General features: G+C 37.0%; 16 protein-coding genes, 5 pseudogenes and 22 gene segments (V, D, J or C); 35 read left to right on the forward strand and 8 right to left on the reverse strand.

Annotated features, from left to right (window-relative positions):
* Positions 1 to 861: 861 nt before the first annotated feature.
* On the reverse strand, positions 862 to 14,132 carry slc6a16a (solute carrier family 6 member 16a). Its single transcript, XM_042393788.1, has 12 exons — positions 13,591 to 14,132; positions 8,424 to 8,643; positions 7,423 to 7,580; positions 6,444 to 6,570; positions 6,175 to 6,350; positions 5,962 to 6,072; positions 5,570 to 5,811; positions 5,287 to 5,467; positions 4,116 to 4,317; positions 3,399 to 3,558; positions 3,124 to 3,286; positions 862 to 2,064 (listed from the first exon to the last, which is right to left on the reverse strand). The coding sequence occupies exons 1-12, from the start codon at positions 13,591 to 13,593 to the stop codon at positions 1,723 to 1,725; spliced, it is 2,085 nt and encodes a 694-aa protein (XP_042249722.1). The 5' UTR covers positions 13,594 to 14,132; the 3' UTR covers positions 862 to 1,722.
* Positions 14,133 to 17,964: 3,832 nt separating this feature from the next.
* Positions 17,965 to 25,932, forward strand: eps8l1a (eps8 like 1a). The gene is made up of 14 exons (XM_042392170.1): positions 17,965 to 18,053; positions 18,929 to 19,046; positions 19,214 to 19,272; positions 20,336 to 20,468; positions 21,612 to 21,700; positions 21,790 to 21,864; positions 21,941 to 22,089; positions 22,186 to 22,392; positions 22,643 to 22,751; positions 22,855 to 22,995; positions 23,093 to 23,240; positions 23,830 to 23,992; positions 24,670 to 24,802; positions 25,247 to 25,932. The coding sequence occupies exons 2-14, from the start codon at positions 18,929 to 18,931 to the stop codon at positions 25,331 to 25,333; spliced, it is 1,611 nt and encodes a 536-aa protein (XP_042248104.1). The 5' UTR covers positions 17,965 to 18,053; the 3' UTR covers positions 25,334 to 25,932.
* Positions 25,933 to 26,562: 630 nt separating this feature from the next.
* On the reverse strand, positions 26,563 to 29,772 carry nme4 (NME/NM23 nucleoside diphosphate kinase 4). Of its 3 annotated transcripts, none has more exons than XM_042392171.1 (5): positions 29,544 to 29,772; positions 28,485 to 28,615; positions 28,290 to 28,391; positions 27,777 to 27,889; positions 26,563 to 27,639 (listed from the first exon to the last, which is right to left on the reverse strand). In XM_042392171.1, exons 1-5 carry the CDS (start codon positions 29,680 to 29,682, stop codon positions 27,519 to 27,521), a joined length of 606 nt encoding a protein of 201 aa, XP_042248105.1. In that variant the 5' UTR covers positions 29,683 to 29,772; the 3' UTR covers positions 26,563 to 27,518. The 3 variants fall into 3 exon arrangements, with proteins under 3 accessions (XP_042248105.1, XP_042248106.1, XP_042248107.1); XM_042392172.1 differs by lacking the exon at positions 29,544 to 29,772 and adding an exon at positions 28,755 to 28,885; XM_042392173.1 differs by lacking the exon at positions 29,544 to 29,772 and adding an exon at positions 28,708 to 28,885.
* Positions 29,773 to 31,347: 1,575 nt separating this feature from the next.
* xpo6 (exportin 6) lies at positions 31,348 to 49,670 on the reverse strand. 2 transcript variants are annotated; one of them, XM_042392169.1, is made up of 24 exons: positions 48,837 to 49,670; positions 47,611 to 47,701; positions 46,936 to 47,048; positions 46,297 to 46,494; positions 44,981 to 45,140; positions 44,358 to 44,435; positions 43,658 to 44,189; positions 42,609 to 42,735; positions 41,501 to 41,610; positions 41,212 to 41,320; positions 40,946 to 41,038; positions 39,700 to 39,769; positions 39,392 to 39,551; positions 39,013 to 39,105; positions 38,315 to 38,459; positions 36,987 to 37,133; positions 36,495 to 36,678; positions 36,199 to 36,354; positions 34,884 to 34,998; positions 34,574 to 34,745; positions 34,069 to 34,230; positions 33,675 to 33,773; positions 32,295 to 32,525; positions 31,348 to 31,983 (listed from the first exon to the last, which is right to left on the reverse strand). In XM_042392169.1, the coding sequence occupies exons 1-24, from the start codon at positions 48,837 to 48,839 to the stop codon at positions 31,882 to 31,884; spliced, it is 3,450 nt and encodes a 1,149-aa protein (XP_042248103.1). In that variant the 5' UTR covers positions 48,840 to 49,670; the 3' UTR covers positions 31,348 to 31,881. The 2 variants fall into 2 exon arrangements, with proteins under 2 accessions (XP_042248103.1, XP_042248102.1); XM_042392168.1 differs by having other exon boundaries at positions 36,489 to 36,678; positions 48,837 to 49,669.
* Positions 49,671 to 50,953: 1,283 nt separating this feature from the next.
* On the reverse strand, positions 50,954 to 54,949 carry antkmt (adenine nucleotide translocase lysine methyltransferase). Of its 3 annotated transcripts, none has more exons than XM_042393092.1 (6): positions 54,314 to 54,440; positions 53,577 to 53,740; positions 53,366 to 53,470; positions 53,140 to 53,280; positions 52,635 to 52,685; positions 50,954 to 52,015 (listed from the first exon to the last, which is right to left on the reverse strand). In XM_042393092.1, exons 2-6 carry the CDS (start codon positions 53,736 to 53,738, stop codon positions 51,809 to 51,811), a joined length of 666 nt encoding a protein of 221 aa, XP_042249026.1. In that variant the 5' UTR covers positions 53,739 to 53,740; positions 54,314 to 54,440; the 3' UTR covers positions 50,954 to 51,808. The 3 variants fall into 3 exon arrangements, with proteins under 3 accessions (XP_042249026.1, XP_042249025.1, XP_042249024.1); XM_042393091.1 differs by lacking the exon at positions 54,314 to 54,440 and adding an exon at positions 53,967 to 54,275; XM_042393090.1 differs by lacking the exon at positions 54,314 to 54,440 and adding an exon at positions 54,486 to 54,949 and having other exon boundaries at positions 50,955 to 52,015.
* A 46-nt stretch (positions 54,950 to 54,995) lies between these two features.
* hirip3 (HIRA interacting protein 3) lies at positions 54,996 to 62,709 on the reverse strand. The gene is made up of 8 exons (XM_042392868.1): positions 62,589 to 62,709; positions 59,672 to 59,792; positions 59,386 to 59,530; positions 58,853 to 59,236; positions 58,576 to 58,730; positions 58,333 to 58,480; positions 57,690 to 57,788; positions 54,996 to 55,358 (listed from the first exon to the last, which is right to left on the reverse strand). Exons 1-8 carry the CDS (start codon positions 62,660 to 62,662, stop codon positions 55,174 to 55,176), a joined length of 1,311 nt encoding a protein of 436 aa, XP_042248802.1. The 5' UTR covers positions 62,663 to 62,709; the 3' UTR covers positions 54,996 to 55,173.
* A 548-nt stretch (positions 62,710 to 63,257) lies between these two features.
* Positions 63,258 to 68,509, reverse strand: kctd13 (potassium channel tetramerization domain containing 13). The gene is made up of 7 exons (XM_042392530.1): positions 68,101 to 68,509; positions 67,097 to 67,357; positions 66,361 to 66,530; positions 65,629 to 65,718; positions 65,206 to 65,258; positions 64,880 to 65,075; positions 63,258 to 64,686 (listed from the first exon to the last, which is right to left on the reverse strand). Exons 2-7 carry the CDS (start codon positions 67,332 to 67,334, stop codon positions 64,438 to 64,440), a joined length of 996 nt encoding a protein of 331 aa, XP_042248464.1. The 5' UTR covers positions 67,335 to 67,357; positions 68,101 to 68,509; the 3' UTR covers positions 63,258 to 64,437.
* A 1,732-nt stretch (positions 68,510 to 70,241) lies between these two features.
* sez6l2 (seizure related 6 homolog (mouse)-like 2) lies at positions 70,242 to 87,754 on the reverse strand. 2 transcript variants are annotated; one of them, XM_042393769.1, is made up of 19 exons: positions 87,631 to 87,754; positions 86,786 to 86,866; positions 86,461 to 86,589; positions 86,138 to 86,353; positions 81,899 to 82,035; positions 81,009 to 81,201; positions 80,143 to 80,328; positions 79,854 to 80,037; positions 78,840 to 79,003; positions 77,922 to 78,116; positions 76,467 to 76,605; positions 75,343 to 75,539; positions 74,968 to 75,162; positions 73,865 to 74,059; positions 73,572 to 73,763; positions 73,221 to 73,259; positions 72,103 to 72,220; positions 71,853 to 71,964; positions 70,242 to 71,624 (listed from the first exon to the last, which is right to left on the reverse strand). In XM_042393769.1, exons 2-19 carry the CDS (start codon positions 86,841 to 86,843, stop codon positions 71,595 to 71,597), a joined length of 2,679 nt encoding a protein of 892 aa, XP_042249703.1. In that variant the 5' UTR covers positions 86,844 to 86,866; positions 87,631 to 87,754; the 3' UTR covers positions 70,242 to 71,594. The 2 variants fall into 2 exon arrangements, with proteins under 2 accessions (XP_042249703.1, XP_042249704.1); XM_042393770.1 differs by lacking the exon at positions 87,631 to 87,754 and adding an exon at positions 87,444 to 87,599.
* asphd1 (aspartate beta-hydroxylase domain containing 1) lies at positions 87,351 to 95,608 on the forward strand. Of its 3 annotated transcripts, none has more exons than XM_042393772.1 (6): positions 87,351 to 87,384; positions 89,683 to 90,162; positions 90,391 to 90,597; positions 91,487 to 91,694; positions 94,287 to 94,400; positions 94,790 to 95,608. In XM_042393772.1, exons 2-6 carry the CDS (start codon positions 89,710 to 89,712, stop codon positions 94,897 to 94,899), a joined length of 1,092 nt encoding a protein of 363 aa, XP_042249706.1. In that variant the 5' UTR covers positions 87,351 to 87,384; positions 89,683 to 89,709; the 3' UTR covers positions 94,900 to 95,608. The 3 variants fall into 3 exon arrangements, with proteins under 3 accessions (XP_042249706.1, XP_042249705.1, XP_042249707.1); XM_042393771.1 differs by lacking the exon at positions 87,351 to 87,384 and adding an exon at positions 87,848 to 87,931; XM_042393773.1 differs by lacking the exon at positions 87,351 to 87,384 and adding an exon at positions 87,938 to 88,205.
* A 3,281-nt stretch (positions 95,609 to 98,889) lies between these two features.
* Positions 98,890 to 103,182, reverse strand: cabp5b (calcium binding protein 5b). The gene is made up of 6 exons (XM_042393222.1): positions 103,101 to 103,182; positions 101,493 to 101,523; positions 101,256 to 101,399; positions 100,030 to 100,139; positions 99,720 to 99,867; positions 98,890 to 98,970 (listed from the first exon to the last, which is right to left on the reverse strand). Exons 1-6 carry the CDS (start codon positions 103,149 to 103,151, stop codon positions 98,942 to 98,944), a joined length of 513 nt encoding a protein of 170 aa, XP_042249156.1. The 5' UTR covers positions 103,152 to 103,182; the 3' UTR covers positions 98,890 to 98,941.
* A 5,871-nt stretch (positions 103,183 to 109,053) lies between these two features.
* On the forward strand, positions 109,054 to 114,673 carry LOC121883882 (annotated as a pseudogene).
* A 3,626-nt stretch (positions 114,674 to 118,299) lies between these two features.
* On the forward strand, positions 118,300 to 119,042 carry LOC121883769. The segment is given in 2 exon segments: positions 118,300 to 118,565; positions 118,656 to 119,042. Coding segments are annotated over 2 exon segments (351 nt in total).
* A 2,772-nt stretch (positions 119,043 to 121,814) lies between these two features.
* Positions 121,815 to 125,822, forward strand: LOC121883770. The segment is given in 3 exon segments: positions 121,815 to 121,854; positions 125,284 to 125,345; positions 125,436 to 125,822. Coding segments are annotated over 2 exon segments (351 nt in total).
* A 1,563-nt stretch (positions 125,823 to 127,385) lies between these two features.
* LOC121883883 (Ig heavy chain Mem5-like) lies at positions 127,386 to 130,581 on the forward strand. The gene is made up of 4 exons (XM_042392347.1): positions 127,386 to 127,515; positions 128,661 to 128,962; positions 130,182 to 130,185; positions 130,274 to 130,581. Exons 1-4 carry the CDS (start codon positions 127,386 to 127,388, stop codon positions 130,579 to 130,581), a joined length of 744 nt encoding a protein of 247 aa, XP_042248281.1.
* A 3,699-nt stretch (positions 130,582 to 134,280) lies between these two features.
* On the forward strand, positions 134,281 to 139,317 carry LOC121883745 (zinc finger protein 501-like). Its single transcript, XM_042392216.1, has 2 exons — positions 134,281 to 134,583; positions 137,814 to 139,317. The coding sequence occupies exons 1-2, from the start codon at positions 134,317 to 134,319 to the stop codon at positions 139,017 to 139,019; spliced, it is 1,473 nt and encodes a 490-aa protein (XP_042248150.1). The 5' UTR covers positions 134,281 to 134,316; the 3' UTR covers positions 139,020 to 139,317.
* A 5,211-nt stretch (positions 139,318 to 144,528) lies between these two features.
* On the forward strand, positions 144,529 to 146,039 carry LOC121883762 (annotated as a pseudogene).
* A 2,509-nt stretch (positions 146,040 to 148,548) lies between these two features.
* Positions 148,549 to 149,117, forward strand: LOC121883787. The segment is given in 2 exon segments: positions 148,549 to 148,623; positions 148,706 to 149,117. Coding segments are annotated over 2 exon segments (348 nt in total).
* Positions 149,118 to 150,184: 1,067 nt separating this feature from the next.
* On the forward strand, positions 150,185 to 152,967 carry LOC121883884 (immunoglobulin epsilon heavy chain-like). Its single transcript, XM_042392348.1, has 4 exons — positions 150,185 to 150,251; positions 151,032 to 151,291; positions 152,427 to 152,472; positions 152,563 to 152,967. Exons 1-4 carry the CDS (start codon positions 150,185 to 150,187, stop codon positions 152,865 to 152,867), a joined length of 678 nt encoding a protein of 225 aa, XP_042248282.1. The 3' UTR covers positions 152,868 to 152,967.
* A 1,324-nt stretch (positions 152,968 to 154,291) lies between these two features.
* LOC121883885 lies at positions 154,292 to 159,984 on the forward strand. The segment is given in 4 exon segments: positions 154,292 to 154,358; positions 156,324 to 156,630; positions 158,823 to 159,038; positions 159,945 to 159,984. Coding segments are annotated over 4 exon segments (630 nt in total).
* Positions 159,985 to 160,445: 461 nt separating this feature from the next.
* On the forward strand, positions 160,446 to 166,477 carry LOC121883886 (the record flags this gene model as incomplete). Its single annotated transcript, XM_042392349.1, has 5 exons — positions 160,446 to 160,476; positions 161,492 to 161,801; positions 163,670 to 163,757; positions 166,046 to 166,094; positions 166,185 to 166,477. Coding segments are annotated over exons 1-5 (771 nt in total), but the record flags the coding sequence as incomplete, so codon positions are not given.
* Positions 166,478 to 174,880: 8,403 nt separating this feature from the next.
* On the forward strand, positions 174,881 to 175,319 carry LOC121883808. The segment is given in 2 exon segments: positions 174,881 to 174,929; positions 175,017 to 175,319. Coding segments are annotated over 2 exon segments (339 nt in total).
* A 637-nt stretch (positions 175,320 to 175,956) lies between these two features.
* LOC121883887 lies at positions 175,957 to 178,031 on the forward strand. The segment is given in 4 exon segments: positions 175,957 to 176,113; positions 176,197 to 176,489; positions 177,589 to 177,637; positions 177,718 to 178,031. Coding segments are annotated over 4 exon segments (699 nt in total).
* A 1,584-nt stretch (positions 178,032 to 179,615) lies between these two features.
* LOC121883805 lies at positions 179,616 to 180,057 on the forward strand (the record flags this gene model as incomplete). The annotated part of the segment is given in 2 exon segments: positions 179,616 to 179,664; positions 179,756 to 180,057. Coding segments are annotated over 2 exon segments (351 nt in total), but the record flags the coding sequence as incomplete, so codon positions are not given.
* Positions 180,058 to 188,680: 8,623 nt separating this feature from the next.
* On the forward strand, positions 188,681 to 189,217 carry LOC121883806. The segment is given in 2 exon segments: positions 188,681 to 188,720; positions 188,822 to 189,217. Coding segments are annotated over 2 exon segments (348 nt in total).
* Positions 189,218 to 195,043: 5,826 nt separating this feature from the next.
* Positions 195,044 to 201,348, forward strand: LOC121883786. The segment is given in 2 exon segments: positions 195,044 to 195,097; positions 200,939 to 201,348. Coding segments are annotated over 2 exon segments (348 nt in total).
* A 555-nt stretch (positions 201,349 to 201,903) lies between these two features.
* Positions 201,904 to 209,418, forward strand: LOC121883888 (annotated as a pseudogene).
* A 1,827-nt stretch (positions 209,419 to 211,245) lies between these two features.
* On the forward strand, positions 211,246 to 212,849 carry LOC121883890 (annotated as a pseudogene).
* Positions 212,850 to 213,969: 1,120 nt separating this feature from the next.
* Positions 213,970 to 214,408, forward strand: LOC121883776 (the record flags this gene model as incomplete). The annotated part of the segment is given in 2 exon segments: positions 213,970 to 214,018; positions 214,107 to 214,408. Coding segments are annotated over 2 exon segments (351 nt in total), but the record flags the coding sequence as incomplete, so codon positions are not given.
* Positions 214,409 to 216,836: 2,428 nt separating this feature from the next.
* LOC121883891 lies at positions 216,837 to 219,690 on the forward strand (the record flags this gene model as incomplete). The annotated part of the segment is given in 4 exon segments: positions 216,837 to 216,885; positions 216,977 to 217,278; positions 219,249 to 219,297; positions 219,386 to 219,690. Coding segments are annotated over 4 exon segments (705 nt in total), but the record flags the coding sequence as incomplete, so codon positions are not given.
* A 1,705-nt stretch (positions 219,691 to 221,395) lies between these two features.
* LOC121883804 lies at positions 221,396 to 221,837 on the forward strand (the record flags this gene model as incomplete). The annotated part of the segment is given in 2 exon segments: positions 221,396 to 221,444; positions 221,536 to 221,837. Coding segments are annotated over 2 exon segments (351 nt in total), but the record flags the coding sequence as incomplete, so codon positions are not given.
* Positions 221,838 to 230,038: 8,201 nt separating this feature from the next.
* Positions 230,039 to 230,774, forward strand: LOC121883789. The segment is given in 2 exon segments: positions 230,039 to 230,185; positions 230,269 to 230,774. Coding segments are annotated over 2 exon segments (348 nt in total).
* Positions 230,775 to 234,126: 3,352 nt separating this feature from the next.
* LOC121883794 lies at positions 234,127 to 234,764 on the forward strand (annotated as a pseudogene).
* Positions 234,765 to 235,851: 1,087 nt separating this feature from the next.
* LOC121883892 lies at positions 235,852 to 241,079 on the forward strand. The gene is made up of 4 exons (XM_042392350.1): positions 235,852 to 235,900; positions 235,992 to 236,301; positions 239,843 to 239,889; positions 239,977 to 241,079. Exons 1-4 carry the CDS (start codon positions 235,852 to 235,854, stop codon positions 240,276 to 240,278), a joined length of 708 nt encoding a protein of 235 aa, XP_042248284.1. The 3' UTR covers positions 240,279 to 241,079.
* A 135-nt stretch (positions 241,080 to 241,214) lies between these two features.
* LOC121883775 lies at positions 241,215 to 242,149 on the forward strand. The segment is given in 2 exon segments: positions 241,215 to 241,758; positions 241,842 to 242,149. Coding segments are annotated over 2 exon segments (351 nt in total).
* Positions 242,150 to 243,239: 1,090 nt separating this feature from the next.
* Positions 243,240 to 244,032, forward strand: LOC121883764. The segment is given in 3 exon segments: positions 243,240 to 243,288; positions 243,372 to 243,674; positions 243,938 to 244,032. Coding segments are annotated over 3 exon segments (414 nt in total).
* A 788-nt stretch (positions 244,033 to 244,820) lies between these two features.
* LOC121883893 lies at positions 244,821 to 245,575 on the forward strand. The segment is given in 3 exon segments: positions 244,821 to 244,886; positions 244,983 to 245,341; positions 245,546 to 245,575. Coding segments are annotated over 3 exon segments (432 nt in total).
* Positions 245,576 to 246,455: 880 nt separating this feature from the next.
* Positions 246,456 to 246,949, forward strand: LOC121883796. The segment is given in 2 exon segments: positions 246,456 to 246,504; positions 246,589 to 246,949. Coding segments are annotated over 2 exon segments (363 nt in total).
* Positions 246,950 to 248,326: 1,377 nt separating this feature from the next.
* Positions 248,327 to 248,995, forward strand: LOC121883774. The segment is given in 2 exon segments: positions 248,327 to 248,517; positions 248,606 to 248,995. Coding segments are annotated over 2 exon segments (351 nt in total).
* Positions 248,996 to 251,419: 2,424 nt separating this feature from the next.
* Positions 251,420 to 252,017, forward strand: LOC121883792. The segment is given in 2 exon segments: positions 251,420 to 251,597; positions 251,680 to 252,017. Coding segments are annotated over 2 exon segments (348 nt in total).
* Positions 252,018 to 253,419: 1,402 nt separating this feature from the next.
* Positions 253,420 to 262,673, forward strand: LOC121883894 (immunoglobulin mu heavy chain-like). The gene is made up of 6 exons (XM_042392352.1): positions 253,420 to 253,552; positions 259,211 to 259,515; positions 260,467 to 260,557; positions 260,659 to 260,800; positions 262,102 to 262,175; positions 262,315 to 262,673. The coding sequence occupies exons 1-6, from the start codon at positions 253,504 to 253,506 to the stop codon at positions 262,671 to 262,673; spliced, it is 1,020 nt and encodes a 339-aa protein (XP_042248286.1). The 5' UTR covers positions 253,420 to 253,503.
* Positions 254,351 to 255,501, forward strand: LOC121883782. The segment is given in 2 exon segments: positions 254,351 to 255,113; positions 255,197 to 255,501. Coding segments are annotated over 2 exon segments (348 nt in total).
* A 2,051-nt stretch (positions 262,674 to 264,724) lies between the features above and the next one.
* LOC121883778 lies at positions 264,725 to 269,908 on the forward strand. The segment is given in 2 exon segments: positions 264,725 to 264,796; positions 269,485 to 269,908. Coding segments are annotated over 2 exon segments (348 nt in total).
* Positions 269,909 to 271,205: 1,297 nt separating this feature from the next.
* Positions 271,206 to 271,696, forward strand: LOC121883809. The segment is given in 2 exon segments: positions 271,206 to 271,254; positions 271,346 to 271,696. Coding segments are annotated over 2 exon segments (291 nt in total).
* The last annotated feature ends 3,325 nt before the right edge of the window (positions 271,697 to 275,021 follow it).

Genomic DNA, 275,021 nt, shown 5'->3' on the forward strand with positions numbered 1-275,021 from the left:
GTTGGAAATTGTAAAAGACAAATTAACACTTAAGTGACAAAACCCAAACAATATACATGTCATGTTTCTCTCTTGAGATTCTTTTCTGTTTTGCTTCCTCTTGAGAGTGTGTTAAGGGGAAAAAAGACACTTTTTGCTTTGCCATTTGAAAGTTCTCTTTGCGCAACAGCCTCTGCATTTTCATATAATGAAACTCTGTAAACTCATAATGGACTAATACATGCAACACCAGTTTCAAAAAATATACATTTTGTAAGAATTACACACAAGTGACCATAAACCAAGAAGATGCAGTTAATAATATAAAATGCAGAAGCAGCACAAAACTAACTTCACGGCAGAAAAAAATATGTTCGTTTATGACACCCCATCCCAACAAAACCTCAGACTGTCAAGAGCACGTGTAGGTGACTTAAAGCGCATCTGGATCAGCATTACTCAGCAAAAATGGTGTCAGCGAATCAGGTATGAAACCTTTTTTAAATGTCCTGAGTAGGTTTATTGCCTCGAAAAACGGTGTAACTTTTCAAACAGATACATATAGAAATATTACTAGTGTCTGAGGGATGTTGCCAACAGAACCAGCCTAACTGAAAAATGTCATTTTTAATTGTTCTAACAATTCAATCTTGCATCAAAGCTCTAAAACATATAGAACCTGTAGTACTAATTAAATGTTGGTGGCCTCCAGCGTTTCGACAATCCAGAAAACCCCCTTACTTAAATTACTTCTACTCTTTCTTAACCCAAATAAACCCCCAAAAATCATATGTCCAGACTCAACAATCTAATTAATTTATTTTTGATCATTTGAAGATGTTCACGGCTTATGATTTGAGTTGAGATGTGTGAATCATTAGGAAGCACAGAGTCAGGTTGCTGCCATCTAGAGGTTTATTCACGTCCTCATCTAGTACAGTGCAATACTGCTACACTGAACACTTTGTGTGAACACATGTAAAAACATTGCTGTGATCTTATGAGGTAAAATCATAGAAATATAATGTACAATAAAGTTATTTTACTGTCATAATAACATCTCTCATTTCACGCACGCACACACGCACGCACACACACATCTAAAAACACAACCACACAGACATGCAAACAAACATATCACAGTTGCTCAAGGTAGAATGTTTTCATGCAAATCCATACTTGGCATGTAGCTAAAAAATAGTCAACATAAAGCATGTTTCTGTCAGTTGCTGCGTTTCTTAACTCACCAGCTGCTCACACTCCCAGCCCACTCAGTTCTGACCCCTACATGATATCAGGCTGGCAGAGGCAGTAGATAAACCCAAAATACTCGTGGCTGGTGTCAAATTTCCTACTTTAAAACCTTCCATAAAAGTGTTTGTTTTACCAGTTACAGCAGCTTATTGCTTTTTTGTGTTTTCATTTTCTGAAGAGGTGGTGTGATGCACAAGGATGAGTTTAGATAGAGTTTCATGACTACAAAATCTAAAAAGCTTTTGATTAGACTGGTAATGTTCATTCAATAATATAAATTGTTAAAATGACTTTGGCTTATCAGCAACATGGAGCTTGCCAAATATGATAAAAGGGTGCTACCCAAAGTCTCTTCCTCAGATGAAGAATACTTCTGTTTATGACTGTTCTTCCTTCGCTTTGCGATCTCTCTTGCAGGGTCTTGCTTATACACTCTCTGAGGTTCAACATTTTGTCCTTTCACGAACAACTACCCTCCCACAGACGTGTTCAAACTCCTGTATCTTGTTCCTCATCTTCCTCCTCCTGTTGGGGCAGGAGCCGGTAGTGTTCATTGCCCATGGGAAGGAAAGTACTCCTGGGACGAGCGTCGTCTTCCTCAGGGGCAGCTTGGTGAGAGTTGGTATCCAGCTGATCAGTGGAGCTGCACTTTGTGTACAACTCACGGTGCATCTCCTGGCCACTTCCCTCCTCAGACTGAGTGTTAGGGGACCTGCGGTTTTTCAACATGGAATGGATGTAGCCAATAGGAACAGGCAAGGTGGCAATGACTATGAGCATGACAATCATACCCAGAGCCCAGCCCGGGTACTCTAGAGTCGTCTCAGAGGCCTGAGGAGAACAAGAGACAAAACAAGTCAGAGAGGAGCGTATGGACAGCCACAGTAATGCTTAGTAGTTACCTGAGTTAGTCTTTTAACCCTTACATATAGTCAGGTCAAATTTGACACATTACTATATCTGAGGGCAGTAAAAACACCTTGTATACCTTTCTTTTTGCTTGAAAGGTTCTGACGTTTTCTGTGACCCAGAATATACAAAAATGGAAATATTTCAACTTTGTAAAATGCTCCAGGTTAAACTGAAACATTTAGACCTGTATTTATTCAAAATGTCAAAAATGACCTTTCAAAAATGTTGTTGCATTCTTCACATTCAATAATTTTCATTGAAATCATGATGGTTGTTCTCCTATTTTATGTAACATAGAACCAAAATATATGATTGTGAGTGTTTTTTCTCAATAGCACAATACACAAACCCACCAATAGTTTCTCACTATTCCACTGATAGACAGGTGGCTATAATGTGCCAAGAAACACAGCAATGTGCCAGCAAAGGCAGTGAAGAAGAAGACTGTAAGCTAGTAAACATGGATGTAAATATCACAGAATTTAAAGTATTTTTCAGCTTTGCAAATGTTTTATGAGGAAGGAAATGCATTCAGTGCATCCATTAGACCTCGAGGATACACACAATGCATTTTGGTGAGTAACACTGAATGTAAACAAAAACGGTGTTTGTTTACAAGAAAACTATACAGGGTCCCTTTAAGATTACCTTTAACTTTTAGATTAATGATTCCTGTGGGGAATCAGGTCTTTATAGCAGATAATAAAAGCATATTCATAAATATGAAGAAGAAAGATGGTGAAGCAATGTTGTAATTCTGAAAAATCTACACAACATCCAAACAATCTGAAAGTACAATTAATGAATACAAAGTTGATACTATAACATATGCTTCAACAGATTTACAGGCTGAAACAAATCTACAGTTGTGCATTATAATATAGTGTATAATAATGGTGTATATCTCACATACACATTAAACTAAAACAGGATTTTTATCCTCTGTATAGGACAAAAAGCAGTGGTCCAGCATCTTACTGTGCTTTGATCCCAGGCGGTGTATGTTGGCCTTTTGAAGACCACACGCAAGAAACTAGCAGCCAAGAGACCGATCATCGCCAGTAGACAAACGTATTTCCAAAGGTATTTGTACAACACCGGAGGGCGCCATTTGAGCATGACTTCAATATCATCCAGGAAGCTGCAGTTGTGGAAAATACTTCTGTGAGATGTATCTTTTCAATGTAGGAAATGAGGACAATGAACACAGATCATTTAATGGTGAAAAGCTGTCAGAAATATTGTCTTCTTACCGATCTGTTCCATAAACCCACGCCACACTGATGGTTTCAAAGACCACTACAATGACTAATGGTAGGGTTGCAGAGTAGTCGTCAAACATAGTCACAAAATAGTTGCCCGAGCGCTGAGTAAACAACAGTCCTATCAAGAACCCCAAAATACAGCTTGACACTGAAAAACAGATAAGTTAGTGTTAGAAAAGAGTACAGATACCTGAACAAACAAAGCATATGAGGTTCATCTGATATAATTTACTACAATTAATATCCGATACTTCTGCTAATAGTGCTGTATTTCTCCTTTCTGGTGTTTAAATTGCAAACATTTTCAACAGTTCTGGTGTTCAGCTCATGTTTTCAACTTGTTAAGAGTATTTTCTTTTTTAAAATACGTTCATAAATAATCAAGAACAGTCAGTATCAAATATTGGCTGCCCTGGCCTGTTCTTTAAGCTTTTAATAATTTTCAGTAACTGCAAATAGACAATTGTTGTATAGTCTTTAGAGGCAATTGACGTCTGAACTCTAAAAAAAGGAAGAAAATGATGACAGGTTCAACATCTGGTCAGATATCTAAATGTTTTGCCCAGGATGAATATTTAACGTTTTAATCGTATTAATCTTAATTTAATTTCACTATAATGTGAGGAAAAAGAGTTCTTTCAAACAAAAACTGCAATCACCTGTAACACTTTGAACTTTAAACACGTGTTGACTTGTGTGTGTTACCAGTGAGAAGGGTCCGTTGGTGTCCAGACAAGTTGAAATTGTCCATGAGAGGTGTGAGGATTCCCTGCATGGTCCCAAACATGGTGCTGAGGCCCAGGTTGAGCAGCATTAGGAAAAACAGTGTAGACCAGAAGGGACTGGCTGGGAACAGGGCCATCACCTCAGTGAATGCTATGAATGCCAGGCCTGTCCCTTCAACACCCTGTGCTCACACAAAGACAAGACAGAGAGGGTGGAATGAATAAATCTGAACAAGAGTTTTTATAAATGTTGACTAAAGATTGCAAAGTATTTGGCGGCTCCATGCACAACCAAAGAGGAAACAAAAATATGTCACTTGGGATTGGCATTTCCAGAGGCAGTATTTTGTGCAAGTACATTATCCAATCTTGCTATTATGTTTTTGGACTATAACATGCAGATACTGTATATACTAGACTACAAGTCTACAGCCACATTTGTAGCTCTGTGAGGCTTTAATGCTCATTGTAAAGAAAAGCTAACTCTTACAGAGATAAACCAAAGTAATGGACAAACTATAGTTTTGACCTAATGATACAAAAATATACTACTCTTGTACCTCTACTTTTGAGAGTATGGGATTTTTGATAAGATAAACACTGTGAGGTAACATTACTTTTAGTACCTCCTCCTCTGTTTCTTTAGTTTTTCCTTTCACTCCTCAATCACAGCTTGCTTCCATCTCTCCTGGGTGCCTACTAGATACGGCACATCCCATATGTTTTCATCTTCTTGCCTGCTGGATGTTTTACAGTACCTCCCAGATTTCTCAGGGGTCCTGGGAACCATAGCAGTCCACCCACTTACTATTGTTATTGAGGGACTGATCTCTGGTTGAGTTCCTGTTGTTTTTTTTAAAGCAAGTCAGTGTCCAGCACCTCATGAAGCAACCTGCTGTGATCCTTCTCTCCCTTAAAACTTGTTCTTGAGAAGGTAGCTGGTTTATAACTTTTCAAGGCACTGGATGGAAAACAGCTTTATGAAATTCAAAATTTCTCAAGTGACACAAAATGGGTTAGAACTACATCTTACTGCTAAATAATAGGATGGATTTGATACCACTGACCACATATTCTTGGATGAGCCTCTCAGAGTTTGATTCTTGGTCCTATCTTGATCTACTATGATCTTCTAATAAAGTGTCCCTCACCTCATTCATCTCCTTCTCCAGATTGCAGTCAGTGATGTTAGTGCCCACCAGGGAGCCGTAGTGTTCGTACCACTCTCTGTATTCAGCTATAGACACAGAGCTTGGATCTGTCATGTTAAACCAAGGCCACCAGTGCTGGTTAGATCCGTGGGACATCATGGTGCTTAGTAGACCAAGATTTCTGGAAGTGGTTGAAATAAAAAGGTAAAATATAAAAAAGGCAATGTCTGATGTGGAAAGCTACTTGTAATTATTTTGCTTGCCCTTCAAGATAGATCCATACTTAGCCACGCAGCGTAGTGCAATGGTCTTGGCACGGAAACCTAGTACGACAAAAACCACTAGCGAGGCCAGCACAGATGTCATGAAGTTGATGCCGGAGACCATCAGCGCGTCCCTGTGGCAGTTGTTGTGTACTGGATTGTAAGAGGAATATGCGATAACAGAGCCGTAACCCAGTCCGAGGGCAAAAAATACTTGTGTAGCAGCCTGCCGCCACACCTGCACATGACCCCAAATTTCCAGCTGAAAAACACCACAAAATAGAGTCTTGTTACGTCTAAATTACCGTAAATGCTACAAAGTTTAGAAAAGGTCCTCATAAGTTAACTCTATACAAATAAAACACAGTCTTTAAGCAACATAAATATGACCAAACACATGACGAAAACTTACTTTAGGGTAAAACATATAGGTGATTCCTTCCATTGCACCGTCCAACATCAACCCTCTGATGAGGAAAATAAAGAGCACCACATAGGGAAAGACTGAGGAAAAGTACATCACCTGAAATATGGAAAAAGGAAAGGATAATTGCTTTAGCAGAAACTTTTAACAGTGAAACGAGCAGAAATTAGTATATGGGGTGAAAAAGAGAAAATAACTTACCTTCGCAGAAGACTTGATGCCCTTGATCATAGCTAAGGCGACGATTGTCCATGCAGCTAATAAACAGCCTGTCATGATGGGGTTAAACTCTCCAGATTCTTCGATGGAATTTGTGATGTTAAGGGCTTTCCGAAACCAGAAATATGACGTTGGGGAGCTGCTTGCACATTCTTTGACTGTGGATTGAGAGCAAACAACACTATAGACCTCGGACTGACATGTATGTGACATCACATTTTGTTTAACTTCTCAGTTACGCTAGCAAGTACCTGTGTCATTGGTGGTTATATCAATTGGACACTGGTTCCATGGCAGCGGATACTGAAAAGAATTACCCAAGTAGAACAGGCTCCATGCAATGATAACATTGTAGTAAAGGGCCACATAAAAGCAGACCTACAGGAGAAGAAAGGGTTTATGAATGATTTACTTAATTAATTATCAATATTTACATAGTAAGTCCTTGAGATATAGCATGCAGTGTGTAGTGACCTGTACAGTATACTGTACATTCTGTGAAACGTTCTGTCAAGGTCAAACATCTGGTCAGTGAGTTAAGGTATGCTTAAAGTGTAACCATAATGGGTTTATGATGATGTCTAACAGAGCAATGAGGCTTTTTGGAAAATAAACAAGTTTTTAAAAAAAAAATGTCTGTGCCAAAGCATACAAGTACACGTCTGTGTGCTGAACATGCACAGAAAGTTCTTTTCACACTGTTTGCCTTGTCTCGTCTGTACAGAAAACTGTTACGCAACAAACTGCCAGCACCACGGCGCACAAACTCTCTCACATTACATGGTAGGATGTCATCATCATCCTTTCTTAAGTGTAGTGTGGCTGGTAATAAAAAGAAAGGCTTGTTTACAGAAAGGTGATAAAAGGGGTAGTACTGTAGGTGTGATGGCTTTTTAATGAGAATAAGTGGAGGAAGACATTCATGCTTATAAATCTTTTCATTCTGGGGCTGTGCAGCAATGAACCATGTTAAAAATACTGATGATGGCCCAAACATGAAAAAGCCAGCCGGCTACCAAACCACAGCAGGCCAGTCGACATACTATGAACTATCATTTTGCTGACACATGTGCAAACAACAGTCTTTTTTTTCAGAACAGTATTGACAGTTGAGGTGTCTTGTAGAATACAGGATGGAGAATTGATTTTATTGCTTCCCTATTTTAACTTTTATTTGCCCCATGTCACAAATAATCCAAAGTATGAAATAGAAGAACTATAAATCTTCACCATGCAGCTGGAGTAGCCGATTCCTGCCAGCTTTGGGGAGATCTGCTTCCATACGCCAATGCTGCCCTGTCGAATGCTCTGGCCGGCTGCCAACTCCATAAAAAAAAGCGGAACTCCCACAACCAGCAAAAGAAAAACATACAGCAGCATGAAGGCCCCTGGAAGGAAAAATAAAGACATATATATTTTAAGGGGAACTCCACTGATTTTACACATCTTAGCCTGTTTACTGATGTTAAAGAGTAGTGCTGTATATGTGAAAATAGTTGTATAAAGAAGTAGAGGCGTTACAGTTTTCTGTTGATTGGTGATCACATGATGTGCCCTTAATAAAGAGAGAGTTCACTGCTGTCACACATGCTCTAAAGGGGCTTTATGCAGAAAAGTGTCAGCAGATTTGTCAGCCTATTGATAAATAATAAAAGAGAAGAGAATAGAAGAGAATATCGCTGTATAAAGCCAAATTTTGTGGCTCCAGAGGTAGCTCTGTGCAGTCTGATAAATTGCCTCAAGTGATGTCATCTGAGTCCGACTAAAAGTTTGAAACTGAAAAAAACAAAACTGGGATGTGTAGTTAGAAAGAAGTTAGGTAACCAGACCTCTTTAAACCTGCTCCTCATCTCTGCTTGAGGCCACATTAGCCGCTATAACACACCTGAATCTGTACAGTTGAATGAATTGAGTAGAGATGCATGGTGGGTAATGTAGGCGCCAGATTTTGACAAGGAAGAATGCATAAAAGGAGAAAAGGTGATATCTCTGGTTCTGCTGAATCGATTTTGATGCTTTTTCCATCATGAGACAGGACACTGTTATAGAAGTGCGATGCTAAATCGGTGGAGTACTCTTTTAACTTATTTACTCAGATCTATTTTCTTTATTATGCGTCATGTTGTCTTCTGTTTCCTGTGTTTTTCAAATTACAAAGGTGTAAGTTACTGGTGTCAAAAGAGCTACCATGATGAGTTGAAATGTACAATTATTTCCTCCGAGACACTCACCTCCTCCATTTTGGTGGCAGAGGTATGGAAACCTCCATACGTTCCCTAAGCCAACACTGAACCCCACCTGGGCCAACACGTACTGGATCTTAGAGTCCCATGCTGGCCGGTCATTTGCCTCAGCTTCATCTTGACCATTCACAGTTGTAAGCTGAGTTTCAGACTGGCCCTCACCCAGCCAGGTTCTGTCCTCGTTGCCGTCCAGCGCAGGCTTCTCCATCTTGTAATAAACAGAGACGAAGAAGTTTAGTGTTAATATGGGTCCAGTCCAGATAAAATGAAACATGATGCTGTTATGTTATGCTAAGCTACTTGTGTGATGCCAATATTCCACACATATATGCAACCAAAATAATGACCAAATATGTCTATTTCACATTCCAGCAGATGCACACCGAGTTCAACTCCTTATTTATCAGAGACCACAACAGTCCATAACAATATGCAAAGTGTATGGTGTCTGAGGGGAGTGACTTAAGACCACTGAGAAGGGAAAGCGAGTCTGTTTTTGTGTTTTGTTATTACAGCGTCACGTGCGTGCTAAGCTCTGGCCTCCCACCCGTCACCTGTCATGTGAAAACACCATTGTGAGTCATATGTGCTGTAAATCATTCCATTCTCCAATTTCATATCAAGGACGATACGCTCCATGTGAGAAAACTTGAGCAAACATGCAGGGTCTGGGCACAACTCAAATATTCTAGTTTAATAGCAATAAAAATTTGTTTTTTGGTAGGTTAGTAGAATACTGCACTATGTAGTACATTGTTAGGCAACATTACAAAGGAATTGATCATTCAGTTTGTTATTTACTGCAGTCTGTTCTGTTCTGGTCTGAAAAGTTGGTAGTTAAAGAACATTAGATCATCGATCCACACTTGAACAGTGAACTAGACACACTCATTGGACTGAACACACATTTGGATCCAGCTCAGATAAGCAAGCTGGATCCAAAATGGCTTAACACGAGCCAAACTTCGTTCAGGACATGACCTAGCGGGATAATTTGTATGAGCCACTGCTGGTATCAGCTGGTGAGAATGGAAAAGTACAGGAGGTGTATGACCCAGAAAAGCATTTGGCTGTCCGAGACACACGGCCAGATAGGGAAGGCGGTTTCAGAAATATGTATACACACATATGTAGAGGAGTGTGAGAGAATGACAAATATGCATGCACACGCAAATAGCGAGAAGGGAAAGTAAGAGCAGTAGCCACTAGGCAGCCTTCAGGATGAAGGGGGGATAGTTTTTAGTGACGTGTGGGTGGGAGTGGGTTGGAGAATCCACAGGGAGGTGTTGGGATTACATTGGTTCACACTGTGGGTGGTGCTGAGGTGCATGGGGGGGGGGGGGACCATGTAGTGGATATAGTTGGCAACAAGGCAGGAGAAAGGCTACAATTTAAAAAACAGAACAGCTGACCAGACAGCAGCTTCACTAATGTCCAGGTTCAAAAAAGTTCAATCCATCAATTCATGAAACCATAGAAATTACAGTGATCCCACCCTGATCAACCAATTACATTACAGAACATCAGCGGCACTGTAAACGCCCATGAACAACCAAATGCTTTCATACATTTCAGCAGAAAACAGGTTTTTGTTGTTATACGCAGGTTAGGCTGAAGCAATTAGTTGATTAGACGGAACATTAATATGCAGCTATTTTTATAATTGGTTTCAGCTTCTCAAATGTGAGGCTTTGCTGCACTATATTCTGACATATAAATTAATAGAAAAAAACATAATGAATAGACCAGATGATGATGAAAATAACTGTACGTTTCCTCCAGAGCGAGGTAACCTTGGATAGTGATTCAGCAAGGTAACCTGAACCTGATTCAGTAGTAGATTGAGAACTGATAATGTCTGGCTATCAGATCTGTGCGTAACCTTGGTGGCGTATCTCTCTACTTTCAAAGGAAAACACCCTTCAAAACAAGTGAGCGGCCATCATATTTCACATCTATTTGAACTTTTTCTGAAACGTGCTTTTAATTTTTATAACATCTTGGACATAAATGGCAATATATTGCATGCTCATTGTTCAGTTCTGGGCCTTGCTGCAGTCTTTTGCAAAATGTTACTGAACTGCTTAGTTTTTTTTTTCTTTCCTTCTATTTTCCTATATTTGGTTTAACCCTAAATTATCTTCTTTCCCAACAGCCCCCTTCCCCCAGCACACCAACACAGACAGACACAAACCACATATACACACACACACACACACACACACACACAAACGGTGGTTGTAAATTTTTGCCTATTGGTCAGTCAAGCTCTATCTCTGGGTGCAGTTGGAAAACGGGCAACCGCAGTTAGCGAACAGTAATAGGCAATATTCAGAAGCAGTGGCCTGAGAACACCTTAGGTCTAAAAAGGTTGTCTAAAACCACCTTTAATTTTTCTTTTATATTTATAGAAAACTGAGATGTCTTTAGAAATGGGAGACTTTTAAAAGCACTGTGCAAATATGGTTACACTGGATCACGTCTCAAGTAGTCCTGAAGTTTTCTGAATCTAATGTTTTTATTGATAAATGTCAATGCATTTGCACCATAACTGATATCCAATAAAACAGAATAAGCACATCCATATGTCAGAATATGTCATTTCAATCTTAATCTTTGTATTTTATTATTTAAACTAAAACCATTGTATGAAATGTATGACTTTATATGTAATGATGTCATCAAATCTCATATTTACACAATAAATACAGTAACTCAATACAACTGCTATGCTGCTGTATTGAGGAATTCCAGTTTATCAGTTAAACAGTAAATAACTGCTGCCAGACTGATTCACTCAACTGACTGAAATGCAATAGTCTGGTATTACACTGCATAAAACACAGTTTTATTGTGTTGTTTATTGGACTGCTTTGTAATAAAATGTGTTTCTAATATTTTGTCCACCTCCTTGAAGAGGAGGACATGAGAGGACATTAGAGGACATGAAGAGGAGCAATGTAATGTTGTTGTACAACTTCAAAAATATCCATAAGGTTCATTCAAAACCCATCTGACACGACATCAACAACAATTAAAAATGATTAATAAGAGTATTTATTATGTGACTGCTCTACTGGATTAAATGACAGTGTAGAGGGAATTAGATTATATTCACTCAGTTTAGTTTAGATGAAAATGTCTAACTGTTTTACATTTGCTCAAATTTGTTGGTATTTGTTTGTGGGTTGGAAAATGCATTTTATGAACACCATAAATTACCTACAAATTGTCACATACACATTTGTTAAGTCTCATTTTGAACTTGCGGATCATGAAACATTTTTGACAATTTGTCACCAGTCACCAGACTAATTTCACTCCGCAGTGCAGAGACGTATTGATATCCGAGATCCATAAACACAGGTTCCTCATTCCGGTTTTCAGCATATTAAAAAGACCATTACCTAAAAAGTATATGAAGGGTTATACATATTACTGTAAATGTTTATGTGGGATATGCCATTTTTGTTTCCTTCTGTTGCAGCAGAGCAACAGTGGAATATTAAATATAAGTGAAACAGAAAGAGAAAGTTGCACATATGAGCAGAAGTGGCAATAAGTTACTGTCACGCATATTCAGTATATAAAACATTTTGTTTTATGTGTTTACACATATGTGGATGAATGTCTTAAACAGCATGTATGCTTGTATGTGTCTCTCAGGTTATAATGACCCCAACCCTGCAGACACAGGCAGAATAAAGCCCCTTTCATGCATGCACCCTCTGTAAACGCTCTAGCAATGTTACATGTCAACGTCATGTTTGAAACGAAGACTGAGTCAATTTATCTGTAAAAGTCTGTCTGGCAATCGGCCTACTCAGGACATGTCTGTAACGCTTGGCTCTGTCTTGGCTCAAGAGTAAATTGAACCAAACAAAACACAGTAATCACACTCATCAGGCCATCAGCTAACCTGCCAAACAGTAGAATTACGACAGCATGTGAGCAAAGAAGGAATTAAACAAGAGCCAAAACCTAACTGTAGTGTCCTGACAATCTTTTTGATGTTGTGTCACAGGATCTATTGCAGTGCTGATGTCAGTCTTGTGCAAAACATCACACCAGTGATTGCGTATCAACACGTGTCACCACTAAATATAGGAAAATCTTGTGGATACTTTTAAAAACAAAGGACATGCAGTAGCAGAATATTAACAAATAAATCACAGCATCAAGAAGCTGCAGAATGGGAGCTATACAGGATATAATCCAGCAGCACTGAGACAGACATTTAAATTTACTTATTCACTTTATCAACCTGTTTCAACATATTTTAGGTTCAGAAGGGCTGATATCTATCGAAGCGTACATTTAAGGTATACACTTCAAAATACACATACGGCACTCTACCTCTTAAACATACATACACATATACACATACACACATATATAAACACTGTAGTATTACATAACCTAAGTAGCTGTCAATCATGAACATACTCACACAGATTATTTTACCCCTGCAGTGTAGTTTATTGCCTGTGAAATATCACAGAAACATACATCTACATACAGATTGTTTTACTCTACATTTATGAACCGCTACATCTGTCTGACACAATAATTGCGGGGTTAAAGTGCTTCCTTTCAGCTTTAATTTCAGGGTGTTAACATCCACATCAGATCAACAGTGAAGGAACTGTTGAATGTTTATATACAGTGCTCCAATTATAGACCAAATGGGAAAATGGACATCTTGAAAAAAGTCATTAAATTTTATGTTTGGCTGTAATTTGGTTAGTGCTGCAGTACAGTAGCCCATTTATCCCTTTTTTTTTTATTGCAAATGAATAAAACAGACGTCATGCAGTGACACATTTTACAGTAATTTATGGGTATTTGTCGCTGCTCATACAGAGCTGCATGGTTACTCCTGTGGAAAAATGTACAGAAAATCAGCAGCATGGGGGAGATTATCCAAAGTGAGGCACCCTACAGTATTAAAGCCTATTCATGACCGGTTAAGTAACAGACAAAGACGTCTAGTTAACGGAAATTCACACAACAATAGATGCAGAACTTTTGACTTTTCATGAGGAAGAAACTATGGGAAAAAAACCAAAGCAACACGTGGTCTGGATGGATAATAAACACTTAAACTCATTCTAACACATTGACACAGTAGAACAACGACGTTGAATAGACATACCATGCTGACAGCACGGTCCAAGAGAGGAGTAGAGTTTCCAGTAGTCCTGGTGTTGGTTTCTCTGCCCGTCCCTTTCTGACAGGGCTACTTTTAAACTCTTCCTTTTTTGGGGTTTGAGGATATTCAGGCTAACCAATACTATGATTTGTTAAGGGAGAAAAGTCCCTGAGCCAAGTGCTTTTAACAACATGTGGCCACTCTTGTGTTGGAACAAGCTCTGTCGTCGTCAACCAGAAAGAAATGCAGGAGAAGTAACTGTAGTTGGAGCCAATGGGAGGTCTGAAGGGGCTGAACTACCCTTCCCCGAAACCCTCAGCGGGGCTGGACGACATAAAAATACTCTGCTGGATGTTACTGTGTGTGTAACCTGCTGCTTTCACAAAGAACGCACTTAGATAAGAGTTTAGGCCTCTTCTGAGAGCAGCATAAAGACTCCGCTTTATACTGCGTTCATGCATGCAACAGTTTGCAGAAACAAAAAGCCAACAGCTGATTGTACTTGCGCGTCTATTTGTGCAATTAGGGTACAAGCGCTGACTGCACCCAAAGTAAAGACGTCTTAAACGCTCAGTCAGAAAGCGCAGCACAAGACTGCGATCACTATCTGCGTGTTAATTATCGCCTCATTAACTCACAGCGGCCCATTAGTCAGCGCCTTAATTGGGCTTCCTGTTGCGGCATTCTGCTGCATTAAAAAAGACAGATGCAAGATAAAAGAACATTAAAAACATAATAGAGAAGATAATAGAGAAAATCAAAGAGAGATTTAAAAACGAATACAATTATACTAATAGTCAGTAAAAGGACAATTAATTCTGTAGGTGAGGATCAAAAGTTGTAAGAGCTGCACATTCTCAACTCAACAATAATGCAATGATCCAAATTCAGCACATTAAGGCCTCAGTTCCGGATTTAAAAAAAAAAACAATCCTGCTCTGCATTCAGAAATACAGGCTATAGTTTCAGATATAAAAACATTATCCAGAATGGTTCCTGTTATTATATATTAAATGATATAACTGAGGTTTCATGTTGTAACTGTTTGAGGAGGAGCAACAATAGAACATATTTTATGAACAGTTCATTTACTTTGGGAAGTTCATGTCAATAACAGCTCTTATCTCTCTGGAAAAACAGAAGGAACAGTAAACATTGACTTTGAAGATGTGAGAGGAAATCACTCAAATAAAGCGTCTATTTCCTCAGATTGTCTGCAGAACAGTGTGAGCAATATGGGCTCAACACTTCAACAGAGATGATAACCGCTACACATTTTGCAAAGCCTATGAACTGTTAGGAGTCAATAGTGACTACAGCAGCATCACAAATGCAAAACTGGGGAAATGCAAAATGTATACAAAGCTGCTGTGGGTTCTGTCAATGGTGCTTATTGTCTGCGTGTAAACAGCATAAAACTCATCATCAGTGCATCTGAATACATAAATGAATGGAATGAAACTGTCTCTTTAAGTGATTTTTTTTTTTTTGTTAAGTGACTTTTTTCAGTGACAACTGAAGCGTATAAATGAACATGTTCTTGCCCAACTACAGGGTTATACAATATGTGAGCGCCGGTGTGCGTACGTTTGCGATACATACTGTCTTGTGGACAGGGATGATGCACAAATGACTTTTTAGAGCAATAACGCCCCCTCGCGGTCAGGTTAGGCAAATGCTTATCTTCCAAGCTCCTGACTCACCTGCTGAGGTGATGATGAGAGAATAATGTGGCTCTCAGCACTTGAACTAATTGTTTACTGAATACATTCCAGCGTAAATAAGTAATGATTCAGTGTTGAGAGTGTCCAGCTTTAGATTTTACGCTCCTGATCAAAGCACCTCCTTAGTGGGGAAGCCACTGCAGCTAAGGAGATCAATCCTAGACTCCTATTGATGCACCATAGAAAGTATATAATGATTTACTACAGTGTGGTAGGCAAGTCACTGCGGCCACACAGCTGATGTAAACAAGTTAGTAGTAAATTCAGTCTCAGCCACCTGTTCGCCGAATGTGAGAAAAATCACTACTGCTCCTAGTGGTAAAAATGTGCCATGATGATCCTAAATAGTACCAGCTCTGACTAATGCACTTATAAATTCAGCAAAACACAATTTGTATGTATTAAAACTTGCCTTCTGGTTCCTGTAGTATGAGCTGCAGACCATTTTTACCATTCAAATGCATTTAAAGTGACTGTTCAATTCATACAGGTACATCAGACACTTGCAGAAGATGATAAATCGAGGGCTCCACTTCTTTCCTCCTTCGGATGTTTACACGTCAACGTCAGGAATGAATGGATTGCTGACACCATTACAGTGAATCCTAAAACAACTCTGGTAACTGAACGGCTCTTAAAGGCATGGGTTGACATAAGATATGTCATAGTTAAATGTCATGCATGTCATATACAAACAATAATAAATGCAAAATTAAAAAAAAAAAAGTCAGTTTGACAGACTGCTAGATAATTCATTTAGCCAAGACCTTAATTGATTTGTCAAGCTTTAATTCACGCCAGGTGAGAGTTTGCAGAGTAAATACTTCATCCATAAAAACATTTATGGGTGTCAACACACACTGGATCCTCTAAGAAGCAGAGAAACTAACCTGAAAATGAAGATAACTGACCCAAAGCAGGGAACCTTCATCCAAATATACCTGCAGTACACCCCATCTGTTTATTATTTCTGTCCTTGACAGAAGTGCTTGTAAAATGGTCTTTTTTCCATATTCCTTTAATACAAATCTAAACAGAACATTAATATCTTGTATAACTACAAACAGTGATTCATACCCTACGGTCTTGGGTTAGTCTTAGGTGTTTTGTAGGTTGTAAATTAAATCTAGACAATGTGTTAGTAAACATATATTTTAAATACTATCTGCTTAGTGTCTGGGCCCCTATTCTCAAGCTTCAGATAGCTCAACAGGGTATCCCCATTTCAAATATCTCCATTATGTCTTATATGATTGTATTTGTACTTTAACTGATTTGTGTGACTGACTGACTGACTTGTAGTATAAGTATAGTACGCTATTGAGACACAGTGAATGTCTTTAATATGCAGCACAAAATTAGAGGCTTTTTAGAGCAAAGCACTGAAAGCATGAAGCATAGAGGTGAATCTGTTATGCTTTGTGGTTGTGTGGCAGTGAGTGGTTCAGGAATTTCTCCCCTTTCTCCTCTACACTTGCCAATTCCATCAACCATCAGATTTTCATTATGAACAGCATGTCTTCAGGTAGTAGGACACGTAACGACCAGCCGGTGTCACTGTGCACCAGCATAAAAATGCTCAGTGTGCCCTAAATGCCATGTCCTTGGCTCTTTTAAATTCCTCTTATCCAAGAGTATCTTATCTTCAGACCCTTAGTGACTTTAGGTTGTAAGAAGTTAAAATCATGATGAAGACACTGTTTTAACTTAAATGTTTAGTAGACTCACTTCTCATCCCCTCATAGTTTAACCTCTTGTCTGGACGTTTGCTTCTCTGTCTTCTTCGACTGTTGATTGCTCCCATTAAAAACCATCACTAGTCCTCTGAAACATCTTCACAGTAAAGTAGCATCCATTATGGGTGTGTATGCTGAAAGAAAATGGAAGTCTGGCTGGGGCCTAATGACAGATTAATTTCTTCAAGAACAGACACACCCACTATTACCTCTATTATCAACTGTATGTTTGCTAATTAATTCAATATGAGTTTGTCAAAATGCTGAAGATTACATGAACCAGCAGATCTGCACCTTCTCACATGTCATTTTTATTAGACTTGCTTTTTTTTCTGGCAAACACTGTCGGCCACTCAATATTTGCACAGTACTTAAAAAGTCAGCACAGCCCTCAGACATTGTTCTCTTATTTGATTTTACAATCTTGATGAGTTTTTACAGGGATTTACTTTTTTTTTTTACCAATACTTTTCTTTCATTCACTACACCTTCTTTGACATCTTTGCATTTAAATCTTTAATTATTACCTATTCAAACTTTTAATTACCTTGGTCTCTGTCAAGCCTTATCTTGGCACATGTTTTGTTATTGTAGTCTCAAACGAAACTTAATTTTACAGACTTTGTGGAGGTGGAGAGTTTGAGGTAGACTGCATTACATTTCTGGAATAGCATGTGTTGCAGATCACATTAGCCCCTTGGCACAAGCTACAGGCAGTTGTTGATAGAAGTGGCTGTCATAAGGAAGGAGAAGCTCACAAAGATGCAGTCAGAAGAATGGGAGGGAGGGAGCGTGTGTGTGTGTGTGTGTGTGTGTGTATCAGAAAGTCAGAGGAGAGTGAAAGCAACACAGATTAGCTGCGAAAGGAAAGCCAGACTCGTTTTTCTCGTTTCTGCATATCTCAAGAAGGTGGGACGGACTCGTGTAAACAGCTTAGCTCAGTGCACATACAGCTCTGCATGAGGATTGGTTTCTGAAACTTGGATTTAAACACTCTAACCAAAAGGTAAAGTGATTAATCTAGACTGCATGTCTTAACTTTATGTAAATAGTGTGTGTGTGTGTTTGTATGTGAAAGAGAGAGGGAGAGAGAGAAAGAGAGAGAGAGATACACCTGTCAGATGACGGGCAGCTGCCTTGTGTCAATAATATGTTGCTGAGTGGAGACTTGGAAGCAGCTTCACTTCATCTTGATACATTAGAATATTTATTACTTTGGCGTTACACATTGTGCATTTTATGAGAAACTGAACTAGTTTATGCAGTATAAACTGATTCATCAGTAGATTGGAAGAGGAGGAAGAATTGCATGAGGGAGAAAGGCAGGAAGATGAGCAGAAGAGATGTAAAACATTACACTATGTTTGCATGGCAGAAACTTGTGATGAACTGACAGTGTCTCTATTAAGTTTTGGTGGTTGTGTCATCTGCATGCTATGCATCTGCTGACAGTGGTTTTTCCTGTAGTGTGTATCGGTCACTTACAGTGAGTATGCACACTAAATACTCAGCATTCCTACAATCAACTCGTGGAATGTGGCAATATCAAGCACTCATTTGTCATTTTGTATGATGTCTAGACAAAGTTGAGAGGACCATGTTTTAAACAGTCGGATAAAGTGTATCAAAAGTTTTAAGCAAAAAAAAGCAAAGTAACAAGCAAAACTTATTTATCATAGTCAAATAATAATGAGAAAAGGTATTACTAATATAAAAGTTTCCAAAGAACATGAAATTAGGTGTTGGAAACATCACAGAAAGGTACAGAAAGATACACCGGTAAACATTTTTCGGGCAAAAGTTTTATAGTACCTAAACATTATTCCCTATTCTATGTATAGGCTATGTTTAATTTTACTCTGTTTGATCCTCACACAACAGATGTCTGGACCACCTCCTCCAGTGGTCCCTAGAAAGCCTTCAGGCGTCCGAGTCATGATAACTCCAGAGGAGCAGCTTCCTCCTGGTGGCCTGCCCACCTACACAGATTTTAACAAAGGTAAAATTATCTGCCTAATACTAAATGATCTAAATGATCTGTGTACATGTATGTATTGTGTTATGTGTACTGTTGCCATGAAAATGTCTTTTTCTTCCTCTGCATGTTATTTACAGCTGACCTGATAGTTTAGTTTGTATCACTAACCTTGTTCTTCCTCTGCTCAGAGAAAGGTGCCAGTGCGGAGCCAAATGACACATCTCTATTGAATGCAGAGAGAGAAGTGGTATGTGCTTGCAGATATCATTTAGATGTTCCTTTTTATATGTGAGGGTCAGTGGGTTTAAGAATACAGCTTACAAATAAACAATAAGATCTTAAAGTCAAAGGAGACGGTGATTTATGCGGTCCCATAAAGTTTATGTCAGTAAACACATCAAGACCCAGACCATTGTCTATTGTCTACTGATCAAAATAAAAAAGAAATGTAACATTTTCAATGTATATATATACATAAAACTGAACTTTTGCTTACTGATCTTATAGATTTTTGAGGCAGGCTTAGTGTGGGAGGTGTAGAGCCAAGAGATTATTGAATATGTCTCTATATTTACCGAAGGAAAACACCTTCAGTGACCTTTGTATTGAATTTTGAATGAATATAGAGCATTGAAATATGTACATGTTAAACATATAAGGAATAAGAAATTCAGAATATAAAAAGAAATATTTATACAGAATTAAAATATCATTTTAGACATTTAGTTAACTATTCTATGATTGGTGACATTACAATGAACCACTAATGGTGCTGCAATGGCCATAAAATCCTGTTAGAGAGGATTATCACAGATATGACGATGAGAGATGATCATGAGATGATTTTTATTTTAGTTTGAGTAGGCCAAGTCTACATCATCAGCTGAGTTTGACTAATAGTTACAATATACTGAAATCCAGTGATACAGCCCTGCAGTAAATACTGAAGGTTACAGTGTTCAGTTTGTTTGTTGAGACAGTGTGAGGTGTTAATTCAGCTGGTAATGGTTACATTTGAGGCTGTAGTTTGTGGTGATGCTGTTGTATAAGATTCATGTGGTGATAGTGTTCCTCTAGGCGGACAAAATAACAGAAACACACAACATAGAAGATTGTATAGAAATCAATGCCTCTTTCACAGTCTCAAATGTTGAACAGTTTAAGCATAATGAATGTAAAATATATGCTACCTTTCATGTTAGTGCAACTCCTTGTATGTTGTTGAACTGACCAGCATTATGAATTATTAACTTATTGAAACAATTTCTGTAAGTCTCTCTATGTCACTGTGTGTGTCAAACCTTCATCAGGAGATTATGAACCACTGTTTTGATGATGTGGAGCGATTCATGGTGCGCTTGCAGCAGACAGCCGAGGCCCAGAGTGTCCTCAACCAAAGGAAGAAGAAGAGCAGGAAGAGCAAGAAGAAGGAGAACCAAGATGGTGAGAACTGATATCCTTTTATACCATCCTTTTGACTAAGTACTGGTGTCATAGTTACACAAAGATATCAAGATAAAAGACATACCTTTCAAAGCATCTGCTCTAATCAAGGTAACTGTTTGTGCATGAATAACGCAGCTTGAACAGGCCCTCAGAAATGAAGTAGTCAGAGGTTTGAGGCTATTTGGAGGTGCTTGGTGACTGCAGGGGAAGATTGAAACAGATAAATCTTAGTAGAAGATTGGAGAATGCTGGCTAAGGCTGTCGAAGAAGAGTATAGAGACAGGAAACTCGAGACAATAGTAGTATCGACACTATTTTACAAGATGAAAGCGGGTCAACAGGCAGGTTGCCAAAAATGTTTCAGATAATTCAGAAGACTGTTTCCTGCAGTAAGCGTAACAAGAAAACTTTGTAGCGAAGCACTGAAGCTTTAAATGTATCTTCAGATCGAAGATAAATTAGATTTCTGAGTGGCTGTCTCTGTTCCATTGTGACATCAAGATTAGTAAAGAGAAAAGTGATAAGATTTGGCTCTCAGGCCTGATCTTTCTATGTATATTGCTGTTTCTTCACCACTAGAAACTACAAATTGTCAATAGGTGTGAATGGGAGTTATACTGTTTGTCCCTTATCTGTGTACGCCCTGTGTTGGCCTGGCAACATGACTGGGTGTTTCCTAGGTTTCTGGCTAGTGCATGCTGGGATAGGTGTGACCCTATATAACAATTAAGACAATTAATGTATTCATGAAGAAATAGAGGACAAATTTTATTAGTCACTACCACTGGCTTTGTCTAGTAGGCGAGGACTGGCTGGAACAAGCTAGAACAAGCACTCCACTCCACACCTAGACACATTTTCAACAATGGAAGTTTCTATTATTTCTATTTTCTACAATTCCTTCCACTCATAAAGTATTAAATACTTAGTTAACTTGCACTTGGCAGCTTGCATATCACTCTATATGATCAAAAAGCACTTAACAAATGATACTGTACACTTAAGTATGCCAAGTTTGAAAAATGAATGCAAGACCAACAATATATGGATTGTATTGTGGTTATAATGTGTCTGTGTTTTATATGTATACTGTATTGGGTCGTTTTGGTTGTAGCTGCGATTGTGCTCTTCTGTGTGCAGATGATTTGTTGACCATGAAAGCCTGTCCTCCATCAGAGGAAGAATTCGTGGACCTCTTTCAGAAAATCAAATACTCCCTCAGTCTGCTGGTGAGATTAGCTCTCTTGTAACGTAATGAAAACTGAGAATAGCTTTTGAGTGTTTAGAATGGTATGATCTAATTTCCTGGTTTATATAGGACCGTCTCAAGTCATCCATCTCAGAGCCTGACGCGCCGGAGCTGCTGCATCACGTCTTTGTGCCTCTTAGACTGGTGAGTCTCTCTAAATGTTTCAATCCCTCTCTCTCTCTCTGTGTGATGCTGACTGTAGTGACCACCTCTTTCACAGATGGTGAAAACCACTGGAGGGCCAGCATTAGGTGCAACAGTTGTCAGTCCTGCTCTGACCACTGGTGCCGTTTCACTTCTCCAGGAGCATCTAACTGAAGAGGAAAAAGAGCTCTGGGCTTCATTAGGGCCTAACTGGACTTCACACTGGTCTGTGTGTTTATGTATGTGTGTATAAATCTCTGTTTTGGAATGTGTGTGTGTGTGTCATGTTGCTCTAACAAACCCTCTCGCCATCTCTCCCAGTTCACAGCTTAGTGTGTCTGTTCCTCCATACTCACCTGTCTTCCTGGATGGATGGAAGCCTCATATGTTTGACTCAAATGGCCAGCCTTTGGAAGATCCCATCGAGTCACAACACAAACAGGATGCCGTCAGAGAAAGCAGGGCGGCGCAAACTCTACATGACCGAGCTCGACAGACAGCAGTGGGACCTGAAGGCACCGATGAAGTGTAAGACTGTAGAGATGCTCTTTTTACAATATGTAGCTCAGTATGGAAAGTTATGCTAAATGAGGAGTGGGAGCACAAATGCCAGTAATATTTGTAACGGCTGCAATTAACAGTATTTTGCCAAATAAAATCTGTCTGGACCCTATTAAGAGGGTAACTCACTTGGACATCTCTCATCAGAGATTACAATAACTGATATGTGATAACTTTGACAAATCTGTTGTTTTTTTAAACATTATTTCTATTTCAGAGAAGGAAATGGGCTCCCACCAGAGGGTGAGAGACTTTTCTGCTGCAGTTATGATTTTGTGGCTAGAAACAGCAGTGAACTCTCAGTGCTTCAAGGAGAAACACTAGAGGTACAACTTCATAATCAGAATTACAGATGGTGACTGACTCGTAAAGGTACATTCTTGGAATATGTCACTACATTTGAATGATCTGTGTCTTATCTTTCTTTAGGTCATTGAGTCATCAAAGCGATGGTGGAAGTGTCGGAATCGCTTTGACCAGATAGGATTTGTTCCCTTTAACATCTTGGAGCCTCTGTCAGCTCTGAATAATACTGGGAGAGAAAGCCCAGTGGCACGCAGAGAGTCAAAGGTAAAAGTATGGACCCGATGTTAAAAACTTCACACACTGAGCTTTTTTGTCTCGTGTCATCTTACAGTTTTTACTCATTTCTGCTTTTCCACAAAAGAAGGTGCCTCTTACTCCTCAGTCAAAGTACTTCTCATATGCTCCGCCGAGCCCAGTTGGGACCAGTCCTACAGCTACAAGCCCAAAAATGCGACCTCAGAGTATGGTTTTACCATCTACAGCAATGCACGGAGAAGACGATGACCGAGGTAACATACCCATACATGTTAAGTGTGAGCTCAGCTATGATAGCAAATCATGTGTACAGCCATAGGAGGGACTTGTTAGTTAGAATATCAAGTGAGATCGCAAACATAACTATTGGCTTCTTGTATACAACTTCTTGGAGTTTGCAACCCATAAACATGAATGAACGAAATAAGCAATTTGCTCAATCAACACACTTAATTTTTAATACGTTAAGAGCATGTTGAGAGTAGAATATTTCAGCATGTAACAGCAGAAGAAGTATGATATTATAAGAAATATACATATAAGAAATATAAATGAAATGTATCATATGTGGAAGCAAGGATTACACATGCACAGGTGTAATAGAAGGCAGGTGTAATCTTTTGTTGAACATTATTGTCTGTATAGAGCTAACTGGACATAAACAGACCTCTGACTATGTGGTGCATCTAAAAATCTTTAGAAATTTAGTCATAAACCTTCATGAACATGTAACACATTGAAATGCAAAACAACCCTGAAGATTGAGCACATGTGATGCTCAGACTCACCATGCTTTATACCGTACTGGTTTACATGCAAATGATGTTGTGTGTGTTTTTGCAGTGCTGATAATGAATGATGAGCTTCTTCAGCGGCTGGCTGGTAAAAGAAGCTCGGGCCGTCCTCTGGTGGTCCCCCGCACAGCTGACACTTCTAGTCCACTGAACTACCACTCACCGCCTGCCGAGGTGGAGGCCTGGCTCACTGCCAAGGGCTTCAGTCAGCAGTGAGTATGCACAGTGGCAGCTCAGGCAGTTTCCAGAAACCTCATTCAGAACAAGACCTGTTTCTAGAAACTATTTATTCATTTATAGCCACATCTACTTGTCTTATGCTGAAGTAGTTTTAATTTGACAAATGAAAATGACTGAAGAGCATCATGACCTATACCAGGCAATTTAAAATAAGAAGTAGATTTTTATTGGTCAAGTGGAGAAGCACTGTCTTGCCTTCAGTGTGTTGTATTCAGGTGCTTATTGGACAATGAGGTGCTAAAGAACAATGAAGAAAAAGTTATCTTCACACTTTATTGCAGTTTGCTGTACATGCTACACATGCAGCTTTCACAAGTACACTCCCTGATTTTGTCACAGTGCCCAATAGCGCCCTCAAATGTCAACATTTCCTCCCTGCTACTGTTTATATACTCAACTCTGAACTGAGTAGGGCTGGAGTTGAACATAAACAGTGAGCTGGGAGGACATTTAGGAAACTTGATGGCACTAAATGCCACAGAAAAATTAAGAAGTCTAAAGAAGAGAAGCTTAGATTATTCCTATTTCAACTATTTCTATTCGACAAATATACTCCAGGTTACACTGTAACTGAACTTCTGACAATGAAAGCTCCATAAAATTGAACAGACACCAACACAGATTTTGTTGCTGCTCCCTCCTCTGTTAGGACAGTCCAGAGTCTGGGCATTTTAAATGGAGCGCAGCTTTTTTCCCTGAATAAGGAGGAGCTCCGCACTGTGTCACCGGAGGAAGGTGTAAGAGTTTACAGCCAAATAATGGTGCAGAAGGCCCTTCTCGAGGTTTGTTTGTCTGTCATCCTGGATGTAGGCTACTGTGTCTGTGTACATATGTGTATGTGTGTGTGTGTGTGTGTGTGTGTGGTTATGCTTGGGTTCATGTTTTCTGAGCCACTTATTTGCTCAGCCTTGGCTTATGCACCGACTTACGTACCACATTATTAGTGACCTACATTGACTGCAGAAATACACATTAGCTTCTTACCTCAGTGGTCACTGTGGGTAGATTTTGCAGTTGTTAATTGCTAGAGACTCTGATATTAAGGGGTGTGTTTTAATTTGACCTTCACTTCACAAACATCATTTTAATATATGACCATAAAGAGCTGTTAGTTCAGTGCAAAGGTCATCTTCAAATGACAGAGTCAAAATAATGGACTAAGCCAGTTGGGAAACTTCTTTCATCTGCCAAAAAAGGAAAATTTCTTTGATATTTTTCTTTCTCAGGATGTGCGCAAAGCCACAGAACTGGAGACGGTGATGGAGAAGCAAAAGCTGAAGATTGACCTGGAATCAGAGAGTGAGGTGGTGTGATAGAGCGATCTAACATCCACTGATGCAGACGTGGCATCAAAGATCAGTGGACATAAATGTAATATTGCGTATACAAGCTGTTATATCTCTCATGTGCTACAGATTCATCAGCCAAAGCGAACTGTGTTTTGATTTTTAAGACAGAGACTTTAACCTCCTTGCCAGAGTTGACTAAAATTATCCTTTTGTTTGGTTTTCATCATATATTTAACAATGTGTAAGTATTTCTACTATCCACTGTTTAGCCAATACCTGAAACATGACATTAACCACAAGAAAGCAAGTGCTACAAATACGGACTAAGACTGCTTTTAGAGCTACAAGACCCATGAAATGAGCCTTCTGATAAACATGTTTATGACTCCACAGAACAGTCAGCTGTTGATTTACAGTTTTTATTGCTTGCACATCAACCTGTATTAAAAGAATGTTGCTTGTTGCAGCCGGATGCTGTTATTGACCAAATATATCATAAATATACAATTTGAGACCCGACTTTTTCTTTGATGTTCTCTGGAGACTAACATATTTAATGATTTTTCATTGTAATTCGGTGCAGAATTACAATGAAAAATCATTAAATATGTTTATTATGACATAATGTGAAACAAGGAAACACAACATTGTCTGAAGGAATGTGTATTTCTGTGTTGTAGCTTTTGAGCTTGCAGCAACCATTACTTTCATATTCTGACATTGAGCAATTATATGGTTAAACTATGAATTCTCAAAAAAGATGTTCTAAATAAGTCATTTCATGTTTCATATTGAGTAAAACATAAAGACTCTGTATAAAGAAGCAAAAATATGTTTGATTTAAAGTCATTACAAGCAAGTGGCACTGAAGATGTCAACATATACAATCTGAATCACTCCCCTGCATCTAACAATAGCAGGTGGAGGTAAATCATCATCATTACCATCATCATGGAAAGCTGTGCAGGGCACAACAACATGTTATATAAATACATTTTTACACTGGAAGCACCACCAAATTCTACAAAGAGGTCAAATCTAGTTTTAAGAGTGATAATTTGATTTTGGCTCAACAATTCACATTTCAGACAAATCCTATTCTCAAGTTTTGTGCTTAACTTGAGACTGTTCAGCCTCATATTTCATTGTTCTGCTCCACAGTGGTTTTAAACAGAGGTAGGAGGATTACTTAACGATTTCAGTTACGCAGATTTACTCAAAGTAGAATAATTACACTTGAGGACATACTGTAGTTCAAGTGAATGATTAACTTAGTTTCTTTATTAAATTGCTTTTCAATATTCATAAAAACAACACTACTACATAAAAATAGGATTGCAATCTCTTGAAAAATGTGTATTTTTTTTCTCTGTGGCAATATTGTTGATGAGAAACACTTCATCAGTCTGCTGGATCATGGTTGGTGAGCTGAGTGCAGGTTGTGTGTAACAGTTTGTATGTACAATAGAAGCTGTTCATGATCATCATACAGCAGAGCAGTTACAGATGGTGAAAGTCAGTTCTTACATTTTTACAGAATAGGCAATAAAGATTTGTTAAATAAAATTAGATTACACTGTGTCTATGTTGATTGGTAGCACTTCGATCTAACATTAAGTCAATTTTAACATAAAATCTGTTTAGACTCTCTCTAGCTATTTAGACTACTGTGCAAGATTTTGGGATAGAAGCCAGAATGCCTAATATATAAACAAGCACACCAGATTTTAGCCATTTGTCAGAAGGACCTTGACATATTAGATGATTGTAAAATACATTCTGATGTCACATCTGCTTTGATCCACAAGCAATTCAAATATTTTAGTTGGAAATCAGGCACTGACATTTTCAACATCTGCCATGCATATTTCCACACTGCAGGTCAATGTTTTACACATATTGCATCCACTGCAGGGGACAGAAGGACAAATGATTATTATACACGTTTCATCCTGAGACCAAAAACCTGTTCAATGAAAGATGTAACAACATATACTTGCTAATGTAGCGTGAATTATAAAATCTCAGTGACATTTGTTTCAACAAAAAATTTCATTGTAAGTGCACTTGCTGAGGTAAATTATTTGGCAGGAACTCTAAATCTTTTTCATTCGCTGTGGTCACATTGTCAGAGGAGACAGAGCTTTTGAGCAGCAGCAGGAGAAGAGGTAGTATTACTGATTCTCACTGCGTTCGACTCTCGGCGTCTTTACACCTCACAGGTGATGCTCTGGTCACAGCAATCCCAGTTTAGGAGCTCTTTTCCCTGAAACCACAGCTGGATTTCCCTCTGAGCGCCCTCCAATGAATCGCTGGCATGGACCACGTTCCTTTAAATGACCAAAGCACATCATGATTTTACCTCCAAGACAGAAAAAACACATGTAAAAGGTGCATATCAAAAAAGTTTATTGCTCAATCCTAAAACTTACTGTGGACATAATGAGATCAAATGACACCAGGTTACCTGCTGACATGAAAGCTGAAATCTCCTCTGACTGTGCCTGCCTGGGCCTCAGCTGGGTTGGTATGCCCCACCATCACACGTGATGTCTGGACTACATTGTGCCCTTCCCACACCTAAACAAGAATAAAACAACACACATATGAAAACAAGCTATTCAAGACTTGAAGATATTTGTAGCAGCTTTACACCCCAAACACTGTGTATTAGGTTTAAATCAGTAGCAGTCATTTTATAAAACACAAATGTCAATATGGGACCAGTGAGAAAGGTGATGAAAATCACATAGAAACCATTATAAATCAATATATGCACATTATGACTAGTATTTGTTATATTTTCAAAGACAATAATTACATAAAGGTGATTTTTGCAAGAAAAATATAACTGTAATTCACTCATATTCAATAAAATCAGCTCATGGTGTGTGTAGGAGACAGCAGACATTGCTGATGCATGTGCCAGTCAGTGTAAAATAATGCAAAAGTAGAAATGATGAAAGTGAAGAGGCCTCACCATGACAACCACAGGACCTGAGGTCATGTAATGCAGCAGACTGGGATAGAAGGGCTTCTTCCTCAGTGCACAGTAGTGCTGAGACAGGAGATCCTCAGACACCTCCGCAACAGAGACAGCCACAGTTCAAATTAAACAAACAGAAAACTTGCACATTACAAACATAGCCAAACACATGATTTCTGACTTCTGTACCTGCAACATTTTCAGGCCAACCAGCTTGAAGCCCCGCTGCTCAAAACGCCGAATGATTTGTCCAACAAGACGACGTTGAACTCCATCTGGCTTTACAGCTACAAGAGTCTGCTCCCTAACATCTGGAACACCTGGCGGTACAGACAGAAAAGATGCTGATGTTAACCATCATCCTCGCGTGCTGCCATATTAGTGACATTCAGGGAAGAGGACAAAAATTGACCCAAATTCAGCCACAGTACTACAAGGGAACACGCCTCCACTACACACACATAGAGCTCTGCTGATGTCAAACACAAACTATCTCTGTGAGCAGAACGAAACTAAACACATCAGATATTATATGTATTTGGTGTTAGTTGTAGTTTGGCAGCTGTGAACACAGCTGGCCGCTGTGAACACTCCAGGCACGAGCTAATGAATGACTGCATGCGATCAATTAAATACACACGTGACCCAACACGAGAGAACGTCACTCTACTGGTATTTCACATTAAGACTTTCTGTGCCAGTAAAGTCCAGCGAATCGTTAACGGGCTGGATGGAAGTTCAGTTTGAAGAAAAAGGTTCTGGTGTCGTACTGGACGGTTTCTATGCGTTGGCCATTACGCACGGGTGTGCGCAGATTTTGGCAGATTACGCACGCCGCAGGTCACCTTTTCTCCAGCATCGCTGATACCCACATACACAGTCATCATCATCATCACTATCTTCTGTGCCTCTAACCTAGTTCCAGTTCATGACCTCTTGAGTTTGGCAAGCAAATTTGTTTTCGAAATGGCCCCGTTAAAGTTGGAACAAATAAACGGTGCGCCTCGGAGGTAAAGTCGCCTAGACTTTGTGCAAATCATGTTAAACACATTAAATCTAAAGGAATATATTGTATTTCATCACCACATATTAAAAAGAGACAGTTTTCTTATGTCCTGGAAGAGTGCCATCTAGTTCTTCCACTCGAGTTTTCTTAAATGAGAACAAGTTGTTTGAAAGTGGTTGAAGGACTAAATGAAATGTACAAAAACAAAAATCGATTAAATAAATTCTCTATAAGTCACTTACTTGATTTGCTCCTGTGCGCAGAAGCTCTGTGTCCTTTCAGCAGCGCGGTGGGAAACCCAAACAACAAACCTTTGGTGGTTTCTTGATTCCCTAAAGAAATCTGCTGGAGGATTCTCTTAAAAGCGCACCGCTGCAACATGACCGTGTTTTGACGTGTGTTCAGTTCTGTCAGACACCACAGACAGAAGTCAACCCTTCTCAATCAAAACTCACGAGTCATCCCCCTCTCTGTCCCCCCGCACCGACTGTCTGAAACATGTTTAACTCCAGTGATGCCAGAGGTGTGTCTACTATTTCTCTTCTACTATTTGCTCCAACATTCACACTGAATTCAGAAATGTTTCATTTACAAGCCTTTCTGGTTTATTTGTTGGATTTCTTTGAATAAACTTTTCCCAGAATCTCGTGGAGCATATTTCTATCTTCACTTTTCATTTTACTGCAGCCAGTAACAGTGGACTGGTGACTGTGAGTTTAAGAGCCAAACATGGATCCTGGAACTCAGTTCCTACAACTAGAGCCTTGAGATCATGATTTGAGTTTTACAGCATTTAAGGCGAATGTTAACCACACTAAAATGACTAATAATGGCACAAGAACATTAGAAAGAAAAAGAAAAAAGAGGAAAGGAGGAAAAAGTTAAATAATGCAGATGCCAAGATACGAGGACTTTGTACCTTTTGGATCTTTTTTAGATTCAGAACTGCTGGATCCTTCACTTCTCATTATGTAACTCAACAGCGTTTTGTTCATTAATTTTCCATGATAATTAAACTCTATAGTGGCAGTTTGTAAAGCAGACTCATATTTTTGTCAAAGAATACATCGTACAGTTGAAGAAGGTTGAGTGAGTAGTATTCCCTGTGATGAATAAATTGATTTGGAGGTGTAAAATTGGTGGAATTCCCTTTAAAAGCACATAAATCTCTGGAAATGTTAGTGATTTCATTACCTTTTAGGTTCATTTTCAATGCAAAGTTCAATCAGCACTAAATGGAAACATAACATCTTACAATTATAATTATATACATACTTAAAAAACATCACTAGATATTTAGCAGCAAGATGAAATTTTGAGAGTTCTAGTGAAAATAAGTCCATCAATAAATCCAATGAGTTCTGTTCCTGTTGCAGCCCTGTAAGACTTAGTGAGTGACACAACCTTCCAGCCCGTTTTCTAATATCAAGCAATGACACAAACCTCAATGTGAAGCTAACAGCATAACTGAATAAGCATTTGCCTTCAGTATTTACACAGCAGCCATCTCCATTCAGTCTTGGTGATGCTTCAACATCTCAATATCTGAAATCCTGGACAGATGGACAGCATCACACACAAATATTAAAGCTGTAACTCTGTACAAGTTCATCCTACAGAAAAGATGATGGAACATCTGGTGTCGAGTTTGTGAAGTTTCACCTTGTTAATGCTGTGAAGTTCATCCTGTCTTCTGTATGCAGTGTCCTCACACAGCGTGTCACATGTGATATGTCACGTGCCACCTCATCAAGACCTCTGGCTGTCAATGCTTCATATCTTTCAAAAGGGCATTAGCCATTCTTAAAATTAAAATGAACTCAAGCTTAACCATTGACTCTTTAAAGGCTCAAAATCAACTTTTCCTATTTGTGTGTGTTCTAAAAGATACAGGGTTGAAAAAAAATCAGCAATTAAAAATGGATTCTAAAAGGATGCCATTGACAGAAAGGTTAAAACAGTGTAAATATTATTCTCACATACAACACTTTAATAACAAATACAAGAGAAGAGCACAGAAACCGATGAAATTAACCGATACCTGAGTTTTACTAAAAAAGCACTTTATTAATCAAGCAGGTTTTCTCTTTTTCAGAATGGAATGATATGAAAGATCTTAAGTTGAGAGTCCGTCTCCTTTGGAGATGAAAAAAACTTGAAGGCAAAATGAATAAAAGCAGACATTTTAAAAACTCAAAATGAGTTGAAAGTGCTCAGTCCCAGCCCAGCTTTGTTGCAGAGGCGTGGGAAAGAAGGCCTGGCTCAGACTGCTCCAGGTCTGGGCGAAAGCCAACTGCAGACCAGGTTTACATTTCTTGCCAAAATATCATTGGCAACACATAAGGAGGGCGCTGCTTTCAAAAAATAATTACGCGCCAACCTTCTACAGTAGAAATCAAAGAGAAATATCAGCAGCATCCTCAACTTCCAATCACTCAACCGTGTGTTTTGATCCTTCCTATTTCTTTGAATACATGGACCAAAGCTGAATTTGGAGAAGGAGTGTTGGGCAAAGTGGTCAGCACAGGCAGTCCTTGAAGATCAGAGTTGATGTGTAGAGTGGTTCAAGCAGTCATTGTGCTATAGCTTGATGGTGCCAGTGGGCAGGCTACTATTACACAGTCTGTAGTAGCGAAGGTCATTCACCAGCCGCTGCACGCTTTGAGTGAACGAAGGCAGGTCCTAGAGAAAGAAAAGAAAAGTTGGAGAGTTAAATTACAGAAGAGACAGGAGTCGACATTGTTCAGAGTGCAGAGGAGCAGAAAACATGTAAATGAGAGATCAAAGCTGTCTGGCCAAATCATGTATGAAACAATCGGTAAACTAATAAAAAATATGCCAAATATGTGCACACAGATGACAACATACATCGTCATGGTTACCCATTAGAGAATAGCTCACAAACCCCACATGCTTATGTCAGTTTTGAAGCTGTGACTACAGTTGCGTTGTGCAAATTCCTACTCTTACACTGCGTTCAATTTCATTCTCACCTGTTCAAGCTTGAAGTTGCGTGCGAGTACAGCTCGTTGGTTGGTGTCCACACCCTGGCAGCCATTGAGGAACTCTGGCATGAAAGCCGAGTAGAAGGCATCAAAGTCAACAGAGGCCATGTTGTAAATAGCAAGGGTGATTTCCTCCTGAAGGAGGTCGTGACTTTTGTGGAGAAGGACCTGCAGCAGCACGTTGATGAAGTGGAAGAGCATCGAGGTCCGGAAAAGCTTCTAGAAACACAATAAAAACAAACAAATAAAACAATTACAATGGAGTCAATACATGAGTTGAAAGCACTCAGTGTATCTCTCATCCAGTCACGATGTGTGGATCACAGGACACATGTTGTCTAAATTACAGGTGAATCCTTTTATCAAGGACATCTAAGAATTTGGTTTAATACTGACAGTGATGTCTGAGATCTTAGAAGCTAAATTTACTGTTGCTTTGATTACAGGGGACAGATCACACTTGTGTCTCGTGTGCTTTCCCTCCTCCTGATTACTAGAAAGAGTTTATTTGTCAAAAAGGGATGAAACGGCCAGAAGGAAAGAGATAAAATTGACAAATTCTACTGCTAAGAAGCTTTCAAGTTTACAGCTGACAGTGATAAATGTTACATCCTCATAAAAATTATAGCTATGGAAAAGAAAGAGAACTGCACTGCAGTTACAACCATTGCCTGCAGGTGGCCCATGTGTTAAAATTGCAGACATAAAAGCAGAAGGACTCTGGGATGGCAATGTCGGACTGTCAGAGGTTGATCAGTCCACAAACTCAGTCCAAACCTTGACAACTTTTAGATGGTTTTACATAGATTTAGATTTTGTCCAGACATTCATGGTCTTTAGAAAATGAATCATAGAGACTTTGGTGATTACCTGACTTGTTACCTATTGCCACAAGGAGGTCAGTTTTCACTTATCTGTGAAATATCTCAACATCTACTTGATAAAAAGGCACAACATCTGTACACACATTCATGGCTTGCAAACGATGTATTCTTATGGCTTTGGTAATACTCTGACTTTTCTTCTAGTGCCACTATTAGTTGACATTTCTTTTCTTGAGTGAAACTATTAGATGGATTTCCATAGACATTGGTACACACATTCATGTCCCTCTCAGGATGAATTTAATAACTTTGGCAAGCCCCTGACTTTGAAACTCACACCATTCATCAGATCAGAAACTAACTGCAAAAATAGTGATGTTCCCATCAGCCTTAGTTTACTTATGAGTTAACAGCTAATTATTGCATAAACTAAGATAGTGAATATGGCAAACATTAGACCTGCTTTAACATAATGTTAACAACTCTGCTCTGTGACGTACTTAAGATCTAAACACAAAGACACTGATATAAAAGCTCAACTTACTCTGTGATACAACTTGTGCTTGCTGTTGAGTGACTCCAAATAGGAGAGATTCTGCTTGAAGATGTGGATGTCTGGCTGCAGGAAGGACTGGCCAAAAGCCTGTCAAAGACATTTAAGCAGTGAGTCAGTAAATTAAGAAGAGCTATGTTTAACAATAACTTTAATTATTAGCATTGCTTCAATTAGCCAATTTTACAATTTGATATGACTGCTGATTTTGAGAACACTTCAGTTCTTTATGCTCCACATTAAAAGCTATACTATTGTTACACCGACTGTATAAGTAAACTGATATTCTCTTGAAGAACAGAAACTCAAACTAAGACCGAAAGTCTGGATTTCCTTGTTCAATCAAAAGGAATTTGATGAAGTGTAGGTGCATGCAAACACGCACCTGCATGGCAGCTGTGAACTGGGCCTCATTTTCCATGGTATCTTCAGTGGCTCCTCTTTGGACACTTGTTAAGACTGAAGTTTTAAAGAAGTACCTCCAGTTTTGGTGAAGTATTTGGTATAGCAACTCAAACATCTCTGCCTTCACGTCCGGGGAAGGCCGCTATCAAAGACAAAAGGTAAGAGACAAGATACCATCAGTTATGCAGGAAATGTGATGAAAACAAAAGGCAAAGATATTATTGTTATAAAATAAGATCATTGTTAAGTACCTGAGAATTCTAGTTTTAACATTTGCACTGAGATATTTTTGGTAATACTGGCAGCTCACGCCACAACATTCATACTTCACTGTAGGTACTGTACATCTTTTTCAAAAGGGTTTCAGATTTCAAAAGGGAGAGGTGACACTACATGTCTACAGGCTAATCAATAAAGATGCAAACCAAATCAGGATGGACTCCAGGATGAATATGATAATTCAAGACAGGTGACCAACAACTGACCTCTGCCACGACTGGGTAAACCTGCTCCATGCACAGAGAGAGGATGCTAGGTAGGAAGGGCTTGAAAGCTTGACCCGGCTCTTGCACCACCACCTGCAGGATTTTCAGGAACTTCTGTACCACTCTACAGCCTGCACTGCCCTCTTGCAAAATACTGGCCGCCAGCTGTTCCCTGAAACACACACAAGTGACATTGCATAATTAGCTTTAAGAAAGTTTTTGTGCCTTTTCAATCTTCATTAGATTCACCTAGGCAGGATGTAATATTACTACAAATAATAACTATTGTTAAATAATCTTTTTTTTTAACCTGGTGAACATGCTGAGGAAAGTGTGGATGATTTGTCCTGTGAAGGCAACTCCCATCTGGACTCGCAACGCCTGAAACAGCGTCAAGAAGAAGGCCAACATCTCATCTGTCACATCTGGAAGGAGAGGTAACAATTAACAGCTAGTCAAATAACCTTTTGTGTCCCAGTTTATTAAATAATTGTAATGATTATCATTACTCACATTTTGTTAAAACAGCTATGAGATATGTCTACTGAAAGAGAGTATGGTTTTGTACAGAACTTGGAACAGAGTGTATGTGACCATTTGACAGTAAAAGCCAATTCATGCTTTCCGCCTCAACGGACAGCTGAAGAGTTGCATGCGGACCGTGGACGCATGCAGTTCCATTCATACTACATTCGGGGGTCCGTGGACACAGACATGTTCCACATATGCCCTCTAGTAAACAGGGTCACAGCGTGATAACTTTCCAGAGTTGTAAAATCCAGTCTGTGAGTATTACAAGCAGCTGTGGTGTGTTTTTCTTATGAGCCATTAAACACAATATTCTTTTACTCCAACTGCACTTGCTAGATTGGATTTCATTGTCTCAATGGCACTTTAAACAACATGTCCACACCAACACAGCCCTTTGTATTGTTTTACACAAGGCTGTTTTCAGTCTGAATGCAGCTGCAGAGTTCCTGTATGTTGCTGAACAATAAGAAAAAGTCAAAAAAAGGAAAAGAAAAGCGACAGCTTAATAAGAATAGGAATACAGTACACGTATAGCATACAGTAGATGAGACTTTTTGCTTTTCTAGCACATGCCCAGTTTACATGCATGCCATGCGTATAGTCCGCACGGTCACAAGTCTTGGGCTGCGTGTCTGCAGAGGGGTCTGTTCACACCCTCGTGGCCGAGCGGATGTGGAAAGCATGAATTGGCCAAGTTCACACAAGATGTTTGCACACTGCCATTAATCAGATTCAGCGTCTTATACTTAAATCTAACTCAGTTTTTTTTATTATACGTTATCTAACACAATCTAGCTGCGTCTATAAATACCAGTTACTACGGTAGAGGCAGTCAAAAAGCAGGCAAAAGTCAAATGTTAAGATAGTATAATGATGTGGATCTGATCTTTTGCAATATGAACTGTTATCATCTTGCATGCACTGATGGGAGACAGGGGACCATTTCTACATGCCAGTACAGTGCATGCTGGGATAGACCTCAGTCCCTGCCCCCCCTGACAGGATAAGGTAAGTAATGGATGAATTGGACCATCTTTATACTGTGATCACATTTTTAATTCAAACTAACAAACCTGTAGATGAGACACACTGACCTGGCTGCTGAATAAACACCGGGAAGAGGCTGAGGGAGACTTGGACAGACTCCTGAAGACTCTGGTAGCAGATCTGACGTGATTTGGTGGATTCCCCAGAAATGCTGTCCACTATGTCTCTGAGCACAGGCAGGGTTTGCTGTATCACTGTTTTCACTAGTAAAACGAAGGCAGGGAAAGCAATAAGAGCAGGACAAAACGTGAAAAAGCTGATAAATCTGTTATCAACATCAGTATAATTTAAAAAACTAACAAAACCAAAAACAAAAGAAAGAGAAAGAAATACTGACAGTCACCCAGATCAGGTCGCCGTGGAGTTATGTTCACTGTCCCTCTTAAAATACGATATTCCCGAGTGAGTGCTGCCAGTAGGCTGGCATGGTTGCTGGAGCGTGTCTGCCACTGCTGCTCACTTTCTGGTAAATTCGGCCACGGGAGCAGCAGCATGTTGGATAAAGCCCTACACACCAACATGTGAGCCTGTATGAGCAGGCACATGCACACACAAAGACAAAGAGAGGGTCATTAAATCAAGTATTTCGGACATTTTAAGAACTTGAAACTTCAACATTATTTTAAAAACTTCACATACTTTTAATCTTTATGTTTGTGTGGTGTTTTCTTTACAGATTATTTTATGACTAAATGTCAAAAAAGATAAAAACTATGATACCTTTAAGGAGGTATGCCTACTTTGCTACTTCTTGGAAGTGAATAAATCTATTAGTTGTTAATTAATTGTTAATACGTGAGCCACGATATGCACAATAAAAGCAACAAACATTTACCTCTTGAGGGAGTCTGCGGCTCTGATTCTCTGTAATGAGGTTGAAGATGTTCTGAACAGCTGGCAAAGTGACCAAGAACACAGGTCGCACAGTAGAGGTGATGGAAACCATCAGATGGCATGCTGAGAGCAGCAACTTTTCAGGTACCTGGAAATAAAGAGAGAATTTAAGTGCTAGAAACAGGAAAGAAAGTCTGCTTTCCTTACCAAGGCTTGTTTCCTAAGGATACGTGAACACATTTCAGTCAGATAATGTTGACTTGTCTTGAATACAGTAATGAATGAGTGGCTCATCTGCAATAAAACATTATTAGTTATCAAATACAACATTGCTGACTGACACACCATCAAGAAGTTATAGTGAGAAGCCAGAGTTTTGGTGGAGACACAGCTACACTCTCCACCCTCTTACTCTTCACACAGACTCAACCCAAAACACCCTTCTCCTCCCACAGTCCTCACACTTATTTTAATTTTTTTAAATCATGCAATAGTTGGAAAGGAGCTCAAACTGGTTGCAAATCAAGTCTTTAGCTAAGGAATAGTGAATAATGTGCAATGGCTGGACTGTAACTTTGTTCTTCCATCTATTTTTCCATGAGCAAAACTGGTGTCTCAAAATAATCGACATATTTCTAAGTATATTTGGGCCATTCTCTACCTGATAGAATAGGGTTGAAAGGAAATGAGGGAAGAGACAGACGGGGGAAATGACATGCAGTAAAACTGCCTGGCTGGACTTGAACTTAGCCGTTCATGGCCAGCGCCTTAACCCCTAGACCACCAGCTTGATGCCTGTCTTAGGGCAATCTGAATAAGATCTGCTCTGTGTCTCACCATGTAAAAGAATACTGTCAATAATGCGGAATTATCAAAGCTAATGAATCTGTTATATACAAAATGTGAATGATATGGCTAAAAAGGCCGATTTATGAATAAATTAAATTGTACCATTTTACCATATTAACACCCAGCCAAGAGGAACAACAACCAAAAAGCATGAGATACATAAGTGGAAAATTCTGTGAACATCGTCTTAAGGTTTAAGTGTTAGTTCATATTTTCCATATCATACTTCCTCCCAATGAGCTACTGTTTCAACATGAAAGCAGCACTTTTTTATGAGAGTATCCATGAACTGCAGTCACTTATATTTGACTTATAAACTCATTTCACCCAAATAAGAGATCCTGCATAGATCATATTTAAGGCTTTTTCAAATTATGAAGTTTAAATGTAATAACTTTTACATGACATTAATTCATCCCAGACTCATTATTCATTTATAAACACCAGAAAGGACAACAATATGAGTATGAGGGAAGCTACCTTTGCCGTGATGAGTGGGCTACTGGCATCTATTGCAGATGTGATGAGGTTGATGAACTGGCTCTGGTTTTGACCGTGGACCTCACTGTAGAACTGCGCCAGCCAATGAGAGTAGGCTTGCAAAGCAGCGAGGGCCTGTGCATGTCTGAAACCAACAAACAACACACACATTCACACAACTAAAAAACATACCGCAATGGCCTGAATAAAACATACTCGCTTCTTCTACATACAAGATTGTGTTCCTTGTGATGTGTTTAGTATATTTATGATAGTATTCATTTAAGTTATCATCAGTTTCCCAACCAACACTACAACATAACTTTAGACGTAATGAAGATTGGTTTGTATTTCTACGAAGTCTTTCCCTGAAATAAAATTTTTATGCAACTTCATTATGTCAAACATGAAACTGCTCCAATAACAATGAACAGGGGACTCCAAAAAAAACCTCCCCAACACTGTGCCAACAGCAAAGGTGGCTTTTCAGGGGCTTTTGTTCATGCTGTGAAATACGGCAAAGTGACTAAATTCACACAAACACTGTAATTATCAACAAAATTTCCCCTTTTCTCTTGTCAGTGAGCGGTTTAGACTTGTTATTTGTAACCGCAACTTTCATAAACAGTGGTTCACATATATAAACAGCGTGTCACCCATGTTAGAGCTGAGTTTTCCTTTAACCATGTGATACTCACACATCTATGAGGTCTGGCTTGAGCACAGAAGGCACAGCAGTCTCCAGGTCGTAAAGGCTGGTCTGAGAGCCGTAGCAAGTCACTTCAACCAACCTTGAAAAAGAAACACATGGTCCATTATAATATTTTGCTCCTTAAACTGAGTAGAATTTACCAGCCAAGATCAAGATTTACCAGTCACACCAATTATTACGCTAAATACATTAAACCATATAGACAGAACACTAAAAATAGAAACCAATGTCACTGTAAGAGTTGAAATTCAGTATTATTGACTAAAGAATGTGCAACAATGTGGTTACTCTTGTTCAAATACAAATATAGCCTCATTATGTTGGCACAAAATCACTTTACAATGTTTTGGTGGCAGAGCACTGACCTCTCCACCACTGCCAGGGCATCAGTGAAACGTGCAGCAAAAACTTCTCCGATGAAATGCTCAGCCAAGCGTCCGACCGCTTGAAGTAGGGAGCTGAGGTCCCTGAGAGAACAGTGAAGTCGACGGCAATCATTCTCTGCTGTGATATTAAGCCTTCGACCTGAAAGAAGGACATCATGAAAGGTCATCTTTACATTTTTATCTATGGGATTACAATCACTCAGTTTGACTGTACCTCAAAACAAAAGACAGAAGGTGAAGCTGAAAAAACTACAAAACAAACTAAAAAAAAAAGGAAAGTTACTTACTTGTGCCAGTGGTAACGATAAACTGCTGCAAACCCAGGTACACGTCCAAATTTTCTTGAAGGACTGGAAACTTGAGAGAGAAGAGGGGAAAGAAAGAGACTCTATATAACTGTACTGTATATAACTGTATATCATCTATAACAAATACCGACTTACATGGAATTATAAAATCAATAGCCATGAGAAAAGAACTGTTTCTTTGGGATATTTACTTTTTTTTTTTTTAAACTTATGGACATGTCACTGAAAACAGCAAGACATGTACAAACACATAACATGCACGATACAAAACTGAAAGAGATAAGATAGAAAAAAAAATAAAAAGATAACCTCAGTTCCTTAAAGCATGTTTACAAGTAATTACTGAGAAGATATTTGGAGGAACTGATCCCTTACAGGAACAAATTCATGCAATCATAATTGAACTAAAAAATACTTTAAAGCACAATAAAGTACAATAAAGCATTCACTAAACTGAGCATTTTACTAAACATTGCAACTCATCTCCTGATATGTGTTCTATTCAAATCTGACACGAAAACTAAAACTTACACCCATAACGGAACACAAGAACAAACTGGATGTTAAAAAAAAGATGTTTGATTATGTTACCTTCTAGTAAAATGATGTAATTTACAGTGCCGTGCTGGGGCAGGTAAGTTGTCTATCTCTTGTTTTATGTAACCAAAATGGACACTCTCTTATAAAAACAAAATGAAACTCATGATTCTACATTTCACAATTCTTGAACGTGTGAAACTTACTTGTTAGATTTGAAAAGTTAATTTACATATGAGTGCATCAATCTACTTCTGCTTCAACAATCTTAAGTTATAGTTCACTGTAACTGTGACATTCAGAGAGCAATGTTAAAACTTTTACCATTGGTATGAAACCCTTGTGCCTTATTTTCTAATATTAATATATACATGAACTCATGATTCCAGTAGTTTCACAAATGAGGTTGCTAGTAACATAGCATTAAGTATCATTGCTGTGGGTAGCTGTGATTTAATGCAACATACATTACATAATGATTTTGAAATGTGGTTAAACATCAGACAAATTACCATTGCACAATTTTAACGCACACCTGGCAGCCAATCAATGCCAAGTGTCTAGTATAATATTCAGGAGTTGGTATTGCTCCTTTAATGTTTAGAGAAGCTACACTATGAACTAAATGTTTTAGAGTGGATCTTTGAGGCTGTAGGCTCTCTTGCAGCTACACATTTAGATCTCTTACCAAAGTGGTGAATGCATGGGATGGGAGCAGCTCCATCACCTTGGCAACCACCTCCAGACTCTGACGCAGGTACCTTTGCCACTCTGTCTGTTGCTATAGTTACCAAATAAAATAGAACATTAGGATTTGAAGTGAAAAATACTGTATTTGCTTTTGTAACGTGGACATATCATTAAGGGGTTTATATGCTAATAATATAATAAAAACACAGAACATATTGAGTGAAAAAGGTGCAAATGACAGAAACATATGTAAATTGTTCTTACATCATCATCCAGAGTCTCATCATCCAGCTCTTCCAACTGAGCCTGATTGTATCTGAACTGTATGCGATTCAGAACTTCCCTTAACAGAAGAACTAAGGCATCTTTGTACCTGTCAAACAATACATTCATTTACTTAACAAGCACATTTTAAACAAAAGCAAAGACAGATTAATAACAATCACCAGGCACTTTGTACACCTTATTGTCTATAATTCATATGGTTGCATTAATTTAAGATCATTCATCAATTTTAAGTTTAAAAGGATAAATAGGTTTTTGAGCTACTTACCTATTTAGAACACTATCTCTGTCAGCCAGTCTGCTTTTGATTTTGGTTGTTAGAAAATCCAAAAACACACTCCATATATCCAAACAGGCAAAGTAGCCCTCATGGGTAGGCTGAAAAAAGAAATGAGAAGGAAATTATGTAATCCGTCAGAACTAGCTAGGGATGTCAACGGTTAACCGCTGAGAATATTTTTGACCGGGTACGCATGTCTGTCTACAGGTTAATTTGCAAACACTTCGCTAACGGCTAGACAATTACATCATCAGATATTCTTTCTGAATGGAGAAAGTAGCAGTGTAAAACCGATTTCTACACGAAGTGTTGCATTATGGGTTGTTTGTAGCATTAATGTTGCTAGGCTAGCGAGTGTCTTAAAGTCTGTTTATAGCGAGTGTGTTAGAGTCAGTCAGCACTAAAAAAGTATTTCCTTAGTTCAGTTTAACCTGCAGGAGTTTCTGAAGGCTTGTGTAATGTGTTTTTCTGCCACGAAGGAAATAAATTCATGTGAAAATGAGTCCAAAGTGTTTTCCAACGTCTCTACTGCAGAAATGGAATATGTCAGGCTGCCAAATACCACTGTCAGATGATAAGGAGCTCAAAAAGACAAACAGGTAGTTGTATTAATACTAACTGCCGGAGGGAATAATATTTACCGCTTCCAAGAGCCTGGTAGGAGAGTGTGTGAGTATGTAACCATACTATGATGTAAGTTATATTCAAAAAGTAACGTTATTTTTCCAAAAACAGCTGTTGGAAAAGGGGGGTGTTCTGATAATCAGAGTCGCCTTGTATTCATATTATTATTTATATCGTACCTCAAGCCTGAGTACATTATGCACTTTGAGGGGAAGAAGAATGAGCTAAAGTCAAGCTAACGTTAGCTCTGACCACCAACTGCTGGACAGCTCTCACAAACGAAAGTTATGTCACAACTTTTCTTAAAAATTAACCGGTTAGTTATCAGTTAATGGGTGTCAGTCTGTTGAAAGCAAAATGAACCAAAACTGACATCCCTAGTCAGAACTCACATGTTGTAGGAGATCAATAGAAGTAAACATCCTGTGTTGCACTTCATGAATAAATGACTTATTGATAAAATTATCATTACCTGGTTGAAGGTGTACTTGAAAAGCAGGCCAAGAAACTCTACAATTGGAAACTGAGGACTGGACTCAATCCGCCTCAAGTGAACACTGACAAACAGGCGCAGAAAATCTGTGAACTTTTCCAAGTAACTGCAAGATAAAAGAGAAAACATTACAAAACAAAAACATGTAAGTCTTGCAGTCAGGAGTTACTTCATATTGTTTATGCTGGTTAATCACAAAACTATTTCTTAAACCAAGTTCAAAAGCACACAGTGTCAGAGGAAGTCACATTACCCAATCGTAATTTTCATCTCGACAATGGACAGTGACAGCTGGTTTGTGGCTGCACAAACTACGAGACCACTCACGAAAATATCAAGATTGTGTATTGATGTATGATTGTGATGTAAAAGATGAGGTAAAGGGGAATAAGAAGCTCAATGAAGGAACCGATGTCTGGAAAGACCAAACTGGCCACATCTAGTCTGCAAATTGCCATTTTGCCTTTTCTTTTTAAGTCATCACTCTGTGGTTAGGTCTGCAAAGAAACTAAGTTTGGAAAAGAGGCCACATTCAAACTTGAAACTGATACAATATACAGTCTTGTTAACTCAACAGCCAATGAAGACTAACTTAAAACTAAGTTGAGTATATATTTAAATAAAATCTGATAGGACCAAAGAGACGTGGGTTTTTCTCAGCCACTCTAGTCAACTGAAAAACAGATGAAAATAGTGTCATTAAAAAGGTTTTAAAAATGTGTTATAATATTAGCACAGTTTTATACATAGAGCAGAAAGAATAGGTCAGAATGACACACATGTGACAGAGCTGAGGTACATGGCTGTATAGAGCCAGTGTACAGAGCAGTAGTGATGAAAACAAAGACTGTTTTGAGAGGACTGCTAAGAAATACCTCATAGCAATCTCTGACTGCAAATTAGGCTTGTCTGTAACCACAGTAAACATGACCAGTAGACTACATGTTGGAATTATTGTGGTAGAAAACACTGTACTGTCTATGAACAGTGAAAGCAATACCAGTGTCAACTTAGGGACAGAGACATACCTCTCATCAAGCTCCTGTAGGCGACTCTTGACTGTGTGAGCGTTATTCTCTCGTGTCAGCCTCTGCAGGAGAAAGAAGGTCTGCTGGAACATGCGCAGCAGGTACTCCTCAAAATCCAATGGCACACAGTTCTTTGACACCAGTTCATTGACACAGGTCATAGCAAGTACACCGAGTCGGGCGCGATCCACCTTGTTGCCCTCGCTCTGCTGTCCGTTTCGCCCTCCTCCATTCGATGTTGGTGGCATTGTCCCTGGATTGAGCTGTCCATTAGAAGAGGAGGAGTTGGAGGAGATGAAGGGTCCTGTTTTGGCCTTTGTCCGAAGATCACAACCGAAACGCGCAAAATGGAAAATGGATGCCAGCAGGGTGGGTGTGATGCTTGTGGACAGAGGGATCCAGCTGAACAGGTGGGCCAAACACTCCAAAACAAGACAACAGACCTGTTGACTCTCATTGTCCAGTGCTGCCATGGGCTGGCAAAGCAGCTTGGAGTACTGGCTGCCCTGAAACAAATTGCCCAGCAATTCCACTGACAAGATTGAAGAGACACAAAATAGCCTGGTTAACACATGAAAACAAACCACTCCATAAAATATTGGCTTTGCTATCATCAAACAAGCAACGACTGCTCTGTGATTATAACCACATCACTAGCAAGACTTTGTAGTTTTACGTAACTACAGGACGATTCACTCACCACTTTCCCCTGAGGTGGGTGAGGGAGGTGGGGTGGAAGCGATGACACTGTGCTTGTCCCAATAGGTCTCCAGGATACCTGCAACACAAGATGTTTTAAGACTGCAATTATCCACAGATACTGAAAATTAGCCACCCAAAAGATTGTTCTAACTGGGAGCCTGACTCTAATATTTGGCAGATTTTTATCTTTAATTAAATCTGAGAATAAAAAAAACCCCATAAAAATACTGAATTTTGCAAGTCCTCATTACCATGATATGTCATATCATGGGTGGCTTTATATCCAATTCAAATAACATTTCTTTTAATGTGCATTAGTTTGAAATTTAGAATGGATTTCATATTGTAATGTAGCTTTTAACATTGTCGTCAGACAGAGAGAGCATTATTAGCTCACGTCAGTATCAACCATCAGTTCTACACCATAACTAAAACAAGAATAAACAGAAGTGCTTGAATTGTTTTTGTACATTGTGCCTGCAACCTGCTGTTGTGCTCCAATACTGAAAAAATGCACTACCATTAACCTAGCAGCAACGACTACTGGGACTTTGTTGCCTTTATAAATCCTATTTACATCAGGAAATCATGTTGCAGTAAATACAAAAAGGTCGCTCTCACCTGTCAACAGTCCAAGCACTGTCGGTACCTGCTCCAGCAGCAGTTTACGCAGCTCATCTTTCCTGGCAACACAGAGGTCTTCTCGAGGACATGCAAGTTCCTCTGATGTGGTTTTCAGCATCACCAACCCCAGTGGAGCCAGTGCTGGCGACTGGATCAACTGCAATTCACAAGAGACAACCGCTTTTATCAATAAAGATACTGAAGTTTGCTACTAACAGAAGCTTTATAGGGTTTGGTAATAGTTTTTCATGGTGTTTTATAGCAGCGGTGGCCAAACTCATCTAAAAGAAAGACAACCTCTGCTATCATCTTATACGATTAATACCCTTATATGAAAATCCCATTTACATAATGAGCATGTATGTTTAAGCAGTCATCTACTAACTAAATCGATAACAAGACAAGATGCATCATAGTCCATTGTTTGTAGTTTACCACCTTGGTTGAACAATTTCCCTGCAGCTTATTTAATCTATTGCTTTTCTGTTCATAATCTGGTGCTACACAGTAAAATGAGATATGTTATTATATGCAAAGTGTGGAAACAGCTCAGCAAACCAGAAAAATACCTTGCATCCCCAAAGGCAAATTATTTCAAATTAATTTGCCAAAATTTCTTTAATTAAAAAGAGAGGGAGCATGTAGTGGAACTAGAGAAGCGGGGATGAAGGCTGGACTACTGGCATTCAGATGAAACTACCTAATAAGCTATGGGACCAGTCAATATAAGTTAGCCTAAGCAGATACAGTGCAGATGTAAGGCTGGGTCAAGCCGTCAAGTATTTGCTCTTTGCTTTGGTGACAGTAGGTTTTCAAAGGCAACTTAGAAGTATGTTAGGTCAGGGCTTGAGAATGGTGTTGCCTGCCGGAGGATTCAGTGGATTTATCACCTATGAGCCTGGTATCCACTGCAGGGCCTGATGATAGGTCAAACATAATTTAACATGAATACTGGGCATGTTCAATCAGCTGTAATTTTACTCTAACGCTTGCCCCCCACTCTGAAGGAAGAGAGGCTTTGCAAATAGAGCCTCCAATGTAGACTTTTTTCTTTAAACCTAATCAATGAAATCCTATCCACCCAGCAGCAGTACAATGTTGTAAGATCAATTAGGAAGAAAGATACTTTTCACAGCAACTTCACATGATCAAAGAACGGAAACTATGGTTTTGCAACCTTGTAGTTTTGACATTATTTCTGTTTCTTAGGCAAATAAGTATTTTTAGGTATTCAGCAACACATCAATCAGCACCCAGCTACTGATGATTGAAACGCCACACTTAACAGCAGAGACCACATGAGCAGGACTTACCTGAAGGGTGTTCGTGAAGAAATCATGGTAGAACATTGGCCAGTCCTGGCGACCAATGTCCACAATGACTTTACAGAGTTTATTACGAATGAAATAGGGCACAGATTTGTGCTGCGCAAGCAGGAGTTTCGGCAAACAGTTGCGAATCTCCATCTTGTCTTGTGAAGCAACACCGATCCACATCTTGTTCACCAGGTTCTGGAAAAAAAAGGGGAACAATCAGCTATCAGAGATGTGACTAGGCAATACAGACAGAGATTTAGCAACAGTTCTCGATAATCTGTCTTATCTGATTATTTGTAATGTTCTGATATAGTGAAAACATTTTTACTGACACTGTATACTACAAACGTAACACTGCAAATAAACCACCTAAATTGAAGCAAAAATGTCTGAGATATGCATGAAAGAAGGTGAAAGTATGTCACAGGATGTTCAGCCTTTTATCCCATGCAACATGTAAGTTGCATAACGTCTTTAAAAGACAAAGAGGAAACAGGAAAACAACATCTTTACCACTTCATGTACTCAGACCTCAAAAAACAATACTTTTACTCTGAGTATTGTCTTATTTTCCAAGCATGAAAAGGGCACAATTCTATGAACTGAAAATACTTATCTCCCACCTACAGGACTTACTTCAAATACTGTGAGGCTGTACATCATTACATACTCATTCCGAGTATTAGAGAGGAAGAACAAGCAGTGGCGCCATGCTCCATTCTGCTGTGCAAAATTATTCAGCAGCTCCTCTGCAGAAAAAAGGAAGTAAGCATGATCACTGACAGAGGTACATGACATTGTAATACTTAGTTCGCAGACATACTGAAAGTAATGCGTCACAACACAGGAAGTGTGTTAAAAAGAAATGCAAAAAACCTTTAATGGTAAGCAAATCAATTCAGGTCACAGTAAACAATCTACAGTGACTGTCGGACAACAACATAGTCCATACATTTTATTTGTGGATCCAGATACTATTAAAGACCTTGGTAGAGAGTATCAAGTAGGTAAAAATTTCACAAATTATATTTAAAGATATGAGAAGGCCTCATGTATATTACCATTTTATCAAATAACAAGATGAGATCTACAAAGTGATCTAATTTCATTTTGAATAAAAAGACACCTTCAAATTTGATGTATGTGCAATTAAGCAGACCCTGGGGAAAAAGGTTGTAAAACAACACTTTTTCCCCTCCTCACTGTTTTAGAGACAAGCTCTATTTTGTTTGCATTAAAACCCAGCTTGGTGGAAAACACAGAGCCTTGATCCTAATGAATAATGGTAGGTTTTTACAAGGCCAAACCTACCTATTTCTCTTTTTCTCTCATTGGTTGTACAGCTGTGAAAGAACTCCGTCATCAGGCTCTCCAGAGCACGCAGCGATGCCTCCTCTGAAGACTGGTGGATAAAAAAAGGCCAAGTTAAATTCAAAACGCACATTTAGCCTATTTTAAAATATGCATGATCCAAACCACAGACAGGTGTATTTTTATCATAACCAAATACCTATTAATATCACATCAATCACACTCAGACTAGCAAGTGCAATCTGTCTAATGGTTATATTTAATAACCACTAGACATAAAATTTAGTGGTGTGCATGTCATGCAGTATACATGCACAGCAGATGCTCAACTGCAGACCAATCACAAGCCTCTCCAAACAGCTGCTCGTGAACAAGAAACCCACCTTCACAGTGAAGAGGACAATGGATTGCCAATCAAATATCTTGATTACAAGATATTATTTTGATTACATACCTGAGCATTTATTATGCCTATTTATTTGGTAAAAAATGTTTTGTGTTTTATGTGCAAAGCTCTTCAACAGGCCCGATTTAAGGACATTTTGTAAGAGTGCTTGCAGGCGTGTATGTACCATCTTGCTTAGTGAGCTGGAAATTTATTTCCCCATGCTCATACCTGCACATATCTATGGTTGGTTAATATTACACATGTTTTGGTAAAGTCCCATGGAAATATGGTTCACAACTGCAATCAGACTTGCTCATATGGTTCAGCATGATCAGGATTGCATGATAATCTTTTTTCATACAAACCAAAGCAAGTTGTACGTTAAAATCGACTGTAATACCACACTTACACAGGTAGAGGAAGTTGGGCCCTGCCTGGATAAAAACCAGATAGCAAATTGAGATTTTAAAGAGCAGCTCCTGTGGCAGGCGGGTCTGAATTCCTCAAATAAGCCACAACTTGCCGAGGCTGAACACTTCTCAGGGCAAATATTCAGTTTTGCAAGATGGGCGTCTTGTATCGTGAAATGGCTTTAAGGAGCTGTCACATCCCGTGAAATACCTGTCCTCTCACAAACCGTTATACGACTTCACCGACGAACAGAGCCGTCAGTTAGCTATACAGTAAATAATTAAAATACATTATTAACATAACTTTAGGTCCTTCCTGTTCAAGTGTGCGAATCAAAAGCTTATGCACCATGTTAAGTTAGCTATTAGCACATGAGACAGAAAGACCTGAATACCTTGTCAAATAATAATCGTTAAACTGTACTTACCATGTTTAACTGGCTCAGATGCTTTCTTCAGTTCAGTCTCGGATTAATTACAGCAGTAAGACAAACGTTAAGTGACCGAGCGAGCCAATTCTGTAGCTACCGTTAGCTAAGGTGTTGCTGGCTAACGTAACCGCAGAGGGGCTTCATCATGGTCTGCTCGCTTACTTTGAGGTCGATACTTCACCGACAAATATCTAGCAAAGACAGGCAGCGTTTCCTTTGCATACAACAACCTTTAAACACTGACTTAATTTCACCTTGCTCGAGTAGCTTAGACGCGTTTTTTTCGATTACCAAGCAGCTAGTTGCACTGCATTGTCGTCGTATAATTCCGTTTACAGCTAAGAAGTTAAATACAGAGATCTTGTTCTTTTGTGGAAACTAGCTAACATTTGCTCCAGAAGAGGAGAAATGTGCAGCGTTAATTAGCTTTCTCTGTCTGTGTGGTCAAAGTGTTTTGAAGCTGGCTTAAGTTACCTAAATGCTAGCGTTGCAGCGGGTGGCTAGCTCGCTAGCTTTTCTAGAAAGATGAAGGCAACATTTTCGTTAGCTCGGTTAGCTGTCAAACGTAGACATGCTTAACTACAGGGCTGTCGCTCACAACTTGCCTTTTACCGGTTGCAATTTCAAAGCGGGTAAATATGCACACCTAAGTTATGTAGCAGACAAATTTATAACAACACTAAATACATAATACTATACGCGCTTGTGCCTGTTATTCCCCTTTTCAGTGCTTAGGGCGGCTCAGGAATATAGCTCGCTTGCTGGTTACAGGGTTTCTTCGCAACTTCCTCTTCTGCTGCAGGAATGAACCAACCCAAAGCAGCTTGAGTCGAGTCAGTCAGTGATCTCCGGTTAAACCTTTCAAACTACAGCTACTTTTGTGGACAAATTTGCAGACAAGGTTCCTCATAGTATGCATCAGTGTGAAAATGAGTTACAGATGAAAGAAAATGAGATAATTACTCAATAATCGATTTACATGTTATATATTCTGAGCTCTAAAAGCATATGCAAAATGGTCATATAATATTGTCTTTCTGCTAGAATAGAGACTACACAGAGACGGTTCAATTCAATTTGTGTATATAAAGTATACGGCGTGAATTTGTGTATATGAGGAAGTATATATCTGCAATTATTTGTAGTAGAGCTGTGCAAATGGCAGTGGAAACATAGCAGTGGTGCAAAAATAAAGTCATTAGATTGGGGGGAGGGTGGGGGGCATATAGGGACCTACATAGCATAAAAATAGACACAGTATATACACATAGTAAATAGCACATTATAGTAAAAATATATATTCATATAGTAAAGACATTAAAAAATGTCAACATATGCACAAACTTGCATTACCTATATGAGGCAGTACATATATTTGAAAGTATTTGTAGTAGAGCTGTGCAAATGGTATTGTAACATGACAGTAGTGCAAAAGAGAAAGTCATTAAAGGAGGGAGCAGAGGGGAGAGATCAGGGTGTGAATGTTGATAGGTGAGAGGACACGGAGGACAGTGTGAAACAGACAAATAGAGAAAAGACTACATACAAATACAATACAATACAAAGACAACAATAGAATACAAAAGAAGGCATACACAGACAAATAAAAAAACTCTTCTGCTATAAGTATATTATGTCTAAAGTTATGGTTTTTTTATGCCATAACTAAAAAAAGTGCTGTAAAAAGGCTCTTACTGATGGGGATAAAAAAAATAAATTAATTAACTTAATAAAATTAAGATAAAAATTCGGCAATTCACATAATACAACACTGTCGTACAATTAGTAGGTGAGTGCAAGATGAATACTTTTGCTAAATATTCAAAAAATAATTGTATTACAAGCAATTTGTTACATGGCTCACTGTATATTACTGTCACTCCTGATTGAAGAAATTATTCTTTGCAGCTGAGTGCATCTTTTTTTATTTATAATTTGTGTATCAACTCAAACTGCTGAAGCCTCAGATAAACTTTGGAAAACATTTTTGCATAATATGAGGATTTTAGATTTTGTCCCCCATCACTTACATTGAAAGTGCTTTAGGAAGGGATTTTTTAATAGCCAGTATGAAGAGGAGGAAACATTCCAGCAAGCAAAACCTGTTTGAATGTTGATTATGGGCACGTGACTCTTGTTTTAAGGTTGCCTCCAATAGTTACATTTCAGTCTCTGTAAGCCATTATTGCTTGTTTTGTTTGGGCAATTAGAAGATAATCCAGACAAACAACTACCACCAAAACAAACCTGTGGGATTATCACTTACAACACAGGGAAGGTAAATGCATGACATGTATATAATATGTATACAGAGTTAACTGTGTCAAACTGGCAAAGGATGCACTGTACACAGGGATACTGGTACATCTGAACCCTTTATTCACAGCATTTCACAGTAGCCACCTCTGACATAAAGAGCCTGAATAGCCACATTCCACACTTGCTGACACAAAGACTCCCCAGCGCTGAGTGCCTTTGACCATCAACCACAGGGCATTTTAACTATTTCCTCTTTCTCTCAGAAAGATTTATTTAAGAGTTATTACTCACTCAGTAATAACAATAATGGATAAAATTAACAGAACACTTAAAAAGGAAATGACATTAAGTTGCATCACCTACAGATGATACAGTATTAAAAGCTTGTTGTCCCCAGGAAGGTTTCAGAGGTAAAGGTGTTTTCCTTTAATGTTGAGAGAAACCCTCTCTGGGGAAATTCAAACATTACAAATAACAAATAAAATCCATCAAAACAATGTAAAAGAGCATTTTATGCAGAAATTCTACATGCCTGCTGATCCCTGCACCGACTTTGCACAGTTTGTCAGAAACTATCCAATCAGTGTCATTAGTTTTGTTTTGAGTCAGTAAAAGGTCCTTGATATTCCAAGAGAAGGATTTTTACATCTTAAAAGAAGTAAGTTAATGATATATAATTTAATTTCTCTGAGGGAAAACGACGAGGAACATCAAGGTAGCTTCAAAGTGGATTCTTTCTCCTTGTCATTTTCCTTGCGGGTGTGCTGTCTTTGTGCTTGCATGCTATATGCCCAGGCTCTGTCCACACCATGTCCCTCAATCCTGCAGGGTGTCCAGTCAGGTAGGGGAAAACGACCAGCTACCACTAGAGCATCATCGGGAAGCTCAGCCTGCAGCTTCTCCTGCAATAATGAAAGCTGGGAACACAAGAGCACAAAGAAAAATTACTGCAATACTCGAACAGAGTTTGAAATTTCTTACATTTACTGGTATTGACCCATAATAATACATCTGACTGCAACTGCACCTCAACCGTGTGCTGACAGATTATTCCTAGAATAATTGTTAAACTGAAAAGTTGCAACCACCTGACTGAAATAGTATAACAAATAATTTAGAGACAATTCAGACAGAAAAGTATTTCTTAAAACATTGTGTTCACCATCAGTGTGATACTCAAACATGATTAAAACCAGGGCAACAAATAGATTTGGCCCAACCAAGTGAAATTTCTTACTCTTGTCCTCTGAGATATCTTACTAGAGACAGGGGTGCTGCAAGGAGCTCTACGCTCCAAGATCTGATATTAAATCACCCAACATATTACATCACACCTGGCATAACGGCTCCCTGTTTCAAGACAGAACAAGAGTTTCTGTAACGCCTGCAGGTGACCCACTGTGCCTCATCTCATCTGGCTTTTAAAGAGCTCATCCTCATTTTTTCTTTATTGTTGCATAATTTGGCTTTAAGCTATATCGAGATGGCCCATCATCCATCTATATATATATATTATATATATTATATTTTACTCACCACGCTAGGTGCCAAAAACACTGTGATATTCTTGCATTCTGTCAAGTCGACCTGTGATGAGATACAAGGCAGCATGTAAATTGGCAATAATAAACAATTCAGATTTAAATATGGATACAATAATCTCATTAAAAAAACACTCTTTAGTATTCACATAAAACACTGACAGGATTTACTCCTTGACACTGTTAAATTAATGGTTGCAAAGGTTCCTGCTGAAGGGAGGAAAACCATGCTGACTGATTCATTCATGTTATCTTTACCTTCCACTGAAATTTATTTCCTTTTTATTTCCTGCACACAAGGAGTGGGGATATTTCCACTCAAACTATGATTTTGTTGCAATAATATCCTGTTGCAAGAACAAATGCAGTAATACTGTCAAAATTAATGTTTACATTTCATGGTGGTGCAGCTTGCATCAAAGCCTCCTAACTGATAACTCAGCGGTCAAATTTGAACAGGAGTGTTACTAATGCCATAGCACAAGTGACAAATGTCAAACCTTCCAGAGATCTTCTCGTCGGTACGACACTTTTCCGTGGTGGCCTGCTCTCCACGCATGAAAGTGGGCCATTCGAACAAGCCAGGGGTTGAGCTCATATCCAACAGCAGGAGTGAAACCCTGCCGATGGGCCTCCAAGACCTTAATGGTTAAAAATGACCACGATCAAAATACATTTCTCACCAGTGTAAGAAAAAGTCATCACAAATAGCTTGCCTGTACTTACAATACGGCCGTCACCAGATCCCAAATCCACAAGGTTTCCCTTTCGACCTCTCAGTAATGTCATTACATTATTTACTTGGGCTTTGCTAGCAGGGATGTATGGGACCTGGAAGATATATTACAGCCCTGATTCTCAAGCCTTTCAGAGGTATGAGTTGCCCAAGCAGCTGCATCAATAGTTATTCAAAGTATTATAAATGTGTAGATCATACCTGTAGCCTCAAGGGGACTTTTCTGAAGCCTGGTTGGAGGATTCCCACCCACATAGCATATACAGCAAGCCCTGTGCCAGCAGCTATCTGAGCCACATCCCAACCTCCAAGTTGCCTGGTCTTGAGCTCAGCAAAGGCCTCGTTTGGTGCATCGTCATCCATTTCTGCATGACATGGATGTAATATAGGATCTGAGTAAATGTAAATTCTAGAGAAAATTCTAGACAGCAGTGGTTTAGCTATTGCTGTAAAAAAAATCTTCTTATTGCTGTATGCAATACATGTGAGACATATCAATAATCTCTACATGCACACACGTAATGTATATGCTCAAAAATGTGGTGCCCCAGTGCGGTGGTTGCAGAATAGCACATCATTGATTATTACCACCTGTATGTCCCTTGTTATTTCAGCTGAGGGTCTGGATGGAGTTTGTGGTGATAGTCAGTCTTACAACATGGTGTTTTTTCTTTGACAATCCTCTTTTCCTTCTACACAAAAGCCAGAGAGGTTTACAGACACTGGCGATGTACTAATCAGCGAATCAGCTGATGTGCTGGTGTCTTCTTTTTGACAAATGACAACAAATAGCTCACAACTGGAGACTCTACTGCTTTAGAGAAAGTGCTAATGTGTGTTGGGAGCAGCATTGAAGAACATTTCGTCCCATATGTATAGTACAGTAACATCCGGTGGTCAAAATATATAAAGCTTTAGAGTTTAAAGAGTAAATTAACCTTCACGGTATTGAAATGATATGAGGGTGAAGTTTATTACGTTGTAATTAAGTTATCTGGCTAAGTATCGACACATTCCGTTATTAGCAAACATCTTTAAGGCCTATAATCCCATATACAAACAACACAGCAGGAGTGTGCATATTAAAGTAATAGATAATATCTCATTGACCTGCAGGAGAGCGGGCGGACACATTACCACATCGGACCAGTCCGTCTTCGGAAATATTCCGTCCATCCGGGAGCGTACGTACGTTAGTTCCGGGAATGTGACGCATAGGGTGAAATTCCCGAAATTCCAGCTAACACCTGACATTTTCAGCAGTGATTGTCAACTGGGTTGGTGTGAGTTATAGAGAGGCACTTCTGGAACTTAGGTGTTTTCCTCAATAAAACTTCAGCAGGGTGGATACAAACACAAAAGGCCTGAACTCTGACTTTCTAGCCACAAGGGATCACTACTATTTGCTTCCTGCTACTTTTATGGGCTCAGTTAGCAAGTTTTTTACTGTGCTGTCAGGTCTCTTTTTTCCTTGTTTTGCCTTCCTTCATCCCAGTTAGATTCAAAGCTAAATCAACCCTTTTCAGTTTTTTGTTCCTCAGGTAAAATAAAATAGTTGTTACAAATGAGCACAATATTTTATTTGAAACTGAACATAAATGTACATTAAATTATATTTATCATCATTTTCCATTATTTTCTGTAAAAAAAAAAAATGATGTATCAATTTTCTCGCATAATGTTTTGTAAATATTTAGTATCAAAACAACATATACAAGACAAAGCCCCACTTGAACAGAGGAAAAGGAATGTCTATATCCGAGTGGCATCTGAACACCTGGAAGAAGAACTGTCCCTGTCAGTCGCTGTCAGCATCATCACTGATGATTCCCTGCAGGTTAGACCAGTCTGTTGCTCTTCTGCGCCCTCTGTTTGTATTTTCCTGATCACTATCAGAGCCGGAGTTCAAAGAGCGCTGATATGCGGAGGATGGAGGGTCTTCTTGTTTCTGCCATGCTGAGGCTCCTCGCCGTTTAGGACGACCTGAAAAAATAATTTATTAATATTTTCATATTTCGCAATAATACAAATAATATCAGTGACTTAATCACTTCGAAATTACAAAATCATAGATTATATGATTGCAACAATGACATGACTATACACTTTGCACTTCCCCATCCAACCAGGCTATAAGCCACACCTATAGCTATCATTACTCATGTGCTATGTACACAATGTTAACGCTTTGGACAGTTACCCACTTGGGATACCAGTGAACTTCTAAAATTCTTCATCTGACCCAAAGATAATGTCACAAATGCTTGATTGAAAAGCCTTTTTTTTAACATTTCTTACTATGTTTACATGTACTCTGCATAAGTATCACCACAAAATGAGTATTTTTCTTTATACAACAGTTAGATTCAACCAAGTAATTTGACTGGACAAGAGGCATACCACGAGTACTGAGTGCTAGAGTACAATAGCACTGGGACTTTTAACTATAATTACATTAGTGGTCGTTATCTATCTTACATTGCAACAAACTTTGCACCACAAAGATTTCCACAAATAGAATTAAATTATCAATGATCGTCATAAAAAGATGAAGGGAAGGAAAGAAGCCTGGATACTTTGCTGCAAACCTCTAGGTGTGCTCATATGATATCTAACACTCACATCATATGAAGCTAATGCTGTAAGGCAAACAACATGGACTTTGAACTGCTTCCAGATTTGGGTAAGTCTCAAAAATATAAACATCGACATTCAGTCCGTTAAGAAGACTGAGCTGAATACAGTGTTGAGCCAGTTTTATGGATCCATTTGGACAACTAAAGGGAAGCTCCAGAGCATCAGCAGCTACCTTGGGCTTCAAGCTGGTTTAAATGGTCATATCAACTGTGGTTAGTTAGCCGTTTATGGAATTTAATGCAGGACCCAGAATTCATATCAGCTAATAATGTTTTCAGAGGTGTTATAAAAGAGATTAGAAGGGCAGGGAAAGACAAAACAACACACCACCCCCTGATTTCACCTGAAGACCAGCACATCTTAAAATATTCTGCAACACTAAGTCCAGACAAAATGTTTACTGAACAAGGTCTGGTTCGATATTCAGTTACACTTTGGATACAGGGGCAAAGAGGGGAATCGGGATCTCAAACCTGACTCATTCATTCTAAAATGTGATGAGAATGGAGTAAAGTATTTCACCATGACATTCAACGAAGAAACAAAAAACCACAAAGACCCACTGGAGAGTGATAGAGAAGATCGGAGGGGCGCTGTGTTTGAGGAGCGAGGAAACCCCCTCTGCCTGGTGCCTTGGTCTTACACCAACCACAGCCTGAGAGCCACCATCATACAGAAACTGTCTGATGCAGTACTTGAGGCGAGGGAGATCATGGCAGTGAGACGCTACGATGTGAATTGTGATTTATAATGAGTCGCGGAACATAAAAAAAAAAAAATTATCAGTAAACAAAAAACTTGGAGACCATCCACGGAGAGCAGGAAATGATGGAGCAACGTACTATCTGATCAAGCTGTTGACTCATCGGAATCACACATGCCAACAAAGTGACTGTCAACACACTGGCTGGTTGCCCAATAAATGGAAACAGACTGATAAATGTACATGATGCGGCTGTGATTATCTTCGACACTCAGCCTGCAGCCTCGTACCTACAACTGAATCACAGCTGTGCTGATATTCAGTACAACAGCACTCCCTCACGTGTGATATTACTTAAATAACCTTTAGTGACCAAGAAAGCCTGACGCATTTCAACAATGCAAGCAGCATGAGTAAACATTTATAGCATCTATCGGCCTTACAACAGTAACAAAAGGCTATTGCCTGTATTTGGAATAATTCTTGTGTGAATTCTAAGGTGTTGTAGTTTTGAATGAACTTATTTGCTTTTCTGGTGTTCATATTGAGTTGTGTGTAAAATCAAATTGTCTTTCCTGTTCAAACTACAATGAAACCTAATTACAGATTAAAGCCACAAAAATGTAATTTCCACAAATTCTGGTATGTATCATGTTCATTATAGAGCATATTTATATTTATTTATATCCACTGGTACTTGTGTTGTTACAGGTTTTTGAATCATGTATTTTTGAACCACAGAAATGTATTTCAAAGCAAGTGTGTTTCCAATGAGAAACTGCATGCTGCTACCCAATTTTGCACAGATTTTTGCTTGGAGGGAACCAACAGCAAAACTGTTTGTTTTTTCCTTCTATGGTTCATGGATTATTATGAGAAACTCTGCTTGGCATATACATTAATACTTAATTACCGCCTTCCTCCATAAAACTGGAAAACATAGCTATGGGTGCAAAAAACTGCCAGATAGTTACCTTGTGTGGCAATGATGTTGCTGACATCAAGCTCAGCCAGTTCCCGAGCTTCTTCTCTCTTCATTCTGATTTTTTTGCATTTCATAATAGATGGATTACCTGTGTGAAAAGACAATTATGTATATTATTACTTTAACAGGTGGTTCTCTGAGTTTATCGAACTGTTTCAGTTATGGAGAAAATTAAAATTGTTTTTACACTGTTCACAAACGACAAATGTCACACTGCTGTTTTACCAATTTAATAGTCCACTGAAGGTTTTTGTTTTAGGCTCATCTAGCATTCTTTTATGTGCAAAACCAAAAACTTTATGTACAGTATTTAAACAATTGTATAAAAAAGGGAGAAAGCAAGAAAAAAATACAGATGTAGGTGCTTGGTAAATTTCTGGAAGCTTGCCAGTTAGATTTTTATAATTTTTGTGCATTTTGTGCGTCAATTTGGCCGTCTAGTGACACTAGACAATTGGCCCGTGGACATCAAAAACATCAGGATACGTTCTCAGGCCACAAACATCCCTTTTACTGTTTTACCACTCAGAAGTCATTGAAAATACATTTTCAAGATACCTTCTCATGGGCCAAAGTGAAACCTGAATTTGGGGATGTGTATTATGTTAAAAGGTGAATGTATTCCCACTGACCTTGGACACCAAGATCCTCAAGCTCCCTCTTCAGAACAGCCACCATGGAACGAACGGAGCGACAGTCTTGGAGAAGCTTCTTGTAATTATGTCTCACGCCACAGAGAGAAATGTAGCGTTTGAGCCTCACAACTGCTTTGTTTTCTTCCTGCAGGATGAATCAGAGGTCAGACAGGTTGTGAAGAAAAGATGCGGACTTCGTTCCTCCAATTCTGATTTATAACATCACTCATGGCGAGTCACCTTTTGACTTTTCGAGCTCTCCTTTGTTTTCACAGTTTTCTTCTTTTCAGTATCTTTCTTATTTTCTGTCCCACTGTCCTGTTCATCCAGAGAGGGGAGTGATGATGAATCCGAATCTGACTCGTTCGTTTTCTTTTCCACTGAGACTTTTTCTTCTGCATACCACAACGGAAAGTCATGTCAAGTCATATAAAAAGTATGTTATCTTTTTCAGATACAATATGAATGAATGAACTTTTATTGATGGGATATGCAAGCATAAAGCTTTCATAGTCACCTTTTTCACTGTCAGCGGCGGACTCATTCTCATTGTTCTTGTCACTCTTTTCCGACCCGTTATCTGAGTCATCTTCATCCTCTTCGTCACTCTGTGGTGTTTTCTTTCCTCGACTCGTATTACTGCTCGTTATCGCTCCGTTCTTTGTAGTATGTGGTTTCTTTTTTACCTTTTCTTTTGGACTGTCAGCACAGCTTCTCTCACTCCCACTCGTTTCTGACTCATTCTTTTCCTCACCTGCTGAATCTTCACTGTTTATCTGCCGTTTGCTCTTCTCATTTGATTTTTTCACCTCTACCTCTTCATCCTCGGATCCAGTTTTAATTTGCTCTTCCTCTTCACTCTCCTCACTTCCTGTTTTGCGGTCCTCTTTATCCTCGGATTCTGTCATTAACCACACAACAAGAAAATAACACATGAAACACAAACATTTCATGCTTTCATGAAATTTCACCACAAAGTAGACCGTGCTATAGATTATTAAAACTACAGGCATCTAAATGCGTTTCATGTGAAGAACAGTTATAACCCACCTGATGATGAGTTTAACTGACGACGGGATTTCTTTGCACGGGATTCATCTTCACCCTCACTTATCACCTCGTCATTTTCCTTTTCTCTCTTCCTTTTATTTTGGGGCATCTTTGTCTCCAACTCACATCCATTTTGGTCATTTTCCTTGCAGGAAAAAAAAAAAAAAAAAAAAATCAGGATTTACACAAGAGTAATGACTACAGCACTAAAATGATCCCCCTTCAACAACTTAAAAACACTGAAAGAATGAAGCATATATGAGCTGTACAGGAAGAATTCACATACCTGCATTTTCATCAGTTCTTCTTTAACCACCTGTTTCATGAAATGTTTGGCCTCTGGACTTAATGTTTCACATCCCTCACGTGCCAAATATCGCTGTTTTAAAATTCCTAAGGTCAGTGTGCTGAAATAAGACATCAGAAAGCTTTCATCAAGATTTGTGAGGGAGGAGGTTATTTGCAGTAACAAATACTGAATAATTAACCTGACAGTTTGTGTTTCTGAATACAGAATGAGAAACACATCTGAAAATGGTAACAATGAACATAAATACCCACATTATACTGAATGACTGGTTTTAAAGAGATGAAGACTATGAATCCTGAAGGCTGAGTGACTGTTGTTGAAGAAAATCATTCAAGTCCAGTTCAGAAGTTTGCTGTAGTGCTGTGAGTTTAATGAATCCACAGACACAGAGAGGATCTGAACCGGTGAGCTGACTCAGAGCGATGACAGGGAAGCACGTTGATGGCAGTGATCAGACAGTATGCAGCTAGATAGTAGTGATCAATGTGTATTGTGAGGCGGTATGTAAGGGGCATTCTAACTGTTGCCATCTTGTTTTTTTTGGAGCTGGGGAGGATTTCACCAGGGTCCAACTACAGCACCTCATGGACTGCTGTGGTAGCGACTTCTCTATAACAAGGTAGCCACGCCCTAAATCATACCCTACTTTATTGTCTATTTTACTCTAAATGGGACCATAATTTACAAAATGAACATCATGCTGTATTGAAAAAGACTTGAAACTAGTGATTGAGATCATAAATTCATTAGGAAAATGTTTACTAAGGTAATAAATCAAGTGAGAAGTAGGGTCATTTTCTCATAGACTTCCATACAATCAGACTTCTTTTTGGAGTCAATGGAGTCGCCCCCTGCTGGCCAATAGAGAGAATGCAGGTTTAAGGCACTTCTGCATTGACTTCACTTTTCAGACCCGGAGCCACCTGCTTGGTTGTGACACACAGTTGGCAAATGACAAGATCAAGGGGCCAAACCAGGGTGGGGCAGACGTCCCAGACTTTACTCAATGAGTAAGTCTGCACTGCCCAAATGTGCATGTCTTCATAATTGTCAAATGCAAAATTTAGAGGTCGCAGACACAGATAATAAAGGATTAAATGTCTTTTTTGAATGAAATATTAGGGGACATAAAAGAAATATCAACTAATAGATTTTATCCACAGAACTGATTAACCAAAATTTTCACTAAAGTTTGTGAACACCACTTAAAGTACAATTTTCCATCTGTGGATTAAAAAAAAAAAACACTATTTCAGTTAAGGCTTTCTAGTCATAACAAAATACTTACTATATAATGACTTTATTCAAAGTGCATTGTTTATTTAAAAGACGGATATACGTGGTCTTACTTAGCGTAAAAAACTGACGTTACTTTTTTTTTTTTTTAAACAAATAATTCAAACCAATTACAACTACCAAAAGACAAATCACTAAAATTGCATTTACTAACCAGAAGTTGACACAATATTATTGCATCTTATTCCACAGACAGATACCACATCTCACCAGCAGGAGTCGTTTAAAACTGGCAGTTTATCCCAATATTGTGGCAAATACTCTTCTTCCTGGAAGCTGTCCCTCACATGGATAACTTTACCTAACTTAACAACGCTAGCCAGGCGACCTAAAAGTTCAATTTTAGCCCCGTACGGCCCTCACATCCAATGTTGGCTGACGGTGTTGTGTTGGGATGATAAACCAAAACATTGCCAAACTGTATCACATCTGTTGGGTTATTAGTAGTAAATGGCACATTAACTGCAGTGCTGGCAAATGGTTTGAGTAAATGACCATTAAATAGCCGTGTTCAAAGAGGTAAATGTCAGTGGGTATTACTCAAGCCCCTTTCACACATCCAGTCTATCCCTGAAATGTTTGGGAACATTTCTTGCATGGGGTCATGTGTGAATGGGAGCAGGGATCCATATTCAGGGAAATTGGTACCGCCCATTTCCCACCTCAAGACCTAGTAACATTTCAGGGAAAATGCCGGTACGGCTGTGTTGCGCAAGTAGGTCTATCTGTGGATTCACAGTACCTACATGACACACCCAGTTTACTACATGTCACACTCACTTAGTTAGGTTTAGACATTAGCAGTGAGATGATTAGGGAGTACATCCCAAGTCTCTTAATTGTATCCACATTTCCCTCACTTGTGTCCTTTCCTTGCGTCTATGTCCCTCCCACTCGGGCTGGGCAATATCAATATTATATCAATACTGTGATATGAGATTAGATATCGTCTTAGATTTTGGATATTGTGATATGGCATAACCTTTGTCTTTTACTGGTTTTAAAGCATTACAGTAGAGTGATGTAATTTTCTGAATTTTACCAGACTGTTGTAGCTGTTCTATTATTTGCCTTTACCCACTTAGTCATTATTTCCACATTACTGATGATTATTTATTAAAAATGTCATTGTGTAAATATTTTGTGAAAGCACCAATAGTCATCTGAATGGCCCTTCACTTCTAAAAGTTAGTTTTGAGCCTTAGCGCTTTCCATAGTACCTCGGTGGTACGAGCACAGCACCTCGGGGGCGAGCTTTTGTGAACGCGCGTTTGGACGGCGGCGGGGCTACGCATAGGGGGAAACAGATCGATACAACACCAGCATTGCCATGGCATGTGTGAAAAGGCGAAAGATGGAAATGTTCCTGAATATAACTGTATGTGTGAATCGTGAAAGTCACCAGTGGCGTCTGAACGGTTATCCCAGTAGGATCTATGTGTGACAGAGGCTTTATACTGTTAACTGACAGCAGTTATCAGTCATTGTAGATCAAAGTTAGCAACAGTTAGCTCAAACACTCACAATCATTGCACTAACCTGTGCTCTTAATCTCAGTTACAAACACACAACGTGCTCAAACAACTCTTAACTGTACCTTAAGTCTGGCTCATTATCGAGCTGCCGACACACAAATCTGCGGATCCTTGCTGTCTCTTTCTCTGACACCATTATTCTTGACTGCGACGGTTTCTATTTAGCGCCCAGGCACCCGGACGTGACAGGAAGTGACGCCAGAGACACGCCCTTTCATGATTGAATTTCAGAATAAAACTTTGGACAATTGATAGACTTGATAGCAGTGGTTCCCAAACTTGAGGTTGACACATATTTTTCCTTTTTCTTCTTCAAGCTTTCCTCAAACCTTTGTTTTATGTGTTGTAAAGCACTGTGTTTTATCTCCTCAAGCCTCTAAAGGTTATTAAAATTTTTCAAAAAAAGACCTCTTTTGTTTAAGTGATAGACATCACAATGTGTGACCAGGGGTCCCAGGCATACACTTTGCTTTATTTTAAGGGGACACAAGCCGGAAAGGTTGGGAACCACTGATCGATAGCATGTGTCACAACGAAGTGATATATAACTTCAGTCTCAACTTAGATTTTGTTCAATTTAATAAGAGGACAGTCACATTGAAAATATAAACTTTGGTAATAAAATATGACTATGGGTAACTTCCATTTGTTTTCTGTAACAGTTATGTGTTTCCTGAGTCAATTTCTTTATTATACTTTAGGGAAGAAGGAGAAAAAAAGAGAAGTGAAGCTGAATTTCATAAGTAATTTATTCAGAACATTCATGACCACAATTGGACGGAAGTTTTATTAGTGCATATTTTAAGGTATTCTAAAGGTGATTTTGTTAAGTGTGTGAGATGCATATTGCTCTCATTCAATTTTTTTGTTTCAGTATTCAGAGTGATTAGGCTTGCACAAGACACTGGTGAATATTAGAAAGAGAATACTTATCTTTTCCCTGAGGGGAATAAAAACACAACCCAGGATTAACAGCCTTTATCATTGCTGTACAGCCAATTATTTTGAACAAATTTCAGTGGTTTGATGTAAGACATAAAGCAAAAGATCATGGCTCAGAATAAAATACAAATACAATCAAAGAAATGGTGGACAGGTCATGGTTCCTCTTGAAACATGAAACTGAAACATAAGTTCACGATTTAGTCATTTACACAAGTAAATTCAAAATCTGAAGTGTGCCATGGAGTGCATCATATTCCAAAAATTAAAATTCACTTGAGCACTACATAACACAAAGATTGCATACAATACAAAAGTTAAATAGCAAACAATAAATTAGGTTCATAAATTAATTAATAAAAAACATCTGGAAGCAACAGCAGTAATAATTTAAATAAAGAAAATGGAGCTGCTCAACAATCTCATTCGTAGAGAACCTCACTAAAAATGGCTACTCAGTTTTATTCCAGTGTTAATGTATCTAAGCTAAACACGAAATCCATCCTCTGTTCATTACTGTCAACTTATGAAAAGGCAACAGATGTTCCACAACCTGAAAAAACAGTGCAGTGCATATCACAAAACAACCATATTAACAGTAGGCATAAAATCCATCTGTGTGGTTGGTGTTGGGCATTGAGGCCCATTCAGTAACATGCAGGAGGTTCCTTGCAAGGTAATATTTATGCCAGTTTCGTGTCCCAGGTAAATTGACATATTTCCTATTTTTAAGAATGTACACAATTGCTTTTCATGTAAACAAAAGCATTTTCATCTCCAAATGACTCTCAACTCGGTTACAAATCAGTCGTCAACCCCTACACGTACTGCAGTGATGTCTAAAGACATTAAATGAAATAACTAACACTCAAGCTATTGCTATGATCAAGGACATCTCTTTCATTCTGCTTCCGACAAAAAAACAAACATACATAAAGTCACTCTTCCATGCCTTATGTCTTCACATTATTAGTCCTTGTACACAGTTTGCTGACCGTGCCCTCTTTCATCATGCATTATATGCCTCCTTACGTGGATCCGTCTTACTCGCCTGTCCCCTCCCGCAGCACCCTCTTCCTCTGATTGGCCAGCTCCCAGTGATGTACCTGACCCTCTTGAATCTAAAAGGTGAAGGCCTCCTGGACCAGATCCTCTACCGTTCTCATAAATGAGAATATTGAGGGTTTCTTCAAAGATTCGAGCCTCAGGAAACTCAACCTAAAAAAACACAGAAGTTAAAGTTTGCTGGTGAGTGGCTCAACATTTATTTTCAATGGACAATATAGTTGAAAGCTTTTACCTGTTAAAGCGGAAAAGTTGGGTTAAAATAAACACCAACATGTAATTAAAGCGTATTTACCTCCTCTACTTCCAAGAATCTACTGCAATGTACACATTATGTCATGCTTACTTTGGTCTGCTTCTTCTCTGTGGCATAAACAATTGAAGTGCAGCAAACTTCAGCAATCTTGCGGCCTTCTCCATAAAAAGACCAGCAGCAGATCTCGTCCCCCAGCACGTCTTTGACAAACAGGACACGGCCATTAAACCGTAGCACGAGTTTGTCAAACAGTTCAATGTTCTTCAGCAGGTTATCATCCGAGTTGCTGGTCACAGGGAGAAACAAAGAGTAAGTTATTATCAAATGAGCAGATTAATACTCTTAATAAAAAAGTATTCCATGCTCTATAGATAGGTTTTCGTGCCCTAAGTAGGACAGTCAGCCCTGATTTTTACCTGGTGTAAGAGTATTTGTTGTTTCCTCTGTTGTTCTGCAACTTTACTACTGGCTGTAAAAACAAGAATCAGGGATAAATCTGAGGAAGTTGTTAAATAATGATTATCTCTGTAGTCCATAAATGAAAAATAGTCTTTACAAATTTTGTGTACATACAATGTGAAACAACTTAGAAATATTACGATTTACATTTTGGCAGTGAAATGAATTCTTTCAAAGTTAACAATCATATTAAAAAAACTAGTAAAACAATTTTCATGGTGCACAATTCTACATCAAATGTCTCTTCAAACCATGTAGGTTTCTCTGTACAGAAAAACCTACAGAGGACACTACTATATTGGACAACTAGGGTTTGACAGCTGCTATCCAATAAACACTTTTGTCACTACTCCATTTGATATAGATGAAAGTTAATTTACCTTTCTGCAGGTAGCAATCATCCTCTGCTCTTCTTTGACTGAGGTGATCATGGGGATGCGGCACACACTTTCAAAGACATCCTTTTGTTTCTGATGATAAATGAAGAAAGTACGTCAACATACAACTGCAAACAATATTTATTTTTGACGTATCCATTAACCAGTTCATTGTATGGTCAATTAAACATCAATAATTCCAGGGTCCAAAGTGAAGGCAATGAATTTCTTGTTTAGTCTGACCAATAGCCAAAACCCGGATATATTAAATTTATGATCTGAAATGGGAAAAGCAAGTAACTCTTTGTATTTGTGAAGGTGTTTTTACAAAATAAATGACTAAGACATCAATGAATAACATAGTGTATATTAACTACATGTTTATCAGCTCATCAACTGATCAGCTTATTGTTTTGACACTTTATTAAACAGACACTGATAAATCATAAAGAGTTAAGATAGTGAAATACAGACATGCAACTTTGGGGATACTTTGGTCCTTTGGCACATATTAACTCACTGGGATACTTAGGAGATAGCTGACAAGCTGGGAGGTGGATTTGATGTGGAAGAGACGAGGAAATTATAAAATACTTCAAATGCTTCAATAGTTTATTGTGCTAATGTTATATGAGAATTTCTCTGTTTCACATCTGCATGTCTGTATGTTCTTAGATGCTCTAGAGCAGAAACAAAACCAGTAAAATTGTTTTAAAAAGCATTTTGTCCGTTTACCTGCATGGCAGTGAGGCAGTGCTGGACGAGGCCCTGGACCTGGTAGTACTGGGCCTCCTTCAGAACCTCATCCAGTTCTTTGTGGTCCTCTGGAAGTGGTACTGAGCCGTCTCGCAGGAAGTTCAAAACCAAAGAAAAATGTCGGCCACATCTGTCCAAAACTACCCAACCTGGGACAGTGGGGAAAATGATTTTCAGTAATTAGCATTCTTCTGTATTTTCTATTTATTTAAATGGTAGACCAATGGCCCCCAGTGTGCGGTATGGATGTGAGTCCTTTTAAACATTTTACTGAGACATATGAAAAGGCAGTATGGACTTGTAAGAATAAATTCAGGACTCACATTCAGTTTAAGCCCTGAAAGTGACCAACATTTGGGTATTTAAACTTCAAACAGCACATCCACAAAAATCAGTTACAATGACTCATTGTTGGGTCACTAAAGTAGATAAAATCACGTTTTACATCTGAATTAAATACACTGGATTATGAAAGAGCAAAACTTAGAAGTGTAGTGACGTGACACTAATGTAAAACTGAAGTTATGTACTAGTCACTTATTTTATAAAGATTTCATAATTTATATAAATTCAAAACAGAACACCTGAACTAAGTATGATAGTAACACCTCATAACAAATCCTGAGGGGACGTCATACTTAAAGTGACATGTACAATAAACAATAGCAAAGTGGATGCAGTAAAAAGGTGAGAACAGTCAGACACGTCCACTCACCTTCTGAGTCTATGGTAACCTCCGTGCCTCCATTGCATATACTGTGTAGCAGACTGTCTTCCTTGCTTAATGTCTGGACAGTTGTATAATGCAGCGAGCCACCCACATTTAACTTGACATACTTGCTCCCCAGCAGACCCCGATTCCTGAGATCATCTGTGTTCTGACAGGCGGGCTGGGAAACAGCAGACTGGGCCGAGTCGGCAGCATGACTGCCAACTGAAGCCTCAGCAGACATGGGGCTGAAGAGTCACTTCCTGACTGTAATACAGAAGAATACAATGGCTTGTTTGTAGTACAGGTTTGGACTAGAACAAGGAACAGTTTTTTTTTTATCAATGTCAATATGGATTGTCACTATTTCAATTGTCTCTTAAATTGACTGATTAACTGTGTGGGTAAAATATGTATAATGGCCTTTACCATTAAAATTAGGCCATTTCTGACTCTTTCCTGTTGCTTTATAGATGAGAACAAAGGACTATTATGAATTGTATCCACGGAAGAACCACAGTGGCACTATTTTCAGCATGAAATACTTAAATCCAAGAAAGCAGAGCTATGTGTCCTTGAAAATAGAGAACATACATAAGACTAACGTTACTTCTACTACTACCACTGCTACTTCTTTATACCCCATACGTGTGAAGCGTATCAGTTTGTGACCAGGCTTTCTCCACACTTCATCTCAGTGGGATGCAGAAATTATTTATGAGTACAATAAGTCATCCTACATTAGAGGCAAGCATGTAGACTGTCCTGTCAGCTCACTGATGCTTCTGTTGTCCCACAATTTTGGTGTTAGCTTGATCAACATAATGTTAACAACAACCAGAAGCACTGTTAGCTCATAAATGATAGCACCGACTGACGTCTGGTTGCTAAGATAATATTTGCTTTACTTATCGGGCTTATAAGATACAGCGACAATAAGTTAGCATATAATTAAGCTTTATGTTATAATATATTTGTATAATTTATTAACAAAATGTAACTTTACTTACCACGCTAAACATCCAAGGGAGCTACAGGAGTGAACGTAACTACGCTGAGATAGCTGGCGTTAAATGTGTTAATATAACTAATATATATAAAACTAATTAATTTAACTACAACGCAGCTGACGTTTCACAACTCATTTTAACAGCAAGCTAAATCAAAATGGCTAACATCGGCTAGTCTGTTTTTGTTACGCTGAAAGCTCGCCTCCGTTTTCGTACCGCTTCTTAGAGGACAAATCAGATATTAACCATCAAAAAAACTAAAAAACATAAGCCAGACCCCAAACGAAGAAGGGCCATTTCCATTATTAATCATAAAAATGATGAACTGATGCTAATATGAGGAGCTAGGGAGCTAAATAGGTCACTCGGAAACGAAACTGGAGCATCTTCTTCTTCCGCTGCTTTCTTCTTCTACGTTCTAAAACTGTTCAACAGCAACTTGTAACGGAATCACTGCCACCTTTTGAACTGGAAATTCCTGTTTCCAACAGAAAAACTATATAATATATAATAATAATAATAATGATAATAATAACAATAACAATAATAATAATAATAATAATAATAATAATAATAATAATAATAATAATAATAATACATTTAATTTGTACTGCACTTTTCATTTGCAGTGAATCTCAAAGTGATACAGCCTCAAAAAACAAACAAAAACATATGAAGATGACAAAAGTTGAGATAAAAAAAGTAAAAAGCTTTTTAAGCTTGTTTTAAAAGAGTCTAATTTAAAAAAAATCTACTGTACATAGACGATTGTTAAAGTATGTAGTAGATTGTCCATGTACCATGTTTAGCATGGTTTATGGTAAAAAAACAAAAAAACAAACAAAAATTCGGCGGTGACAAAATATAAGAAATACTGCTCTCTTTTTTATGACACTAAAGGTGGAGTTTTTTTTTTTTTTTTAACTTTATTGAGAACATGAATCCACATGAGGTACATTCTTGAGAACAAAATACCAGGGGGGATTCACAAACAACACAGAATTAAATAACATAATAATAATAATAAAAAAGAATACAAATAATGAATATAAAATAATTACATAAAATAAAACAACAGAAAGACATTAAAAACAATACACTCAACAGATTTTAGTCTTCTTTTTAGTTCAAGATTTAATGGTCTGTAAGTACTGCTCATATTCTTTATGACAGTGGTCAAGGACCCTAAACTGACACAAATTTTACTACGGTCCCTCATCTGATAAGACTTTTGCTTTTAGATGTTTTATTACAGAAAGTGTATGAAACCCATGACCAAAATAGTCATAGATTCTATTATTATGTTACTTTTAGATGGAATTATAGTGAAAATAAATTATGCTGGGGACCCCCTGGAACCTTCTCAAGGACCACTGGGGGTCCCTGGACCCCAGTTTGAGAACCACTGCTTTATGAAAAACTGAGAAGAGAGACTAAAGGTGTGGAACTATATTGAATTTGTGACTAATTTTCCCTCTAGTAATTCAATATGAACAACTTATATTTGTGTGATTCTTACAAAACAATGAGAACACTTTAATAATAACTTGTAGAGACTAGTCTATCCTTCTTGACATGTTAACACCAGACTCAAGCTTTGACATTGTGGATGGTTGACTAAGTATATTTAGAATCAAGACTTTTACTGCCCTCTAGTGGCCACAGTGAGGAACTTCAATGAATAATGCACAGTCATATCATAACATTAGTTATTTAATATTAATATATACAATTCATATTAGTGTGATTGTAACAAATACCAACAGCAGCATGTTATTTTTTTCTGGCGTGCAGATAGGTTTACCTCTAGATAAGTTCATGAATTAAACGAGATGATGGTTGTCTGGAGTGTATTCAAAATCATAACAGAAATGATCTTTATGTAGAATAATGATAAATACAAATGATCGCCACTAATTAAAGGTGAATTTTAATTTCCAACTCAGTGCTTAATGTGTGAAACCTAAAATATTATCATGCACCAACTCTGTATTTTGCCCCTCTGTGTTTGCTGTGAAGGAAAAATGTCTATCACGTATGAAATAATCTCATATATATTACATGACTTTTCAATGGGCGAGTTATATAATCATTAACACAGTTTTGTTTATGTGCAAACGTAGGTATGACAGCCTTGTTATTCGGAAAAATAAAAACTCATTTCAACAAGTTTTACACCATTCAACAGAGACTTTATTTCCAGTTTAGCAAATAATTGACTGCCTTCAAAAGAATGTGTTGTATCATATATGAAGCAAAGAAATGCTACTGATGATAAGAATTAAGTCTACAAAGCAATAGTCTCCAAGATCCTCCATGTGGCACAGCGAATGAGACTACATTCACTGTTCAAACAATCAGTCGTAAATAAATACATAATGCATCACAGCAAGCAGCCAAGTTTGTAATTTTTCATCAACATAGTGCATACAACATCAAATCTGATAACAATGATAACTGTCAATAACTATAATGATAATGGTAAGATTGAGCAGAAGCAATATAATTTACAATCAGTGCATGCTATAAGCATAATGACATTCATGTCCTCGCCTTTTCTTCTATGTCATGTGACACTGGGTGACGATGCACTCCAGAAACAGCAAAGAATAAAATAAACACTGCCTTTTGTAAACACTATTGCAACAACAGATGAAACACTTAAGGACATTAAATTATTTAACATATTTTGGCACTGAATTTTCATTATACATATAATGAAAATATATAACCTCCCGCCACCATGTATAAGTGTATATATGAGGCTTATATATATATATATATATTAATTTAGTGTATATATATCAACCTCAGTCAATATTAAGTCAGATATTTACATTCAATCTGTGTGTGTGTGTGTGTGTGTATGTGTGTATGTTACACAGAGAAAGACAAAGTAAGGAAGAGAGAAAATGACTGCTGATCTCAAAACTTCTCTCATGATTGAAATTAAAATATTCTTCCCGTAATAGTTTTCAAAATGTGACATGAGCCACGCTAAAAATGAAAGAAAAACATTCAGCGTGTACTGTATGCTCGTGACTGTAACTTTTGATTGTTAAAAATAAGGTATTGCCAAGTTTTCTAATGTTTGGCCTCATAATAATTTAACTTAATCAATAAAATCCATTTCCCATCAGTCTGTTCCCCTCCTTTCCTGTTCTTATGCCTCCCACACTGTTATTTCTTCTCTTTTGTCAATTTCTTACCCTTCATAAGGCACCAGTCCTAATGATACAGGAAGTTGGACTGTGAAGTAGGACCCACAATTGGCAGACAACCAAATCAGTGCAAAAAAATCAAAATAAAGCACTTCAGAAGAATACAGTGCTATAACCAAGAGCTATAACCAGAGGTACAGTGATGGTAAAACAGAAAGATAAGTAAAAATGAGTGATAAAAGGGGAGTGAGGCCTTACAATACTAAGCATTTTTTCCTCCAAAAGAATTTATTCTTTTTGTGGTTTTTAATTCTCACGGAGATATTTTCTCCTTTAAATGGATACTTCATACTCCCGTGTATCCTGTGGACAAAGTGAGAAAGCAATTATTAAAAAACAAAACAATACAGTTTTACCAAAGCTCTGAAATCAGAAAGTATTTCTAAGAAAAACATAAAGGACCCATTTCAATGTTCATGTTTGAAACTGTGAAATCGTCCATGTATAAAATAAATATAATCATTTAATGTCTCAATTAAACAAATATGAAGTACAGAAAACAGAGGTTTAAAGTTTCAGCTTTATACTCACCCCTGCCTCATAAAGAGGGTTGTTGAAATCGGACTCAACTGTAATGGGACTGTAGGAGTGTGTGTGCGAAAGAGACTTCCAGAAGAGCGGCTTCCATTCTAGTTTGCATATGCTGTGAGTGATAAAAAGAAATGACATATAACCACATGAACAGAGAGTTAAAGCAGTGTTGCAACTACACCACAGAGATGGATGAGTGTGGACATTTGTAAAAACTGAATCAAGTTTTAGATGTCACATTGGTACTCACTTTGTATAGTACATGTAAATTCCTCCAATCAGGAGGATGACCAGGATGATTGGCAGAATTATTGCCAAAGCGATGTTCTCACTCAGGATCTGATGGGACGGCTCGAATGCCTGGGACACTGTGAAGAAGTCAAGAAAAAGATGCTTCTTCTATCAACTGTGATTTGTTTTCTCTTCACAATGTACTTTTATTTCATTAAAAATGATAACATAATGTAAGCCAAACACATGAAAAAATAGGTTGCTAAATCTGGGGACCCTTAAAGCTGGAGTGCAGGACTTTTGTCTCCCCCTTCTGGCATTGAGAGTAGTTATAAAAACACTGTCGACAGGGGCTTACGTCATGGGCTACACTGTAGCCTACTCTGTCGCTACTGTTGCTGCTGTAAAATGGTGGATAAATTGCTTTGAGCATCACACAACCCCAGCGAAATGACAGATCAGAATTTGATCAATTTGGTCCAATAACATTTGGAAAGTCTAGAAGAGCTGCACGATTAAATTATTTTATCCCTATTCAAGTTAGCAGAGAGCTAACTGGAAGTTAGTTGGGTTGGCCAGCAGAAATCTCTAGTATGCATGCTCTTCCCATAGAGCAGCAGTATACATTCATCCAGGCCAGCGCGGGAATGTCAAACACAACACCAGAAATATAATCTCCAATATACTGTGAAATACAGAGAGATGTTCGTACGTATGTTCATTTATATGTAAAAGTTCCACACTGCAGGTTTAACTTTAATTTGAAAGAGTATCTTTTTAGTACACCAATTACCACTTATATTACATTTTCTAAATGTAAGTAGTCTAACATTGCCCAATGTTAAGTTTTTTTTAGTTTGTCTGCTATTATTGCACTATATATGTTGTACATTGTAACAATAGTAGACTAGTAGACAACAAAACTATTGTATCCCTCGTGTCCAGTGTAAAACAAAAATTCAAAAATCACATTTACTTTTGTAACGGCATCTATCTGCGTCCTTCTTAATATCACCGCTAGATGGTGCCAAATTTAAAAAAAACAAAATCCTGCACATAGTTGCTTTAAATATCATGTCTGAAGGACTTATTTGACTTCATATGCATCAGATAGGAGAAAAGAAGAAATGAAATCACCTTCTAATTTGTGATCATCCAAAAGCTCCTCATATGCCACTGTGTGAAATGAAGATACAAGAAATATTATAAGACATATTCATGTTGCAGAGGAAATAAAATTATTATTACAAATTATTATAAATTACACGTGGAAGTTCTCGTCTTATTTCTGTGCTGATGTTTATTTTATTACTAAAATAATGAGTGGTAAAAGCACCTTGGTAATTAAACTCAAAAACGTAACCTTATTAAGTCAAACACAGACACAGTGAATTGGTTTTCAGACATTTTCCTGTTCTGTTTTTTAAATGAAATCAAAGAGAGTCCAGAGCAGTATATAAAAATGTGGACAACAATGATAAGCTTCACCTTTGCAAAAGGGCGGTGGGCTGTTCCACTGAGACGGGTGGCCAGGAACGCAGCTGATAATGACCTCACCAATAAGTTCGTAGCCCTCATAACAAAAGAAACGCAGAGTTTCTCCTGCCTGGTAGCTGTGCTTGTACAACGTTTGGTAACCATTGTCAGGGACACCAGGGTTTGGGCATGGGTCATATTTTACTGTTCAGAGCACAAAAAAACATACAGAGGACAGTCATGTAGTTGAACGTTACTTCATAAGCAGACAGGCAAAACCAGCAGAGAGCAGGAGAGGGACTTACAGACACACTTTGGACTGCGGTCACTCCATTTGGGAGTGCCAGTGTCTCGTCCATGGCAGGAGATTTGGCTGGGACCTTCCAGTTGATAGCCCTGGTTACAAGAGAAACGGACCACTGTTCCAACTGCAAAACCTGCTTCAGGGCGCACTGAGCGTGCTCCGTTTACCACCTCTCCTGGATCAGGGCACTGCTGGACTGTGGGGGACAAAAAGGGACATGTATGACAGCATTTAACTTGCAATTGGGAAAAAAACTCAAGACAAAGAGGAGCAGCAATAGCATCATGGATAATTTCTACATCAACTGTATGATGAAACATTGATACTACTTAGAGAGATAACAGCAAACGAGCGAGAAAGAGATGAGTAACGGCATGCATGGGGATTTTGGGGATGGGGGTGCCTAGCTTAGCATAAAGGCTGCATAAATCTGCTTACCAAGACCTCTAAAGCTCACAAATTAACATGTTATATTTAGTTTTGTTTAAGCTGTAAGGAAACCAAAGTGTAAAAACAACACATTTCTTTTCATTTCTTGTACATAATCCCTTGTAAAACCATTACTTGTTGTTTTACACTTTGGTTTTTGTACAGATTGAACAAGCAAGATATAACATTTTAATTAGTGAGGTACTGTTAGGCGGATTTTGGGTAACACTTACTCAAAGTCCCCCTGTTTAGCATTTATAAGTATTATAGTGTGCTATTTATTAATTTTTTATGTGCTGCTTACTATGCTAAATAGGGGGACTTAAAGTGAAGTGCATTTTGTTACCTTTGATAAGATCCAGATTCCAGTCTTGATGCTAAGCTAAGCTAACCAGCTGCTGGCTGTGGTTTCATATTTAACATGGTATCAATCTTCTCATCTTATTCTATGCTGAAAAGTGAATAAGTGCATTTCCTTAACTGTTGAACAATTTCTTTTGTGACATATGAATGTGTTTAGTTTGGACTTATATGATAAAACTAAAAACATGAATCTTTTATATCTCATCATCTGATCTTATCTTCAGAAAAAGTCAAATCTCTTAGCTTCTATACTGTCTCGGTCCTAACAAAGATTTCTGTGTGGAGAAAAGATCTTTAAAGTACTTGTCTCACCTTTAACACAAGTGGGTGGACTGCTACTCCAGGAGAGGTCCCACTGACAGGTAATGATGTCAGAGCCACTGATGTCATACCCTGGTTGGCACTGATAGGTCAGCACACTGCCTCTCACAGGGGAAGAGTGGGACGAGCTGATCCATCCAAACTCAATTTGAGGCAGGGTAGGGCAGGTGTCATTTGGCTCAACCTCTGCACAACACAGAAAGCAATTCAGTGAAAGAAATTAAAACAGGTTGGTCATGATCTCATTTGTCCTGCCCAATTATGAGACAGACTTTTACATAATCTATATTTTAAATGTAAAAGATGTGTAGATTCACAATGTTTACACTTTACGCCATAAAATTAGTTAATTTAGGAGTCACTTACCACGATAATGTATAAGGAATCCCTGACTTAGGATGAAACTGGAATCATCTGGATCACTTTGAAACTGAATAGTGACCTCTGACCCCCCAGACACAACCTGGAAGCGCTCTCTGGACCCCAGGTATTGGCCGATCACATGGGACATGAGATCACGTCCATCAAAAACAGTCAGCACATCAGTGTGACGGATATTTAAACTTTAAGAGGGAAAGACAAGAATAAAAAAAAGAAATGAGATTTCACTTCAGGGAGATTCTGTTTTTTAAGACGAGCAGTCCACATACCTGATGCATTTTATTAGTTAATAACAGGACAAAGAGCATAATAATAAAATATTAATTAAGTATAACTCATTTGAAATCTGTAAATACACATGTACAATATATCACAATGTAAACTGCTAAAAATGTTATGGAAATAGTAACATGAGCTGTTATTGAATTGTATATGCAGTGCAGACACAAGCCGAATTGCTGTTTAAATAGATTTTTGTCTATTTAAGATTTTTTGCAATTCATTTGGAACATTTACTGAACAATATACACAGGCATACTATTCAGTAAATGTTCCAAATAAATGTCATCAAAAGCCTTTGTATCATCTCTTATTAATGCTTTTCTTGACTTCAAGGTTTCATGCAGTGTTTCACCTACCAAATATATTGCAAACCCTTGTCATGTAAGATGTTTGACACATAATTTTACACAATAAACAATAACTACATAATTTAGACATTTAACTATTTGCAGTATTTTGCGTGAACAATATGTCAGTTTTTTCCAAATGTGTATGGCATTACAAACAAAATTTTGCATAATGCAGTCTTGAAACATGTACTCCTACATATAAAAATCAGTCACACTGCCAAACTAGATTTCCGGGTCAGTATTTGATATATGTGATAACCATCCTCCTAAAGCTATGGCACCTTTTGGGCCCAGTGAGAATTTGAGCTCTTCAAATTAGAAAAATTAGAAGCAACATCTGTGAAGTCAAGGGATTATGTAATTATATGTGTAGGGGTACTGTAGTTTTCAATTTCTGTGTGTTATAAATATGACAATATGCAAGTATTTAATTTAGTCACTTTTTAACTGCCAACCAGTTAAATTAGCAATACTCACATGTGGACATCCAGTTCAATACGTTTCTCCTCGTTACCATGGATCTGCCATACGCAGTCGAGCCCCTTGGAGTAGCTCTGGGGCCAATCAGGAGACAGGATGGTACCTGCGGGCTCGGTCAACTCCCCTCCACACAGAGCTTACAGAGGAGAAGAGAGGAGAGAAATTGAGGTGAGAACATAGACTGGAGGACAAAGGGAATTATGAAATAACAACCGAAATTGGAAAAAGAAAAGCCAGAGAGCTGGAGGAAAATGAATTATTAATGGAAGGTGAGAACACAAATAAAGACAGTTTGAAAAGGAGAAATGAAGAAGAGGTGATAAAGAGTTCAGAGAGCACTTAAAAAGGAAAAATAGTGTATGGATACTATAAAACTTTCATAGTTACACTTGGACTAATTAAAAACAGCCATCTGTCTGTTGTCTACTATTTGTTCTGCTATCAATTAATGAATGTGATCACTTTGACACTGTTACTACATTACATTACATCTACCATCAACTATTAGATTAACATCAACCACAGCAGCTTGTGGCCTAATACGAACAGCTAGCAAAGTGTGCCAGTAGGGAGATGAAAACTCTTGGGTGCAAACTGCAGTGATGATTGTATTTGGTTGCAAACCAACAATTTTGCCTGTGAGAATGCATAAAATTAAATTTGGATTGAAGAATACTGCTGACTTCATATACAATGCCAGAACTTGCTCTCATACAAAGCATCAACCAAAGCATGAAACTAGGAAGCCACACACACGGCCAGCCGTGTCTGTGGCGTGAATCCAGGTATTGTTCACAGACACACGTGATAGAATAAAAAGACATCCCACACACACTCCTCTGGGAACATTTTAACCACAACAGTTGTCAAATATCTTTCAGTGAGAGCATAACAGGCAGATATGAGCAGGATATGACTTCCAGGACATAACACTGGAAACCAAGAAAACAAAAAATGCTAAAGTTACTGACATCCTACCATCCACCTGCTGTTCCATCACTGTGTGTGAGCTTCTTGTGCTTTACTGAAAGCAAAAACACCACACAGCATATGGCTTTCAGAATGTCTTTCTGTCACTTTAACGCTTGGTTGAAAGCATAACACCTGTGTTTTCAACCAGTCCCTGACCCTGTGCAATGTCTCTGCCAGTTTCATATCTGCCACAGTCTCTCTGTTGCTCTCAGTTTTCACAGCATGCCAACAGATCAGCAGATGACAGAGTCAGCGAGGCTGTAGTCTTCATGCTATAACATCTTGACGCCTCTCAACACAATTCAATTTGAATATTAATCAAATGACTTTCTCACTTCATATAAAACACAAGGGTGGACAGGGAATAAGAAAGATTGCAATTCTGATAAGGGAAATAAAAACTATTTGATTTCATAAGGATAAATATATTAATGGATTCACTCACTTGAAATACAACTGATGCTCAGTCCCAAAACTTACCTTTGCACACAGGTTCGCTGTCATTCCAGTGGGGATTGCTGGGGTCAATGCACTCAATCGTCCCTGAGCCTTGTTCCATGACAAACCCTGGAGAGCAAGTGAAGGTAACAGTGGTGCCTAGCTGATATGTGATGTCACTGCTGCTGAAATTTCCATGGGGCATGTAGGGCTCCCAGCAGTGTTCATCATCAAAAGCTAAAAACAAAAAAAGAGACAAGGAGAAAAAAAAGATAACAAAATTATTTTTTTTAATAAAAAACATAATTCTGTTATGTGTGTGAGTGCACTGATCCAGGAAAGTATTTTTTTTTCTATTCCCTATATTTTTACATACATTTTTACAGATTCTACACGATCTCTGTTGAGAAGCAGATACAGTAGTTGTTCTCGTGGTTGACAAAATTAAGCAACCATACCTGTTTAATTGAGGAGGGAGAAGTGTAGCTTTTCACTTGGGATGACCAAAAGCCTCAAAACCTCTTTCCTAGAAAAAGCCCAGCTGTGAGACACTAACAGCTTCAACGGTAAGCATCTCCAAAGCCTAAAATACATCCCACTGAGGCGTAGGCAGACTGTGAGCACTTATGTGGCTTATTATAGCCCTCTTAAACACAACAGCAAATGAGAAGAAAGCACTGGTTTTCTTGAGTGCTGCCTATTAAACTTCACTCCCACTCCAGATATAATACATATCAATAACCTGTAACAAGTGACATATCACCTGTGAGGATTTTGAATTTTTATATTTGGTGGGTTCCTGTTATTCAATAATGTGTCACATCTATTCTTATATCTATCATATTTTCAGGCAGGATGTTGACACAGGTATTGACAGGATGTGCAGCTATGCTACTGCCTTTGTGTTATGCTGAATGTGGAAAAGGATGCAGGCTGAGTATCCGGAGTCTCTCCGCTCACCCTCATAACGCAGCGCCAGAAGCAGAGGGATGGAAGAAGAATCAGCTGTGAGCTCCAGGTACAGTGTAGAGCTCTCACTCAGCAACCCACGCTCTGGGACATCATCCAGGTCTGAATCAAAGAGCGGTGGAGACAGGGAACTGTTTCCACTGCGCACAATTAACCTAAAAGGAACAAACCACAAAGATGGGCGGTGGTAAGCCCAAGAAAAGAGGAAGACGTTATGATAAGTGTCTGAATAAAGAATGCATGAATGTGCACGGATAATAAGTTGAAGGTACATCAACATGACTGTGAATAAAGTTATATTGCTTTGGTCTTGGATATACTAAAGCTACTAGATTTTTCTGTACATTTGTGAAATTAAGTTATTATAATTTTTCTAATATTGTTTAGTAATGCTTAAATAGAAGGTTAAGTTACAAGCTAAGAAAAATAACTAAGGGTTTACTTTTCAATTGTATTAATTAAAAAAACACGTAATTACTTATAATGTGCGGCTATCATTAAATGATGGTTGGTGGTAGAGTAGTGAGAATAAAAAACTGAGCAACAGTCTAACTAGTCAAATGGGGACAGTCTGGGCAAAAGACAATATCCATTTGCTTTATGGGTAGTGTAGTACCCAGGATTTCAGAGAACGAAGCATATTTTAGAATCGTTTTAGCATATTTTATTTATTGTCTGTCTATCATAAATTGGACAGGTTTAGGGATGTGCAATTTTGAAGTAGTTTGGTATGCTTTAAATAATTGACAACAACTTTGTGCATCTCAGATCTGCGGAACATTAAGTGAAGGTGGTGAAAAATAAAGGGAGGGCTGCTGACTGTCCCTGACTTGCCAAAAATCTGAAAGAGGAACATAATTTTGTGGAAAGATGCCAAAACTAAAAATACAAACTTTCATTTGCCAAAACAAAAGACATTGGTGATTCTGAATTTGATATGAGCATTCAAATTTTCAAATGATTGAAGATTCTGTGATACACATACTAGTGGAAACACAAACTTACTTATCATCATCTTCATCCAGTGCAATCCTCTCAAAGTGTAGGTGGAGTCTGTGCCCCTCTTTGGCTTCTATTAACCAGTGGCAGCTCAGGTTGTTTCCATTACTGTGGTTGCTGACAGATGGAGGAGGTGGAGACAGTATCCGGCCCACTGTTGCATTACGAATCCATCCTCCGCAAGACACAGCTACGGAAAAATAATAATCCACATATTACTTTCCACGGTCACAATCACACTGCTATGAAAGACTAGCCAGACTTGTTACATTTATTTCTAAATGAGTCTACTGACCAACACACTGTGGCTCAGGAGTGCTCCAGTGTGGCTGTGTTGTGTTGACGCAGGTAGCCACCTCATGGCCGCGAATCTGGAAACCTGGATCACAGTGGAAATGTGCCTGACCTCCAGGATGGATGTCTGTCACCGTCACTCCGCCGCCCTCAGGAGACAGGGGGAATGGGCAGGACAGCAGAAAGGCTAAAAGGATGTTTTAGAGAGACAGGAAGGAAGTGGAAAAAACAGTTAGACCTGCAACATGTGTGCTTCATTCTCTTGACATCATATTGTATATAATGCTTTTTAGGAAGTTCAAAAAGGATATTTTCTTGTGTTTTTAATTTCTTCTAATGATGGATTTCTATTCAATTTTATTTATATAGCTCTAAATCACAACAAAAGTAATCTCAGGGCACTTTTCACACAGAGCAGGTCTAGACCTTACTCTTTAATTTACAAGAGAAGACTGTACTCTCTAATTTCTACTCTCTCTGTGCACTGTGTGATCATCATTCATAAATCTCTACAATTTATGTCATGTCCATTGTCCCATTCTGTCAAAACTCTTATTCACAATTTTCATGCATCATCATTGTGACCGGGAGGTCGTCAGTTCAATCCCCTGGCCCCGCAGGATAAATCAGGGTGGGGAAAGTGAAAAGCAGCACTTGCCCCTCTGTCATCACCACCACTTAAGTGACCCCAAACCCTAGCTGCTCCAGTGGAGCTGCCCAGTGGTCAGCAAATCAGACTGTGGTTGTACTGGGTGGCTTCCATGTGTGAATGTGAAGCTGTGTGAATGTGATCAGGGTGTTCCTGAAAAAGAGAGCATTGCTGCAATAGATAAAGGGGAAAATATGTAACCTGAAGGGTTAATTTACCTTGATAGTGGAGGCTGAACATGCCATGGTTGGTCTGTCGGAGACTGCGATAGTGAATGTACACCTGATTGGTTGTACTGCGAATCACCTGACCCTCTCTCATCAGGGTCTCGTTGGCCAACAGCTCTGGTCCCACACCTCCGTACCCCATGATTGTCAGAGACTCTTCCTTGGACAGATTAACCTTCCTCACCTAGAGGGAAAAGAGGAAATAACAGCACGGAACCAGCTTTAATTATTAAACTTGCCAGGCAATTTAGCAGCAAGTGAACTATAAGTCTTTCTGTGCACATTTGGCACCTTTAAGATGAACAAATGAAAAACATAAATACATGATATGGAGTGTGAAACGGTCTTAATTTATTGTTCAAATAATAAGAGACATCATGTTTGCGGTTTTTGAATTGTGTGTGAATGTGTTGGCTTCAATTTGCTAACAATTAACTTGAGCCTCATTAGCTAAAAATCAATACAGCGCAGCTCATGGACCATATTGCTACACTTTTTTTGTTTGTATACAGCTAACTGTAAACGCTTTAGCCACTCAACTTACAGCATCAACACTGCAATTATTTATTTGACTGAAAATGTAAAATATGCTTCAAATTTTGTATCTACTTTGACAGATATCACAGTTCACATTCAAATAAGAGATCTAATTAGATTTCTATGCAAAATTCACTGACTGTATTTAATAAAACATATTTCAAGTCTCACTTTTGTACTGAATCTATATTCCTCTCAGTAATTAGAAAAGGACAGAAGCCTAAATATTCAGTTTAAAGAAGACATTAAAACTTTATTTTACATTGGAAATATGTCTTTGAAAATAGGTGCATATTTGAAAAATTATTTATGCTTATGGATTCTTAAGAAATAATACACATTACCTGAATTTCCACACCATAACCTGCATACACAGTAATGCTGTAGGTGCATTCCAGCGGGGAAAAAGATGATGATGATGATGCAGGATCTGGTGACTCAACAACATCCTCCATTGCCGACAAAGTTGCATTGCATTGGACTGTGAAAAAACGGAAAAGGCAGGGGAAGAAAAAGTAAGAACACGTGTTGGGAAATAGATCTAAAGTTTTTTAAACTTGCAACAGGAACACTTTAGAGAACATATATTATTTTTTAGCATCATGACTCACATTCATACACTTTCAGTGCTGTTTCAGCTTTTTTCCTGGCTGATATTTTCACAGTCAAATTTTTTTGAGAATCAAGGTGCACTGTGCAAAGGCCAGTTAACATGTATGCATCCCAGTGCACGTGGGGATTGTGACATTTTACAGTTTTACAGAGACACACGGTGCACCTTTGGTATAGTGAGGAATGAGATGGGATTAGGAGGCATACATACTCAGCTGATTTGAAAAAAAAGAAAAAGAAATTATGATTTGTTAAGATAAAATATCTACATATTTGTGTTTAGGAGGAAAATAAACACGTAAATAGGATTACAGATTGGTCTGAGGCTGATTTTTAGTAGTATATTTATTGTCACGATTACCAATGCACAGGAAACGCCTCCCACCAACCTAGATAGAGATAGTGGCAACAGCTCAACACTACATGCTGCTATTGCGTGACAAGCTTTTAGCAAGCTAGCAGAGATGTCAGAATAGCTAAAAGTAAAGAATGAATAGTTGAACAGGTCCAGCTTCTGCCACACTAAGAGGTTAAGTACAAATGCAAAGTTTAGCAAATGTACCAGAAAAAAGGAAGAAAGAGATCAGGCCTAAACATTGACAATGCCAGGATCACTATGTCTTGTGTCAAATAAAAGTAAAAATATCAATTTTTATATGATTAATTATGTTTAATAATAATCAAATTAAAATAGAAGTTTGGATTATTATGAGTGGTGTCAATGAAGAGATATTTGAGATCACCTAGGGCCTCTTGGGGCAGAAAAGTTAAATCTGAGCTTAGCTTGACCCTGATTTATCGTCACTAAGTAGTGGTATACAGTTGAATGGACTCCTTACCACTGAGTACTGGCTGAACTGTACTTTTAGATGAAGCTGTGATCTGCTGGATTGCCTTGGATTCAATTATTTTATGGGCCGCATGACTGACTGAAACTACTGCTATGCTTGAGTAGATTCAAATTATTGACCAGCCCTTGTAAAACAAATGACATCTGAAGAGGAAAGGGCTTTACAGTTCATTTGGCTAGCAATAAACAGAAACCAAAATGTGTTAGCTAGAAGCATCAATCAGGGGAAAGCAACCAAACACTTTTGGAGCTGACAGTGTTAACTGAGCATGCAGACAGGTGGGAGAAAATGTAAAATCTGGCCACTTAGATGGAACACCTTTATGCTATTTTTAAAGATAGACTGGATTTAAGTGTAGTGGACACACTTGTTTGTTGTCAAATAATTCTTTAATGGCAGGGAAATTATAATTTGTGACCACAACACATAATGTACATTTCAGAGTTGAAGTTAAATGTTAAGAAATATGCTTATTTGCTCTCTTGCCAAGACTTAGATGAAAAGATTGATATCACTCTCATTTTTATACAGGAAATATGAAGCCACCGCCAGCAGCTGGTTAGCTTAGCTTAGCATAAAGACTAAGCAGGGAGAAACAGCTAGCCTTAGCCTTCCAACACCTCTAAAGTTCAATTATTAACAGGTCATATCTAATTTGTTTAATCGACACAACAACTTAAGTGTAAAAACTTTTATTTGGTGTATTTTGTTACCTCTGGACAGAGCTTGACTGGCTGTTTCCACAGACATTTTATCAAACTTCTCACCTAACTCTTGGCAAGAAAGCATATTTCAAGTGTTGAACTCTTCCTTTAAGCTACAATTGTGTTGCCATATAGGCTAGTGAAAATGTCGGCTTAATCGATAATCTCCAGTAAAAACACAATAAAAAAACTGTGGAATCACAGAGGAAGTAGGTGACAAAACACACACATCTCACTGATCACTCATCTAAAAATCAGCGGACCCACCTCCTACCTCCTCAGTCACATTTCCTCAATTCTCATCTGTAGCTGTCATAGTAATACTGTCTTTCAATGCTGCTGAAGGCCAACCACCATCATCTCCACCTCCATCCCACTCCACACACTCCAGATCCAATCCTCCAGAGCTCTGGACTCGACTATTGCACACAAACTGATTTTTGTACATGGACTAAAATATGTAGAAATATAGCTGACCTGTGTAGATAACAATGCTGCATATTTTATTTATATTTTGTTGTCACTACTTCACCTACATAACATACATACATAATTATAGCTACACCAGAACCATTACTGCTCCACAAATTTTGCACAACCTTTTTTTTTATTTAAAAAAATACAATCCACAAGTCAGGTCATGTATATAGCTTAAGCATTGTAATGTGTATAATATTCATAGACTGAATTCCATTTACTTGACTTCTTATTTTGTTTGCATTTTACTCCTAGTTCTTATCTGTTTCCTTGTTTCCTGCACTGCTATAACATGCGCATTTCCCCTCTGGGGATCAATAAAGTCTTATCTTATTTCATGACCAGAATGAGTAAACACTCTCATTGAAGGTGGATGAGTGCTGATACTCATTGTGGTACCTGAGCCAAAGGAAATTCTCACTTAAGAGCATTTCTGACAATCATTTGAATGCTATTCTGTTCTTCACCAACCCTCATTAGTATTCTTGTCATGATGGCATTGTTGACTGACTCATACTGATTTGTCAAATTAATACCTCTCTTCTTAGAATATGACAGTGATGATATCAGTGTTCATGTTCACCTGGTTGCTCTTTCTTCAGTTAATAAGTTGTTTGCATGTTCACTGATTAGTATGTATTTGTTTGTTGTAATGATAACTAAAACACAGAGAGAGTGCATTCAGACTTTATTGTCAAGATTCTTCCGGATACAGAGATTTTCATGTGACAATGTGAACGAGGAGGACAGTAACAGTGAATGTGTCGCATGAAAATGGACACATTTCATTTACAAAATTCTTGTAGATATTGAGCCCAAACCCCTCCTGTATGATTCATACCTCACTTGTCTCAGAGCTTCAAAATCTTCAAAGTCGTCAGCTTCTCTTTATCTCCGTACATCTTGTCCTTTGTGACTGATACAGATTTCATTGAGGGAAATAAATCAGTATTTTTTTACTTGGATTCAGCTCATCAGTGTACTGCAAAATTTTGTACATTTAAATCTCATGTGGTCATGGTGCAGTTGCCCACACAGGAACAGACTATAAACTAATGCCCTGTGTACTTTCTTCAGTGCCAGCAATCCTAACCATCATCTGGGTCAAAGATGCACACATCCATCTAAGTACTTTACTGATACATGTGGCTGTATGATCATCTCTCTGCAGATCTCATGTGTGTTTTCTTGTGTGTTTTCTTGTTTTGGGTTATGGTGGAGAGATAGGGGAAACACTTCATCATCTCTTCATCACTGTTCATGGCTCCGTGCATTATTTATGTCTCTTCACAATTTTGAAGAATGAATCCTGAAATGTAGAGGAACAAAAAACATGTTATTTTGCTGAAATAAGACCAGAAGCATGGGCAAACATGTCTGTACTTTAGACTGTTCTCAAATAATACTGTTACCAAACAGCTAAAATTCTAAAACCAATATTGGATACTGAATATATTGCAGAATAACACTTCACATTATTAGCGCTAGCTATGTTGACTGAATAGCTAAACAATGAGCATTAAGTCACTGGTTATGTAACAGTGTTGCAGTTTTCTAAAAAAAAAAACATAAGGTACATGCATGTTTTTCTTTACAGCTAACTCACATTGTACAGTAACCCGCTGAGTAACCTATTAATATTTTATGACTGTTTCATGTTACCTTGTCTGTCAAGATCTTCTTGTCACCCTTTCTTCAAAGAGTCAGAGGCAGAGAGGAGAATTGAATGAAGTTGTGACGAAAACCAAAGTGATTCAGTAGAGGAATTTGTTGCTGTTGCCGGCGCCACCGAAATCTGAACAACTCCAAAGCCGCAGGCGAAATCCTGAATTATTTGTTCAAGCATTTTTTTTGTTCACATTGGTTTATCAGAACCATATCAACTAGCATCAACAAACAACCAAGACTCATGGGAAGCCAGGTGTTGGCATGCAGGTACCTGGCATGTGCATTGTAGTTATAGTGGTCGTAGTGATCAGAGTGGTAGTTGTCTCCTCCTCTATGGGGAGCGAGGACATGGTATTCCTTGATCCTGTCTGGCTGGCTGCAGAGGAGGAGCTTAAAGCTGTGGTGAGCAGGCCTGGTGATATGACTGTTGCTGTAGACTCGGTTTGCCCAAGCCCAGGCACAGCCTGTGTTGGGTTGGTGGTAGTACCTGCAGAATCCAAACATTCAATTTAAGGTGTGTCATTTCCAATGAGCAATCACCCACATCGTACTGTAGCTGCATTTCCTAAGCCATAAAGACCTGTGTTAATGTACCTGTGCCCGCAGAAGCCTGTCCTAAGTATTCCTTACTCTGCAGGGCAGCATGGATCAGGTCACCCAGAGGGTAAGAGTCTGGGGTTGATGTTGGTGGTGTATCAGGCTCAGGAGTCATAAAGCTCATACCTGAAATAGCCAGGACTAATTACTGTATATGTTATTTGCCAGAATATAATGAAATTAGCAAAATGTGGCAAACAAACTGAATAGAAAATACATTTTTCTCTAGGTTTAAGATAAACAAAACACTCTGCATTATTCTGGTGGGACACATTAGAGAACACACACACATACACACATGCACACACATACATGCAGTTACCTGAAACAAGGTGGATCATGGTGACAGACAGTATCACAGCAAGTTGTGTGAACCCCATGGCTTTGGATGAAACTGAATGACCTGAGAAGGTTAAAGTGAGCAGGTTAGCAAACTGTGATCATGTAAACAGAATAATTACTGTATCTTGTATACTGTCATGTAACTGCTTATTAGTGGACAGCTGATAATAACAGCAAGAGGCACATGAATAATCCATGTTGACTGGAGAGGCATTAGTTAGCAAATTATTAGTCATATCATTTCTTTCATGACAACTTCAGGGAAATTCTCTCGCAATTCAGCATATGTTTACATCACACAGGCCACAATGACTCGGATTAGAGGATAAATGCGATGTGAATACTGCAAAAGCTCAGCTCCATCAATCTGGAAAATATGCATTCATATCATACGATGAAGATTCTTAAAATTAACAATTAAATAAAAGTTATTTTTACAGGTCTACGAAAAAGGAACAAGCACACATCGCATCCGAGAGAAGGTTAAATATTCAGGCTTTCCCCTTGCATTTTCTCATCCAAATCTGCAATAGCATGTCCGAAAATGCGCTATTCCAAAACTGCCTTCCTTCGCCGCAGGTAGACTGTAAACCTTTATTCTATCATTAAACGGTTAATGGTAATGTGTCAAAAAGCACCTCCGCTGTTATTCGAGGCGTTTCCTCGGTAAAAATACAAGCCTGGTGTGTTTCAAAATGATGGGGCTCTACGAGGCAGCATCACTCGCACCTCTCCCGGCCCTCTTTGTGCGGAGGACGAATTTTGGCACCAGTCATCACTACTGTGACACCATCTCAGCTACGTAGAAAGGTGCCTGCCGCTTACCTTTGTCTTCAAGGCTGCGTCCTGTTGTCTTTTTGTTGGACTGTATCCTGTTGCTTTAGGCCCCGGGAACACGGCGGGGTTTGTGCTGGTGAGATGCCCCTCGCTGGTTACTGTGTGGTTGACGCATTCGGCTATGATGTGAGGGCATTTGTGTTGAAGCTTCAGGTGCGCCCTAGCGGCAGGACGCGGCAACTGCAGCGGCGCGCGGTAAATATCCACATTTTGTCTGTGCGCGCTGGAGGAGCTGTCCACCAGCACGGCGCTGAAATCTGCCAGACACAGCGCTGCACGGTATATCAAGGTAATCAGACACAGATGTGAGATGCAGCACGCAGTGGGTAAAATAGTGGTGTTTGCTCATTTAAAGGCCTGCATGTGCCATACGGTATGCATGGCGAACCTTTTTGTGCTGTGCTTTCCTGTAATGGGTGGATGTTGGCGCTAACATGGATTGCGGACATTATAACATGAGCCAGCTGAGCTGTGGGGGCTAGCGCAGAGCAAGAACAAGATGAGAGCTGAGGCGAGTGAAAGAAAAAACGACTCAAGTCCGCAATTTATGGGACACCTTTGCGGTGCGTAGCCTTGCTGTAGCCTATAGGTGTTTCCACTGCTCATCACTTAGCATGTAATTGATGCGACTACCAAACGAATCCGTTGGAATAAGCCTATTAGGAAAGAGCCCTCCCACCTAAACACACACACACACACACCGGCACGCACGCACACATACACACACAAGCGCGCGCATATAGACGTACACGCACATGTTTTGTGCTTGCAGGTAACAGTAAGCCTAAGAGTCTGTCTGTCTGACTCTGTGTCTGTCTCCCAAACACACACACACACACACACACACACACACACACACACACACACACACACACACACACACACACACACACACACACACACAGACGGATATCTTCTACTTTCTCGTTTCCATTCATAAAATAGCAGAAATCGGATTTATATACAGCTGAAATGTAACATCTGGCCCACTTCCGCACTAAGAAGTGTGTCTGTGCCATGGGTGCTCTGCAACATTTGAGTACACTTCACATTGGTTCAAAGAGATACACAGTTGCAATGTGTCCTTTCTCATACAAAGTTAATATTAACTATAATTATAATCAGTTCCGTCCAAAGTTGAACACTCTTAACAAATGTTATTAGCAAGTAATTGAACAGAGAAATGTTTTACAATTAATAGGAAAGAGAACATTATTACAATAGCTTTGATCATACAGACAAGAATGGTGACTAGACAAAAGTTAGGGCTGCTTGGAAATTAGGGGGCAACAAAGATCAACCGTTCAGAAGTGGTTAAACTTTCAGCAGCCTGTTTACTTTGTAGACCACAGAAGTAGAAAGAAAACACAATAAATGTGGCATATTAAGAGGAAATAACATAAACTGTCTCCATTAGCAGCCAAGGTTGACCACTGAAGATGGAAAAACCCTTGGCATGACTTCAGAATATTTCCTGCTGAGAAATCTTTGACTACATCCGCAGATAGCTTGCTCAGGGAGTGAGGGGTCTGAGATCACTTACATAACACCATGAAGTCAGTCTCAGGGCTACTAAAGCAAGAGCTCAGTGGCTCTGTGACGGACTGGAAACCTATCCTGAATGTTTCATTAATTTCTTCCAAGTGCATGCTGGGATGTAGCTCTATATGACCCTGAAGGGGATTAAAGTAAAGAAAAGAAATGAATGTGTAGTCTGTTTGAAACCAGGGCAGTCCATCATTTCCTTTAGGCTGTGCTTGTTGGCAAACACAGCCTGTCTTACCCTTTATATTATCTGAAAGACGGTGACAAGCAAAAAACTGTAGGAAAGACTGTCTTAGAATACATACCACTGTTGTGTTCGCTATGTAAATTAGAGAAATATAATAAGAAAGATTACGATAAAGTTTTTGTCACCTGGAGAATTAGTTTTCTGCCAGAAATTTTTTAAAATTGTTTTTATTTTACTGACATGCTGACTGATGCCATATTACACATATTCATGCATTACCATAATCTTTCAATCTGTTTCTTTTTCAGTATTTTAGTGTCTCACAAAATCAAAGGATGCACTGGTCAATGAACACACTGCCCTTGCCTCCATATGTTGAGCTGGGTGTCCATTCACTGAGCGGCCTTCTGTGGACCCTACTGCTCTTGTTTCTATGGCACTGTTATCGGATGGGCTCCGACCTGCCAATCCCAGGTCACACACATGCTGGAAAGCTCAAGTCGGGCTTAAGGCGGTCCATGATGTCCCGTAGCGGTAGCTGCGCCGGAACAAAGTGTAGTGCACGGTCCAAGCTATTGAGGAGTGATCAAATTACTCCCTTTATTTCCATGGAAACAGAGGAAGATGAGGAGCAGGGACAGGGCTACCTCACCCCAGTGCTGAGTCATGCCTTGTTCCCAGCCCAGGCATCTGCAGAAGCCAAGAAACTGTACACAGCACTGCAAGAGTACGCCAAGCGCTATAGTTGGGTGGGCATGGGTCGCATTCATAAGGGCCTCCGAGAGCAGGTACGAGTTTATTCCATGCAGGCCATAGGCTGGTGCTTGCAATTGGCAGTACATCTTGTGTATATGTGTATTCAATGGATTACATTGAATTTCATCATGGTCAAAGATTTGTTTTAATAGCATTTATAATCTTATGTAAAACCTTCACACCTTCATTTGGACAACAACATTGAAATTTTGAAATTTAATTAAGAATTAATCACTGATTTCTCATTGTTCTTGCTTTAGGTCAGACTGAATGATCACTCTGCTATACAGAAGCCTCATCTTTTCTTCCTGCCAGATGTCCCAAGTGTTCCTTTCTTCCCACGTGATGCTCATCGGCATGACATTGAGGTCTTGGAAGCAAACTATCCTGTGATTTTGGCCGAGTTCCAGGCTGTTTACCAGAGGGGCATTGACTCAAAATTAGGCTGGACGTGTCTGGGACCAAAGGTACATAATAATATCTCTTGGGCTCACTATGAGAAAGGCGCAATGCAAGAAGCACTTCCAGCTTTTGTATAAAATCGTCGTCATTACCTGTTATACATAGTCCTGTGGAAAAAAAAATTGGCACAATCTGGGAGCTCAAATACCACCTTCTGAAAAATAGCATTATATGGAAGGAGAGAGAGTGACTAGGGCAATAAAAGTTTTTCTTAAAGATGAAATTCAACGTTTATCCAAATGTTTGTGACTTGTTGAATGGACTTTGCAAACAAATATATTTATCTTTGTTTAATCAATTAAATCAATCAATCAAATAAAATCAAATAAAATGACAGATTTACTTATGGCTACAAATGTTTTAGCCATGTCAGTATGATTTTTACATTTAACTATCAAAATTATTATCAAAATTATTGGTCACAAGTAAAAAATGGTGCATGAGTAAATGTGCAAAGTCTAAAATGTTATTCATGTTTCTAAATCACATTAAATCACGCCTTAAAATATGAAAAGTACGTGACACAGAAAGTTCATAAATGTTTCTCTCAGAATCTTATAAATTTTCATGTACAACTGCATTAATGGCAAAATAAATGCTCATTAAAGTAAGGCCTAAATGGTTAAGTACCCATAATAATAAACCATTGTTACACACTGGATTTTTATAGTGTACTTGTTTTGCAAGGGAAGGTCCAAAGCAATTTCAAATAAGCCAAAAAAAAAAGTATAACTATAAATGAATCTAATAATCTTGTATTTATTTTGTATTTTTTATTATAGAGTTGGTTCCTTAAAAATGCACCTATTAATTCTGATATTGATGTATGTGTCTATTCTACATTAGAGGCCTCATCTGAGTCATATTTTAATCACATGTCATTGTTTTTTTTAGGGCCAGGCAGTATTTTCTTTGTACAGCGCAGGTGTCTGTGTGGCGGGAAACTGTCGCTCCTGTCCTTGCACCTACCGGACACTGCTTTCTCTCCGTACGTTTATAAACAGCAACTCATTGGGATCTGCTGGATTTTGGCTGCTGGGGCCCGGTGCTACACTGGGGAGCTCATATGGACCCACCAATACACGTCTACGTTGTCATCTAGGTCAGTAAATGAATTAGGACTTGGAAGAGTTTTTTTGAACATGAACATTTGAAGTAGATTTTATGCATGTGACTAAGTATTGTCATCTCAGACATATCTGAAAAATCTGTCACTGACTCTTCCAATCCAAAGTAAATTAGCAATGCTTTTGTTTCACACAATATACTGTAGTTTGCTGCCCCAACTCTACATTCGAAAGCCGTCACTTTACATACATAAAAATCAACAATACACAGCATACTCACACAGACAAAAATGAAAAAAATATACTCTAACTCTGAAATAAATTAAATTAAATACATAACAACTTTATCATCCAAACCTATTTGAACACCACTGACTTCAAAAGTGATGATTTTTTAGGAAACGGATAGAGGTGATTTATTCTCACCTTGTTGCATCAGTCATCACCAACCAAAATGTCTCACGCCCAACTGAGATACACTGTGGAACTTGACAGGGTTGCCCTCTCTCTCCATTTTTGTTTTCAATTATGGAGGATCCATTAGCAATCAGTGTTAGACAGAACCCTGAAACAGATCTACAGGGGATCCCACATCTCTCTCCTTATGATGACGATATCCTTTTGTATCTATCAATCCCAGATCAGTACCTCCACTGCTCTCACATTTACAGTTTTAGCTCATTCTCAGGATTTGCAATTAAATGGGAAAAGATCACTCTTTTCAAAAATGCCTACAGCAGCTTCACATATCTTGGAATTACAATAAGGCTTTCATGCCCCTTTCTCATTTTAAACAGCTAGACTCAATTCAATTCAAGACTCATTGTAACCTTCATATGGGGCTACAAAACTGTATGAATCACCAAAAAACACCTAATCAAACCAAAAGATGAGGGTAGTTTAGGCCTGCCACATTTTAAAACTTACTACTGGCAACTCACTTAAACATAATATCGTGGTGGAAAAAGGGCACTCATTATAGTGCACTCTTTGTAATAAGACCTCTCTTCTTGCCCTTCTTAACAGCCCCACCAAAACAGGCAAATTACATTAAAATAATATTTTTGTTATGAATACATTTAAAATCTTGAACCAAATCAAATTACATAACATCCTAGCCTCATATTTCTTTAGGTACTTGCAAATTCGAGACTATGTTAGGAACATAACTTGATAACCTTGAGAATATCAACAACTTTGGTCCGTGTAATAAGGGGGCAATCTCTTACTTTTATCAAACTAGATAAAGACATATTGATGTTGATACAAGTGCACATGAGCAGAATCGGGAGACTGAGTTGTGCAAACAGATAGACGATGAGACTTGGGAGGAAAGCCTTGAAAGTCTGCATAAATGTTCAATTAACTCTAGACACAACCTGATACAATTCAAAACAGTGCATCGGCTATACTACTCCAAAGACAGGTTACATTTTCCCTGATGTGTCCCCTCTCTGTAACAGGTGTAAAGAGGCAGAAGGGTCACTGACGCATTCTCTTTGGACATGTTGGAAATTGTTTACTTATTGGAAGAGTATATTTGTATATTTCTCTGAAGCCTTTGAGAAGAACTGGGAAGTGTCAACCTAAACCACTAGTTGCTGTCTTAGGTGCCACAAGTGTGTTACCTGTATGGCAAACAAATATGAAACTCAAGCCATTTCATTTGGTATGGTGGTAGCAAGAAAACTTATTCTACTTATGTTGAAGTCAGACTACGCACCAATATATATTATGTGGATAAGAGAGTTGATGAATGTGTTATACTTAGAAAGGTTAAGGTTCTCTAATAAGAACAAGACTTGAATATTTGTCAGAATTTGGAGCCCTGTACTAGAGAACCTCAAGGGTAGTGGACTGATGGTGTAACTGTGTACCCTCTATCGCTGTGTATATGTCAGTGGCGGTTGGTGACTCAAAAAATTGGGGAGGACAGGAGGAAAACCAACCCATGGAATCATGTTATTTTACACTAACTACTTATCTTTCTTATGCTCAAGTTATATTATGTTCTTATGTTCAAATGCAGGGCAGTGCAGAGAGCTTTAGAGGAGCAGGTGCTCAAGGTTAAAGGGGCACAGGAACAAAATTTTAAAACACCATACACCAACATAATTTATATCATAACCTGTTGAATTATAGCAACCCATCATTTGAACCCTGTAAGACTTCAACACATAATTATTCAGTAGGTAATGACCGTATTATCAAAGAAGGAAATAGTCTATGTACATTGTAAGAGATGCACTACCAACAGACATCATGTTGATGGAGAGAGAATAAAGAGATATTACAGCTCAGTATACATATTGTGAAGTGCATTTTGGAGCTGTTCTGTTGTTTACCACACACGCACACACACACACACACACAAACACACACACACACACACACACACACACACACACACACGCACACACACAAAATCCAATAAAAAACTACACCACTGCATTATGCAGTACTTTGTGGTTTAGGGTTAAAATTCATTTCCCCTTTAGCCCATTTTGTGCTGTGATCCGTCTGGCTATAATCCTCTCTGTTTTTCCTTTAAACAGTGCATGCCCTTCTTAGCTGACAAAATATAATATTTTGTAACCAAAGTTTAAAAGCAGACATCACTTTTGTAGGTCTGCAAACTCCACCCCTGTGTGAGCTGGTGGTGGGAGGGGAGCCTCAGTGCTGGTCAGAGGGACACTGCCTTCTGGTTGATGATTCCTTCCTTCACACTGTCTCCCATAAGGGTTAGTGAACCACATAAACTTTTGAAGAACTAAGTTTAATTTGTGTCCATTTATAGTATTAAGAAATGCGGGAAATTATAGGGGAAACGTCTCAGTTTACTGCATTTATTCAGTTAAAATTTAGAAAACTGAATTACAATGAAGACAACTAGTAACAAATAAATTGTGGTGGGAAACAAATGCATATATTATTAATTTTATTCTTATTTTTTACTTATTTGTATTTGTATTCTCATTCTTAGACTTAAAAAAACATTCAAGTATTTTAATAAACTCTTTCATAAAATATCACTGGAGTTTTTTGTTTCAAAATGAATCATTAACCAACAACTGAATCTATATGACTATTACATATTCCTCTACAATTGTGTCTGTGTCTATTTTTAAAGGGCCTCCAGATGCCGGACCCCGAGTCATTCTGAGTGTGGACCTCTGGCATCCGAATGTGGCTGCGGCAGAGAGACAAGCTTTGGACTTCATGTTCAGCCCTGACCTCTGAATTCACTCCTGAACTACCAAAATACAACATGCAGGGGTGCCTTACCTTAGCCCTGCTTGTTGTTGGTCATATAGTTCATTCCAGTCAATGAAACACTGTGTGAATCTGCCCTAAGAATTACACAAGCCATTAGCCATGCTTTCAAGTGGTATTAGATTTATGGTCTATGCAAATTACCCAACAGGAAGTGCCAAATGGAAACATTTGAAATGGCATGACATGGGGAAATTTGGCTGCAAACTATGAACTGACATCACTTGAAAGCACAATAAAACCTAACCTAAGAAGAGCAGATCTGGTGTATATTATGCTTGTGAATGCTATTTGCATGTGAAACCTATTTGTTATGATTTTGGACTTTGTTTTGAGATGCTGGTGCATGTGCTATGCCTTCAGGAAGGAAAGGCCACGAGAGTCAGCCTGAGATGCTTTATTTTAAGTTTACCTATGGTTCAACCAACAAACTGTGAAAACATGAAACTGAAAAACATGAAAAATTATATACATATAAATTTTGATTTATTTTTGCTTCTCAGTTTGATGCCAAACATATGTTACCTTTTGCATACTGTGATTATGTTTCCTCTTCTTATTACTATCTTGTATGTAAGCTGGTGTGTATCTATCTATGAAGTATAACATGCATACATCAGGGTTTTTGTTAATTCTATTCAACAATTAAATAACAAATAAATCAATATTGACTCAGTGCCTCAGTGTAAATTAATTTATGAATAATAAAGATGATATATAGAAATATATTATGAAATAGCATAAAAACAATTATAAAAATTTCACAAGACATAAGTAAATTGAAGATGGATTAATCAATTTCAAAGGTGTAATACATATATAATGAACTTCTATGGGGAAACACTCATCTCAATGTAATAATTAATATTTAGGTGTATATTATTTAGACCTGTTGTCTACTTGGCTTGTCAGAACATTGTGATAAAATAAAATCTAAATGTGTTAAATCCAAAACAGCCAGTATTATTGTTTGGGAAAATATAATATATATGAATATGTCATAAAACAATAAAACAAAACATAATTTTAAAATAACATTCTGGTTCATTAAGCTCCTATAGCTCTTTTTGGTTACTTTTTTTTATACAGTAGATGAGAATTAGTGTGGTGATTTTATCTTATCTGCCATCTGCTTATCTGAGGGTCCCATGATGAGGATTACAGAGACTGAACTAATCCACCCCAGAGAGACAGATTATTCCTGAGATTGTTTATATGTTGTTGTATGTATATGTTGTTTCATGATGTATGAATTTGTTCAACACCGGACATTTATTCTATCAGTTGTTGAGGATCTGATGAGCGGCAAAGCATCTGACTGTCAAATTCAGAGGCAAATAATAAATAAATCAAATACACTATCATGGACCAGCATTAAAACGCGTATCTTAAATTTGCTCAACTGTCCACTTCATCATCACAAGTCCAGTTTATACACCTCTGGCATGTCCTTGTTTTCAGACCAGTGATATATTTTAGTGATAATATTTTACCAAGATATCTTGCATTAATATTGGTCACTTGATAGATTAATTAAGTAATAATTTTTAGTTTCTCAGGAATTGTGTATCATTACATTGATTCTACAACACATATTTTTTGATAACCATCTCAACATAGGCTGTAGCCTTCAAAAATTAGGACCAGCACATTCATTCAAAAGGGAAAAATAGCAGTTGTCATGATTTCCATGTTGTCCTTTTGTTGTGTAACAGAATTAGTCAACCTTATGGGGATTCTTATTTATTTTCAGCCAAAGATGCTAAATGAACAAAGTGGTTGAAAAATAAATTTGTTATTATTATAATTTATAATAATATAAGTCAAATGACACTTGTTGGAGTACTGCATGAGAAATGATGATTAATCTGCTTGGTATACAGTATATTTTTTATTTAAGTTTAGTTAAATTGTCTATATTAAGACTTAAGGCCTACACTGTCATCTACAATACCCTATTTTCCCTCAATGTTTTATTCCCTGTTGATTCTTTGCAGACATACACATAAATATGCCCATGCATAAAAATAAAAATCCATATGCACAGATGTACTTAACGAGTATGTTTGTGCCACTGAGGCAAAAAAAGATGAAGGTTCGCACACTGTAGCTTCCTTAGATGCAATTTATTGACACATCCACCAGTGATGTTTTGAGCCACATGCTCTTCTTCAGACTAAACAATATATATATATATACAGTCGCCATCTTAAATAGAGCATAGGCTCCAGTCACATGACTGTCACATTATATATGTGCAAAACTCATTCTATCACTGACCAACATATTATATATAAAGACTCAAGGGCCACTGAGGCCCACTCCACAGGCTTGGTCGACAGTGACAGTGCTGCCAGAAATAATCATTTAATAATCATCCTCTGGGGAATTTATAATATTCATTCACCAAATTGGAAAGCTATCCAGTATGTTGCTCTGGAACAAAGTGTTGGATAGACAGAATGACTGACAGATGAACGGACTGACCCCACATGCTGCTCATAAGAACTTGTTTTGTTCATTTCAAAACTTATTTTTGAGAATTTAATTTATGCACATGGTGATATTTGATGGCAAATCACTACATCTGCATTAGTAATCATACTTTTCAAACAAAATTTTAAATGAATGAAATTACATTTACATACTGTTTTACTGACAACTGTCTGTTACTGTTCTGTTACTGTTCAGCCTTACTTCACAACTTCTTGATGACTGTGGAACATTTTCTCATCAGATCTGTGTGTCACCCCTACTGCAACAAGTGGAGCTGATTAGGCAGCACATGTAGGATTCAAGAGAAAGAATAAAACATCTGAGAAATACCTTGTAGTTTTATTTTTGTAAATTTGCAGTAGAATGTCTGATATTGTGTTGTAAGCTCTGGTGTTTCATTTGATGGGTCTTTGAGATGTATGTATGCTCAGAAGAACATTTGTGACTATCATTGATGAATAAACTTTAAGCAGATGAGCGGCCTTTTCACCCTGGTGAGACAAAGGTGGAAACATGGCAGAGGGCATACAATCCTGTTGAGATTATGATGGCATCACTGGAAGAACAGATGGTTTTTGGGTCAGAGCTGCAGTCGCATTGAAGGACCTGTGGCAGCATCAACCGTTACTTTTGAGAGGTCAGTGCAGGTGAGGAGCAGATACATCATCAAGGAAGGGTTGTTGTCATCGTCCACAACTAATATACCCTTGGAAAAATATCATCTCAGTGAGCTCAATAATCACCCAGACGCTAGTCCTTATTTTTTAAACAAGTTAAATTCTCTTCTTTCTGGGTCAAACAATAATGTATTAATAATAAGGATGACCAGTTGGCCCTAATAGTACTTGTGAAGGAAAAAGAGGGCAACATCCAGAAAGGTGTACTTGCACCACACACTCTTCCAACATGTAACTTTATAGCACATTTAGTATTACAGTGCCTCATTCCAAATGTGACCTAGATCTTCATCCATCTAAAGAACATGTAAACTAATCTACCCAGTTCCCTCAGCATAATCTTTGAATAACAAAGACGGTAAAAGACATTTTTACATTATTAAGTTTTACTTTAGTTCTCCGAGGCCAGCCCATAGTACAGCACACTCACAACATCTTCACAACACACATTTGTTGACTGAGACTTGTTCTTTGTAGCACATAATTAATAGCTAGAATTTGTAATTTCACCCCTACCAGATATTCAGCTGCTGTGCACCGTATTCACTAGTTCCTTACAAGAGACAACAGCACTGCCATCCTTTTTGACCAGCTGACCATGACATCTACACTCACTGCTCTGTGGGACAGGTCTGGGAGATTCAGGGCAAATTAGACAATACCAAATTTGCCAAATATCATATCATAGCTGTCTAGAGCTACCATTCAAACATTCATTACTTTATATCCACCAAGTAGAACAAAAAGAACAAGAACAAAAGTAGGCTATCATCAGCATAAAATTAAATAAAAACTGCATCCTCTCCATTCTCAGTCATCCATTTGTTCAATTCTCCTCATTTTGATGACATCATTTTCACAAACTCTGTAAAGACAATGGAGAAGATATTGATTAGCTAAATTGTTTTAGATTTATAGCAATATGAGAACAATTATCATAGCAAATGTTGTATGGGTTACGCCACATTGCAAACTACTTTCTGCTTTGGTTAGTTTAGCTGTTTAAACTAGTGACCACTGCTGTTGTTTTCCTATAGAGGACTGTTAAAGTGAGTTCATACTGTCTGTGAAAAGTGTAACTAAAAAAAGAGAAAAAGTTAGGGTATGTGTGAACACAATCAAATGAAATAACCATTTTACTAAAGAAATTCTTTCAACAATTCTTTCTTCATGGCAGACATTTTGACTTGTCATTACAAGAAAAGCACAAGTGAATAATACCATTAATTATGGCTCAGATGCATCTACAGTAGGTGTGCCAGTCAGCAGTAGGTCAATTAATGTTATTAGTTGCATTTTTGTTTGATAAGTTAAAATGTTGTGTGTGAGGAAAGTCTATTTGGTATCAAAATAAATAGACTTTATTGAAATTAAATGAAATCACTTTTGCAATTTTTCTCATCAAAATTACTTAATTTAACAACAGTTTTAACCAAAGATTATTGATCAAAAAATCCTGTTACTTCAACTTCTGTGTCTCACAGAGCAATCCTCTTCAACATTTAGTCAACATTTATTTATACAACAGAGGTCAATATAAGGTTATAAACAGACAAAATTCATTTTTTGTCCTGTATGTGTGTGTTTGTATGTCTGTGTGTACTTGTATCTCACCCTCAAAGTCAACTGTTCCATCTCCGTTGTTATCAGCTTCTCTGACCACAGCATCAATTTCATTTTTGCTGGTTTGTTCACCCAATAACTTCACCATGGCATTTCTCAGCTCATCAGATGTAATTGAGCCATCACCATCTATATCAAACTGTAAGAGAGGGAAGAGGAAAACAAACAATTGGCATTTTGGACATATCACAATCATAACATAATGTTTTACAAGATTTAAAGTTTGAGATGTTCATTTTCATTTGGTGTCCACCATGGGGTGCCAAAGACCAAAGAGAGAGAATAGGGATGTTGAGCTCACCTCTCTGAAAGCATCTTTAAGTTCCTTCAGCCCAATCATCCCTGCAGTTTCAGCCAGAAGTTTGGGGGACATTAGTTCCACAAAATCCTCAAAGTCCACCCGTCCTCCCACTGTGATAAGACAAATAATATAAATGATACAAACGATAAAAAAATATAGTGACTATAAGCAGTAGTCAGTAAACACATTTTAAGCAAGGTTTAAGTGTAAGAACCCCATTGTGATTTAAATGACAAAACAATCACACATCAGCTATTAAAGAGATACAATATTTTATCTTTAGCAATCAGTGATTTTCTATTTCATACATTAAATTTCCCTCTGCTGCAATAGTCACTGTGGGAAAACAACTGAGATCATATACAGTATGCAAGCACAATTGTGCCACTTTCTCTATTTTTATCTTCCTTTTCCTACATTAATAAGTTCATACACAATGTTAGTGGCATGAAATACTTGCAATACACACTCAGGTTTCATAAATGTGCATAGGATGTTTCACTTTCAACTGTTAAATGTGATGTACAAATATACTACAACTAAGATAATATATGTGCTTTTCTGTAAAATTTATGGTAACCAGTGACATATGATAAGCCATTAGACAATATATTCATATTTTTGTTCCTACCAACACTTGACAAGCTACTTTCGAGATAGAAATATGTAAATAAGAGCTCAGGAGACATGGAAACTGAAAGACACATTTCCTGAAAACATGTCGATTCACACACAAAACACAATTTAATGTCAAATTTCAATAATTTCATTTTCTAATTTAATTTCATTCATTTTTCTCGGGAGGAGTTGTGATTTTTTTTAGGTGTTTCATAATGAAAAATAACTTCAATGCATTGTTCAATGTATTGATGATTCTCCTTGAGAAATTGTGTTTTCTCATATGTGTGTCAGGTTATATCACCAGTCCTGAAAATGCTTATATTTTTTATTCTGTGAAAAATAAATAAAATAATATAGATTTTATATGGTATATTCTTGGAACATGTTCTTTACATATGATATATTTTTAAGGGGCCAGCACAAGTTGCATAGTTGCACATCTGTTTATTTATTTTTTGGCACCAAAGAGGTAACGAGTGACATTTTTCTTTGTCTATACTTCATATAATGTGCTGAAGAAAAAGGGAAATACTCATGAAATCATTGGATTATTGTAGTGCTGATGTATTTTGCTTTCACCTCATAAATTAGAGTACATTACTCACAATTCATGTTGATATTCTGGCCCAGTTCTATCAGCTCCATTTCAGTTGGCATGTAACCCATGGTCCTCATCAGGTTCCCCAAGTCTTTACAGCTTATGAAACCGTCCTTGTCTTTATCAAACTCCGCAAAAGCGTCACGTAACTCTAGAGAGCATGCAGACACAAGCAAGTGAGAAGTGAAAAATATTATACAGCACTCTGCAACAAATACGTAGGAAAGCATGCAAAAATAATTACCTTCTATCTCATCGTGTGTAAGAGCTCTTGTCTGCAAAACAACAACATGGACACAGATATAAATTGATTTTAGAATGTTTTATACACAGTAATTTACCACAAAATATACAACTCTTGTTATGTGCATAGTCATACATAGTGTCTTTCTGCAAGGCACTGACCTCCTATAAGCCTCATACATACATACATACATATATAAATATGTATTGCACCTGTTGAAACAGTTAGTGTTCATTGTCAGTGTCTGAGGTTTTTTAACACATACAGTCTGTATATAGATTTGAATTATTAATTTAATTTATTGAAAACATTAGTACACTTACTTGTTTTTAAGAAAGGAAATTAGAGTAAAAGAGGGGAATGAGTCATTTAGAGGCATGAATACAGAAAACCTGTGTCCAGAAATGTAATGTGTCATAACATTTTGAACTATTAAATGTTGGGACTTTTGCATTTTCTGCAACATTCTTTAAAATATATTTATCAGTTTCGTTAAATTAAATTACACATTCATATAACATTGTACAGCAGAAATCTGAGCTACATTTTTTAGACCAGAGCAATGTAATAAATTGTACATTTATTCAATATTTTGAATCGTTCTCCCAAACTGACTGGTCTCCAAATAACATCCTAGTATGTAACAGCACCATTAACATTATGTTTTCTGATGAACATTCACTATTTTCACTGTTACTCTCGTCCTGCTGTTCATTATTTTGCATATATGCTTTTAGTTTTTGTGCTCCTGAAATATTGTTGTGCATATGAATGATGGAGTAAACTCACTTATTCAGCACTTTTATTCAGTTCTCAAACTTATTGGTTTGAACTCAAATTTCTAATAATACTGAAAAGTAATTCAAATCAAAGAACAATGCGGAATATCTGAATGAGTTTATATTTTGTGTCTGCTTTTAGCCACATGGTCCAGGAAGGCTCCTGGACTATTATTTATTACATTATATATTAATCAGCCTGCTCTTTCTGATGAACACATATTGATGTTTATTTCTGTACATTCTGAGAATGTATTGATGATAATCTCCAGATGCACTCTGTTCATGCGATTGCACCTTTAGCACGCATTTCCTATATATTTAAAAATATGTACGTTTCAAAATATACTGTAAGTGATGAGTATAAAATGCACCTTATCGATGTAAATATGTTTTCATTTGTATATAGAATATTCAGGTTTTGCGTGAATGTATTCTTTGAAATTAGGGACCAAGCACAGAAGCTGAGTACCAATGCCTCCGCCTGATGCATCAGCTAAAAAGTTTGCCCTCCCACCTCAACTCTAGAATAGGACTAGTGCTTTAAGCTTCTTTCCCCTTAGCCCACAAATAACACCACATTAAAAAAACAAAAGACAGCCCCCCCCCCCCCCCTCCAAAAAAAAAAAAAAAAACAGAACAAAAAACAACAAGATATTTGTTTCATACATAATCAACAAATGAAAATAAGATTTACCTTCCTGGTAAACCAATGAAAAATAATGATATGTACACATATTTATTTAATTTGCTCTAGAAAACTCCTAAAGTAAAAACACACATAAAATACCATAAAACCATAAACTGTACCAAAAACCTCCCGACTTACTTGTCTCCTTGTTCCTCCTCTGAGAAAGATGCAGGCTTGTTTGAGACTCATGATGACAGCCTTAGTCGAGATCCTGGGATACTTGTTCCTATGAATTTCTTATCAAAGTATAATTTTATAATTGAATTCACTCTGTTATATGTTGCTATATCATTTGGTTTATTTTTTCCATGCGTTCATGTGTCTGTGAGTGTAAACTGTGATGAGCAGTGATCTGCGTATGCCAGAGAGGAGGGATGAGGTCTCTCATGGATTATCTCTGCAGCTTTGGTCTAGAAAAGAAAGATGAGCTTAATGCTGTGCATATACACAATTTCATATGCACAGTCAAACATTACTGTTGTTTTTAAGACCTTTTCATGAGGTATAGTAAAGAGATCTGAATTTCAATAATAGAAATTGTAGAAGAGTAAAATTAAAAAAAATTGTTCGCTGCTGATAAAAATAGCTTTTTAACTTCCTCTTTGGATTTCAATCTTTATTCATTTGGAAAAGGGGAACTCATGTAGAATACATATCAGTATTTGCGTATTGTTTCCAGTTTTTGGCTGCTTGCATCCCTTCATGTGGTGCTGGTTGAGTAAATGGCTGTCTGGATAGAGCTTTCTGTCTGTTATCTCTACATGAAACAAGATAGAGTACAACAGATGGGAAAGCGGGGAGGGAAAGTCTGTTGGAGGGATTGTGCTTCATATGCCACTGCATAATGTGCATTAGTAATTTCTTTATGAATATGGAAAAAAACTAAGAACATAGCAAAAGTTTTGATAAAATTTCTGTATTAACCTAAATGAATGTAATAGATTTTTCAGTATGTTATTTTTTATTTTTTATTAATCTCAGCATGCAAACTGACAGGGTTTGTTCACTATGAGAACATACATCACCACCATGCCTTCTGAATGCTGCTATCAGTACTGTAGTTGTTGAATGACTGTCTTCTCTATGCCTTTCAAAAATTAATAAAAACTTTATTCTGAAAAAAAAACAAAAAAACCCCAAACAAACGACTTCCATCACAAGCCTATTACATAACCATGAATGCATTGGGAAAATTAAATCTGAACATAATCTAGATCTGTGCAATTTAAGAAGATTCTCAAATCGACAGGCAACGATATCATTTGAAGCAGAATCGTTTGTTACATTTCAGAAAAAGCCCAACAACACTAAATGAGCACATGACCAATTTGATCATCACAAAAACATATACATATATAGTGACTTCAGCCTGTCTGTATGTAGCAGAATCTGCACTTTCTTACATCATAAGCATGATGCCAGATAATGTCCTGAAATCACTTCTTACATAACAGCATTGATCCTGTACATATAGTCTGTACACTACCATAAAGACAGATCAAATTCTGTTTCAATTCACTAGTGTAATTTAGAAAACACTTTTGTAAAAATGTGAGAGTGCCATTTCATTCTTTATATAATCCATATGCTTAGTCAAGTCAAGTCAAATTTATTTATAGAGCACATTTAAAAACAACAGAAGTTGACTACAGTGCTTCACAGAAAAATCTAAAATACAATTAAACTGAAATAGACAGAGTTAATAATTTTATCATGCTATAAATAGGACAAAAAACTGATTCTATAAAGCTGGGATTCAAGCTGGGATTTAAAAGTGGTGATAGATGAGGAAGATTTGACAGCGAGCAGCAAACTGTTCCACAATCTGGGAGCAGCACTGACCGGGAACATGGAACAGAGAGAAGTAACCGGTCAGAGGATCTGAGGGGTCTGGATGTAGGATATGGACTGAGGAGATCAGAAATGTAGGCTGGTGCCAAACCATTCAGAACTTTAAAGACAAATAAAAGAATCAATACTATATTTCTCTGGTAACCAGTGGACTAAGGCCAGTACATGGGTGATGTGGTCTCGCTGCTGCATTTTGAACCACTTGCAGATGAGACAGGGAGGACTAATGGACTCCCACTTTGAATATATTCATAGAGTAAAAGGGCTAATAGGCTTTGTCCATTGAAATAAACTTTGTAAAATGATGAAATAAGATATCCATACACAACATATTTGCACTAAAAACAGAATAAAAAGACTCAGTCACCTCTGGTTTTAAGCCTCAACCTACAGGAACTACTAACATACCACTACTGTAGATCTGTAAGTCTTCTACTTGTAGACCACATGTCCTTTTCATGATGCCCTAAATTCTTTTTCAGACATGATGGACTTACTGAAACAGTTTCAGAAAATAATATGCACAGAAAGATATGATTTTAATTGCATAGACAGCTAGACAGACTCAGTCTGACTCTTTTTCGGTAATTTAAGCAGTGAAAAATCATGAGCTAACCTAACACCTACCACCTAACTGCTGTAGCAACTGAGTCCATTGTTTGTCAGTGAAACTGATGCTGGGAAAGAACATAAATATCCATGAAACATATTTTTGCCTCTGAGATGTATTTGAATGATATGAGCCAAATATGTTGGCCCCTCCCTTGTATAATGCAAATCTAGAGTATTTTAGAGAGTATACTTTTGTCCTCCCACTAACCATCTGTCTCTTAGTGTGAAGCATCTGAGTTCACATTACTAGTCTCAAGATGATGTACAAACTGTCCATTCTGCTGACAGCGCTTTGTCTGCCCTGTGAATTGTTTCATGCTGCAATACTGATCAGAAATTGAAAAATGCATATATTTCATGCTCTGACATTCAGTCCTCTCTTGTTCTCACCCCTCTCTTACTTCTGTTTCTTTGGCAGGTTTGAATGGCCAGGCTATGGAGTCCATTCCCTCAACTTCAGTGCTGAAAAAGCCCCAGGAAGCCCTCAGTCTTTCCTGCAGGGGAACTGGTTTTGATTTCAGTCAGTTTGGAATGCACTGGATTAGACAACCTGCTGGAAAAACACTGGAATGGTTGGGGCTCATTTACTATGATGCAAGTAAAACAGTGTATGCAAGCGGCGTGCAAGGACGTATAGAAATTACCAGAGATAATAGCAACAGCATGGTGTATCTGACACTGTCTAACTTAAAGCCAGAGGACTCTGCTGTGTATTACTGTGCCAGAGACACACTGGTTAAAGTAAGCAGAGAGGCTTTACAAAAACTCTACACATGATATTTTTACAAAGACCTACAGGTGGCAGTAGAAGATATGGTTTGGAAAAATACTCTCTAAGGAGAGTAATGACAAAACCTCTAAACACGTACACATGGAATTCCACCCAGGGAATACATCAAATAAATTCCTACTTCGATCACACAGGTAAGTTTCACAAAAAGAATTAACAGACATGGTTTTTTAAAAAGGTATTAAAAAGAGTTGGTGTTTTTAATCTTCTTCAATGATGCAGCATATCATAAAATGGCAGTAAAAATAGAGGATATAAAAAACATCAAACTGAAGAACATTAGTAAGTGTCTAGGCTTCAGTGATCCTAAAATAATTAAAAAACAAAACAAAAAACATATTAAAAAGATAAAAAAAAAAAAAATACATAAGATGGGGAGGTGGAGGAATTGACTAAAAAAAGGGAACATACAAAGGTGTTACAGTTTAGGTTGGCGTTAACACTACAAACAAATCACAAAATATATATGCACACAAGAAGTATACATAAATAAAAGCACAAAGCCACCTTTTAAATGTTAGCACCACCTCTGTATGAATCAGCTAGTTAAAAAACAATAAATATGTTACACCAAGTAAACTTCACAACCACCACAAAATGTAAAACAAATTAGGAATATACTAAAAGAAATAAAACATAAAGAACACTAAGATCACTGAATAAAACCTAGCATTTAAAACTCAATAAAAGAAATTAAAAATCAAGTGAGTTTCAGGTATAACAAAGCAGCAGCGGCAGTCACAGCTGCAGAGACAAAAAAAGAAACACAGGTTAGTCCAATCTTCTTTTTTTTATTATTTAATTACCGAAACACACAATGATAAAATAAGGTTACCTCGGCTGTATAACTCCAATCAATACCGTCAGGCCATGGGGGACACAAAGTGTGAAAGTATGGCACCAAACAGAGCAGCAGCAGCAAATGGAAGACAAAGGATAACAGTGCTACTCCCTGTGTTTATGTGCCACTGATTGGGGACACTTGGTTCAGGTGTGTGGAGCAGGAAGGGACTGGGATACTACAGCTATGTAGCGACCCCAAGTGGTGGGGAGGACTCAACCTGTTGGTTACATCTGCTTTTCTACAGCAATATGTTGTGCCCTTAAAACAGGGAAAATAGTGAGGGAAGAGGGATGAAGAAACCCGCACACTTCTCTCGTTTTCACTCGTTTGTATTGAGTCTTAATTATGTACAGTACAACCAAATTCACATATTTTCTCAGTCGGAATACACTCAGTCTCAGGACCACAGTTTCCTTAATTGAAATACATTTACCTTCTTAACTTTCATATTGTACCTAACACATGAACTGACCTTTTACCATAATAAAATAATGTTTTTAAACCTTACAGACAAACTTAAATGCAGAAAATGGCGGAACAGTCGGATGCTACATTGGGACAATAGCAGTAGCTAGCTTACACGGTGAATGAGTTAGCCCGAAACTCTTCAACAATATAAAAGTACAAAATTCACCTCTTTCACTCGCAATGAACAACAATGACGAAATAAGTATCAACAATGTGTGTCGCTAAGTTTATAGTGCTTTAAGTACGGTAATTACCTTAAAACAGGGAAAATAGTGAGGGAAGAGGGATGAAGAAACCCGCACACTTCTCTCGTTTTCACTCGTTTGTATTGAGTGAGGCAGAGAGCGCGATTCCCCCTACTGGAGTCATGAGGCATTACCAATAGATCGACGCACAATCAACCCAGAAAAAGAATACACATTACCTATTTGTACGGTTTACATTCTGGCTGGATATTCTCCACAGTAATAACCTTAGCAAAATAACCAAATAACAATAAAATTATGTATTAAGGAAATGAAATATATGACATATAATTGCATAACTCTGAAAAGAAATAAAATCATGTTTCTGAAAAATCTAATTATTTTCAAATTCTTAACTACCACAAATACATTGGTTAATAATATTCCCATCAGTTATTTTGTAAAGCAAGTGTGAAGATTTTTCTGTTACATTTCAACTATTAAAATAAGAAATTACAATGGCTAAATAATGATTGAAAGGAGACAAATAAAACACATAAAGAACTGAAAAAACAGGTGTTAAGCAAAATGTTTTTGTCTTGAAGCTGTGGATGAGTACAAAAAAATAAGGACCTAACTGAAATCTGATAAGGCCTTGTACATGAGGGCACATATTTTTTCAGGCAGGCATAATTAAGGTATGGCTTTTGTTTGACTGATTAGGAAATGGTTACTGTGAGAAAAAAATTCAGTATATGTGTACACAGTTGGATTTATATATCTATTTGTATCCTTTCAATGTATATAAAGAAAATCAGACTTAACAAGCATCTCCGACAGTCTATTAAGGTTAGACCTCATCAATCACCTGCCAGGTCTCTTATTCTGTTAGAGGCTCTAAAAACTTACTCAGAAAGCACAAAGGACTGCAGAGGACTGAGACAAATAAGATTGACTTATAAATTGCACTGGTTCAGAAATCAGTACACTGACTGTTCACTGTTGTCACACTGATTCAGTACTCAACATGTTTTCCTCCACAGGTGTGGAGGATTCACTAAAGAAGTTCTAAAGAAGAGATCAATATCAACTTAGAATGTCAGCAGACCTGAACACTTAGCAGAGGAGGACCCCTAAGACCACTAAAGATTTCAAGACCAGTATGAATTTTCCATCTATGTTTTGTCTGTCCAACAGCATTATTTCTTAACACTAAACTCTTCACCTTTAATGAATTTAAATTAAATTTAGCTGAATGATTATCAATAATATGCATGTTTACCTCATTATGGGTTTCCTCATAAGGAAGTGAAGTGTGTGTGTGTGTGTGTGTCAGTGAGAGGACAGAAGAGCTCACATCAGTTCAGCTTCAACATCAACCATGTTCTCTGCAGCTCTGATGCTGCTGCTGGCAGCTGGATCCTGTGAGGAGCTTTCAGTGGATTCACACTAATAAACACATTAGAAACACTGAATAGTCAGATGAATGATGGAGATAATGTTGATTTCTCTTTTCACAGGTGTGTACAGTATTGATCTCATCCAGCCAGATTCAATGGTTGTGCAGCCTGGACAGTCTTTGACCATCACCTGTCAGGTCTCTGGTTATTCTCTGACTGATAGCAGCTATGCAACAGGTTGGATCAGACAGTGTGAAGGAAAACCAATGGACTGGATTTTCCATCAGTGGGGAGGAGGCAGCTTTTATTAAAATAATGCCCTGCAAATTATTTTAGCACACATACACTTCTACTAGCAGAGTGACATTAACGTAAATCACCAACAGACTGGTACAAATACCCCAGCAACCTATGTGACTAATATTCACACACACATACATGCATGCACACATGCACTCACTCACACATGCACACACACACACACACACACACACACACACACACACACACACACACACACACACACACACACACACACATACACGCACGCATGCATAAACGCAGGTTACATTACAGCATTTCAGATCTTCATATTCCTCTTCATGTTCACTCTGCTAGTTTAACTAAAGAATGCATGATGGGATATGAAAACAGGAACAACAGTTGACCAAATATTCAAGAAGAGTTTTGTTGACATATTCATCTCTGTGACTCTTGTAGATTGCTCTGGATATTTTTAACAGAAGCTGAAAAAGTGTTGAAATGCTGAAAATGAACAGGAGTTATGAGAAATCTGCATATTAGTGTTAGCATAGAGAGTGTCGTCAACCACATATGCACTATTTTTTCTGTTACACTTACTGATGTACAGAATATAAACACTACAGATACCATCTTTAAGAAACCAGTCACAGTGAAGTAGTGTGTCCCAGTGTATGAAGATAAGCATGTTATAAATCCAACTTCAAAAATTGTTAGAAATGATTAAAAACACCACAGTATGTCTGCTGGCCAGATCTATCTACTGCAGACACAGAGATCATTTGGGTCACAATACCTTTTTCAAACTAACACTACTGTAGTTCAACCTGCAGGGCCACCACTTGAGAAAATCAAGAATTTTGTTAATCACTTATGCCTGAATATCTTCTCTGAGTAGGCCTAATTAACGAATCTTTATTTATACAAGTACAAATACAGTGTTTTGTTTAATTGTTTTCTTTTTCAGATGAAGCGACAAGGTGAGAGGGATATGTAGTAGACATAAGTGACAACATTTTTGTAGCATCAGAATATTCCACTGTATCTGTGATGCTGAAAGTCGGTACATAAACAGCTAAGGACACTTAATCATCTACTGTATATTTGTCTTCATACATAATGATTTACTGAGTCATTCAAATTGACGTATCAACATAAAAAAAGAAAATGAAAACTGAGATGTTATTTTGTCTCATAGATACAAAATGTATGTATTGGGTATTGTGTAATCAACATTGAAGTTCTTGAACACTTTTATCATATAAGTGTGTTATACTGTGTTCTGACTTCTTACAGAAATGCAAACATGTTGTAAAAACAGATATTTTCTGTTTAATTGTCAAGTTTTGAGTTTCACAATTATGATTCTTTTCAAATTTGTAATTCAATCATCATTTTGATGATTATAATTGCTTTTCTATCAGGGTTAGGTATAGTTTAATTATTACATGGAGTATAAGTATGAATAATGGTGTACTTGTGATACACAATAAAGACTTTTGAGGATTTCGTTGTCATTTCAGACACAACACAGGCCAACAAATTTCTAAAATAACAATTTGAAGTCAACAGAGCATAAACTTCTGTTATCAGTTAATTTCAGAAGGTTTCTCTGTTTTCTGACATTTCTAAACATATCATCTTTAGAGAGTCACTTCTCGTCTCTCTCTGCACCTCTGGGAGCACACCTGCAGCTGTGAAACTTTGTAGAAGCTGTCAGTACTGCAAATAAACTTTGTTAAAATGAGAGACATGTCTTTCACATATATTTGCATATCAGTATGTATCCAGGCCTGAAGTGGCCTACATGTACGCAGACTGACACACATCCTCAGAAAGACAAAAAACAGAGACAACCAGGGGCATTTAGTTGGTGGTTTGAACTGTGGTGTTAAAACTCATGGCCATTCTTTCCATATGAATCCTCTGCAATTTGGCAAAGGGTGATAAAAGATAGTTTGAATTTGGTTAAAAGAGGTCAGAAAAGGAAATACTGATGAGTTCCTGTGGCGGGTGCTGTTGTTAAGATTTTAACCTCATTAATTTGGTCAGTATCACAAATCTGTTGTAAATCATCATTAAACCACAATAGTTCATGAAATTACGATTGGCACCTTGTAATTTACATTGAATATTTTAGTTTATATAAATGACCAAAGGACTGATAAATAATAATTGGCATATTATCAATGTATTGTAAGTAATGCAGTTAGTGATTAGATGTTATTATACAAAAAACCTTTGTCAATAACTAATAAATAATTACAGTCATTTAAATATGTTTTTTAAGTTTAACAAGGATCCAAACAGGAGACAAAGAATAAATGAACTGATATTTTTCTACAAACAAAAACTTATGTCTTCAGAATTATTTGAAAGATGCTACAATCATACCAACTGCCAGAAAGATCATGCTATTTCTTTCTTTCTGGTTTTTAGTTATATGACATAATATTAATAAAAATTGGCACCCGTTTGTGATATGTGATATTATATTGCATATGGGAGGACAAATAAAAAATTGAACAAATGATAAATAATACTATACTGATGGTCAGTCACTAATGCCAGAAAACTTCTCAGATGATGTCTCACTTTGTTTTATGATTCCTCTCTCCTTTCATCTCATCAGATTGTTCAGATCAGAGTATCAAGTCAGTTCAGTCATGAAAAAACCTGTCTCAGTCTGCAGATTGTGTTGTGGTATGAAGTGGACCAGACAACCTGCAGGAAAGGGACTGGAGTGGATAGGGGTTTGCTTCTGTGATGCCAGTAGTAACACTTATGCTAGCAGTTTGAGGACTCTGCTGTGCATTATTGTGCTAGACACATATACACACACAAACTGTTTATTACTGTAAGGAGTAGTAGTAAGGCTCTACAAAAACCTCAAAGATGTGTCTGTAGCAAAGACCTACAGGGGGCAGCAGGAGACTGCATAAATGAAGGCAGTAACAAGACTGACATTGCCCCTAAAAGTAATGTCAGTGAGTAATGTGAGTAATGTTCCCAATAATATTTTTGCATATGCATTATGGACATATCTATCTATCTATCTATCTATCTATCTATCTATCTATCTATCTATCTATCTATCTATCTATCTATCTATCTATCTATCTATATATAGATATAGATAGATAGATAATTACATATATAGTAGTATATCATATCTATCTATTTTCAGACAACAAAAATTCAGACAACAAAATGTAACTTCTGAAAAGAATTCAAAAAAAGCACACAGTTTAAATTCACATTGCATAAAAGTATTAATTAATTTGGCAAGAGTCACGACTTTGACTATACACTGTAATAGTCTAACTTCAACAAACAACAGGTCTAAATGAAGGACAAATCCAATCCAGTTGTTTCCTTCCTGCAAGGAGGAGTCAATGCAAAACTCAGAAGTCTTCCACCTCTACTTATCTGACTGCAGAGAGGATGACAGAGAACAGTGGACACACAGTTTAACATGATGGACTATAGGACAGGACTGCTGCTTTTAACTATCTGCTAGGCAGGTGAAAATATTCACAGATCTTGAGTTGAATGTGTCTTTAAATTGTTGCCAACATATGTAGCAAGTGACTTCTTTTTTGGTTTGACAGGTGTTGATGGTCAGACTCTGACAGAATCTGAACCAGCAGTTAAAAAGCCTGGAGAATCCCACAAACTGACCTGTACAACATCTGGATTCACATTCAGTGACTACTGGATGCACTGGATTAGACAAGCTCCTGGGAAAGGGCTGGAGTGGATTGCAGCTATTAGATATGACTGTGCTGAGATCTCCTACTCTCAGTCAGTTCAAGGCCGGTTCACCATCTCCAGAGACAACAGCAGAGAGCAGCTGTATCTGCAGATGAACAGTCTGAAGACTGAAGATTCTGCTGTTTATTATTGTGCTCGAGATTCATAGTGACTGGAGTTGTTTGAGCAGCTGTGCAAAATACTCATACAATACTCATCCTTACTGGGCTGATAAACCCCAACTATGTCACTTGTTTTGTGTATTCAGCTGTATGGAAATAATAAAGTACAGTAATAAAATACAGTACGTAAAGAATAAATACTGGACCATACAGTCACATACAATACACACACATGCACACACACAGTAAAAATCAAATAGAAGTTCATCAACACTCATCTTAGTTCATTGTTTATGTGGAACTTAAAACCTGCAATATCTGAACACAACACTGACATATCATCACCTTTTATGTTTATATGTTTATAACAAACAGTTGATCACATCCAACAGTTATGGAGCAACATTATCATTCATTTGGAGTTGTGTGTGGCTTTTTACCTACTAAATGCTTGACTATGTTCAGCAGTTGGTTGCTAAAGCTGCAAAAAAATGCCTGCTGTGGATGAAATCAACGCTATGAGAATGGTGAGAATGAACCAAAACAGTAAAGTTGCGGGCCGGACAGATAAACTATTTTTTAATTTGTGACTTTTTTCCCTGAAAGTCAGATACTAACTGAACCTGTGCAATTGGCTAAAAAATTTGGACAATCCAGTGGATCATTACTGATATGATTTGAAATGATGGTTAGACAATCTGATAAAACATCTTCATTATCTCAGACATGCGCTTGTGTATCTCTGATGTTCTCTGTAGCTGAGGCAGAATGGAAAAATTAAATTGTCTGTTTATTTGAGTTTAAATGCATTTGTTTGACTTGTGTTAGAAGTTTTCTTAAGAATGAAAGAACATTAACTTTAAGTTACTGTTTTAAATAATACATTTGTATGTGTCAAAATAAATGCTAATAACACAATTCCAAGTTGACTATGTGTGACACAACAGTCCATCCTTCTTTTGTAGCCTGTCAGTATCCTTCTTTATGCAAAGTGAACTTCCTCAATGCTGTCTGCTATAAAAACTTGATATCATGCTGTCAGTTGCAGCAGAAGAAGAGAAGCTCCCATCAGATCACCTTCAATACCAACCATGTTCTCTGTAGCTCTGCTGCTGCTGCTGCTGCTGGATCCTGTGAGTCTCACTGAGGCAGAGACACTGACAGTATGATCACAGCACACTGACTGCTCACTGTTATTACACTGATTCAATACTCAACATGTTTTCCTCCACAGGTGTGAAGTGTGAACAGTTGACACAGCCAGCCTCAGTGACTGTGCAGCCAGGTCAACGTCTGACCATCACCTGTCAGGTCTCTTATTCTCTTAGTGACTATTGGACAGCTTGGATCAGACAGCCTGCAGGGAAAGAACTGGAGTGGATTGGAAGTGCACTTGTTGGATCCACCACAGCCTACAAAGATTGACTAAAGAACAAGTTCAGTATCGACTTAGACTCTTCCAGCAACAGAGTGACTCTAAATGGACAGAATGTGCAGCCTGAAGACACTGCTGTGTATTACTGTGCCAGATACCCACAATAACACAAACCATCAGCAGACCTGAACAAAAACCCCTCAGTGCCTGAACACTTGTAACATGAAGCCACCAGAGGAGGAGCCCTCAGACCACTAATCATTTCAACACCAGTTCACTGTTACAGTAAAGAGAGAAACAACAATTATAATAATATTAAATAGTGGAGGCATTTACCAAAAAGTGTTCTATCTCTCAGACTCACAATATTAAATTTCAAGTGGTGAATTTGTTGCAGCATTATTTCAGTGGACAACTACACTTTAAAAGCTTTCATCTAATAAGAAATTAAACATAAATAATCTTTCTTTATGTTAGTTTTAGTTTTAGTTTGTGGATCTACATAAATTACTTTTGTCAGTCTGGACTAACAATGAGAGGAAGGACTGAACAGGACAAGAAATGTAACATTTTCTCCTTTTACTCGTGAGAATACAAGAGCTTTACAAAACACTTTCACAGCCTTTGGTACAATCTGTCTCCAGTATAGATGCAAACATTACAGGTGACCTCAGTAGATCAAAATATTAGCAAAATGCAAATAAGTTAAATAAGCTGTGGTATTAAAATAAAATAATGTCATTAATAACTGACAATAACATTATTATTATAAACAATAACAGGTTGTTTGATGTCTTAGTCCTCTGTGTATTGTAGATGCCTGTCAAATGACAATGACAAAATGACAATTCTTGTAGGCAGCCATTGTTTTTTTTCATGTTTATGAAAATAATTTTAGTTACCTGAGTTTAGACTAAGATGGATAAAAACAAACATAATGTCATCTCATGTTTGTAACTTGAAGCCACCAGAGGAGGAGCCCTCAGACCACTAATGAGTTCAATATTAGTTCCCTTTTACAAAAAGGAAAGAATAAACAGAATGAAACCTTAATGTATGTATTGTAAAAACCCATAATATGAAAGTATAAAACATTTTGTAAATTTACTTTTAACAAGGATTGAGTTCACGGTGTAGATACTTAAATGTTTTAATTGGTATTATATCACAGTGTGTATTCCTATGATGAAAAAATTCAAGAATAATGTTTTATTTCTTAACTTTTATATTTATGAAAAAGACATGTAAGAGGCAACATCACCACATGCATTTCCCCAAATTATCTCCCGGTGGGTGAGATTAAGATTAATAAATACAAAACATAATGTCATCTCATGTTTCAGTGAAGTTATTTTGTGTCATGATAATTCTGTTGCAAGTGTGTTAAAAATATGAGTTTGTTGGGGGAAACTCTGATATCCAACAACACAAGTTGGTTGTAACTCAAACTTGCAACACACAATTCAACTTTTGAAGAGAATTCTGATTAAGTACAATTTTCAAATTTAGATCAAAATTCATTTAGCTGGTGTTGCAATTCTTACATCATTGTTTTGTCTGTGAGAACGAGTCAGTTCAAAACTTGGTTGTCTTCCACCTTTACTGATCCGACTGCAGAGAGAGAGACAAACTGGTTACTGTAGTTTTCACTGATATTTGTTTGACACAAGAAACAGAGTTGATATTCATGTTGGGTATTTTATTTTTATTGACTAAAGAAGATGGGTATTAATAACATCCATGTACTGAGGAGTTACATATTTTTCATGTATTCTCATCAGTTTTCATCACTTTTTGCTTACTGGGGTTTTCTGTTCTCTGACATCCTGAATATATGAAATTTTTGAGAGAAAAAACAAAACAAAGAATAACATGAACATGTATTCAAGAGTTACTTTGATACTTTTGTTTCTGTTAAAATGTATTAATATATTAATTCAATATTGCAAAACTTCAAAAGATCAATCCAGTTCTCTGCTTTCTGTGAGGAGGAGTCAATGCAAAACTTTGATGTCTTCCACCTCTACTTATCTGACTGCAGAGAGGATGACAGAGAACAGTGGACACACAGTTTAACATGATGGACTATAGGACAGGACTGCTGCTTTTAACTATCTGCTGGGCAGGTGAAGATCTTCATAGATCTGAATATGGCAGAGCTTTTATTAGTGTCAGCAGGTTATTTTTATTTTCCTTTTTCTGTTGACAGGTGTTGATGGTCAGACTCTGACAGAATCTGAACCAGCAGTTAAAAAGCCTGGAGAATCCCACAAACTGACCTGTACAGTCTCTGGATTCACAATCAGCAGCTACTACATGGTCTGGATCAGACAGGCTCCTGGAAAAGGACTGGAGTGGATTGCCTGGCATGAAAGTGGTAGTAATAGCAGAAGATTCTACTCTCAGTCAGTTCAAGGCCGATTCACCATCTCCAGAGACGACAGCAGAGAGCAGCTGTATCTGCAGATGAACAGTCTGAAGACTGAAGATTCTGCTGTTTATTATTGTGCTCGAGAGCCACAGTAACTGAGTTGGTTGAGCAGCTGTACAAAATCCTACAGTACTCATCTTCTGGGCTGGTAGCATTTAGTAATCGAGTATGTTTAGTAATAAATTACAGCAACATTTGTTTCTGTATTATGTAAAGTTGTGTGTTCCTCAAAAATATTTTTACTAAACATGAGAGACATCAAACTTCATGATACATTTGTCGGGGTGTAAAATAAAAAAAATACAAACTACTACAAATAATAATAGAGATGTTTAAAAATAATACACATTTTTATAAATTAAGACAACATAATGTCTATAAATAATGTGGAATCATAATATGAAGGAGTAAAAACAGTTGTAGATTTCTCTACAAAATCACTAGAGGTCAGTGTCAAGTTTCTCTCTCCTCTTTTACAATAAGGAAACACTAAGATCTGCTTTTCTCATTAATCTTAACTGACTGACACTTGAAACCTGCACTGAACTAAAGCCTGATACTCCTGCTTGTCATGTACATGGTGTCAAAATGTGCTTGAAACAAAAGTCATGTGTGAGTTTGATTCAGGTAATTTTGAATAACACAGTTTGAATCTATATGATATTTACCATCAGCAGTGACTGCAGCTCAGTCTGTCAGTGTCAATTCATCATCTCAACAGACAGGAAGTAAATCTCAAGATGAACAACAGAAAGCCTAAAGGAGCTGTTGTGTATTTTTATTAAAGCTGGATGAACAAAAACTATGTCCTCCTTCTCTCATCCTCACTGATAGACTCTGCACAGTCTCACATTATTAATGTCCTCAGGTCAACTAATTCACAATTACACAAGACACAGTCATCTGAGTACCACTGATGTATGACTGAGCTTTAAAAGTAAGATTTCATTACAAAAAATATAATGTTAATATAAATGAAAAATCTGACTCTTCCATCACATACTGTAGCTTCATTGAAACCATTGCAGAGAGAAGACAGCAGTAATCTATAAAGTCCAAGTTTCTCTGTGTGTCTGTTTCTTCAAACATCTGAGAGCACTGAAACCATTCAACGTCTTTTATGCAAACTCAACTTTTCATGATATTTACATGATCCTGGTGCTGTTGTTGTATTTCTGTTTGAAAGAAATATGTAAGTAAAGTCAACAAATAATTAAATAATTAAATAAATGTAATGAAATTAGAATATTATATGTAAAGCAGAGGTGATTTCCAGGTGTGTTTTCACTTTGCAGATATACAGTAATAACAGTCATCATACTCTTCTATTAGTCTCCAGTTTGACCAACATTAATGCTTCATGTGTTTGATTCTATGCAAACTCAGTGATCCTCCTTGTTTCTCAGATATAAAAACTTCACATCAGACTGTCAGTGGAGATCACAGCACATCAGCTTCACCATAAACCATGTTCTCTGTAGCTCTGCTGCTGCTGTTGGCAGCTGGATCCTGTGAGTTTCTTTGGATTTGTCACAGTCAGCATTTCTTCTTTTGTATTGTAACTTGATAATTTGTCACACAAAACTTTCTTCTTTTAACAGGTGTGAAGTGTCAACAGTTGACACAGCCAGCCTCAGTGACTGTGCAGCCAGGTCAACGTCTGACCATCACCTGTCAGGTCTCTTATTCTCTTAGCAGCTATTGGACAGCTTGGATCAGACAGCCTGCAGGGAAAGGACTGGAGTGGATTGGAATGGAGCGTGTTGGACAAACCTCATACTACAAAGATTCATTAAAGAACAAGTTCAGTATGGACTTAGACTCTTCCAGCAAAACAGTGACTCTAAATGGACAGAATGTGCAGCCTGAAGACACTGCTGTGTATTACTGTGCCAGATACCCACAATAACACAAACCATCAGCAGACCTGAACAAAAACCCCTCAGTGCCTGAACACTTGTATCATGAAGCCACCAGAGGAGGAGCCCTCAGACCAGTAATGATTTCAACACCAGTTCACTGTTACAGTAAAGAGAGAAACAGTCTTTAAACATGTATAGTGTAGAAAATGAGGAAAGCAAAACAACTTCTTCATTTACTTATTTCATGGGGCTTTAGATACTTAATGACATAGATAATAATGTCTTAATCACTAATATATCCCAGTGTGTATTCCCATGGTGAAAAAAAAACCCATTTCAATTATCTAAACTTTTACATTCATGAAAAAGTAAAGGTAAAAATGTGTTTTTTTTACACTCCAATCCAGTTACATCACTTCAATGTGCAAGTTGTGTGTAATAAAAACTTGAAGCCTTCACCTTCAGTCTATTTTATTTGAATACCATGAAATTACCTGAAGAGCTCACATCAGTTCAGCTTCAACATCAACCGAGTTCTCTGTAGTTCTGATTCTGCTGCTGCCAGCTGGATCCTGTGAGGAGCTTTTTACTGTTTGTTTTTCTTCCAATACAAACCTGATCACTGCTTGAGATCTTCATGTTGGTTCCCACTAGTGGTTCCAAAATCTCACCTTGTCATAAGAGTGACTGAACCTTTGCTCTACTCACCCCTCAGCTGCCTGATCTCAACCAACGAGTTTCACATCTCCTGATTGTTATTTGTTGTATTTGTTTTCAATATCATCTCATTTTACATCTTAGATGTTCTTTGATTTTATTTAATTAATAAACCTTATGTTACTGTATTATTAAGATATTACCATTTAGAAAAATATATATCAATTTTTAGATTTCCAACCAGTCACTGATTTCAGGTTATGTGCATGTAAAGTATGAAAATCACGATGTAGACTTTCTTTCAGATGGGAAACAGTATATCATATCTCCTAAAAGTTATTTTTTGTTAAAGTTGAGACTTTGCGTTATGATAATATGAGCAGAAACTATTTCAGATGGTTGATTTTTGAGATCCAACAATTCAGAGTTTGCTGTAAGTGTTTTAATGTTCTGCATATGGTTGATTTTTCAGTTTTTGTTTTGCGATTTTCTTGTGAATAATTCTTATGCATGATATTTTTATGATTAAAAGAACAAAATTCAATTTCAAGCAAAAAAAAAATCAGATCACAAACTTATTTAAATTCAAATTCATTTGGCTCAAGTCACAACTCTAATTATACATTATAATTGTCTCAGTTCAACAAACAACAGGTCTATGATGACCAAATTCAATCCACTTCTTCCTGTGAGGAGGAGTCAATGCAAAACCTTGATGTCTTCCACCTCTACTTATCTGTCTGCAGAGAGGATGACAGAGAACAGTGGACACACAGTTTAACATGATGGGGTGTATGACAGGACTTCTGCTTTTAATGATCTTCAGGGCAGGTGATAAAAAATCACAAATCTTGTGTTTAAACTGTCTTTAAAAACTTGCCAACATACAGCAAGTTACCATTTTCTTTTTGTTTTGGTTTAACAGGTGTTGATGGTCAGACTCTGACAGAATCTGAACCAGTGGTTAAAAAACCTGGAGAATCCCACAGATTGACCTGTACAACCTCTGGATTCACATTCAGCAGCTACCCTATGAACTGGATCAGACAGGCTCCTGGAAAAGGACTGGAGTGGATTGCTTTTATACACACGGGCAGTTCTCATATCTATTACTCCCAGTCAGTCCAGGGTAGATTCACCATCTCCAGAGATGACTCCAGCAGTAAGCTCTATCTACAGATGAACAGTCTGAAGACTGAGGACACAGCAGTGTATTACTGTGCCAAAGACACACAGTGAGAGACAGTAATAGGAGAGTCATACAAAAACTACTTCCTCTATTTACCACCACTGATAATATTCATTCCTTCAGTATCACTGTTTTGCAAAACTGATTGTGTTGAACTGTCAGTGATGAAAAGTAGTGATTGGCTGAATATTTAAGTCTTATTTGTAACCTTTATAAATATAGATTATTAAAATAGAAAAATGTTTGTATTTGATGAAGGTGTATTTTTGTGTGTTTTTCCTTGGAAGCAACGCTTACAGATAATGTAATAAGACTAGTTCTGGTTTCATACAATGCTGATGATTAAATTCTCTATATTAATACAGTGAAACCTAAATGTAAATTTTGTTCTGTAAATACAAGAAGAAGAAGAAGAAGAAGATGTGTATTTTTGTGTTTAAGACTGTGATTAAAGCTGGATGAACAAAAACTATGTCCTCCTTCTCTCATCCTCACTGATAGACTCTGCACAGTCTCACATTATTAATGTCCTCAGGTCAACTAATTCACAATTACACAACACACAGTCATCTGAGTACCACTGATGTATGACTGAGCTTTAAAAAATATTAAAAATATAAAATGTAAAAAAAATAAACAAAATATAATGTAAACATAATTTAAAAATCTGACTCTTCCATCACATACTGTAGCTTCATTGAAACCATTGCTGAGAGAAGACAGCAGTAATCTATAAAGTCCAAATTTCTCTGTGTGTCTTCAAACATTTGAAAACACTGAAACCATTCAACGTCTTTTATGCAAACAACAGCAGCAAACTCAACTTTTCATGATATTTACATGATCCTGATGCTGTTGCTGTATTTCTGTTTGAAAGAAATAAGTAAGTAAAGTCAACAAATAATTAAATAAATGTAATGAAATTAGAATATCACATGTAAAGCAGAGATGACTTCCATAATAAAAATCTATTAGTCTCGAGTTAGACCAACATTAATGCTTCATGGGTTTGATTCTATGCAAACTCAGTGATCCTCCTTGTTTCTCAGCTATAAAAACTTCACATCAGACTGTCAGTGGAGATCACAGCACATCAGCTTTACCATAAACCATGTTCTCTGTAGCTCTGCTGCTGCTGCAGCTGGGTCCTGTGAGTCTCTCTGGATTTGTCATACTCAGCAGTTCTTCTTTTTTGATATTTTGTCACAAAACATTTTCTTCTTTTAACAGGTGTGAAGTGTCAACAGTTGACACAGCCAGCCTCAGTGACTGTGCAGCCAGGTCAACGTCTGACCATCACCTGTCAGGTCTCTTATTCTGTTAGCAACTATTACACAGCTTGGATCAGACAGCCTGCAGGGAAAGAACTGGAGTGGATTGGAATGAGATTTACTGGGGCTTCATACTACAAAGATTCATTAAAGAACAAGTTCAGTATCGACTTAGACTCTTCCAGCAACACAGTGACTCTAAACGGACAGAATGTGCAGCCTGAAGACACTGCTGTGTATTACTATGCCAGACACCCACAATAACACAAACCATCAGCAGACTTGAACAAAAACCTCTCATTGTCTGAACACTTGTAACATGAAGCCACCAGAGGAGGAGCCCTCAGACCACTAATGAGTTCAATATTAGTTCCCTTTTACAAAAAGGAAAGAATAAACAGAATGAAACCTTAATGTATGTATTGTAAAAACCCATAATATGAAAGTATAAAACATTTTGTAAATTTACTTTTAACAAGGATTGAGTTCATGGTGTAGGTACTTAAATGTTTTAATTGGTATTATATCACAGTGTATATTCCTATGATGAAAAAATTCAAGAATAATGTTTTATTTCTTAACTTTTATATTTATGAAAAAGACATGTAAGAGGCAACATTAACACATGCATTTCCCCAAATTATCTCCCGGTGGGGGAGATTAAGATTAATAAATACAAAACATAGTGTCATCTCATGCTTTAGTGAAGTTATTTTGTGTCATGATAATTCTGTTGCAAGTGTGTTAAAAATATGAGTTTGTTGGGGGAAACTCTGATATCCAACAACACAAGTTGGTTGTGACTCAAACTTGCAACACAAAATTCAACTTTTGAAGAGAATTCTGATTAAGTACAATTTTCAAATTTAGATCAAAATTCATTTAGCTGGTGTTGCAATTCTTACATCATTGTTTTGTCTGTGAGAATGAGTCAGTTCAAAACTTGGTTGTCTTCCACCTTTACTGATCCGACTGCAGAGAGAGAGACAAACTGGTTACTGTAGTTTTCACTGATATTTTTTTTGACACAAGAAACAGAGTTGATATTCATGTTGGGTATTTTATTTTTATTGACTAAAGAAGATGGATATTAATAACATCCATGTACTGAGAAGTTACATATTTTTCATGTATTCTCATCAGTTTTCATCACTTTTTGCTTACTGGGGTTTTCTGTTCTCTGACATCCTGAATATATGACATTTTGAGAGAAAAAACAAAACAAAGAATAACATGAACATGTATTCAAGAGTTACTTTGCTACTATTGTTTCTGTTAAAATGTATTAATATATTAATTCAGTATTGCAAAATTTCAAAAGATCAATCCAGTTCTCTGCTTTCTGTGAGGAGGAGTCAATGCAAAACCTTGATGTCTTCCACCTCTACTTATCTGACTGCAGAGAGGATGACAGAGAACAGTGGACACAGTGTTCAACATGATGGACTATAGGACAGGACTGCTGCTTTTAACTATCTGCTGGGCAGGTGAAAATATTCACTGATCTGAATAAGGCAGAGCTTTTATTAGTGTCAGCAGGTTATTTTTATTTTCCTTTTTCTGTTGACAGGTGTTGATGGTCAGACTCTGACAGAATCTGAACCAGCAGTTAAAAAGCCTGGAGAATCCCACAAACTGACCTGTACAGCATCTGGATTCACAATCAGCAGCTACTACATGGTCTGGGTCAGACAGGCTCCTGGAAAAGGACTGGAGTGGATTGCAGCTATCAGTTATGTCAGTTATGGTAGTGGTAGTGACACATACTACTCTCAGTCAGTTCAAGGCCAATTCATCATCTCCAGAGACGACAGCAGAGAGCAGCTGTATCTGCAGATGAACAGTCTGAAGACTGAAGATTCTGCTGTTTATTATTGTGCTCGAGACTCACAGTGACTGAGTTGGTTGAGCAGCTGTACAAAATCCTACAGTACTCATCTTCTGGGCTGGTAGCATTTAGTAATCGAGTATGTTTAGTAATAAATTACAGCAACATTTGTTTCTGTATTATGTAAAGTTGTGTGTTCCTCAAAAATATTTTTACTAAACATGAGAGACATCAAACTTCATGATACATTTGTCGGGGTGTAAAATAAAGAAAATACAAACTACTACAAATAATAATAGAGATGTTTAAAAATAATACATATTTTTATGAATTAAGACAACATAATGTCTATAAATAATGTGGAATCATAATATGACGGAGTAAAAACAGTTGTAGATTTCTCTACAGAATCACTAGAGGTCGGTGTCAAGTTTCTCTCTCCTCTTTTACAATAAGGAAACACTCAGATCTGCTTTTCTCATTAATCTTAACTGACTGACACTTGAATCCTACTCTGAACTAAAGCCTGACTCTCCTGCTTGTCATGTACATGGTGTCAAAATGTGCTTGAAACAAAAGTCATGTGTGAGTTTGATTCAGGTAATTTTGAATAACACAGTTTGAATCTATATGATATTTACCATCAGCAGTGACTGCAGCTCAGTCTGTCAGTGTCAATTCATCATCTCAACAGACAGGAAGTAAATCTCAAGATGAACAACAGAAAGCCTAAAGGAGCTGTTGTGTATTTTTATTAAAGCTGGATGAACAAAAACTATGTCCTCCTTCTCTCATCCTCACTGATAGACTCTGCACAGTCTCACATTATTAATGTCCTCAGGTCAACTAATTCACAATTACACAAGACACAGTCATCTGAGTACCACTGATGTATGACTGAGCTTTAAAAGTAAGATTTCATTACAAAAAATATAATGTTAATATAAATGAAAAATCTGACTCTTCCATCACATACTGTAGCTTCATTGAAACCATTGCAGAGAGAAGACAGCAGTAATCTATAAAGTCCAAGTTTCTCTGTGTGTCTGTTTCTTCAAACATCTGAGAGCACTGAAACCATTCAACGTCTTTTATGCAAACTCAACTTTTCATGATATTTACATGATCCTGGTGCTGTTGTTGTATTTCTGTTTGAAAGAAATATGTAAGTAAAGTCAACAAATAATTAAATAATTAAATAAATGTAATGAAATTAGAATATTATATGTAAAGCAGAGGTGATTTCCAGGTGTGTTTTCACTTTGCAGATATACAGTAATAACAGTCATCATACTCTTCTATTAGTCTCCAGTTTGACCAACATTAATGCTTCATGTGTTTGATTCTATGCAAACTCAGTGATCCTCCTTGTTTCTCAGATATAAAAACTTCACATCAGACTGTCAGTGGAGATCACAGCACATCAGCTTCACCATAAACCATGTTCTCTGTAGCTCTGCTGCTGCTGTTGGCAGCTGGATCCTGTGAGTTTCTTTGGATTTGTCACAGTCAGCATTTCTTCTTTTGTATTGTAACTTGATAATTTGTCACACAAAACTTTCTTCTTTTAACAGGTGTGAAGTGTCAACAGTTGACACAGCCAGCCTCAGTGACTGTGCAGCCAGGTCAACGTCTGACCATCACCTGTCAGGTCTCTTATTCTCTTAGCAGCTATTGGACAGCTTGGATCAGACAGCCTGCAGGGAAAGGACTGGAGTGGATTGGAATGGAGCGTGTTGGACAAACCTCATACTACAAAGATTCATTAAAGAACAAGTTCAGTATGGACTTAGACTCTTCCAGCAAAACAGTGACTCTAAACGGACAGAATGTGCAGCCTGAAGACACTGCTGTGTATTACTGTGCCAGATACCCACAATAACACAAACCATCAGCAGACCTGAACAAAAACCCCTCAGTGCCTGAACACTTGTATCATGAAGCCACCAGAGGAGGAGCCCTCAGACCAGTAATGATTTCAACACCAGTTCACTGTTACAGTAAAGAGAGAAACAGTCTTTAAACATGTATAGTGTAGAAAATGAGGAAAGCAAAACAACTTCTTCATTTACTTATTTCATGGGGCTTTAGATACTTAATGACATAGATAATAATGTCTTAATCACTAATATATCCCAGTGTGTATTCCCATGGTGAAAAAAAAACCCATTTCAATTATCTAAACTTTTACATTCATGAAAAAGTAAAGGTAAAAATGTGTTTTTTTTACACTCCAATCCAGTTACATCACTTCAATGTGCAAGTTGTGTGTAATAAAAACTTGAAGCCTTCACCTTCAGTCTATTTTATTTGAATACCATGAAATTACCTGAAGAGCTCACATCAGTTCAGCTTCAACATCAACCGAGTTCTCTGTAGTTCTGATTCTGCTGCTGCCAGCTGGATCCTGTGAGGAGCTTTTTACTGTTTGTTTTTCTTCCAATACAAACCTGATCACTGCTTGAGATCTTCATGTTGGTTCCCACTAGTGGTTCCAAAATCTCACCTTGTCATAAGAGTGACTGAACCTTTGCTCTACTCACCCCTCAGCTGCCTGATCTCAACCAACGAGTTTCACATCTCCTGATTGTTATTTGTTGTATTTGTTTTCAATATCATCTCATTTTACATCTTAGATGTTCTTTGATTTTATTTAATTAATAAACCTTATGTTACTGTATTATTAAGATATTACCATTTAGAAAAATATATATCAATTTTTAGATTTCCAACCAGTCACTGATTTCAGGTTATGTGCATGTAAAGTATGAAAATCACGATGTAGACTTTCTTTCAGATGGGAAACAGTATATCATATCTCCTAAAAGTTATTTTTTGTTAAAGTTGAGACTTTGCGTTATGATAATATGAGCAGAAACTATTTCAGATGGTTGATTTTTGAGATCCAACAATTCAGAGTTTGCTGTAAGTGTTTTAATGTTCTGCATATGGTTGATTTTTCAGTTTTTGTTTTGCGATTTTCTTGTGAATAATTCTTATGCATGATATTTTTATGATTAAAAGAACAAAATTCAATTTCAAGCAAAAAAAAAATCAGATCACAAACTTATTTAAATTCAAATTCATTTGGCTCAAGTCACAACTCTAATTATACATTATAATTGTCTCAGTTCAACAAACAACAGGTCTATGATGACCAAATTCAATCCACTTCTTCCTGTGAGGAGGAGTCAATGCAAAACCTTGATGTCTTCCACCTCTACTTATCTGTCTGCAGAGAGGATGACAGAGAACAGTGGACACACAGTTTAACATGATGGGGTGTATGACAGGACTTCTGCTTTTAATGATCTTCAGGGCAGGTGATAAAAAATCACAAATCTTGTGTTTAAACTGTCTTTAAAAACTTGCCAACATACAGCAAGTTACCATTTTCTTTTTGTTTTGGTTTAACAGGTGTTGATGGTCAGACTCTGACAGAATCTGAACCAGTGGTTAAAAAACCTGGAGAATCCCACAGATTGACCTGTACAACCTCTGGATTCACATTCAGCAGCTACCCTATGAACTGGATCAGACAGGCTCCTGGAAAAGGACTGGAGTGGATTGCTTTTATACACACGGGCAGTTCTCATATCTATTACTCCCAGTCAGTCCAGGGTAGATTCACCATCTCCAGAGATGACTCCAGCAGTAAGCTCTATCTACAGATGAACAGTCTGAAGACTGAGGACACAGCAGTGTATTACTGTGCCAAAGACACACAGTGAGAGACAGTAATAGGAGAGTCATACAAAAACTACTTCCTCTATTTACCACCACTGATAATATTCATTCCTTCAGTATCACTGTTTTGCAAAACTGATTGTGTTGAACTGTCAGTGATGAAAAGTAGTGATTGGCTGAATATTTAAGTCTTATTTGTAACCTTTATAAATATAGATTATTAAAATAGAAAAATGTTTGTATTTGATGAAGGTGTATTTTTGTGTGTTTTTCCTTGGAAGCAACGCTTACAGATAATGTAATAAGACTAGTTCTGGTTTCATTTTGGTAATTTAAAAAAAAAATCAAAAGTTCTGATTTGTTTGTTTCTGAAACATAAGTTTTGATTGTCCAATACATAGTCAAAACCACATGCAATCCTGAAACTGAAGCATTTTACACCCTTAACAATATGTTTCAGGGAAAAAGGCTGTGCCAGATGCATTTACTCATTAACAAATCAAATATATAAATGCTACTTTTTGCACTTATTATTGAAGTAAATCTCAAGATGAACAGCAGGAAGCCTGAAGAAGATGTTGTGTATTTTTGTGTTTAAGACTGTGATTAAAGCTGGATGAACAAAAACTATGTCCTCCTTCTCTCATCCTCACTGATAGACTCTGCACAGTCTCACATTATTAATGTCACCAGCAGTAAACTCAACTTTTCATGATATTTACATGATCCTGATGCTGTTGCTGTATTTCTGTTTGAAAGAAATAAGTAAGTAAAGTCAACAAATAATTAAATAAATGTAATGAAATTAGAATATCACATGTAAAGCAGAGATGACTTCCATAATAAAAATCTATTAGTCTCGAGTTAGACCAACATTAATGCTTCATGGGTTTGATTCTATGCAAACTCAGTGATCCTCCTTGTTTCTCAGCTATAAAAACTTCACATCAGACTGTCAGTGGAGATCACAGCACATCAGCTTTACCATAAACCATGTTCTCTGTAGCTCTGCTGCTGCTGCAGCTGGGTCCTGTGAGTCTCTCTGGATTTGTCATACTCAGCAGTTCTTCTTTTTTGATATTTTGTCACAAAACATTTTCTTCTTTTAACAGATGTGAAGTGTCAACAGTTGACACAGCCAGCCTCAGTGACTGTGCAACCAGGTCAACCTCTGACCATCACCTGTCAGGTCTCTTATTCTCTTAGCAGCTATTACACAGCTTGGATCAGACAGCTTGCAGGGAAAGGACTGGAGTGGATTGGAATGAGATTTACTGGAGGTTCATACTACAAAGATTCACTAAAGAACAAGTTCAGTATCGACTTAGACTCTTCCAGCAAAACAGTGACTCTAAACGGACAGAATGTGCAGCCTGAAGACACTGCTGTGTATTACTGTGCCAGAGACCCACAATAACACAAACCATCAGCAGACCTGAACAAAAACCCCTCAGTGCCTGAACACTTGTAACATGAAGCCACCAGAGGAGGAGCCCTCAGACCACTAATGAGTTCAACACCAGTTCACTGTCATGAAAAGGAAAGAATAAACAGAAAGAAACCATAATGTATGTAATGTAAAAATCTATAGTATGAAAGTATAAAATATGTTGTTCATTTATTTTTAACAAGAATTGATTCATGGTGCTGTAGATACTTAAATGTTTTAATTAGTATTATATCACAGTGTGTATTCCCATGACAAAAAAATTATATGCTATTTTTGTCTAAACTGTTATATTTATGAAAAAGACATGTAAGAGGTAACATTACCACATGCATTTCCCCAAATTATCTCCCGGTGGGTGAGATTAAGATTAATAAATACAAAACATAATGTCATCTCATGTTTTAGTGAAGTTATTTTGTGTCATGATAATTCTGTTGCAAGTGTGTTAAAAATATGAGTTTGTTGGGGGAAACTCTGATATCCAACAACACAAGTTGGTTGTAACTCAAACTTGCAACACAAAATTCAACTTTTGAAGAGAATTCTGATTAAGTACAATTTTCAAATTTAGATCAAAATTCATTTAGCTGGTGTTGCAATTCTTACATCATTGTTTTGTCTGTGAGAACGAGTCAGTTCAAAACTTGGTTGTCTTCCACCTTTACTGATCCGACTGCAGAGAGAGAGACAAACTGGTTACTGTAGTTTTCACTGATATTTGTTTGACACAAGAAACAGAGTTGATATTCATGTTGGGTATTTTATTTTTATTGACTAAAGAAGATGGGTATTAATAACATCCATGTACTGAGGAGTTACATGTTTTTCATGTATTCTCATCAGTTTTCTTCACTTATATTCCTACTGGGGTTTTCTTTCCCCCTGACATCCTGAATGTTATGAGCACTTTGTCAGAAAAACAAAACAAAGCAACATCTTTTAAGGAGGTACTTTTTCTATTAAAACTTAACTAAAATAACTATAAACTTTATATTAAAATAGGTATTGCAAATTTTCAAAAGTTCAATGCGGTTCTCTCTCCCTGTGAGGAGGAGTCAATGCAAAACCTTGATGTCTTCCACCTCTACTTATCTGACTGCAGAGAGGATGACAGAGAACAGTGGACACACAGTTTAACATAATGGACTATAGGACAGGACTGCTGCTTTTAACTATCTGCTGGGCAGGTGAAGATCTTCACTGATCTTTATTTGACATATTTACATTTGTATTACCAACTTGATGCATGTTAGGCTATTTTTTCTGTCTTGACAGGTGTTGATGGTCAGACTCTGACAGAATCTGAACCAGCAGTTAAAAAGCCTGGAGAATCCCACAAACTGACCTGCACAACATCTGGATTGTCATTCAGTAGCCACAACATGGCCTGGATCAGACAGGCCCCTGGAAAAGGACTGGAGTGGGTTGCTATTGATATTGGTAGTAACCAATACTACTCTCAGTCAGTTCAAGGCCGGTTCACCATCTCCAGAGACAACAGCAGAGAGCAGCTGTATCTGCAGATGAACAGTCTGAAGACTGAAGATTCTGCTGTTTATTATTGTGCTCGAGACTCACAGTGACTTGAGTTGGTTGAGCAGCTGTACAAAATCCTGCAGTACTCATCAGACCCCCTTTAAATCACATGATTAATGTCTTCTCTCAGCTCAGGTAGTTCAAGAAAATGATATAATTCCTTCACACCAAAACATCTTTTTTTGGGACCAGTGATATTTTAATTGGGTTTTTAAAGTACATTTCCTGAGAGAGGATGATTTTTTATCAGTACCTCTTAATGAAGATTTTTATTTTTTTTCACTTAAAAAAACGTTTTTTTTTTTGTTTTTCACATGAATTTCAAGTTTAGTGTTGTTTTGCTCTGAAGAACAAGTTCAGCTACAGCAGAGACACTTCTGCTCAAACAGTGACAATAAAAGGACAGAATCTGCAGCCTGAGGACACAGCTGTTTACACAGCTGCTGTCCACAGTGATACAAACCACCAACAGACCTGCACAAATACCCAGCAACCACGTAACCCAACCACAACTAACATGTACAACAATAACTACACGGTCAAAGTCAATACAGATTTTAGACAGCAGTTCAGCAAACTCATCAGTAAAGGTTGCACAGTATTTTAGTGGCCTGTAGATATTTAAGAACATAGCTTGTGAAGAGGAATTCAGCTGAAGAGCCACATATTCAAAAGAAGCAAAATTCCATAAAAAAAGCAAAAGCAAATTTCCATAAGATATCTGCTTGCACTGGAGGGAATCATTAAACACAATGGCAACTCCACCTCCTTTGTTATGCACTCTAGCTTCACTCATAAAACTGTAGATTTGAGGGGTTGAATCGATGCTAAATATTAAAACTAGCATAAGGAAAAAGGATGAAAAATCATAGTCATATCATAATATTTTTTCTTTTTGCTATGTGTCCCCAGTACATTCAAATCCTCTTTTAGAGACCTTTCAGAGATTTCTTAATTTACCTAGTAATTTGAGCCCTCTAATAACATTAATTAGTCTCTTGTGCAATTTTTTTAGCATAGATTATTTTATAATAATTTTTCTCTCTAGAGGATTGATTAAATGTATTTTTTATGTAAGTCATCGCTTTATTATGCTTTGGGTAATTGTTTTTTTTTTATTTATGGGCATCTTCATATATGTATTAATCTGAACTGTATTGTCCTCTATATATTGTCTCTTGCTGTGTGTTTCTTGTCTGGGGCATTCAGTCCTATATATTATTGCCCTTTGGCTCGTGACACCAGTTACTGTTTCCATTGATCACTGAGGTCACACCTCTGTCATTTGACGAGGCTACATTGGGGTTGTCCTTTCACAGATGGATCCTATTATACATTTATATATTGTCGTTGCTGATTGGCTTTTGAATCTCACCCGTTTGTCTATATGTATTTTCATTTCTATTGTTTTTTACGCGGATGATGGCTTCACGCTGAAATGCGTCTGTTTCTGTCGTTTCTGTCCACAATAAAAAAACATAAGAAGATGGATCAGTGAGTGCTGGTGTTTTGTTTTGTTTATTTCATCTTTACCACAATCATGCACCCGATACTCTCTTAAGATTTGGAGCTGTGTGCACTGCTGCTTTGTACCAGATCTTTAATGATAGAGACCATCAACAGTACTGACTCATTACTAATTAGTTATTTAATGATTACAAGTATTAATATGGCCTGACAAGACAAATTACTCTCTGGGCTTTCAGTTGTCGGATAACAATGTGTTAAAGTTAAATAAATCTCATCATGGTATCTTGTCAGCTTTAAATACTCTTTAACATGCAAACACTTTAGTTTTTTTTCCCACAGCTCTTGAATGCTGCATGGGAACCTTTCTGATGACAGGAAATGATGTCAGAGGCCAGTGTGTGTAATGGGAGTCTAGACTGAGCTACCTGCATCTTCAATTGAGTTTCTTTTTCTCTCCGCTACAACATGAAGTACAACATTAGCAGGACAGGGCGGAGGACGCATTGAGGTCATCTAGAGGTCATAGAAGACCTCCAGCACAGTAGCCAGAGACCAGGCCTGGGTCTCACAGCTGAATGGGCAGTACTGGCTGTTCTCATTGGTCAGCTCTGGCAGACACTTCCATGGAGACCTGAGGAGATGGAGGACAGGTCGAGGGAGAAAATGCATGTTTTATCTCATATCTGTTTATAATTTAGTTTAGAATGAATGAGATTGTTTTGTCATTTGCTGTTTCCAAAGTCAATAATGTACTTTGAGGCTCAATATTCAAAATCATATTTGTTTGTAATTTTAAAGTCAAAATGAGAAAAGCATGTTGTCCATTTATTATGTAGGACATATAACAGGTAACAGTCCTACCTCTCCAGGTGAGTATAATGTCGTGACAGAACATTTTTGACAAGGTGACTGTCTTGCCGTAGGTTTCTTCACCCAGCTTCTTGGCAAAGTACAGTTTAGCACACAAAAAGTAACTTACAGGCCACAGCCACTTCTACACACACACACACACACACAGACGTAGTTATTGTGTAGCTGGCAGCAATGTGTGTTAAAACAATGCAGTCTTACTGAACTGCTGTATCACACATCACCAGCAGAGGCTGATCTGACTCACCGGTCCTTGGTGGCAGTTGTCATACAACTTTGCACAATTAAAATGCAGCTAAAATCATCATTATGTGTTTAGTATTGTAAACGATCTCTCAGTTCCTTAGAAGCTCTGTTTTAAAACCAGAGCGGAAATAGAAAGCCTGGAACAATAAAATGTTTCCACTGACCTACAAAAATATATATTTCTCTTTTTTACTTGTCACTTTATTGTAACGCAGGACTTTTGTCCTTGTCGGGATCCTGTAGGAATGATGACTATTTCATTTATGATGAGTACTTTTACTTTTGATACTTGTACAAGTACAAGTGTACACAAACATTCATACATCAATAGAAAAGACAAGCAATACAAATAAAATTTGAATGTCTGAATTGCTCTTTTGACTTTTTTTCAATAGGTTTCTGATATTTTTAGTTCATTTTTGAAACAAGTAAATAGTGGTTTGTTTGCTTTGTGAAATATAATGCAATAAAGTGAAATATTGCCCCATTAAAATAAAAATGACTGACATTAAAATGTGTCATTGCTTCTAGTGTCATTAGAGTAGAAGATAAGTCCTTTAAATTCTTTAAATACACAGTTTAAGTTTTTTTTAGTCCACAGGAAGTTTCCAAGATTCAAGTGTTTCAGGGCAGGAATTACACAAACACAAAAGCTTCTGGGTTAACTTCCGTGTTGTACGGCCCACTGGATATCGTGGATGTATAAAGAGAACAAATTATTATCTTAAGGGTTGGATATCTGTTATCTGTTTTACACTTTGTTTAATGTATTATGTGCTTTATGAGTGAGTGGTTTTACTATTTTTGTCTTTTTCTGTTTTTGTTTAAGTAAGCTCACTAAGACAAATTCCAATCAGTCATTTATTTATAAAGCAATAAAGTATTGAATAAAATGTTATGTTTTGGTGTCATCAAGGTAACATGATATGTCGCAAAGAGCTGTCCCATTCCTATTGAAACCATTCCGAGCCCTTGCAGCCTCTCACACTCAAGCACTTACCAGGGTTTAGGGGGGACATTGGGATTTTGATGACATCACTGATTTTAAAAGCTTTTCTCTGCTCGAGGAAAGTTTTACAAATATAAAACCTCCATGGATCAAACATTCATAATAGAAAGAGTTATAATTAACCTTTTTTGCAGTTCGAGGTGTCGTGTAAACAGTTTTACAGAGGTCTCTTTAACAGTGGTAGTCCATGAGGAAAATGCTTTTTGAACCGCACAGGGATTTTTCGCTGCAATACCACGAGTGGCCACTGGAAAAATTGGCTGCAAGGCTGAAACACGGAGGTGATAAAAAATGGCAAAGACACACAGTCCGTCAGAGAGGAGAGCTGTTGGAGGTAAACGACAGGGAGCCCTACAAGAGCGGAATGGAGGAGAACCAGAACCTGGAGCACCGCACCGACATCTCCGTTAAAAGGGAAGAATTAGGCTCACCTTCTGCTATCACCGATAAACAGGTCAGTGTTCACGACTTCATGATAAAACCGGCTTCAGAATGAGACTAAAGGCACGACGAAGAGTGTGGAGGGTCCGTGTATCGTGAATTCATTTTACTGTTGGAGAGAAAGTCTGAAAAAAGAATCTAAAACACTTCCAGGCTTTTTGTTCACGGACTTTTCTGGCCGTGAAAACTACAATACGATTTCAGTGTTTGCTGTTTTCACCCTGTTGCGAACAAAGCCAGAAAATTATCTGTTGTTGTCTACTTTTTGTTTGAGGAATTTTCCATTCTCCCTGAAAAGTAAAAAGTATACAGCCATGTAAAATTACTCCATTACAAGTAAAAGTCCTGCATGAAAAATCCTATTTAGTAAAAGTAAAAGTACATAAGTATTAACTGTAAAATGTAATTAAAGTATTAAAGTAAAAGTATTGGTTTGGTCCCTCTGACTGATATATCATTCTATATGAAGCATGAGTGTGTAAGCAGCATGTTACTGGCAAGATTTGACTTTCATGTATTAGTGAACACATTCAATCAAACACAAAACAGCATTATATTATTATACATAATATAATGTATCATAAAATTCAATGTGAGAGCGATGGGAGTAGCAATACTTATTAAGATCAGCATCCCATTTATTTCACCTAATACCATCTCTGCTATTAACGATTGCTACATTATTGTTACTGGCAAACTATTTCAGCAAATATTTATGCTCCAAACTGGGATCATGGGAAACATGCTGAAATTGTATGAAAACTCTAAACACACATGACATATTACATAAAACACTGCTGGGTTGAAGATTAAAAATTATTATTGTATTGTAGAAGTGAATGAAAGACCCAATGGCTGGTTTATCATTTTAATGTACAGAATTGTGGAAGTAAGTTCATTGCTCCTTTGCTTTGTTTCTTTGTGCAAGTCATTGAGAGAAGGAATGTGCTCTAGGAGGCCCACTCCTCTCCTTCCATCCTGGCTTGGGCAAGCCGGTTAAGCAGGAAGATGTTAAGGGGTCAAAGGCCACATATAGCTTATGGCTTTTGGTTTCCTGAGTCTTGAGAAAATGTGACTCTTGTTTATCTTAGTGTACATGTGAATGTGTATCTCGTGGCTGTGTGCTATTGGCTGTAATCATATAAGCTGATACACTGACCAATCACCGATCATTTCTCTGTTCCTTCTAGAACTATAATAGAGTAAATTTACTCTTTGTTTGTTAAAAAGAACTGATGCAAATCTTTGTGTGTTCTGTCTCCCTATTGTACAATAATCATTTTTAATCTCCAACCCAGCAGCGTTTTGTGTATTATTTCATATTTGTGTTTAGTGTCTCTAGACAATTTCCACAACATTACAATAAGGAGACAGAACACACACACAGATTCTCAACAGCTTGTCTCAACAAACAAAGAGCAAACCTAATCTATTATAGTTCCAAAAGGAACAGAGAAATAATCTGTGATTGGTCAGTGTATCAGCTTATATGATAACAGCCAATGGTCACGAGATATACTTCTGCATATATGTGAGAGCCATCTTTCCCTAAGACACACAAGAAACCAAGGCCCACAAACCATATGTGGCACTTGACCCCTTGATGTATTCTGGTTATTTTGAGACCCAGAATATCACCTTATTTGGACCTAAGCCAGGATGGAAAGAGAGGAGTGGGCCTCCTAGAGTACATTCCTTTTCCCCATGACATGCAAACAGTAACGAAGCAAAGGAGCAATGATCTTACTTTCACAATTCTGTACATTAAAATGATAAACCAGCCATTTGATCTTCTTATCACCTTTACACACCAGCCATTTCTCATGGGTGCAAGAGCTCCATCTACAGACTGATTTCTGTCAAATGTGAATTATTTCTTCTGTCATAGTCTGTTTATTTTGTCTGTGTACTTTATGCTGGTGGGAGGAAGCAGAGGGGGCGGACCAACTATTTATTCATTGAATTAAAAAGTGCTATATACTTTATCAATTAGGGCTGGGCAATATGACCAAAATCGCATATCCCTATAAAGGTCATTTCATATCCTGATATAGCACATTTTAATTCCGTCCCCCCTCGCCGGCATAAAGTTGCCTCCGTGTGTGCTTTTACATAGCATGCTGGTGTTCCGGATTCAGAGGCGGGACGGAGATCAGACTGATCAGAGCTGTAAACTCTGCCATGAGGGAGGACAAAGACGTTACTAGGACGAGGGATAACATTAAAAGTTATTCACAGCAGAAGAGACAGACAACAGTGGAGAGTTGATGACAACTAAACTTGTTATGTTACTGTCAATGCAATAAAAGCTTTGCGAGTAAAAAGCCAGGAAGAGTAAAGATGGATGGACTCCAAATGACAAAAAATATTGCCGTAGAGAGTGTATGCATCACAATGATTTAAACGATAGAGCATAATATGAAACGATAGACATTTTTCTCTCGTCACACCATATATATCGTCATATCACACAGCCCTATTATCAATACACATGTTCAACAAGCAGAAACATGTAGAAAAGAGATATTTCAATCTGCTTTGTCCGCACTCTCTCATCCACCACCGCAATGTTTTACACAAGCACATTAGCTCGGCTAATAGCTAATTGTTACAGACAAACTCAAATGAAAGCTGTCTGTATGTAGTCTACATGTTTAGCTTAGTTTCCCACATACCTTAAAATTTGGCAAATTCTTGTAAACTTTACTCAGTATTTTGATGTCAGGAATATTATTTATTTTACTGACATTTTTTGATTTCTTCCCAGTGAGATGTTATTGTGTTTATAGTGACTTTGTTGTTGTAGACATTCATTTTGGTGCTCTGTATTTAGTTATATTTAAAATATGAATCAGTTCTAATCCTGCTGTGAATTTATTCTTTTTTAAAATAATTTTAAAAAATTTAAAAAGCAGTTATTTAGAAATGAAAAAGAGCTGATAAGAGTATTGATTAAGAACCAAACTGATAAGGAGTATCAATAAGAGTAGTGACTGTCAGTGTGCAGCCACATATGTTAATATTAAAGTGACAAGAATTTTAACTTTTTTCTTTTACTGACCGATGTAGATTCTGGTTATGTACTGCTTGTATAGTAGGTGGCTTCGAGTGCAGCCTTAATCTGTGGTCAGATCTGGATCCTACATTTCCCAAAACTCTATTTATGGTTTTAGATCAGTTGTTTCACTTTGTCATCTCACTTACTCTCTCTCTCTTTCTCTGTATGTTTGTCTGTTGTCATAGAAACAAACAAGAAAAAAGGGACTCAAACATCACTGCTGTCAGCACTGTGAAAAAGCCTTCACGACATCAGGATATTTAAAGATTCATCAGAAAGTTCACACAGGAAAAAATCTTCACAGCTGTGAACAGTGTGGGAAAACTTTCACTAAAGACATTAATCTAAAAATCCACAAACGTATTCACACTGGAGAGAAGCCGTACATCTGTGACCAGTGTGGGAGAGCTTTCACTAGATGCAGTAATCTTAAAATCCACCAACGCATTCACACTGGAGAGAAGCCGTACAGCTGTGAGCAGTGTGGGAAAACTTTCACTCAAGACAGTAGTCTAAAAAGCCACCAACGTTTTCACACTGGAGAGAAGCCGTACTGGTGTGAGCAGTGTGGGAGAGCTTTCACTACAGACAGTAGTCTAAAAACCCACCAACGCATTCACACTGGAGAGAAGCCGTACAGCTGTGACCAATGTGGGAGAGCTTTCACTACAGGCAGTAGTCTAAAAACCCACCAACGCATTCACACTGGAGAGAAGCCATACTGGTGTGAACAGTGTGGGAAAACTTTCACTACAGACAGTACTTTAAAAAGCCACCAACGCATTCACACTGGAGAGAAGCCGTACAGCTGTGAGGAGTGTGGGAAAACTTTCACTGAAGACAGTAATCTAAAAGTCCACCAACGCATTCACACTGGAGAGAAGCCGTACAGGTGTGAGCAGTGTGGGAAAACTTTCACTACAGACAGAAATGTAAAAATCCACCAACGCATTCACACTGGAGAGAGGCCTTACAGCTGTGAGCAATGTGGGAAAACTTTCACCAGAGACAGTAATCTGAAAAGTCACCAACGCATTCACACTGGAGAAAAGCCGTACAGCTGTGAGCAGTGTGGGAAAACGTTCACTCAAGACAGTACTCTAAAAAGCCACCAACGCATTCACACTGGAGAGAAGCCGTACTGGTGTGAGCAGTGTGGGAGAACTTTCACTCAAGACAGTGCACTAAAAAGCCACCAACACACTCACACTGGAGAGAAGCCATACTGGTGTGAGCAATGTGGGAAAACTTTCACTCAAGAAAGTAATCTAAAAATCCACAAACGCATTCACACTGGAGAGAAGCCGTACAGGTGTGAGCAGTGTGGGAAAACTTTTACTTGGGCCAGTTCCTTAAAAATCCACCAACGCAGTCACTCAGCATTGTGTTGAACATGTTTTAGAGGCATGTGAGCGATGTCCCTCTGCCTCCTCTCCATGCCTTTAATAACAGCGTTGTTCTATCCTGAGCTTCTCTACAAACTGAGGGCTGCCAACTGTAAGTTTAGAATCAACATGTATGCCCTTAGTGGCTCACCTGACCAAATTTTAAGCTCAGTGATTGGTCGTAGTTCATTTCTACCCTTAAAGTTTTGTTTTACAGTTTCATGTTCATCCAAGTCGTAGAAGTGCACAAAGTGTGAGCGATGTAACACTGTCAATGGGAAAAAATGAAAAGCATTTAAAGAAACCTTTAAGGGGGATTTAGGAATCGTTTTTTGATTGTTTTACAGAAGATTGAAGAACTTAACCTGAACATTTAAGTTTAAACTTGAAGTTCAGTTTAGCGGTTTTTAATAAAGCTAGGTTTAAAAGAGAACATCAATAAGAACAGGCGAATACAGGCGAACTGAGGCTGAGAGAGATGTTAGGCTCCTTCGACCTGAGCAGATCTCTGATGGAGAAGGAGGTGAAACTCAGAAAGCTCCTCTGAGAGAGAGAGAGAGTGTTAGGTGTTAGACCTTATCACTAAACTATAACATGTCAATGTTTGAATAGTCTGTTTTAGCACATTCTGTATGTTTGTATTGTTCTAACTAAGCAGTGATCAAAGCAATATTTCAGTTCATGAGTGGTTTTCCACTTGCTGTTGAAATGTTTTTGATTGATTTGACAGGGAGTTATTTGCTTTGTTTCTGCTTGGTGGAAAGCCAGGGGGACTTTGCCATGAGTTTAGTGTTCAAGGCAGAGCTAGGATTTACAGACCTGCACCATGTATATGTATGTAATCTAATCACTTTTTACAAAAAGGCTATTACTATAAAAGATATCCACTTGATTTGATTTACTCAGACCATTGAAGCCTCATATTATCTCCAAATAAACGTCGGAATATATTTTTGCACAGATGAAGGGTTATAGATTTTTGAACGGATCTTTTAATCCCCAGTATGAACAGGATGAATGATTACTGCGCCCCACAGCCTACCCTGAAAACAACGCATGCAAAATGGTGAGTCATCCTCTTGTGATTTGCTGCTGCACGTTATGGAAGGTGTTAAACGAATGTCACTGGCACTACTAACAATCCTCATGGACTCACTGCTCAGCAGCACACAGGGGATTCAAATTGCTGAATTGAGGGCACAGAACCAAACACAATCACAGATTAAACAGCTTGTTAAAATGACCAGACAGAAGCTTAATGAAATTGACAAACTGCTAAAACAGAGATAAAACAGGCACCATGCTGCTTCACTAAACCTACCGGTAATCTTAAACAGTCGGCATGGTAAAACACATTGTTGTAAGCACACACCCTCTGGTACCTGTGTCAGCTCAATAAAGACAAGGGTACAGCTACAATGCTTGAGGCCTGTCCTCCAAACTATATTATCAATCAGCCAGTCTGTCTTCTCCTCACAGCTTGTATTTAAAGTCATTGAACTTAGTGAATTTATGTCAATGGAATATCTTGCTATTTAGCTCAAAGCAGAATAATCTTTATTACATTATATGGCCACCAAAACACTCACCAATATTTATACAGGAGTTCTCTGAGCTGATCTCACTCTATGTTACCAGATATGATAAGGTGATCCTAAACGGAGACCTGAATATCCATTTTAATAAAAGAAATGACTCTTAAACTATGGAGCTCATAAATTTACTAGACAGTTTTGCACTAACTCAACATATAATGGGTCCGACTCACCAGCATAGTAACACTCTAGACTTAGTGATATCAACTGGGTTAAACATTGATAACGTTTCAGTAAATGAATTACCTTTCTCTGACCATCACTGTGTACTCTTTGATGCTGAGATAACCTTTACTAGAACTAAAAGGGAACTTAGAGTTCAAAAGAGACTTTTAGATGACAAAGCTGAAGCTAAATTTTCTGATCTTATGAGATTATTCGAGCCACACAGTCATGACTGGCCTTTAAGTGAAATGGCAGAATATCTCAATAGTGCATTGTCATCTGTGTTAAATACTGTTGCTCCCCTAAAAGACAAAAAGAGGCTGACCAACAGAATCTCCACATGGTTAAACAATAATGGTGTTAATGAGATCAAGAGAAACTGTCAAGCAGCTGAGAGAAAATAGAGGAAAACTAAGCTCACTGTTAACTGTGATATATACAAAGAAGCCCCGACTGCCTATAACAAAGCTGCATGCATGGCAAGAACGGAGAACTCCTCTAAAATTATTACAGAGAACGCTTGAAACTCTAGAGTACTATTCTCCACTATTGACCAGCTGTTCAACACTGCTGCCACCCCTCCACCGTGTTCAACAGCAAAGTGTGAGGAGCTCGCACTGTTTTTCCACAAAATAACCTCAGTTTGAGCCAGTACTGCCGCTAGCGTAAGCACAGATTATCTCAGCATACACTGTAATGTAACCATGGGAAGATTTACAGGTATCACGTTAAGTGAACTTTGCAAAACTGTCACCGAGTGTAACTCCTCCACCTCATGAATTGATCCTGTACCTACTGCATTTTTTAATCAGGTGTTTAATACTGTCTCAAGTCTTGTCCTGAACATTATAAATACATCTCTTAGAACAGGCATCTTCCCTAATGCCTTTCAAAACAGCTGTTGTAAAACCTTTATTAAAGAAACCAAACCTAGATAGTAATATACTGACTAACTATAGACTGATATCCAACCTTCTGTACATTAGTAAGATACTTGAAAAGATAGTTTCAGTCCAAATAAATTCCTTTCTCAAAGAAAACAATATCCTGGAGGAGTTTCAATCGGGCTTTAGAACAAATCACAGCACTGAAACTGCTCTCACCAAGACAATCAGCGACCTCAGACTGAACTATGAGGAGAATAAGGTTTCAATTCTTATCCTTTTAGACCTTAGTGCAACATTTGACAGAATTGACCATGATATCCTAATCAATCGTCTTGAAAAGCGGGTTGGTCTTTCCGACTTGGTGTTAAACTGGTTCAAAACAACTATCAAAGGGAGAAAGTTTTATGTCAGCCTTGGAGATCATGTGTCTGAGAAATGTGACAACTGCTATGGGGTTGCACAAGGGAACTGCCTTGGTCCATTATTATTCTCACTGTACATGCTGCCATTTGGTGACATCATCAGAGAGCGCAATGTATGTTTCCATAGTTATGTGGATGATACACAACTGTACATATCCACAGAACCAAATGATACTGCAGCTATTAACTCCACCACCAAGTGTCTATTAGCAATAAATAAATTAATGAACAATAACTTCTTAAAATTAAATGAGGATAAAACTGATATCCTATTAGTCGGCCCCAAAACAAAAGTGAAATGCTATTTAATAGTCTGGGGAAATTAACTCCCTGGATTAAATCTGAGGTCACAAGTCTTTGTGTTATGTTAGATTCAGATCTAAGCTCCAGCTCACACATTAACAAGGTGATGAAAACATCATTTTTTCACCTTAGAAACATAGCAAAAGCACAACCATTTATCAATCAAAAAGATGCTGAGAAACTAACTCATGCCTTCATCTCAAGCTGGTTAGACTACTGCACTGCACTTTTTACTGGCCTCCCGAAAAAAGCCACCTGAAGACTTCAGCTCATCCAAAACACTGCAGCGCAGCTATTAACCAGAACCAAAAAAGAGAGAATACATTAATCCAGTTTTAGCTGTTCTGTACTGCCTTCCTGTAACATTTAGAATTGACTTCAAGGCTAGCTCTAAACAGGCAAGGACCAAACTATATCGCCAAATCCCTTGTTAGCTACTTGCCCTCAAGAACACTGCGATCATCTGCTGCTGGTTTAATAGAGCTTCCCAGCAACAGCTGAAAGAAGATCAGTGACCTAACCTTTGTCAGTTACACCTCCAAACTATGGAACACACTGCCCATAGATATCAGGGAAGCCAGCTCACTAGATACTTTCAAAAGAAAGCTTAAAACCTGTCTCTACCCGAGCATTTAAATAGCTTTGCACTTGCTCTCTGCTGCACTGTTTAATGCTCAGTCAGCCTCACACTTATGCTCTACTGCGCTTCTTTTAAAATGTTATATTTTATTTTTATTTTATACATTCTAGGTATTCTGTGCTTTAACTTGTTTTTTTTTTTTAATCATATTTTACTCTTTGATTATTATTCATTATGCATTCTATGTATTTTAGTTTCACTTTATCAAGTGGATTTCATTATTTTTTTTATTTTTATTTTCCATCTTATGCTACATTAATGTTTTTACATACTTTTATGTTCTATTCATATAAGACACTTGGTGAATGTAATTTCTTTTGTTGTAAAGAACTTTGAGCTGCATTTCTTGTATGAAAGATGCTATACAAATAAAGCTATTATTATTATTATTATTATTATTATTATTATTATTATTATTATTATTATTATTATTATTATTATTATTATTATTATTATCATTATTACAGTAAATAAAACCTGTTCAAGCTGTTGATGTTATTATAAAGAATGACTTAATTTAGTTTATGAATAAAAAGAAACTTAATTGTTTTCTTGTCTTTGATATTTTTTGTCTTTGATACTTGTTTTCCTATCTTATTCTATTGTATTTTATTTCTGTCAAATGATACTAACGGAGGATTTCAAGCATCACATAAATATTTTAGAGAATTAAATCTTTTAGTATCTTGATTTAATCAGATTATTTCATTGAGATCAAGATCTGTTCGAGAGAGTCAGAAAACCAGCATACATGAATAACACGTGCAAAGCCAGGCAACAAACAATTAAGTGACAACAATGAAATTAATGACAACGACAAGAGTCATAAAAACATCAGATCAAAAAGCTTTTAAATCTCCAAAGGAAATGAAAGAATCTAGCTTGACAACACTTTGCACCTCATTCTGTTAGATTAGTTGATCCCAAAGGGGCTCAGGCCCTAATAAGAAAGAAACAAACACACGAAATACAATAGTGTCTTCGCCCTTTGGGCTCAGGCCCTAGTAAAGGTGATAAAATGTCCATAACAATGCTTTCTTCCTCTGCAGCGAGTTTCAGGTCTCTGAAAGTTAATTTTCACACTAGTGTGAGGGCTGGCATCTAGGTTGTGAGCACTGCCTCCTGTAGGTAGGATTTGAGAGAGCTCTTCTACTTTATAAGTGGGCAATTAGTGCCTCTTTTGTCTGAGGCCTGGTCTGAGGTGTGGTAGGACTGCTTTGTCTGTGCAGATAAGGGAAATTTGGGGTGGTGAGGGGGGACAAATGTCTCACCTAACCCACTAGCCAAAGTAGGCCTCAAGTACCTGAGAACTGAGTATTACACAAGCAAATTTGCTCACACCCTTCCTTGTAAAAGAAAATAGCTCTCTCTAAACCTACCTACAGGGGGCGGTGCTCCCTACCTAGAAGCTAGCCCTCAGACACATGATGTGAGAACAATTACAGCTGAAACTAGCTTTCCATTACTTTTGTCATTTTCAATTACAATACCTTTCTTTCAGTTAACCACTGGTTTATAAATGTGGAGAAACTGTCTAAATTTTCCAGAACCCATGCCAATGTCTTCAAATTGTTTGTTTTTGGCCAAAACAATTACAGAGTTTTTTCAACTATGTCATGGTCAGTAACTGACATGTGTTTGTCTCTGTCTTTTTGTCCTCTCTTTTGTTTTAAGACCTATAAAAAAATATGAATATTTAGATATAGTTTGAAATAATAATCACATTTTCTTTCAGTCTGTAAAAGTATGTAATAAGTTGTGTCATTCAGTAATTACACATTTAAGTAATCAAATTAATAAGTGGAGTTCAACAGGGATCCATTCTCTGAAAGCTCCCACTAGCTCAGTTTATGGAAAGCAACAATATATCCTAACATAGTTATGTGGATGACAAAGGATGTCAGCAAGTGACTGTGGTAAATACAGTCACTAAATAAGTGCATTGAACAAATTAATATTAGGATGTGCCAAAATGTCCTTCAGTTAAACAAAGATAAAACTGAGATTGTGTTTTTGGTGCCAAAGAACAATTAGAAGTCAGCGCTCACCTTGAATCTCTAATATGATGAATACAAATCAAGCCTGAATTGGTGGTAGTCAATTTCAAGACTCACATTAAAACAATTACAAAATCAGCCAATTGTCACTTTAAAGGAATAATTAGACATTTTGGGAAATATATTTATGTTTTGTCTTGCTGAGCGTTAAATGTGAAGGTAAATTCCACTCTCATAAATATTTGTATCCAAATAAATTCCCTTGCTTATAATAATATAAGAGGTCATAAGACGAATCAGGATTTTGATTACTTGTGACACAACAGTCCATCATTCTTTTATAGCCTGTCAGTGTCCTTCTTTATGCAAAGTGAACCTCCTCACAATCTGCTATAAACACTTGATATCATGCTGTCAGTTGCAGCAGAAGAAGAGAAGCTCCTATCAGATCACCTTCAATACCAACCATGTTCTCTGTAGCTCTGCTGCTGCTGCTGCTGGATCCTGTGAGTCTCACTGAGGCAGAGACACTGACAGTATGATCACAGCACACTGACTGTTCACTGTAATTACACTGATTCAATACTCAACATGTTTTCCTTCACAGGTGTGAAGTGTGAACAGTTGACACAGCCAGCCTCAGTGACTGTGCAACCAGGTCAACGTCTGACCATCACCTGTCAGGTCTCTTATTCTGTTAGCGACTATTGGACAGCTTGGATCAGACAGCCTGCAGGGAAAGGACTGGAGTGGATTGGAAGTAGATATACTGGAGGTTCATACTACAAAGATTCACTAAAGAACAAGTTCAGTATCGACGTAGACTCTTCCAGCAAAACAGTGACTCTAAACGGACAGAATGTGCAGCCTGAAGACACTGCTGTGTATTACTGTGCCAGAGACCCACAATAACACAAACCATCAGCAGACCTGAACAAAAACCCCTCAGTGCCTGAACACTTGTAACATGAAGCCACCAGAGGAGGAGCCCTCAGACCACTAATGAGTTCAACACCAGTTCACTGTCATGAAAAGGAAAGAATAAACAGAAAGAAACCATAATGTATGTAATGTAAAAATCTATAGTATGAAAGTATAAAATATGTTGTTCATTTATTTTTAACAAGAATTGATTCATGGTGCTGTAGATACTTAAATGTTTTAATTAGTATTATATCACAGTGTGTATTCCCATGACAAAAAAATTATATGCTATTTTTGTCTAAACTGTTATATTTATGAAAAAGACATGTAAGAGGTAACATTACCACATGCATTTCCCCAAATTATCTCCCGGTGGGTGAGATTAAGATTAATAAATACAAAACATAATGTCATCTCATGTTTTAGTGAAGTTATTTTGTGTCATGATAATTCAGTTGCAAGTGTGTTAAAAATATGTGTTTGTTGGGGGAAACTCTGATATCCAACAACAGAAGTTGGATGTAACTCAAACTTGAAACACAAAATTCAACTTTTGAAGAAAATTCTGATTAAGTACAATTTTCAAATTTAGATGAACTAAATCAAAATTCATTTAACTGGTGTTGCAATTCTTCCATCATTGTTTTGTCTGTGAGAACGAGTCAGTTCAAAACTTGGTTGTCTTCCACCTTTACTGATCTGACTGCAGAGAGAGAGACAAACTTGTTACTGTAGTTTTCACTGATATTTGTTTGACACAAGAAACAGAGTTTATATTTCACATTGGACATTTTATTTTTATTGACTAAAGAAGATGGGTATTAACAACATCCATGTACTGAGGAGTTACATATTTTTCACATATTCTCATCAGTTTTCTTCACTTATATTCTTACTGGGGTTTTCTTTCCCCCTGACATCCTGAATGTTATGAGCACTTTGTGAGAAAAACAAAACAAAGCAAAATTTGTTCAGGAGGTACTTTTTCTATTAAAACTTAACTAAAATAACTATAAACTTTATATTAAAATAGATATTGAAAATTTTCAAAAGTTCAATGCGGTTCTCTCTCCCTGTGAGGAGGAGTCAATGCAAAACCTTGATGTCTTCCACCTCTACTTATCTGACTGCAGAGAGGATGACAGAGAACAGTGGACACACAGTTTAACATGATGGACTATAGGACAGGACTGCTGCTTTTAACTATCTGCTGGGCAGGTGAAGATCTTCATTGATCGTTATTTGACATATTTACATTTGTATTACCAACTTGATGCATGTTAGGCTCTTTTTTCTGTCTTGGCAGGTGTTGATGGTCAGACTCTGACAGAATCTGAACCAGCAGTTAAAAAGCCTGGAGAATCCCACAAACTGACCTGTACAACATCTGGATTCACATTCAGTAGCAACTGGATGGCCTGGATCAAACAGGCTCCTGGAAAAGGACTGGAGTGGGTTGCAACTATCAGTAATGATGGTAGTAGCTACATCTCCTACTCTCAGTCAGTTCAAAGCCGGTTCACCATCTCCAGAGACGACAGCAGAGAGCAGCTGTATCTGCAGATGAACAGTCTGAAGACTGAAGATTCTGCTGTTTATTATTGTGCTCGAGAGCGACAGTACTCATCCTTACTGGGCTGATAGACCCCAAATATCTCATTTGTTTTGTGTGTTCAGTTGTATGGAAATAATAAAGTAGAGTAATACAGTACAGTATGTAAAGAGTAAATGCTGGACCATACAGTCACATGCAAAAACACGCACATACACATTAACAAACAGTAAAAACCGAAAAGAAGTTATTCAAGACTTAAAACATCTATTTTTCTCCTCTGTGTATCACTGACAACAGTTCTTTTAATCCATCTTAACAGATGTATCATTGTAATAATAATGATTTACTTTATACTACTACAAATAACACTAATGCAGAACTATACTTATTTATCTATTTTGAAACCATAGCATTACTAGAGCCAAGGACTAACTAGTGTTTATTTAAACTCTTTAAGCAGAGAAAGGGTGCATACACTTTTATATTGTTTAATTTGTTGCCAGAAATTTGTGGCTTTTTCCCTTGAAAGTCAGATAATAACTGAACTGAACTGATAATAACTGGGCTACAAATTTGGACAATCCAGTGTACATTACTCGACTACCTGACAGAGATAAGATCCTGATTAAGGACAGGAGAAGGTTTGATGAAATGATATGATATGATTTGAGAAATGATGGTTAGACAATCTGATAAAACAGCTTTATTATCTCAGACATGTTCTTGTGTATCTCTGATGTTCTCTGTAGCTGAGGCAGAATGGAAAAATTAAATCGTCTGTTTATTTGAGTTTAAATGCATTTGTCTGACTTGTGTTAGAAGTTTTGTGAAGAATGAAAGAACATTAACTTTAAGTTACTGTTTTAAATAATACATTTGTATGTGTCAAAATAAATGCTAATAACACAATTCCAAGTGGACTCTGTGTGACACAACAGTCCATCCCTCTTTTGTAGCCTGTCAGTGTCCTTCTTTATGCAAAGTGAACTTCCTCACAGTCTGCTATAAACACTTGATATCATGCTGTCAGTTGCGGCAGAAGAAGAGAAGCTCCCATCAGATCACCTTCAATACCAACCATGTTCTCTGTAGCTCTGCTGCTGCTGCTGGCTGCTGGATCTTGTGAGTCTCACTAGATTTATCATAGTTAGCAGTTCTTTTTTATTTTGATATTTTGTCACAAAATATTTTCTTCTTTTAACAGGTGTGAAGTGTGAACAGTTGACACAGCCAGCCTCAGTGACTGTGCAACCAGGTCAACGTCTGACCATCACCTGTCAGGTCTCTTATTCTGTTAGCGGCTATTACACAGCTTGGATCAGACAGCCTGCAGGGAAAGAACTGGAGTGGATTGGAATGAGATTTGCTGGAGCTTCATACTACAAGGATTCACTAAAGAACAAGTTCAGTATCGACTTAGACTCTTCCAGCAATAGAGTGACTCTAAACGGACAGAATGTGCAGCCTGAAGACACTGCTGTGTATTACTGTGCCAGAGACCCACAATAACATAAACCATCAGCAGACCTGAACAAAAACCCCTCAGTGCCTGAACACTTGTAACATGAAGCCACCAGAGGAGGAGCCCTCAGACCACTAATGAGTTCAAGTCCAAGTTAAGCAGTCTATGAATACTGTTTACTGTACAGTAGTATTGAAAATATGGAAAAAAGTATAATAAAATCAATTCATTGCATGGTGCAATAATACAAAATTTTAGAACATTATAATCACTGATATATGACAAGATGGGACAAATGAGTGCAAACAAACAAGACAAGTTGATGCATTTCCTACATAGTGTCTTACTTCTCTGACTCATAATGTCTATATGTAGAATATTGAGGAATGAATAACAGCAACATTTCAACATGCACCTTGTTTTTAAAAGGAAGCAGTGAAACCCCCAAAAGTCATGTCTTTTCCATAACTTCATCATTTAAAAAGGGAAACAATATATTATAATCTAAATAACTACAGTGTTAATAAGTTCACTGAATCACTTCTCTTCAGCCTTCATGGTGTTGTGTATCATTTATAAGTAAAACTATTGAAAATTATGTTTTTTAATGATCAACCAACTTCCACTTTCTCTTTTTGTGAGCAAGAGAAAAAACACTCTTGAGCCCGTCGTCTTCATTCTTCATCTTCAATACATTCATCAATGTTTAGATGTTCAATCAACCATTGGTTTCAGTTCATGTACAGTATGAAAACCTTTTTTGAGATAGGAAAGCAGCATATCATATATCCTATTATGTAATTTTTTGTGTCATGAAAATTATTTATATATTTGTTATGAGGAGATTCTGGCATCCAGCAATTCAGAGTTGGCTACAAAACATTTTTTATGTGTTAACTTTCCAGTTGTGTGCAGTGTTTTGGGATTTTCTTTTGAATAATCCTTATAAATGTTATTACTAATTGAAATCTCATAAAAAAAAATCTATTTCCAGACAACAAGAATTTTAACTCTCTGCTGGGCAGGTGAAAATATTCACAGATCTTGAGTTGAATCTGTCCTCAAATTATTGCAAACATATGAAGCAGGTGACTCTTCTTTTTTGTCTTGACAGGTGTTGATGGTCAGACTCTGACAGAATCTGAACCAGCAGTTAAAAAGCCTGGAGAATCCCACAAACTGACCTGTACAACCTCTGGATTCACATTCAGCAGCTACTGGATGGTCTGGATCAGACAAGCTCCTGGAAAAGGACTGGAGTGGGTTGCAGCTATCAGTTATGGTGGTGGTAGTAGCAAATACTACTCTCAGTCAGTTCAAGGCCGGTTCACCATCTCCAGAGACAACAGCAGAGAGCAGCTGTATCTGCAGATGAACAGTCTGAAGACTGAAGATTCTGCTGTTTATTATTGTGCTCAAGACTCACAGTGACTGGAGTTGGTTGAGCAGCTGTACAAAATCCTACAGTACTCATCCTTACTGGGCTGATAGACTCAACCTTTCTCACTTGTTTTGTGTATTCAGCTGTATGGAAACTAAACTTTGTGGTCATACAATATGCAAAGACTAAAGAAAGGACCACAACATCCATGTACTGAGGAGTTACATGTTTTTCACGTATTCTCATCAGTTTTCTTCACTTATATTCTTACTGGGGTTTTCTTTCCCCCTGACATCCTGAATGTTATGAGCACTTTGTAAGAAAAACAAAACAAAGCAAAATTTGTTCAGGAGGTACTTTTTCTATTAAAACTTAATGATAATAAGTATGAACTTTATATTACAATTATTATTGCACATTTTAAAAAGTTCAATGCAGTTCTCTGCTTGCTGTGAGGAGGAGTCAATGCAAAACCTTGATGTCTTCCACCTCTACTTATCTGACTGCAGAGAGGATGACAGAGAACAGTGGACACACAGTTTAACATGATGGACTATAGGACAGGACTGCTGCTTTTAACTATCTGCTGGGCAGGTGAAGATCTTCACTGATCTTGAGTTGAAGTTGTTGTTAAAAAGTTACCAGCTTAAAGCAACTGATTATTTTCCTTTTTCATCTTGACAGGTGTTGATGGTCAGACTCTGACAGAATCTGAACCAGCAGTTAAAAAGCCTGGAGAATCCCACAAACTGACCTGTACAACATCTGGATTCACATTCAGTGACTACTACATGGCCTGGATCAGACAGGCTCCTGGAAAAGGACTGGAGTGGATTGCAGCTATCAGCAGTTATGGTGGTAGTGACACATACTACTCTCAGTCAGTTCAAGGCCGGTTCACCATCTCCAGAGACGACAGCAGAGAGCAGCTGTATCTGCAGATGAACAGTCTGAAGACTGAAGATTCTGCTGGCTGGAGTTGGTTGAGCAGCTGTACAAAATCCTACAGTACTCATCTTCTGGGCTGGTAGCATTTAGTAATACAGTATGTTTAATAATAAATTACAGCAACATTTGTCTCTGCATTACTTAAAGTTGTGTGTTCCTCAACAATATTCTTTACTAAACATGAGAAACATCAAAAATCATGATACATTTGTCTGGGTGTGAAATAAAGAAAATAAACACTACTACAAATAATAATAGAGATGTTTAAAAAATATTTCTGTAAATTAAGACAACATAATGTCTATACATTATGTGGAATCATAATATGAGGGGGGAAAAAGTTGTAGTTTCCTTTACAGAATCACTAGAGGTCAGTGTCAAGTTTCTCTCTCCTCTTTTACAATAAGGAAACACTCAGATCTGCTTTTCTTGAACCCTGTACTGAGCTAAAGCCTGATACAACTGTTTGACATGTACATGGCGTTGAAATGTACAAAAGTCATTTGTGACTCTCAGTCTCACATTATTAATGTCCTCAGGTCAGTACTTCACAATTACGCAACACACAGTCATCTGAGTACCACTGATGTATGACTGAGCTTTAAGTTAGTTACATTTCATTAGAAAAAATTATAATATATATATAATTTAAAAATCTGACTCTTCCATCACGTACTGTAGCTTCATTGAAACCATTGCTGAGAGAAGACAGCAGTAATCTATAAAGTCCAAGTTTCTCTGTGTCTGTTTCTTCAAACATTTGAAAACACTGAAACTATTCAACGTCTTTTATGCAAACTCAACTTTTCATGATATTTACATGATCCTGCTGCTGTTGTTGTATTTCTGTTTGAAAGAAATAAGTAAGTAAAGTCAACAAATAATTAAATAATTAAATAAATGTAATGAAATTAAAATATCATATGTAAAGCAGAGATGATTTCCAGGTGTGTTTTCAGTTTGCAGATATACAGTAATAACAGTCATCAGACTCTTCTATTAGTCCAGTTAGACCAACATTAATGCTTCATGTGTTTGATTCTATGCAAACTCAGTGATCCTCCTTGTTTCTCAGCTATAAAATCTTCACATCAGACTGTCAGTGGAGATCACAGCACATGAGTTTTACCATAAACCATGTTCTCTGTAGCTCTGCTGCTGCTGTTGGCAGCTGGATCCTGTAAGTCTCTCTGGATTTGTCATAGTCAGAAGTTCTTCTTTTGCAGTGAAACTTGATAATTTGTCACAAAACATTTTCTTCTTTTAACAGGTGTGAAGTGTCAACAGTTGACACAGCCAGCCTCAGTGATTGTGCAGCCAGGTCAACGTCTGACCATCACCTGTCAGGTCTCTTATTCTGTTAGCGACCATTGGACAGCTTGGATCAGACAACCTGCAGGGAAAGAACTGGAGTGGATTGGAAGTAGATATACTGGAGGCTCTGCCTACAAAGATTCACTAAAGAACAAGTTCAGTATCGACTTAGACTCTTCCAGCAATAGAGTGACTCTAAATGGACAGAATGTGCAGTCTGAAGACACTGCTGTGTATTACTGTGCCAGAGACCCACAATAACACAAACCATCAGCAGACCTGAACAAAAACCTCTCAGTGCCTGAACACTTGTAACATGAAGCCACCAGAGGAGGAGCCCTCAGACCACTAATGAGTTCAACACCAGTTCACTGTTACAAAAAGGAAAGAATAAACAGAAAAAACCCCTCAATGTATGTAATATAAACACCTATAGTATGAAAGTATAAAATATGTTGTTCATTTACTTTTAACAAGAATTGATTTCATGGTGATAGAGATACTTTAATGTTTTAATTAGTATTATAAAACAGTGTGTATTCCTATGACAATAAAATTATATGCTATTTTTGTCTTAACTTTTATTTTTATGAAAAAGACATACAAGAGGTAACATTACCACATGCATTTCCCAAATTATCTCGCGGTGGATGAGATTAAGTTTGGTAAAAACAAAACATAATGTCATCTCATATTTTAGTGAAGTTATTTTGTGTCATGGTAATTCAGTTGCGAGTGTGTTAAAAATATGTATTTGTTGGGGGAAACTCTGATATCCAACAACACAAGTTGGTTGTAACTCAAACTTGCAACACAAAATTCAACACTTGAAGAGAATTCTGATTAAGTACAATTTTCAAATTTAGATTAATAAATCAAAATTCATTTAACTGGTGTTGCAATTCTTCCATCATTGTTTTGTCTGTGAGGACGAGTCAGTTCAAAACTTGGTTGTCTTCCACCTTTACTGATCCGACTGCAGAGAGAGAGACAAACTGGTTACTGTAGATTTCACTGATATTTGTTTTACTCAAGAAACAGAGTTTATGTTTCATGTTGGACATTTTATTTTTATTGACTAAAGAAGATGGGTATTAATAACATCCATGTACTGAGGAGTTACATGTTTTTCACATATTCTCATCAGTTTTCTTCACTTATATTCTTACTGGGGTTTTCTTTCCCCCTGACATCCTCAATGTTATGAGCACTTTGTGAGAAAAACAAAAAAGTCAAAATTTGTTCAGGAGGTACTTTTTCCATTAAAACTCAGTTATAATGACTATAAACTTTATATCAAAATTGGTATAGCAAAATTTCAAAAATTCAATGCAGTTCTCTCTCCCTGTGAGGAGGAGTCAATGCAAAACCTTGATGTCTTCCACCTCTACTTATCTGACTGCAGAGAGGATGACAGAGAACAGTGGACACACAGTTTAACATGATGGACTATAGGACAGGACTGCTGCTTTTAACTATCTGCTGGGCAGGTGAAGATCTTCACAGATCTTTATTTGACATATTTACATTTGTATTACCGACTTGATGCATGTTAGGCTCTTTTTTCTGTCTTGACAGGTGTTGATGGTCAGACTCTGACAGAATCTGAACCAGCAGTTAAAAAGCCTGGAGAATCCCACAAACTGACCTGTACAACCTCTAGATTTACATTCAGTGACTACTACATGTACTGGATCAGACAGGCTCCTGGAAAAGGACTGGAGTGGATTGCTTATATCAGTGATGGTGGTGGTAGTAGCAAATCCTACTCTCAGTCAGTTCAAGGCCGGTTCACCATCTCCAGAGACAACAGCAGAGAGCAGCTGTATCTGCAGATGAACAGTCTGAAGACTGAAGATTCTGCTGTTTATTATTGTGCTCGAGACTCACAGTGACTGGAGTTGGTTGAGCAGCTGTACAAAATCCTACAGTACTCATCTTCTGGGCTGGTAGCATTTAGTAATCGAGTATGTTTAGTAATAAATTACAGCAACATTTGTCTCTGCATTATGTAAAGTTGTGTGTTCCTCAAAAATATTCTTCACTAAACATGAGAAACATCAACTTTCATGATACATTTGTCTGGGTGTGAAATAAAGAAAATACAAACTACTACAAATAATAAAAGAGATGTTTAAGAATAATTAGCATTTCTGTAAATTAAGACAACATAATGTTTACAATTATGTGGAATGATAATATGAAGGAGTAAAAAAAAGTTGCAGTTTCCTTTATTAAATCACTAGAGGTCAGTGTCAAGTTTCTCTTTTACAATAAAGAAACACTCGGATCTGCTTTTCTCATTGATATTAACAGACTGACCCTTGAACCAAATCCTTATCTCGCCTAGGGCACCAAAATGGCTAGAGCCGGCCCTGAGTTCACTGTTACAATAACAGGAAACAGTCTTTGAACACATTTAACCGTGAAAAAAGTAAAACAAAATAACATGACTTATTATGATATATAATTATAATAAGCATTATATATTATTATAAGCAGCATTATTTCAACTACACTTCATCTAACAGCTCTTCATCTAACAAGAAATGAAAAATTTTATGACACTTTTAGTTTTACTTTGTGGCTCCACATAAATTACTTTTGTCAGTCTGGACTAACAAAGAGAGGAAGGACTGAACAGGACAAGAAATGTAACATTTTCTCCTTTTACTCGTGAGAATACAAGAGCTTTACAGAACACTTTCACAGCCTTTGATACGATCTGTCTCCAGTATAGATGCAAACATTACAGGTGACCTCATTAGATCAAAATATTAGCAAACTGTAAATAAGTTAAATAGGCTGTGGTATTAAAATAAGATAAAGTTATAAACAACTAACAACAGTGTTACTTCTTTCTTGCTCCTCTGCACTATTATTAATGATTATAAATTAAACAGGTTGTTTGATGTCTTAGTCCTCTGCATATTGTAGATTAATGTTCACCATTTTTAAAAATGGTTCATCAGATTTTAGATGTCCTTTCTTGTAGGCAGCCATTGGTTTTTGTTCATGTTTATGAAAATCATTTTAATTATCTGAGGTGAGATTCATCTCATGTTTTAGCAAAGTTAAGATTTTGTGTCATGATAATTCAGTTGCGAGTGTGTTAAAAATATGTATTTGTTGAGTGATACTCTGATATCCAACAACACGAGATGGTTGCAACTCAAACTTCAAACACAATATTCACCTTTTGAAGACAATTCTGATTAAATAGAAGTTTCAAATAAAGATTGCCTAATTCAAAACTAATTTAGCTTGTGTTGAAATTATTACATTTTGTTTTGCACAACAAACAAAAGGCCAAATTCTATCCTCCATGTGAGGAGTCAATTCAAAACTTGGTTGACTTCCAACTTCACTGATCTAACTGCAAAGAAAATGACAAATTGTTTACTTTCCACTGCGACTTTTATTTTGCAAGGTAAAAGAGTATTGCATATTTTAAAAACTTCAATGCAGTTCTCTGCTTTCTGTGAGGAGGAGTCAATGCAAAACCTTGATGTCTTCCACCTCTACTTATCTGACTGCAGAGAGGATGACAGAGAACAGTGGACACACAGTTTAACATGATGGACTATAGGACAGGACTGCTGCTTTTAACTATCTGCTGGGCAGGTGAAGATCTTCACATATCTTGAGTTGAAGTTGTTGTTAAAAAGTTACCAGCTTAAAGCAACTGATTATTTTCCTTTTTCATCTTGACAGGTGTTGATGGTCAGACTCTGACAGAATCTGAACCAGCAGTTAAAAAGCCTGGAGAATCCCACAAACTGACCTGTACAACATCTGGATTCACATTCAGCAGCTATGCTATGGCCTGGGTCAGACAGGCTCCAGGAAAAGGACTGGAGTGGATTTCTTTTATCTACGGTGATGGTGGTGGCAAATACTACTCTCAGTCAGTTCAAGGCCGGTTCACCATCTCCAGAGACAACAGCAGAGAGCAGCTGTATCTGCAGATGAACAGTCTGAAGACTGAAGATTCTGCTGTTTATTATTGTGCTCGACACTCACAATGACTGAGTTGGTTGAGCAGCTGTCCAAAATCCTACAGTACTCATCAGACCCCCTTTAACTCACATGAATCGTGTATTTTCTCAGCTCAGGTGGTTCAAGAAAATGATGTAATTCCTTCAGACGCAAACATATTTTTTGGAAACAGTGATACTATAATTTGTTTTTTAAAGTACATTTCCTGAGAGAGAGGATCATTTTTAATGATAACTCTTAATAAAGATTCAAATTATCTTCTCGTGTAAGAAAAAAACTTTTTTTATGTGAGCAGCTCTCTAGAAGCTCAAACATCTGCAACACTGAAACCATTAAAAATATTTTATATAAAACTCCAAACCTGCACACAGCTGCAGAAAACTCGTACTGTTACATGATTTTGCTGTCACTTCACATTTTGTTTTAATGTAGTTAGCACACTGACTGTTCACTGTAATTACACTGATTCAATACTCAACATGTTTTCCTCCACAGGTGTGAAGTGTGAACAGTTGACACAGCCAGCCTCAGTGACTGTGCAGCCAGGTCAACGTCTGACCATCACCTGTCAGGTCTCTTATTCTTTTAGCAGCTATTGGACATTTTGGATCAGACAGCCTGCAGGGAAAGGACTGGAGTGGATTGGAAGTAGATATACTGGAGGTTCATACTACAAAGATTCACTAAAGAATAAGTTCAGAATCGACTTAGACTCTTCCAGCAACACAGTGACTCTAAACGGACAGAATGTGCAGCCTGAAGACACTGCTGTGTATTACTGTGCCAGAGACCCACAATAACACAAACCATCAGCAAACCTGAACAAAAACCCCTCAGTGCCTGAACACTTGTAACATGAAGCCACCAGAGGAGGAGCCCTCAGACCACTAATGATTTCAATACCAGTTCACTGTTATGAAAAGGAAAGAATAAACAGAAAAAAACCTCAATGTATGTAATGTAAAAACCTATAGTATGAAAGTATAAAATATGTTGTTCATTTATTTTTAACAAGAATTGATTCGTGGCACTGTAGATACTTTGATGTTTTAATTAGTATTATGTCACAGTATGTATTCCTATGACAAAAACATCAATAATAATATGTTATTTTTGTCTAAACTTTTATTTTTATGAAAAAGACATACAAGAGGTAACATTACCACATGCATTTCCCCAAATTATCTCCCGGTGGATGAGATTAAGATTAATAAATACAAAACATAATGTCATCTCATGTTTTAGTGAAGTTATTTTGTGTCATGATAATTCAGTTGCAAGTGTGTTAAAAATATGTGTTTGTTGGGGGAAACTCTGATATCCAACAACACAAGTTGGTTGTAACTCAAACTTGCAACACAAAATTCAACTTTTGAAGAGAATTCTGATTAAGTACAATTTTCAAATTTAGATGAACTAAATCAAAATTCATTTAGCTGGTGTTGCAATTCTTCCATCATTGTTTTGTCTGTGAGGACGAGTCAGTTCAAAACTTGGTTGTCTTCCACCTTTACTGATCCGACTGCAGAGAGAGAGACAAACTGGTTACTGTAGTTTTCACTGATATTTGTTTTACTCAAGAAACAGAGTTTATGTTTCAAATTGGACATTTTATTTTTATTGACTAAAGAAGATGGGTATTAACAACATCCATGTACTGAGGAGTTACATATTTTTCATGTATTCTCATCAGTTTTCTTCACTTATATTCTTACTGGGGTTTTCTTTCCCCCTGACATCCTGAATGTTATGAGCACTTTGTGAGAAAAACAAAAAAAAGCAACATTAGTTCAGGAGGTACTTTTTCTATTAAAAGATAACTATAATAACTATGAACTTTATATTAAAATTATTATTGCACATTTTAAAAAGTTCAATGCAGTTCTCTGCTTGCTGTGAGGAGGAGTCATTGCAAAACCTTGATGTCTTCCACCTCTACTTATCTGACTGCAGAGAGGATGACAGAGAACAGTGGACACACAGTTTAACATGATGGACTATAGGACAGGACTGCTGCTTTTAACTGCTGGGCAGGTGAAAACATTTACAGATTTTAATCTAACAGAGTTTTTTGTGTCACCAGCTTATTTCTTTTGATGTTTTTTTTTTTATCTTGACAGGTGTTGATGGTCAGACTCTGACAGAATCTGAACCAGCAGTTAAAAAGCCTGGAGAATCCCACAAACTGACCTGTACAACCTCTGGATTCACATTCAGTGACTACTATATGTACTGGATCAGACAGGCTCCTGGAAAAGGACTGGAGTGGATTGCAACTATCAGTGATGGTGGTGGTAGTAGCAAATTCTACTCTCAGTCAATTCAAGGCCGTTTCACCATCTCCAGAGACGACAGCAGAGAGCAGCTGTATCTGCAGATGAACAGTCTGAAGACTGAAGATTCTGCTGTTTATTATTGTGCTCGAGACTCACAGTGACTGAGTTGGTTGAGCAGCTGTACAAAATCCTACAATACTCATCTTCTGGGCTGGTAGCATTTAGTAATCGAGTATGTTTAATAATAAATTACAGCAACATTTGTCTCTGCATTATGTAAAGTTGTGTGTTCCTCAAAAATATTCTTTACTAAACTTGAGAAACATCAACTTTCCTGATACATTTGTCTGGGTGTGAAATAAAGAAAATACAAACTACTACAAATAATAATAGAGATGTTTAAGAATAATTAGCATTTCTGTAAATTAAGATAACATAATGTCTACAAATTATGTGGAATCATAATATGAAGGAGTAAAAAAAAGTTGCAGTTTCCTTTATAAAATCACTAGAGGTCATTGTCAAGTTTCTCTCTCCTCTTTTACAATAAAGAAACACTCAGATCTGCTTTTCTCATTGATATTAACAGACTGACCCTTGAACCAAATCCTTATCTCGCCTAGGGCACCAAAATGGCTAGAGCCGGCCCTGAGTTCACTGTTACAATAATAGGAAACAGTCTTTGAACACATTTAACCGTGAAAAAAGTAAAACGAAATAATATGACTTATTATGATATATAATTATAATAATATTAAATAATACAGTGGAGGCATTTACCAAAAAGTGTTCTCTCTTCCTGACTCACAATATGTATATTTCAAGCGGTGAATTTGTTGCAGCATTATTTCAACTGACAACTACACCTTAAAAGCTCTTCATTTAACAAGAAATGAAACATAAATAATCTTTAGAGTGACTCTAAACGGACAGAATGTGCAGTCTGAAGACACTGCTGTGTATTACTGTGCCAGAGACCCACAATAACACAAACCATCAGCAGACCTGAACAAAAACCCCTCAGTGCCTGAACACTTGTAACATGAAGCCACCAGAGGAGGAGCCCTCAGACCACTAATGATTTCAACACTAGTTCACAATAACGGGAAAGAGTCTTTGAACACATTTAATCATGAAAAAAGTAAAACATATACAACATGATTTATTATAATACATAATTATTTAAATATTAAATAATTCAATGGAGGCATTTACCAAAAAGTGTTCTTTCTTCCTGACTTGCGGTATTTATATTTTAACAACATTTTCTCCTTTTACTCGTGAGAATACAAGAGCTTTACAGAACACTTTCACAGTCTTTGGTACGATCTGTCTCCAGTATAGATGCAAACATTACAGGTGACCTCAGTAGATCAAAATATTAGCAAACTGTAAATAAGTTAAATAAGCTGTGGTATTTAAATAAGATAAAGTTATAAACAACTAACAACAGTGTTACTTCTTTCTTGCTCCTCTGCACTATTATTAATGATTATAAATTAAACATGTTGTTTGATGTCTTAGTCCTCTGCATATTGTAGATTAATGTTCACCATTTTTAAAAATGGTTCATCAGATTTTAGATGTCCTTTCTCGTAGGCAGCCATTGGTTTTTGTTCATGTGTATGGAAATCATTTTAATTATCTGAGGTGAGATTCATCTCATGTTTTAGCAAAGTTAAGATTTTGTGTCATGATAATTCAGTTGCGAGTGTGTTAAAAATATGTATTTGTTGAGTGATACTCTGATATCCAACAACACGAGATGGTTGCAACTCAAACTTTGAACACAAAATTCAACTTTTAGTGACAATTCTGATTAAGTAGAAGTTTCAAATATAGATTGCCTAATTCAAAATTAATTTAGCTTGTGTTGAAATTATTACATTTTGTTTTGCACAACAAACAAGAGGTCCAATTCTATCCTCCATGTGAGGATGAGTCAATTCAAAACTTGGTTGACTTCCAACTTCACTGATCAAACTGCAAAGAAAATGACAAATTGTTTACTTTCCACTGCGACTTTTGTTTTACACAAAGTAAAAGAGTTTATATTTTTGATTGGATATTTTACTCTTATTGACTAAAGAAGATAGAGATAAATGATATCCATGTACTGAGGGGTTACATATTTTTGATGTATTTTCATCAGTTTTCGTCACTTTTATGCCTACTGAGGTTTTCTTTTGTCTGAAGTTCTGAATATGACTTATGAAAAGTTTGTGAGAAAAAAAGACATAAAAGAAATAAAACAAAGTATAACACTATGAAAAACGTTTTTTCAGGACTTACTTTTTTGTATTCAAACTTCATTATCATGTTGAAGCTTTTCAGTATTGCACATTTTAAAAAGTTCAATGCAGTTCTCTCTTTGCTGTGAGGAGGAGTCAATGCAAAACCTTGATGTCTTCCACCTCTACTTATCTGACTGCAGAGAGGATGACAGAGAACAGTGGACACACAGTTTAACATGATGGACTATAGGACAGGACTGCTGCTTTTAACTATCTGCTGGGCAGGTGAAGATCTTCACTGATCTTTATCTGACATATTTACATTTGTATTACCAACTTGATGCATGTTAGGCTCTTTTTTCTGTCTTGACAGGTGTTGATGGTCAGACTCTGACAGAATCTGAACCAGCGATTAAAAAGCCTGGAGAATCCCACCGATTGACCTGTACAACCTCTGGATTCACCTTCAGCAACCACTGGATGGGTTGGATTAGACAGGCTCCTGGAAAAGGACTGGAGTGGATTGCACTTATCAGCAATGGTGGTGGTAGTAGCAAATTCTACTCTCAGTCAGTTCAAGGCCGGTTCACCATCTCCAGAGACGACAGCAGAGAGCAGGTGTATCTGCAGATGAACAGTCTGAAGACTGAAGATTCTGCTGTTTATTATTGTGCTCGAGACTCACAGTGACTGGAGTTGGATCTCATACACATTTGTACACACACACTCACACACACATATGCACACACACACTCACACATACAATAAGTAAAACTCAACAAGTGAATTACAGTGACACTGTAACATCTTGATATGATTTTGTATGATTGCACACTTAAATGTCTTTAGAGAGAAAATTAATGAGCAAATATATCAAAACAATGAACACATCGTTTATATAAACACTATCCCTACATATTATTCATAATTACAGTTTTGTTACATTGTATTGAAATAGACAATATGTTGCAGGTCCACTTTAAATCATTAGAGGGCAGTTAAGGCCTTTACAGTATTACTTTCCTCTGTCTCATAGATCTATACATGTATTTACATGTGTCATTGTAGTCTTGTCATGAATAAATGAAATAGAAGATATTAAGACAAACGAATCTGATTACAAGAGCTGTGACATAAGTTTATAAACTGCCTGTCCAAGCCTTCACTATATATCTCTTCATATTCATTATTGAGAGCAAAATGGAAATCACAATGAGAAAGTGAAAAATGTTGCAGTTCTTCTTATAAAAACACAAAAGAGCAATCGATGTCAAGTTTGTCTTTCCTCTGTTTGGACTGAACTAAATACTCCTTCTTGTCTTGTATACTGGATATTGTGATTGTGATTATTCCATAACAAAAATCATTTGTGAGCTTGATTCAGCACATGTTGAATAGTAAAGTGTGACTAAGGTGTAGGGTAGGTGTTGATCATCAGCACTGAGTGTAGCTGCATAGGTACAGTAGATCAGTTAGATATCAAGATGAACAGCTGAGGGCCTGACAGGGCTGCTGCTTATTCTTGTGTTTGTGAGAGTGTAATTAAAGTCACATGAACAACTAATACTGCAGTAACAAACACTTCCTGGGATTTTTGATCTAAAACAATGTCCTCCTTATCGTCCTCCTTTCTTATATGATTCTTCTCTCAGCAGTAATGTGTGATAGAGTTCAGTAGGTGAATGGATTAATATAATAAGGTTTCCTTACTCCTGTTTTTTCTACAAATGTGTCAGTACAGTGATCAATCTGATTCTCTCCTTCCTGTGAAGAGGAAATGCAAACATTTATACGTCTTCCACCTCTACTTATCTGTCTGACTTATCTCCACATTCACAGAATAAAACAGGCAATAAAGTTTTCTAAATCAGAATATGAGGAAAAGGAAGCTACATCCATCTACAGGCAGGATCAGATTCACATAAATTGTGTCTTTATTTATTTATCATTTGTTTTGTTTATTTTTTACAGTGTTTACCTTGTCAACCACCTGCTTTATAGTTGATTTAGTTTTTTATTCATAACACATCTGTAACCACCACAGATAAAGGCAAAATGTGATGATTATTGCTAAAGAAAGTATTTCATCAATGCATGAACTAAAATAGTTTTCTTCTAAGTTACAGGATTTAGTTTTTTGCATATTGTCACACAGGTTTCAGTTCCTGAGCAGCTGTTTATCTCGAGGCTCCATGTCTATGGCTTTAAACACCTGCAAACACTGAAACCATTAAATCTTTTATGCAAGATTAGGTTTTCACACTATTTACATGATCCTGACTGCTGTCACTGTATTTCTTTTTGCAGCAAATACAATACATACATACTTACAGTGAGTAAATTAAAATATTTGTACATATATTTTCTGTTATTGAAGAGTGTCTTTGACCCCCAATGTATTTATTATAATGTGAATACTACAGTATAACTGAAGTTGTTCAATTTTAGAAACACTAATCCTCACTTTAAAACATATCTAATAATAATACTTTAACTTCTCAAAATTTACTCAGCTTGTCTTTCTAGTCATGTAGATGGAGATGTCTTATTGCAGGCTCAGACTACAGGAGTTCTGGGCTGGTTTATCTCTGATTCACCCCTCCAGACAATCAGAGGAAAAATCTGGTCTGGGACCTCGATCAGTACTCATGTTCTGCCCAGATTATCTGCTAATGTGAGGAGTTTACAGATCCAATCTTAAACCTCCAGAACTGCTTGCAGACTCATCAGGGCCGCCCCGATAATTTCAAACATGTTTGATATTTAGGAGTTAAAATCTGGATGATTACGTCACTACTTTTCAAGCAGGACCACAACAGCCAATGAGAGACACAAGTCCACAAGGAGACGGATGTGTTACAAGCTAACATTAGTGCAAGACTGCAGATAGAACTTTCTCATGCTGGAGGCAAAACATTTTTCCTCAGGATGGTGACGGAATAACTCACCCTACTCTGCCTCTGATTGGCTAGGACTTGTTTCATTTGTTGGTTAGGTTGCTTAGGTTTAGGCATGAGGCAACCCAGTCTCACATCAAAATGTATAATAGGTACATTGGTCCACAGTGCAAATCGTTGGGTATCATCACTGTGTCTGCTGCAGGACTCAAGTAACAACATTAAACAGACACAAACCCAGTTAGCAGCATGCAGGTAGCGTTAGCATCAACAGCTACTGTAGCAGCCTGAACGTATCTCATATTTTTACATATTAACATGTTGGCTTTCATTGCTGTCATTTTTTAAGTAGTTATAGCAACTTAAGCCACTAATAATAACATGATAATAAAGTAATTAAACTTAGAAAGCTTGCTGACTAGCATGGTAGATGAAGGTAAAAATCTGCCTCATACTGAGTTCAAACAAGATAAAAAACTGACTTTCAACTCAGTTGGTGTTTGTATCAGTGTCATACATAATTATTCTGATAAAAGAATCAGTTTGGAGGTCTCAAAACTTAAGATGTAGCAACAATTCATAATATTTTCAGCTCCTTTAACCACAGTCACAGAGCAGTGAGGTCACATGGTAAAGAGGCAGAACCTGATTGGTCCTCCTGTCTACATGGTAAACGGTAAATGGCTGCTTATATAACGCTTTTAACCAAAGCTCTATATATTCTGCTGCTCACTCACCCTTTCGCACACACACTCACACACTGATGGTGACAAGCTACCAGGCAGGATGCTGGTGCAACCATCGGCAGCAATTTGGGGTTCAGTATCTTGCACAAGGACACTTCGAAATGCAGACAAGAGTCGAGCAACCACCGACCTTCTGATTGATGGATGACATGCTCATCCTCCTGAGCCACAGCCACCCCATTCCCATATATTCTCATACATTCCCATACGTTTCCATATATTCCCATACATTACAAGCGCTGATTGGTGCTTTTGTAGATCAAACCTCTTAGCACCAAGTTTAAGATTGATTTCTGATTGATAGAACCTCCACTTCTCTCAAATTTTAGGGTCAATAATGTAAGAGTAATTTCATGTGTATAATTCAGTTTTGCCAAAAATGTCAAGTAGAACCTTGTAATTCTAAGGTTACGCAAATTCATGTCTTCTTACACGCTGAGACATGTCTCTGTTTCTTTTTTTTGCACAAACATACTGCATAAAATCCAGATAATGAAAGTTAAGAGATGTTTCATGAGAGGTCAAGAAGCCACAAGCTTATACAACTGACCTCCCCTCAACTTAAGGAGAAAAACAAACAATAAAAAAAGAGGGAAAAAAAACGAGCAAAAATAATTTAGGAACATACAACAAAAAATAAATGACAACAAAATGAGCAGAATAATTAACTAATAAAAAAAGAAGATTTTTGATAACACACATGTAGAAAATTAGGTGTCACAGGTCACATTGACTTCTTTCAAACCTCTAGAGGGCGGTCTAGAACTGACTGGGTTTGATCCTCATACTGATCATGATAATCATGTGCACTAGAAGTAACGTCAAGAAAGACCACAAGTGATTGGATTGGTTTTATCTGACATCAGACTATTTTCACATTGATTCATGTAAAAATTGATCTGCATATATTACATGTTCCTCTATACTCATTCACATTTTCTTCACTATGGTGTTTTTGTTACCTGATGTGGTACCTTAGAGGCACTGAAAACTTTGAATCATTTTTCTTTTTTTTTTAAAGAAAATTGAATCACAATCCTTATGAGTCAGTTGACAAGCATTTACAGTACTGCAGTGTTCAAAATTAACTGAGGGGATTAGAGGTATAAGAGTTTGGAGGATTCATTTCTGCACAGTGAACATACATTCTCCACCAAACATGAACTGAGATCCGAGTCCAATCCAGTTCCTCCATTTGAGGAGGAGTCAATGCAAAATATCTTCCTCTATTTATGTGACTGCAGATGGATGGTAGGATGACAGAGAACAGTGGACACACAGTTTAACATGATGGACTTTAGGACAGGACTGCTGCTTTTAACTATCTGCTGGGCAGGTGAAGATTTCACTGATCTTGAGTTGAAGTTGTTGTTAAAAAGTTACCAGCTTAAAGAAACTGATTATTTTCCTTTTTCTGTCTTGACAGGTGTTGATTCAGAATCTGAACCAGCGGCTAAAAAGCCTGGAGAATCCCACAAACTGACCTGTACAACATCTGGATTCACATTCAGCAACTACTGGATGTACTGGATCAGACAGGCTCCTGGAAAAGGATTGGAGTGGATTGCAGCTATCAGTAGAGATGGTGGTAGTAGCAAATACTACTCTCAGTCAGTTCAAGGCCGGTTCACCATCTCCAGAGACAACAGCAGAGAGCAGCTGTATCTGCAGATGAACAGTCTGAAGACTGAAGATTCTGCTGTTTATTATTGTGCTCGAGACTCACAGTGACTGAGTTGGTTGAGCAGCTGTACAAAATCCTACAATACTCATCAACATTGGGCTTAAAAACTCCAACTATCTCATATGGTTAATCACTCATTACCTATTGGGTTTTTAAAGAAAGAATCCTAACGACAGTTCTTCAGAAAGATTTTAATTCTCTTCTTACCTAAAGCAACATTTTTTTTACATGAATTTCAGTGTCTGAGCAGCTCTCTAGAGAGTCTGATTGTCTGTGGCTTCAAACATCTGCAACACTGATACAACAAAAAAGTATTTTATGTAAAACTCCAAACCTCCACACAGCTGCAGAATACTTGGCAAATGATGAATTTACATATACAGTAATAAATGTTTAATTAAAATTACAGATACATATCCTTTTCCATGTGAGACTATTTATAACTTTCAATTCATTCACAGTAGACTCACCAAAGGCAGATTTTGATAACTATTTATTAATGATTTTTGTGGATGATAATGTGTTTTTATCCATTATTACACAAAATCTTATCCATGCAACACTCAGTATTAGACTAAAATCAGTTTATCTACAATAATACATGAATAAATGGTAATTCATTTTAAACAAAATCTTAGCACCATTTTAAGTTCACTAAATTAACAATATATCATAGTACACACTATATATTCAGTCTGGAAACTTGACAAGAAAGACTGAACTCTTCACCTCAAAGTGAAAAATAGAAGTACTAAGAAATAGATAATTATTTATTCAATGATATGCAAATAAATGTGACTCATAAGGAAGTGAAGTGTGTGTGTGTGTCAGCGAGAGGACAGAAGAGCTCACATCAGTTCAGCTTCAACATCAACCATGTTCTCTGCAGCTCTGATGCTGCTGCTGGCAGCTGGATCCTGTGAGGAGCTTTCAGTGGATTCACACTAATAAACACATTAGAAACACTGAATAGTCAGATGAATGATGGTGATAATGTTGATTTCTCTTTCCAAAGGTGTGTACAGTATTGATCTCATCCAGCCAGAGTAAATGGTTGTGCAGTCTGGATAACCGTTGTTTTTCTGACAAACCTGGTATAAAGAAATTATGGCTGCATGACAGTAGCTAATGAGCAGTTTAACTTTCTGTAGGTGCTGAGGGTCAAACACTGACTGAGTCTGAATCAGTGGTTAAAAGGTCTGGAGAATCTCATAGACTGAGTGAATGTGGAAAAAAAGAGTAATAAAAAACACTGATCGCATGATGCAATAATATAGATATTAGAACATTATAATCACTGATATATGACATTATGGAACAAATGGATTACACTACTAGACATTATTAAACCTTAAACCATTATGTATTAAAAGAGATTGGTGTCAGCTAAAAATGCACAAGTCAATGCTTTTGCTAAATAGTCTTTCTCTGACTCATAATGTCAATATGTAGAATATTGAGGAATGAATAACAGCAACATTTCAACATGCACCTTGCTTTTAAAAGGAAGCAGTGAAACCCCCAAAAGTCATGTCTTTTCCATAACTTCATCATTTAAAAAGATTAACAATATATTATAATCCGAATAACTACAGTGTTAGTAAGTTCACTGAATCACTTCTCTTCAGCCTTCATGGTGTCATGTATTGTGAGGGTTGGCCGAGCAGCCAGGCACAAAAAATGAGGAGGTACAGGCAGAGTTCAGCAGTCCAAGTGAATTTTATTTGCCATCAGTGGAGTGTGCAGATATTTACAGTGGACATGAATATCTGGCCAAAATGGAAAAAAAAACAAAAACTAATTAACCAAAAGTAAAAAAAATAACCCATTTCTCAAAAATAGGAGAATACACACACACAAATAAAGAAATCAACTCTAAACTGCACTTTGATTATACCCCCTGAGATTACGCCCAAGGCAGGAGCTGCAGACTGAAGCTGTGTCTGTCTCTGTATGACCAGAAAAGCCTCGAGTCACCCCAGACTTCTCCCTCTTATACAGGTGGACTCCACCTACTCAAGAGAACAATATCAATTATCTCTTACAAAACACTAACGAGGACAGCAGTGTTAAATAACAATATACTGTCAAATAGAAATTCATTGAAGTTTAGTCTAAAATGTGTTTTTCCTTAAAAAGAATACTTTAACAGTCAAATACCCCAAAAGAGGCAAAACACCCCTCCCACTCTACCACACTTAGTCTCTTCCCCTGAGAATCCCTCTACTTAACCAGATGAACTGCACTGGCTCCAGTTTGCCAGTTCCTGGTCTGACAGAGGAAGAGAAAGCACAACAGAGAAAACAGGTGAAGCACAATTAAAACTCAATAAACTGAGTACTTATAACACAACTACAATGTGTCTTCTTTTTTACCACAACATTTTAAATGTGTGCATTGTCAATGCAAGTCAATGTTAACAAACACCTACACACTAAGTAAACAAACTTTGGGATAAAAATCTCTGACCAACAATAAGATTGAGAGGAGAGGGCTGCTGATGGATGTGTGTGTGTGGCTTCCCCGTGACATGTATCATGTATCACGTCTATGTAAAACTATAGAAAATGAAGTTTTTTTAATGATCAACCAACTTCCACTTTCTGTTTTTGTGAGCTGGAGAAAAAAACACACTAGAACCCGTCATCTTCATTCTTCATCTTCAATACATTTATCAATGTTTAGATGTTCAATCAACCATTGGTTTCAGTTCATGTACAGTATGAAAATCACCTTGTAGACCTTGTTTAAGATAGGAAAGCAGCATATCATATATCCTATTAAGTATTTATTTTTGTCAAAACTAAGATTTTGTGTCATGATAAGAACAGAAATTATTTTGCTCATTTGCTCTGGGGAGACTCTGGCATCCAGCAATTCAGAGTTGGCTGAAAACTTTTTTTTTGTATATGATTAACTTTCCAGTAGTTGTTTCCAGTACAGTTTTTGCTTGTAGTGTGCGCGGTTTTGTGATTTTTCTTTTGAAATATTATTACTTTAAAAAAAAAACCCAAAAACTTACAATAAAAATCTATTTCCTGACAACAAATCAAAAACTAGACCAAAAAATGTAACTTCTGAATCAAATTCAGGGCAAATTTTAAATTCACATTGCATAAAAGTATTAATTAATTTGGCAAGAAACACGACTCTGACTATACATTGTAATAGTCTGAGTTCAACAAACAACAGGTCTAAATGATGGACAAATCCAATCCAGTTGTTTCCTCCCTGCAAGGAGGAATCAATTCAAAACCTTGATGTCTTCCACCTCTACTTATCTGACTGTTTATTCTTGTGTTTGTGAGAGTGTAATTAAAGTCACATAAACAACAAATCCTGCAGTAAGAAACACTTCTTGGGATTTTTGATCTAAAACAATGTCCTCCTTATCGTCCTCCTTTCTTATATGATTCTCCTCTCAGCAATAATGTGTGATAGAGTTCAGTAGGTGAATGGATTAATATAATAAGGTTTTCTTACTCCTGTTTGTTCTACAAATGTGTCAGTACAGTGATCAATCTGATTCTCTCCTTCCTGTGAAGAGGAGTTAATGCAAACATTTATACATCTTCCACCTCTACTAATCTGTCTGACTTATCTCCACATTCACAGAATAAAACAGGCAATAAAGTTTTCTAAATCAGAATATGAAGAAAAGGAAGCTACATCCATCTACAGGCAGGATCAGATTCACATAAATTGTGTCATTATTTATTTATTTATTTGTTTTGTTTATTTTTTTTTTTACAGTGTTTACCTTGTCAACCACCTGCTTTATAGTTGATTTAGTTTTTTATTCATAACACATCTGTAACCACCACAGATAAAGGCAAAATGTGATGATTATTGCTAAAGAAAGTATTTCATCAATGCATGAACTAAAATAGTTTTCTTCTAAGTTACAGGATTTAGTTTTTTGCATATTGTCACACAGGTTTCAGTTCCTGAGCAGCTGTTTATCTCAAGGCTCCATGTCTGTGGCTTCAAACACCTGCAAACACTGAAACCGTTAAATCTTTTATGCAAGATTAGGTTTTCACACTATTTACATGATCCTGACTGCTGTCACTGTATTTCTTTTTGCAGCAAATACAATACATACATACTTACAGTGAGTAAACAAAAATATTTGTACATATATTTTCTGTTATTGAAGTGATCTTTAACCCCCAATGTATTTATTATAATGTGAATACTACAGTATAACTGAAGCTGTTCAATTTTAGAAACACCAGTCCTCACTTTAAAACATATCTAATAATAATACTTGAACTTCTCAAAATTTACTCAGCTTGTCTTTCTAGTCATGTAGATGGAGATGTCTTATTGCAGGCTCAGACTACAGGAGTTCTGGGCTGGTTTATCTCCGATTCACCCCTCCAGACAATCAGAGGAAAAATCTGGTCTGGGACCTCGGTCAGTACTCATGTTCTGCCCAGAGTTTACAGATCCAATCTTAAACCTCCAGAACTGCTTGCAGACTCATCAGGGCCGCCCCGATGATTTCAAACATGTTTGATATTTAGGAGTTAAAATCTGAATGATTACGTCACTACTTTTCAAGCCGGACCACAATAGCCAATGAGAGACACAAGTCCACAAGGAGACGGAAGTGTTACAAGCTAACGTTAGTGCAAGACTGCAGATAGAACTTTCTCATGCTGGAGGCAATTTTTTTCCTCTGGATGGCGACAGAATAACTCGCCCTACTCTGCCTCTGATTGGCTAGGACTTGTTTCATTTGTTGGTTAGGTTGCTTAGGTTTAGGCATGAGGCAACCCAGTCTCACATCAAAATGTATAATAGGTACATTGGTCCACAGTGCAAATCGTTGGGTATCATCACTGTGTCTGCTGCAGGACTCAAGTAATAACAATAAACAGACACAAATCCAGTTAGCAGCATGCAGATAGCGTTAGCATCAGCAGCTACTGTAGCAGCCTGAACGTATGTCATATTTTTACATATTAACATTTTGGTTTTCATTGCTGTCATTTTTTAAGTAGTCATAGCAACTTAAGTCACTAATAATAACATGATAATAAAGTAATTAAACTTAAAAAGTTTGCTGACTAGCATGGTAGATGAAGGTAAAAATCTGCCTCATACTGAGTTCAAACAAGATAAAAAACTGACTTTCAACTCAGTTGCGGTTTGTATCAGTGTCATACATAATTATTCTGATAAAAGAATCAGTTTGGAGGTCTCAAAACTTAAGATGTAGCAACAATTCATAATATTTTCAGCTCCTTTAACCACAGTCACAGAGCAGTGAGGTCACATGGTAAAGAGGCAGAACCTGATTGGTCCTCCTGTCTACATGGTAAACGGTAAATGGCTGCTTATATAACGCTTTTAACCAAAGCTCTATATATTCTGCTGCTCACTCACCCTTTCACACGCACACTCACACTGATGGTGACAAGCTACCAGGCAGAGTGCTGATGCAACCATCAGGAGCAATTTGGGGTTCAGTATCTTGCACAAGGACACTTCGAAATGCAGACAAGAGTCGAGGAACCACCGACCTTCTGATTGATGGATGACACACTCATCCTCCTGAGCCACAGCCACCCCATTCCCATATATTCCCATACGTTACAAGCGCTGATTGGCGCTTTTACAGATCAAACCACTTGGCACCAAGTTTAAGATTGATTTCTGATTGATAGAACCTCTACTTTTCTCAAATTTTAGGGTCAATAATGTAAGAGTAGTTTCATGTGTATAATTCAGTTTTGCCAAAAATGTCAAGTGGAACCTTATAATTCTAAGGTCACGCAAATTCATGTCTTCTTACACGCTGAGACACTGGTGGTTTTCTTTTTTTTTTTTTGCACAAACATACTGCATAAAATCCAGATAATGAAAGTTAAGAGATGTGTCATGAGAGGTCAGGAAGCCACAAGCTTATACAACTGACCTCCCCTCAACTTAAGGAGAAAAACAAACAATAAAAAAAAGGGGGAAAAAAAACCAAGCAAACATAATTTAGGAACATACAACAAAAACAAATGACAACAAGAAGCACACAAAATGAGCAGAATAATTAACCAATAAAAAAAGAAGATTTTTGATAACACGCATGTAGAAAATGAGGTGTCACAGGTCACATTGACTTCTTTCAAACCTCTAGAGGGCGGTCTAGAACTGACTGGGTTTGATCCTCATACTGATCATGATAAATCATGTGCACTAGAAGTAACGTCAAGAAAGACCACAAGTGATTGGATTGGTTTTTATCTGACATCAGACTATTTTCACATTGATTCATGTAAAAATTGATCTGCATATATTACATGTTCCTCTATACTCATTCACATTTTTTTCACTATGGTGTTTTTGTTACCTGATGTGGTGTCTTTTACAAAGATGACACTTGCAGAGAAATATGTTTATTAAAGTATAAAGTGTTTATTTTTTAACTTTTATTCTGTTCCAGTATAATTAAACAATCACATACCTTAGAGGCACTGAAAACTTTGAATCTTTTCTTTCTTTTAACAAAATTGAATCACAATCCTTATGAGTGAGTTGACAAGCATTTACAGTACTGCAGTGTTCAAAATTAACTAAGGGGATTAGAGGTATAAGAGTTTGGAGGATTCAATCCTGCACAGTGAACATACATTCTCCACCAAACATGAACTGAGATCCAAGTCCAATTCAGTTCCTTCATCTGAGGAGGAGTCAATGCAAAATATCTTCCTCTATTTATGTGACTGCAGATGGATGGTAGGATGACAGAGAACAGTGGACACACACTTTAACATGATGGACTTTAGGACAGGACTGCTGCTTCTAACTGTCTTCTGGACAGGTGAAAATATTTACAGATCTTGGGTTGAATCTGTCTTCAAATTGTTGCCAACATATGTAGAAAGGGACTGTTTTCTTTTTTTGTCTTGACAGGAGTTGATGGTCAGACTCTGACAGAATCTGAACCAGTGGTTAAAAAACCTGGAGAATCCCACAGATTGACCTGTACAACATCTGGATTCACATTCAGCAGCCGCTACATGGCCTGGGTCAGACAGGCTCCTGGAAAAACACTGGAGTGGATTGCTTATATAGGCACAAGCAGTACTCCTATCTATTACTCCCAGTCAGTCCAGAGTAGATTCACCATCTCCAGAGATGACTCCAGCAGTAAGCTCTATCTACAGATGAACAGTCTGAAGACTGAGGACACAGCAGTGTATTATTGTGCCCGAAGACACACAGTGAGAGACAGTAATGAGAGAGTCATACAAAAACTACTTCCTCTATTTACCACCACTGATAATATTCATTCCTTCAGTATCATATTTCTTATAAAATTGACTGTGATGAACATTTGTTTTTATTGTCAGACACAGAAATTCTGTTGTTATTATCTGAATATTTAGGAGTTATATTGTCTAATTTGTGTTTTATTGAACTAATGAAATCATACATTAACATTTTACAGGATAATTTTCGTGATACATAAACTGTGAATCCAGTGATTCAACCTACAAGTTGCTCTTTAAATTCAGTAGAAACTTACATGAATATAGAAAATTAAAGTAGAGACATATTTCTTTCTTCATAGGAAAAAGATGTTTTATATTTTGTTTCTTGGAAGCAATGTTTAGAGGAGATGTAAAAAGACTGTTGATAGTTGACAATGATGATAGTTAAATGCTTTGTGTATAGTGAAACTGTAATTGTATGTTTTAATAAATACATGCATAAAGATCATGCATGTGATACAAAAATGTGTAATTAAGTCATTTGTACAATTTCACACAATTTTGAGATTGTAGAACAATGAGCTAACAAAAAGAATATTTGCTATACATAATTACATTTACAAACAATCCTAAAATTGGGACATTTTACAGTTAAAAAAATCTGTGTTGCGTTAAGATATTTGACAAATCAAAACCTTTTTGCCTTTTTTATAATTGAAGTATCTACTTATCTAACCTGTGATTAACAGTCAACATGATCACAAATATTGTGACAGATCAATAGAATACATTATGTATATATATATATATATATCTGTTCATAATCTTTTGCTGCTTTATTATTTTCAGTACAGTGAGTTTGTTAGTTGTCCAGCTGAAAAAAGAAGAACGTTTCCAGCATTCTTATTACAAATAGGGTTAATTAGTTTATTAGAATTAGAATTATTGTCACTTTGGAAAATCATTGTGTTCCTGTAGCAATCTTTTTACAAATACAACAACACAGAGAGTCAAAAACAAATAGCAAAGAGCTCTGTAGAGGAGTGACTCCTCTTCAGTGAGCATCCATTCTCTAATTTCACCAAAAAGTAACTGAGAGACAAATCCACTGCAGTTTACTTCTCCCTGTGACTAGGAGTTAATGCAAAACCTTGATTTCTTCCACCTCTACTTATCTGACTGCAGAGAGGATGACAGAGAACAGTGGACACACAGTTTAACATGATGGACTATAGGACAGAACTGCTGCTTTTAACTATCTGCTGGGCAGGTGAAGATTTTTATAGATCTTAATCTAACAGAGCTTTTATGTGTGTCAGCAGTTTATTTCAATTTAATTTCCTTTTTCTTTGGACAGGTGTTGATGGTCAGATTTTGACAGAATCTGAACCAGCAGTTAAAAAGCCTGGAGAAACCCACAAACTGACCTGTACAGCTTCTGGGTTCACACTCAGCAGCTACTGGATGAACTGGATCAGACAGGCTACTGGAAAAGGACTGGAGTGGATTTCCACTGTCAGAAATGACGGTGGCAGCAGTTACTACTCTCAGTCAGTTCAAGGCCGATTCAACATCTCCAGAGACAACAGCAGAGAGCAGCTGTATCTGCAGATGAACAGTCTGAAGACTGAAGATTCTGCTGTTTAATATTGTGCTCGAGAGCCACAGTGACACAAGAGGAAGCAACGCTGTATAAAAACTCACCAAATTCACATAATAAACTTCAATACAACAAATATTGACTGATTGATGCAATAAAACAGGCAGTAAAGTTTTCTAAATCAGAATATGAAGAAAATGTAGCTACATCCCTCTACAAACAGGATCAGATCCACATAAACTTTCTTTCGTTATTTATTTTATTGTTTTTATTTTTTTAGTTAATATTAATTTAGTATCAACAATCCTAATCCACCACCACCATGTTATTTTGCAGAGTTTGCGCAATTTGGTGTCATAACAATGTATTTGGGTATAAATAGTTTACAATAAAAGCAGAAAAAATATTATTTGATAAAGTGAACAGTTGTTTCATTAAATGCAGAGATATTGTGTGAAGAATGTGTATGTCATTAAATAACCATTAATAATGAACTATTGAACAATAAATGTCAAGTATGTTGTTGTGTTTGAAATGAATATTTGTCAGGAACCACAGTGTTAACAAGCACATGTGTAACATCAAATAACACTGAAAAGGACTCATTATAGATTACAGTGAAAAAAACTTGCAGTTTAAAATGTTTCATCAAGGCTCATTAGACTCTTCTATCAGGCTCCAATGAGACCAACATTAATGCTTCATGTGTTTGATTCTATGCAAACTCAGTGATCCTCCTTGTTTCTCAGCTATAAAAACTTCACATCAGACTGTCAGTGGAGATCACAGCACATCAGTTTCACCATAAACCATGTTCTCTGTAGCTCTGCTGCTGCTGTTGGCAGCTGGATCCTGTGAGTCTCACTGGATTTGTAATAGTCAGCAGTTCTTCTTTTGTTTTGATAATTTGTCACAAAACATTTTCTTCTTTTAACAGGTGTGAATTGTGAACAGTTGACACAGCCAGCCTCAGTGACTGTGCAGCCAGGTCAACGTCTGACCATCACCTGTCAGGTCTCTTATTCTGTTGGCAGCTATTACACAGCTTGGATCAGACAGCCTGCAGGGAAAGAACTGGAGTGGATTGGAAGTAGATATACTGGATACACATTCTACAAAGATTCACTAAAGAACAAGTTCAGTATCGACTTAGACTCTTCCAGCAACACAGTGACTCTAAACAGACAGAATGTGCAGCCTGAAGACACTGCTGTGTATTACTGTGCCAGACACCCACAATAACACAAACCATCAGCAGACCTGAACAAAAACCCCTCAGTGCCTGAACACTTGTAACATGAAGCCACCAGAGGAGGAGCCCTTAGACCACTAATGATTTCAACACTAGTTCACTGTTACAATAGCAGGAAACAGAATTTGATCATATTTAACAATAAAAAGTAAAATAAATATGACATGAATTATTATGATATATAATTATAATAATATTAAATAATACAGTGGAGGCATTTACCAAAAAGTGCTCTCTCTTCCTGACTCACAATATTTATATTTCACGTGGTGAATTTGTTGCAGCATTATTTCAACTGACAACTACACTTTGAAAGCTCTTCATGTAACATGAAATGAAACATAAATAATCTTTCTTTATGTGACTTTTAGTTTTAGTTTGTGGCTCCACAGAAATTACTTTTCAGTCTGGACTAACAATGAGAGGAAGGATTGAACAGGACAAGAAATGTAACATTTTCTCCTTTTACTCTGAGAATACAAGAGCTTTACAAAACACTTTCACAGTCTTTGGTACGATCTGTCTCCAGTATAGATGCAAACATTACAGGTGACCTCAGTAGATCAAGATATTAGCAAACTGTAAGTAAGTGAAATATGCTGTGGTATTAAAATAAAATAATGTTATTAATAATTGACAATAACATTATTATTTGCTTGGTCTAAATGATTGATAAATTAAAACAGGTTTTATGTCTTAGTCCTCTCTGTATTGTAGATTAATGTTGACCTTTTTCACATATTTACCTGTTTCTTTTTACATATTTTTCACATATTCTCATCAGTTTTCTTCACTTATATTCCTACTGGGGTTTTCGTTCACCCTGACATCCTGAATGTTATGAGCACTTTGTGAGAAAAACAAAAATAGCAACATTTGTTCAGAAGGTACTTTTTCTATTAAAACTTAATGATAATAAGTATGAACTTAATATCAAAATTAGTATAGCAATTTCAAAAATTCAACCCAAATCTGTCCTCCCTGTGAGGAGGAGTCAATGCAAAACCTTGATGTCTTCCACCTCTACTTATCAGACTGCAGAGAGGATGACAGAGAACAGTGAACACACAGTTTAACATGATGGACTATAGGACAGGACTGCTGCTTTTAACTATCTGCTGGGCAGGTGAAAATATTTACAGATCTTAAATTGAAGTTGTTAAAAAATTAAAAACTTAAGTAACAATTTTCTTTTTGTCTTAACAGGTGTTGATGGTCAGACTCTGACAGAATCTGAACCAGCAGTTAAAAAGCCTGGAGAATCCCACAAACTGACCTGTACAACATCTGGATTGTCATTCAGTAGCTACCGGATGGCCTGGATCAGACAGGCTCCTGGAAAAGGACTGGAGTGGATTGCTTATATCAGATATGACAGTGCTTACATCTACTACTCTCAGTCAGTTCAAGGCCGATTCACCATCTCCAGAGACAACAGCAGAGAGCAGCTGTATCTGCAGATGAACAGTCTGAAGACTGAAGATTCTGCTGTTTATTATTGTGCTCGAGACTCACAGTAACTGAATTGGTTGAGCAGCTGTACAAAATCCTACAATACTCATCTTCTGGGCTAGTAGCATTTAGTAATCGAGTATGTTTAGTAATAAATTACAGCAACATTTGTCTCTGCATTATGTAAAGTTGTTTTTTCCTCAAAAATATTCTTTACTAAACATGAGAAACATCAACTTTCATGATACATTTGTCTGGGTGTGAAATAAAGAAAATACAAACTACTACAAATAATAATAGAGAAGAAGTTTAAGAATGATTAGCATTTCTGTAAATTAAGACAACATAATGTCGACAAATTATGTGGAATCGTAAAATCAAGGAGTGAAAAAAAGTTGCAGTTTCCTTTATAAAATCACTAGAGGTCAGTGTCAAGTTTCTCTCTCCTCTTTTACAATAAGGAAACACTCAGATCTGCTTTTCTCATTGATATTAACAGACTGACCCTTGAACCAAATCCTTATCTCGCCTAGGGCACCAAAATGGCTAGAGCCGGCCCTGAGTTCATTGTTACAATAACAGGAAACAGTCTTTGAACACATTTAACCGTGAAAAAAGTAAAACGAAATAACATGACTTATTATGATATATAATTACAATAATATTAAATAATACAGTAGAGGCATTTAACAAACAGTGTTCTCTCTTCCTGACTTGCAGTTTTTATATTTTAACAACATTTTCTCCTTTTACTCGTGAGAATACAAGAGCTTTACAGAACACTTTCACAGTCTTTAGTACGATCTGTCTCCAGTATAGATGCAAACATTACAGGTGACCTCAGTAGATCAAAATATTAGCAAACTGTAAATACGTTAAATAGGCTGTGGTATTAAAATAAAATAAAGTTATAAACAACTAACAACAGTGTTACTTCTTTCTTGCTCCTCTGCATTATTATTAATGATTATAAATTAAAACAGGTTGTTTGATGTCTTAGTCCTCTGCATATTGTAGATTAATGTTCACCATTTTTAAAAATGGTTCATCAGATTTTAGATGTCCTTTCTCGTAGGCAGCCATTGGTTTTTGTTCATGAAAATCATTTTAATTATCTGAGGTGAGATTCATCTCATGTTTTAGCAAAGGTAAGATTTTGTGTCATGATAGTTCAGTTGCGAGTGTGTTTAAAATATGTATTTGTTGAGTGATACTCTGATATCCAACAACACAAGATGGTTGCAACTCAAACTTTGAACACAAAATTCAACTTTTGAAGACAATTCTGATTAAATAGAAGTTTCAAATATAGATTGCCTAATTCAAAATTAATTTAGCTTGTGTTGAAATTATTACATTATTGTTTTGCACAACAAACAAAAGGCCAAATTCTATCCTCCCTGTGAGGACGAGTCAATTCAAAACTTGGTTGACTTCCAACTTCACTGATCCAACTGCAAAGAAAATGACAAATTATTTAGTTTCCACTGCGACTTTTGTTTGCAAGGTAAAAGAGTATTGCATATTTTAAAAACCTCAATGCAGTTCTCTCCTCTCTGTGAGGAGGAGTTAATGCAAAACCTTGATGTCTTCCACCTCTACTTATCTGACTGCAGAGAGGATGACAGAGAACAGTGGACACACGGTTTAACATGATGGACTATAGGACAGGACTGCTGCTTTTAACTATCTGCTGGGCAGGTGAAGATCTTCACTGATCTTGAGTTGAAGTTGTTGTTAAAAAGTTACCAGCTTAAAGAAACTGATTATTTTCCTTTTTCTGTCTTGGCAGGTGTTGATGGTCAGACTCTGACAGAATCTGAACCAGCAGTTAAAAAGCCTGGAGAATCCCACAAACTGACCTGTACAACATCTGGATTGTCATTCAGCAGCGTCCACATGGCCTGGATTAGACAGGCTCCTGGAAAAGGACTGGAATGGATTGCATTTATCAGCAATGGTGGTGGTAGTAGCACAGACTACTCTCAGTCAGTTCAAGGCCGGTTCACCATCTCCAGAGACAACAGCAGAGAGCAGCTGTATCTGCAGATGAACAGTCTGAAGACTGAAGATTCTGCTGTTTATTATTGTGCTCGAGACTCACAGTGACTGAGTTGGTTGAGCAGCTGTACAAAATCCTACAATACTCATCAGACCCCCTTTAACTCACATGAATAATGTTGTCAGTTCAGTTAGTTCAGGAAAATGATGTAATTCCTTCACACCCAAACACCTTCTTGGAACCAATAATATGCTAATTGGGTTTTTAAACAAAGAATCCTAACAACAGTTCTTCAGAAAGATTTTAATTGTCTTCTTACATAAAGCAACATTTTTATTTATTTATTTTTTTTAACTTGAATTTCAGTATCTGAGCAGCTCTCTAGAGGCTCTGAATGTCTGTGGCTTCAAACATTTGCAACACTGATACAACAAAAAAGTATTTTATGTAAAACTCCAAACCTCCACACAGCTCCTGAATGCTTGGCAAATGATGAATTTACATATACAGTAATAAATGTTTAATTAAAATTACAGATACATATCCTTTTCCATGTGAGACTATTTATAACTTTCAATTCATTCACAGTAGACTCACCAAAGACAGATTTTGATAACTATTTATTAATGATTTTTGTGGATGATAATGTGTTTTTATCAATTATTACACAAAATCTTATCCATGCAACACTCAGTATTAGACTAAAATCAGTTTATCTACAATAATACATGAATAAATGGTAATTCATTTTAAATAAAATCATAGAACCATTTTAAGTTCAGTAAATTAACAATATATCATAGTACACACTATATATTCAGTCTGGACACTTGATAAGAAAGACTGAACTCTTCACCTCAAAGTGAAAAATAGAAGTAACAAGAAATAGATAATTATTAATTCAACGATATGCAAATAAATATGACTCATAAGGAAGTGAAGTGTGTGTGTGTGTCAGTGAGAGGACAGAAGAGCTCACATCAGTTCAGCTTCAACATCAACCATGTTCTCTGCAGCTCTGATGCTGCTGCTGGCAGCTGGATCCTGTGAGGAGCTTTCAGTGGATTCACACTAATAAACACATTAGAAACACTGAATAGTCAGATGAATGATGGAGATAATGTTGATTTCTCTTTCCACAGGTGTGTACAGTATTGATCTCATCCAGCCAGAGTCAATGGTTGTGCAGTCTGGATAACTGTTGTTTTTCTGACAAACCTGGTATAAAGAAATTATGGCTGCATGACAGTAGCTAATGAGCAGTTTAACTTTCTGTATGTGCTGAGGGTCAAACACTGACTGAGTCTGAATCAGTGGTTAAAAGGTCTGGAGAATCTCATAGACTGAGTGAATGTGGAAAAAAAGAGTAATAAAAAACACTGATTGCATGATGCAATAATATAGATACTAGAACATTATAATCACTAATATATGACATTATGGAACAAATGGATTACACTACTAGACATTATTAAACCTTAAACCATCATGTATTAAAAGAGATTGGTGTCAGCTAAAAATGCACAAGTCAATGCTTTTGCTAAATAGTCTTTCTCTGACTCATAATGTCTCTATGTAAAATATTGAGGAATGAATAACAGCAACATTTCAACATGCACCTTGCTTTTAACAGGAAGCAGTGAAACCCCCAAAAGTCATGTCTTTTCCATAACTTCATCATTTAAAAAGATTAACAATATATTATAATCTGAATAACTACAGTGTTAGTAAGTTCACTGAATCACTTCTCTTCAGCCTTCATGGTGTCATGTATTGTGAGGGTTGGCCGAGCAGCCAGGCACAAAAAATGAGGAGGTACAGGCAGAGTTCAGCAGTCCAAGTGAATTTTATTTGCCATCAGTGGAGTGTGCAGATATTTACAGTGGACATGAATATCTGGCCAAAATGGAAAAAAAGCAGTGTTAAATAACAATATACTGTCAAATAGAAATTCATTGAAGTTTAGTGTAAAATGTGTTTTTCCTTAAAAAGAGTACTTTAACAGTCAAATACCCCAAAAGAGGCAAAACACCCCTCCCACTCTACCACACTTAGTCTCTTCCCCTGAGAATCCCTCTACTTAACCAGATGAACTGCACTGGCTCCAGTTTGCCAGTTCCTGGTCTGACAGAGGAAGAGAAAGCACAACAGAGCAAACAGGTGAAGCACAATTTAAACTCAATAAACTGAGTACTTGTAACACAACTACAATGTGTCTTCTTTTTTACCACAACATTTTAAATGTGTGCATTGTCAATGCAAGTCAATGTTAGCAAACACCTACACGCTAAGTAAACAATCTGTTGGATAAAAATCTCTGACCAACAATAAGATTGAGAGGAGAGGGCTGATGATGCATGTGTGTGTGTGTGTGTGGCATATGTGCCTTTAGGGCATGGGGCTCCCCCGTGACATGTATCATGTATCATGTCTATGTAAAACTATAGAAAATTAAGTTTTTTTAATGATCAACCAACTTCCATTTTCTGTTTTTGTGAGCTGGAGAAAAAAACACACTAGAACCCGTTGTCTTCATTCTTCATCTTCAATACATTCATCAATGTTTAGATGTTCAATCAACCATTGGTTTCAGTTCATGTACAGTATGAAAATCACCTTGTAGACCTTGTTTAAGATAGGAAAGCAGCATATCATATATCCTATTAAGTATTTTTTTTGTCAAAGCTAAGATTTTTAATTTTTTTTTGACTTGAATTTCAGTATCTGAGCAGCTCTCTAGAGGCTCTGAATGTCTGTGGCTTCAAACATGTGCAACACTGATACAAGACAGTATTTTATCTAAAACTACAATCCTCCACACAGCTGCAGAAAACTCATGTTACATGACTTTGTTGTCACTTCACTTTCTGTTGGCAAATGATGAATTTACATATACAGTAATACATGTTTTATTAAAAGTACACATACATATTCTTTTTTATGATGTTAGACTCTTCATAACTTTCAATTAATTCTATTTATTCATGTTTTTGTGGATGATAATAAGTTTTAATCCATTATTAGACAAATTCAACTATTGCAAAATCTCATCCTTGAAAAATGCAATATTAGAATACAATCAGTTTATCTACAATAATACATGAATAAATGGTAGATTATTTAAAATGTCATTTTAAATAAAATCATAGCACCATTATAAGTTCACTGAATTAACCATATATCATGCTTAAGTACAAATTCAGTCTGGAAACTTCAGAGTGAGTAAAGTCAACAAATAATTAAATAAATGTGATGAAATTACAAAATCATATGTAAAGCAGAGGTGATTTCCTGAATAACAGTCATAAGACTTTTTTATTAATCTCCAGTTAGACCAACATTAATGCTTCATGTGTTTGATTCTATGCAAACTCAGTGATCCTCCTTGTTTCTCAGATATAAAAACTTCACATCAGACTGTCAGTGGAGATCACAGCACATCAGTTTAACCATAAACCATGTTCTCTGTAGCTCTGCTGCTGCTGTTGGCAGCTGGATCCTGTGAGTCTCTCTGTATTTGTCATAGTCAACAGTTCTTCTTTTGTTTTAATAATTTGTCACACAATATTTTCTTCTTTTAACAGGTGTGAAGTGTGAACAGTTGACACAGCCAGCCTCAGTGACTGTGCAGCCAGGTCAACGTCTGACCATCACCTGTCAGGTCTCTTATTCTGTTAGTGGCTATTACACAGCTTGGATCAGACAGCCTGCAGGGAAAGAACTGGAGTGGATTGGAAGTGCAGCAGCTGGATACACCACATACTACAAGGACTCACTAAAGAACAAGTTCAGTATCGACTTAGACTCTTCCAGCAAGAGAGTGACTCTAAACGGACAGAATGTGCAGCCTGAAGACACTGCTGTGTATTACTGTGCCAGAGACGCACAATAACACAAACCATCAGCAGACCTGAACAAAAACCTCTCAGTGCCTGAACACTTGTAACATGAAGCCACCAGAGGAGGAGCCCTCAGACCACTAATGATTTCAACACCAGTTCACTGTCATGAAAAGGAAAGAATAAACAGAAAGAAACCATAATGTATGTAATGTAAAAACCTATAGTATGAAAGTATAAAATATGTAGTTTATTTATTTTTAACAATAATTGATTTCATGGTGCTGTAGATACTTTAATGTTTTAATTAGTATTATACCACAGTGTGTATTCCTATCACAAAAAAAATCAATAATATGTTATTTTTGTCTAAACTTTTATTTTTATGAAAAAGACATACAAGAGGTAACATTACCACATGCATTTCCCCAAATTATCTCCCGATGGATGAGATTAAGATTAATAAATACAAAACATAATGTCATCTCATGTTTAAGTTATTTTATGTCATGATAATTCAGTTGTGAGTGTGTTAAAAATATGTGTTTGTTGGGGGAAACTCTGATATCCAACAAAACAAGTTGGTTGTAACTCAAACTTTAAACACAAAATTCAACTTTTGAAGAGAATTCTGATTAAGTACAATTTTCAAATTTAGATTAACTAAATCAAAATTAATTTAACTGGTGTTGCAATTCTTCCATCATTGTTTTGTCTGTGAGGACGAGTCAGTTCAAAACTTGGTTGTCTTCTGATATTTGTTTGACACAAGAAACAGAGTTTATGTTTCATGTTAGACATTTTATTTTTATTGACTAAAGAAGATGGGTATTAATAACATCCATGTACTGAGGAGTTGTTATTTTTCATGTATTCTTGTCAGTTTTCTTCACTTTTTGCTTATTGGGGTTTTATGTTCTCTGACATCCTGAATATATGACATTTTGAGAGAAAAAACAAAACAAAGAATAACATGAACATGTATTCAAGAGTTACTTTGATACTTTTGTTTCTGTTAAAATGTATTAATATATTAATTCAGTATTGCAAAATTTCAAAAGTTCAATCCAGTTCTCTGCTTTCTGTGAGGAGGAGTCAGTGAAAAACCTTGATGTCTTCCACCTCTACTTATCTGACTGCAGAGAGGATGACAGAGAACAGTGGACACTCAGTTTAACATGATGGACTATAGGACAGGACTGCTGCTTTTAACTATATGCTGGGCAGGTGAAGATCATCACATATCTTGAGTTGAAGTTGTTGTTAAAAAGTTACCAGCTTAAAGAAACTGATTATTTTCCATTTTTCTGTATTGACAGGTGTTGATGGTCAGACTCTGACAGAATCTGAACCAGCAGTTAAAAAGCCTGGAGAATCGCACAAACTGACCTGTACAACATCTGGATTGTCATTCAGTAGCCACTGGATGGCCTGGATCAGACAGGCTCCTGGAAAAGGACTGGAGTGGATTGCTTATATCAGCAATGGTGGTGGTAGCAAATCCTACTCTCAGTCAGTTCAAGGCCGGTTCACCATCTCCAGAGACAACAGCAGAGAGCAGCTGTATCTGCAGATGAACAGTCTGAAGACTGAAGATTCTGCTGTTTATTATTGTGCTCGAGACTCACAGTGACTGAGTTGGTTGAACAGCTGTACAAAATCCTACAGTACTCATCAGACCCCCTTTAACTCACATGAATCATGTATTTTCTCAGCTCAGGTGGTTCAAGAAAATGACATAATTCCTTCAGATGCAAACATCTTTTTTGGAAACAGTGATACTATAATTTGGTTTTTAAAGTACATTTCCTGAGAGAGCATCATTTTTAATGATAACTCTTAATAAAGATTTGATTTCTCTTCTCATGTAAGAAAAAACTCTTTTGTTGTTGTTTTTACATGAATTTCAGTATGTGAGCAGCTCTCTAGAGGCTCAAACATCTGCAACACTGAAACCATTAAAGTATTTTATATAATATAAACTCCAAACCTGCACACAGCTGCAGAAAACTCATACTGTTACACATTGTTTCACATTTTGTTGGCAAATGATGAATTTAACCATATGGGTAAAGTCAATAAATACAGTATTTTTAAAATTAAAAGTAGACAAATATATTTTTCACTATGTCACTATTTTAAACTTACATAGATTTACAGTAGAGTCATCAAAGACAGAATTTGAAAACAATTTATCAAAGTTTTTTGTGAATGATAATGTGTTTTGATCCATTATTACACAAATCCAACTATTGTAATATTTTATCCTTGAAACTCTTAATATTAGACTAAAATCAGTTTAACTACATTAATAGATGTTTAATTATATTAAATGCCATTTTAAACAAAATCATAGCACCATCATAAGTTCACTAAATTAACCATATAACATGTTTAAGTACATATTCAGTCTAGAAACTTAAGAAAGACTGAACCTTTCACCTCAAACTGAGAAATATAAGTAACAACAAATATATAAGTGTTTGTTCAACAATATGCAAATAAATGTGACTCATAAGGAAGTGAAGTGTGTGTGTGTGTGTGTGTGTGTCAGTGAGAGGACAGAAGAGCTCACATCAGTTCAGCTTCAACATCAACCATGTTCTCTGCAGCTCTGATGCTGCTGCTGGCAGCTGGATCCTGTGAGGAGCTTTCAGTGGATTCACACTAATAAACGCATTAGAAACACTGAATAGTCAGATGAATGATGGAGATAATGTTTATTTCTCTTTCCACAGGTGTGTACAGTATTGATCTCATCCAGCCAGACTCAATGGTTGTGCAGTCTGGATAACCATTGTTTTTCTGACAAACCTGGTATAAAGAAATTATGGCTAATCTTATCCTTGAAACACTTAATATTAGACTAAAATCAGTTTATCTACATTAACACCATTGTTATGACCATTATTATGACCGGCTCGCAGGCCACAACAAAGGAGGGAGACGCACACCCAAATTCAGCAATAATAAACTGAAGTTTATTAAAGTAAATAACAATAATTGCAATGGGGTGTGGAAGTCAGTATCAATGGTGTTTGAAAGTGTGTGGATGTGTTGTATAATGTGAGGTGCGTGTTGTCAGTGCAGAACAAAACCAAAAAGGCAACGCAAAAAACAACCACAGCGTGGTGAGTGGAGAAGAGATCAGAGAGAGACTGGAATCAGGGCAGGCGGGTTTAAATGCTTTCTGGGGCACTGGCCAGGTGTTCCCAGTTAGTACTTGAATGACATCGGCTCCACCCATCCAAGGATCTGCAAACACACAGACACAAACCACAGGACCAAAGGCAACAGAGGCACCAGGCTCTGGGGCTGTCACACCATCACCTGTCAGGTCTCTGGTTATTCTCTGACTGATAGCAGCTATGCAACAGGTTGGATCAGACAGCGTGAAGGAAAACCAATGGACTGGATTATACATCCATGGGGAGAAAGCACTGGCAGCTTTTATCAAAATAATGCTCTGAAGAACAAGTTCAGCTACAGCATAGACATGTCTGCAGGAGCAGCGACAATAAAAGGACAGAATCCGCAGTCTGAGGACACAGCTGTGTATTACTGTGTACGTCACCCCACAGTGATACAAACCACCAACAGACCTGCACAAATACCCAGCAACCAGCAAGACTCAACCAGGCACATGTTGTTAATGCAAAATTAAATGAATAATATTCAGCAGAGTATATGTGTCCAGTTACTCTCTGACATAGAAGTTGTTGTTGGTTATTTAAATGTTTTCTCCAAGTGATTTTTCTTTGACTTGGTGTCTATATCAAGAGCCCTTAGACACTCAACTTTTCCAGATTACAAGGATGTGATTAATTTAAATATTTTTATAAAAGTGTTTTATGATGCTTATTGATTACAGTAAAAGACCATTTTCCTTTCCATGCAAAGAAAAAAACTTTTTTTTTTGTAATTTTGCCAAAAAAGACCCCAAAAACTTTCAACATCTGTGTCAAGATTTAAGATTATTATCCCAGAAGATGAACATTTTGATGCTCCACCCAAACAATAATGAAATTTGTTCATTTTAGAAAATTCAAAGGTTTCATTCATCACATGCTCATACAATATGTGCATTGAAATGCAGGGTGACATACTCCTGAGGCTGTGCTAAAACAGATAGTTGCACTTAAGAATGCTAATTAGAAGAGGAGCAAAAATAAGATAAAGAACAAAATTTAAAGATGAAAAAAAAACATAAATATATTGAATTTTTATTAAAATGCCAAAGTGAATATTTGCCAGTTTGCAATTTTCATTATATATAGGTGACAATGGTGCAATGATGTACAAAAACTCATCATGTCAAAGCCAAAAATTTAATTTCAGTATTTCCAGAAAAATGTCAGTTTAAAGTCACTGAAACAGTCAGAATACACAGTCTCTCTTTATTAACTCAAACATGTTATTTTGTAGCTTTGTGTTTCCTCCCACATGCAGCTCTGATCTCTAAAGCCCCTTTAGACATGCACCTCTTTACAGTAATCTTGCTGATTTTTTAACATGTCAGTCACATGTCTGAATGAGCAGCGGGGTCACTTTTATGTAAATCTGAGTGTCTGTCAATCCATGTCTGAAAGGGTCTTACATTGTCAGTTGATGTAAATGTATTTGTCTGTGTTGTGAAGAATAAAAACAAAACAGATAAAATTCTAAATAATAATAGATTTTTCTTAAATATACATCAAAATATATGTGCTCCTTTTAAAAGTGTCACTTTTTCTGAGGGAGCCTTCCTCTCTAGCCTGTCAGCGTTCTTCTTTATGCAAAGTGAACGTCCTCACAGTCTGCTATAAACACTTGATATCATGCTGTCAGTTGCAGCAGAAGAAGAGAAGCTCCAATCAGATCACCTTCAATACCAACCATGTTCTCTGTAGCTCTGCTGCTGCTGGCTGCTGGATCCTGTGAGTCTCACTGAGGCAGAGACACTGACAGTATGATCACAGCACACTGACTGTTCACTGTTGTTACACTGATTCAATACTCAATATGTTTTCCTCCACAGGTGTGAAGTGTGAACAGTTGACACAGCCAGCCTCAGTGACTGTGCAGCCAGATCAATGTCTTACCATCACCTGTCATGTCTCTTATTCTCTTAGCAGTTATTGCACAGCTTGGATCAGACAGCCTGCAGGGAAAGAACTGGAGTGGATTGGAGGTGCACATGTTGGATACACCCCATACTACAAAGATTCACTAAAGAACAAGTTCAGTATCGACTTAGACTCTTCCACCAAAACAGTGACTCTAAACGGACAAAATGTGCAGCCTGAAGACACTGCTGTGTATTACTGTGCCAGAGACCCACAATAACACAAACCATCAGCAGACCTGAACAAAAACCCCTCAGTGCCTGAACACTTGTAAGATGAAGCCACCAGAGGAGGAGCCCTCAGACCACTAATGATTTCAACACCAGTTCACTGTTACAATACAAGAAAGAAACAACAATTATAATAATATAAAATAATATAGTGGAGGCATTTATCAAAAAGTGTTCTCTCTCCCTTATAGTGCAAGTGGTGAATTTGTTGCAGCATTATTTCAGTTGACAACTACACTTTAAAAGCTCTTCATCTAACAAGAAATGAAACATAAATAATCTTTCTTTATGTGACTTTTAGTTTTAGTTTGTGGCTCCACATAAATTACTTTTGTCAGTCTGGACTAACAATGAGAGGAAGGACTGAACAGGACAAGAAATGTAACGTTTTCTCCTTTTACTCGTGAGAATACAAGAGCTTTACAAAACACTTTCACAGTCTTTGGTACGATCTGTCTCCAGTATAGATGCAAACATTACAGGTGACCTCATTAGATCAAAATATTAGCAAACTGTAAATAAGTTAAATAGGCTGTGGTATTAAAATAAGATAAAGTTATAAACAACTAACAACAGTGTTACTTCTTTCTTGCTCCTCTGCACTATTATTAATGATTATAAATTAAACAGGTTGTTTGATGTCTTCGTCCTCTGCATATTGTAGATTAATGTTCACCATTTTTAAAAATGGTTCATCAGATTTTAGATGTCCTTTCTTGTAGGCAGCCATTGGTTTTTGTTCATGTTTATGAAAATCATTTTAATTATCTGAGGTGAGATTCATCTCATGTTTTAGCAAAGTTAAGATTTTGTGTCATGATAATTCAGTTGTGAGTGTGTTAAAAATATGTATTTGTTGAGTGATACTCTGATATCCAACAACACGAGATGGTTGTAACTCAAACTTTGAACACAAAATTCAACTTTTGGAGACAATTCTGATCAAACAGAAGTTTCAAATATTGATTGCCTAATTCAAAATTAATTTAGCTTGTGTTGAAATTATTACATTATTATTTTGCACAACAAACAAAAGGCCAAATTCTATCCTCCATGTGAGGACGAGTCAATTCAAAACTTGGTTGACTTCCAACTTCACTGATCCAACTGCAAAGAAAATGACAAATTGATTAGTTTCTATTGCGACTTTTGTTTTATGCAACGTAAGAGTATTGCATATTTAAAAAACTTCAATGCAGTTCTCTGCTTGCTGTGAGGAGGAGTTAATGCAAAACCTTGATGTCTTCCACCTCTACTTATCTGACTGCAGAGAGAATGACAGAGAACAGTGGACACATAGTTTAACATGATGGACTATAGGACAGGACTGCTGCTTTTAACCATCTGCTGGGCAGGTGAAGATCTTCACAGATCTTGAGTTGAAGTTGTTGTTAAAAAGTTACCAGCTTAAATCAACTGATTATTTTCTTTTTTCTGTCTTGACAGGTGTTGATGGTCAGACTCTGACAGAATCTGAACCAGCAGTTAAAAAGCCTGGAGAATCCCACAAACTGACCTGTACAACATCTGGATTGTCATTCAGCAGCTACTACATGAACTGGTTCAGGCAGGCTCCTGGAAAAGGACTGGAGTGGATTGCTGAAATTAGCAGTGATGGTAGTAGCACATACTACTCTCAGTCAGTTCAAGACCGGTTCACCATCTCCAGAGACAACAGCAGAGAGCAGCTGTATCTGCAGATGAACAGTCTGAAGACTGAAGATTCTGCTGTTTATTATTGTGCTCGATATCCACAGTGACTGAGTTGGTTGAGCAGCTGTACAAAATCCTACAGTTCTCATCTTCTGGGCTGGTAGCATTTAGTAATACAGTATGTTTAATAATAAATTACAGCAACATTTGTGTCTGCATTACTTAAAGTTGTGTGTTCCTCAACAATATTCTTTACTAAACATGAGAAACATCAAACTTCATGATACATTTGTCTGGGTGTGAAATAAAGAAAATAAAAACTACTACAAATAATAATAGAGATGTTTAAAAAAATATTTCTGTAAATTAAGACAACATAATGTCTATACATTATGTGGAATCATAATATGAGGGGAAAAAAGTTGTAGTTTCCTTTACAGAATCACTAGAGGTCAGTGTCAAGTTTCTCTCTGCTTTTGCAATAAGGAAACACTCAGATCTGCTTTTCTTGAACCCTGTACTGAGCTAAAGCCTGATACAACTGTTTGACATGTACATGGCGTTGAAATGTACAAAAGTCATTTGTGACTCTCAGTCTCACATTATTAATGTCCTCAGGTCAACTAATTCACAATTACGCAACACACAGTCATCTGAGTACCACTGATGTATGACTGAGCTTTAAGTTAGTTACATTTCATTAGAAAAAAATTATAATATATATATAATTTAAAAATCTGACTCTTCCATCACGTACTGTAGCTTCATTGAAACCATTGCTGAGAGAAGACAGCAGTAATCTATAAAGTCCAAGTTTCTCTGTGTGTCTGTTTCTTCAAACTTTTGAAAACACTGAAACTATTCAACATCTTTTATGCAAACTCAACTTTTCATGATATTTACATGATCCTGCTGCTGTTGTTGTATTTCTGTTTGAAAGAAATAAGTAAGTAAAGTCAACCAATAATTAAATAATTAAATAAATGTAATGAAATTAGAATATTATATGTAAAGCAGAGATGATTTCCAGGTGAGTTTTCAATTTGCAGATATACAGTAATAACAATCATCAGACTCTTCTATTAGGCTCCAGTTAGACCAACATTAATGCTTCATGTGTCTGATTCTATGCAAACTCAGTGATCCTCCTTGTTTCTCAGCTATAAAAACCTCACATCAGACTGTCAGTGGAGATCACAGCACATCAGTTTCAACATAAACCATGTTCTCTGTAGCTCTGCTGCTGCTGTTTTCAGCTGGATCCTGTGAGTCTCTCTGTATTTGTCATAGTCAGCAGTTCTTCTTTTGCAGTGTAACTTGATAATTTGTCACACAAAATTTTCTTCTTTTAACAGGTGTGAAGTGTGAACAGCTGACACAGCCAGCCTCAGTGACTGTGCAGCCAGGTCAACGTCTGACCATCACCTGTCAGGTCTCTTATTCTGTTAGTGGCTATTGGACAGCTTGGATCAGACAGCCTGCAGGGAAAGAATTGGAGTGGATTGGAATGAGAGTTGGATCCTCCACAGCCTACAAAGATTCACTAAAGAACAAGTTCAGTATCGACTTAGACTCTTCCAGAAACACAGTGACTCTAAACGGACAGAATGTGCAGCCTGAAGACACTGCTGTGTATTATTGTGCCAGAGACCCACAATAACACAAACCATCAGCAGACCTGAACAAAAACCCCTCAGTGCCTGAACACTTGTAACATGAAGCCACCAGAGGAGGAGCCCTCAGACCACTAATGATTTCAACACCAGTTCACTTAGGGAAAAAAGGAAAGAATAAACAGAAAAAAACCTTAATGTATGTAATGTAAAAACCTGTAGTATGAAAGTATAAAATATGTTGTTAATTTACTTTTAACAAGAATTGACTTCACGGTGCTGTAGATACTTTAATGTTTTAATTAGTATTATACCACAGTGTGTATTCCTATGACAAAAAAATTGCTATTTTTGTCTAAACTTTTATATTTATGAAAAAGACATGTAAGAGGTAACATTACCACATGTATTTCCCCAAATTATCTCCTGGTGGGTGAGATTAAGCTTGGTAATAACAAACATAATGTCATCTCATGTTTTAGTGAAGTTATTTTGTGTCATGATAATTCAGTTGCAAGTGTGTTAAAAATATGTGTTTGTTGGGGGAAACTCTGATATCCAACAACACAAGTTGGTTGTAACTCAAACTTGCAACACACAATTCAACTTTTGAAGAGAATTCTGATTAAGTACAATTTTCAAATATAGATGAACTAAATCAAAATTAATTTAGCTGGTGTTGCAATTCTTCCATCATTGTTTTGTCTGTGAGGACGAGTCAGTTCAAAACTTGGTTGTCTTCCACCTTTACTGAACCGACTGCAGAGAGAGAGACAAACTGGTTACTGTAGTTTTCACTGACATTTGTTTGACACAAGAAACCGAGTTTATGTTTCACGTTGGACATTTTATTTTTATTGACTAAAGAAGATGGGTATTAATAACATCCATGTACTGAGGAGTTACATATTTTTCATGTATTTTCATGAGTTTTCTTCACTTATATTCTTACGGGGGTTTTCTTTCCCCCTGACATCCTGAATGTTATGAGCACTTTGTGAGAAAAACAAAACAAAGCAACATTTGTTCAGGAGGTACTTTTTCTATTAAAACTTAATGATAATGAGTATGAAATTTATATTAAAATTATTATTGCACATTTTAAAAAGCTCAATTCAGTTCTCTGCTTGCTGTGAGGAGGAGTCAATGCAAAACCTTGATGTCTTCCACCTCTACTTATCTGACTGCAGAGAGGATGACAGAGAACAGTGGACACACAGTTTAACATGATGGACTATAGGACAGGATTGCTGCTTTTAACTATCTGCTGGGCAGGTGAAAATCTTCACAGATCTTGAGTTGAAGTTGTTGTTAAAAAGTTACCAGCTTAAAGAAACTGATTATTTTCCATTTTTCTGTCTTGACAGGTGTTGATGGTCAGACTCTGACAGAATCTGAACCAGCAGTTAAAAAGCCTGGAGAATCCCACAAACTGACCTGTACAACATCTGGATTCACATTCAGTGGCTACTGGATGGCTTGGATCAGACAGGCTCCTGGAAAAGGACTGGAGTTATTGCTTATATCAGTAGTGGTGATGGTAGCACACACTACTCTCAGTCAGTTCAAGGCCGGTTCACTATCTCCAGAGACAACAGCAGAGAGCAGCTGTATCTGCAGATGAACAGTCTGAAGACTGAAGATTCTGCTGTTTATTATTGTGCTCGAGACTGACAGTGACTGGAGTTGGTTGAGCAGCTGTACAAAATCCTCTAGTACTCATCAGACCCCCTTTAACTCACATGAATCATGTCATCAGTTCAGTTAGTTCAAGAAAATGATGTAATTCCTTCACACTAAAACACCTTCTTGGAACCAATAATATGCTAATTGGGTTTTTAAACAAAGAATCCTAACAACAGTTCTTCAGAAAGATTTTAATTCTCTTCTTACCTAAAGCAACTTAATTTCAGTATCTGAGCAGCTCTCTAGAGGCTCTGAATGTCTGTGGCTTCAAACATGTGCAACACTGATACAAGACAGTATTTTATCTAAAACTCCAAACCTCCACACAGCTGCAGAAAACTCATGTTACATGATTTTGTTGTCACTTCACTTTCTGTTGGCAAATGATGAATTTACATATACAGTAATAAATGTTTTATTAAAAGTACACATACATATTCTTTTTTAAGATGTCAGACTCTTCATAACTTTCAATTAATTCTATTTATTCATGTTTTTGTGGATGATAATAAGTTTTCATCCATTATTACACAAATTCAACTATTGTAAAATCTCATTCTTGAAAAATGCAATATTAGAATACAATCAGTTTATCTACAATAATACATGATTAAATGGTAGATTATTTAAAATGTCATTTTAAATAAAATCATAGCATCATTATAAATTCACTGAATTAACCATATATCATGCTTAAGTACAAATTCAGTCTGGAAACTTCAGAGTAAGTAAGTAAGTAAAGTCAACAAATAATTAAATAAATGTGATGAAATTACAAAATCATATGTAAAGCAGAGGTGATTTCCTGAATAACAGTCATCAGACTCTTCTATTAATCTCCAGTTAGACCAACATTAATGCTTCATGTGTTTGATTCTATGCAAACTCAGTGATCCTCCTTGTTTCTCAGCTATAAAAACTTCACATCAGACTGTCAGTGGAGATCACAGCACACCATAAACCATGTTCTCTATAGCTCTGATGCTGCTGCTGGCAGCTGGATCCTGTGAGTCTCTCTGAATTTGTCATAGTCAGCAGTTCTTCTTTTCCTTGATAATTTGTCACAAAATGTTTTCTTCTTTTAACAGGTGTGAAGTGTGAACAGTTGACACAGCCAGCCTCAGTGACTGTGCAGCCAGGTCAACGTCTGACCATCACCTGTCAGGTCTCTTATTCTCTTAGCAGCTATCGTACACATTGGATCAGACAGCCTGCAGGGAAAGAACTGGAGTGGATTGGAAGTGCACGTGTTGGATACACCACATACTACAAAGATACACTAAAGAACAAGTTCAGTATCGACTTAGACTCTTCCAGCAAGAGAGTGACTCTAAATGGACAGAATGTGCAGCCTGAAGACACTGCTGTGTATTACTGTGCCAGAGACCCACAATAACACAAACCATCAGCAGACCTGAACAAAAACCCCTCAGTGCCTGAACACTTGTAAGATGAAGCCACCAGAGGAGGAGCCCTCAGACCACTAATGATTTTAACACCAGTTCACTGTTACAATAACAGGAAACCGTCTTTGAAAACATTTAACTGTGAAAAAAGTAAACAAAAATAACATGACTTATTATGATGTATAATTATAATAATATTAAATAATACAGTAGAGGCATTTACCAAAAAGTTTCTCTCTTCCTGACTCACTCCATGTTCTTCATATACAGTATTTTTGCACTCTATCTAATGTTGTCATCCTGTTTCTCCATAGTGTGTTTTTACTGTCATAAATAATAAAATGAATAAAAGCTGAATTCCATTTTGCTGCTTCAGTTTTAAAGGGTCGGTGTCATGGAAAACAAGAAAAATGAGCTTTGGGATGGATTAGGATGATGGTGAGGACCTCCTGTGCTGTAAAATTACTCTGTGCTATCTCCTCAGTCTTTCTAAGTTATTTGAAATTTTGAAATTTGTGGCTCAAGAGCTGGAGGCGTTGAGGTGGAACTCGTTTGTACTTCACATCAGAAAGTCAAATCAAATATGCTAGGAAGCTTTAGCATGAGCCCACCGCTGCCGTAACCTCTTTAGTCGGAGTTTGCATTTCGTCCAGATGTTTACATCAGGAATGGCTGAAATTCATTTTTGGAGACAATCTTCCCTCCATCATTGGGAAGTGGTTGTGTGTGTGTGTGTTCCAACTGTCTGCTTAACAAGACTCAGTACTTCAGAGGATTTTCAACTTTTTCATCTTCAATCTCTGGATGAAGTTTTAAAACAAGTTCACTCGTAAACATTGTTTCTTTCCACTCAGCTGAAGGTATTTAATATATCTGTGCTAAAGCTAAGCTAGTGACCTGTCAAAAAAATGCTTTTGCTTTGTTATGAAACTTAGATGTAATCTTGCCGTTCTGAAACATCTTGTCTGATATGGTGAATGCTGGCTCACTGTCACACTGTCATGGCTTACTGGTAGACTGGGACACATAATCAAAATGAATTCAAACTGCACAAATCAAATTTATTTGTCTGGGGTCATAACCCTCACTGTACATTATGTCTGAGTCCAACAAACAACAGGTCTAATGGTCAAATCCAATCTGGTTCTCTCTCCCTGTGAGGAGGAGTCAATGCAAAACCTTGATGTCTTCCACCTCTACTTATCTGACTGCTGAGAGGATGACAGAGAACAGTGGACACACAGTTTAACATGATGGACTATAGGACAGGACTGCTGCTTTAACTATCTGCTGGGCAGGTGAAGATCTTCACTGATCTTTATTTGACATATTTACATTTGTATTACCAACTTGATGCATGTTAGGCTCTTTTTTCTGTCTTGACAGGTGTTGATGGTCAGACTCTAACAGAATCTGAACCAGCAGTTAAAAAGCCTGGAGAATCCCACTGATTGACCTGTACAACCTCTGGATTCACCTTCAGCAACCACTGGATGGGTTGGATTAGACAGGCTCCTGGAAAAGGACTGGAGTGGATTGCAGCTATCAGTAGTGGTGGTGGTAGTAGCAAATACTTCTCTCAGTCAGTTCAAGGCCGGTTCACCATCTCCAGAGACGACAGCAGACAGCAGCTGTATCTGCAGATGAACAGTCTGAAGACTGAAGATTCTGCTGTTTATTATTGTGCTCGACACTCACAGTGACACAGGAGGAAGTAACGCTGTACAAAAACTCACCACATTCACATAGTAAAGTTCAATTCAACAAATATTGACTGATTGATGCAATGAAGTTTTCTAAATCAGAATATGAAAGAAAATGTAGCTTTATTGGGTATAAATAGTTTACAATAAAAGCAGAAAAAATATTATTTGATAAAGTGAACAGTTGTCTCATTAAATGCAAGGATATTGTGTCAAGAATGAGTGTGTCATTAAATAACCATTAATAATTGTTGGGCCTCAAACCACGAGGTCACACAGAGAAGGCCTACATGTAACCTGTGAGGCCTGAGCACGAGGTGCTTTTTCCTTTGTTTTCCCCGAGACAAAGGAATAGCACCAAAATGCTGCTTACAGCCAACTGGAGTCCATTGCAAACTCCATTTCCAAGGATGCTTTGTGATTTTCACACCTCAAGCATCTGTTTCTTTTTACATATTTTTCACGTATTCTCATCAGTTTTCTTCACTTATATTCTTTCTGGGGTTTTCTTTCCCTCTGACATCCTGAATGTTATGAGCACTTTGTGAGAAAAACAAAAATAGCAACATTTGTTCAGAAGGTATTTTTTCTATTAAAACTTAATGATAATAAGTATGAATTTATATTGAAATTATTATTGCACATTTTAAAAAGCTCAGTTCAGTTCTCTGCTTGCTGTGAGGAGGAGTCAATGCAAAACCTTGATGTCTTCCACCTCTACTTATCTGACTGCAGAGAGGATGACAGAGAACAGTGGACACACAGTGACACATGATGGACTATAGGACAGGACTGCTGCTTTTAACTATCTGCTGGGCAGGTGAAGATCTTCACATATCTTGAGTTGAAGTTGTTGTTAAAAAGTTACCAGCTTAAATCAACTGATTATTTTCTTTTTTCTATCTTGACAGGTGTTGATGGTCAGACTCTGACAGAATCTGAACCAGCAGTTAAAAAGCCTGGAGAATCCCACAAACTGACCTGTACAGCCTCTGGATTCACATTCAGCAACTACTACATGTACTGGATCAGACAGGCTCCTGGAAAAGGACTGGAGTGGGTTGCATCTATCAGTCAAAGCAGTAGCTACATCTACTACTCTCAGTCAGTTCAAGGCCGATTCACCATCTCCAGAGACAACAGCAGACAGCAGCTGTATCTGCAGATGAACAGTCTGAAGACTGAAGATTCTGCTGTTTATTATTGTGCTCGAGACTCACAGTGACTGGAGTTGGTCGAGCAGCTGTACAAAATCCTACAGTACTCATCTTTACTGGGTTGATAGACCACAACTATCTCACTTGTTTTGTGTATTCAGCTGTATGGAAATAATTAAGTACAGTAATACAATACAGTATGTAAAGAATAAATACTGGACCATACACACACATGCACACACAGTGAAAACCGAATAGAAGTATTAGGTTATTGTTCCTGTGGCTTTTAAATCTGCAATATCTAAACACACCACTGACATATCATCACCTCTTATTTTTATATGTTGAAATTAGCAACGAGTTGATTATTTACACATCCAGCAGTTATGGAGCAACATTATCATTCATTTGGAGTTGTGTGTGGCTTTTTACCTATTAAATGCTTGAGTATGTTCAGCAGCTAGTCGCTAAAGCTGAAAACAGATGCCTGTGTAACATATGCCTCTTGCATGTTACATTAAATACATTAGTTGTGCTTTAAATGGTCACTATGTCTGACAGCAAAATCTTTTAATATAGAATATCATTTTGTCAGTAATTTTACCTTTATTTAATAGTTGTAAGGTGTACATATTTGTGTTATTTTCATTATTTTATGCTGTTATATATTTAATATTTAATACTTGGCTACATAGTATCCAAGGTAACGATGCAGCTGTAAAGCCCATCACCGGGGGAACAAGTCAGACCGGGCTTGTATCCCCCAGGAGACTGTGTGACTGTTAAATGGAAACCTGTAAATATTAATGTATAGCTGACCTGAGATAGACTTTATTAGTAATTATAACTATATTGACATTCAGAGTGATTATCTACGTGAACTGATTCATCTGTATCAATAGTGTGTTTGTGTAATCTGTAATATAGTGAGTTTTTGATCCTGGTCAAGGTTAGACTGTTGGCCCTGTAATTTGTTATTTAACTGTTATTAAGCTTTGTCACAGAAATAATTTATTAGTATTGTAAGTTTCTTTTGATTATGATTTTATTTATGTTAAATAGTTTTACTGAGACCGGGCTTGTATCCCCCAGATCCCGAAGTGCTTGTAAGCAATAAACAGACATCATTGAATTGACATCAAAGCTGCCTGGGTGTCTTCGTTGGAGTCAACTGATGTTACTAACTGTCAGCCGTTAGTCCACCGTCATCATCACAACACAACGCAGAGACTGTAGGCTGTCACTATTATCAGCAATATAAAGGAAACTTAACGGGGACATTATAAACTGTGAGGCTAATATAGTCCCCCGTTACACCTGCTGTGGATGAAATTGACGCTATGAGAATGGTGAGAGTGAACCAAAACAGTAAAGTTGCGGGCTGGACAGATAAACAATGAGCTGAAATAAATATATATAAATATAATATGAATTAATATTATAAATAAAGTCTAAGGGCTGCTTCAGAGTAACTGATAAGTCTCTATAATAGCTGCTCTAGGTATTGATTGTACACTTTCCCCCAGAGAGAAAAAAAAATCAGAGGAAAGAATCAAATCAAATTAATGGACACATTATTTAAATAAAATGAATAAATAACCAAAAGTAGAAATTTAAATAAATATTACCTTTTCATAATAAAGCTTCCACCGTCTCTGCTTATTACTGGGAGGGAAGTTAAAGCATCTATTTCTCTCCTCTGTGTAACCACACTTTATACAACTAAATATAACACTAAGGCAGAACTATACTTATTTATCTATATTGAAATTGTAGCATCACTAGAGCCAAGGACTAACTAGTGTTCTTTTAGACTCTTTAAGCAGAGAAAGGGTGCATATGCTTTTATATTGTTTAATATGTAGCCAGAAAATTATGATTTTTCCCCTGAAAGTCAGATATTAACTGAACCTGTACAATTGGTTACTTATTTGGACAACCCAGCGTACATTACTAGACCACCTGGTGGAGATAAGATCCTTGTTACAGACAGGAGAAGGTTTGAAGAAATTGTATGATATTATTTCAGAAATGATGGTTAAACAATCTGATAAAACATCTTCATTATCTCAGATATGCTCTTGTGTATCTCTGATGCTCTCTGTAGCTGAGGCAGAATGGAAAAATTAAATTGTCTGTTTATTTGAGTTTAAATGCATTTGTCTGACTTGTGTTAGAAGTTTTGTGGAGAAGGAAAGAACATTAACTTTAAGTTACTGTTTTAAATAATACATTTGTATGTGTCAAAATAAATGCTAATAACACAATTCCAAGTTGACTATGTGTGACACAACAGTCCATCCTTCTTTTACAGCCTGTCAGTGTCCTTCTGTATGCAAAGTGAACTTCCTCACAGTCTGCTATAAACACTTGATATCATGCTGTCAGTTGCAGCAGAAGAAGAGAAGCTCCCATCAGATCACCTTCAATACCAACCATGTTCTCTGTAGCTCTGCTGCTGCTGCTGGCTGCTGGATCCTGTGAGTCTCACTGAGGCAGAGACACTGACAGTATGATCACAGCACACTGACTGTTCATTGTTGTTACACTGATTCAATACTCAACATGTTTTCCTCCACAGGTGTGAAGTGTGAACAGTTGACACAGCCAGCCTCAGTGACTGTGCAGCCAGGTCAACGTCTGACCATCACCTGTCAGGTCTCTTATTCTGTTAGTGACTATCACACAGCTTGGATCAGACAGCCTGCAGGGAAAGAACTGGAGTGGATTAGAATGAGATATACTGGAGGCTCTGACTACAAGGATTCACTAAAGAACAAGTTCAGTATCGACTTAGACTCTTCCAGCAACACAGTGACTCTAAACAGACAGAATGTGCAGCCTGAAGACACTGCTGTGTATTACTGTGCCAGAGACCCACAATAACACAAACCATCAGCAGACCTGAACAAAAACCCCTCAGTGCCTGAACACTTGTAACATGAAGCCACCAGAGGAGGAGCCCTCAGACCACTAATGATTTCAACACCAGTTCACTGTTACAGTAACAGGAAACAGTATTTAATCATATTTAACCACAAAAAGTAAAATAAATATAACATGACTTATTATAATATATAATTATAATAATATAAAATAATACAGTGGAGGCATTTACCAAAAGGTGTTCTCTCTTCCTGACTCACAATATTTATATTTCAAGTGGTGAATTTGTTGCAGCATTATTTCAGCTGACAACTACACTTTAAAAGTTCCTCATCTAACAAGAAATGAAACATAAACTTGCCTACTGGGGTTTTCTCTTGTCTAAAGTTCTGAATATGAATTATGAAAAGTTTGTGAGAGATAAGAGATAAAAGAAATAAAACAAAGTATAACACTATGAAAAACATTTTTTCAGGACTTACTTTTTTGTATTAAAACTTCATTATCATGTTGAAGCTTTTCAGTATTGCACATTTTAAAAAGTTCAATCCAGTTCTCTCTTTGCTGTGAGGAGGAGTCAATGCAAAACCTTGATGTCTTCTACCTCTACTTATCTGACTTCAGAGAGGATGACAGAGAACAGTGGACACACAGTTTAACATGATGGACTATAGGACAGGACTGCTGCTTTTAACTATCTGCTGGGCAGGTGAAAATATTTACAGATCTTAAATTGAAGTCGTCTTCAAAAAATTAAAAACTTAAGTAACAATTTTCTTTCTGTCTTGACAGGTGTTGATGGTCAGACTCTGACAGAATCTGAACCAGCAGTTAAAAAGCCTGGAGAATCCCACAAACTGACCTGTACAACATCTGGATTCACATTCAGTGACTACTACATGGCCTGGATCAGACAGGCTCCTGGAAAAGGACTGGAGTGGATTGCAGCTATCAGTGGTGGTGGTAGTGACATCTCCTACTCTCAGTCAGTTCAAGGCCGGTTCACCATCTCCAGAGACAACAGCAGAGAGCAGCTGTATCTGCAGATGAACAGTCTGAAGACTGAAGATTCTGCTGTTTATTATTGTGCTCGAGACTCACAGTGACTGAATTGATTGAGCAGCTGTACAAACTCCTACAGTACTCATCAGACCCCCTTTAACTCACATGAATCATGTATTTTCTCAGCTCAGGTGGTTCAAGAAAATGATGTAATTCCTTCAGACCCAAACATCTTTTTTGGAAACAGTGATATTATAATTTGGTATTTAAAGTATATTTCCTAAGAGAGAGCATCATTTTTAATGATAACTCTCAATAAAGATTTGATTTCTCTTCTCATGTAAGAAAAACCTTTTTTTGTTGTTGTTTTTACATGAATTTCAGTATGTGAGCAGCTCTCTAGAGGCTCAAATATCTGCAACACTGAAACCATTAAAATGCCAAAGTTGATATTTGCCAATTTGCAATTTTCACTATATAAAAGTGACAATGGAGCAACATTGTACAAAATCTCATCATGTCAAACCAAGTCAAAAAATTTACTTTCAGTATTTCCAGAAAAATGTCAGTTTAACACCATTAAACACTCAGAATACACAGTCTCTCTTTATTAACAGCTCTGATCTCTAAAGCTCCTCTTAGACATGCACCTCTTTACATTAATCTTGTTGATTTTTTACCATGTCAGTCACATGTCCGAATAAGCAGCAGGGTCATTTTTATGTAAATCTGAGTGCCTGTCAATCCATGTCTGAAAAGAGTTTAAATTGTCAGTTGCTGTAAATGTGTTTGTCTGTGTTGTGAAGAATAAAAAACAAAAACTGTAAGAAAACATTCCAAATAATAATAGTTTTTCCATAAACTTGCATCATAATATATGTGTTCCTATTAAAAGTGTCAGAATTTCTGCAGGATCCTTCTTTTATAGCCTGTCAGTGTCCTTCTTTATGCAAAGTGAACTTCCTCACAGTCTGCTATAAACACTTGATATCATGCTGTCAGTTGCAGCAGAAGAAGAGAAGCTCCCATCAGATCACCTTCAATACCAACCATGTTCTCTGTAACTCTGCTGTTGCTGGCTGCTGGATCCTGTGAGTCTCACTGAGGCAGAGACACTGACAGTATGATCACAGCACACTGACTGTTCACTGTTGTTACACTGATTCAATACTCAACATGTTTTCCTCCACAGGTGTGAAGTGTGAACAGTTGACACAGCCAGCCTCAGTGACTGTGCAGCCAGATCAATGTCTGACCATCACCTGTCAGGTCTCTTATTCTGTGAGCGATTATGCTACAGCTTGGATCAGACAGCCTGCAGGGAAAGAACTGGAGTGGATTGGAAGTGCACGTGTTGGATACACCACAGACTACAAAGATTCACTAAAGAACAAGTTCAGTATCGACTTAGACTCTTCCAGCAACAGAGTGACTCTAAACGGACAGAATGTGCAGCCTGAAGACACTGCTGTGTATTACTGTGCCAGAGACCCACAATAACACAAACCATCAGCAGACCTGAACAAAAACCCCTCAGTGCCTGAACACTTGTAAGATGAAGCCACCAGAGGAGGAGCCCTCAGACCACTAATCATTTCAACACCAGTTCACTGTTACAGTAAAAAGAGAAACAGCCTAATTTAATTTAATTTGGCAGCAACTGTTTCCATCTATGTAAAGACTTTGACATTATAATCACTGATACATGACACTCAGTGAAACTCAGTGAATTACACTATTATACATTATTAAACATTAAATTTTTCAATTAATTAAATAAATTCAGTTGCCAACTTGTCTTCAAAAGCTCATCATCTGACAAGAAATCAGTCTAAAGAAATGCAGCTCCTCTCCCAAAATACCATTATTTGAAAATAAACAACATTCAATCTGAATCATAAACCACCAACTTGATGTTAATGTTATAGTAATTAGTCAAACTACAGAAAATTTTGCTTTCATCATCAGTCTACGTGTGTTTGTCAGCAATCCAAATTCTTCTTTTGAGTTATTTTAATAAGGTGTGTACAGTATTGATCTCATCCAGCCAGACTCAATGGTTGTGCAGCCTAGACAGTCTTTGACCGTCACCTGTCAGGTCTCTGGTTATTCTCTGACTGATAGCAGCTATGCAACAGGTTGGATCAGACAGTGTGAAGGAAAACCAGTGGATTGGATTTTGAATTGGTGGGGAGGAGGCAGAATTGATCCAAATAATGTTCTGAAGAACAAGTTCTTCACCACACAAACCTTTCTACTAGAAAAGTGACATTAACTGAATCTGCAGCTTGATGACACAACTGTTTATTTCTGTGCACATGTAAACTCTACAGTGATACAAACCACCAGCAGGCCAGAACAAATACCCTAATTTCCCTCATATCATTGATACATGAGTTCAACTTAACATGTACCATACAGACAGTCTTTCTGACTATTTTTGGGTCAATAACAAAACTTCAAAAAGTATAAATAAATAAGTGCTCAAGTCTCTGGATGTGATATTGTATTCCGCATGGAAGGACAAGTCATAACTTCAACTATAACAGACTTCCAGTAAATGAGCCACTCCCTCCCCATGATACTCTGATGCAAATCTTCAGTGTGTGCAGTGTACTTCTGTCCTGCTGACTGGTCTTGTTGTTCTTGTGGAGCATCAGAGGTCACATCTCCAGCCTCAGGATGATGAACACACTCACTCTTCTGCTGGTTGCTCTCTCTCTGTCCTGTGAGTTCTCCTGCTTCTTGTTGTTTTATCTTTTATCAGACAACATCAACTGATGGTCAGTCAGTGATACCAGAAAACTTCCCAGATGACTGTTTGTCTCACTTTCTTCTGTGGTTCATCTCTCCTTTCATCTCATCAGGTTGTACAGGTCAGAGTATGGAGTCCATTCCTTCCAGTTCAGTAGTGAAAAAGCCTGGAGAGACTCTCAGTCTCTCCTGCAGGGGATCCGGCTTCACATTTAGCTGCTGCAGTATGAACTGGATCAGACAACCTGCAGGAAAAGCACTGGGATGGATGGGGCTCATTTATAGCGATGCAAGTAAAACTGCATATTCCAGCAGTGTGCAAGGACGAATAGAAATTACCAGAGATAACAGCAACAACATGGTGTATCTGAGACTGTCCGACTTAAAGCCAGAGGACTCTGCTGTGTATTACTGTGCCAAATACACACTGGTTAAAGTAAGCAGAGAGGCTTTACAAAAACTCCACAGACAATGTTTTTAGAAAGACCCACAGGTGGCAGTAGAGGATATGGTTTGGAATAAAACTAACTAAGGAGAATAATGACAACACCTCTAAACATGTAAACACAAGCACACATGAATGCACACTGTGAAAGCAACAGCTGATGTTGGTGTTTGTGACTTCCTGTTTTTTAGAGTTATATGTACCTTTTTATAAAAGTAATGGTTAATAATGGTCCCATAAATCATTTTGTACAGTAGGTCTGAAATTACAAACATACTGTAAATTGACATTTATGAATGATATATAAATGGATGCTGATCAGAATATATGAATGAATTTAAATCGGGTAAGAATTCACGTTAAAGTGGAATAATCACACATCATCTTCATCATAAATGTTAAAATTATTATTAAAATATAGAAATATGTTCTAACTGTCCCAGTTTTTGATGTTTTTCATCTAGAGATAGATAGAAAGAGAGAGAAACAGTCTTTAAACATGTATAGTACTGAAAATGAGGAAAGCAAAACACGTTCTTCATTTATATTATCAACAATTAATGTCATGGGGCTTTAGATACTTAATGATTTATAGATAATAATGTCTTCATTACTAATATATCACAGTTTGTATTCCCATGGTGAAAAAAATCACTAATTATATGCTTTAATTATTTGACTCTGAACTTTTATATTTATGAAACAGACATGTGAGAGGTAACATTACCACATGCATTTCCTCAAATTATCTCCCGTCTGACTGATAATGTCAACACCTACAAGAGTGAGAAGTAAAGGAATTCAAGTGACAAATTTGCATCATTGTCCTTATCCATGACTTCATCGTTATAAAGAAATACATTTGTTTTATATCAGGATCACCACTTCTTTTGTAGGTTCTCTTAATTATTACTCTTCAGCCAACTTCATGGTGACATTATGGAAAAATGTGCTTTTTTACAATACAATCCACTTACATCACCTCAATCTGCAAGTTGTGTAAAAAAAAACAAAAACAAAGAACTTGAAGCCTTCACCTTCAGTCTATTTTATTTGAATACCATCAAATTACCTGAAGAGCTCACATCAGTTCAGCTCAACATCAACCGAGTTCTCTGTAGTTCTGATTCTGCTGCTGGCAGCTGGATCCTGTGAGGAGCTTTTTACTGTTTGTTTTTCCTCCAGTACAAACCTGATCACCGCTTGAGATCTTCATGTTAGTTCCTACTAGTGGTTCCAAAATCTCACCTTTGTCATAAGAGTGACTGAACCTTTGCTCTACTCACCCCTCAGCTGCCTGATCTCAACCAGCGAGTTTCACATCTTCTCCTGATGGTCATTTGTTGTATTTGTTTTTAATATCATCTCATTTTATCTTTTAGATGTTTTTTTTATTAAATGTAATTATTTAATCTTATGTTACTGTATTATTAAGATATTACCATTTAGTAAAACACATTATCAATTTTTAGATTTCCAACCAGTCACTGATTTCAGGTTATGTGCATGTAAAGTATAAAAATCACAATGTAGACTTTCTTTCAGATGGGAAACATTATATCATATCCCCTAAAAGTTATTTTTTGTTAAAGTTGAGACTTTGCGTTATGATAATATGAGCAGAAACTATTTCAGATGGTTGATTTTTGAGATCCAACAATTCAGAGTTTGCTGTGTTTTAATGTTCTGCATATGGTTGATTTTTCAGTTTTTGTTTTGGGATTTTCTTGTGATTGATTCTTATGCATGATATTTTTTCTTTTTTCTCCTGACAGGTGTTGATGGTCAGACTCTGACAGAATCTGAACCAGTGGTTCAAAAACCTGGAGAATCCCACAGATTGACCTGTACAGCCTCTGGATTCACATTCAGCAGCTCCCCTATGAACTGGATCAGACAGGCTCCTGGAAAAGGACTGGAGTGGATTGCTTTTATTCACACAGGCAGTGCTGCTATCTATTACTCCCAGTCAGTCCAGGGTAGATTCACCATCTCCAGAGATGACTCCAGCAGTAAGCTCTATCTACAGATGAACAGTCTGAAGACTGAGGACACAGCAGTGTATTACTGCGCCGACATTACACAGTAAGAGACAGTAAAAGGAGAGTCATACAAAAACTACTTCCTCTATTTACCACCACTGATAACATTATTATTATCATCTCTGAATTTTTTCACTCTCATCGATAAGAGCTGTCTTAAAACTATTTAAAGCAGGATAATAGTAAACATCCCACAATGAACATTTACCTGTTTGTTTCGTTTGAAATATTATTGTATTAATTTAAATTTAATAATTTAAATAAGAAACTAGACCATTTGAACTTTGAGTTTAAATTGCATCAAGTATATCTAAGGTGATCAGTCACTCTTGGTTCTTTGGCTTTGGTGTTTGAAGCATATGATCATTTCCTGTGCTATTTATTTATTTATTTAAATTACAAATAGGGTTAGTTAGTTTATTGGCATTTTGGAAAATCAATGTGTTCCCGTGGCAGTCTTCTGACAAATAATACAACAACACACTGATAGAGAGTCAAAAACAAGTAGCAAGGAGCTCTGTAGAGGAGTGACTCCTGTTCAGTGAGCATTCATTCTCCAGTTTCACCAAATAATAACTGAGAGCCAAATCCACTCCAGTTTACTTCTCCCTGTGAGGAGGAGTCAATGCAAAACCTTGATGTCTTCCACCTCTACTTATCTGACTGCAGAGAGGATGACAGAGAACAGTGGACACACAGTTTAACATGATGGATGGAAAAATATAATGTAAATATAATTTAAAAATCTGATGTTTCCATCACATACTGTAGCTTCATTGAAACCATTGCTGAGAGAAGACAGCAGTAATCTATGATGTCTAAGTTTCTCTGTGTGTCTGTTTCTTCAAACATTTGAAAACACTGAAACCATTCAACGTCTTTTATGCAAACTCAACTTTTCATGATATTAACATGATCCTGCTGCTGTTGCTGTATTTCTGTTTGAATGAAATAAGTAAAGTCAACAAATAATTAAATGTATGTAATGAAATCAGAATATCATATGTAAAGCAGAGGTCACTTTGCAGATATATAATAAATATAATAATTCATATTATGTGGTCACAACAATACATAAAAATTTACAGTAAAAGCAGAGATGCATTATTTTAAATAGTTAACAGTTTCATTGAAGTTGGCAAATTGGCATTTTCAAAGTGTTACATGTAAGTGACAAATGAAATAAAAATATTATATGTAAAGCAGATGTGATTTCCAGGTGTGTTTTCAATTTGCAGATATACAGTAATAACAGTCATCAGACTCTTCTATTAGTCTCCAGTTAGACCAACATTAATGCTTCATGTGTTTGATTCTATGCAAACTCAGTGATCCTCCTTGTTTCTCAGCTATAAAAACTTCACATCAGACTGTCAGTGGAGATCACAGCACATCAACTTCACCATAAACCATGTTCTCTGTAGCTCTGCTGCTGCTGTTGGCAGCTGGATCCTGTCAGTCTCTCTGGTTTTTCATAGTCAGCAGTTCTTCTTTTGTTTTGATAATTTGTCACAAAATGTTTTCTTCTTTTAACAGGTGTGAAGTGTGAATAGTTGACACAGCCAGCCTCAGTGACTGTGCAGCCAGGTCAACGTCTGACCATCACCTGTCAGATCTCTTATTCTGTTTACAGCTATTACACAGCTTGGATCAGACAGCCTGCAGGGAAAGAACTGGAGTGGATTGGAATGAGATATACTGGAGGTTCATACTACAAAGATTCACTTAAGAACAAGTTCAGTATCGACTTAGACTCTTCCAGCAACACAGTGACTCTAAACGGACAGAATCTGCAGCCTGAAGACACTGCTGTGTATTACTGTGCCAGACACCCACAATAACACAAACCATCAGCAGACCTGAACAAAAACCCCTCAGTGCCTCAACACTTATAACATGAAGCCACCAGAGGAGGAGCCCTCAGACCACTAATGATTTCAACATCAGTTCACTGTCATGAAAAGGAAAGAATAAACAGAAAGAAACCATAATGTATGAAATGTAAAAACCTATAGTATGAAAGTATAAAATATGTTGTTCATTTATTTTTAACAAGAATTGATTTCATGGTGCTGTAGATACTTTAATGTTTTAATTAGTATTATGTCACAGTGTGTATTCCTATGACAAAAAAATCAATAATAATATGTTATTTTTGTCTAAACTTTTATTTTTATGAAAAAGACATGCAAGAGGTAACATCACCACATGCATTTCCCCAAATTATCTCCCGGTGGGTGAGATTAAGATTAATAAATACAAAACAGAATGTCATCTCATGTTTTAGTGAAGTTATTTTGTGTCATGATAATTCAGTTGCAAGTGTGTTAAAAATATGTATTTGTTGGGGGAAACTCTGATATCCAACAAAACAAGTTGGTTGTAATTCAAACTTCCAACACACAATTCAACACTTGAAGAGAATTCTGATTAAGTACAATTTTCAAATTTAGATTAACTAAATCAAAATTCATTTAGCTGGTGTTGCAATTCTTACATCATTGTTTTGTCTGTGAGGACGAGTCAGTTCAAAACTTGGTTGTCTTCCACCTTTACTGATCTGACTGCAGAGAGAGGGACAAACTGGTTACTGTAGTTTTCACTGATATTTGTTTGACACAAGAAACAGAGTTTATGTTTCACATTGGACATTTTATTTTTATTGACTAAAGAAGATGGGTATTAATAACATCCATGTACTGAGGAGTAACATATTTTTCACATATTCTCATTAGTTTTCTTCACTTATATTCTTACGGGGGTTTTCTTTCCCCCTGACATCCTGAATGTTATGAGCACTTTGTGAGAAAAACAAAACAAAGCAAAATTTGTTCAGGAGGTACTTTTTCTATTAACACTTAATGATAATGAGTATGAACTTTATATTAAAATTATTATTGCACATTTTAAAAAGCTCAATTCAGTTCTCTGCTTGCTGTGAGGAGGAGTCAATGCAAAACCTTGATGTCTTCCACCTCTACTTATCTGACTGCAGAGAGGATGACAGAGAACAGTGGACACACAGTTCAACATGATGGACTATAGGACAGGACTGCTGCTTTTAACTATCTGCTGGGCAGGTGAAGATCTTCACTGATCTTGAGCTGAAGTTGTTGTTAAAAAGTTACCAGCTTAAATCAACTGATTATTTTCCTTTTTCTGTCTTGACAGGTGTTGATGGTCAGACTCTGACAGAATCTGAACCAGCAGTTAAAAAGCCTGGAGAATCCCACAAACTGACCTGTACAACCTCTGGATTGTCATTCAGTAGCAACTGGATGGCCTGGATCAGACAGGCTCCTGGAAAAGGACTGGAGTTTATTGCTACTGATGGTGGTGGCAGCACCAAATTCTACTCTCAGTCAGTTCAAGACCGGTTCACCATCTCCAGAGACGACAGCAGAGAGCAGCTGTATCTGCAGATGAACAGTCTGAAGACTGAAGATTCTGCTGTTTATTATTGTGCTCGAGACTCACAGTGACTGAGTTGATTGAGCAGCTGTACAAAATCCTACAGTACTCATCAGACCCCCTGGAAAAGGACCGGAGTGGATTGCAGCTATCAGTAGAGATGGTGGTAGTAGTAAATACTAAATTAACCAAATATCATATTTAAGAACATATTCAGTCTGGAGACTTGAGAAGAAGGTCTTAACCTTTCACCTCAAACTGAGAAATAGAAGTAACAAATATATAAGTGTTCATTCAACAATATGCAAATAAATGTGGCTCATAAGGGAGTGAAGTGTGTGTGTGTGTGTCAGTGAGAGGACAGAAGAGCTCACATCAGTTCAGCTTCAACATCAACCATGTTCTCTGCAGCTCTGATGCTGCTGCTGGCAGCTGGATCCTGTGAGGAGCTTTCAGTGGATTCACACTAATAGACACATTAGAAACACTGAATAGTCAGATGAATGATGGAGATAATGTTGATTTCTCTTTCCACAGGTGTGTACAGTATTGATCTCATCCAGCCAGACTCAATGGTTGTGCAGCCTGGACAGTCTTTGACCATCACCTGTCAGGTCTCTGGTTATTCTCTGACTGATAGCAGCTATGCAACAGGTTGGATCAGACAGCGTGAAGGAAAACCAGTGGACTGGATTTTCCATCAGTGGGGAGGAGGTGACTTTTATCAAAATAATGCTGTGAAGAACAAGTTCAGCTACAGCAGACACACTTCTGCTCAAACAGCGACAATAAAAGGACAGAATCTGCAGTCTGAGGACACAGCTGTTTATTACTGTGTACGTCGCCCCACAGTGATACAAACCACCAACAGACCTGCACAAATACCCAGAAACCAGCAAGACTCAACCAGGCAGATGTTGTAAAGTCACTGAAACACTCAGAATATACAGTCTCTCTTTATTAACTCAAACATGTTATTTTGTAGCTTTGTGTTTCCTCCCACATGCAGCTCTGATCTCTAAAGCCCCTTTTAGACATGCACTTCTTTACAGTAATCTTGTTCATTTTTTAACATGTCAGTCACATGTCTGAATGAGCAGCAGGGTCATTTTTATGTAAATCTGAGTGTCTGTCAATCCATGTTTGAAAGGGTCTTACATTGTCAGTTGATGTAAATGTGTTTGTCTGTGTTGTGAAGAATAAAAACAAAACAGATAAAATTCTAAATAATAATAGATTTTTCTTAAATATGCATCAAAATATATGTGCTCCTTTTAAAAGTGTCACTTTTTCTGAGGGATCCTTCCTCTCTAGCCTGTCAGCGTTCTTCTTTATGCAAAGTGAACGTCCTCACAGTCTGCTATAAACACTTGATATCATGCTGTCAGTTGCAGCAGAAGAAGAGAAGCTCCCATCAGATCACCATCAATACCAACCATGTTCTCTGTAGCTCTGCTGCTGCTGCTGCTGCTGCTGGATCCTGTGAGTCTCACTGAGGCAGAGACACTGACAGTATGATCACAGCACACTGACTGTTCACTGTTGTTACACTGATTCAATACTCAACATGTTTTCCTCCACAGGTGTGAAATGTGAACAGTTGACACAGCCAGCCTCAGTTACTGTGTAGCCAGATCAACGTCTGACCATCACCTGTCAGGTCTCTTATTCTTTTAGCGACTATTACACAGCTTGGATCAGACAACCTGCAGGGAAAGAACTGGAGTGGATTGGAATGAGATTTACTGGAGGTTCATACTACAAAGATTCACTATAGAACAAGTTCAGTATCGACTTAGACTCTTCCAGCAACAGAGTGACTCTAAATGGACAGAATCTGCAGCCTGAAGACACTGCTGTGTATTACTGTGCCAGAGACCCACAATAACACAAACCATCAGCAGACCTGAACAAAAACCCCTCAGTGCCTGAACACTTGTAACATGAAGCCACCAGAGAGGAGCCCTCAGACCACTAATGATTTCAACACCAGTTCACTGTTACAAAAAGGAAAGAATAAACAGAAAAAACCTTAATATATGTATTGTAAAAACCTAGTATGAAAGTATAAAATATGTTGTTAATTTATCTTTAACAAGAATTGATTTCATGGTGCTGTAGATACTTTAATGTTTTAATTAGTATTATATCACAGTGTGTATTCCTATGACGAAAACATCAATAATAATATGTTATTTTGTCTAAACTTTTATTTTTATGAAAAAGACATGCAAGAGGCAACATTACCACATGCATTTCCCCAAATTATCTCCCGGTGGGTGAGATTAAGATTAATAAATACAAAACATAATGTCATCTCATGTTTTAGTGAAGTTATTTTGTGTCATGATAATTCAGTTGCAAGTGTGTTAAAAATATGTATTTGTTGGGGGAAACTCTGATATCCAACAACACAAGTTGGTTGTGACTCAAACTTGCGACACAAAATTCAACTTTTGAAGAGAATTCTGATTAAGTACAATTTTCAAATTTAGATTAATTAAATCAAAATTCATTTAACTGGTGTTGCAATTCTTACATCATTGTTTTGTCTGTGAAGACGAGACACTTCAAAACTTGGTTGTCTTCCATTTTTACTGATCCGATTGCAGAGAGAGAGACAAACTGGTTACTGTAGTTTTCACTGATATTTGTTTGACACAAGAAACAGAGTTTATGTTTCACATTGGACATTTTATTTTTATTGACTAAAGAAGATGGGTATTAATAACATCCATGTACTGAGGAGTTACATATTTTTCACATATTCTCATCAGTTTTCTTCACTTATATTTCTACTGGGGTTTTCTTTCCCCCTGACATCCTCAATGTTATGAGCACTTTGTGAGAAAAACAAGAAAAGCAACATTTGTTCAGGAGGTACTTTTTCTCTTAACACTTAATGATAATGAGTATGAACTTTATATTAAAATTATTATTGCACATTTTAAAAAGTTCAATGCAGTTCTCTGCTTGCTGTGAGGAGGAATCAATGCAAAACCTTGATGTCTTCCACCTCTACTTATCTGACTGCAGAGAGGATGACAGAGAACAGTGGACACACAGTTTAACATGATGGACTATAGGACAGGACTGCTGCTTTTAACTATCTGCTGGGCAGGTGAAGATCTTCACTGATCTTTATTTGACATATACACATTTGTATTAGCAACTTGATGCATGTTAGACTCTTTTTTCTGTCTTGACAGGTGTTGATGGTCAGACTCTGACAGAATCTGAACCAGCAGTTAAAAAGCCTGGAGAATCCCACAAACTGACCTGCACAACATCTGGATTCACATTCAGTGACTACTACATGAACTGGATCAGACAGGCTCCTGGAAAAGGACTGGAGTGGGTTGCAACTATCAGTGATGGTGGTAGTGACACATACTACTCTCAGTCAGTTCAAGACCGGTTCACCATCTCCAGAGACGACAGCAGAGAGCAGCTGTATCTGCAGATGAACAGTCTGAAGACTGAAGATTCTGCTGTTTATTATTGTGCTGGAGACTCACAGTGACTGAGTTGGTTGAGCAGCTGTACAAAATCCTACAGTACTCATCAGACCCCCTTTAACTCACATGAATCATGTATTTTCTCAGCTCAGGTGGTTCAAGAAAATGATGTAATTCCTTCAGACACAAACATCTTCTTTGGATACAGTGATACTATAGTTTGGTTTTTAAAATACATTTCCTGAGAGAGGATGATTTTTAACGATAACTCTTAATAAAGATTCGAATTATCTTCTCATGTAAGAAAAAAACTTTTTTGTTGTTGTTGTTTTTACATGAATTTCAGTATGTGAGCAGCTCTCTAGAGGCTCAAACATCTGCAACACTGAAACCATTAAAAGTATTTTATATAAAACTCCAAACCACCACACAGCTGCAGAAAACTTGTACTGTTACATGATTTTGTTGTCACTTCACATTTTGTTTTAATGTAGTTAGCACACTGACTGTTCACTGTTGTTACACTGATTCAATACTCAACATGTTTTCCTCCACAGGTGTGAAGTGCGAACAGTTGACACAGCCAGCCTCAGTGACTGTGCAGCCAGGTCAACGTCTGACCATCACCTGTCAGGTCTCTTATTCTCTTAGCAGCTATTACACAGCTTGGATCAGACAACCTGCAGGGAAAGAACTGGAGTGGATTGGAAGTGCACATGCTGGATACACCACATATTACAAGGATTCATTAAAGAACAAGTTCAGTATCGACTTAAACTCTTCCAGCAACACAGTGACTCTAAACGGACAGAATGTGCAGCCTGAAGACACTGCTGTGTATTACTGTGCCAGAGACCCACAATAACACAAACCATCAGCAGACCTGAACAAAAACCCCTCAGTGCCTGAACACTTGTAACATGAAGCCACCAGAGGAGGAGCCCTCAGACCACTAATGAGTTCAACACCAGTTCACTGTTACAGTAAAGAGAGAAACAACAATTATAATAATATTAAATAATACAGTGGAGGCATTTACCAAAAAGTGTTCTCTCTCCCTGACTCACAATATTTATATTTAAAGTGGTGAATTTGTTGCAGCATTATTTCAGCTGACAACTACACTTTGAAAGCTCTTCATGTAACAAGAAATGAAACATAAATAATCTTTCTTTATGTCATTTTTAGTTTTAGTTTGTGGCTCCACATAAATTACTTTTGTCAGTCTGGACTAACAATGAGAGGAAGGACTGAACAGGACAAGAAATGTAACATTTTCTCCTTTTACTCGTGAGAATACAAGAGCTTTACAGAACACTTTCACAGTCTTTGGTACGATCTGTCTCCAGTATAGATGTAAACATTACAGTTGACCTCAGTAGATCAAAATATTAGCAAACTGTAAATACGTTAAATAGGCTGTGGTATTAAAATAAAATTAAGTTATAAACAACTAACAACAGTGTTACTTCTTTCTTGCTCCTCTGCACTATTATTAATGATTATAAATTAAAACAGGTTGTTTGATGTCTTAGTCCTCTGCATGTTATAGATTAATGTTCACCATTTTTAAAAATGGTTCATCAGATTTTAGATGTCCTTTCTCGTAGGCAGTCATTGGTTTTTGTTCATGTTTATGAAAATCATTTTAATTATCTGATGTGAGATTCATCTCATGTTTCAGGAAAGTTAAGATTTTGTGTCATGATAATTCAGTTGCGAGTGTGTTAAAAATATGTATTTGTCCAGTGATACTCTGATATCCAACAACACGAGATGGTTGCAACTCAAACTTCAAACACAATATTCAACTTTTGAAGACAATTCTGATTAAATAGAAGTTTCAAATATAGATTGCCTAATTCAAAATTAATTTAGCTTGTGTTGAAATTATTACATTTTGTTTTGCACAACAAACAAAAGGTCAAATTCTATCCTCCATGTGAGGACGAGTCAATTCAAAACTTGGTTGACTTCCAACTTCACTGATCCAACTGCAAAGAAAATGACAAATTGTTTACTTTCCACTGCGACTTTTGTTTTACACAAAGTAAAAGAGTTTATATTTTTGATTGGATATTTTATTATTTTTGACTAAAGAAGATAGAGATAAATGATATCCATGTACTGAGGGGTTACATATTTTTGATGTATTTTCATCAGTTTTCTTCACTTTTATGCCTACTGTGGTTTTCTTTTGTCTGAAGTTCTGAATATGACTTATGAAAAGTTTGTGAAAAAAAAAGACATAAAAGAAATAAAACAAAGTATAACACTATGAAAAACATTTTTCCAAGAGTTACTTTTTTGTATTAAAATTTCATTATCATGTTGAAGCTTTTCAGTATTGCACATTTAAAAAAGTTCAATCCAGTTCTCTCTTTGCTGTGAGGAGGAGTCAATGCAAAACCTTGATGTCTTCCACCTCTACTTATCTGACTGCAGAGAGGATGACAGAGAACAGTGGACACACAGTTTAACATGATGGACTATAGGACAGGACTGCTGCTTTTAACTATCTGCTGGGCAGGTGAAGATCTTCACAGATCTTGAGTTGAAGTTGTTGATAAAAAGTTACATGCTTAAAGAAACTGATTATTTTCCTTTTTCTGTCTTGACAGGTGTTGATGGTCAGACTCTGACAGAATCTGAACCAGCAGTTAAAAAGCCTGGAGAATCCCACAAACTGACCTGTACAACATCTGGATTGTCATTCAGCAGCTACTACATGGCCTGGTTCAGACAGGCTCCTGGAAAAGGACTGGAGTGGGTTGCAACTATCAGTTATGATGGTAGTAGCAAATACTACTCTCAGTCAGTTCAAGGCCGGTTCACCATCTCCAGAGACAACAGCAGAGAGCAGCTGTATCTGCAGATGAACAGTCTGAAGACTGAAGATTCTGCTGTTTATTATTGTGCTGGAGACTCACAGTGACTGAGTTGGTTGAGCAGCTGTACAAAATCCTACAATACTCATCAGAATCCCTTTAACTCACATGGATCATGTATTTTCTCAGCTCAGGTGGTTCAAGAAAATGATGTAATTCCTTCAGACGCAAAAATATTTTTTGGAAACAGTGATACTATCATTTGTTTTTTAAAGTACATTTCCTGAGAGAGGATAATAAAGAATAAAGATTCAAATTATCTTCTCATGTAAGAAAAAAACTTTTTTTGTTATTTTTTTTATGTGAGCAGATCTCTAGAGGCTCAAACATGTGCAACACTAAAACCATTAAAAGTATTTTATATAAAACTCCAAACCACCACACAGCTGCAGAAAACTTGTACTGTTACATGATTTTGTTGTCACTTCACATTTTGTTTTAATGTAGTTAGCACACTGACTGTTCACTGTTGTTACACTGATTCAATACTCAACATGTTTTCCTCCACAAGTGTGAAGTGAGAACAGTTGACACAGCCAGCCTCAGTGACTGTGCAGCCAGGTCAACGTCTGACCATCACCTGTCAGGTCTCTTATTCTGTTGGCAGTTATTACACAGCTTGGATCAGACAACCTGCAGGGAAAGAACTGGAGTGGATTGGAATGAGAAGTACTGGATACACATTCTACAAAGATTCACTGAAGAACAAGTTCAGTATCGACTTAGACTCTTCCAGCAACACAGTGACTCTGAATGGACAGAATGTGCAGCCTGAAGACACTGCTGTGTATTACTGTGCCAGAGACCCACAATTACACAAACCATCAGCAGACCTGAACAAAAACCCCTCAGTGCCTGAACACTTGTAACATGAAGCCACCAGAGGAGGAGCCCTCAGACCACTAATGATTTCAACATCAGTTCACTGTCATGAAAAGGAAAGAATAAACAGAAAAAACCATAATGTATGAAATGTAAAAACCTATATTATGAAAGTATAAAATATGTTGTTCATTTATTTTTAAAAAGAATTGATTTCATGGTGCTGTAGATACTTTAATGTTTTAATTAGTATTATGTCACAGTATGTATTCCTATGGCGAAAACATCAATAATAATATGTTATTTTTTGTCTAAACTTTTATTTTTATGAAAAAGACATGCAAGAGGTAACATTACCACATGCATTTCCCCAAATTATCTCCCGGTGGGTGAGATTAAGATTAATAAATACAAAACATAATGTCATCTCATGTTTTAGTGAAGTTATTTTATGTCATGATAATTCAGTTGCAAGTGTGTTAAAAATATGTGTTTGTTGGGGGAAACTCTGATATCCAACAACACAAGTTGGTTGTAACTCAAACTTGCAAAACAAAATTCAACACTTGAAGAGAATTCTGATTAAGTACAATTTTCAAATTTAGATGAACTAAATCAAAATTCATTTAACTGGTGTTGCAATTCTTACATCATTGTTTTGTCTGTGAGGACGAGTCAGTTCAAAACTTGGTTGTCTTCCACCTTTACTGAACCGACTGCAGAGAGAGAGACAAACTGGTTACTGTAGTTTTCACTGATATTTGTTTTACACAAGAAACAGAGTTTATGTTTCACATTGGATATTTTATTTTTATTGACTAAAGAAGATGGGTATTAATAACATCCATATACTGAGGAGTTACATATTTTTCATGTATTCTCATCAGTTTTCTTCACTTATATTCCTACTGGGGTTTTCTTTCCCCCTGACATCCTGAATGTTATGAGCACTTTGTGAGAAAAACAAAACAAAGCAACATTTGTTCAGGAGGTACCTTTTCTATTAAAACTTAATGATAATGAGTATGAACTTTATATTAAAATTATTATTGCACATTTTAAAAAGTTCAATGCAGTTCTCAGCTTGCTGTGAGGAGGAGTCAATGCAAAACCTTGATGTCTTCCACCTCTACTTATCTGACTGCAGAGAGGATGACAGAGAACAGTGGACACACAGTTTAACATGATGGACTATAGGACAGGACTGCTGCTTTTAACTATCTGCTGGGCAGGTGAAGATCTTCACTGATCTTTATTTGACATATTTACATTTGTATTACCAACTTGATGCATGTTAGACTCTTTTTTCTGTCTTGACAGGTGTTGATGGTCAGACTCTGACAGAATCTGAACCAGCAGTTAAAAAGCCTGGAGAATCCCACAAACTGACCTGCACAACATCTGGATTGTCATTCAGTAGCAAGTGGATGGCCTGGATCAGACAGGCTCCTGGAAAAGGACTGGAGTGGATTGCTGAAATTAGCAGTGGTGGTGGTAGTAGCACATACTACTCTCAGTCAGTTCAAGGCCGGTTCACCATCTCCAGAGACAACAGCAGAGAGCAGCTGTATCTGCAGATGAACAGTCTGAAGACTGAGGATTCTGCTGTTTATTATTGTGCTCGACACTCACAGTGACTGAGTTGATTGAGCAGCTGTACAAAATCCTACAGTACTCATCAGACCCCCTTTAACTCACATGAATCATGTATTTTCTCAGCTCAGGTGGTTCAAGAAAATGATGTAATTCCTTCAGACCCAAACATCTTTTTTGGAAACAGTGATATTATAATTTGGTTTTTAAAGTACATTTCCTGAGAGAGGATAATAAAGAATAAAGATTTTTTTTTTTTTTTTTTATGTGAGCAGCTCTCTAGAGGCTCAAACATCTGCAACACTGAAACCATTAAAAATATATTATATAAAACTCTAAACCTCCACACAGCTGCAGAAAACTTGTACTGTTACATGATTTTGTTCACAAAATCACATTTTGTTGGCAAATGATGAATTTAACTATTCGGGTAAAGTAAGTAAGTAGTATCGACATAGACTCTTCCAGCAAAACAGTGACTCTAAATGGACAGAATGTGCAGCCTGAAGACACTGCTGTGTATTACTGTGCCAGAGACCCACAATAACACAAACCATCAGCAAACCTGAACAAAAACCCCTCAGTGCCTGAACACTTGTAACATGAAGCCACCAGAGGAGGAGCCCTCAGACCACTAATGATTTCAACATCAGTTCACTGTCATGAAAAGGAAAGAATAAACAGAAAGAAACCATAATGTATGTAATGTAAAAACCTATAGTATGAAAGTATAAAATATGTTGTTCATTTATTTTTTAACAAGAATTGATTTCATGGTGCTGTAGATACTTTAATGTTTTAATTACTATTATATCACAGTATGTATTCCTATGACAAAAAATCAATTATAATATGTTATTTTTGTCTAAACTTTTATATTTATGAAAAAGACATGCAAGAGGTAACATTACCACATGCATCTCCCCAAATTATCTCCCGGTGGGTGAGATTAAGATTAATAAATACAAAACATAGTGTCATCTCATGTTTTAGTGAAGTTATTTTGTGTCATGATAATTCAGTTGCAAGTGTGTTAAAAATATGTGTTTGTTGGGGGAAACTCTGATATCCAACAACACAAGTTGGTTGTGACTCAAACTTGCGACACAAAATTCAACACTTGAAGAGAATTCTGATTAAGTACAATTTTCAAATTTAGATGAACTAAATCAAAATTCATTTAGCTGGTGTTGCAATTCTTCCATCATTGTTTTGTCTGTGAGGACGAGACACTTCAAAACTTGGTTGTCTTCCATCTTTACTGATCCGATTGCAGAGAGAGAGACAAACTGGTTACTGTAGTTTTCACTGACATTTGTTTGACACAAGAAACAGAGTTTATGTTTCACATTGGACATTTTATTTTTATTGACTAAAGAAGATGGGTATTAATAACATCCATGTACTGAGGAGTTACATATTTTTCATGTATTCTCATCAGTTTTCTTCACTTATATTCTTACTGGGGTTTTCTTTCCCCCTGACATCCTGAATGTTATGAGCACTTTGTGAGAAAAACAAAACAAAGCAAAATTAGTTCAGGAGGTACTTTTTCTATTAAAACTTAATGATAATGAGTATGAACTTTATATTAAAATTATTATTGCACATTTTAAAAAGCTCAATTCAGTTCTCTCTTCCCTGTGAGGAGGAGTCAATGCAAAACCTTGATGTCTTCCATCTCTACTTATCTGACTGCAGAGAGGATGACAGAGAACAGTGGACACACAGTTCAACATGATGGACTATAGGACAGGACTGCTGCTTTTAACTATCTGCTGGGCAGGTGAAGATCTTCACAGATCTTGAGTTGAAGTTGTTGTTAAAAAGTTACCAGCTTAAAGAAACTGATTATTTTCCTTTTTCTGTCTTGACAGGTGTTGATGGTCAGACTCTGACAGAATCTGAACCAGCAGTTAAAAAGCCTGGAGAATCCCACAAACTGACCTGTACAACATCTGGATTGTCATTCAGCAGCCACTACATGGCCTGGATCAGACAGGCTCCTGGAAAAGGACTGGAGTGGATTGCTTATATCAGTAGTGGTGGTGGTAGCACACACTACTCTCAGTCAGTTCAAGGCCGGTTCACCATCTCCAGAGACGACAGCAGAGAGCAGGTGTATCTGCAGATGAACAGTCTGAAGACTGAAGATTCTGCTGTTTATTATTGTGCTCGAGACTCACAGTGACTGAGTTGGTTGAGCAGCTGTACAAAATCCTACAATACTCATAAGACCCCCTTTAACTCACATGAATAATGTTGTCAGTTCAGTTAGTTCAAGAAAATGATGTAGTTCCTTCACACCCAAACACCTTCTTGGAACCAATAATATGCTAATTGGGTTTTTAAACAAAGAATCCTAACGACAGTTCTTCAGAAAGATTTTAATTCTCTTCCTACCTAAAGCAACATTTTTTTTTACATGAATTTCAGTATCTGAGCAGCTCTCTAGAGGCTCTGAATGTCTGTGGCTTCAAACATGTGCAACACTGATACAACAAAAATGTATTTTATGTAAAACTCCAAACCTCCACACAGCTGCAGAATACTTGGCAAATGATGAATTTACATATACAGTAATAAATGTTTAATTAAAATTACAGATACATAACCTTTTCCATGTGAGACTATTTATAACTTTCAATTCATTCATAGTAGACTCACCAAAGACAGATTTTGATAACTATTTATTAATGTTTTTTGTGGATGATAATGTGTTTTTATCCATTATTACACAAAATCTTATCCAACACTCAGTATTAGACTAAAATCAGTTTATCTACAATAATACATGAATAAATGGTAATTCATTGAAAATAAAATCATAGCACCATTTTAAGTTCACTAAATTAACAATGTATCATAGTGCACACTATATATTCAGTCTGGACACTTGATAAGAAAGACTGAACTCTTCACCTCAAAGTGATGAATAGAAGTTACAAGAAATAGATAAATATTAATTCAACGACATGTAAATAAATATGACTCATAAGGAAGTGAAGTGTGTGTGTGTGTGTGTGTGTGTCAGTGAGAGGACAGAAGAGCTCACATCAGTTCAGCTTCAACATCAACCATGTTCTCTGTAGCTCTGATGCTGCTGCTGGCAGCTGGATCCTGTGAGGAGCTTTCAGTGGATTCACACTAATAAACACATTAGAAACACTGAATGATGGAGATAATGTTGATTTCTCTTTCTACAGTTGTGTACAGTATTGATCTCATCCAGCCAGAGTCAATGGTTGTGCAGTCTGGATAATCGTTGTTTTTCTGACAAACCTGGTATAAAGAAATTATGGCTGCATGACCGTAGCTAATGAGCAGTTTAACTTTCTGTAGGTGCTGAGGGTCAAACACTGACTGAGTTTGAATCAGTGGTTAAAAGGTCTGGAGAATCTCATAGACTGAGTGAATGTGGAAAAAAAGAGTAATAAAAAACATTGATTGCATGATGCAATAATATAGATACTAGAACATTATAATCACTAATATATGACATTATGGAACAAATGGATTACACTACTAGACATTATTAAACCTTAAACCATTATGTATTAAAAGAGATTGGTGTCAGCTAAAAATGCACAAGTCAATGCTTTTGCTAAATAGTCTTTCTCTGACTCATAATGTCTATATGTAGAATATTGAGGAATGAAAAACAGCAACATTTCAACATGCACCTTGCTTTTAAAAGGAAGCAGTGAAACCCCCAAAAGTCATGTCTTTTCCATAACTTCATCATTTAAAAAGATTAACAATATATTATAATCTGAATAACTACAGTGTTAGTAAGTTCACTGAATCACTTCTCTTCAGCCTTCATGGTGTCATGTATTGTGAGGGTTGGCCGAGCAGCCAGGTACAAAAAATGAGGAGGTACAGGCAGAGTTCAGCAGTCCAAGTGAATTTTATTTGCCATCAGTGGAGTCCTTTGCAGATATTTACAGTGGACATGAATATCTGGCCAAAATGGAAAAAAACAACAACAACTAATTAACCAAAAATAAAAAAATAACCCTTTTCTCAAAAATAGGAGAATACACACACACAAATAAAGAAATCAACTCCAAACTGCACTTTGATTATACCCCCTGAGGTTAGGCCCAAGGCAGGAGCTGCAGACTGAAGCTGTGTCTGTCTCTGTATGACCAGAAAAGCCTCGAGTCACCCCAGACTTCTCCCTCTTATACAGGTGGACTCCACCTCCTCAAGAGAACAATATCAATTATCTCTTACAAAACACTAACGAGGACAGCAGTGTTAAATAACAATATACTGTCAAATAGAAATTCATTGAAGTTTAGTCTAAAACCTGTTTTTCCTTAAAAAGAGTACTTTAACAGTCAAATACCCCAAAAGAGGCAAAACACCCCTCCCACTCTACCACACTTAGTCTCTTCCCCTGAGAACCCCTCTACTTAACCAGATGAACTGCACTGGCTCCAGTTTGCCAGTTCCTGGTCTGACAGAGGAAGAGAAAGCACAACAGAGCAAACAGGTGAAGCACAATTTAAACTCAATAAACTGAGTACTTATAACACAACTACAATGTGTCTTCTTTTTTACCACATTTTAAATGTGTGCATTGTCAATGCAAGTCAATGTTAGCAAACACCTACACACTAAGTAAACAAACTTTGGGATAAAAATCTCCAACAATCATCTCTGACCAACAATAAGATTGAGAGGAGAGGGCTGCTGATGCATGTGTGTGTGTGTGTGTGTGTGTGGCATATGTGCCTTTAGGGCATGGGGCTCCCCCGTGACATGTATCATGTATCACGTCTATGTAAAACTATAGAAAATTAAGTTTTTTTAATGATCAACCAACTTCCACTTTCTGTTTTTGTGAGCTGGAGAAAAAGACACACTAGAACCCGTCATCTTCATTCTTCATCTTCAATGCATTTATCAATGTTTAGATGTTCAATCAATCATTGGTTTCAGTTCATGTACAATATGAAAATCACCTTGTAGACCTTGTTTGAGATAGGAAAGCAGCATATCATATATCCTATTAAGTATTTATTTTTGTCAAAACTAAGATTTTGTGTCATGATAAGAACAGAAATTATTTTGCTCATTTGTTCTGGGAAGACTCTGGCATCCAGCAATTCAGAGTTGGCTGAAAACTTTTTTTTTGTATATGATTAACTTTCCAGTAGTTGTTTCCAGTACAGTTTTTGCTTGTAGTGTGCACTGTTTTGGGATTTTTCTTTTGAAATGTTATTACTTTAAAAAAAAAAAGAAAAAAAGAAAAACTTACAATAAAAATCTATTTCCCGACAACAAACCAACAATCAGACCAAAAAATGTAACTTCTGAATCAAATTCAGGGCAAATTTTGAATTCACATTGCATAAAAGTATTAATTAATTTGGCAAGAGTCACGACTCTGACTATACATTGTAATAGTCTGAGTTCAACAAACAACAGGTCTAAATGATGGACAAATCCAATCCAGTTGTTTCCTCCCTGCAAGGAGGATCAATGCAAAACCTTGATGTCTTCCACCTCTACTTATCTGACTGTTTATTCTTGTGTTTGTAAGAGTGTAATTAAAGTCACATAAACAACAAATCCTGCAGTAAGAAACACTTCTTGGGATTTTTGATCTAAAACAATGTCCTCCTTATCGTCCTCCTTTCTTATATGATTCTTCTCTCAGCAGTAATGTGTGATAGAGTTCAGAAGGTGAATGGATTAATATAATAAGGTTTTCTTACTCCTGTTTGTTCTACAAATGTGTCAGTACAGTGATCAATCTGATTCTCTCCTTCCTGTGAAGAGGAGTTAATGCAAACATTTATACATCTTCCACCTCTACTAATCTGTCTGACTTATCTCCACATTCACAGAATAAAACAGGCAATAAAGTTTTCTAAATCAGAATATGAGGAAAAGGAAGCTACATCCATCTACAGGCAGGATCAGATTCACATAAATTGTGTCTTTATTTATTTATTTGTTTTGTTTATTTTTTACAGTGTTTACCTTGTCAACCAACTGCTTTATAGTTGATTTAGTTTTTTATTCATAACACATGTGTAACCACCACAGATAAAGGCAAAATGTGATGATTATTGCTACAGAAAGTATTTCATCATGCATGAACTAAAATAGTTTTCTTCTAAGTTACAGGATTTAATTTTTTGCATATTGTCACACAGGTTTCAGTTCCTGAGCAGCTGTTTATCTCGAGGCTCCATGTCTGTGGCTTTAAACACCTGCAAACACTGAAACCGTTAAATCTTTTATGCAAGATTAGGTTTTCACACTATTTACATGATCCTGACTGCTGTCACTGTATTTCTTTTTGCAGCAAATACAATACATACATACTTACAGTGAGTAAGAAAAAATATCTGTACATATGTTTTCTGTTATTGAAGAATGTCTTTGACCCCCGATGTATTATAATGTGAAGACTACAGTATAACTGAAGCTGTTCAATTTTAGAAACAGCAATCCTCACTTTAAAACATATCTAATAATAATACTTTAACTTTTCAAAATTTACTCAGCTTGTCTTTCTAGTCATGTAGATGGAGATGTCTTATTGCAGGCTCAGACTACAGGAGTTTTTGGCTGGTTTATCGCTGATTCACCCCTCCGGACAATCAGAGGAAAAATCTGGTCTGGGACCTCAGTCAGTACTCATGTTCTGCCCAGATTATCTGCTAATGTGAGGAGTTTACAGATCCAATCTTAAACCTCCAGAACTGCTTGCAGACTCATCAGGGCCGCCCCGATAATTTCAAACATGTTTGATATTTAGTTATGTGGAGTTAAAATCTGAATAATTACGTCACTACTTTTCAAGCAGGACCACAATAGCCAATGAGAGACACAAGTCCACAAGGAGACGGAAGTGTTACAAGCTAACGTTAGTGCAAGACTACAGATAGAACTTTCTCATGCTGGAGGCAAAATTTTTTTCCTCTGGATGGCGACAGACTTACTCGCCCTACTCTGCCTCTGATTGGCTAGGACTTGTTTCGTTTGTTGGTTAGGTTGCTTAGGTTTAGGCATGAGGCAACCCAGTCTCACATCAAAATGTATAATAGCTATGTTGGTCCACAGTGCAAATCGTTGGGTATCAGACAGATCGCATCAGTCTGGTGGGCAGACCGGAAGATCACTGCCGGGAAGTAGCTCATTTTCCTCACTGTCCTTGATAACTCAACAGTATGATAGGTTAATGTTATGGCCATCCATTTATTTGGTTTGTTTTGTTGTTGGTCTTTTGCTGCTGTCTGTCTGTTGCTCTTCTTTTCAGAGCATTTCCAAATTTACTTTTTTGTTTGTTACTTCTTTTTTGACAAACTGGGGTCTCTGTCAGTGTCTGAACTGTGAATGTAATCACTGTCATCACTGTGTCTGCTGCAGGACTCAAGTAATAACATTAAACAGACACAAATCCAGTTAGCAGCATGCAGATAGCGTTAGCATCAACAGCTACTGTAGCAGCCTGAATGTATCTCATATTCTTACATATTAACATTTTGGCTTTCAATGCTGTCATTTTTGAAGTAGTCATAGCAACTTAAGTCACTAATAATAACATGATAATAAAGTAATTAAACTTAGAAAGCTTGCTGACTAGCATGGTAGATGAAGGTAAATATCTGCTTCTTACTGAGTTCAAACAAGATAAAAAACTGACTTTCAACTCAGTTGGTGTTTGTATCAGTATCATACATAATTGTTCTGATAAAAGAATCAGTTTGCAGGTCTCAAAACTTAAGATTTAGCAACAATTCATAATATTTTCAGCTCCTTTAACCACAGTCATAGAGCAGTGAGGTCACATGGTAAAGAGACAGAACCTGATTGGTCCTCCTGTCTACATGGTAAATGGTAAATGGCTGCTTATATAACGCTTTTAACCAAAGCTCTATATATTCTGCTGCTCACTCACCCTTTCACACGCACACTCACACACTGATGGTGACAAGCTACCAGGCAGGATGCTGGTGCAACCATCGGGAGCAATTTGGGGTTCAGTATCTTGCACAAGGACACTTCGAAATGCAGACAAGAGTCGAGGAACCACCGACCTTCTGATTGATGGACGACATGCTCATCCTCCTGAGCCACAGCCACCTCATTCCCATACATTCCCATACGTTCCCATATATTCCCATACATTACAAGCGCTGATTGGCGCTTTGCAGATCAAACCTCTTGGCACCAAGTTTAAGATTGATTTCTGAGATAGAACCTCCTCTTTTCTCAAATTTTAGGGTCAATAATGTAAGAGTAGTTTCATGTGTATAATTCAGTTTTGCCAAAAATGTCAAGTGGAACCTTATAATTCTAAGGTCACGCAAATTCATGTCTTCTTACACGCTGAGACATGTCTCTGTTTCTTTTTTTTTGCACAAACATACTGCATAAAATCCAGATAATGAAAGTTAAGAGATGTGTCATGAGAGGTCAAGAAGCCACAAGCTTATACAACTGACCTCCCCTCAACTTAAGGAGAAAACAAACAATAAAAAAAAGGAAAAAAAAAAACGAGCAAACATAATTTAGGAACATACAACGAAAAATAAATGACAACAAGAAGCCCACAAAATGAGCAGAATAATTGACCAATAAAAAAAAGAAGATTTTTGATAACACGCATGTAGAAAATGAGGTGTCACAGGTCACATTGACTTCTTTCAAACCTCTAGAGGGCGGTCTAGAACTGACTGGGTTTGATCCTCATACTGATCATGATAAATCATGTGCACTAGAAGTAATGTCAAGAAAGACCACAAGTGATTGGATTGGTTTTTATCTGACATCAGACTATTTTCACATTGATTCATGTAAAAATTGATCTGCATATATTACATGTTCCTCTATACTCTTTCACATTTTTTTCACTATGGTGTTTTTGTTACCTGATTTGGTGTCTTTTACAAAGATGACACAGAGAAATATGTTTATTAAAGGGTAAAGTGTTTATTTTTTAACTTTTATTCTGTTCCAGTATAATTAAACAATCACATACCTTAGAGGCACTGAAAACTTTGAATCTTTTCTTTCTTTTAACAAAATTGAATCACAATCCTTATGAGTGAGTTGACAAGCATTTACAGTACTGCAGCGTTCAAAATTAACTAAGGGGATTAGAGGTATAAGAGTTTGGAGGATTCATTTCTGCACAGTGAACATACATTCTCCACCAAACATGAACTGAGATCCAAGTCCAATCCAGTTCCTCAATTTGAGGAGGAGTCAATGCATAATATCTTCCTCTATTTATCTGACTGCAGATGGATGGTAGGATGACAGAGAACAGTGGACACACAGTTTAACATGATGGACTATATGACAGGACTGCTGCTTTTAACTATCTGCTGGGCAGGTGAAGATTTTTATAGATCTTAATCTAGCAGAGCTTTTATTTGTATCAGCAGTTTATTTCACTTTAATTTCCTTTTTCTTTGGACAGGTGTTGATGGTCAGATTTTGACAGAATCTGAACCAGCAGTTAAAAAGCCAGGAGAATCCCACAAACTGACCTGTACAACATCTGGATTGTCATTCAGCAGCTACTGGATGGCCTGGATCAGATAGGCTCCTGGAAAAGGACTGGAGTGGATTTCCACTGTCAGAAAATGACGGTGGCAGCAGTTACTACTCCCAGTCAGGGAGGCCGGTTCACCATCTCCAGAGACGACAGCAGACAGCAGGTGTATCTGCAGATGAACAGTCTGAAAACTGAAGATTCTGCTGTTTATTATTGTGCTCGAAACTCACAGTGACACAAGAGGAAGCAACGCTGTACAAGAACTCACCACATTCACATAATAAACTTCAATTCAACAAATATTGACTGATTGATGCAATAAAACAGGCAGTAAAGTTTTCTAAATCAGAATATGAAAGAAAATGTAGCTACATCCCTCTACAGGCAGGATCAGATCCACATAAACTTTCTTTATTTATTTATTTTATTGTTTTTATTTTTAAGTTAATATTAATTTAGTATCAACAATCCTAATCCACCATCACCATGTCATTTTGCAGAGTTTGCGCAATTTGGTGTCATAACAATGTAGCACAAAGCAGAAAAAATATTATTTGATAAAGTGAACAGTTGTTTCATTAAATGCAGAGATATTGTGTGAAGAATTAGTGTGTCATTAAATAACCATTAATAATGAACTATTGAACAATAAATGTCAAGTATGTTGTTGTGTTTGAAATGAATATTTGTCTGGAACCACAGTGTCTACAAGCACATGTGTAACATCAAATAAGACTGAAAAGGCATCATTATAGATTACAGTGAAAAAAACTTGCAGTTTAAAATGTTTCATCAAGGCTCATCAGACTCTTCTATCAGGCTCCAATCAGACCAACATTAATGCTTCATGTGTTTGATTCTATGCAAACTCAGTGATCCTCCTTGTTTCTCTGCTATAAAAACTTCACATCAGACTGTCAGTGGAGATCACAACACATCAGTTTCACCATAAACCATGTTCTCTGTAGCTCTGCTGCTGCTGTTGGCAGCTGGATCCTGTGAGTCTCTTTGGATTTGTCATAGTCAGCAGTTTTTCTTTTGTTTTGATAATTTGTCACAAAACATTTTCTTCTTTCAACAGGTGTGAATTGTGAACAGTTGACACAGCCAGCCTCAGTGACTGTGCAGCCAGGTCAACGTCTGACCATTACCTGTCAGGTCTCTTATTCTTTTAGCAGCTATTACACAGCTTGGATCAGACAGCCTGCAGGGAAAGAACTGGAGTGGATTGGAAGTCGAAGTACTGGATACACATTCTACAAAGATTCACTGAAGAACAAGTTCAGTATCGACTTAGACTCTTCCAGCAACACAGTGACTCTAAACGGACAGAATGTGCAGTCTGAAGACACTGCTGTGTATTACTGTGCCAGAGACCCACAATAACACAAACCATCAGCAGACCTGAACAAAAACCCCTCAGTGCCTGAACACTTGTAACATGAAGCCACCAGAGGAGGAGCCCTCAGACCACTAATCATTTCAACACCAGTTCACAATAAAGGGAAAGAGTCTTTGAACACATTTAACCATGAAAAAAGCAAAACATATATAACATGATACATAATTATAATAATATTAAATAATATAGTGGAGACATTGATCAAAAAGTGTTCTCTCTTCTTGACTCACAACATTTATATTTCAAATGGTGAATTTGTTGCAGCATTATTTCAGTGGACAACTACATTTTAAAAGCTCTTCATTTAACAAGAAATGAAACATAAATAATCTTTCTTTATGACATTTTTAGTTTTAGTTTGTGGCTCCACATAAATGACTTTTGTCAGTCTGGACTAACAATGAGAGGAAGGACTGAACAGGACAAGAAATGTAACATTTTCTCCTTTTACTCGTGAGAAGACAAGAGCTTTACAAAACACTTTCACAGTCTTTGGTATGATCTGTCTCCAGTATAGATGCAAACATTACAGGTGACCTCAGTAGATCAAAATATTAGCAAACTGTAAATAAGTTATGTTATGAGCACTTTGTGAGAAAAACAAAAATAGCAACATTTGTTCAGAAGGTATTTTTTCTATTAAAACTTAATGATAATAAGTATGAACTTTATTTTGAAATTATTATTGCACATTTTAAAAAGCTCAATTCAGTTCTCTGCTTGCTGTGAGGAGGAGTCAATGCAAAACCTTGATGTCTTCCACCTCCTTATCTGACTGCAGAGAGGATGACAGAGAACAGTGGACACACAGTTTAACATGATGGACTATAGGACAGGACTGCTGCTTTTAACTATCTGCTGGGCAGGTGAAGATCTTCACTGATCTTTATTTGACATATTTACATTTGTATTACCAACTTGATGCATTTTAGGCTCTTTTTTCTGTCTTGACAGGTGTTGATGGTCAGACTCTGACAGAATCTGAACCAGCGGTTAAAAAGCCTGGAGAATCCCACAAACTGACCTGTACAACATCTGGATTCACATTCCGCAACTACTACATGGCCTGGATCAGACAGGCTCCTGGAAAAGGACTGGAGTGGGTTGCATCTATCAGTCAAAGCAGTAGATACATCTACTACTCTCAGTCAGTTCAAGGCCGGTTCACCATCTCCAGAGACGACAGCAGAGAGCAGCTGTATCTGCAGATGAACAGTCTGAAGACTGAAGATTCTGCTGTTTATTATTGTGCTCGAGACTCACAGTGACTGGAGTTGGTTGAGCAGCTGTACAAAATCCTACAGTACTCATCTTTACTGGGCTGATAGACCACAACTATCTCACTTGTTTTGTGTATTCAGCTGTATGGAAATAATTAAGTACAGTAATACAATACAGTATGTAAAGAATAAATACTGGGCCATACACACACATGCACACACAGTGAAAACCGAATAGAAGTATTAGGTTATTGTTTCTGTGGCTTTTAAAGCTGCAATATCTAAACACACCACTGACATATCATCACCTCTTATTTTCATATGTTGAAATTACAGTTGATTATTTACACATCCAGCAGTTATGGAGCAACATTATCATTCATTTGGAGTTGTGTGTGGCTTTTTACCTATTAAATGCTTGAGTATGTTCAGCAGCTAGTCGCTAAAGCTGAAAACAGATGCCTGTGTAACATATGCCTCTTGCATGTTACATTAAATACATTAGTTGTGCTTTAAATGGTCACTATGTCTGACAGCAAAATCTTTTAATATAGAATATAATTTTGTCAGTAATTTTACAATTATTTAATAGTTGTAAGGTGTACATATTTGTGTTATTTTCATTATTTTATGCTGTTATATATTTAATATTTAATACTTGGCTACATAGTATCCAAGGTAACGATGCAGCTATAAAGCCCATCACCGGGGGAACAAGTCAGACCGGGCTTGTATCCCCCAGGAGAGTGTGTGACTGTTAAATGGAAACCTGTAAATAATAATGTATAGCTGACCTGAGATAGACTTTATTGCTAATTATAATTATATTGACATTCAGAGTGATTATCTGCGTGAACTGATTCATCTGTATCAATAGTGTGTTTGTGTAATCTGTAATATAGTGAGTTTTTGATCCTGGTCAAGGTTAGACTGTTGGCCCTGTAATTTGTTATTTAATGGTTATTAAGCTTCGTCACAGAAATAATTTATTAGTATTGTAAGTTTCTTTTGATTATGATTTTATTTATGTTAAATAGTTTTACTGAGACCGGGCTTGTATCCCCCAGATCCCTAAGTGCTTGTAAGCAATAAACAGACATCATTGAATTGACATCGGAGCTGCCTGGGTGTCTTCGTTGGAGTCAACTAATGTTACTAACTGTCAGCCGTTAGTCCGTTATCATCACAACACAACGCAGAGACTGTAGGCTGTCACTATTATCAGCGATATAAAGGAAACTTAACGGGGACATTATAAACTGTGAGGCTAATATAGTCCCCCGTTACACCTGCTGTGGATGAAATTGACGCTATGAGAATGGTGAGAGTGAACCAAAACAGTAAAGTTGCGGGCTGGACAGATAAACAATGAGCTGAAATAAATATATATAAATATAATATGAATTAATATTATAAATAAAGTCTAAGGGCTGCTTCAGAGTAACTGATAAGTCTCTATAATAGCTGCTCTATGTATTGATTGTACACTTTCCCCCAGAGAGAAAAAAAAAATCAGAGGAAAGAATCAAATCAAATTAATGGACACATTATTTAAATAAAATGAATAAATAACCAAAAGTAGAAATTTAAATAAACACTACCTTTATACCATAATAAAGCTTCCACCGTCTCTGCTTATTACTGGGAGGGAAGTTAAAGCATCTATTTCTCTCCTCTGTGTAACCACACTTTATACTACTAAATATAACAATAAGGCAGAACTATACTTATTTATCTATATTGAAACCGTAGCATCACTAGAGCCAAGGACTAACTAGTGTTCTTTTAAACTCTTTCTGCAGAGAAAGGGTGCATACACTTTTATATTGTTTAATATGTAGCCAGAAAATTATGATTTTTTCCCCTGAAAGTCAGATAATAACTGAACCTGTACAATTGGTTACAGATTTGGACAATCCAGTGTACATTACTCGACCACCTGGCGGAGATAAGATCCTGGTTACAGACGGGAGAAGGTTTGAAGAAATTATATGATATTATTTCAGAAATGATGGTTAAACAATCTGATAAAACATCTTTATTATCTCAGACATGTTCTTGTGTATCTCTGATGTTCTCTGTAGCTGAGGCAGAATGGAAAAATTAAATTGTCTGTTTATTTGACTTCAAATGCATTTGTCTGACTTGTGTTAGAAGTTTTGTGGAGAATAAAAGAACATTAACTTTAAGTTACTGTTTTAAATAATACATTTGTATGTGTCAAAATAAATGCTAATAACACAATTCCAAGTTGACTATGTGTGACACAACAGTTCATCCTTCTTTTATAGCCTGTCAGTATCCTTCTTTATGCAAAGTGAACTTCCTCACAGTCTGCTATAAACACTTGATATCATGCTGTCAGTTGCAGCAGAAGAAGAGAAGCTCCCATCAGATCACCTTCAATACCAACCATGTTCTCTGTAGCTCTGCTGCTGCTGCTGCTGCTGGATCCTGTGAGTCTCACTGAGGCAGAGACACTGACAGTATGATCACAGCACACTGACTGTTCACTGTTGTTACACTGATTCAATACTCAACATGTTTTCCTCCACAGGTGTGAAGTGTGAACAGGTGACACAGCCAGCCTCAGTGACTGTGCAGCCAGGTCAACGTCTGACCATCACCTGTCAGGTCTCTTATTCTTTTAGCAGCTATTGGACATTTTGGATCAGACAGCCTGCAGGGAAAGGACTGGAGTGGATTGGAAGTAGATATACTGGAGGTTCATACTACAAAGATTCACTAAAGAATAAGTTCAGAATCGACTTAGACTCTTCCAGCAACACAGTGACTCTAAACGGACAGAATGTGCAGCCTGAAGACACTGCTGTGTATTACTGTGCCAGAGACCCACAATAACACAAACCATCAGCAGACCTGAACAAAAACCCCTCAGTGCCTGAACACTTGTAACATGAAGCCACCAGAGGAGGAGCCCTCAGACCACTAATGATTTCAATACCAGTTCACTGTTATGAAAAGGAAAGAATAAACAGAAAAAAACTTTATGTATGTAATGTAAAAACCTATAGTATGAAAGTATAAGATATGTTGTTAATTTATTTTTAACAAGAATTGATTTCATGGTGCTGTAGATACTTTAATGTTTTAATTACTATTATATCACAGTGTGTATTCCTATGACAAAAAAATACATTATAATATGTTATTTTTGTCTTAACTTTTATATTTATGAAAAAGACATGCAAGAGGTAACATTACCACATGCATTTCCCCAAATTCTCTCCCGGTGGGTGAGATTAAGATTAATAAATACAAAACATAGTGTCATCTCATGTTTTAGTGAAGTTATTTTGTGTCATGATAATTCAGTTGCAAGTGTGTTAAAAATATGTGTTTGTTGGGGGAAACTCTGATATCCAACAACACAAGTTGGTTGTAACTCAAACTTGCAACACAAAATTCAACACTTGAAGAGAATTCTGATCAAGTACAATTTTCAAAATTCAGATCAGATCAAAATTCATTTAACTGGTGTTGCAATTATTCCATCATTGTTTTGTCTGTGAGGACGAGTCAGTTCAAAACTTGGTTGTCTTCCACCTTTACTGATCTGACTGCAGAGAGAGAGACAAACTGGTTACTGTAGTTTTCACTGATATTTGTTTTACACAAGAAACAGAGTTTATATTTCACATTGGACATTTTAAAGGACTAAAGAAGATGGGTATTCATAACATCCATGTACTGAGGAGTTACATATTTTTCATGTATTCTCATTAGTTTTCTTCACTTATATTCTTACGGGGGTTTTCTTTCCCCCTGACATCCTGAATGTTATGAGCACTTTGTAAGAAAAACAAAACAAAGCAAAATTTGTTCAGGAGGTACTTTTTCTAGTAAAACTCAATTATAATGACTATAAACTTAATATCGAAATTGATATAGCAAAATTTCAAAAATTCAATCCGGTTCTCTCTCCCTGTGAGGAGGAGTCAATGCAAAACCTTGATGTCTTCCACCTCTACTTATCTGACTGCAGAGAGGATGACAGAGAACAGTGGACACACAGTTTAACATGATGGACTATAGGACAGGACTGCTGCTTTTAACTATCTGCTGGGCAGGTGAAGATTTTCACAGATCTTGAGTTGAAGTTGTTGTTAAAAAGTTACCAACTTAAAGAAACTGATTATTCTCCATCTTCTGTCTTGACAGGTGTTGAAGGTCAGACTCTGACAGAATCTGAACCAGCAGTTAAAAAGCCTGGAGAATCCCACAAACTGACCTGTACAACATCTGGATTGTCATTCAGTAGCTACTACATGGCCTGGATCAGACAGGCTCCTGGAAAAGGACTGGAGTGGATTGCAGCTATCAGCAATGGTGGTGGTAGCAAATACTACTCTCAGTCAGTTCAAGGCCGGTTCACCATCTCCAGAGACGATAGCAGAGAGCAGCTGTATCTGCAGATGAACAGTCTGAAGACTGAAGATTCTGCTGTTTATTATTGTGCTCGATATCCACAGTGACTGAGTTTGTTGAGCAGCTGTACAAAATCCTACAGTACACTGTAAAAAATTACTGTGAAATCCACAGTAATTTACTGTGTTCTGCACAGTTAATTACGGTGAATATTTTTACAGTATAGTACTGTGTATTAGGTCTAAAAACACAGTAATCATAATGATACTGTAGAAATCACAGTCATGAACACACTACTGTAGAAAATCACAGTAACCATTATGTTACTGTAGAAAATCATAGTAACTACTTCAGTACTGTAGAAAATCATGGTAACAATTATGATACTGTAGAAAATCACAGTAACCATTATGTTACTGTAGAAAATCACAGTAATATTGATACTACTGCAGACACCATTATGTTACTCTATATGAGGTAACAAATTTCCCTTTTGTAAAAAAAAAATCACTAATTTGAAGATTATTTTGTAATACCTTCAAATAAAACCCTCAAATTCATGGTGCAGATTAAATAATTTAAACCTTAGTTTGAAATAATTATTCTTTTCATATGAATTCAAGTACTTCAGGATGACCTTGTTTGTTCACGCTTCTGCAGGCTGTTACTTTCAGGTTTTAAACTTGTCTCAACGTTTATCAGGTCATAACCTTTTATACAGTCTATGTCATGACCACAGTCTACGGTCATGACAGGCTGTCAGTGAAGTCGTGAACTGATTGGTTGAGCCAAAGAAAAACATCACATGATCTCAAATTTGAACAGCGTCACTGAGTCAGTCTGGGCGCCAAAGTAATTTACTTCACTGCAGCCGGTTTGGGATGTAACAGCTCTTTGGTTCACAACATTATCTTTTTTTTTTACTTTAAAGGATTTTCTTCTTAAGAGTGCTCATGTTCTTGTCTGTTTTTGCTCGGTGTAAAGTTGTCAGACGGTATCATAGATGGACTTTCTGACCTACTACAGCTTGCTAACTTCACCAGCTAACATTTAACTGCAGAGTCCTCTGAAATAAAGGACGCAACAAACTCGGAACATTCAGAAATGAGCACTGGAAGATAGGGGAGAACACAAAGTCGAATGTTCAACAGATATTTTTTGCAGTGTGGACAGTGCACTTCTTGCAGCGTGGTGAAGAGTAACGTTAGCCGTCAGTCCGGAGCAGCAGCAGCAGGAGTCACTGACATCAGCAACTGATCAATAAGTGTCTTCAACATTAAAACACTTGGTCCTGACTAACACCAGACATTACACCAAGCTAGTTTTTGTACTTAATTTATTCACATCGATTTCTGGCCGCTCAGAAGTGTGCTGTGCTAACATTCTTATGTTAGCTCGTGGTCTGTTAGCTAACAGAAATCCACAGAAATCCAACCTGACTGCATTGTGTTAAACTGAAACAGCTTCATGTTACGAAACTTGTCAACACGCCTTAACGTTACAGATGTTACCTTTATAAATTCTGGGACATGTGAGAGCACTGTTATGTGTGTTTAGCCTGTGTCACCCCCTGGCTAACTCAACACTGTTAAAAAAAACGGTGATGTTTTCACTGTAACTTAATAGTTTATTATTTATTCTATTCTAACGTTAGGTCTGATAAAGATGGCAAAATGCTCTGATAGTCTATCATCTACTACCAAACTGTGTGAAATTACTGTTTTCCAAGATGTATATGTATTTGTGTGTGCGCGCGCCTGCGTGTATAGGACTATTAATTAAAAAGTAATCACTCTCAGTAAAAGCAATGTTTTCCAAAGTCATGCACGGCTCTAGATCCTGATGCCTTTCTTCATCATTTCTTTCTACTCCTCACAGCTGATGACAACTCCTGCTGATGCCAGAGTCCAGTCTCTCCATCATCTCAGGTCTCACTGTGTAAGGTAAGATTTAAAATCCATTGATAAAGCCAAGTTAGTCAGCTCTTGTGGCAGTTGTGCTTGTCATACTATGTGCCTGTTTTTAGATATTTTATATTTATATTTTATATTTATTTTGGCTTAACCACAAGCATCTCAGCAGTCATCTGATTAGATCTGTTCTCATGTACTAACTCAGAAACGATATTGTCTCTGTTGTGTAAGTTTAGTTTTCACAGAGAAAACAGTACTTTAAGGTAATACAAATGTTGTTAATTCAGTGTTTTATTACTCATCAGGAGAACCTGAACCTGAGATCCTGTGTACGACTAAATGGATGCTGCTGATGGAGACCTGACTTCACCACAACCCTGGCTGTCCTCTTCACATCTTGCTATAGTTCACAGTTGAATATCAGGAGGAAACAATGACATCGCTGGAGTCTGTTCAAAAGATATTGCTCATCAACATTTTTACAACACATCCTATTTCTTTTACATTCATTTAACTTGCATTTTCCCTGTGATTGTTAAGATTGCTGTTAAGATTAAGATGAAATAAAGAAAATACAAACTACTACAAATAATAATTCAGATGTTATTTTAAAAAGAACCTGTAAACCTTCTGTAAATGAAGACAACATAATGTCTATAAATCATGTGGAATCATAATATGAAGGAGGGAAAAACAGTTGTAGATTTCTCTACAAAATCACTAGAGGTCGGTGTCAAGTTTCTCTCTCCTCTTTTACAATAAGGAAACACTCAGATCTGCTTTTCTCATTGATCTTAACTGACTGACACTTGAAACCTACACTGAACTAAAGCCTGATTCTCCTGCTTGTCATGTACATGGTGTTAAAATGTACTTGAAACAAAAGTCATTTCTGAATTTGAATGAGCTTATTTTGAATCATATATTTTCACTCAATATGATATTTACCATCAGCAGTGACTGCAGCTCAGTCTGTCAGTGTCAATTCATCATCTCAACAGACAGGAAGTAAATCTCAAGATGAACAACAGAACGCCTAAAGGAGCTGTTGTGTATTTTTATTAAAGCTGGATTAACAAAAACTATGTCCTCTTTCTCTCATCCTCACTGATAGACTCTACACAGTCTCACATTATTAATGTCCTCAGGTCAACTAATTCACAATTACACAACACACAGTCATCTGAGTACCACTGATGTATGACTGAGCTTTAAAATTAAGATTTCATTACAAAAAATATAATGTTAATATAAATGAAAAATCTGACTCTTCCATCACATGCTGTAGCTTCATTGAAACCATTGCTGAGAGAAGACAGCAGTAATCTATAAAGTCCAAGTTTCTCTGTGTGTCTGTGTCTTCAAACATTTGAAAACACTGAAACTATTCAACGTCTTTTATGCAAACTCAACTTTTCATGATATTTACATGATCCTGCTGCTGTTGCTGTATTTCTGTTTGAATGAAATAAGTAAGAAAAGTCAACAAATAATGAAATAAATGTAATGAAATTAGAATATCACATGTAAAGCAGATGTGATTTCCAGGTGTGTTTTCAGTTTGCAGATATACAGTAATAACAGTCATCAGACTATTAGTCTCCAGTTAGACCAACATTAATGCTTCATGTGTTTGATTCTATGCAAACTCAGTGATCCTCCTTGGTTCTCAGATATAAAAACTTCACATCAGACTGTCAGTGGAGATCACAGCACATCAGTTTCACCATAAACCATGTTCTCTGTAGCTCTGCTGCTGCTGTTGGCAGCTGGATCCTGTGAGTTTCTTTGTTTTTTTCATAGTCAGCAGTTCTTCCTGTTTTTTGATAATTTGTCACAAAATATTTTTCTTGTTTTCTTCGCAGGTGTGAAGTGTGAACAGTTGACACAGCCAGCCTCAGTGACTGTGCAACCAGGTCAACGTCTGACCATCACCTGTCAGGTCTCTTATTCTCTTGGCTATTACACAGCTTGGATCAGACAGCCTGCAGGGAAAGAACTGGAGTGGATTGGAAGTAGATATACTGGAGGCTCTCACTACAAGGATTCACTAAAGAATAAGTTCAGTATCGACGTAGACTCTTCCAGCAACACAGTGACTCTAAACGGACAGAATGTGCAGCCTGAAGACACTGCTGTGTATTACTGTGCCAGAGACCCACAATAACACAAACCATCAGCAGACCTGAACAAAAACCCCTCAGTGCCTGAACACTTGTAACATGAAGCCACCAGAGGAGGAGCCCTCAGACCACTAATGATTTCAAGTCTAAGTCAAACAGTCTATGAATACTGTTTACTGTACATTAGTACTGAAAATGTCGAAAAAAATATAATAAAAGCATTTGATTGCATAATGCAATAATATAGATACTAGAACATTATAATAACTGATATATGACATGATGGGACAAATGGATTACAATAATAGAGATTATTAAACTTTAAACCATCATATGTTCAAAGAGACTGGTGTGAGCTACAATTTCACAAGTTGATGCTTTTCCCAAATAGTGTCTTATTTCTCTGACTCATAATGTCTATATGTAGAATATTGAGGAACGAATAACAGCAACATTTCAACATGCACCTTGCTTTTAAAAGGAAGCAGTGAAACCCCCAAAAGTTGTGTCTTTTCCATAACTTCATCATTTAAATTTTTCAGCTCTCATTGATAAGTGTTGTGTTAACAGTAATAGTAAACCTCCCACAGTGAATATTTACCTGTTTGGGTGTTTGTTTTGAAATATTGTTTTATTAAATAACCACAATACATGAATGCAGATCATACATTTAACAGTTTTAAAAAGCTGATTATCTCAAAGAAAATTTAAAAATAACGTTTTCCTCAAAAACAGCAGGATTCTGATGGATATCAAAGGTTTGAGCTTAATATTTTGATAATTCAAAATGTATTCAGCTCATCCTTTTTGTCATGCAGGTGTCTTAAATCACCAGTTGATGATTAATAAATTGTATGAAGGACATTTTATTTAGTATTATGCTGTGTTCATACTTTTGAAGTTAATTATGAGACTGATGTAGGAGAAGCTGACAGTGAATCAATTCTCTCAGGAAACCAGTTCACATCATATTTAATTTGAAAACTAACTAATCACACTGTAAACATGGCTTAGAGAAAGCTAACAGTGTTGGTGGTTACTCCTGTGTCCATGGTGCTCATCATCACTTTTTGCGGCGTTAATTTTAATGAATATGTGTTCCATTATCCATGATGAAAATTTCCCAAACAACAGTCCTTAATGTTATTAATATTATTATATGGTCGCAACAATACATACTAGTTTACAGTAAAAGCAGAGATGCATTATTTTAAATAGTAACAATTGTTTCATTGAAGTCAGCGACATTTTCAAAATGTTACATTTAAGTGAGTAATGAAATAAAAATATCGTATGTAAAGCAGAGGTAATTTCCATAATAACAATCATTAGACTCTTCTATTACTCTCCAGTTTGACCAACATTAATGCTTCATGTGTTTGATTCTATGCAAACTCAGTGATCCTCCTTGTTTCTCAGATATAAAAACTTCACATCAGACTGTCAGTGGAGATCACAGCACATCAGTTTCACCATAAACCATGTTCTCTGTAGCTCTGCTGCTGCTGTTGGCAGCTGGATCCTGTGAGTCTCTCTGGATTTGCCACAGTCAGCAGTTCTTCTTTTGTTTTGATAATTTGTCACAAAATATTTTCTTCTTTTAACAGGTGTGAAGTGTGAACAGTTGACACAGCCAGCCTCAGTGACTGTGCAGCCAGGTCAACGTCTGACCATCACCTGTCAGGTCTCTTATTCTGTTAGCAGCTATTACACAGCTTGGATCAGACAGCCTGCAGGGAAAGGACTGGAGTGGATTGGAAGTGCACGTGTTGGATACACCACAGACTACAAAGATTCACTAAAGAACAAGTTCAGTATCGACTTAGACTCTTCCAGCAACAGAGTGACTCTAAACGGACAGAGTGTGCAGCCTGAAGACACTGCTGTGTATTACTGTGCCAGAGACCCACAATAACACAAACCATCAGCAAACCTGAACAAAAACCCCTCAGTGCCTGAACACTTGTAACATGAAGCCACCAGAGGAGGAGCCCTCAGACCACTAATGATTTCAACACCAGTTCACTGTTACAATAACAGGAAACAGTATTTGATCATATTTAACCATAAAAAGTAAAAAAAAATATAACATGACTTATTATAATATATAATTATAATAATATAAAATAATTCAGTGGAGGCATTTACCAAAAAGTGTTCTCTCTTCCTGACTCACAAAATTTATATTTCAAGTGGTGAATTTGTTGCGGCATTATTTCAGTGGTAAACTACACTTTAAAAGCTCTTCATCTAGAAGAAATGAAACATAAAAGTTTCTTTACGTCAATTTTATTTTTATTTTTAGTTTGTGGCTCCACATAAATTACTTTTGTCAGTCTGGAATAACAATGAGAGGAAGGACTGAACAGGACAAGAAATGTAACATTTTCTCCTTTTACTCGTGAGAATACAAGAGCTTTACAAAACACTTTCACAGCCTTTGGCACAATCTGTCACCAGTATAGATGCAAACATTACAGGTGACCTCAGTAGATCAAAATATTAGCAAACTGTAAATAAGTTAAATAAGCTGTGGTATTAAAATAAAATAATGTCATTAATAACTGACAACTATCATTTTCTTGGTCTGGATGTTTATAAATTAAAACACGTTTTATGTCTTAGTCCTATGTGCATTGAAGATTAATATTGACTTTTTTTTTTTTTTATTTACCCGTTTCTTTTTACATATTTTTCACATATTCTCATCAGTTTTCTTCACTTATATTCCTACTGGGGTTTCTTTCCCCCTGACATCCTGAATGTTATGAGCACTTTGTCAGAAAAACAAAAAAAGCAACATTTGTTCAGGAGCTACTTTTTCTATTAACACTTAATGATAATAAGTATGAACTTTATATTGAAATTATTATTGCAATTTTCAGTATTTCAATCCCGTTCTCTCTTTGCTGTGAGGAGGAGTCAATGCAAAACCTTGATGCCTTCCACCTCTACTTATCAGACTGCAGAGAGGATGACAGAGAACAGTGGACACACAGTTTAACATGATGGACTATAGGACAGGACTGCTGCTTTTAACTATCTGCTGGGCAGGTGAAAATATTTACAGATCTTAAATTGAAGTTGTCTTCAAAAAATTAAAAACTTAAGTAACAATTTTCTTTTTGTCTTGACAGGTGTTGATGGTCAGACTCTGACAGAATCTGAACCAGCAGTTAAAAAGCCTGGAGAATCCCACAAACTGACCTGTACAACATCTGGATTGTCATTCAGTAGCTACTACATGGCCTGGGTCAGACAGGCTCCTGGAAAAGGGCTGGAGTGGATTGCAACTATCAGTAGCAGTGGTAGTGGCAAATACTACTCTCAGTCAGTTCAATGCCGGTTCACCATCTCCAGAGACAACAGCAGAGAGCAGGTGTATCTGCAGATGAACAGTCTGAAGACTGAAGATTCTGCTGTTTATTATTGTGCTCGAGACTCACAGTGACTGAGTTGATTGAGCAGCTGTACAAAATCCTCTAGTACTCATCAGACCCCCTTTAACTCACATGAATAATGTCGTCAGTTCAGTTAGTTCAAGAAAATGATGTAATTCCTTCACACCCAAACACCTTCTTGGAACCAATAATATGCTAATTGGGTTTTTAAACAAAGAATCCTAACAACAGTTCTTCAGAAAGATTTTAATTCTCTTCTTACCTAAAGCAACATTTTTTAAAAAAATTTTAACTTGAATTTCAGTATCTGAGCAGCTCTCTAGAGGCTCTGAATGTCTGTGGCTTCAAACATGTGCAACACTGATACAACAAAAAAGTATTTTATGTAAAACTCCAAACCTCCACACAGCTGCAAAGATCTCATACTGTTACATGATTTTGTTGTCACTTCACTTTCTGTTGGCAAATGATGAATTTACATATACAGTAATACATGTTTTATTAAAAGTACACATACATATTCTTTTTTGAGATGTTAGACTCTTTATAACTTTCAATTAATTCTATTTATTCATGTTTTTGTGGATGATAATAAGTTTTCATCCATTGTTACACAAATTCAAATATTGCAAAATCTCATTCTTGAAAAATATAATATTAGAATACAATCAGTTTATCTACAATAATACATGAATAAATTGTAGATTATATAATTTCATTTTAAATAAAATCATAGCACCATTATAAATTCACTAAATTAACCATATGTCATGTTTAAGTACATATTCAGTCTGGAAACTTGATAAGAAAGACTGAACAGGATAAGAAATGTAACATTTTCTCCTTTTACTCGTAAGAATGCAAGAGCTTTACAGCTTTAATATTAGACTGAAATCAGTTTTTCTACATTGATACATGAATAGATGGTAAATTATTTCAAATGTCATTTTAAATAAAATCATAGCAGCACCATTATAAGTTCACTCAATTAATCATATATCATGCTTAAGTACATATGCAGTCTGGGAACTTGAGGAGAAAGACTGAACCTTTCAACTCAAACTGATAAATATAAGTAACAAGAAGAAATAGATAATTGTTTATTCAACAATATGCAAATACATGTGATTCATAAGGAAGTGAAGTGTGTGTCTGTGTGTCAGTGAGAGGACAGAAGAGCTCAAATCAGTTCAGCTTCAACATCAACCATGTTCTCTGCAGCTCTGATGCTGCTGCTGGCAGCTGGATCCTGTGAGGAGCTTTCAGTGGATTCACACTAATGAACACATTAGAAACACTGAATAGTCAGATGAATGATGGAGATAATGTTGATTTCTCTTTCCACAGGTGTGTACAGTATTGATCTCATCCAGCCAGATTCAATGGTTGTGCAGCCTGGACAGTCTTTGACCATCATCTGTCAGGTCTCTGGTTATTCTCTGACTGATAACAACTATGCAACAGGTTGGATCAGACAGCCTGAAGGAAAACCAATGGACTGGATTTTCCACATGTGGGGAGGAGGCAGCTTGGTACAAAATAATGCTCTGAAGAACAAGTTCAGCTACAGCAGAGACACTTCTGCTGGAACAGTGACAATAAAAGGACAGAATCTGCAGCCTGAGGACACAGCTGTGTATTACTGTGTCCGCTACACCACAGTGATACAAACCACCAACAGACCTGCACAAATACCCAGCAACCATGTGACTCAACCACTAACATATTTTTCAAAGGGGGATTTATCTGCAAATTCAGCTTCACAATTAATATACAATACATTTTTTCATCATTTCACTCCATCTATTATAATTTAGATTTTTTTTATTTTTTTAATCTTACATTATTATTATCCTTGTTTTACAATAAGTCACTTTGTAACATTTAAAAAAAAAACTTTTATTTTGCAGATACTTTTGTCCAATGCAACATATGAATAATTGAATAGTGCTTCTCTACATAAATAAGTAATAATAATTATTATTATTCTAGAGATTGCATCATCAGTTTTTTAGATGTCCAAACAGCCATTGGTTTCAGTTCTTGTAGTATGAAAATCACATTATAGGTTTAGTTTGAGGTAAACAACAAATAATGTCTACTTAAGTTATTTGAGATTTTGTGTTACAATGATAAGAAATCATATGAATTTGTTTTGGGGGAATCTCAACAATTTGGCAGCAAAACTTTTTTAATATATGTGGTAGAGTTTTTAGTTGTGTGTTATGTTTCTGCTTGTAGCTTGTACTGTTTGGGGATTTTTCTAATATCTAATATTTATAAGAACAAAATCTAACAAAATCAAAATTCAGAGCAGAAAATGTAACTTCTGAAGACAATTCAAATTCAGGACAAATTTCATTTCCATACTGCATGAATAAAATTTGTTTCTAGTTACAACTCTCGCTGTACAGAAAATTAAAATTGTGTGTGTTCAACAAACAAGGTCTTTGACAGCCAAATCCAACCATGCTTTCTCCTTCCTGTGAGGAGGAGTCAATGCAAAACCTTGATGATGCAACAAAAATCTATTTCCAGACAACAACAATTCAGAGCAAAAAATGTAACTTCTGAATCAAATTCAGGACAAATTTTAAATTCACATTGCATAAAAGTATTAATTAATTTGGCAAGAGTCACAACTCTGACTATACATTGTAATAGTCTGAGTTCAACAAACAACAGGTCTAAATGATGGACAAATCCAATCCAGTTGTTTCCTCCCTGCAAGGAGGAGTCAATGCAAAACTCAGAAGTCTTCCACCTCTACTTATCTGACTGCAGAGAGGATGACAGAGAACAGTGGACACACAGTTTAACATGATGGACTATAGGACAGGACTGCTGCTTTTAACTATCTGCTGGGCAGGTGAAAATATTTACAGATTTTAATCTAACAGAGTTTTTTGTGTCACCAGCTTATTTCTTTTGATGTTTTTTTTTCTCTTGACAGGTGTTGATGGTCAGACTCTGACAGAATCTGAATCAGTGGTTAAAAATCCTGGAGAATCCCACAGATTGACCTGTACAGCCTCTGGATTCACATTCAGCAACTACCATATGAACTGGGTCAGACAGGCTCCTGGAAAAGGACCAGAGTGGATTGCTTTTATATACACACCTAGTTCTTCTATCTCTTACTCCCAGTCAGTCCAGGGCAGATTCACCATCTCCAGAGATGACGCCAGCAGTAAACTCTATCTACAGATGAACAGTCTGAAGTCTGAGGACACAGCAGTTTATTACTGTGCCAGAGACACACAGTGAGAAAAAGTGATCGGAGAGTTATACAAAAACTACTTCCTCTCTTTACAAACAACAAGGACATTAATTTCTTTAGTAATAGTTTTCTTGTAGTATTAATTGTAATCAACATTATCTTTCTTGTCAGTGATTCTGAGTCGTGATTGAATATTTAAGTTGTACTTTATCATCTTTGACTGAATGCTGAATTTGGTTGTTAACCTACATGAATAAAATTAATATAAGATTAAAATAGTGAAATGTATTTTTTCTTTATAATAAAAATAATGTATTTGTGTGTACTTTCCCTTGTAAGTAATGTTTAGAGAAGATTATTATTATATTAAAAAAGATTATTTCCTTCTACATATAATGCTGATAATGAAATATTCTGTGTTAATCTTCACATGAAGATGAAGATCACACATGTAATTCAAAAGTTTACATTTGGGTAATTTGTGTCGCTTCCATGTGATTTATAGGTTGTGAAACAAAAATATGAGAAAAAGTAATCAGCCATAAATAACCAAATCCACACATAATCCTGAAACTGAGACATTTCACTGTTTAAAAATATGTTTTAAGGGAAAAAGTCTAGAAACCAAAGGCAGCAGGGTCTCTTTTTCCTACTATTTCCATGCCTTCAGCTGTTCTTTGTCCAGTCACTCACACATGACAACCTCCAGCACATTTAATAACACAGTGTTCCTCATCATCATCATCATCTCTGAATGTCCTGCTCTTGTTGATAAGAGTTTAACAGTTTTAAAAAGCTGATTATCTCCACGAAAACTTAAAAAATAATGTTTTCCTCCAAAACAGCAGGATTCTGATGGATGTCAAAGGTTTGAGCTTGATATTTTAAATACTCAAAATGTATTCAGCTCATCCTTTTTGTCATGCAGGTGTCTTAAATCACCAGTTGCTGGTTAATAAATTGTATAAACGACATTTTATTTAGTATTATGCTGTGTTCATACTTATAAAGTTAATTATGAGACTGATGTAGGAGAAGCTGACAGTGAATCAATTCTCTCAGGAAACCAGTTCACGTCATATTTAAAATGAAAACAAACTAATCACACTGTAAACATGGCTTAGAGAACGCTAACAGTGTTGGTGGTTACTCCTGTGTCCATGGGGCTCATTATCACTTTTTGCGGCGTTAATTTTAATGAATATTTAATCAATTATCCATGATGAAAATTTCCCAAACAACAGACCTTAATGTTATTAATATTATTATGTGGTCACAACAATACATAATAGTTTACAGTAAAAGCAGAGATGCATTATTTTAAATAGTAACAATTGTTTCATTGAAGTCAGCGACATTCTCAAAATGTTACATTTAAGTGAGTAATGAAATAAAAATCTGGTATGTAAAGCAGAGGTAATTTCCAGGTGTGTTTTCATTTTGCAGATATACAGTAATAACAGTCATCAGACTCTTCTATTAGTTTCCAGTTAGACCAACATTAATGCTTCATGTGTTTGATTCTATGCAAACTCAGTGATCCTCCTTGTTTCTCAGATATAAAAACTTCACATCAGACTGTCAGTGGAGATCACAGCACATCAGCTTCACCATAAACCATGTTCTCTGTAGCTCTGCTGCTGCTGTTGGCAGCTGGATCCTGTGAGTCTCTCTGGCTGTCATACTCAGCAGTTCTTCTTTTGCAGTGTAACTTGATAATTTGTCACACAAAATTTTCTTCTTTTAACAGGTGTGAAGTGTCAACAGTTGACACAGCCAGCCTCAGTGACTGTGCAGCCAGGTCAACATCTGACCATCACCTGTCAGGTCTCTTATTCTCTTAGCAGCTATTGGACAGCTTGGATCAGACAGCCTGCAGGGAAAGAACTGGAGTGGATTGGAATGGAGCGTGTTGGACAAACCTCATACTATAAAGATTCACTAAAGAACAAATTCAGTATCGACATAGACTCTTCCAGCAAAACAGTGACTCTAAATGGACAGAATGTGCAGCCTGAAGACACTGCTGTGTATTACTGTGCCAGAGACCCACAATAACATAAACCATCAGCAGACCTGAACAAAAACCCCTCAGTGCCTGAACACTTGTAACATGAAGCCACCAGAGGAGGAGCCCTCAGACCAGTAATGATTTCAACACCAGTTCACTGTCATGAAAAGGAAAGAATAAACAGAAAGAAACCATAATGTATGTAATGTAAAAATCTATAGTATGAAAGCATAAAATATGTTGTTAATTTATTTTTAATAGGAATTGATTTCATGGTGCTGTAGATACTTTAATGTTTTAATTACTATTATATCACAGCGTGTATTCCTATGGCGAAAACATCAATAATAACATCAAAAATAATTATTTTTGTCTAAACTTTTATATTTATGAAAAAGACATGCAAGACGTAACATTACCACATGCATTTCCCCAAATTATCTCCTGGTGGATGAGATTAAGTTTGGTAAAAACAAAACATAATGTCATCTCATGTTTTAGTGAAGTTATTTTGTGTCATGATAATTCAGTTGCAAGTGTGTTAAAAATATGTGTTTGTTGGGGGAAACTCTGATATCCAACAACACAAGTTGGTTGTAACTCAAACTTGCAACACAAAATTCAACTTTTGAATGATTAAGTACAATTTTCAAATTTAGATTACTAGATAACTAAATCAAAATTCATTTAGCTGGTGTTGCAATTCTTCCATCATTGTTTTGTCTGTGAGGACGAGTCAGTTCAAAACTTGGTTGTCTTCCACCTTTACTGATCCGACTGCAGAGAGAGAGACAAACTGGTTACTGTAGTTTTCACTGATATTTGTTTTACTCAAGAAACAGAGTTTATGTTTCACATTGGACATTTTATTTTTATTGACTAAAGAAGATGGGTATTAATAACATCCATGTACTGAGGAGTTACATATTTTTCATGTATTCTCATCAGTTTTCTTCACTTATATTCCTACTGGGGTTTTCTTTCCCCCTGACATCCTGAATGTTATGAGCACTTTGTGAGAAAAACAAAACAAAGCAACATTTGTTCAGGAGGTACTTTTTCTATTAAAACTTAATGATAATGAGTATGAACTTTATATTAAAATTATTATTGCACATTTTAAAAAGCTCAATTCAGTTCTCTGCTTGCTGTGAGGAGGAGTCAATGCAAAACCTTGATGTCTTCCACCTCTACTTATCTGACTGCAGAGAGGATGACAGAGAACAGTGGACACACAGTTTAACATGATGGACTATAGGACAGGACTGCTGCTTTTAACTATCTGCTGGGCAGGTGAAGATCTTCACAGATCTTGAGTTGAAGTTGTTGTTAAAAAGTTACCAGCTTAAAGAAACTGATTATTTTCCTTTTTCTGTCTTGACAGGTGTTGATGGTCAGACTCTGACAGAATCTGAACCAGCAGTTAAAAAGCCTGGAGAATCCCACAAACTGACCTGTACAACATCTGGATTGTCATTCAGCAGCCACTACATGGCCTGGATCAGACAGGCTCCTGGAAAAGGACTGGAGTGGATTGCTTATATCAGTACTGGTGGTGGTAGCACACACTACTCTCAGTCAGTTCAACGCCGGTTCACCATCTCCAGAGAGCAGCTGTATCTGCAGATGAACAGTCTGAAGACTGAAGATTCTGCTGTTTATTATTGTGCTGGAGACTCACAGTGACTGAGTTGGTTGAGCAGCTGTACAAAATCCTACAATACTCATCAGACCCCCTTTAACTCACATGAATAATGTTGTCAGTTCAGTTAGTTCAAGTAAATGATGTCATTCCTTCACACCCAAACACCTTCTTGGAACCAATAATATGCTAATTGAGTTTTGAAACAAAGAATCCTAACAACAGTTCTTCAGAAAGATTTTAATTCTCTTCTTACCTAAAGCAACATTTTTTTTTTTTTTAAATTTTAAACTTGAATTTCAGTATCTGAGCAGCTCTCTAGAGGCTCTGAATGTCTGTGGCTTCAAACATGTGCAACACTGATACAACAAAAAAGTATTTTATGTAAAACTCCAAACCTCCACACAGCTGCAGAAAACTCATGTTACATGACTTTGTTGTCACTTCACTTTCTGTTGGCAAATGATGAATTTACATATACAGTAATACATGTTTTATTAAAAGTACACATACATATTTTTTTTTAAGATGTCAGACTCTTCATAACTTTCAATTAATTCTATTTATTCATGTTTTTGTGGATGATAATAAGTTTTCATCCATTATTAGACAAATTCAACTATTGTAAAATCTCATTCTTGAAAAATGCAATATTAGAATACAATCAGTTTATCTACAATAATACATGATTAAATGATAGATTATTTAAAATGTCATTTTAAATAAAATCCTAACACCATTATAAATTCACTAAATTAACCATATATCATGCTTAAGTACAAATTCAGTCTGGAAACTTCAGAGTAAGTAAAGTCAACAAATAATTAAAATAAATGTGATGAAATTACAAAATCATATGTAAAGCAGAGGTGATTTCCTGAATAACAGTCATAAGACTTTTTTTTATTAATCTCCAGTTAGACCAACATTAATGCTTCATGTGTTTGATTCTATGCAAACTCAGTGATCCTCCTTGTTTCTCAGATATAAAAACTTCACATCAGACTGTCAGTGGAGATCACAGCACATCAGCTTCACCATAAACCATGTTCTCTGTAGCTCTGCTGCTGCTGTTGGCAGCTGGATCCTGTGAGTCTCTCTGGATTTGTCATACTCAGCACACTTCTTTTGTTTTGATAATTTGTCACAAAACATTTTCTTCTTTTAACAGGTGTGAAGTGTGAACAGTTGACACAGCCAGCCTCAGTGACTGTGCAGCCAGGTCAACGTCTGACCATCACCTGTCAGGTCTCTTATTCTTTTAGCAGCTATTGGACAGCTTGGATCAGACAGCCTGCAGGGAAAGAACTGGAGTGGATTGGAATGAGAAGTACTGGATACACATACTACAAAGATTCACTAAAGAACAAGTTCAGTATCAACTTAGACTCTTCCAGCAAAACAGCGACTCTAAATGGACAGAATGTGCAGCCTGAAGACACTGCTGTGTATTACTGTGCCAGAGACCCACAATAACACAAACCATCAGCAGACCTGAACAAAAACCCCTCAGTGCCTGAACACTTGTAACATGAAGCCACCAGAGGAGGAGCCCTCAGACCAGTAATGATTTCAACACCAGTTCATCACTAAAGAGGAAAAAAGACTACAGTATATTTATAGCAGGAATTATAAGAAGAGCCTTTAAAACATATTATGAATTTAATTTTAACAACAATTTATTATTATATGCCATTAAACACTAAACCTTTAATTTTACCATTAATGAAAAAGACATGTATGAGGTAACATTATGACTAATTTCCCCCAAATAATCTCTCATCAGTGTCTATTCTTACAACAGTGAGGAGTAAAGGAATTATGTATTTAACAGCTCTTCATCTGACTAGAAATTGTTCTCCAAAAAGTCACTTCTTCATTCATAACAAATCCATCATTTTTTTTGGAACACCATTTGTAAGTCCATTTAATAATTTCTCTTCAGACAACTTCATGGTGATGCGAATAAGTCAAACTATATGTTTTCATCACAACCCAGTCCAGTTACATCACAGTGAAGATTTTACACCAATCCCTGCTGTCCTGCAATGATTTCCTGTCCCAATACAAATCTGCTCACTACTTGAGATCTTCATGTTGGTTCCTACTAGTGGTTCCAAAATCTCACCTTGTCATAAGAGTGACTGAGCCTTTGCTCTACTCACCCCTCAGCTGCCTGATCTCAACCAGCGAGTTTCACATCTTCTCCAAACTGACTGTCATTTGTTGTATTTGTTTTTAAAATCATCTCATTTTATCTCTTAGATATGTTTGATTTTATGTAATTATTTAACATTATGTTACCATACTTTGTAATATTCTTTGTGATTAGTGCTATACAGTAAAAATAATTAATATGATTTTTAGGGTTTGAAAAACCAACCAGTGATTTAATGTTATGTCCATGTACAGTTTAAAATCACAATGTAGACTTTCTTTCAGATGGAGATACAGCATATATAGATATATGTACATATATTTTTTTCTCAAAGTTGAGATTTTGTGTTATAATACAAGCAGAAATAATTTCAATCGGTTGCTTTTTGAAAACTCTGATATCCAACAATTCAGAGTTGGCTGTGGTAAAGTTTTAATGTACTGTATGTGGTGATTATTCAGTTGTGTGCTGTGTTTTTGGTTGTAGTTTGTTTGCTTTGAGAATTTCTTGTGAATAATTAATATGTATAATATTGTTATTATTGTAATAAGAACAAAATCCAAGTTCATACAACTAAAATTCAGAGCATAAAACGTATCTTCTGAAGACATTTCAATCTCATTTGAATTCAAATTACATGAATCAAATTAATTCGGCTCGAGTCATGACTCTAAAGATTCATTATAATTGTATCAGTTCATCAAACTCAGGCAACTATGATTCAATCCGGGTCGCTGCTTCCTGTGAGGAGGAGTCAATGCAAAACATTAATGTCCTCCATCTATACATATCTGTCTGCAGAGAGGATGACAGAGAACAGTGGACACACAGTTGAACATGATGGGGTGTATGACAGGACTGCTGCTTTTAATGATCCTCAGGGCAGGTGATAAAAATCACAGATCTTGTGTTTAAACTGTCTTTAAAAACTTGCCAACACAGAAAGTGACTATTTTTCTTTTTTTGGTTTGACAGGTGTTGATGGTCAGACTCTGACAGAATCTGAACCAGCAGTTAAAAAGCCTGGAGAATCCCACAAACTGACCTGTACAGTCTCTGGATTCACAATCAGCAGCTACTACATGGCCTGGATCAGACAGGCTCCTGGAAAAGGACCTGAGTGGGTTGCATCTATCAGTAGTGGTGGTAGCACATACTACTCTCAGTCAGTCCAAGGCCGGTTCACCATCTCCAGAGACGACAGCAGACAGCAGCTGTATCTGCAGATGAACAGTCTGAAGACTGAAGATTCTGCTGTTTATTATTGTGCTCGAGACTCACAGTGACTGGAGTTGATTGAGCAGCTGTACAAAATCCTGCAGTACTCATCCTTACTGGGCTGATAGACTCAACCTTTCTCACTTGTTTTGTGTATTCAGCTGTATGGAAACTAAACTTTGTGGTCATACAATATGCAAAGACTAAAGAAAGGACCACATACATGTTCACATTTGTATAAACACACACACAAACACATTTGTATAGCTGTCTTAGTGAGGACATAAATGCCTATTCCCAACCTTTACCCTAAACTGAACCTAAACCCATTTCAGTCTTAACCCTCAAACAGCCCTTTGAAGGTCAGAAAGTGACAACAAGCTAAAATGTTCTCACTTTTTCAAAATGTCCTCACTTCCCAGGTCTAAAACTCAAATTGGTCCTCACAAAAACAATCATACAAGTACACGCTCCCACACACACACACACACACCACACACAAAAAAATACTAACTACACTGTAAACATGAGAAAGCTGACAGTGTTGGTGGTTGCTCAGTTCGGTTCCATGGAGTCCAGTGATCATTATATTGCAATGCTACTGAATGTTATTCATTATCCATGATGGAAATGTCCATAAAGCAGCCCTCTAAGTTAATATTAACATAGTAACTACAATCATGATCCACCACTATCATGTCATTAGTGATTATACTAGAATTTGCACAGTTTGCACAACTTGATCTCATATTACATTTAAAATAAAAGCAGAAAAAACATTATTTGAGAAAGCTGACAGTAGTTTCATTAAATGCAGAGAAATTGTGTTACAATTGAGTGTATAATGAAATTACCATTTCTAATGAAATATTGAACAATAAATATCAAGTATGTTGTTGGGTTTGAAATGAATATTAGTCTGTAACCACAATGTTTACAAGCACGTTTGTGACAACAAATAACACTGAAAAGAACTCCGTATGGATTACAGTGAAAAAAGATGCAGATTAAAAGTTTCATCAAGGCTCATACAACATACTCTTTGAGTAGTCTCCAGTTAGACCAACATTAATGCTTCATGTGTTTGATTCTATGCAAACTCAGTGATCCTCCTTGTTTCTCAGCTATAAAAACTTCACATCAGACTGTCAGTGGAGATCACAGCACATCAGTTTCACCATAAACCATGTTCTCTGTAGCTCTGCTGCTGCTGTTGGCAGCTGGATCCTGTGAGTCTCTCTGGATTTGTCATAGTCAGCAGTTCTTCGTTTGTTTTGATATTTTGTCACAACATATTGTCTTCTTTTAACAGGTGTGAAGTGTGAACAGTTGACACAGCCAGCCTCAGTGACTGTGCAGCCAGGTCAACGTCTGACCATCACCTGTCAGGTCTCTTATTCTGTTAGCAGCTATTGGACAGCTTGGATCAGACAGCCTGCAGGGAAAGGACTGGAGTGGATTGGAAGTAGAATTGGATCCACCACAGCCTACAAAGATTCACTAAAGAACAAATTCAGTATCGACTTAGACTCTTCCAGCAACACAGTGACTCTAAACAGACAGAATGTGCAGCCTGAAGACACTGCTGTGTATTACTGTGCCAGATACCCACAATAACACAAACCATCAGCAGACCTGAACAAAAACCCCTCAGTGCCTGAACACTTGTAACATGAAGCCACCAGAGGAGGAGCCCTCAGACCACTAATGATTTCAACACCAGTTCACTGTTACAGTAACAGGAAACAGTATTTGATCATATTTAACCATAAAAAGAAAAATAAATATTACATGATACATAATTATAATAATATTAAATAATACAGTGGAGGCATTTATCAAAAAGTGTTCTCTCTTCCTGACTCACAATATTTATATTTCAAGTGGTGAATTTGTTGCAGCATTATTTCAACTGACAACTACACTTTGAAAGCTCTTCATCTAAGAAGAAATGAAACATAAATAATCTTTCTTTATGTGACTTTTAATTTTAGTTTTTTGGCTCCACATAAATTACTTTTGTCAGTCTGGACTAACAATGAGAGGAAGGACTGAACAGGACAAGAAATGTAACATTTTCTCCTTTTACTCATGAGAATACAAGAGCTTTACAAAACACTTTCACAGTCTTTGGTACGATCTGTCTCCAGTATAGATGCAAACATTACAGGTGACCTCAGTAGATCAAAATATTAGCAAACTGTAAATAAGTTAAATATGCTGTGGTATTAAAATAAAATAATGTCATTAATAACTGACAACTATCATTTTCTTGGTCTGAATGATTATAAATTAAAACACGTTTTATGTCTTAGTCCTATGTGTATTGAAGATTAATATTGACCTTTTTTTTTTTTTTTTTTTTTTTTTTTTACATATTTACCCGTTTCTTTTTACATATTTTTCACATATTCTCATCAGTTTTCTTCACTTATATTCCTACTGGGGTTTTCTTTCCCCCTGACATCCTGAATGTTATGAGCACTTTGTCAGAAAAACAAAAAAAGCAACATTTGTTCAAGAGGTACTTTTTCTATTAACACTTAATGATAATAAGTATGAACTTTATATTGAAATTATTATTGCAAATTTTCAGTATTTCAATCCCGTTCTCTCTTTGCTGTGAGGAGGAGTCAATGCAAAACCTTGATGTCTTCCACCTCTACTTATCTGACTGCAGAGAGGATGACAGAGAACAGTGGACACACAGTTTAACATGATGGACTATAGGACAGGACTGCTGCTTTTAACTATCTGCTGGGCAGGTGAAGATTTCCACTGATCTTGAATTGAAGTTGTTGTTAAAAAGTTACCAGCTTAAAGAAACTGATTATTTTCCTTTTTCTGTCTTGACAGGTGTTGATGGTCAGACTCTGACAGAATCTGAACCAGCAGTTAAAAAACCTGGAGAATCCCACAAACTGACCTGTACAACATCTGGATTGTCATTCAGTAGCCACTGGATGGCCTGGATCAGACAGGCTCCTGGAAAAGGACTGGAGTGGATTGCTTATATCAACAGTGATGGTAGTACCAAATCCTACTCTCAGTCAGTTCAAGGCCGGTTCACCATCTCCAGAGACAACAGCAGAGAGCAGCTGTATCTGCAGATGAACAGTCTGAAGACTGAAGATTCTGCTGTTTATTATTGTGCTCGAGACTCACAGTGACTGGAGTTGGTTGAGCAGCTGTACAAAATCCTACAATACTCATCTTCTGGGCTGGTAGCATTTAGTAATCGAGTATGTTTAGTAATAAATTACAGCAACATTTGTCTCTGCATTATGTAAAGTTGTGTGTTCCTCAAAAATATTCTTTACTAAACATGAGAAACATCAACTTTCATGATACATTTGTCTGGGTGTGAAATAAAGAAAATACAAACTACTATAAATAATAATAGAGATGTTTAAGAATAATTAGCATTTCTGTAAATTAAGACATAATGTCTACAAATTATGTGGAATCATAAAATCAAGGAGTAAAAAAAAGTTGCAGTTTCCTTTATAAAATCACTAGAGGTCAGTGTCAAGTTTCTCTCTCCTCTTTTACAATAACGAAACACTCAGATCTGCTTTTCTCATTGATATTAACAGACTGACACTTGAGCCAAATCCTTATCTCGTCTAGGGCACCAAAATGGCTAGAGCCGGCCCTGAGTTCACTGTTACAATAATAGGAAACAGTCTTTGAACACATTTAACCGTGAAAAAAGTAAAACGAAATAACATGACTTATTATGATATATAATTATAATAATATTAAATAATACAGTGGAAGCATTTACCAAAAAGTGTTCTTCCTGACTCACAATATTTATATTTCAAGCGATGAATTAGTTGCAGCATTATTTCAACTGACAACTACACTTTAAAAGCTCTTCATCTAACAAGAAATGAAACATAAATAATCTTTAGAGTGACTCTAAACGGACAGAATGTGCAGCCTGAAGACACTGCTGTGTATTACTGTGCCAGAGACCCACAATAACACAAACCATCAGCAGACCTGAACAAAAACCCCTCAGTGCCTGAACACTTGTAACATGAAGCCACCAGAGGAGGAGCCCTCAGACCACTAATGATTTCAACACTAGTTCACAATAACGGGAAAGAGTCTTTGAACACATTTAACCATGAAAAAAGTAAAACATATACAACATGATTTATTATAATACATAATTATTTAAATATTAAATAAGTCAATGGAGGCATTTACCAAAAAGTGTTCTTCTTCCTGACTTGCGGTATTTATATTTTAACAACATTTTCTCCTTTTACTCGTGAGAATACAAGAGCTTTACAGCACTTTCACAGTCTTTAGTATGATCTGTCTCCAGTATAGATGCAAACATTACAGGTGACCTCAGTAGATCAAAATATTAGCAAAATGCAAATAAGTTAAATAAGCTGTGGTATTAAAATAAGATAAAGTTATAAACAACTAACAACAGTGTTACTTCTTTCTTGCTCCTCTGCACTATTATTAATGATTATAAATTAAAACAGGTGATTTGATGTCTTCGTCCTCTGCATATTGTAGATTAATGTTCACCATTTTTAAAAATGGTTCATCAGATTTTAGATGTCCTTTCTTGTAGGCAGCCATTAGTTTTTGTTCATGTGTATGAAAATCATTTTAGTTATCTGAGGTGAGATTCATCTCATGTTTTAGCAAAGTTAAGATTTTGTGTCATGATAATTCAGTTGTGAGTGTGTTAAAAATATGTATTTGTTGAGTGATACTCTGATATCCAACAACACGAGATGGTTGCAACTCAAACTTCAAACACAAAATTCAACTTTTGGAGACAATTCTGATTAAATAGAAGTTTCAAATATAGATTGCCTAATTCAAAATTAATTTAGCTTGTGTTGAAATTATTACATTATTGTTTTGCACAACAAACAAAAGGCCAAATTCTATCCTCCATGTGAGGACGAGTCAATTCAAAACTTGGTTGACTTCCAACTTCACTGATCCAACTGCAAATAAAATGAGAAAATTGTTTAGTTTCCACTGCGACTTTTGTTTTGTGCAAGGTAAAAGAGTATTGCACATTTTAAAAACTTCAATGCAGTTCTCTCCTTGCTGTGAGGAGGAGTTAATGCAAAACCTTGATGTCTTCCACCTCTACTTATCTGACTGATGAGAGGATGACAGAGAACAGTGGACACACAGTTTAACATGATGGACTATAGGACAGGACTGCTGCTTTTAACTATCTGCTGGGCAGGTGAAGATCTTCACATATCTTGAGTTGAAGTTGTTGTTAAAAAGTTACCATCTTAAATCAACTAATTATTTTTCTTTTTCATCTTGACAGGTGTTGATGGTCAGACTCTGACAGAATCTGAACCAGTAGTTAAAAAGCCTGGAGAATCCCACAAACTGACCTGTACAACATCTGGATTGTCATTCAGCAGCTATGCTATGGTCTGGGTCAGACAGGCTCCTGGAAAAGGACTGGAGTGGATTGCACTTATCAGCAATGGTGGTGGTAGCTACATCTACTACTCTCAGTCAGTTCAAGGTCGGTTCACCATCTCCAGAGACAACAGCAGAGAGCAGCTGTATCTGCAGATGAACAGTCTGAAGACTGAAGATTCTGCTGTTTATTATTGTGCTCGAGACTCACAGTGACTGAGTTGGTTGAGCAGCTGTACAAAATCCTACAGTACTCATCAGACCCCCTTAACTCACATGAATCATGTATTTTCTCAGCTCAGGTGGTTCAAGAAAATGATGTAATTCCTTCAGACCCAAACATCTTTTTAGGAACCAGTGATATTATAATTTGGTTTTTAAAGTATATTTCCTGAGAGAGAGCATAATTTTTAATGATAACTCTTAATAAAGATTTGATTTCTCTTCTCATGTAAGAAAAAACTTTTTTTGTTGTTGTTTTTACATGAATTTCAGTATGTGAGCAGCTCTCTAGAGGCTCAAATATCTGCAACACTGAAAACATTAAAATGCCAAAGTTGATATTTGCCAATTTGCAATTTTCACTATATAAAAGTGACAATGGAGCAACATCGTAAAAAAACTCATCATGTCAAACCAAGTCAAAAAATTTACTTTCAGTATTTCCAGAAAAATGTCCGTTTAACACCATTAAACACTCAGAATACACAGTCTCTCTTTATTAACTCAAACATGTTCTTTTGTAGCTTTGTGTTTCCTCCCACATGCGGCTCTGATCTCTAAAGCTCCTCTTAGACATGCACCTCTTTACATTAATCTTGTTGATTTTTTACCGTGTCAGTCACATGTCCGAAGAAGCAGCAGGGTCAATTTTATGTAAATCTGAGTGCCTGTCAATCCATGTCTGAAAAGAGTTTAAATTGTCAGTTGCTGTAAATGTGTTTGTCTGTGTTGTGGAGAATAAAAAACAAAAACTGTAAGAAAACATTCTAAATAATAATAGTTTTTCCATAAACTTGCATCATAATATATGTGTTCCTATTAAAAGTGTCAGAATTTCTGCAGGATCCTTCTTTTATAGCCTGTCAGTGTCCTTCTTTATGCAAAGTGAACTTCCTCACAGTCTGCTATAAACACTTGATATCATGCTGTCAGTTGCAGCAGAAGAAGAGAAGCTCTCATCAGATCACCTTCAATACCAACCATGTTCTCTGTAGCTCTGCTGCTGCTGCTGCTGCTGGATCCTGTGAGTCTCACTGAGGCAGAGACACTGACAGTATGATCACAGCACACTGACTGTTCACTGTTGTTACACTGATTCAATACTCAACATGTTTTCCTCCACAGGTGTGAAGTGTGAACAGTTGACACAGCCAGCCTCAGTGACTGTGCAGCCAGGTCAACGTCTGACCATCACCTGTCAGGTCTCTTATTCTGTGAGCGATTATGCTACAGCTTGGATCAGACAGCCTGCAGGGAAAGAACTGGAGTGGATTGGAAGTGCACGTGTTGGATACACCACAGACTACAAAAGAACTATTCACTAAAGAACAAGTTCAGTATCGACTTAGACTCTTCCAGCAACAGAGTGACTCTAAATGGACAGAATGTGCAGCCTGAAGACACTGCTGTGTATTACTGTGCCAGACACCCACAATAACACAAACCATCAGCAGACCTGAACAAAAACCCCTCAGTGCCTGAACACTTGTAACATGAAGCCACCAGAGGAGGAGCCCTCAGACCACTAATGAGTTCAACACTAGTTCACTGTTACAGTAAAGAGAGAAACAGCCTTTAGATTTTTCTAAATGTTTATCTTAATTTAATTTGGCAGCAACTGTTTCCATCTATGTAAAGACTTTGACATTATAATCACTGATACATGACACTCAGTGAAACTCAGTGAATTACACTATTATACATTATTCAACATTAAATTGTTCAATTAATTAAATAAATTCAGTTGCCAACTTGTCTTCAAAAGCTCATCATCTGACAAGAAATCAGTCTAAAGAAATGCAGCTTCTCTCCCAAAACGCCATTATTTGAAAATAAACAACATTCAATCTGAATCATAAACCACCAACCTGATGTTAATGTTATAGTAATTAGTCAAACTACAGAAAATTTTGCTTTCATCATCAGTCTAAGTGTGTTTGTCAGCAATTCAAATTCTTCTTTTGAGTTATTTTAATAAGGTGTATACAGTATTGATCTCATCCAGCCAGACTCAATGGTTGTGCAGCCTGGACAGTCTTTGACCATCACCTGTCAGGTCTCTGGTTATTCTCTGACTGATAGCAGCTATGCAACAGGTTGGATCAGACAGCGTGAAGGAAAACCAGTGGATTGGATTTTGAATTGGTGGGGAGGAGGCAGAATTGATCCAAATAATGTTCTGAAGAACAAGTTCTTCACCACACAAACCTTTCTTCTAGAAAAGTGACATTAACTGAATCTGCAGCCTGATGACACAACTGTTTATTTCTGTGCACATGTAAACTCTACAGTGATACAAACCACCAGCAGGCCAGAACAAATACCCTAATTTCCCTCATATCATTGATACATGAGTTCAACTTAACATGTACCATACAGACAGTCTTTCTGACTATTTTTGGGTCTCTGGATGTGATATTGTATTCCACATGGAAGGACAAGTCATAACTTCAACTATAACAGACTTCCAGTAAATGAGCCACTCCCTCCCCATGATACTGTGATGCAAATCTTCAGTGTGTGCAGTGTACATCTGTCCTGCTGACTGGTCTTGTTGTTCTTGTGGAGCATCAGAGGTCACATCTCCAGCCTCAGGATGATGAACACACTCACTCTTCTGCTGGTTGCTCTCTCTCTGTCCTGTGAGTTCTCCTGCTTCTTGTTGTTTTATCTTTTATCAGACAACATCAACTGATGGTCAGTCAGTGATACCAGAAAACTTCCCAGATGACTGTTTGTCTCACTATCTTCTGTGGTTCATCTCTCCTTTCATCTCATCAGGTTGTACAGGTCAGAGTATGGAGTCCATTCCTTCCAGTTCAGTGGTGAAAAAGCCTGGTGAGACTCTCAGTCTCTCCTGCAGGGGATCTGGCTTCACATTTAGCTGCTGCAGTATGCACTGGATCAGACAACCTGCAGGAAAAGCACTGGGATGGATGGGGCGCATTTATAGCGATGCAAGTGGAACTGATTATTCCAGCAGTGTGCAAGGACGAATAGAAATCACCAGAGATAACAGCAACAACATGGTGTATCTGAGACTGTCCAACCTAAAGCCAGAGGACTCTGCTGTGTATTACTGTGCCAAATACACACTGGTTAAAGTAAGCAGAGAGGCTTTACAAAAACTCCACAGATGATGTTTTTACAAAGACCCACAGGTGGCAGTAGAAGATATGGTTTGGAATAAAACTAACTAAGGAGAATAATGACAAAGCCTCTAAACATGTAAACACACACACACATGAATGCACACTGTGAAAGCAACAGCTGATGTTGGTATTTGTGACTTCCTGTTTTTTAGGGTTATATGTACCTTTTTATAAAAGTAATGGTTAATAATGATCCCATAAATTGTTTTGTACAGTAGGTCTGAAATTACAAACATACTGTAAATTGACATTTATGAATAATATATAAATGGCCCACAAATACTGCTGATCAGAATATATGAATGAATCTAAATTGGGTAAGAATTCATGTTAAAGTGGAATAAGCTGAGATCATCTTCATCATAAATGTTAAAATTATTATTAAAATATAGAAATATGTTCTAAATGTCCCAGTTTTTGATTTTTTTATCTAGAGATATGTGTGATGTGGTGTGTTTCTCTTTGAGGAGGAGGAGTCAATGCAAATCTCTGATCTCTTTCATCTCTACATATGTGTTGCAGAATGAATGACAGAGACTAAATCACTGACATACACGCTGCAGACTGGACAGAGACAATGTGCTTTTACAATGATCAGACCTGATTATTTGGTTGTTTTTCTCATCCTGTCAATTAACTGGACAGGTAAGAACCATTGTTGTTTTTCTGACGACCTGGTATAAAGATGTTATGGCTGCATGACAGTAGCTAATAAACAGTTTAACTTTCTGTAGGTGCTGAGGGTCAAACACTGATTGAGTCTGAATCAGTGGTTAAAAGGTCTGGAGAATCCCACAGACTGACCTGCACATATTCAGGATTCAGTAGCCATTACTGGAATGCTTGGATTAAACAGGCTGGTGGAAAAGGACTGGAGTGGGTTGCTACTATCAGTGAGACCAGTAGCTACATCTACTACTCTGAGTCAGTGAAAGGCCGGTTCACCATCTCCAGAGACAACAACAGAGAGCAGGTGTATCTGCAGATGAACAGTCTGAAGACTGAAGATTCTGCTGTTTATTATTGTGCTCGAGAGCCACAGTAGTCATCCTTACTGGGCTGATAGACCCTAACTATCTCACTTGTTTTGTGTGTTCAGTTGTATGGAAATAATAAAGTAGAGTAATACAGTACAGTATGTAAAGAGTAAATGCTGGACCATACAGTCACATGCAAAAACACGCACATACACATTAACAAACAGTAAAAACCGAAAAGAAGTTATTCAAGACTTAAAACATCTATTTTTCTCCTCCGTGTATCACTGACAACAGTTCTAAGTTCAGTTCAGTTCAGTTTTAATCCATCTTAACAGATGTATCATTGTAATAATAATGATTTACTTTATACTACTACAAATAACACTAATGCAGAACTATACTTATTTATCTATTTTAAAACCATAGCATTACTAGAGCCAAGGACTAACTAGTGTTTATTTAAACTCTTTAAGCAGAGAAAGGGTGCATACACTTTTATATTGTTTAATATGTTGCCAGAAATTTGTGGCTTTTTCCCTTGAAAGTCAGATAATAACTGAACCTGTACAATGGGCTACAAATTTGGACAATCCAGTGTACATTACTCGACTACCTGACAGAGATAAGATCCTGATTAAGGACAGGAGAAGGTTTGAAGAAATGATATGATATGATCTGAGAAATGATGGTTAGACAATCTGATAAAACAGCTTTATTATCTCAGACATGTTCTTGTGTATCTCTGATGTTCTCTGTAGCTGAGGCAGAATGGAAAAATTAAATTGTCTGTTTATTTGACTTCAAATGCATTTGTCTGACTTGTGTTAGAGGTTTTGTGAAGAATGAAAGAACATTAACTTTAAGTTACTGTTTTAAATAATACATTTGTATGTGTCAAAATAAATGCTAATAACACAATTCCAAGTTGACTATGTGTGACACAACAGTCCATCCTTCTTTTATAGCCTGTCAGTATCCTTCTTTATGCAAAATGAACTTCCTCACAGTCTGCTATAAACACTTGATATCATGCTGTCAGTTGCAGCAGAAGAAGAGAAGCTCCCATCAGATCACCTTCAATACCAATCATGTTCTCTGTAGCTCTGCTGCTGCTGCTGGCTGCTGGATCTTGTGAGTCTCACTGGATTTGTCATAGTCAGCAGTTCTTCTTTATTTTGATATTTTGTCACAAAACATTTTCTTCTTTCAACAGGTGTGAAGTGTGAACAGTTGACACAGCCAGCCTCAGTGACTGTGCAACCAGGTCAACGTCTGACCATCACCTGTCAGGTCTCTTATTCTCTCGGCTATTGGACAGCTTGGATCAGACAGCCTGCAGGGAAAGGACTGGAGTGGATTGGAAGTAGATATACTGGAGGCTCTGCCTACAAAGATTCACTAAAGAACAAGTTCAGTATCAACTTAGACTCTTCCAGCAAAACAGTGACTCTAAATGGACAGAATGTGCAGCCTGAAGACACTGCTGTGTATTACTGTGCCAGAGACCCACAATAACACAAACCATCAGCAGACCTGTACAAAAACCCCTCAGTGCCTGAACATTTGTAACATGAAGCCACCAGAGGAGGAGCCCTCAGACCACTAATGATTTCAACACCAGTTCACTGTTACAATAGCAGGAAACAGGCATTGAATCGTGCTTTCTGATAAATTCCAAATTCACAACTTACTAAGTTTATGAGAAAATATAATGAAATTCAGATAATTCAGTTTCCATAAAGTCCAAAACATAATAAATCTTAAATTAATATTCAGAACATATATCCACTGAGATAATACAATAATTTACTTTAATTTATATACCTGTAACCCTGATAAAAAACACTGAAGGGTTAATTCATTTGAAGAAAGAAAAAATGATAAGAGAGGAATTCAATTCCAAAGACAAAAATGGCTTTTTAAATCATTATCACCAGTATTAGCAGTATTCTGACAATAATTTAATGGAATAACTTAATTATCCTATTTATACAACATATACATATCTTATGTATACAACAAATTATAACCAGAAAACATTGTATTTCATGACTATATTCAGTTTTGTTAAAAAAGTGTCAGTAATATTACCTTTACTGTTAATGTACATCTCAACTTGTCTGAAATGGTTTAATAAATATATTACAAAGTACATCGACTTTTTTTTTGAAGATATTCCTTGACATCATTCTGTTCAGTAAGACTTCAAAAGCTAAACTAAAAAAAGAGAAAAAGATTACCTTTGAAAATGGCACCATAAACAGCTCACATGCTGAGAGAGATTTTTCTGCCCAGTCAAGCCACCAGAAACAATCTGTTTCTGAAAACCTGATTTTCTTCTGTTTTTTTGGCTCCTTTGGCCTTGAACTGACCTAAACTTGAACCAAATGCTAGAGATGAGTATGGGCAACACATTTTTCAACAAGACAACTTACAAAGTTTTCCACTAAAGAGTTATGAAAACTATTAGAAGCTTTTTTTAACAGTAACTGTTTCCATCAATTTAGATTGGACAATAAAAACAGTGATATTCTATGAAACATATAATACAGTGAAAATTAAACACTACTATACTTTATTAAACCTTTATAGTGATTGAAATAATTAATCTGTGCACAGTATCTCTGAGTTTTTGCCTCTTGTTTGTATGTGTAGTCTCTGCTCTCCAGGTCTCTGAGGTAGAGACGAGGTTGTGTGGTCCAGGGCCTACCAGTGTTTGGCAGCACCTGGAAGCTGCTTGGCATCTTCCTGGATCTATGTTCTTCATATACAGTATTTTTGCACTCTATCTAATGTTGTCATCCTGTTTCTCCATAGTGTGTTTTTACTGTCAAAAATAATAAAATGAATAAAAGCTGAATTCCATTTTGCTGCTTCAGTTTTAAAGGGTTGGTGTCATGGAAAACAAGAAAAATGAGCTTTGGGATGGATTAGGATGACGGTGAGGACCTCCTGTGCTGTAAAATTACTCTGTGCTATCTCCTCAGTCTTTCTAAGTTATTTGAAATTTTGAAATTTGCGGCTCAAGAGCTGAAGGCGTTGAGGTGGAACTCGTTTGTACTTCACACCAGAAAGTCAAATAAAATATGCTAGGAAGCTTTAGCATGAGCCCACCACTGCCGTAACCTCTTTAGTCGGAGTTTGCATTTCGTCCAGATGTTTACATCAGGAATGGCTGAAATTCATTTTTGGAGACAATCTTCCCTCCATCATTGGGAAGTGGTTGTGTGTGTGTGTGTTCCAACTGTCTGCTTAACAAGACTCAGTACTTCAGAGGATTTTCAACTTTTTCATCTTCAATCTTTGGATGAAGTTTTAAAACAAGTTCACTCATAAACATTGTTTCTTTCCACTCAGCTGAAGGTATTTAATATATCTGTGCTAAAGCTAAACTAGTGACCTGTTGAAAAAATACTGTTGCTTTGTTATGAAACTTAGATGCAATCTTGCCGTTCTGAAACATCCTGTTAAAATCTCAACTGTTCAACAGCATGATGAACAGTATTCATGATCAGACTCCAGTTCATAGACTGCAATATACTGTCTCATGTTTCCAGCAGCAGCCATTACTCCATGTAAAGATGCGGCATAAGGGAACTGCATTATTCATTAGGTAGTATTCTGATTGGCTGGGGTGAAGGTGGGGGCCACACCTCCAGCCAGTCGGAGTAGCTTGCCAGTAATAATGCTGATTTTATGTAAATAGTTTCTGAAACAGCCTGTTGGAGGACAGAGGTGAATCTGGACTATAAGGACAGATGGATTTAGAGAAATCTAAACAACTTTCGGTAAATAAAATGTTACAGATATGTTTAAAATAGACTTGGTATTTATAAAAATGAGTCAAAAAAAGGCCATAATACCAGATCTTTAAGGTTCCTGATATGGTGAATGCTGGCTCACTGTCACACTGTCATGGATAACTGGTAGACTGGGACACATAATCAAAATTCTACATGAATTAAAACTGCACAAATCAAATTTATTTGTCTAGGGTCATAACCCTCACTGCACATTATGTCTGAGTCCAACAAACAACAGGTCTAATGGTCAAATCCAATCTGGTTCTCTCTCCCTGTGAGGAGGAGTCAATGCAAAACCTTGATGTCTTCCACCTCTACTTATCTGACTGCAGAGAGGATGACAGAGAACAGTGGACACACAGTTTAACATGATGGACTATAGGACAGGACTGCTGCTTTTAACTATCTGCTGGGCAGGTGAAGATCTTCACAGATCTTTATTTGACATATTTACATTTGTATTACCAACTTGATGCATGTTAGACTCTTTTTTCTGTCTTGACAGGTGTTGATGGTCAGACTCTGACAGAATCTGAACCAGCGGTTAAAAAGCCTGGAGAATCCCACCGATTGACCTGTACAACATCTGAATTCACCTTCAGCAACCACTGGATGGGTTGGATTAGACAGGCTTCTGGAAAAGGACTGGAGTGGATTGCACTTATCAGTGATGGTGGTAGCGACACATACTACTCTCAGTCAGTTCAAGGCTGGTTCACCATCTCCAGAGACGACAGCAGAGAGCAGCTGTATCTGCAGATGAACAGTCTGAAGACTGAAGATTCTGCTGGCTGGAGTTGGTTGAGCAGCTGTACAAAATCCTACAGTACTCATCTTCTGGGCTGCTAGCATTTAGTAATACAGTATGTTTAATAATGAATTACAGCAACATTTGTCTCTGCATTACTTAAAGTTGTGTGTTCCTCAACAATATTCTTTTCTAAACATGAGAAACATCAAACTTCATGATACATTTGTCTGGGTGTGAAATAAAGAAAATAAAAACTACTACAAATAATAATAGAGATGTTTAAAAAAATATTTCTGTAAATTAAGACAACAATATGTCTATACATTATGTGGAATCATAATATGAGGGGATAAAAAGTTGTAGTTTCCTTTACAGAATCACTAGAGGTCAGTGTCAAGTTTCTCTCTTTGCTTTTGCAATAAGGAAACACTCAGATCTGCTTTTCTTGAACCCTGTACTGAGCTAAAGCCTGACACAACTGTTTGACATGTTCATGGCGTTGAAATGTACAAAAGTCATTTGTGACTCTCAGTCTCACATTATTAATGTCCTCAGGTCAACTAATTCACAATTATGCAACACAGTCATCTGAGTACCACTGATGTATGACTGAGCTTTAAGTTAGTTACATTTCATTAGAAAAAATTTATAATATACATATAATTTAAAAATCTGACTCTTCCATCACGTACTGTAGCTTCATTGAAACCATTGCTGAGAGAAGACAGCAGTAATCTATAAAGTCCAAGTTTCTCTGTGTGTCTGTTTCTTCAAACATTTGAAAACACTGAAACCATTCAACGTCTTTCATGCAAACTCAACTTTTCATATTAACATGATCCTGCTGCTGTTGTTGTATTTCTGTTTGAATAAGTAAGTAAAGTCAACAAATAATTAAAAAATGTAATGAAATTAGGATATCATATGTAAAGCAGAGGTGATTTCCAGGTGTGTTTTCACTTTGCAGAAATAACAATCACCAGACTCTTCTATTAGTCTCCAGTTAGACCAACATTAATGCTTCATGTGTTTGATTCTATGGAAACTCAGTCATCCTCCTTGTTTCTCAGATATAAAAACTTCACATCAGACTGTCAGTGGAGATCACAGCACATCAGTTTCACCATAAATCATGTTCTCTGTAGCTCTGCTGCTGCCGTTGGCAGCTGGATCCTGTTAGTCTCTCTGGATTTGTCATAGTCAGCAGTTCTTCTTTTGCAGTGTAACTTGATAATTTGTCACACAAAATTTTCTTCTTTCAACAGGTGTGAAGTGTGAACAGTTGACACAGCCAGCCTCAGTGACTGTGCAGCCAGGTCAACGTCTGACCATCACCTGTCAGGTCTCTTATTCTGTTAGTGGCTATTACACACATTGGATCAGACAGCCTGCAGGGAAAGAACTGGAGTGGATTGGAATGAGAAGTACTGGAGGCTCTGACTACAAAGATTCACTGAAGAACAAGTTCAGTATCGACTTAAACTCTTCCAGCAACAGAGTGACTCTAAACGGACAGAATGTGCAGCCTGAAGACACTGCTGTGTATTACTGTGCCAGAGACCCACAATAACACAAACCATCAGCAGACCTGGACAAAACCCCTCAGTGCCTGAACACTTGTAACATGAAGCCACCAGAGGAGGAGCCCTCAGACCACTAATGAGTTCAACACCTGTTCACGATAAAGGGAAAGAGTCTTTGAACACATTTAATCATGAAAAAAGCAAAACATATATAACATGATATATAATTATAATAATATTAAATAATACAGTGGTGGCATTTACCAAAAAGTGTTCTCTCTTCCTGACTCACAACATTTATATTTCAAGTGGTGAATTTGTTGCTGCATTATTTCAGTTGACATTACAGGTGACCTCAGTAGATCAAAATATTAGCAAACTGTAAATAAGTTAAATAGGCTGTGGTATTAAAATAAAATTAAGTTATAAACAACTAACAACAGTGTTACTTCTTTCTTGCTCCTCTGCACTATTATTAATGATTATAAATTAAAACAGGTTGTTTGATGTCTTAGTCCTCTGCATGTTGTAGATTAATGTTCACCATTTTTAAAAATGGTTCATCAGATTTTAGATGTCCTTTCTCGTAGGCAGCCATTGGTTTTTGTTCATGTGTATGAAAATCATTTTAATTATCTGAGGTGAGATTCATCTCATGTTTTAGCAAAGTTAAGATTTTGTGTCATGATAATTCAGTTGCGAGTGTGTTAAAAATATGTATTTGCTGAGTGATACTCTGATATCCAACAACACGAGATGGTTGCAACTCAAACTTCGAACACAAAATTCAACTTTTGAAGACAATTTTGATTAAGTAGAAGTTTCAAATATTGATTGCCTAATTCAAAATTAATTTAGCTTGTGTTGAAATTATTACATTATTGTTTTCCACAACAAACAAAAGGCCAAATTCTATCCTCCCTGTGAGGACAAGTCAATTCAAAACTTGGTTGACTTCCAACTTCATTGATCAAACTGCAAAGAAAATGACAAATTGTTTAGTTTCTACTGCAACTTTTGTTTTACATGAAGTAAAAGAGTTTATATTTCTGATTGGATATTTTATTATTATTGACTAAAGAAGATAGAGATAAATGATATCCATATACTGAGAGGTTACATATTTTTGACGTATTTTCATCAGTTTTCTTCACTTTTATGCCTACTGGGGTTTTCTTTTGTCTGAAGTTCTGAATATGAATTATGAAAAGTTTGTGAGAGAGATAAAGGATAAAAGAAATAAAACAAAGTATAACAGTATAAAAAACATTTTTTCAGGAGTTACTTTTTTGTATTAAAACTTCATTATCATGTTGAAGCTTTTCAGTATTGCACATTTTAAAAAGTTCAATCCAGTTCTCTGCTTGCTGTGAGGAGGAGTCAATGCAAAACCTTGATGTCTTCCACCTCTACTTATCTGACTGCAGAGAGGATGACAGAGAACAGTGGACACACAGTTTAACATGATGGACTATAGGACAGGACTGCTGCTTTTAACTATCTGCTGGGCAGGTGAAGATCTTCACTGATCTTGAGTTGAAGTTGTTGTTTAAAAGTTACCAGCTTAAAGAAACTGATTATTTTCCTTTTTCTGTCTTGACAGGTGTTGATGGTCAGACTCTGACAGAATCTGAACCAGCAGTTAAAAAGCCTGGAGAATCCCACCAACTGACCTGCACAACATCTGGATTGTCATTCAGTGGCTACTGGATGTCCTGGGTCAGACAGGCTCCTGGAAAAGGACCGGAGTGGATTGCAGCTATCAAATATGACAGTGCTGAGATCTACTACTCTCAGTCAGTTCAAGGCCGGTTCACCATCTCCAGAGACAACAGCAGAGAGTAGCTGTATCTGCAGATGAACAGTCTGAAGACTGAAGATTCTGCTGTTTATTATTGTGCTCGAGACTCACAGTGACTGAGTTGGTTGAGCAGCTGTAAAAAATCCTACAATACTCATCAGAATCCCTTTAACTCACATGGATCATGTATTTTCTCAGCTCAGGTGGTTCAAGAAAATGATGTAATTCCTTCAGACGCAAACATCTTTTTTGGAAACAGTGATACTATAATTTGTTTTTTAAAGTACATTTCCTGAGAGAGGATAATAAAGAATAAAGATTCAAATTATCTTCTCATGTAAGAAAAAAACTTTTTTTGTTGTTTTTTTTTATGTGAGCAGATCTCTAGAGGCTCAAACATCTGCAACACTAAAACCATTAAAAGTATTTTATATAAAACTCCAAACCACCACACAGCTGCAGAAAACTTGTACTGTTACATGATCTTGTTGTCACTTCACATTTTGTTTTAATGTAGTTAGCACACTGACTGTTCACTGTTGTTACACTGATTCAATACTCAACATGTTTTCCTCCACAGGTGTGAAGTGAGAACAGTTGACACAGCCAGCCTCAGTGACTGTGCAGCCAGGTCAACGTCTGACCATCACCTGTCAGGTCTCTTATTCTGTTGGCAGTTATTACACAGCTTGGATCAGACAACCTGCAGGGAAAGAACTGGAGTGGATTGGAATGAGAAGTACTGGATACACATTCTACAAAGATTCACTGAAGAACAAGTTCAGTATCGACTTAGACTCTTCCAGCAACACAGTGACACTGAATGGACAGAATGTGCAGCCTGAAGACACTGCTGTGTATTACTGTGCCAGAGACCCACAATAACACAAACCATCAGCAGACCTGAACAAAAACCCCTCAGTGCCTGAACACTTGTAACATGAAGCCACCAGAGGAGGAGCCCTCAGACCACTAATGATTTCAACACCAGTTCACTGTCATGAAAAGGAAAGAATAAACAGAAAGAAACCATAATGTATGTAATGTAAAAACCTATGTTATGAAAGTATAAAATATGTTGTTCATTTATTTTTAACAAGAATTGATTTCATGGTGCTGTAGATACTTTAATGTTTTAATTAGTATTATGTCACAGTATGTATTCCTATGGCGAAAACATCAATAATAATATGTTATTTTTTGTCTAAACTTTTTTTTTTATGAAAAAGACATGCAAGAGGTAACATTACCACATGCATTTCCCCAAATTATCTCCCGGTGGGTGAGATTAAGATTAATAAATACAAAACATAATGTCATCTCATGTTTTAGTGAAGTTATTTTGTGTCATGATAATTCAGTTGCAAGTGTTAAAAATATGTGTTTGTTGGGGGAAACTCTGATATCCAACAACACAAGTTGGTTGTAACTCAAACTTGCAAAACAAAATTCAACTTTTGAAGAGAATTCTGATTAAGTACAATTTTCAAATTTAGATGAACTAAGTCAAAATTCATTTAGCTGGTGTTGCAATTCTTCCATCATTGTTTTGTCTGTGAGGACGAGTCAGTTCAAAACTTGGTTGTCTTCCACCTTTACTGATCCGACTGCAGAGAGAGAGACAAACTGGTTACTGTAGTTTTCACTGATATTTGTTTTACTCAAGAAACAGAGTTTATGTTTCACATTGGACATTTTATTTTTATTGACTAAAGAAGATGGATATTAATAACATCCATATACTGAGGAGTTACATATTTTTCATGTATTCTCATCAGTTTTCTTCACTTATATTCCTACTGGGGTTTTCTTTCCCCCTGACATCCTGAATGTTATGAGCACTTTGTCAGAAAAACAAAACAAAGCAACATTTCTTCAGGAGGTACCTTTTCTATTAAAACTTAATGATAATGAGTATGAACTTTATATTAAAATTATTATTGCACATTTTAAAAAGTTCAATGCAGTTCTCAGCTTGCTGTGAGGAGGAGTCAATGCAAAACCTTGATGTCTTCCACCTCTACTTATCTGACTGCAGAGAGGATGACAGAGAACAGTGGACACACAGTTTAACATGATGGACTATAGGACAGGACTGCTGCTTTTAACTATCTGCTGGGCAGGTGAAGATCTTCACAGATCTTTATTTGACATATTTACATTTGTATTACCAACTTGATGCATGTTAGACTCTTTTTTCTGTCTTGACAGGTGTTGATGGTCAGACTCTGACAGAATCTGAACCAGCGGTTAAAAAGCCTGGAGAATCCCACCGATTGACCTGTACAACATCTGGATTGTCATTCAGTAGCTACTGGATGGCCTGGATCAGACGGGCTCCTGGAAAAGGACTGGAGTGGATTGCAGCTATTAGATATGACAGTGCTTACATCTACTACTCTCAGTCAGTTCAAGGCCGGTTCACCATCTCCAGAGACAACAGCAGAGAGCAGCTGTATCTGCAGATGAACAGTCTGAAGACTGAAGATTCTGCTGTTTATTATTGTGCTCGATATCCACAGTGACTGAGTTGGTTGAGCAGCTGTACAAAATCCTACAGTACTCATCAGACCCCCTTTAACTCACATGAATCATGTATTTTCTCAGGTCAGGTGGTTCAAGAAAAATGATGTAATTCCTTCAGGCCCAAACATCGTTTTTGGAACCTGTGATATTTTAATTTGGTTTTTAAAATACATTTCCTGAGAGAGGATCATTTTTACACTGACTCTCAATGAAGATTTTAATTATCTTCTCACATAATATAACAATTTTTGAGGAGCCCTCAGACCACTAATGATTTCAACACTAGTTCACTGTTACAGTAAAGAGAGAAACAGTCTTTAGATTTTTCTAAATGTTTGTCTTAATTTAATTTGGCAGCAACTGTTTCCATCTATGTAAAGACTTTGACATTATAATCACTGATACATGACACTCAGTGAAACTCAGTGAATTACACTATTATACATTATTAAACATTAAATTTTTCAATTAATTAAATAAATTCAGTTGCCAACTTGTCTTCAAAAGCTCATCATCTGACAAGAATGTTAATGTTACAGTAATTAGTCAAACTACAGAAAATTTTGCTTTCATCATCAGTCTAAGTGTGTTTGTCAGCAATTCAAATTCTTCTTTTGAGTTATTTTAATAAGGTGTGTACAGTATTGATCTCATCCAGCCAGACTCAATGGTTGTGCAGCCTGGACAGTCTTTGACCATCACCTGTCAGGTCTCTGGTTATTCTCTGACTGATAGCAGCTATGCAACAGGTTGGATCAGACAGCGTGACGGAAAACCAATGGATAAGATTTTGAAGAAGTTCTTCACCACACAAACCTTTCTACTGGAAAGATGACATTAACAGGACAGAATCTGATCTGCAGCCTGAGGACACAACTGTTTATTTCTGTGCACATGTAAACTCTACAGTGATACAAACCACCAGCAGGCCAGAACAAATACCCTAAGTTCC

This window comes from Thunnus maccoyii, chromosome 18 (genome assembly GCF_910596095.1).
Source record: "Thunnus maccoyii chromosome 18, fThuMac1.1, whole genome shotgun sequence".
Taxonomy (NCBI): Eukaryota; Metazoa; Chordata; class Actinopteri; order Scombriformes; family Scombridae; genus Thunnus; species Thunnus maccoyii.

Coding starts and splice junctions, on each gene's coding strand:
- slc6a16a (XM_042393788.1), bottom strand. Junction 7,581..8,423: donor CTGCCACCAAAATGGAGGAG/GTGAGTGTCTCG, acceptor TTTTCCTTCCAG/GGGCCTTCATGCTGCTGTAT. Junction 2,065..3,123: donor CCGCCTGGGATCAAAGCACA/GTAAGATGCTGG, acceptor TGTTCTCCTCAG/GCCTCTGAGACGACTCTAGA.
- eps8l1a (XM_042392170.1), top strand. CDS start 18,929: ATGTCTGGACCACCTCCTCCAGTGGTCCCTAGAAAGCCTTCAGGCGTC. Junction 19,047..19,213: donor CTACACAGATTTTAACAAAG/GTAAAATTATCT, acceptor TCCTCTGCTCAG/AGAAAGGTGCCAGTGCGGAG. Junction 22,752..22,854: donor TTCAAGGAGAAACACTAGAG/GTACAACTTCAT, acceptor ATCTTTCTTTAG/GTCATTGAGTCATCAAAGCG.
- nme4 (XM_042392171.1), bottom strand. CDS start 29,682: ATGTTGCAGCGGTGCGCTTTTAAGAGAATCCTCCAGCAGATTTCTTTA. Junction 28,616..29,543: donor TGCGCACAGGAGCAAATCAA/GTAAGTGACTTA, acceptor CTGTACCGCCAG/GTGTTCCAGATGTTAGGGAG. Junction 28,392..28,484: donor TTGGCCTGAAAATGTTGCAG/GTACAGAAGTCA, acceptor TCTGTTGCGGAG/GTGTCTGAGGATCTCCTGTC.
- xpo6 (XM_042392168.1), bottom strand. Junction 39,106..39,391: donor GCCCTGGCAGTGGTGGAGAG/GTCAGTGCTCTG, acceptor TTCTTTTTCAAG/GTTGGTTGAAGTGACTTGCT. Junction 37,134..38,314: donor GCCCACTCATCACGGCAAAG/GTAGCTTCCCTC, acceptor CTTTATTTCCAG/GTACCTGAAAAGTTGCTGCT.
- antkmt (XM_042393090.1), bottom strand. CDS start 54,591: ATGCGTCACATTCCCGGAACTAACGTACGTACGCTCCCGGATGGACGG. Junction 53,281..53,365: donor GATCTGGTGACGGCCGTATT/GTAAGTACAGGC, acceptor TTAACCATTAAG/GTCTTGGAGGCCCATCGGCA. Junction 52,016..52,634: donor TGTTTTTGGCACCTAGCGTG/GTGAGTAAAATA, acceptor TTGTGTTCCCAG/CTTTCATTATTGCAGGAGAA.
- hirip3 (XM_042392868.1), bottom strand. CDS start 62,662: ATGGTGTCAGAGAAAGAGACAGCAAGGATCCGCAGATTTGTGTGTCGG. Junction 59,793..62,588: donor GATAATGAGCCAGACTTAAG/GTACAGTTAAGA, acceptor GTCTTATTTCAG/CACACTGACCTTAGGAATTT. Junction 55,359..57,689: donor CAACATCATTGCCACACAAG/GTAACTATCTGG, acceptor TTATTTTTTCAG/GTCGTCCTAAACGGCGAGGA.
- kctd13 (XM_042392530.1), bottom strand. CDS start 67,334: ATGTCTGCTGAGGCTTCAGTTGGCAGTCATGCTGCCGACTCGGCCCAG. Junction 66,531..67,096: donor GGTTACCATAGACTCAGAAG/GTGAGTGGACGT, acceptor CCACTGTCCCAG/GTTGGGTAGTTTTGGACAGA. Junction 65,076..65,205: donor AACAAATACTCTTACACCAG/GTAAAAATCAGG, acceptor CCCTGTGACCAG/CAACTCGGATGATAACCTGC.
- sez6l2 (XM_042393769.1), bottom strand. CDS start 86,843: ATGGGGTTCACACAACTTGCTGTGATACTGTCTGTCACCATGATCCAC. Junction 75,163..75,342: donor ATTCCTTATACATTATCGTG/GTAAGTGACTCC, acceptor TGTGTTGTGCAG/AGGTTGAGCCAAATGACACC. Junction 73,260..73,571: donor CCCACCGCCCTTTTGCAAAG/GTGAAGCTTATC, acceptor CATTTCACACAG/TGGCATATGAGGAGCTTTTG.
- asphd1 (XM_042393772.1), top strand. CDS start 89,710: ATGCACTGGTCAATGAACACACTGCCCTTGCCTCCATATGTTGAGCTG. Junction 90,163..90,390: donor ATAAGGGCCTCCGAGAGCAG/GTACGAGTTTAT, acceptor TTCTTGCTTTAG/GTCAGACTGAATGATCACTC. Junction 94,401..94,789: donor TCACACTGTCTCCCATAAGG/GTTAGTGAACCA, acceptor CTATTTTTAAAG/GGCCTCCAGATGCCGGACCC.
- cabp5b (XM_042393222.1), bottom strand. CDS start 103,151: ATGAGTCTCAAACAAGCCTGCATCTTTCTCAGAGGAGGAACAAGGAGA. Junction 101,524..103,100: donor GAGGAGGAACAAGGAGACAA/GTAAGTCGGGAG, acceptor GTTGTTTTGCAG/ACAAGAGCTCTTACACACGA. Junction 98,971..99,719: donor TGGAACAGTTGACTTTGAGG/GTGAGATACAAG, acceptor TTGTCTTTACAG/AGTTTGTGAAAATGATGTCA.
- LOC121883883 (XM_042392347.1), top strand. CDS start 127,386: ATGAACTGGATCAGACAGGCTCCTGGAAAAGGACTGGAGTGGATTGCT. Junction 127,516..128,660: donor CTCCAGAGATGACTCCAGCA/GTAAGCTCTATC, acceptor TTCTTTTAACAG/ATGTGAAGTGTCAACAGTTG.
- LOC121883745 (XM_042392216.1), top strand. CDS start 134,317: ATGAGGAAAATGCTTTTTGAACCGCACAGGGATTTTTCGCTGCAATAC. Junction 134,584..137,813: donor CTGCTATCACCGATAAACAG/GTCAGTGTTCAC, acceptor CTGTTGTCATAG/AAACAAACAAGAAAAAAGGG.
- LOC121883884 (XM_042392348.1), top strand. CDS start 150,185: ATGGTCTGGATCAGACAAGCTCCTGGAAAAGGACTGGAGTGGGTTGCA. Junction 151,292..152,426: donor AGCTGTATCTGCAGATGAAC/AGTCTGAAGACT, acceptor GTTTTACCATAA/ACCATGTTCTCTGTAGCTCT. Junction 152,473..152,562: donor GCTGTTGGCAGCTGGATCCT/GTAAGTCTCTCT, acceptor TTCTTTTAACAG/GTGTGAAGTGTCAACAGTTG.
- LOC121883892 (XM_042392350.1), top strand. CDS start 235,852: ATGATGGACTATAGGACAGGACTGCTGCTTTTAACTATCTGCTGGGCA. Junction 235,901..235,991: donor TTTAACTATCTGCTGGGCAG/GTGAAGATTTTC, acceptor CTGTCTTGACAG/GTGTTGAAGGTCAGACTCTG. Junction 236,302..239,842: donor TATTGTGCTCGATATCCACA/GTGACTGAGTTT, acceptor AGTTTCACCATA/AACCATGTTCTCTGTAGCTC.
- LOC121883894 (XM_042392352.1), top strand. CDS start 253,504: ATGATGGGGTGTATGACAGGACTGCTGCTTTTAATGATCCTCAGGGCA. Junction 253,553..259,210: donor TTTAATGATCCTCAGGGCAG/GTGATAAAAATC, acceptor TCATCTTGACAG/GTGTTGATGGTCAGACTCTG. Junction 260,558..260,658: donor TGCTGCTGCTGCTGGATCCT/GTGAGTCTCACT, acceptor TTTCCTCCACAG/GTGTGAAGTGTGAACAGTTG.